The 288,358-nt window shown below is 46.9% G+C and overlaps 1 protein-coding gene and 1 pseudogene across 1 annotated transcript; both read left to right on the forward strand.

Moving 5' to 3' along the window:
- The first annotated feature begins 20,470 nt into the window (after window positions 1-20,470).
- On the forward strand, window positions 20,471-24,308 carry LOC119963620 (annotated as a pseudogene).
- Window positions 24,309-47,608: 23,300 nt separating this feature from the next.
- Window positions 47,609-189,826, forward strand: malt1 (MALT paracaspase 1). The gene is made up of 17 exons (XM_038790594.1): window positions 47,609-47,864; window positions 47,950-48,226; window positions 65,222-65,388; window positions 71,108-71,232; window positions 83,863-84,010; window positions 102,430-102,608; window positions 110,485-110,581; window positions 115,805-115,831; window positions 119,742-119,795; window positions 122,875-123,078; window positions 156,761-156,938; window positions 157,673-157,747; window positions 163,359-163,486; window positions 166,094-166,243; window positions 173,499-173,656; window positions 177,816-177,941; window positions 186,331-189,826. The coding sequence occupies exons 2-17, from the start codon at window positions 48,012-48,014 to the stop codon at window positions 186,829-186,831; spliced, it is 2,532 nt and encodes an 843-aa protein (XP_038646522.1). The 5' UTR covers window positions 47,609-47,864; window positions 47,950-48,011; the 3' UTR covers window positions 186,832-189,826.
- Window positions 189,827-288,358: the final 98,532 nt, after the last annotated feature.

Genomic DNA, 288,358 nt, shown 5'->3' on the forward strand with positions numbered 1-288,358 from the left:
GCGCCGGGGCCGGATGGGTTCCCGGTCGAATTCTATAAAATGTATGCAGACCTGCTGGGCCCCCTGTTGGTTAGGACCTTTAACGAGGCAAGGGGGGGGGGGGCTTTGCCCCCGACTATGTCCCGGGCGCTGATTTCCTTGATCCTTAAACGGGACAAAGATCCCCTGCAGTGTGGGTCATACAGGCCGATCTCGCTGTTAAAGTAGACGCCAAGCTGTTGGCGAAGATCTTAGCCACAAGGATAGAGGACTGTGCTCCGTGGGTCATCCACGAGGACCAGACGGGGTTCGTGAAGGGAAGGAAGCTGAACACCAACATACGGAGGCTCTTGAATGTCATTATGATGCCGGCGGTAGCGGGGGAAGCAGAGATAGTGGTGGCGCTAGACGCGGAGAAGGCCTTTGATAGGGTTGAGTGGGGGTACTTGTGGGAGGTGCTGGAAAGGTTTGGGTTTGGGGAGGGGTTTGTCAGTTGGGTGAGGTTGTTATATGAAACTCCGATGGCGAGTGTGGCCATGAATAGGAGGAGGTCGGAGTACTTTTAGTTATACCGAGAGATGAGACAGAGGTGTCCCTTGTCCCCCTTGCTCTTTGCGTTGGCAATCGAACCCCTGGCCATGGCGTTGAGGGAGTCGAGGAACTGGAGGGGACTCTGCGGGGTGGGGAGGAGCACCGAGTGTCGCTTTATGCGGATGACTTATTGCTATATGTGGTGGACCCAGTGGGGGGAATGCCGGAGGTGATGAAGATTCTCAGGGAATTTGGGGACTTCTCGGGGTACAAGCTCAACCTGGGTAAGAGTGAGCTGTTCGTCGTGCACCCGGGGGATCAGGAGGAGGGGATTGGTAGGCTCCCACTAAATAGGGCGGAGAGGATCTTTAGGTACCTGGGAGTCCAGGTGGCCAGGAGCTGGGGGGCCCTACACAAACTTAAACTTACAAGGCTGGTGGAGCAAATGGAGGAGGAGTTTAAAAGATGGGACATGTTGCCGCTGTCGCTGGTGGACAGGGTGCAGTCTGTCAAAATGACGGTGCTCCCGATGTTTTTGTTCCTGTTCCAGTGTCTCCCCATCCTTATCCCAAAGGCCTTTTTTAGGAGGGTCAACAGGAGTATTATGGGATTTGTATGGGCGCATGGGACTTCGAGGGTGAGAAGGGTGTTTTTGGAGCGGGGCAGGGATGGGGGGGGGGGGGGGGCTGGCGCTGCCCAACCTCTGTGGGTACTATTGGGCTGCCAACGCAGTGATGGTGTGTAAGTGGGTAATGGACGGGGAAGGGGCAGCATGGAAGAGGATGGAAATGGCGGCCTGTGTGGACACGAGCCTGGAGGTGCTGGTAACAGCGCCGTTGCCGCTCCCTCCAATGAGGTATACCACGAGCCCGGTGGGGCGGCTACCCTCAAAGTTTTGGGGCAATGGAGACGGCACGGGGGAGAGGTGGGGGTCTCGATGGGGTCCCCGATACGGGGGAACCACCGGTTTGTTCCAGGGAGAATCAATGGCAGGTTCCTGAGTTGACACAGGGCAGGTGTTAGGAGGTTGAGGGACCAGTTTGTAGACGGGAAGTTTGCGAGCCTCGGTGAGTTAGAGGGGAAATTCGGGCTCCCCCCGGGGAACGCCTTTAGGTACATGCAGGTAAGGGCGTTTGCCAGGCGGCAGGTGGTGGGGTTCCCTCTGTTGCCCCCACGTGGGGTCCAGGACAGGGTGCTCTCAGGGGTGTGGGTTGGAGGGGGGAGGATTTCGGACATATATCAAGTGATGCAGGAGGTAGACGAGGCCTCGGTGGAGGAGCTGAAGGGTAAATGGGAAGAGGAGCTGGGTGAGGAGATTGAGGAGGGGACGTGGGCGGGTGCTCTGGAAAGAGTTAACTCCTCCTCTTCTTGTGCGAGGCTTAGCCTCATACAATTCAAGGTGCTACATAGGGCTCATATGACCGGGACGAGGATGGGTAGGTTCTTTGGGGGTGAAGACAGGTGTACTAGGTGCTCGGGAAGCCCAGCGAACCATGCCCATATGTTCTGGGCATGCCCAGCGCTGGGGGAGTTTTGGGAGGGGGTAGCAAGAAAGGTGTCGAGGGTGGTAGGATCCAGGGTCGAGCCAGGCTGGGGACTCGCAATTTTTGGGGTTGCAGTGGAGCCGGGAGTGCAGGAGGCGAAAGACGTCAGTGTTCTGGCCTTTGCGTCCCTAGTAGCCCGGCGGAGGATTCTTCTTCAGTGGAAGGATGCGAGGCCCCCAAGCGTGGAGGCCTGGATCAATGATATGGCGGGGTTCATCAAATTGGAGAGGGTGAAATTTGCCCTGAGGGGATCAGTACAAAAAAGGCCAGCAACAGCAGAAGCCCGGGGGCGGGGGGGGGGGGGGGGGGTCGTTTTGTTGGGTCGGTTTGAAGGGACGTGTACATGTGTTCCTTGTTTATGACGGGTGCTAATCTATTTCTTCTTTTTTGTATTTACCGGGGGGGGTTTGCTCATTCTTGTTTTTCTTAGTTGTTAATATTTTTTTGTTAATATTTTCTGTTATTGATATCTTGTGAAAATCTGAATAAAAATTATTTACAAAAAAAAGAATAGTGGTCAAATAGTGGCACGGTGGTGCAGTGCACTGCTGCCTCACAATGCTGAGGATCCAGGCTTAATCTCAGGCCCTGGGTCACTGCCTGTATGGAGTCTGCACATTCTCCCTGTGTCTGCGTGGATCTCATCCCCACAACCCAAAAAATATGCAGGGTATGTGGAATTGCCACGATAAATTGCCTAATTGGAAAAAGTTTCATAAATAAATAGTGGTCATGGGAATAAATTTACAAACTATGGGCGCGATTCTCCCGAGTCACGAAGACTCGGCAAGCTGGCGTCAAAAACGGGCGGGTTTGACGCCAGCCTCCGCCCCCCCGACCGGGAACCGATTCTGGTCCCCGGTCGGGGCTAGTACCGCGCGGCCGTGAACTCCGGCATCGCGGGCTTAACGAATTTCGTTAAGCCCGCTAGCCAGAGTTAGCGACGGCTGACGCATCAGATGACGTCAGCCGCGCATGCGCAGATTGGACGACTCCAACCCGCGTATGCGCGGATGACGTCATCACGCATATGCGTGAAACCCGCGCATGCGCGGGCCGGTATGCCCCTCAGCCGCCCCGCGAATGGATACAGCGGGGCGGCGGAGGGAGAAAGAGTGCGCGGGGTAAGTACCCGCTGCCTGCGATCAGTGCCCACCGATCGCGGGCCCATGGCACCCTTGGCATGGCCGTGGTACTGCCGTGCCAATCGGTGCCATGGTTCCCCAGATCGGGACTTTACGGCCGTTTTTACGAACGGTCAGACCAGGTGTGTTTTACGTTCATAAAAACGGCCGTAAAGGCCTTGGAAATCGGCCCATCGGCCTGGGGTGAATAGCTGCTCGCTGTAAAAAAAGGCGGGCAGCGATTCATGTCGGGAGGCGGGCGTGGGGGGGGGAGAATAGCGGGAGGGCGTCGGACCAGCGTGTCCGTAAAAATTTACGCCGCCCGCTATTCTCCGCCCCGTCGTGAGTGCGGAGAATCACGCCCTATATTTTCCATTATTTTCACTGACAATAACGTTTAGGCTACAGAATTGATTAAAATTAAAAGTAGTGACATAGGTTAACAAAGCCATTAGAAAGCAAACCAAGCACCAGGATAGAAATAAGAAACAGAAAAATCATGTCAAATGTGTTTTGAACCTTTGTCAAACTACACTGGGAGTACAATTCTGGCCTGTATCTTATTAACAAAAAGGATACAAGTGTAATCAAGAACACACAGAAAAGCTTTATTAATATGATACCAGAACTGAGACATTATTCTAAGCCAGCCAAGACATGACTATCTATTTAGTGCTTGGAAGTTGCATTATTGAAATTTTAGGCCAAGTTATCTATCAAGATCTGTTATACTCTTATGTAGCTACCATGCAGGGCAGACATTCACCTGTATAGTCTGAGTGTGTGCACCTTGTCATCCTTTAATATTTCACATTTAGGAAGTCCATGAACCTTCGTAAGCTGCTTGTCTCCTTTGTACCAAGTTACTTCTGGTTCTGGATGACCTGGATAGCAAATAAATAATGACAATATAATGCTGACAAAGTACACACATATGTCAACCTATAAAACACCTAAAGACACAGCCACTAAAAAAGCTGATAACTTGAAAGGCAACCAACAATTCAAAGATGATGAACCCTGTTGCTATGTGGTGATCTCAACTCCATCATCCTACGCAATCCCCATATCCTTTGATTCCCTCGAGTTGCTGCTATGTGGTGATCTCAACTCCATCGTCCTACGCAATCCCCATATCCTTTGATTCCCTCGATGTGCAAAAAAAAACTATCAATCACAGCCTTGCATGTATTTGATGACAGAGCACCCATGGCTTTCTGGGGTAGAGAATTCCAAAGATTCCCATCTCTCACTGGAAAAACCTGTCCTCAACACAGTCCGAAAGGCCGATCCCTTACCCTGATTAATTATAATGCAGGAAAAGTTAGAGTGTGCAAAGCTCTTTTACAGCAGATTTAGAAATAGTTGAAATGGGACCTAAGCACTGAAGGCACATTTTGAAGCAATATGTTTCACATTTTATGGATTTTTACCAGTGTTTTAGAACCTACCCAAATTCTGCCTTCAATGCCAATAATATTTGTTCTACAATAGTTGCAGATATTTTAATTAATACAAGTGGTACTTACAATTTGCAATTTACTCTTAAACATTTAGTGTTGTTAGCGAACCGTGTTTAATGGCTGATTAATTTAATGATATATTAATAAGATATGGTGGAAACGGCACATAGGATAGAGGAGTTTCTTTGTTGCATGCCTAGGAGTCTAAACTATAACTGAAAGAAGGGATATCAGCATTTCCCATGGTCATCACCCAACTGAACTGGAGAGATTGAGTGATAAAATGTATCAAAGAGTGATATTCAATGGTGACTGATATAAAACACAGAGAAGAGAGAAATGATTGAATGTGTCTTATGCAGCACCAACTTGTACCGGTTAGAACTCAGCTGTCACTGACGAAATATCAATGTCCTCTTCACCCCTTCTTCCTGTGGCTTAGATGGAGTAAATTCATATTGAACTTGGTATCCACCAAAGCCCTAAGAAAGAAACCACCAACAGAGACCTGAACAGCCTCCTTTCACATTGTGGGACAAAAGGAGGATAAACAAATGTGCTTGGTGGAGAGCTCAGATGTTGTAGAGATTGCAGAGAGAAAATAACGTGCAAAATTCAGCCACATACTCCTATAGTTTATAGTTACTACACGTGGTTCATGGAGATTGAAAGTCTTTTATAATTTGTTCAAAGAAATTTAATTAGGCTCCCCTCAAATTTCAACAATGTGATCTCTTATAAAGCCATAACTTCCTCTAAAATGTACCATATTCCTTTGTGATTAATTCAAAGCATCTAAAATGTGCAAGGAACCATTGATGTCAACGAAGCTAAGCTGTAGTTTTCAGGTTCTCTGGAATTCTCTTCCTTATTGATGTAATAAAATCAAACAGAGTCAATATGACTTTGTGTAAGGGAAATCATGATTGACAAATACATTAGAGCTCTTTGAGGATGTAATGTGCAGAGTGGAGATAGGAGAACCAATACATGTATATTTAGATACCAAATGGCTTTCGGTAAGGTGATACATAAAAGGTTACTGCACAAGGTAACAGATCACAATGCTGTGGATCATATATTTTCAGGGTTATGCTTCTTTGGCGCCTCTCCTTCTGTTCTCTGGTCTCAACAAAAGCAGTTTCTTAAGGCATGAAGCAGGCTTGGTTGGCGAATCACATGATCCTCCCTTACAAACTGATGCCCAAGTATGGTCAGAACAAATTAATTGCAGCTCCATAGTTTAGAAATGATTAGATTATAGCTGGGAAATTTTCCTTCTCAGTCAGGGCCCATTGTTTAAAGTGATTGTATCTGGTTCACGAGATGGGCCATTCATATTCATTGGATCGGTTCTTTTGGCTCTGTTATAATGGCTTTGTAATCTGCAGGGTGCATCTGTGTTAATATTCGGCCATCTTAGAAACCTCTGGGTAGCATTTTCATAGAATTATAAAATCCCGACAGTTCAGAAGGAGGCCATTCAGCTCATTGAATCTGCACCAACCCTTCGAAAGAGCACCATACCCATGTCCACTCCCCGTCCTCCTGCCCTATCCCTGTAACCCCATAACCTAACCAGCACATCGCTGGGCACAAAGGGGTAGTTTAGCATGGCCAATCCACCGAACATGTGCATCTTTGGACTGTGGGAGGAAACAGATACACACAGAGAGTCACCCAAGGCCAGAATCGAACCCGGATCCCTGATGCTGAGGCAGCAGTGCTAACCATTGTGCCACCTGTCAGCAGGATCGTCCGGTCCTGCCAAAGGCGATCCCCATCAGTGGGTTACTCGGTGGCACGGCCAGTGAGCAACGCAAAATGCCATTGGCTTCGCCAGAAACCGAATATCCCACTGGGAGCCAATAGCAAGCTGCCTCCTCTACCGGAAACCCGATGGATTAGGTGGGAGGGCATTTATTTTTGAAATAATTGAAGTGCTGTTGTTCAGTCTTTTAAAACTCAATAAGTGGTTTCAATCCCATAAATATTTAAGTCAGTTTTGATATAGATTATTTCATTACAATGTTGTACAGCAAAGAAAAGAAAACTGGGCATGTATTCACACTCACTCACACATCAGTCTTACAACTCCTCCAGCTGTCATTGGCTGCAACAGTCATTCTCTATTCAAGTTCAAATTTCTCATCATACGGGCAGCATGGTGGCGCAGTGGTTAGCCCTGTTGCATCATGGCGCCGAGGTCCCAGGTTCGATCCCGGCTCTGGGTCACTGTTCGTGTGGAGTTTGCACATTCTCCCCGTGTTTGCGTGGGTTTCACCCCCACAACCCAAAGATGTGCAAGGTAGGTGGATTGAACACACTAAATTGCCCCTTAATTGGAAAAAAAATAATTGGGTAATCTAAAATTTAAAAAAAAACAATTTCTCATCATACTCTTTTGTCGAGAAACAATTATAATTAAATCTATTTTGCTCTTGGGATCTGGTCCCGGGGAGGCTTTATTTTGGTACCCCTATGCCTTCTTTCCTGGTTCATTTTTAAAATCTCAGTTATGTATCATCTAGTTGGTTTGGATTGTCACTCACATCTGTCCATGGTGTTTTGGGAGTTATGGGGCGTGATTCTCCCAAAGGGAGACAAAGTGCCGACGCCGGTGTGAAAACCGGAGAGTTTCACTCCAGCGTCGGAGGCCACTCCTCGCCCCTATTCTCCCACCCCCAGGGGGCTAGGAGCGGCGGCGCGTCAATCATGCGCGCCAGGCCTTGGCGCCTGCGCCAAAGCGGCGCCGCCTGAATGACCCGGCCGGCGGCACCTAAATGAGGTCACCCGCACATTCGCGGTTGCCGTCTTCCCCTCCGCCACCCCGCAGGTCATGGAGGATTGATCTTGCGGGGCGGCAGAGAGAAAAGAGTGCGTCTTTCAGAGACGCCGGCCCGACGATCGGTGGGCACGGATCGCGGGCCAGACCCCTCCTGAGCACCCCCCGGTGCTCGATCCTCCCTCCGTCTTGGCGCCCGCGTCAAAGCGGCGCCGCCTGAATGACGCGGCCGGCGGCGCCTAAATGGCGTCACCCGCACATGCGCAGTTTGGCCGGCGCCAACCCGCGCAAGAGCGGTTGCCGTCTTCCCCTCCGCCACCTTGCAAGACATGGAGGATTGATCTTGCGGGGCGGCGGAGAGAAAAGAGTTCATCTTTCAGAGACGCCGGCCCGACGATCGGTGAGCACGGATCGCGGGCCAGACCCCTCCTGAGCACCCCCCGGTGCACAATCCTCCCTCCGCCCCCCCACAGGCCCCACACGCAGCCGTCGCGCGCTGTTCACGCCGGCAGCGACCAGGTGTGGTTGGCGCCGGCGTGAACCGGTCGGATTAGGCAGATTAGGCAGGCCGCTCGGCCCATCCGGGCCGGAGAATCCGCTCCGGTCGAGCGGCGATTCTCCGAGCGGCCTGTTGCAAAACGCAACACGCCATTTTGGGGGGGTGGGTGAATCACATGCGGGTGCCAGGGTGGAGTGGCGTGAATCGCCCGGCACTCCCGCGATTCTCCCACCTGGCGTGGGGGTCGGAGAATCGCGCCCACGATACCAGTACACAAGTCTTTTGTGTGCTTTGGGCGAAGTGGAAGCTAAGTTTGACTCTTGGGGCCCTTGAGGGGATTGCATTTCACTGGCTGCTGAAAATATATATTTTCTGTCCCAAAGCTTGAAATATGCAAATTTCTGTGGCTGCATTATTGCCTGCAAGGTCCTTAACCTCTTGGTCACTATTTCACAACCCATGGCTTTAATAGTTCAAGTTCTGGTTGATTGAAAATTCTTCGGCCAGAATCTCCGTTCCTGAGAACGTTCTTAAGTGTTGACGCGGGGCAGGATTCATGAAGTTCTATGACAGCAAAACTAGCGCCGCACCTGGACCAATTCAATGACCGTTAAGGGGCTAGCACCGGTGCCACAATCGATTCCAACTAGAAACGGTACAGGATTTGCCTGATTTGCGATTGACACTTAGGAGGCAGACAAGCTGCAGCAGCATTTACACACTTCACTCACCACACATACCAACAAGATGGCAGCGAGGAGAGCGGCACTCCATTTCACGGATGTCACGCTCGAGGCCCTGCTAGATACCATGAAGGAGAGGTGAGTGACTCTGTACCCCAGGCTGGGAAGGAGGCTGCCACTCGCCGGGCCTAGGCGCAGGTGGCAGAGGTGGTCAGCACAGTGGGCAACGCATCCGGACTGACCAGTGATACAGGAACAAACTGCATAAGCTCCTCAGGGTGGCCAGGGTGAGTAAGCAGCACTAAGCACTAAGCCCCTGGCACACACCCTCACAAAGCAGCGGGCACTGAATGTGGTCAGCAGGCCCGAAAAAAATGTAGTTGCAGGGGTGAGGTTGGCATCAAGTGAGGAAGTGAGATCCGGCTGAGTTGCGGTTCCCCATGGCACGTGTGTCACCCTGCCCCACCACCACCCTCACACCCACCCCACCTTGAAATCCACACCACCTCCAGACTACCTTTGCTCCACCACCACCACCACCGCCCCCAACACCCCACTACCAAACACACCTCCCTCTCCCCTCCTGAACATACCCCCACCACCCCCTGACCCGCGGTCTAATTATACATATTGTCTTGTGTCTTGCAGGAGCTGCTGGTGATGGGGCTGCTAGAGGAGTTCTACTCTCAAGAGGGAATGTATTCAGGTAGTTTCAGGTGCACAATATTTACACAAGGAACTGTCTTCATTTCCTCTGGTGCCATCACCGTCGCTTATGGATGGGGTCCTGTCCTTGGCCGCGTGAGGGGAGGGTAAAATTTTGGATACCTATGGGCAACTGTTGGTGATGGAGCAGACATCATTGGAGGAAGTAAAGAGGAAGTGGAAGATAGAGATAGATAGATAGAGAAATACAGCACAGAACAGGCCCTTTGGCCCACGATGTTGCGCCAAACTTTTGTCCTAGGTTGATCATAGAATTTTGGACAATTTTTCATGGCCAATCCACCCAACCTGCACATCTTTGGACTGTGGGAGGAAACCGGAGCACCCGGAGGAAACCCACGCAGTCACGGGGAGGATGTGCAGACTCCACACAGACAGTGACCCAAGTCGAAATCGAACTTGGGACCCTGGAGCTGTGGAAGGGTGTGGTGTGCTTGGTCTTTGAAAGGGGGAGTGTGGAGTGTGGAGTGAGGCTCTTCACAGTGTCAGCTTCACATCCTAATGAGGTTAAGCCTGATCCAGTTCAAGGTGGTGCACAAGGCACACCTGACTAGGTTTTTCTTAGGGGTGAAGGATAGGTGTGAGTGGTGTTCTGGGGGGCTGGCGAAGCACATGCCCATGTGTTGGCCTTGCCCCAACTTGTTAGTGTCTGGGTCTCTTTCTTTAATACTATGTCAGGGATTTTAGGTGGCCATTTTTGGAGGTTGAACTCGCTGGTGCTGCAGACAGGGATGAAGACAAAAGAGAAGAAGCTGGAAATTCCAGCAGATCTGGCAGCACCTGTAGGGAGAGAAAAGAGCTAACGTTTTGAGTCCAGATGACCCTTTGTCAAAGGGATGAAGGCAGATGTCTTAACCTTCACTAAATTGTACGCGCTCTGTCTTGGATTCTACCAGATATGTCTTATCCCCTTGAAATTCTTCTGGCTTTCCTTTAGCCTCCTTAATCCTTAGTGGTCCTATCACCCTGCTGTGGGGTGTGGTACTTCCCCAACTCCCTGCAGCTGTACAGAACTTCCTTGTTTCCCTCAGTATTCGCAGTCTCCATGGACTGCTCTGGACCCCCTGGACATAATGTCTAACATCACCTGAGTCATTTGGCAACAGTAGGTCAATCACTGCATTAGTAAACTCACAATGACCCTTATTCTGCTGGTAAACTTTTACAAAGGGAACCGTCGAACATTGGCCAGGAAACTGTTTTACAAATATTGTGATTGGGTCTGCTTTCAGATGATATCTCTGCAACCTTTGCTAGAAATAGTGTTTATCCCTGAGTGTTGTATCCTTTTCTTGGATTTCCACCTTGCTGTGGTTTGAACATTCATTGGTCCAGAGAGCAATGCCATCGGATGTCTGAAGTGGTAAGGTCAGAGGGGAGGAACCAGCAAAGCACAATACAAAGCAAATCCTCAATGGTGGATCAAGGGGAAGATACTTGTGTTGGATTAATGGCTGCGATGGTGGATGAAGGCTGCAGTAGTAGATAGATCAGCAGTCATCAAGGTTCCCTTGCCACTGGAACTGGACCTACCCTCTGTCAAGCTGATGTGCAACAGCATACCGCATTAAAAGATGTCCTGCACCAGGCATCTACTTAGAGGAAACCAGCACACTTCCCCCTCACAGACAAGCCCTCCGGAGAGCGGTGATGGGGGCAGGACCATGAGATCTGGGAATCCCTAACTACCGACCGGCACATAGGTGGTAGAGTTTGATTCAGTTGTCTTGCTCTTGGAGTAGGAACAGGACAGCGTTTTGGCAGCTTTCTTCCTAACTGAGGAACGCTCTTCTGGATCCACTCTACTCACTCTTCACTCTGCTTGCCCCTGAATGCTCATCTACCTGCAGTCAGAAAATCAAAGTTAAACTGAATTTCCGAACCTGGACTATATAATCCCTCATGGATCACGAGGAAAACAAACGACCAGAACCGAGAACTGCCCCTTTTGCCCTTGAACTCAGGCACTTCAACATTGACGTTGCTGCCCTGCAAGAGACCCGAAGATCAGGCAAAGGGAAGTTGAGGGAAGATGGCGGTGGTTACACCTTCGTTTGGAGAGGAAACCTGAGGATCAGCCCAGGACACATGGAATTTGTTTTGCAATCAAGAGCGATCTAGTCAATTGACTCTCAGAGCTTGATCGCTGTAGAAGAAGATTTCTGAGGATGGTTATCTCTTTTTTGGACCCTAGGATGCAGAAGGAGACATTGTTCCTTTGTTTAAAAGGTTACATTAGATATTCTAGCCCTCTGCTACGTTGTCTTCTGACCATCACTTTCATGGCTACAGACGTTATCTTGCAGCAACACGGTAGCATGGTGGTTAGCACAATTGCTTCACAGCTCCAGGGTCCCAGGTTCGATTCCCGGCTTGGGTCACTGTCTGTGCGGAGTCTGCACGTTCTCCCTGTGTGTGCGTGGGCTTCCTCCGGGTGCTCCGGTTTCCTCCCACAGTCCAAAGATGTGCAGGTTAGGTGGATTGGCCATGATAAATTGCCCTTAGTGTTCAAAATTGCCCTTAGTGTTGGGTGGGGTTACTGGGTTATGGGGATAGGGTGGAGGTGTTGATCTTGGGTAGGGGGTAGGGTGCTCTTTCGAAGAGCCGGTGCAGACTCGATGGGCCGAATGGCCTCCTTCTGCGCTGTAAATTCTATGTAATTGGTGCCCCCAGACCCTCCACCCATCCCTCCTCCACCCTTGGAAATCTCAGCCGGTCTAAAAAGCGCCCCATCCCCCCCTCCTCCGCCGGAGGTTCGGACCGATATAGTCTCTCATAAAAGTCCCTGAAGACCCCATTAATGTCTTCCCCCTCCCCTCCGCACCACATTTCCTTCCTGATCCTTAACACCACCAATCTCCCTAGCCGCATCCCGCTTATGGAGCTGGTGTGCCAGCATCCTACTCGCCTTCTCCCCATACGCGTACACCGCACCCTGAGCCTTTCTCCATTGAGCCTCCGCCTTTCGGGTGGTCAACAAGTCGAACTCAGCCCAGAGCCCTCAGCAATCCCTCCTCCGGGGCCTCCGCGTATCTCCTGTCCATCCTCACCATCTCCCCAACCAATCTCTCCCTTTCTCTCTGCTCCCCTCTCTCCCTGTGGGCCCGAATGGAGATCAACTTTCCCCGAACCACCGCCTTCAGCGCCTCCCAGACCGTCCCCACTCGGACCTCCCCATTGTCATTGGTCTCCAGGTACCTCTCAATGCACCCTCAAACCCGTCCTCCCACCTCCTCATCCGCCAGCAGCCCCACCTCCAAGTGCCACAACGGGCGCTGGTCCCTCTCCTCCCCCAGCTCGAGGTCCACCCAATGCGGGGCATGGTCTGAAATGGCTATTTCGCCGAGTACTCAGCGTCTACTACCCTCGCAATCAGCGTCCTACTTAAAACGAAAAAAATCGATCCGGGAATAGGCCTTATGCACATGGGAGAAGTATGAAAATTCCCTGGCCCTCGGCATTGCAAACCCCAATGGATCCACCCCTCCCATCTGGTCCATAAACCCCCTCAGCACCTGAGCCGCCGCAGGCCTCCTAGCCGTCCTGGAACTGGATTAATCCAGTGGCGGATCCAGCACCATGTTGAAATCCCCCCCCATTACCAGGCCCCCCACCTCCAAATCTGGAATCCGGCCCAACATGCGCTGCATGAAACCTGCATCATCCCAATTCGGGGCGTATACATTAACCAGCACCACCCGCTCCCCTTGTAGCTTGCTGCTCACCATCACGTACCCCCCAGCCGCTGCCTGCCACCACACTCGACGCCTCAAACGACGCCCTCTTCCCCACCAGGATTGCCACCCCCCGGTTATTTGCATCCAGCCTCGAATGAAACACTTGGCCCACCCACCCCTTCCTCAACCTGACCTGATCCGCCACCTTCAGGTGCGTCTCCTGAAGCATAGCCACGTCCGCCTTCAGCCCCCTCAGGTGCGCAAACACGCGGGACCGTTTAACCGGCCCATTTAGTCCCCTCACATTCCAGGTGATCAGCCGGATCGGAGGGCCACCTGCCCCCCCTCTCCCGTCGACTAGCCATCACCCTTCCGTAATCCGCCACGTGCCCGAGCCCCCCGCTCAGCCCGTTCCCCACAGCGACAGACCCCCATCCCGACCCCCTCTACACGCTCCAGCTCCTTCTTGGCCATTCCAGCAGCAACCCGGTATCCCCCCCCAAACCTCCCCACCCTTCCCCCAAGCTAGGGCCCCCCCTAGCTGCGTAATACCAGTCATTGTACTTCCGTAAGTCAGCCAATTCCTGCTGACCCCGGCTGCTCCCGCCACCCCAATTACCCTCCCCAGTGACACACACCCATTCCCCCAATGCCGACCCCGCCCCCTGCGTCTCCACAGCGGGAGAAAAGCCCGCGCCCCCATTCCAAGCCCCGACCCAAAGCGCGGGAAGACAGGCACATGCCCCAATATGGCCGTGAACCCCACCCAAAGACGCAACCAGTAAAATAATCAAAATCCCAACATGATATGATAAAACACCCAAGTAAACAGATAACAGTCCCAAAAAGCAGACAAGAAAAAACAGATCAGCAAAAAAACATCGTCCAATAGGACCAAAAATAAAAAAGCGAAAGGATATCAAGGAGGACAATGTACAATGTGTACAATGTTCCCCAGCCCCCAGTCTTCAGTTCAAGTCCAGCTTCTCTGCCTGGGCAATGTCCAGGCCTCCTCCGGGGAGTCAAAATAAAGTTGGCGGTCTTTATAGGTGACCCACAGGCATGCCGGCTGCAACAGGCCAAACTTGACCCCTTTCTTGTGGAGCACTGCCTTCGCCTGGTGAAACCCAGCCCTTCTCTTCGCCACCTCTGCATTCCAGTCCTGGTAGATCCTGATCTCCGTGTCCTCCCACTTGCTACTCCTCTCCCTCTTCGCCCAATGAAGCACACACTCATGGTCGACCAAGCGTTGAAAGCGGACCAGCAACGCCCTGGGCGGCTCGTTCGGCCTGGACTTCCGCAGCATCACCCGATGGGCACCCTCCAGCTCCAGGGGTCCCCGGAACGACCCCGCGCCCATCAGCGAGTTCAGCATCAGGACCACGTAGGCCCCCAAATCCGAACCTTCCAGCCCCTCCGGGAGGCCCAAAATCCGCAGATTCTTCCGGCGGGAGCGATTCTCCATCTCCTCCATCCTTGCCAACCATTTCTTGTGAAGCGCCTCGTGCGACTCCACCTTCACCGCCAGGCCCAGGAGTTCATCCTCGTTCTCCGAAGCCTTCTGCTGCAGCTCCCGAATCTCCGCAGCCTGAGCTGTCTGAGTCGCCCCGAGCCTGTCCAGCGATGCCCTCAATGGCTCCAGGATCTCAGCCTTTAGTTCCTGGAAGGAGCGCAGCAGCAGCTCCTGCTGCTCCCTCGCCCACTGCTGCCACGCTGCCGGTTCCCCGCCCACCGCCATCTTGTCCTTTCTGCCTCGCACGTTCTTCTGCTGCAAAGTTGATTTTCTGGTCCCTCCACTTCTGGTCCAGCCCATCCACCGGCCGCCAAGCACAGAGGCTGCGTTCCCACCCGGGAAAAAGTCAAAACAGCGCCGTTGCGGGCCCTTAAAAGAGCCCGAAAGTCCAAAAAAAGCGGGAGCCACCGAACGTGCGGCTTAGCACTGTATCGCCGCAACCGGAAGTCCACTCGGAGCCCTTTCACTGGGTATGGCTGACCCTTCCTTACTCAGTTCAAACTGTCTTAATTCCCTTCCTTATTTTTTCCCACTCTGTGGTAGTCACCACTGATGTATATGTAAGGTGATTTGTGGTAAGGCCCTGTACTACAGGTACTACAGGTAGTTCCCTGCCTGCTGGTTCCGCCCAGTAGGCGGAGTATAAATATGTGTGCTCCCCGTACAGCAGCCATTTCTCCAGCTGCTGTAGGAGGCCACACATCTTAGTGTATTAAAGCCTTGATTGCATTCAACTCTCGTCTTTGTGTAATTGATCGTGCATTAATTTAATACAGTAAAGATTTCAGAAGATGGACCTCCGCATCAAGCCGGATTGCCTGCAGCTGGATCCGCAATCAGGCAACGCCAAAAAGGACTTTGAACATTGGGTAGCCTGTTTCGAAGCCTACATCAGGTCTACACCAGACCCTATTCCGGAAGCTCAGAATATTCAGATCCTTTACACGCGGCTGAGGTCCAATGTCTTTCCGCTTATCCAGGACGCACCAACCTACGACGACGCCATGGCGCTACGGAAAGAAAACTACACTCAGCGGACTAACACGCTTTATGCCAGACACATCCTCTCCACTTGTAGTCAACTCCCTGGTGAGTTAGTAGAAGATTTCTGGCGTGCTCTAATTCCCCTAGTCAGAGACTGTGACTATCAGGCCGTCACGGCCACGGAACACTCAAACGTGCTTATGAGGGACACTTTTGTTACGGGGATAGGGTCAGATTACATCCGCCAGCGCCTTTTAGAAGGGGCCACGCTCAACCTCGAGGCAACCAAAAAGCTTGCGCTCTCATCTACGATTGCCTCGTGCAACATCCAGGCCTACACCCCCGGCCACGCAGCCCCCTCCTACGCTTCGTGGACTCTGCAGACAGCTGTCCCATTGGGGACCCCACTCAGCCAACCCCATGCCTGTGCCGCATTCCCACCAACCAACCCGGGGGCCCCAGATATTACTTCTGTGCGCAGCCAAAACATCGATGACAACACTGCCCGGCCCGGAGCGCCCTTTGTAAGGCCTGCGGCAAGAAGAGGCACTTCGCTGCGGTGTGCCAGGCTCGTTCAGTCGCTGCTATTGTTTCGACCCCCTCCTCATCGTACAGCCAGTGGGCGCCGCCATCTTCCCCTCCTCGGACCATGCACTGCCAGTGGGCGCCGCCACCTTCCCCTCCTCAGACCACGTGCGACCTGTAGGCGCCGCCATCTTGTTCAAACCCCACCATGTGTGGCACGTGGGTGCCGCCATCTTGTCCTCCCCAGGAGCATCAAGCGCCGCCATCTTGTCTTCCCCACGACACGTACGGCCCGTGGCCGCCGCCATCGTACCCGGACCCATGCCCCCCGGGCACCCCATCGTCGGCCACCATCGACGACCAGCCGAGTCTCGCCTCAGTCACGATTGACCAGTCTCACCCACACAACCTAGCAACCGGCTCTACAAACGTAAAAATCGATGGGCACGGGATCTCCTGTCTGCCGGACTCCGGGAGCACCAAGAGCTTCATTCATCCCGATATGGTAAGGTGCTGGTCCCTCGCGGTACACCCCGCTAACCAGAGAATTTCTCTGGCCTCTGGGTCCCACTCCATGGCGATCTGGGGGTACTGCATAGCCACTGTCACTGTCCAAGGTATGGAGTTTTCCGGCTTCCGCCTCTACGGCCTCCCCAACCTTTGCGTGGCCTTATTACTCGGCCTGAACTTCCAGCCCAACCTCCAGAGCCTAACATTGAAATTCGGCGGGCCCCTACCACCCCTTACTGTGTGCGGCCTCGCGACTCTAAAGGTCGACCCACCTTCCCGATTTGCAAACTTAACCCCAGATTTCAAACCCATTGCCACCAGGAGCAGACGGTAGAGCGCCCAGGACAGGACTTTCATCAGGTCCGAAGTCCAGCGACTGCTTCGGGAGGGTATCATCAAGGCCAGCAACAGCCCCTGGAGAGCCCAAGTGGTAGTGGTGAAAACTGGGGAGAAACACAGAATGGTCGTGGACTACAGCCAGAGCATCACTAGGTACACGCAGCTCGATGCGTACCCCCTCCCACGCATATCTGATATGGTCAATCAGATTGCACAGTACCGGGTCTTCTCAACTGTGGACCTGAAATCCGCCTACCACCAGCTCCCCATCCGTAAGGCGGACCGCCCATACATTGCCTTCGAGGCAGATGGCCGCCTCTACCACTTTCTCAGGGTTCCCTCTCGGTTTTCCAACGGGAAATGGATCGAATGGTCGACTGGTACGGGCTGTGGGCCACCTTCCCGTACCTTGACAATGTCACCATCTGCGGCCACGATCAGCAGGACAATGATGCCAACCTTGCCAAATTTCTCCACACCGCCACTCTCCTCAACCTAACATACAACAAGGAGAAGTGTGTGTTCAGCACGTACCAATTAGCCATCCTCAGCTATGTGGTCCAGAACAGTTCTAGGGCCCGACCCCAATCACATGCGCCCCTCATGGAACTTCCCCTTCCCCATTGCCCCAAGGCCCTCAAATGTTGCCTGAGGTTCTTTTCCTACTACGCCCAGTGGGTCCCACATTATGCGGACAAGTCCCGCCCACTCATCCAACCCACTCTTTTTCCCCTAACGGCCGAGGCTCACCAGGTCTTCAACCGTCTTAAGGCCGACATCGCCAAGGCCGCGATGCACGCAGTCGACAAGACGTTACCATTTCAAGTCGAGAGCGACGCACCGGATGTCGCTCGAGCCGCCCACCCTCAACCAGGCAGGCAGACCAGTGGCATTCTTTTCACGAACCCTTCATGCCTCCAAAATTCAGCACTCCTCCGTCAAAAAAGAGGCCCAACCCATCGTTGAAGCTGTGCGGCACTGGAGCCATAACCTGGCCGGCAGGAGAGTCACTCTCCTCACTGACCAACGGTCGGTAGCTTTCATGTTTAACAACACACAGCGGAGCAAGATCAAAAATGATAAAGTCTTGAGGTGGAGGATCGAGCTCTCCACCTAGAACTATGAGATTTTGTATCGCCCCAGTAAGCTCAACGAGCCCCCCGATGCCCTATCCCGAGGTACATGTGCCAGCGCACAGGTGGACCGACTCCGGACTCTGCACGACAATCTTTGTCAGCCGGGAGTCACATGTTTGTACCACTTCATCAAGGCCCGCAATCTGCCCTACTCCGTTGAGGAAGTCAGGGCAATCACCAGAGACTGCCAGGTCTGTGCGGAGTGCAAACCGCACTTCTACCAGCCAGACCGTGCGTACCTGGTGAAGGCCTCCCGCCCCTTTGAACGCCTCAGCGTGGGCTTCAAAGGGCCCCTCCCCTCCACCGACCGTAACACCTACTTCCTCAGTGTGGTCGATGAGTACTCCAGATTCCCCTTCGCCATCCCATGCCCTGATATGACATCTGCCACCATCATCAAAGCCCTCAACACCATCTTTGCTCTGTTCGGCTTCCCCGCCTACGTCCACAGTGACAGGGGATCCTCATTCATGAGCAATGAGCTGCGTCAATTCCTGCTCAACAAGGGTATCGCCTCGAGCAGGACAACCAGCTATAACCCCCGGGGCAACGGGCAGGTGGAGAGGGAGAATGGAACTGTCTGGAGGGCCGTCCAGCTGGCCCTACGATCCAGAAATCTCCCGGCCTCCCGCTGGCAGGGCGTCCTCCCCGAGGCACTGCACTCCATTCGGTCACTCCTATGCACTGCCACTAATGACACACCCCATGAACGTCTCTTTGCCTTCCCCAGGAAGTCTACCTCCAGGGTGTCGTTCCTGACTTGGCTTGCAGCTCCAGGGCCCGTACTCCTCCGAGAGCACAGACGACTCCACAAGGTGGACCCGTTGGTTGGACAGCTACTCCATGCCAACCCACAGTACGCCTATGTAGCGTGCCCCGACAGCCGCCAATATACTATCTCCCTCAGGGACCAGCTGGTTCCACACACACACACCCCTCCGGCCCGGCACCACCCTCCCCTTCCCTGGTGCACTCAGCCGCAACTCCCGCCCCAGGACAATCCGTCCTCCCCCTGCCCACGCCTGAGGATGATGGGGATTTCGGCACGCTCCCGGAGTCACCGAGGACCAGACTGACACCGGAATCGCCGCCACCACTGCAGCGCTCCCAGCGGCTGATCAAGGCTCCGGACCACCTGAACCTGTAACTTGATCGGGACTCTTGAAACATCATCCTTCTGTATAATTCTCCTCCACCCCGCTGGACTCAATTTTTTTTCTCTCTGTATTTTAAAACATGTACTTGTATATAATTCTCCACCACCCCCGCTGGACTCAATTTTAACAGGGGATGAATGTGGTGGTCACCACTGATGTATATATTAGGTGATTTGTGGTAAGGCCCTGTACTACAGGTACGGGGGTAATTCCCTGCCTGTGGCTCTACCCAGTAGGTGGAGTATAAATATGTGTGCTCCCCGTACAGCAGCCATTTCGCCACCTGCTGTAGGAGGCCACACATCTTAGTGTATTAAAGCCTCGATTGTATCCAACTCTCGTCTTTGTGTAATTGATCGTGTATCACACTGGAAGGCTCTTTCTCTCATCCTTTTGTATAATTATCTCTCCTCCTTTCTTTCTTGCCTTTCCCTTTCTTTTTCTTGGAATTATTGTTGCTGCTCCAGAGAACTTTGCTAATGCCAGCCTATCCATTTCAGATATGCCATTAGACTCATTTAAATATGCTTCTGCTGGATTCACCCAGTGCCCGAGATTCATAGCTCCACCTGGGAGATCTTGGCAGGGCTAGTCCACACAAACATGGGCCAGTTGTAACGGCACCTGGGAGGGTTTCCTCATGACACACTCCATGGAGACCCTCGGGTGGTCAGGCATTGGGCAGGGTGGCACCCTGGCACTCTTGCTGGTGCCTTGACCCCTTGGTACTGCCAGCCTTGCACCTTGGCACTGACACTTTGTCCAGGTGGCACTGCCACGCGGGCAGGGGCACTGCCAGGGTGCCAGGCTGGAAGTACCGAGGTGCCAGCCTGCCCATGCTAGGGCCGGGCCTGGGGTGGCCTTGCCCATAAGAGATGGGTGAGGGGGGCTTGAGGACCCTGGACATGGTAAGCTGGATTGTGGGGGGCTCGGAAGCTGCGGTAGGGTCGCTGAGCGGTTGAAAGATCGGGGTGGCCTTTAAAAATGGTGCCCCAATCTGCGAGTAGTTTTTCTGCACTGACGAGCTCAGTGACTAATGTGCGACCTCGACAGGATGTTCCTGTCAAAAAAACCTGGCAAATTACTGTTGAAAAGTGGGGTCTTTCTCAACGCTATAGGCGCGAAGAAAAACCCCGCTAAATGCGGCAGAAACCGGACATAGAATATTTTTGATTGAATCATGCCCCTGGTTATTTTTGATTCAGTTTGGAAGTGGCAGGAAGAGGAGGAGGACAGGTGAAGCGGAGATAAATCAGATGAGACAGTCACAGAAGCACTTCAGTTTAGAATTCTAAATGAACGAGAACCTGCCGCCTTATCCTGGGCCAGGCCCAACGAGTCCATATCCAGCTTATCCACAAGAGTATGGTCCAGGTACAAATGCTGCTTATCCTGGTTATCCACCTGCTCAAGGAAGACAGTCTATATATCAAGGTTATCCACAACAGTATGACTGGCAGAATGGACCTCCTTAAGCAGGAATAATTTACGCAGATTTACGCAGATGCTCCAAAAGACACACAGTTTATATTGTAGAGGATTGCAGAAGAGATGACACTGGCGATACATGCTAGACAGTATGCTGGACTGCCCTCTGCTGCTGTTGCAGGATATGTTGACCTAAAGCCCCACAACTAAATGGAAATTCCCCAAGTACCAGACTTCCTTGCTGCTTGACCTTTAAATCGAAGCTCGAATACCAACTTGCTATTTTTTTCCCCCAAAGGATGTCTGTTAAAGATTTCTGTTTGTTGGTCACATAATGCCTCCAGTTTAGAAATGAAATAACTGGATGGCAAGCTCTGTCAGTGTGGTGAAATGCCTTCTGATGGCCTACCCAAATAATGAGCAAATGTTAAGTTATGCAAATAATCTATTTTAAACAAGCTAAAAGCTCCAAAGGATTCCCTTTGATCCGTATGAAAATAGGTGTGACTTAGCGTCTGTTTCTGACTACTTTGTAAAATGAGTCCTAATATTTCTTGCGGAACTTGAATTGCTAGAAATGGAGAAAGTAATGTAAAAATTGCTGTTTTAGTTTTATATTTTTGGAACTGTATATTTGTGGTAGTCACCACTGTTGTATTATATTGTATATATTGGTATTATGGTAAGGCCCCTATACTACAGGTACAGGGGTAGATCCCTGCCTGCTGGCTCCGCCCACTAGGCGGAGTATAAATATGTGTGCTCTCCGAACAGCAGCCATTTTGGCAGCTGCTGTAGGGGGCCACACATCTCTGTGTAATAAAGCCTCGATTACATTCTGCTCTCGTCTCGTCGTAATTGATAGTGCATCAATTTTCCACATTAAAGACAAAACTTTTCAATGAAAAAAAATTTTTTTTTTGATTCAGTCCAGTGCTTTATAAGACACCAAAGATTCCCACTAGTGTTTTCTTCAGTTTTGAAGCAGCTTTCACTTTTAAGAAAAGCCCCCACCTGCTCCCGAACTACTTTGATAGCAGATTCGCTTCTTTACAGAAAAAAAGAGAATGGAGATAAATGGGTCATTTTCAGGCTGGAAAACCAACTGGTGGGGTGACTCGGGGATCAACAGGGCTTCAACTATTTTCAATCTACATTAATGACTTGAAGGAAAAATGTGCATTCTAGCTAAATTTGCTGATGATACAAAGTTAGGTGAGAAAACAGATTGTGAGGAGGACACAGGGGTCCAGATTCTCACCCAGCTGGGACTCAGTCATTTAAAAATGGGGGCTGGAGGAGGATTATAGAATTCTCAGCCCCATTCCCATTCCTATTTCCAACAATTTTTGCCTGCATGGGATAAGAGTGCTCACATGCAGTACTCATGCCCTATTTTTAAAAGCTGTTCTATCAGTTTCAATAATCAGATGCTGTGTTATCACCGAATTTACAGTGCAGAAGGAGGCCATTCAGCCCATCGAGTCTACACCGGACCTTTGAAAGAGCACCGCATTTAAGCCCACATTTCCAACCTATTCCCGTAACCCAGTAACCCTACCTAACCTTTTTGGACACTAAGGGCAATTTAGCATGCTCAATCCATCTAACCTGCATATCTTTGAACTATGGAAGGAAACCGGAGCACCCGGAGGAAACCCATGCACACACGGGGAGAACGTGCAGACAGTGACCCAAGCTGGGATTCGAACCTGGGACCCTGGAGCTGTGAAGCAACTGTGATAACCACTGTGCTACCGTGCTTCATAATTTAGATGTGTTTTTACTGCAGTGAATGATTATCCAGCTGTTTCTCAAAGGTAAATTGACCATTACATTGAGCAGCTCAGTTCAGTTGAGATTAGCTTCTTGGGCTCTATCACATTTCCGTATTTACATATTCTTAAATTGTTTATTAATTTGTGTGGAAATATGTTCTATTTATACAAACAAGATTTTGATTTAAAAGATTAGATCGGGGTAATTTCCCCAGCCCCATACGCCGCAGGAATTATCGGGGAGGGATGGAAAATGTGACGGACCATTCAAAGGTCCATTTACCTTGGTTGGGAATTCTGGTCTCGGAACAGGCATGAGCAGAAAATCCCACCCGAGGTCTAAGACATGAACATCCGTGAAGTGAATCATTCAAATTGGCAACTTTTAAAAAAATTGTCAACGTCTAAGAAGCAAACCATTATACTGGTATAGTTTACCCATACAGAATAGCTACTAGATTAAATGACCCTACCTCAACAACAGTTGCTGTATCTCAGAAGAGGAGAACTTTCAGAAATCAAATCCATATTATATAGCATGTGTCTGTCAAGTCAACTGAATTTGCAGTTTGTTTATTTTACAATTATTCAGTTCACTTAGAATTATTGGAAAAGCACACATTCATTTCCCTCAGGCTCTTAAAGATTGTAGGAGAGAATGTCGTTAGCTGTTTGGACATAATTTGAATCTTGTCAGTTGAGTTAGAAGGATGATATTCTAGCTCAGGGGTGGGCAAACTACGGCCCGCGGGCCGCATGCGGCCCGACAAAGGTTTTTATGCGGCCCGCCAATGAGGTGCCCGGAATCATAACCGGCATTTTTGAAAAGCCGCTGGGGAAAAGCCGCTGAAGTAAATGCGCTTATTCAATAAGCGCATTTACTTCAGCGGCTTTTCCCCGGCAGCTTTTCAAAAATGCCGGTTATGATTCCGGGCACCTCATTGGCGGGCCGCATAAAAACGCGCGTAGTGGGGTGGATGAGTGGGGTTGTCTCATTGGTCGGTTTAGTTGGGTGTGCGACCAATAGGAGTCCAGGTTACAAACAATAAGCCTTATTATTGTTTGTAACCTGGACTCCTATTGGTCACACACCCAACTAAACCGACCAATAAGGCAGCCCCACTTATCCACCCCACTACGCGCGTTTTTATCTTTGACTCGGCCAGGCTGTGCTTCTGTCAGTGTTAAGGATCAGCACAAGCAACTTGACACCTGATTTCAACAAACTGATAAATGACTGCAGTCAGAAGAATCATTCTCATTGACATTGTTCTGTTACTTACTGAGTTACTTTGTTTTTCAAATAAATGTGCTTTTTTTTTCTTTAAAGACCTTTTATTTTGGCTATTTAAAATATTAATTATTTTACTTAATATACTATGCGGCCATTTAAAATTGTGAATTTCTGAATGTGGCCCTTGCACGGAAAAGTTTGCCCACCCCTGTTCTAGCTGGTTACAATAGTTCGCCAAGCACAGTAGCACAAGTGGCTAGGTTTGATTCCCCGCTGAGTCACTATCTGTGCGGAGTCGGCACGTTCTCTCCATGTTTGCGTGGGTTTCCTCCCCCAGTCCAAAGACGTGCAGGTTAGGTGGATTGGCCATGCTAAATTTCCCTTAGTGTCCAAAAAGGTTAGGAGGGGTTATTGGGTTACGGAGATAGGGTGGAAGCGAGGGCTTAAGTGGACTGGTGCAGACCCGATGGGCCGAATGACCTCCTTCTGCACTGTATGTTCTATGCTCTAAGCATGGTCCTTTTTATTGATTCTGTAAACATAGTAGGCCATGTGGATCCTTCGGCCCAATAATGTTCAGCAAAGCTTTGTAAAGCTACTGTTTAGATTCCAAATTATAGGAAACATTTTCCTTCAGGTTTATGGAACTTAATAAAGTATAACAAAGTTACAACTTCAGTAGACAATCTATGATCCCCTTTAGCGATCAACACACAGTACAGATTGATTGCATTGTTTAATGGCATCAAAAGAGATAGTATTATTCACCAGACACTGTGCAGGAGAGTTCGGCATCAACATTCTCGACCACCTTCTGAGACTTCAAAGTTGCGAGAAAGCGAGGAGATGATTCTGCAACTGACTCAGCTGACATTCTGGGAAACAGATCTAGAGTTAGAAAATTAGCAGTAGAATAAATAAAAAACAGTGAATTCCTGTTGAGATAGAATGCAATGTCAGTCCATGTGTGAACCTCATATGTCTCAACCTTTCAAGTATCTTAGCTGTACATTTACTCTATGAATCTACAAATCTGCTGTCATTTTATTACTGCAAAACTGTTCAAAATTCAAATACCGTACTTTATCTCAGAATGTTTGACCCTCATTACTTCCAGACTTGATTATTCCAATGCTCTCCTTTCCAGCTACCAGTCCCCGTAAAGTTAATCTCTTCCAAAGCTCTGCTCCTTCTGTCTTCCTTTGTAACAAGTCCCATTCACCCGTTATCCTTGTGCTCAGTGTCCTCAATTGGCTCCGGGTGCAGGAATGCCTCAAATTTTAAGATTTGTGTTCAAATCTTTCATTGGCCTTGCTCTTCCCTCTTTCCATAACCTCCTCAATCCTACAACCCATTGAGTACACTGCATTCCTCCAACTCTGTCCTTTCACATCCTCGGTTTCCATCGCTCCTCTAACAATGACTATTGTTTATTTTGAGGGGAATTGATTACAAAAGTAGGAAGGTTATGCTTCAGTTTTACAGGGCATTGGTAAGACCACATCTGGAGTACTGTGTACAGTATTGGTCTCCTTATTTAAGGAAAGTGTAAAGAAAAAAAGCAGTTCAGAGAAGGTTTACTAGATTAATACCTGGAATGGGTGGGTTGTCTTATAAGTCGGAGGGCTGAATTTTAAGGCCCTGTCATGGAGGGGGTGGGGCTGGCAAATACAGCGAATCATTCAAAGTCCTTGACTTCAACAGGAGTAGAAAATCCTATCTGTGGAAAATTCCACCCATGGAGTCGTAGAGCTTTACACCACAGAAAGATGCCCTTTGGCCCATTGTGTCGGCACTGGCCATCAAGCATCTATCTATTCTAATCCCATTTTCCATCACTTGTTCCATAGCTTTGTACACTATGTTGTTTCAAGTGCTCATCTAAAGGCTTCTTAAATGTGAGGGTTTCTGCCTCGACCATCCTTTTAGGTAGTGAGTTCCAGATTCCCACCACCTTCCAAGTGAAAAGGTTTTTCCTCATACCCCTCAAAATCTCCTCTCCTTACCTTGGATCTATGTCCTCTTGTTATTGAACCCTGTACTAAGGCAAAAGATTTCTTCCTCTCTGCCCCATCTATGTCCTGCAACTTTGTACACCTCAATCAGGTCCCCCCCTCAGCCTTCTCTGCTCTAAGGAAAACAACTCCAGTCTAACCAGCCTCTTTTCATAGCTGAAACGCTTCACTCTGGCAACATCCTGGTGAATCTCCTCTGCACCCTCTCTAGTGCAGTCACATCCTTCCTATAGAGAGGCGACCAGAACTGGCGAGGATATTTTCTCTTGTGAGAGAACATAGAACTAGGGGGTCACTGTTTAAAAAATAAAGGGTTGCCCACTTAAGACAGAGATGAGGAGAAATTCTTGAATTCTTAAAATGATATGCCTTAAAAGGTGGGGAAGCAGAATCTTTGAATATTTTTAAGGCAGATTTAGATAGATTTTTTATTATCAAATTTACAGGCAGGAATGTGTGGTTGAGATTACAATCAGATCAGCCATGATTTTATTGAATGGCGGAGCAGGCTTCAAGGGTCGAGTGGCCTACTCTTGCTCCTAATCGGTATGTAACTGATGCAGAAACCAAAATTTTAATCACCTTCCCTAATATCTCCTTATATGGCTTGTTTTGTTTTTAGATTCATGGACATTCATAGGATAGACGGAGGACATTTGGCCCATCATATCCATACCATTCAGCAAAGATCTGACAACACCAATCCCATTTTCCTGCCCTAGAGGTTATGGCAGCCCAAGTGAATACTTACATACTTCTGAAATGTTACGAGAGTTTCTGACTCAACCATCCTTTCGGGCAATGAGTTCCCTCTGGGTGAAAATGGTTCACGTCAACTCCCCTTTTCGCCTTCTACCTTTTGCTTTACATCGATGACTCCTCATTATTGACTCCTCTGCTAATGGAAAGAATGCCTTCCTATCCACCCTACTTATACCCCTCATAACCTTATACACCTTTATCAGGTCCCCTCTCAACCTTCGCTGATCCAAAGAAAACAGCCCCTGCCTATCAAATCTCCGCTCATAGCTCAAACTCTCTGGTCCAGGCAGCATCCTGGTAGATCTCTTCTGCACCCTCTCCAGTGCAATCACATCCCTCCTATAATGTGGTGACAAGAACGGTACGCAGTACTCCAGTTGCAACCTAACCAGCGTTTTATACAGTTCCAGCATGACCTCTCTCCTATTGTATTCTAAGCATCAGCTAATACAGGCAACTATCCCATAGACCTTATTAAGCACCTTATCCACCTGCCCTGCCACCTTCAGGGATCTATGGATATGCACTCCAAAGTCCCTCTGGTATCCAGTACTGTCCAGGGTCTTACCATTCATTGTCTTTGTGTGATTATGCTCCTGTAAAAAACATTGGGGCATTTTACATTGTGAAAGGAGGTATATGATACAAATTGTTGTTGTTGATCCCTTTCTAAAATAACAATATAAGATGATAGAAAATATTTCAGTTATCAATCTCTGTAACCAGCGTGTCTAATATTGCTTTCACTATATTGGCCACTGTGAATCTTCATGCAATTACTGCATTGTGTTTTTTTTTTCATGAAGCACGTTTAATATTTTGAAAAAAGGGTGAAGAAATTATATTTAGTGCAGACAGAAAAATGGTGGTTTGCACAAGCACATCATCAATTTTTCACTTTTAAAGTGAAGGCATAAAACATCTTAGCAGCCTGAATATGTTTTTATATTTGCTCTTAGAATGGGATGATATCGCAACATTCACTTTTACAAGGTTACTCAGTTTGCAAAACCGTCAAAGGGGCTGTTTAGCTCACTGGGCTTTGAAGGCAGACCAAGGCAAGGTGGCAGCACGGTTCGATTCCCGTACCAGCCTCCCCGAACAGGCGCCGGAATGTGGCGACTAGGGACTTTTCACAGTAACTTCATTTGAAGCCTACTCGTGACAATAAGCGATTTTCATTTCATTTCATCTCATATCTGTGCTTTTTAAATATCATACATCGGGTATGGGCATTGATTGCACGTTCAACATTTCTTGCCCATCCCTAAATGCCTTTAGGACAACTGAATGGCATGTTAAGTAATTTAAGAGGCCAATTAAGAATCAATCACATTGTCTGGAGTCAAGTGGAGGCCAGACTGAGTGTGGGTTGGCAGATTTCCTTTCTGAAAGAATATTGTGAATCAGATGGATCGTTACAACAAACCGAAACTCTCTTGATGACGTATGCCTTATGCTAGCTTTTGACTCCAGTTTTGCCTCATTGAAATTAAACTCTCCAAATACTGAGGTGGGATTTGAACTCATGTCTCTGGACCATTATCCTAGCCCTCTGGAGAGCAGCATGGTGGCGCAGTGGTTAGCACTGCTGCATCATGGCACTGGGTCCCTGGTTCGATCCCGTATCTGTCCATGTTTTCTGTCCCATGTGGAGTTTGCATATTCTCCCCGTGTCTGCGTGGGTCTCACCCCCACAACTGAAAGATGTGCAGGTTAGATGGATTGGCCACAATAAATTGTCCCTGAATTGGAAAACAAATGTGGCTATTCTAAATTTATTTTTAAAACGTCTGGAGTACAACTAGTCCAGTAACGTAAGACATAATGCTGCCATACCCGGTAATTCTTCAACAATAGAACTGGTTATGATCCGAATTGTGATATCATGGGAGGGCAAGTGGTCACAATATTTGCCAACAGAAGCAATTGATTTCATACAGAAAAACAAGCTGTGTGTAGTACAAACAGGGTTGTCAATTCACAATGGACCTGTTTCCGGCACCTGGCAAAGCCCAATATCTCTCTTGCTTAGCAGTAGGTGGACTGAAAATAACTTCACCGGGCAAAACAACATTTTATTTTACAAATAGGGGACATTTTTCCGCCGGCGTGATTCTCCGTTTTGCCGGTGCCCGAGGGTTTACCGATGGATTGGGGCTGCCCCACAATGGGAAACCCCATTGACCGGCCGCGTAACGGAGAATCCCACCAGCGGGTCGATGACCCCTTGTTATTGACTCCTCTTTAATGGAAAGAATGCCTTCCTATCCACCTTACTTATACCCCTCATAACCTTATACACCTTTATCAGGTCCCCTCTCAACCTTCGCTGCTCCAAGGAAAACAGCCCCTGCCTATCAGATCTCTCCTCATTGCTCAAACTCTCCGGTCCAGGCAGCATCCTGGTAAATCTCTTCTGCACCCTCTACAGTGCAATCACATCCCTCCTATAATGTGGTGGCCAGAACAGCACACAGTACTCCAGTTGTGACCTAACCAGCGTTTTATACAGTTCCAACATGACCTCTCTGCTCTTGTAGCCTAAGCATCAGCTAATACAGGCAACTATCCCATCGACCTTATTAACCACCTTATCCACCTGCCCTGCCACCTTCAGGGATCTATGGATATGCACTCCAAGGTCCCTCTGGTATCCAGTACTATACAGGGTCCGACCATTCATTGTCTTTGTGTGATTATGTTGTTTCCACTGGCGGGTGAAAGCAGAACTAGGGGCATAGCCTCAACATAAGGGGAAGTAGATGTAGGGCTGTTTAGGAGGAGCTTCTTCACCCAAAGGGTTGTGAATCTATGGAATTCCTTGCCCAGTGAAGCAGTTGAGCCTCCGTCATTAAATGTTTTTAAGATAAAGATAGATAGTTTTTTGAAGAATAAAGGGATTAAGGGTTATGGTGTTCAGGCCGGAAAATGGAGCTGAGTCCACAAAGGATCAGCCATGATCTCATTGAATGGCAGAGCAGGCTCGAAGGGCCATATGGCCTACACCTGCTCCTCGTTCTTATGTCCCTTATGTCTTATTATGCTCCTGTAAAAGGTCTGTCTTTCCTAAAGTGGCCCCTGGTTGCCAAGCCACATCTAATTTTTTCTCCAAGCTCATGTTTATTTTTCACGCTGTAAACTTTCTCAGCACTAGACAGTTTGAACTGAAACTAAAACCCCCATATATGCAAACACCTGTGTTTAATGTGAATTGAACGAGAGTGTTTAGCTTTCTTACACAAAACACTAAATTAAACTCACTTAAATCTATATGTTATTTCTAACATCCAACAATACAAACATTAATCACTTAAAACTCCCTCTGCTTTCCTGACGCAAGGGTGGCACCAGAACCGAGGAGGTACAACGATAAGGACAGCTTGAGCAGACTTGAGCTCTAATACATCCAATAGCAATACATGAATAGTGCTTTGCATAGTTAGCTCGCTTCTCAGTTTAATTTTGAACATAGATTTTCCACTCTTTGTTACTTCTAACCTCCAGGAAGTGGGTAAACAGTCACTCTAATTTCTGTTCCATTCAGTGAGGCTGTTAATATATTTGGTCATTGCCCTTACAGATGAATGGGTTTGCAGTAAAGCTTTTGAGCTAAGTGAGTAGTCTATCACAGCAATAATAGTTATGGATACTCGTTGGAAGTCTAAGAAATAATAAAGTGATAACTATTGTTTTCAGTTGTTGCAGAAAGCGACCTTCAATGCCTGGCTCAATACAATGTATACTCTTCTTTAACTCAAGAGCCTAGTACGTGATTCGGTGAGTTTCTGAAGTACATCTTGTAAATGGCACACGCTGCTGTCACTGTGCACTGATGGTGGAGGGAGTAAATGCTTAAGGTGGTGGATGGGGTACTGACCAGGTGTACAGCTTTGTCCTGCATGGTGTTGTGCTCCTTGGGTGTTGTTGGAGCCACACTCAAGAAAATAGAGAATATTCCATCTTGTAGATGGTGAACAGCTTTGGGGAGTCAGGATGATTGATTGAGTTACTCTCAACAGATTTCCCAGTCTTTGCCGTTTCCCTGCCGTTGTAGCCACAGTTTTATATCGCTGGTCCAGTGAATGTTCTGGCCAATGGTCACCCCTAGGATATTGCTGTTGGGGGAATTCAGCGATAGTATTGCAATTGACTGTCAAGAGAAGTTAGTTAGATTTTCACATCTGGAAGTTGTCCATTGCCTGCTACTTGAGTGGCACCAATGTTGCTTGTTACTTAGCAGCTGAAGCCTCTATGTTGTCTGGGTCTTGCTGCATGTAGATATGAGCCTTTTCAGTATTTGAGGAGTTGCAAATATTGTTGAATCACCAGCAAACAATCCCACTGTGGTATTGTGTGAAGCAAATAATGGCATGATGGGAAAACTAGTCAAGTCTTCTTGGTACAATTGAATTTAACCTAAGGCACAGATTCAAAATACACAGATATACACAGCCGAGGTCGACTTGACCTAAGAACCGAGTGACTCTAAAATTCTAAGATAAGGTGTTTTCATCATGAGCCTAAATGTAGTCTCAATACATAACAAGCTGAACAACTATTTCTTCCTGTTCCTAAACAACTTCTTCCCTTTCTTAAAACAAAGACAAGATAATGATATGAGACTCCAGTCCCCTAAAGGTCAGCAAGGTGACGCCATTGTAACGATTATTACTTATGTTTTACTTTCGATCAAATTCCTGACCAAGCTGTATTCATGTTATCTTGATCCTATAATGTATAAAAATCGCCTTCTTTTTGTAATATCGCAGACTTGGGACGGACTCAGCAGTTTGTAATTGACTGCTTTCCGACTTCAAATCTCAGCCATACTGCTAGCAGTCAGTTCTGATTTGGAAATAAAGTTCAGTTTTGCTTACCTAATGAATCATGTTTGTATTTCTCTATCACAGTCAAGACGCAGGGAAAATATAAAATACAACACCACATCTGATAGCATGGAGGGAAGATCATTAATGAAGCAGATGAAGATCATTCGGCTACCACTACTCTGAGGAACTTCTGTCACAATGTCATAGATTGAGATGATTGGCCTCCAACAACCACAACCATCTTTCTTTGTGCTAGGTGTGACTTCTACCAATGGAGAGTGTCGCCCTCTGATTCCCACAGGCTTCAATTTTGCTCGTGCTCCTGAGGCCCCACATTTTATCAAATGCTGCCTTTATATCAAGAGCAGTCACTTTTACTTCTCTGAAATCCAGCCCTTTCATCCACCTCTGGACTGAGGCTTTAATGAGGTCTGGAATCGAGTGTCTGTGGCCGAACCTAAACTGATCACCGATGAGCAGGTAGTTACTGAGTAAATGCTACTTAATAACACCAGCATTGACACCTTCCATCACTTTGCTAATATTTACCTCGTGGAATTTGGATATGAGATAACTCAGTGTGTACTGGTAGATTCAAAGAACACAAATGAGCAGGAGTGAGTAATGGGGGCAATGGAGGAGCAGGAAACACCAATACTGGACAAAACAGCTATAAAACTGGTCTTCAATAGACACGGTCCTGACTGCAGCCAGTTGTCTTGCACAGGTAACTTTGGTTTCATATCCGCACAAATCTGTGGTACGTGTTAGGTATGAATTTACCAAAACTGAAAGCCCTTTGTAAACGAGATAAACTCATATCAGTAAGTTCTGCCCTTCTTCAATTATACAACATTAGTATCCTATGTTCAAAAGTCTATAATACAGTGCTTGGCAACATCAAGGCCATCTTAGGAGGTGACCCTAAGTCTGGAGTGTCTCTTGGGCAGCATGGTAACACAGTGGGTAGCACTGTTGCTTCACAGCTCCAGGGTCCCAGATTCAATTCCTGGCTTGGGTCACTGTCTGTGTTGGGTCTGCACGTTCTCCCTGTGTCTGGGTGGGTTTCCTCCAGGTGCTCCAGTTTCCCTCCACAGGTCCAGAAAGACGTGCTGTTAGGTGAATTGGGAATTCTGAATTCTTCCTCAGTGTACCTGAACAAGCACCGTAAAGTGGCGACTAGTCGCTTTTCACAGTAACTTTATTGCAGTTTTAATGTAAGCCTACTTGTGACAATAAAGATTATTAACTTAAAAAGACTACTCAGATTCTAGTTGAAGAGGGCTTGAGCTTGACTATATGACAGACTAAAATATCCACTGGAGGATCATTTGGAGCAAGATGCTCTGTTTATTGCTGCCTATTCAAATTTCATTCAAAATAATAGAAATGCTGAGGCAATGAGGAGAAAATGGATGCCTGAAGTAGGCATGCCCCCCCCCCCCCCCTCCACGCCACTGACCCTTAAACTCCAATTAAAGAATTAAAGATGCACTGTAAGAAGATTAGACCAAGCAGCTACTGCAGTCAGCATAGTTTGCAAGGCTTCCTGACAAGCACAAATCAATCCTAAGATTCCTTAACAACAACCAGCCATCTCATTTACTCCTTGAAATGGGAATGGCATAGTGGCACAGTGGTTAGCACTGCTTCTTCACAGTGCCAGGGACCCGGGTTCAATTCTGACCTTGGGTGACTGGGTGGAGTCTGCGCGTTCTCCCTGTGTCTGCGTGGATTTCCTCCGGGTTCGCCGGTTTCCTCCTACTGTCCAAAGATATGCAGGTTAGGTGGAATGGCCATGATAAATTGCCCCTTATTGTGCAAGGAATGTAGATTATGTGAAGTGGTTATTGGAATAGGTCAGGGGATTAGGCTTGGGTGGAGTACTCTTTCAAAGGGTCAGTGCACATATGATGGGCCGAATGGCCTCCTGCACTGTCTGGATTCTATAAAACACCAAGATTAGTAACTAAAAATATGTAAGATCCACCAGACAAAAGGAAGAATCTTCCTGTTCTGTTAAATTCTTGGAAAGACTTCAATTACAGTCAGTTTCTCTGATTGTTTTTAACAACAGTTGAGCTGATTTTGTCATAATAATAATAATCTTTATTAGTGTCACAAGTAGGCTTACATTACACTGCAATGAAGTTACTGTGAAAATACCCTGGTCGCCATAACAGAAACATTTCTTCTGACCCACAAAATAAAATCCATATTCTCCTATGAAGCCGGCATACCTATCAACCCCGCCCTGCTGAATCCTAACTGGTCCCCTATTCCTCAGAATATGAAATTCTTACCTACAACGAATTGCTACAGATGCTATCAATCTGAAATATACTGAATGATGATGGAAATACTCTTCGGAGAGAGGTTGGTATTTCAGGTCTCTTTCCTTCTGTTAGAAGTGGAAAATATCATAGAAGAACAGGTTTAAGCAGGTGCAGAGGCGAGGGCGGAGGGGAAAGAATAACTCAGGTTAATGGGCCTGAAACATTTACTCTGTTTTTCTCTCCACTGATGTCGCCAGCTGAGTATTTTCAGTATTTTCTCTTTATATTTCATTATATTAGTGACTGTGACCATGGACTAAACAACTGGATGTTTAGTTTCACTAATGTTTAACAGATCTCAACTATAAAACCAGTCAGAGACCCCTCACACCCAGGCTTTGCCCTCTTCCAGACCCTTCCATCAGGCAGAAGATACAGAAGTCTGAAGGCCCACACATCCAGACATAGGAACAGCTTCTTCCCCACAACTGCCAGACTCCTCAATGACTCTCCCTTGGACTGATCTGTTCCCTGTAAGAACACTATTCACGACGCCCTATGCTGCTCTTGTTTGGCCCTTGTTTAGCACTGTAACAAATCACTATTTGTTGATATACCATTTGTCAATGTTCTCTGTCGATTATTCTTTTGTCTCCTATGTACATACTGTGGACATTACCTTGGCCACAGAAAAGTACTTTTCACTGTACTTCGGTACATGTGACAATAAATATCAAAACCAATCAATCCAATACACACTGTGACTGCTGCCAGATATTTTTGGTCTCATATAAGCAAAAGATTGGGTGTAAATTTATCAAAGCTGACTCCACTTCACTTGGATCTGTGCAGACTCAATGGGCAAAACAGCCTCCTTCTGCACTGTAGGGATTCTATGGTCCTATGGTTCATCTTTTAGATTGAGACCACCTAGCGGAAGTAGACATATCAGTTTTGCTTTGCACAGTATAACTGCAATGTGATATTTGAAAGGCCCCCAAGCAGTACAGCAGGTAATAATAATAATCTTTATTGTCATACGTAGGCTTATATTAACACTGCAATTAAGTTACTGTGAAAAGCCCCTAGTTATCACATTCCAGCGCCTGTTTGGTACATTGAGGGAGAATTCAGAATGTCCAATTCACCGAACAAGCACACATTTCAGGACTTGTGGGACGAAACTGGAGAAGCCGGAAGAAACCCACGCGGACACGGGGAGAACTTGCAGACTTCACACAGGCAGTGACCCAAGCCGGGAATTCAACCCGGGTCCCTAACGCTGTGAAGCAACAGTGCTAATCACTGTGCTACCGTGCCACCCACGGTTCAGGTGGTACTTAGTTTTAATAGAGAGATCATTGTCAGCTCTTTGTATATGTATAGTTGAAGGTTGCACCAGCATTTTGATATTAGTGAATGAAACTCTATCCTTGTATGCATATATCTATTGACAGAGCTCCATCTTTGTCTAGCTAGAAAACAGTACAGGCAGCAGAATAACACTTGCCCATCCACTTATTTGAAGCAAGCAGTCTCAAATTGTCTTTGTAATGCCATGGCACAACTCATTCTGCATGGATATCAGTGGAATAAGTACTGCTTTGGACAAAGTCTCGAAGTACAAAGTTTCCAAACAGCTTTAGAGAGGGTGCAGAAGAGATTTACCAGGATGTTGCCTGGTATGGAGGGCATTAGCTATGAGGAGCAATTGAATAAACTCGGTTTGTTCTCACTGGAACGACGGAGGTTGAGGGGCGACCTGATAGAGGTCTACAAAATTATGAGGGGCATAGACAGAGTGGATAGTCAGAGGCTTTTTCCCAGGGTAGAGGGGTCATTACTAGGGGGCATAGGTTTAAGGTGCGAGGGGCAAGGTTTAGAGGAGATGTACGAGGCAAGTTTTTTTACACAGAGGGTAGTGGGTGCCTGGAACTCGCTGCCAGAGAAGGTGGTGGAAGCAAGGACGATAGTGATGTTTAAGGGGCATCTTGACAAATACATGAATAGGATGGGAATAGAGGGATACGGTCCCAGAAAGTGTAGAAGATTTTAGTTTAGACGGGCAGCATGGGCGGCGCAGGCTTGGAGGGCCGAAGGGCCTGTTCCTGTGCTGTACTTTTCTTTGTTCTTTGTTCTTTGTTCAGCTTCTTTGTGTTTTTTTATTTACTCTTTCATAGGATGCCGGCATCACCTGCAAGGCCAGCATTTGTTGCCCATCCTTAATTGCCCTTAAATGCATGGTCATTTCAGAGGGTAGTTAAGAGTCAACCACATTGCTGTAGATCTGGAGTCCCATGTAGGTCGACAAGTTAAGCCTGTCAGATTGCCTTCCCTAAAGGGCATTAAGTGAAATAGATGCTTTTTCATGACAATCAATAACAGTTTTGTGGCATTACTGGCACTAGCTTTATTGTCCAGATCTGTTCATTCAATTTAAGTTCCACCAGCTGCTGTGGTAGGATTTGAGCCAATGCCCCCAGATGATTAGCCTGGGTATCTAGTCCAGTGATGTTACCAGTATGCCATTCATTCATCTTTCAAACAATGGGATAATTCATCATCATTAATAAGTTTTCAATTTCATTAGACTGATCCATCTACTCTAAAAGCAAGGTCTGGTGGCTGGTGATAGAGGTTACATTTTCGGAGTCAAGGACAAGCATTTTATATTTTATAAATACATCGACAGTGACTAATAATGGAACCATTTTTAGATCTAGAAACGTTTATGTCTTTATCAGGAACCATGTTGCCTGATGGAAAATAGTAAACCTTATCCTATCAATCAATGTAGTTTTGTGATGCAATATGTCTTTCAGAGAAACTTGGAAGCTTCTTGCTAATCTATGGTTCAAAGTCCAAACAGTGAGACAAGGATTATCCTCTATGGAGTGAAGTATGTTGGGTAGTGGAACAAACGGGATCAACCCTTTGACGGCCTGAGTACCATCACTATTTGCATGTAGTGAGCAGAGGAGTGTATTCCTGGTGAGGTATTGGAGGAAATTCATGGATGGGTGAGGAGGGGGCTGGTTTTATCACTTGCACTTTTTTGCTATTCTCTGTCACTAACCTGAATGTTAGTAGACTTTGAACCATGGACAGTAACAGAGCTATACCTAATCCTGCTCTCACCTTATATTCATACTGCATACCAATTAGGAGGGGAACCTTAATTAACAGAAAATTCCGGAAAAACTTAGCAGATGTGGCAGAATCTGTGGAGAAACAGAGTTAATGGAAGCAAAGTTATATGGACTTAAACATTAACTCTGTTTCCCTCAGAGTTTTTCCAGCATTTTCTGCTTTTATTTCAGATTTCCAGCACCCACAGTATTTTGTTTTTATTTTAGGAGAAATTTTAATTTACTTGTTTTCTTTGGGGCTGCTGAAACGAGCATTAATATCCTGGCCAATATGAACATCAAGAAAATTGGATGTGGGAGTAGCTGACTGGGCAAATATTTATTACCCATTCCTTATTGCCTTCGAACTTGCAAGAGTCAGCCACATTATTGTAGGCCTCGAGTCAAATATAGACCATACCAGGTAAGGACAGCAGATTTCCTTCCCTTAAGAACATTAGTGAACCAAACGTTTTTTTAATGACAATCGACAATGGTTCCATGGTCACGGTTATCGTTTGACTTTTAATTCCGTATTTTTACTGAATTCATCAACTATGGTGGAAGTTGGACCCAGATCCCCAGAGCATTATCTGGGTCTCTGGATTACTAGCCCAGTGACAATACTATGCCACCACCTCCCCAGTAAAAAAGATTACTTGGCCATTAACAAGAGGAGGCAGTGGTGCAATGGCACTGTCATTGAATTAGTGGTGCATGAAAGAATTTTAAAAACTAATTTCTTGTTTTGGGTTGTCCTGCAGTCATGAAAGGCTTTATTTATGTGTAAGTCTATTTTGATGTGCTACTCTGGCAGAGATGAGCAACCTCAGCAGCATAGATTAGTGAATCAAACTAAGGACCTTTGGTTGTACATCCTAATGGATTTGGAAGGTGCTGTCGAAGGAGCCTTGCTAAGTTGCTACAGTGTATCTTCCGGACAGTATGCATTACTACCACTATGCAGCTGTGGTGGAGTGAATGAATGTTTAACTTGGTAAATGGGATGTCAATCACATGGATTTCTTTGTCCTGGATGGTGTTGAGCTTCTTGAGTTTTGTTGGAACTGGTGACACCCAGACAAGTGGAGGGCAATCCATAGCACTTCTGACTTGTACCTTCTGGATGAAAAAGTTAAGTTACTTGCCTCAGAATTCCTAGCCTCTGACTTGCTCTTGTAGCCACAGTATTTATGTGGCTAGTCCAGTTCCGTTTCCAGACAATGGTAGCCTCCAGGATGTTGACAGTGGGGGATTCAGCACTAGAGTTGCCATTGGATGTCAAGGAGAGATGGTTAAATTATCTCTGGTCAGAGATGGTCATTGCCCAGATGTTATGTGGCAGAAATTTTGCAACATGCAGGAATGAGAGCAGTATAGATGCACCAGTATGTTACCAAGACTCCAAGGGTTAGATTATAAGGGCCTGTTATATAAATTAGGTTTGCATTCCCTGAAATATAGATGGTTAAGATGTTCTTTGATTAAGGGTTTTAGGACTTTGAAAGGAATTGATAAGATGGAAAGAAACATTTTGCGTTGGTCAGTGAGTACAGGACAAAGGAGCGTAACCTTAAAATCAGAGCCAGGCCATTCAGGAGACAAGACAGACAAAGCTTATTTGTACAAATAGTAGGCAGAGGAGTGTACTCGCCCCCAAAAGGCTTGTTCAATAAATCATTAAAATCTGAGATAGATAATTGCTAGACAAAGGCATAAATGGACAAGGAGTCATGGAAGGTGTCAGGAAACAAGTCAGCAATGATTTCACTGAATGGCATAATAAAATCAAGGGGTGAATGGCCTACTCTTGTTCTTCCCTCTCTTGTGATGGCGTCGCTCTTCCTTCCCATCATGTCTTCCCTCCATCCTACTCACTTCACTCCTCCCTTCTGAACACATCCTAATCCTTCCAGATCATTTCCCTCTCCTTCCCAATCATCAATGATATTGCGAGATAGGAGTATATGGAGCTTTGCTCTTTATCTATTCCCACATGTGAACTGCGAAGTGCTAACGGTTACTGAAATTGTTGCATTCCCGATCACTAGAAGCCTTGACCTTGATGAGCACAACATGCTTGGGTTGAAAAGGCAAGTAAATAAAGATGAACATAGAACAGTACAGCACAGAACAGGCCCTTCGGCCCTCGATGTTGTGCCGAGCAATGATCACCCTACTCAAACCCACATATCCACCCTATACCCACAACCCAACACCCCCCCCCCCCCCAACCTTACTTTTTAGGACACTACGGGCAATTTAGCATGGCCAATCCACCTAACCCGCACATCTTTGGACTGTGGGAGGAAACCGGAGCATCCGGAGGAAACCCACGCACACACGGGGAGGAAGTGCAGACTCCGCACAGACAGTGACCCAGCCGGGAATCGAACATGGGACCCTGGAGCTGTGAAGCATTTATGCTAACCATAGCTAACCACCATGCTACCGTGCTGCCCGTAATGAAGATGAGTCCAGACTGCTTGCTGGGCCATGTTTCGCTTTCAGTGTTAGCAAAAAGCTGCAGAACACTGCTCTTTTCCTCATTGGAAATGCCACCATTGGTTCAGGCTGAAATACCAAGCTTATCTACACTAACGTTTAAGGGGTCAGGACTGTTCCTTCCCTCTGGTGAATACAATGCCATTGAAATAAGCTAACTGGGTGCTGACAGCCCACACATTCCAGAGACATTGCTTATTTATTAACTAAGACTAACTGAACTTCAATTACAGCACAAGTGTGGAAACCACTACTTCTGTGTCTGTTGGTCTTGTTAAATTAAAAGAAACTTTATAACCGTAAAATGATCAGAAGGTAAATTCTAGTGAATTAATGTCGGGTCTTTCTTTAAGTTTTCTTTTAACAAGTAGCTGCTGATCTTTCCATACAAGTTATTTCCTCAGCCTACGATATTATCCAGGTTAATAAGAGTCCAATATTCGATGTACTCAATAATATCAGCCAAGAGACAAGATCGGAAAATTGAAAAACAAATACAGCGCGATTTGTATACCTACACTTGAAGTATTCTTATCCCAGTTTAAACAGACGGGACACATTCGTTAGATGATATAAAGCAGAGTTGGCACTAATACCCCCAGCCAATGAAAGATTGACTAGAGGTTGTGTACATACCTTTATTTTACTTTCGGAGCGATGAAAAGGGAAGATTACGGGTCGTGTCTAATCACACACTGATATGGTGAAGTCCATTGATCTATTTTTGTGCCCTCCGCACTTGTAATGGACACTCTGCACACGCGCTCTGGGAGAGATCACATGGATCCAAAGTCAGACACAAGAGTTGAACAAGATAAGGCTCATGGGGGGCAAAGAACACGTTTCAGGTTCCATCAATGTCAATCCAGCACCAACTGTTTGTTCCGAGGATGTCTTTAATATTTAATATCCTGCTGTGATGATTGGTCTCGAGGCCCTCTCCCAATCTATGGAGCAGTGACCTGGGTAGCACCTTGGGACTAAGGGGATAGCTGGAAACCTCACAAACGCCCATCCTCCGCTTAAGGGAGGTAATTATTTTCGCCTCCCTCCAGATAAATGGAAGTGGATGCCAGATGAATGATGAATGGAATGTATTTCCACCTTTGGCATCAAAAAGGAAGAATTTATTCTCGAGTGAAGCCCACAATACCAACAGTTAGCCTATTTAGAGTTCCACATTGTGGGCTCGCTGTGAAGACCCCCGAGATGGATAAATGGGCGTTTACTTGATGGGAGTGGCCCATTTACCAGTAATGTTTTGGAACATGGTTGCAAGAGTGTGCCATTCAGCTCTTCGAGCCTGATCTACTATTCAGTTGGACCATGACTGCTCCTCTATCTCAATGCCATTTTCCCACTCTATCACCGTATCCCTTGGCAGTCATCATGTAGAGATGTCGGCAAGCACAGTGAGAAGTCTAATAACACCAGGTTAAAGTCCAACAGGTTTATTACAAACGGTAGCTTTCGGAGCACTGCTCCTTCCTCAGGTGAATGAAGAGGTATGTTCCAGAAACATATACATAGACAAATTCAAAGCTGCAAGACAATGCTTAGAATGCGAGCATTTGCAGGTAATCAAGTCTTTACACATCCAGAGATAGGGGTAACCCCAGGTTAGACAGGTGAGAATTGTCTCAAGCCAGGACAGTTGGTAGGATTTTGCAAGTCCAGTATGATGGTGGGGGATGAATGTAATGCGACATGAATCCCAGGTCCCGGTTGAGGCTGCACTCATGTGTGCGGAACTTGGCTATACGTTTCTGCTCGGCGATTCTGCGTTGTCCTGCGTCCTGAAGGCCGCCTTGGAGAAAGCTTACCCGGAGATCAGAGGCTGAATGCCTTTGAGTGCTGAAGTGTTCCCTGACTGGAAGGGAACATTCCTGCCTGGTGATTGTCACACGATGTCCATTCATTCGTTGTCGCAGCGCCTGCATGGTCTCGCCAATGTACCACGCTTCGGGACATCCTTTCCTGCAGCGTATGAGGGAGACAACATTGGCTGAGTTGCACGTGTATGTACCGCGTACCTGGTGGGTGGTGTTCTCACGTGTAATGGTGGTATCCATGTTGATGATCTGGCACGTCTTGCAGAGATTGCCATGGCAGGGTTGTGTGGTGTTGTGGTCGCTGTTCTGAAGGCTGGGTAGTTTGCTGCAAACTATGGTTTATTTGAGGTTTTGTGGTTGTTTGAAGGCAAGTAGTGGGGGTATGGTTATGACCTTGGCTAGATGTTCATCTTCATCGATGATGTGTTGAAGGCTGCGAAGAAGATGTCGTTGTTTCTCCGCTCTGGGAACTTACTGGATGATGAAGGGTACTCTGTCGGTTGTGTCCCGTGTTTGTCTTCTGAGGAGGTCGGTGCGGTTTTTTGCTGTGGCGCGTTGGAACTGTCGATCGATGAGTCGAATGCCATATCCCGTTCATACGAGGGCATCTTTCAGCGTCTGTAGATGTCTGTTATGCTCCTCCTCATCTGAGCAGATCCTGTGCATACGGAGGGCTTGTCAATAGGGTATGGCTTCTTTAATGTGATTAGGGTGGAAGTTGGAGAAGTGGAGCATCGTGAGGTTATCCATGGGCTTGCGGTAAAGCGAAGTGCTGAGGTGACCGTCCTTGATGGAGATGAGTGTGTCAAGAATGCAACTGATTTTGGAGAGTAGTCCATGGTAATGGTGGGATGGAACTTATTGATGTCATCGTGTAGTCATTTCAGTGCACTGAAACAACTACACGATGACATCAATAAGTTCCATCCCACCATCAGACTCACCATGGACTACTCTCCAAAATCAGTTGCATTCTTGGACACACCAATCTCCATCAAAGACGGTCACCTCAGCACTTTGTTTTACCGCAAGCTCACGACAACCTCACGATGCTCCACTTCTCCAACTTCCACCCTAAACACATTAAAGAAGCCATTCCTATGGACAAGACCTCCGTATACACAGGATCTGCTCAGACGAGGTGTCATGTGAGAGTGTCTTTAAGAATTGGATGTTTAAGAAATGTACCTTTAACAAATGAAGCTGATCATATTACTGAAGTGATGTCACAGGGGGGAGCTGAGCTCACTTCTGCTTTTGGGAGTTTTAGTTTCAGTTTGAAGAAAGTTTGGGTGTGGCTGTGAGCTGCATTGCTGGTGATCTCTGCCATGAAGGACTATATCTTAATCCTTTGGTGAAATCAGAATTGTAAAAATGTCTCAGTAGTGAATATAAATCTAATGTGCTTCTGTTTGAAGGATTTGTTAAGTCTTTTGGATGTGTAAAAGAACAGTTTGCAGGATTGGGTAGTGTTGTATTATTTTCAGGGTTATCTTTGAAGTAAGGGGTGTTAAGAAATCCAATGTTTATTTAAAAGGTTAATTTGAGTTCATGGAATAAACATTGTTTTGTTTTAAAAACCACGTGTCAATAATTGTAATACTACACCTGGGGAACAAGCCGTGTGCTTCAAAAGCAAAAATCCATTAAAGGTGGAGGTTGGTTGAACTCCATGATACATTTTGGGTTTTGAAAACACCTCTCCATAACAGAGGAGGAGCGTAACAGACGTCAACAGACGCTGAAAGATCCCTCGTACGAGCGGGATATGGCGCTCGACTCATCGATCGACAGTTCCAGCGTGCCACAGCAAAAAACCGCACCGCCCTCCTCAGAAGACATACACGAGACACAACCGACAGAGTACCCTTCGTCGTCCAATACCTTCCCTGAGCGGAGAAACTACGACATCTTCTTCGCAGCCTTCAACACATCATCGATGAAGATGAACATCGAGCCAAGTATATACCCACACCCCCACTACTTGCCTTCAAACAACCGCGCAACCTCAAACAAACCATTGTTTGCAGCAAACTACCCAGCCTTCAGAACAGCGACCACGACACCACACAACCCTGCCATGGCAATCTCTGCAAGACGTGCCAGATCATCGACATGGGTACCACCATTACACGTGAGAACACCACCCACCAGGTCCGCGGCACATACTCCTGCGACTCGGCCAACGTTGTCGACCTCATACGCTGCAGGAAAGGATGTCCCGAAGCGTGGTACATTGGCGAGACCATGCAGGCGCTGCGACAACGAATGAACGGACATCGTGCGACAATCAGGCAGGAATTTTCCCTTCCAGTCGGGGAACGCTTCAGCAGTCAAGGGTATTCAGCCTCTGATCTCCGGGTAAGCGTTCTCCAAGGTGGTCTTCAGGACGCGCGACAACGCAGAATCGCTGAGCAGAAACTTATAGCCAAGTTCCGCACACATGAGTGCGGCCTCAACCGGGACCTGGGATTCATGTCGTATTACATTCATTCCCCACCATCTGGCCTGGGCTTGCGAAATCCTACCAACTGTCCTAGCTTGAGACAATTCACACCTCTTTAACCTGGGGTTACCCCTATCTCTGGATCTGTAAAGACTTGATTACCTGCAAATGCTCGCATTCTAAGCATTGTCTGGCATCTTTGAATTTGTCTATATACATGTTTGTTTCAAATATTAGCTTTCGGAGCACTGCTCCTTCCTCAGGTGAATGAAGAGGTATGTTCCAGAAACATATACATAGACAAATTCAAAGCTGCAAGACAATGCTTAGAATGTGAGCATTTGCAGGTAATTAAACCTTTACAGATCCAAAGATAGGGGTAACCCCAGGTTAAAGAGGTGTGAATTGTCTCTAGCCAGGACAGTTGGTAGGATTTCGCAAGTCCAGGCCAGATGGTGGGGGATGAATGTAATGCGACATGAATCCCAGGTCCCGGTTGAGGCCGCACCCATGTGTGCGGAACTTGGCTATAAGTTTCTGCTTGGCGATTCTGCGTTGTCGTGCGTCATGAAGACCGCCTTGGTGAACGCTCACCCGGAGATCAGAGGCTGAATGCCCTTGACTACTGAAGTGTTCCCCTACTGGAAGGGAACATTCTTGCCTGGTGATTGTCGCGTGATGTCCGTTCATTCGTTGTTGCAACGTCTGCATGGTCTCGCCAATGTACCACGCTTCGGGACATCCTTTCCTGCAGCGTATGAGGTAGACAACGTTGGCCGAGTCGCACGAGTATGTACCGCATACCTGGTGGGTGGTGTTCTCATGTGTAATGGTGGTATCCATGTCGATGGTCTGGCACATCTTGCAGAGATTTCCATTGCAGGGTTGTGTGGTGTCGTGGTCACTGTTCTGAAGGCTGGGTAGTTTGCTGCAAACAATGGTTTGTTTGAGGTTGCGCGGTTGTTTGAAGGCAAGTAGTGGGGGTGTGGGGATGACCTTGGCAAGATGTTCATTTTCATCGATGACGTGATGAAGGCTACGAAGAAGATGCTGTAATTTCTCAGCTCCGGGAAAGTACTGGAGGACGAAGGGTACTCTGTCGGTTGTGTCTCGTGTATGTCTTCTGAGGAGGTTGGTGCGGTTTATTGCTGTGGCGCGTTGGAACTGTCGATCGATGAGTGAAGCGCCATATCCCGTTCGTACGAGTTCATCCTTCAGCGCCTGTAGATGTCTGTTATGCTCCTCCTCATTTTAGAGCAGATCCTATGTATCGGGAGGGCTTGTCCATATGGGATGGCTTCTTTAATGTGTTTAGGGTGGAAGCTGGAGAAGTGGAGCATCGTGAGGTTATCCATGGGATTGCGGTAAACCAAAGTGCTGAGCTGACCGTCCTTTTTGTTTTCCTTTTTTAAAATAAATTGAGATTACCCAATTATTTTTTCCAATTAAGGGGCAATTTAATGTGGCCAATCCACCTACTCTGCACATTTTGGGTTGTGGGGGCGAAACCCACGCAGACACGGGGAGAATGTGCAAACTCCACACGGACAGTGAACCAGAGCCGGGATCGAACCTGGGACCTCAGCGCCGTGTGGCAGCTGTGCTAACCACTAGGCTACCGTGCTGCCCTGAGGTGACCGTCCTTCATGGAGTGTGTTCGAGAATGCAACTGATTTTGGAGAGTAGTCCATGGTGAGTCTGATGGTGGGATGGAACTTATTGATGTCATTGAGTAGTTGTTTCAGTGATTCTTCGCCGTGGGTCCAAAGGAAAAAAATGTCATTGATGTATCTGGTGTATAATGTTGGTTGAAGGTCCTGTGCGGTGAGGAAGTCTTGTTCAAACTTGTGTATGAAGATGTTGGCGTAATGAGGTGCAAATTTGGACCCCATGGCTGTTCCGTGCGTCTGGATGAAGAACTTGTTGTCGAAGATGAAGACGTTGTGGTCCAGAATGAAGCGGATGAGTTGCAGCATTACATCTGGAGATTGGCAGCTGTCGGTGTTGAGTGCTGAGGATGTTGCAGCAATGCCATTGTCATGGTGTAGAATGCCGAGACGATCATTGTGACGAGGAATGTTCATGGTTCAACTGGTCCATGGGTGCTGTGTTTCTGTAGGAAGACCGTTGTGTCATGACAGAAGCTGTGTGTACCTTGCACGATAGGTTTCAAGATTCCCTCAATGTAGCCAGAGAGGTTCTCACACAGGGTCCAATTGCCTGAAACGATAGGACTGCCTGATATGTTGGCCTTGTGTATTTTCGGGAGGCAGTAGAGATCTCCAATGCGGGGAGTACTTGGGATGAGAGCACGTAGGGTGCTCTGAAGTTCTGGATCCAAGGTCTTGATCAGTCTGTTGAGTTGGCGGATGTGTTCCTTGGTCAGATCTGTGGGTAACTGTCTGTAGTGTTCCTGGTTGTTGACTTATCGGTATACTTCTTTGCAGTCGTCAAAGAAGTATACGAGTTGTCGGTATACTGCAAAGAAGTATATAAGAAGACGAGGAGGAGCGTAACAGACATCTACAGACGCTGAAGGATGCCCTCGTACGAACGGAATATGGCGCTCGACTCATCGATCAACAGTTCCAACGCGCCACAGCACAAAACCGCACCGACCTCCTCAGAAGACATACACGGGACACAACCGACAGAGTACCCTTCATCGTCCAGTACTTTCCCGGAGCGGAGAAACTACGACATCTTCTTTACAACCTTCAACACATCTTCGATGAAGATGAACATCTTGCCAAGGTCATACCCACATCCCCACTACTTGCCTTCAAACAACTGCGCAACCTCAAACAGACCATTGTTTGCAGCAAACTACCCAGCCTTCAGAACAGCGACCACAACACCACACAACCCTGCCATGGAATTCTCTGCAAGACGTGCCAGGTCATTGACATGGACACCAACATTACACGTGAGAACACCACCCACCAGGTACGTGGTATACTCATGTGACTCGGCCAACGTTGTCTACCTCATACGCTGCAGGAAAGGATGTCCCGAAGCGTGGTACATTGGCGAGACCATGCAGATGCTGCGACAACGAATGAACGGACATCGCGCGACAATCACCAGGCAGGAATGTTGCCTTCCAGTTGGGGAACATTTCAGCAGTCAAGGGCATTCCGCCTCTGATCTCCGGGTAAGCGTTCTCCAAGGCGGTCTTCAGGACGCGCGACAACGCAGAATCGCCGAGCAGAAACTTATAGCCAAGTTCCGCACATGTGAGTGCGGCCTCAACCAGGACCTGGGATTCATGTCGCATTACATTCATCCCCCACCATCTGGCCTGGGCTTGCAAAATCCTACCAACTGTCCTGGCTTGAGACAATTCACATCTCTTTAAACTGGGGTTACCCCTATCTCTGGATCTGTAAAGATTTAATTACCTGCAAATAACAGGAACATAACTCTTCATTCACCTGAGGAAGGAGCAGTGCTCCGAAAGCTAGTGTTTGAAACAAACATGTTGGACTTTAACCTGGTGTTGTAAGACTTCTTACTGTGCTCATCCCGAAATGGGCCACATAATTTCAGAGGGCAGTTACGAGTGAACTACATGGTTGTGGATCTGGAGTCACATGGAAGGCCAGGCCAGGTAAAAATGAGGCAGGGTTGGTGAACCAGATGGGCTTTTACAACAATGGACAATGGCTTCATGGGACTTCCAGACTTTTACTGAATGCAAATGTCACCGTGTGCTGTAGTGGGGTAGGACTGTCTCACGCCCAGCAAAGTAGCATGGGTGTCCCGATTACTAGTACAGTGACAACGCCACTTTGTCAACGCCACCCCTTTAATCGTTCCTGACCTCTTACCCTGCCACAGACTTTCGTTTTCTCGCCCCTTCCGTTCTGTATTTGGTCAAACGTTCATCAGACGCCCGTGCGGATTTGGAAATCGACCCAGTTTCCTTCACTCTGACTGGGTGCAAAACCATGTAACTCCCTCTCTGACAGTGCTGTGGAGTGCACTCATCGAGCAGTAGCTACCCAGCACTGCCTCCTCAAGGGCAATTGCTAATCCCCGGGAACACCCGGGAAACCACAGAAATCGCTCAATAAATCTCAGTCCTTTGCTGGTTTCTTTCGGAAGTCAATTGAATTTTTCTTGAACCAACTTCACGCGAAGAACTACAATTCCCAGAGATCTTTGCATGGGGAGGGCTGGCGCCTTTACTTCCTGGATGAGCAACATACCAGGAAGTGTCTACCTGTGTGTAGATCATCAGAAATAGGTGTTTCACTGAGTTTCACAGGACCTTTAGGAAACGCCACGGACTCATCCCGGGAACTAAACTGAAAGAGGGCAGTGATTCAACACAGATGGGATCGCTCCCTGTGCCGTTTCCGGGAGATTAATGTTTAGGTGCAGCAGACAAGTGAGACACTTGTAACATTTCGCAAAACTTGGTGCAAGAATCAGTGGCTGGAAATGCCCAGTAAGTGCTGCACTTTCTTTTGTTTGGAAAGGCGTTCGATTGAGGTATCATTGTTAAGTTGACTGGGCGTGTTTTATTTGACTAGGTGCTGCCTGAGCAGGCGGTGGTTTGCGGGCAGCGAGGAGGGCAGGCTCAGCTGCCGCTTCAATGGCAGCACCGCGGTCGCGGCTGGAAGCAGAGTCCTGTGCACACACTCGCTCGCTCACTGCTATGGCAGGATCCATGCAGGTCACGCCGTTCAGCATCAACAGCCTGAATGAACCCACGCTGAAGAAAATCAGCGACCTGCTGGACAAGGCAAACAACCGCGGATGGAGGAAACTGGCAGAAATTGTGGGAGCCGACAAGCGCTTCAGACTCAGGTATATATGTATATGGTCAAGAACAGTGCTTTGTTTTATATACCACTAACTTCCCACAAGAAACACAGTTGGCCACTTCTATCTGCGCTTCTGAACCTACCTCACATTGGGACACGGCACACTCTCATGGGCACTCCTCTGATGTATTATTGCACGAACATGAGTACTCATAGGCTCATCAACTGTGGCGGGCATCACACCCACACCATATCCCGACTTCACAAGTACAATCTCCAGCAAATGTTAATGGGTGTCACCAGGAAGAAGAAGTCTGATTTCAATCCCCTTTGTAGGTTTATATTGCCTCTGCTGCCACTCCAGTTAGAGATAAGAAAGGTCAGTAGTCCAGTGCTGTCTTGGAAGGGGAGCTGGCAGGTTGGGCATTCATACTTTTGGTTGCAAAGCATGCATATTTTTCACGGTGAGCATTGCTCCTCACCAAGGTAATTGTGAGGAATTCCTGGTACCTGCTGTCAATCTAACAACCATTTTTCTTGGTTGGTAAATTTAAGGGGAATCTCTGGATTAATCTGGTTATAAAATGGCTTGATTTCTTTGGAACCAAATGAATTTGTTGTGGCAGATTTAATTATTCTGATATTTGAAGCAGGCAAGTGTGCAGTGGCCTATCTCAGTCTCCAATGGAATTGCAGGCCTGTCACCAATACTAGCCCCACAGTTTAAAATAAATTAGCAACATATTCCTGTAATGGTGATCATAATTGGAATTTACCAGTGCGTGCTTTTGGGAAGTTGAATGGCTTTAATTGATCTGCAGCAGTACATTCCTGAAAATGCCTAAGCTTTGGGTCTCAAACATTTGGATTTGATAAAGTGAGGGGCTGGTTTAGCACAGTGGGCTAAACAGCTGTCTTGTAATGCAGAACAAGACCAGCAGCGTGGGTTCAATTCCCGTACCGGCCTCCCCGAACGGTAGCCAGAATGTGGCGCCTAGGGGCTTTTCACAGTGACTTCATTGAAGCCTACTTGTGACAATAAGTGATTATTATTATTATTAATGGTGACAAATTGTGCCCACTGTATTGGGAAAATGGAAATTGTTCAGGCATACATTTTTCAGCTTGATGCATTGATTCAAGAAGATGCATGCTTGCCTCTCAGCCAACTAGCTGCCAGGAAGGAAAACTCACCAAATACTGAAAATGGACTCGGAGACTTTCATGGTACATGTGGTTCAATCCCACTCAATTACATTTTTCAGACTATGGAAATGCTTGTTGTTCTGCATAAATTTTCTTTGCCAGCCACCTGGGTTATTATTAGTTTGGGCTGATAGCTGCCTGATCCATTGGTGGGGGAATCTTCCTCCTGGTATTTTGTTGAGATTTCCCCTTGTGAGGAATTTCTGTCAATTGGAACCTACCTGATTGTCTTCTTTAAAGTTTGTGGGATACAGTTTTTGGTGCTCTTGTCCTGGCAACATGGCAGGATGTCAAAATTTGCGTGAGGTGCAGGTTGATCAGGAGATGACTGGAATGGCTGCAAAACCTGGATAATGAGAAATCTAATGGTGTACTGTAATGAAACAGAAAGGCAGACAAGTACGATGAAGGGAGAGAGAAAGTAAGGCAAAGGGTCACCCAGTAGAGAAAGCAAGGGAAAACTAGGTTAGCAAGGTAGAACAGTTTAAGGATCAAAGACTGAAAGAAAGCTAAGAAATCAGACTGAAGAATTCTTTCAGGTAGAATATGTAGAAGCAAAACCAGGAAGGTGCCTGACCCCAAGACGACAGAAGATGAACTTGTGAAAAATGCAATGGGAGAAAAAAATAATTTGTAGCTGTTACAACCTCCATGGAGATCACAGGGTGTGGGCCATCCAGTTCCCCGTGATCGCCATGGAATATGTACTTCCGCGGTAACGGAGAACCCTCATAGTATAAAAACACCTACCTGGGTGCAGGTGGGAAGGGAGATCCTTTGGGGAGTGGAGAGAGAATATAAGAGCATTATTTCATCCAGCTGGCTCTTCCACTCTGCATGGATACTACACTGGCGACAAGGGTTAAATGGAGCTGCTGTCAGCACTGAGTACTGGGTGCCTGGACCACTTTGTTTTGGCCTGAGGAGGCCTCCAACCTACCGGCAGAGATGCCTGACTTTGGAAAGCTAGAGCCATTTGACGCATGTACTGGTGATTGGGGACCAGTATATTTAGAGCATGCAGCATTTCCTTCAGACAAATGTGATAATTGGGGACGAACGACAAATGGTCGTCTTGCTCACGGCTTGTGGTGGACTGACCTACAGCATCATAAAGAGTTTGACCCATCCTCATTCGCCAGATAATCGGTCTTTTGCCTCCTTAGTGGCCCTTGTGGGGAACCACTTTCACCCCAAATCTCCAGTAATCATTCACTGGTTCCAGTTTCATACTACTTCCCAGACCCAGGACGAATAGATGAGTGACTTCTTGGCTGGGTTACGCAAGAGCCATATTAAACAAAACCCTCGGTGGACTCCACGACACAACAACACAATGCAAATTCTGTCAGAAACCCACCTGGATCTGCAGCGGGTGGTCGAGATAGCCATCTCACGCAAGAGAGTCGAGCAGGACCACCAGGAACTCCAAGGCATGGCGGTCCAACCATATGGACCCGTTGGTGCAGCTGCACTATTTCCGCACCTGGCTGGTGCCTTACATGCAGAGGCCTTGGGTGGAAGCCTGATTGGAGCATTTGGGCATTATACACGCTGTTCAATTCTCCAATTGGGCTGCCCCAGTCGTCCCTGTAATGAAGCTGGATGGCTCCATACGCCTGTGTAGCGATTATCAGATAACGGTGAATTGTGTCTCTCGCCTGGACCGTTACCCTGTCCCTCACATTGAAGTTTGTCCCCGAGCCTCAGTGGTGGTCACACCTTCTCAAAGCTGGACATGAGGCACGCATACCTCCAGCGGGATTTGGACCCCGGCTCACAACATTTTGTGACAAATACGCATGGGGGGGTAGAACAAGAACAAAGAACAATACAGCACAGGAATAGGCCCTTCGGCCCTCCAAGCCTGTACTGGTAAGAATAACCTTAGTCAGGTCAGGGTTTTGAACCCACAGTGTTGGCCTCGTTCTGCATCACAAACTAGCTGTCCAGCCAACTTAGCTGTTGCATTTCGGGGTCTCCTCAGCATGTGCAATTTTCCAGACAGTAATGGAGAATATCCTATGGGGGTTGCCCCGAGTGGCGGTGAATCTAGATGATGTCCTCATTCTGGGCTTACCAGGAGCATCTACAGAACCTGGCTGAGGTCCTGCAGCATTTTGAGGGGTCCAGTGTCTGCCTCCAATGGTAGAAATGCATCTTCAATGTGGGCAACGTCACAGATCTTGGCTACCGCATGGACTGCTATGGCCTACACCCCACAGAGGACAAGGTGTGGGCCATCCGACAGACCCCTTGCCCGGGGACCCGATGAAATTCCGTTCGTTCCTCCACATCATGAACTATTATGGGAAGTTTATCCCGAACCTGGCTACCCTATTAGCCCCACTCCACCAACTGCTGAAAAAGGGCCTGCCTTGAAAATGGGTCTTCTCTGAAGTAAAGCAGCAACTTTCGTCCTCCAAGTTGTTGACCCATTTTGACCCATGCAAACCGCTCATTCGGATGTGCGACGCATTTCCTTACAGGGCCGGGCCGTCCTCGGCCACTGCATGGACAATGGTTCGGAGCGCCTCATCGTGTTCACATCCAGGACTGTCGCAGACGTGAAGAGGAATTACGTGCAGTTTGTAAAAGAAGGTTTGGCCGCTGTTTTGGAGTAAACAAATTTCACCAGTATGTCTATGGACATACATTTACAGTATTCACAACCATAAGCCCTTATTGGCCTGTTCAAGGAGGATTAGCGATTTCCCCCAATAGTGTCTGCTTGGACCCTGTTGCTGGCCGCATAAGAGTATATGCTGGAACATCATTCAGGGGCGAAGCTCCCATGCGGATGCGTTGAGCCACCTATGCCGCATCGGTCAACAAAGTCGTCGCCACCCTCCATTTCATTGACTCCTTGCCGGTCACAGCGTCTCGCATCCGAGCTTGGACCCAGATGGACCAACAATTATCCCATATTTTTACATAGAATGTTTTCCATCATTCAGTATGGGTCCTAGCACAGGGCTTTGCCCTACGAATTGAAGGCCTATTTTTCCAAAATCCAAAATCCAGGAACTAAGTGTCAAGGACAGTTTTATTCTGTGGCCAACACATGTGGTGGTTCCTGAATGCAGGCACTACCTTCCTCTGCAGGACATCCACAATGGACGCCCGGTGTGTCAAAATGAAAGTGCTGGCCCCCAGCTACATCTGGTGGCCTGGGATCGATGCCAACATTTGCCGTTGGCCAAGCATTGTGTGTCGTGCCAAGAGCATTAGACGTTGCCCTCAGCGCCACAGCTCCATCCCTGGGGACGGCACTGCTCCAGCCTGCACATTGACTTTGCACATCTTTTCCAGGGGGGCACTGTTTCTCATTGCCGTGGACACCCACTCCAAGTGGATGGAGGTCCATCAAAAGCAGGCGACTACTGCTAGGACCACGGTTGAGCGACTCTGCCAGATTTTCAGCATGCAAAGCATCTCCGAGATGTTGGTCTTAGACAATGAGACATCTTTTACAAGCGCAGAATTTGGCTCTTTAATGACCGCCAATGGGATTTGGCATGTATGCACAGCCCGATACCACCCGGTCTCACATGTTCCGCTGCCACCATCACCCCAAGCTCCTGCTGACGTCGAGATCTGAGATGCGCGATGCGGACTCATCTGACTCCGAATCCGACTCTGACATGGACATTCAGCCGCAGGCGGCGGCCTCCGTGCCGATCCCCAATGCTGCGTCAGCTGAGCTGATCCCGCCTCGATGCTCCTCGTGTAAATGCCAATCTCCTGCATGGTATAAGCCTCTAGGCCCCACGCAGATGGCATCCGAGTGCCGTCTCTGGGCGAAGAGAACAAAGGGTCCCTCACGTTAGTCTGCAGAAGCAAACGTCACTCCGGACTTGGCGGGGACGGAGTGTTACAACCCTTGCTGAGGTCAAGGGGTGTGGCCTACCTGGTTCTCTGTGACCTACACCGAATATGAACTTCTCTGGTTATGGGGGGGGGGGGGGCGCGCAGTCCCCTTTAACAAGGGGAGCCCTCACAGTGGAGGTCAGGGAGGGAGAACCTTCGAGGATGGTGGAGAGTTATTATGTACAGAGAATAAAAGAGCATTATTGCATCTAGCTGGCCGTTCCATGTGTGTTCACTCTGCACATATACTACAGCAGCAGTGAAGAAAGTAGTAACTGAGCATTAAAAAGGTAACTCAACAGCTGGATAAGTAAACTATAAATGGAAATCAAAGAAAACTTGAGATTCTAAATCTTACAAATATAAAGAACGGTAGGAAACACTTGAGCACAAAATTCTCCCTCATTTGTGTAATTTGGCACAAGAACTGGCAGTTTTATGCAGGCAGACCATCATGACAGCTAGAGTGGACAGCTGTCGGGCAGTGGATGTGGTGTATATGGATTTCAGTAAGGCATTTGATAAGGTTCCCCATGGTAAGCTCATTCAGAACGTTAGGGGGCATGCGATACAGGGAAATTTGGCTGTCTGGATACAGAATTGGCTGGCCGAAAGAAGACAGCGAGTGGTAGTGAATAGAAAGTATTCTGTCTGGAGGTCGGTAACCAGTGGTGTCCTGCAAGGATCTGTTCTGGGACCTCTGCTCTGTGGTTTTTATAATTGACTTGGATGAGGAAGTGGAAGGGTGGATTATTAAGTTTGCCGATGACATGAAGGTTGGTGGAGTTGTAGATAGTGCTGTGAGATGTTGCAGGTTACAGCAGGACATTGACAGGATGCAGAGCTGGGCTGAGAAGTGGCAGATGGAGTTCAACCTAGGTAAATGTGAAGTGATTCATTTGGAAGGTCGAATTTGAAAGCTGAATACAGGGTTAAAGGCAGGATTCTGGGAAGTGTGGAGGAACAGAGGGATCGTCGGGTCCACGTACATGGATCCCTCAAAGCTGCCACCCAGGTTGATAGAGTTGTTAAGAAGGCGTATGGTCTGTTGGCTTTCATTAACAGGGGGATTGAGTTTAAGAGCTGCAGCTTTATAAAACCCTAGTTAGACCACACTTGGAATATTGTGTTCAGTTCTGGTCGCCTCATTATAGGAAGGATGTGGATGCTTCGGAGAGGGTACAGAGGAGATTTACCAGGATGCTGCCTGGAATGGAGGGCATGTCTTATGAAGAAAGATTGAGGGAGCTAGGGCTTTTCTCACTGGAGTGAAGAAGGAAGAGAGGTGACTTGATCGAGGTGTACAAGGTGATGAGAGACATGGATAGAGTGGATAGCCAGAGACTTTTCCCCAGGGTGGAAATGGCTGTCATGAGGGGACATAGTTTTAAGGTGATTGGAGGAAGGTATAGGGGAGACGTCAGACGTCGGTTCTTTACACAGAGTGGTGGATACGTCATTTGGGACATTTAAGTGACTCTTGGGCAGGCACATGGACAGCAGTAAATTGAATCGGTTAAGTTATGTTGATCTTAGATTAGGATAAATGATCGGCACAACATCATGGGCCAAAGGGCCTGTACTGTGCTGAACTGTTCTATGTTCTAAAATGGAAAATTTGTGTGGTGAGTGCAACAAAGTGCTTTTTTGAGACTGAGACCAAGTTGCAGAGAGAAGGAAAAAAAACCTTCATATATGTAACAACTTCCATAACGACAAGACATCTCAAAGTGCATTACTATCAATTAAGTATTTTCAAAGGCGCACAGTCACTGTTGTAATGTGAATATAAAATTCTAGTCCGACACATCAGTGGGGAGTGTTACACTGTCAGAAGTGCTGCTTTCTGAATGAGACATTCAAGCAAAGCCCTGTCTGCCCTTTCAGAAGGACTATAAAATATTCTATACTATTTTGCAGAGCAGGTGAGCTATCCCTCATGTCCCGGCCAATATCTATCCTTCAATCAATGTCCCAAAAACAGATTACCTGGCATTTATCACATTGCTGTTTGTGGGAGCTTGCTGTGTGCGAAGTGGTTTCGCAAACGGAGGCCCTTGTAAGGATATAAAAAAAGCTTTTCAGGTTTAGCTGAATTTGGTGCATTCGGAGAATCGCTGGGGGGGGGGGGGGGGGGGGGGGGCACCGCCAACGGCCCCTTGACCAGTGCAGCGCGATCCCCGCCCCGGCCCAAAAACCGGCGCTGGAGAATTCGGCAGCCGGCGGCGGTGCGGGATTTATGCCGCCCCCCCCCCCGGCGATTCCCTGACTACAAGGGCAATGGAAGTAGATTCAATTTTAAAAACCTTCAAAAAGGGAATGGGATAATTATTTGGAGGCAAAAACCTCTTGTGCTGTATGAGGGCAGGTTATGCTTGATTAAGGTCATGAATGTTTTGAGAAAATCACAAAACACAAAAGTGGATTTAATGTTTGCCATATGAATGAACGTTCAAAAGATATCTGATAATATAGTTCAAAATTGACTGGTTAGAAAAATTAGGATACACAATTTTAAAAGAGTTATAGCCAGAGGGATAACTTGGGAACAGATATTAGGGGTGGGCAATAATTGTGTGTGTGAGTCAGCGATGCCTAAATCCCTTGAAAGATTTTTTTTAAAAATGAAGGCAACGAATACTGGATGCTTTTTGGTTTGGGTGGTTATGCATCCCATGGATTTATGCTGGAACCAAATTTGCTTTATGTTTAAGATAAATGATTGGACATAGGCAGAAGAGGACAAATACCAAAGCTTCTGATGATTAGCAAATTGTTTATTTTTTAAAAAAGTAAACTGTAAGGGAGATTGCAAAGAACGTAAACAGGTTAGTGGAATTGGCAGATGGGTAGATAGTATTTAGTGTAGAGAAATGTAAAATAGTCTTTCTTAAAGAAAAGAACAGTAAGCAGGACCATGGGATACAAAAGTAAAAAGGTAACGCTATAACCTATACAAAGCAAGACTTGGCCCCAGTTAAAATATTCTGTACAATATAAAGCAACCTACTTTTGGAAAGGTTGTCAAGGCCATGACAAAGAGAGCAGAAGAGATTATCACAGGTTATACTCGGGATGAGAGATTTTAGTTATGAGAGATTAGAGAAAACAAGTCATTTTTATTGAACCAAAGAAAGTTATGAGAAGATATGAGAAAGGGTTCAAGGATAGAAAATATTTTGTTTATTGAATTGGTATTTAGAGGATATGAATTTAAGGTCTTCACCAAAATAACTGCAATACAGCTTTTGTTTAAAGAGTGAAGTGTTAGGCTATGGGTAGTCACACCAGAAATTGTAGTGGAAGCAGCATTCATCACACCGTTTACAAAATAAATTAGGAAATATTTTGAAACAAAAAATTAAGAGAGCAGGACATAGGAGTATTTGAATAAATCTTTAAAAACCAGAACAGTCATGATGGTCTGAATAGTTTCATTTTATGTCGTAGAATTTGGTAATGGTTAATTCCATTTAAAGGTCTCTAGGTTATACTGAAATAGGTATTGAATATATCAACATGGAAGTAATGTTTCTAAGTTTGTATGAAACATTGGTTAGATGGGCCACATTGGTTAGGTGGAGAGGGTACAGTGGAAGATTATTTGGATGATAAAAGAGATGAGAGAATTGAGTTATGTGGAGAAGTTGGGAAGTTTAACGTGAAAGGCCTAGGGGAAGGTGCTCAAAATTATGAGGTGTTTTGATAGAGCAGGAAACCAGAGGTCATAGATTTAAAATAACTGACAAAAGAATCAGACAGTGGTTTATTCAGGTCTGGAATACTATACCCGAGGGCGTGGTAACATCAGATTCCATAGGAACTTTAGGAAGGCAATTGGATAAGTATTTGAAGAGGACTGATTTGCAGAGCTAGGGGGAAAAGCTGGAGTGAGGGACTAAATTGAATGACTCTTTCAAAGAACCAGTAACATGATGGGTTGCATGGCTCTGTTTTGTGTTTGTTCATTGGCATCATCTTCTCCCCAGAAGGTTGACTGCTTTGGATCTCCGCCTTTCTCTGTCCTTCCCTTACCATCCCACTCAGGTGAACTGCCTCCAGTCCATTATATCCATCATCAATTTTATCCTCTGTTTTCCTCTCCCATGTCTTCCATTGATCTTTTTTCTCCCTCCAATAAATGTCTCTGTCTATGGTCTGCTCTAATGATGTGACTAAAGCACCGTATCTTTTTCCTTGATGTTGTGCACAATTTCCTCTTCAGTCACTTCCAGCATTTCCTCACCAGTCTTGTCTGTGTAGGATATGCGGGAGATCCTCCTATATGTTCACATTCCATAAACTATAATTTGATATTCTGTGATTCTAAATGCACAAGGTTAAAAGCTTCAGCCTCTTTTGAAGCTAAAAAGAGCTACAAAGGCTGCTTCCTTATTGGTGAAAAAGGCTACTCCCTCCATTGTCTTACTACAGTAATCAGGCAGTTGCTTTTTTTAAATCCTGAAAGCCTGGGAAGTTTAAAGGGAGATGAAATTGATCCGATATATATTTAGTTGTATATTGTATTGGGAAGTAGTACAATATGTTTCTTCTCATCAGCTGAGCTGTAGAACATGTTTTATATTTGATTTGCAGATGAACCAGATAAATAGTGTGATAATTTTTACTTTTGCAGTTGTTCTGACGGTTCTGGTTTTTAAAAGGACCATGTACTGTGAATCTGAGCTGTTATTACCAATTAGGTTGCTGGTTTGATCCTTTATCCTGCATATTGAAAGTGCTGTCCTTCAGACAGGAAGCCAAAGTCCTCTCTACTTTGTCTATTATTGCAGACATGTTGTTAAAACTGGCAAACCACATTCCCTGATATTCCAATCACCATTTCTCCCTTGGCCAATACAACTGAAAACCTGTTAAGTGGTCAGTATTCTGACTGTCTGATTATGGGATAATCTTATGTACACATTGGTTGATGTGTCAGCCTATGAAACAACAGCGAGGTACTATTTTACGAAGGGTAACCAGTTTTACTTTTCATTCTGTGGCTACATTTGGTAAATGAAGATAAATTGCTTTCAGTTTTGTGGAGATACTTTTGTCCTTTACTACAATAATGCAAGAATTTGGCAATGAAATGTTAATTAAATGCGAAAGAGAAGCAAGGTAGTCTGCAAGCTTAAGACTGCATACACTGAGGTGTATGAGCACAGACTTCTTTGTGAGTTATAGTTTGTGGCGTGAGTTCTATGTCTCACTTGTATATAATTTCTACAAAAACCACAAATACGTCAGCCAAATATTTATATTCAAATAAAGGCTCAGGTGATGTGATGTGTTCGTTGCAAAGCTAACTTGATAAAACAGATTAGATTCATTTTCTACGGTGACAGAATGATGTAAGTATAATTCATGATATTTCAGATAATTGTCTGATGCTCAATTTGCATGTGACTCAATTCTGGAAAGTCCCCCTTGGAAAGTCCTTACTGCAATATTTATACATGTGACCAAATGTGGGAAAGCCCCACCAAAAAACAAGGGGTACCACATACTGCTTAATTGTAGTGTAGTCACCTTAAGTGGCCCTATCCACGCTAATAATAGTTGGTATATATATGTGTTCACACTGTCAAACCGTTAATTAGCCAGTGAATCCTTCCACTATTTCATACTATTCTCCCACAGTGAGGAGTGTGAAACAATGAAGCCAAGGACATCCTAAAGGGCCGATCAGGGAAAATTGTTGTCAGTGAGGTGGCTGAAAAATTGCAGGATACGATTGCGCAAGTTATGCATTACGGTCATGCTGCTGAAGCAGACATGCCACGACAAGACACTGTGATCATCATTACTTCTTGAAAAGTTCAAGGCAACTCTGCCATATCAGATTAACATAAATTTTAAAGTATTTTTTATTTCAATCCCTGCAATAAGATGCTGAGCCTCCTAATTAAGGCAGTCATAGTTTGGCCCATCTGATGATAGGATATTGAAAGTTTGGTGCTCAACCTTGGCCATTACCACATTGCCCCTTCCAACTCCAGACTGGAATTTTCTGGTCATGCCAGTGACTGACATTGTTGTGGGTGGGATAGCAAAATTTAAAGAGCCATTTCCCCTTCCCGCTCACGACGTGCCAACTGCTGGCGGGACTGGGAAATCCCACCCCCGGTGATTATAATGGAATGCCAGGGATAGTGTTAGGACTGAGACTCAAGAAATGAAATATCATGTTCAATGCCACAGCCTTGGAAATAATAGGAAGGTCTCATCAGAAACGAAGATTAATGTTTTGGTGACTACATTGGGATAAAATCTTATCCTGTGATAGTCTTTAGAGACCTGATGGTAAACCCATAGTGTTGTATAGTTAAGGTGGAGAAGGTAGTTTTTTGTGTGTTCATTAAGGAGAAAAGAATCACTGAGCGGGATTCCCCATTAGCCAATGCCGAAATTAGGAAAGGTGATGGGGCGGAGAATCGGTTCCGATGCCAAAATCGCAGCAGTGCCAATTTGCCACCAAATCACAATGCTCCAGCACCTCGACAGCGGCATCAATGCGTTCCGGAACACACATCCAGTAGACACCGTTTGCATTTAATTTGTGGGCCTAACCTGGTATTCTCCGGGGCCTCCGTGATTCTCCACCTCCCGATGGCATGGTTCACTTCTGCTTTTAAAAATCGTGAAACTAGCGTGGCGACTGCTGAGGGAGAGAGAGGGAGTACGGAAAGTGCCCAACATCACCATAGTTTGCTGACAGTTGTGCCGCTGGCCAGGGGGCTTCTGCCAGGGCAGGGGAGTAGTGGGGATGGCCAGGAGGTGGGCTGTGGGGTCGGGATGGCCGGGTACAGAACACCATTGCTGCAACTGTCAAGGTAGCCATGCAGCTGCGCACACCACTAACAGCCCACTTTGAGCTTAGTGCCACGGTTATATAGCTGTCCCCCTTTGGTCCCAGCCGACCCATCAGCTGTATGGGCATGCTGCAGCACAACCAGTGCCACTTTGTTGGTTGGGATGAGTGTGTGTGGAGAATGTAATATGTATGTGCGGCTGCAGCTTGTCAGCCTCCCGAGTGTCAATCACGGACCCGGTGAACACCATTCCGTTTTTCATTGGAATCGATCCCTTAATAGTAGCGGAATCGGTCCAGGTGTGATGGCAGTTTTTCTGTCATTAAAGTCCACAAATTTCGCGTTGGCGTCAACACTTAGTTTCAGAAACAGAGAATCCACCCACTAGATTTGCTGTGATGTCACACATTTATTTCATCATTACTGCAACAGCACTCAAGAAGCTTCATAGAATCCTGCACAGAGCAATTGCTTAATCGGTCCCCATTCACCATGTTAAACATTCACTCCCTCCACCATTGGCACAAAGTGTGTACCTTCTACCGGACATGCTGCAGCAAATTGCCAAGGCTCCATTGAGAGTACCTTCGAAAAGCCGTGAGCTGTACCATCTAGAAGAACAAGGACAGCAGGCACAAGGAAACACCGCAACCTGCAAGTTCCCCTCCAAGTCTCTCAGCATCCGGACTTGCAATTAAATAACTGTTACTTCACTGTCACTGGATCAAAATCCTGGAACTCCCTTCCTAACAGCACAGTGGGTGTACCTACACCACAGTGACTGAAGCAGTTCAAGAAGGCAGCATGACACCATCCCTGCCATTCAAGGGCAATTGGGGATGGGCACTAAAAGCTGGGCTAGCCAGCGATGCCCACATCCCATGAATGAATTAAAAACAAACAACCGGACCCTTGGGTTACCATACACCACAACGACTGCGTGGTTCAAGAAGTCGGCTCACTCTCAACTTCTCAAGGTCAGGTATGAATGGGTAATAAATGCTGGTCCTGCCAATGATACGCACATCCCATAAACAAATAAAAAGTGCAAACCTCATTGGAGTATACTGTTTTAGTGTAAAATTATAAAGAAAAGCTCTTCACAATATGCCACTTTGAAACAATGAGAGCTAAGTAAAATGATTTTGATTTTAATTGCAGTGATCCTATGGTGCAACCTTGAGCTTCTCACAAAGGGAGTGCTGGTCAGAGGTTGGGCGATGACAGCAGAGTCCTAAATCTCTTAATTCATGCTCATTTTGAACATGCTTCAATGGTAGGAACGCTAAATTTAGGTTGGAATGTTCGTAACAATTAGTCAGAATTAAAAGATTAAAGGGTTAAATACTGCCAAGCAATGCAGTAACTTTCAGAAATTCCTTATAGTGTTTTATTCACGTAAACAAGGAATCGACTGGACAAAAGTAATTAGAGGGAGAGAGAAAACTTTAACTACAGTTGAGAAAAGTAAAGAGGTCAATGCATGAATGTAAATGCAGCAGAAGTAGACTTGGTTTAAACTCAGGAAAACCATTTGTCTTCCTGTCTTCACGGGATCAAGTTGCATAGTCCTTTGGTGTGACAATTGCTGAACCATCATCTAACTCACAAGCTCAATGTAATCTCATCAGCCATTTTAGTTGTCTTTGCCATGTCCTTCAAAGTTCAAGAGTAGAACAGGTTACACAAATAGACATTTGGTATTACAGAACTTAAGCATTGCTGAAAAAGTTAGATTTTTTGTCAAAGCTTTTTGTCTTACACGCAGCAGGACGGTTTGCAAGAGCGCTGATATCAGGAGAAACAACAAATATACGAGAAGAGGGTGCCGATTGATTGTCAGGTGGACTCCAATTGGTAGAGGCATTGTCAAGGAAAATACACCAATTGATGTTGACTGACAGCTAACTGCTGAGAATTGTTTGAAATCTAATTCAGGCAGTTTGACTCTGATTGGTCAAGGCATTGCCCTGAGGGGCCCACCGATCGGCGGGCGGGCCAGTGCCGTGGGCGCACTCTTTTTCTTCCGCCGTCGCCACGGCCTCCACCATGGCGGAGGCGGAAGAGACCCACCCTACCACGCATGTGCCGGTGGTGACGTCAGCGGCCGCTGATGCACCGGCGCATGCATGGACCGGCGAAGGCCTTTCGGCCAGCCCTGACACCAGCCGGTGTAGCGCCAAAAGCCGTTGGCGCCAGTTTTGGCGCCGGCCGGCGGAGCGGAAACCACTCCAGCGCGGGCCTAGCCCCATTCTCTGCACCTTTGGGGAGGCCCGACGCCGGAGTGGTTGGCGCCACTCCACTACACCAGGACCCCCCGCCCCGCCGGGTAGGGGAGAATCCCGGCCATGTATTTTCTATTCTTGCAAACAGTCCTGATAAGTGCAAGGTGAAAAGTTTTGACCAATAATGTACTTTTGTCCGGAAATACTTGAACAGGATATGTCTATTTTTGACAACATCCTGGAAGCTCATGACTGGGGAAAAACTACAACAGTCAGTTTGCAATACAGGTATTGCAGCAACATATTAAAATGCATGAGAGTTGTCTTAATGTTAAATATATTCCTGGAATGCCAATGGGAAAGTTCTACAGTGCTTTAGATTGTGGAAGTTGCCACAAGTAGGGAAATCTCGGTGTTTTGAAGTATTCGTTGTTGAAGTCCAACTTTTCTTGCAAAATACTGCAAATGCTGGAAATCTGAAATAAAGACTGAAAACACTGGCAAAGCTCAGCAGATGCTACCAGATCTGCTGAGTCTTGCCAACATTTTCTGTTTACAATTGTCTTTTCTTATCATGGTTTAAAAGGATGGAGACATCATTTATCTCCTGTGTTAATTGAACTAGTAATTATGGCCATGGGGATTGTTCTAAATGCAGAAAAATGCTACATTTTAAGACGTTAGTAGGTATTTTGAGATTTGGAAAATGTGATAAATTGCTCATCAGAGCAAAGAAGGTTAATAGAAGTGTGTAAAATTATGAAGAGATAGGAGAGAATATGCAGAAGCAGACTGATCCAATGATCTAGGGATATGGATAAATATAAGATTTACGGGAATTAGGACCGAACAGGAAAACCATTTTAATACAGAAGGAAGTGAGACTATGGAATACACTCCCAGAATCAATTGTTGTAGCAGTGACCAGGCTTTTTCCCAGGGTAGAGTGGTCAATTACTAGGGGGCATAGGTTTAAGGTGCGAGGGGCAAGGTTTAGAGGAGATGTACGAGGCAAGTTTTTTTACACAGAGGGTAGTGGGTGCCTGGAACTCGCTGCTGGAGGAGGTGGTGGAAGCAGGGACGATAGTGGCATTTAAGGGGCATCTTGACAAATACATGAATAGGATGGGAATAGAGGGATACGGATCCAAGAAGTGTAGAAGATTTTAGTTTAGACGGGCAGCATGGTCAGCACAGGCTTGGAGGGCCACAGGGCCTGTTCCTGTGCTGTACTTTTCTTTGTTCTTTATGTCCATGTTGAAGAGTACGTGATATTGGTGTTGACGGAAAGGAGAGTGAAGGGAAATGGCAACAGGCAGCAAATGGGATTAAGACTATTGTTAGTGTGGAGAACAAACACCAATGTGGATGTGTATACTGAACAGCCTGTTTCTGTTGTAATATTTATGTACTTTTCTGTAATTAGCAGTCTGCAGTGTACTCTTCCTATTGCATCTTTGATCATGAGAGGTTGATATCTGTAGTATTTACTTCTGGTGGAGGTTGGTTAGCTTAGTTGGCTGGACAGCTGGCTCATGGTGTGGAGCGATGCGAACAGCACAAGTTCAATTCCCGTATCAACTGAGGTTATCCATGAAGGCCCGGCCTTCTCAACCTTGCCCCTCGCCTGAGGTGTGTTGACCCTCGGATTAAATCCCCACCAGTCAGCTCTCTCTCAAAAAAGGGAGAGCAGCCTAAGGTCCACTGCGACTTTCATTTAATTGACATCTGGTAAAAGGTTCAAACGCAATGGGTGAACTGGGAATGTAACAACAACATTGCATCTATGGTATGTTTTTGTCCAAATATACTGTTCCTCGTCATTTTTGAGAATTCTGTTCTGAAGGATGAACTCTTCCCTATGAAACAATCTAGTTCTCTTTTTAAGCTTTTTGTGCTGTTTCAGTATCCAGCTGCACCTTTTGACTTCTATATGTTATATAACAAGTAACTACAGTTTTGATCTTCAAACTTGTTATTTTCCACATATCAGAAGAACCAGGTGATTGCCAATGAGTGATCATCTTAGGGGAGAAGTGAATTCTATAATATGAGACATTAACACATGCAAGGTGATGTGTTGGGTATGCTGGGTCTGTGATGACTGCGTTTACCATAGCAGTGAGAGAGACAGGCTACCAACATTTGTATTAGTACAACTCTATTTTATTTAACTAAGAGCTGTTAAACATAGTTGCACTGTGGGTCGACACTATGTTAGGTTGACTGAAGACCTATGGCTAACCTGACCAGCCTATACTGCAGATGTTCGTGCTACTGACTGCGAGCTCTGTCTGTCTCAGAGGCTGCATCCCGAATGTGCGGGAAAACTAGTGCCCTCTGGCTTTAAAGTGACCGTACCCTGTCTGGTGATTGGCTGCTGTGTTCTGTGTGTTGATTGGTCTTTCAGTGCACCAGTCAGTGTGTGTCTATGCACCATTATATACCTGTGTGTATCTTATGACACAAGGTATCTAGATTTTGGTTTGGATAAACCTTCATCTGCTAATTGAAAACTGTCTTGCAAGCATGGGTACGAGTTTTGGGAGAGAAGCCTGAATTTTAACTGAACTCTTTCTATTTCAGTGCTTATGGCAACAGCCCTTGAACTTAAAATAATAATCCACATGAAAAGGCCATTTGGCCCAACAGTTCAGCACCTCTGATTGGTATGAACCCTATGTATCTGCTTTTTCCCCACACCCCTTAATCCATCATGCTTTTGAAGACATATCTTTGTTGCCTCTTGAACACATTATACTTAATTACTTCAAAGTCACTCAGAAAAGTTTGCCTAGCTTCCCTTCTTGCTTCCAAGTAAGCACTTTTTGTCATCGTAACACTTTGCAATGATCAACAACTTATTGGATCCGCTTTTTCAGTGATCCAGTTATCTCAAATATGTAATTTTCTTTACAGCCCGGAGGACCTAGAGAAATGTTCGCTGAAGGTGCTGGACCCAGAAGGAAGCCCCAGTCGAAGTTTGCTCCACGTGATGGGTAGCCGGGGTGTGACTGTGAAAGACCTGTTGGAGTTCCTTCAAGCTATGGGACAGGTCGAAGCTTTTCAGCTTCTGAGATCCTCGGGTTAGTTTGGAAAATCTTTTTTTGCGGTCTTTGACTGACTGGAAGAGGGCAACAGTGAGTCAAAATGGCACTGCACCATTCACTTCCCATCAAAGATATGCCTTCTGCAATTTCTGACCCATGAGTAAAATGGGGAACAGGACCATTCACCTCATTCGGGCAGTATACTATATTTAATAAGCAAAGCAAAGAGCGGCATGGTAGCACAGTGGTTATCACTGTTGCTTCACAGTACAAGGGTCCCGGGTTCGATTCCCGGCTTGGGTTACGTCTGTGCGGAGTCTGCACATTCTCCCGCCGTCTGCATGGGTTTCCTCTGGATGCTCCGATTTCCTCCCATAAAGTCCTGAAAGAGGGGCTTGTTAGGTGAATTGGACATTCTGAATTCTCCCTCAGTGTACCCAAACAGGTACCTGAGTGTGGCGACTAGGGGCTTTTCACAGTAACTTCATTGCAGTGTTAATATAAGACTACTTGTGACACTAATAAAGATTATTATTATTAGTATTATAGATCCTATTATAGCTGACAAACTTGCTATTTTGTGGTAACAATTGGTGGATGCAGGTTCAGGCCATTGATGCGAAGCATTGATTGGTGTTACCTGCCATCCTTGGAGGGAGAGCTTCAGATCACTTAAAAAATAGCAGAGGTTTTTTTAAAATAGAAATATTCTAGTCTGCTGCTGGCCCCTTAACAGACAGGCCTTGATTTTTGCTTGGAGGCATGTGCCATGCAATAATTTTGTTTTGAGGGTGGGGAATGCAGAAGTACGGGTTTCATGAATATTTTGGTTCACTGACAGTGTTATTTTTTCTTTATATGACAGTATAGAAAACAGAAAATATTGGGAGGACTCAAATTGATGACCTGAAATATTAACTCTATTTCTGGCAGCACGGTAGCACAATGGTTATCACTGTTGCTTCACAGCTCCAGGTTCCCAGGTTCGATTCCTGGCTTGGACCACTGTCTGTGCGGAGTTTGCACGTTCTCCCCGTGTCTGCATGGGTTTCCTCCGGATGCTCCGGTTTCCTCCCACAGTCCAAAGACGTGCAGGTTAGGTGGATTGGCCATGATAAATTGCACTTAGTGTCCAAAAGGGGGGTGGGGTTCTTCTTGGCGCCGGAAGCGAGGGCCACAAGGCTAGCTGGGTGAGCTTGTCTATGGAAGCACAGTGTGGGGTGTGTATATGTTCAATATATGGCAGGGGTTAGGTTACAAAGCGGTGTTGCTGGGGGGGAGGGGGGGGTGCAGTTACTCTGCTGACGAGGGAGGGACAGAGAGGAGGTCGCGGGTGGGAGCTGCCAGGTGGCTGGCCGATGGAGGCGCAGCGCATGGGCTGGGGGCGGGCCCAGGAAAGGGGATGGCTGATCGGCGGGGGGTGGGGGGGCATGATGCCCCCCAACTAGGCTGATCATCTGGAATGTTAGAGGTTTGAATGGGCTGGTCAAGAGGGCACGTGTGTTCCCGTATCTGAGGTCTCTGAAGGCGGACGTGGTAATGTTACAGGAGACGCACTTGAAAGTGGCGGATCAAGTCAGGCTAAGGAAGGGTTCGGTCAGTCAGGTTTTTCATTCGGGGCTGGACACCAAGACTAGAGGCGATTTTGATCAACAAGCGGGTGCAATCCCAGGTGGGCAGTATAGTCTCGGACGGGAGGGGCCGTTGTGTCATGGATAGCGGTAAGCTGGAGTGAAGGAAGGTAGTTTTGGTTAACGTGTACGCGCCAAACTGGGATGATGTGGAATTGATAAAGAAGTTGCTGGGGAAGATACCCGACCCGGACTCGCACAAGTTGGTGATGGGAGGGGATTTTAATACAGTCATCGACCCCGGCTTGGACCGGTCGTGTTCGAAAACTGGGAGGGTGCATTGGGGGGGGGGGGGGGGGGGGGGGGGGGGGTGGCGACCTATGGAGGTTTAGGCGGCTGTGGGGAGGAAGTTTTCTTTTTATTAGCATGTTCACAAGGTTTATTCCCGGATTGACTTTTTCATTTTGAGCAGGGATTTACTGGCGGGGGTGTGGACTGGGGGTACTCAGCCATCACTATTTTGGATCATGCCCCACACTGGGTGGAATTGCAGGTCAGTGAGGAGAGCTTCCAGCACCCGCAATGGATGTTGGACATGGGCTAGTTGATGGACGAAGTGGTGTGCGAGAGGCTGAGGAAGTGCATGCAGAACTACCTGCAGGTTAATGACACTGGGGACGTCTCAGCAGTGGTGGTCTGGGAGGCGCTGAAGACAGGGGTGAGAGGGGAGCCGATTTCGATCCGGGCTCATAGGGACAGGCCGGATACGGCAGAAACGGATCAACTGGTTAAGGAGATCTTACGGATATACAGGAGGTATGCAGTGACCACAGGTGTGGAACTCTTAAGGGAACGTCGGAGGCTGCAGGTGGAGTTCGGGGTGCTGTCCACAGGTAAGGCTGTGGAGCAGCTTAGGAAGTCGAGGGGTGCATTTTGCGAACATGGGTAGAAGGCCAGCAGAATGCTGGAACAGCAGCTTAGGAAGAGGGAGGCAGCCAGGGAAATAGAGAAGGTGGTTGATGGAGATAGGAATTTGGCTGGGGACTCAGCAGGGCGTTTAGGGACTTTTACAGTAGGCTCTATTGTTTGGAACCCTCACGGGGCCTGAGGGGATGAGACGCTTTTTGGACGGACTGACCTTCCCAAGGATGAGTAGGGAACTGGTAAATGGGCTGGGGGCCCCGATTAGGAACGAAGAAATAGTTGAGGGCTTGAAGGCAATTCAGTTGGGTAAAGCCCCGGGGCCGGACAGGTATCCGGTGGAATTCTATAAGAAGTTCTCAGGGATTTTAGGGCCGTTACTGGTCAAGGTTTTCAATGAGGCAAGGGATGGAGGGGTGCTGCTCCCGACGATGTCACAGGCCACTATTTTGTTGATATTGAAGCGGGACAAGAACCCGGAGCTATGTGGGTCATATAGGCCAATCTCACTGCTTAATGTAGATGCCAAGTTGCTGACCAAAATTCTGGCCTCCAGGATTGAAGATTGCGTGCCAGATGTGATTATGGAGGATCAAACCGGGTTTGTCAAGGGCAGGCAGTTGGTGGCCAATATGAGAAGGCTGCTCAATGTGATTATGATGCCCCCGGAGAGTAAGGAGGTTGAGGTAGTTGTGGCAATGGATGTGGAAAAGGCGTTTGACCGGGTGGAGTGGGACTATCTATGGGACGTGCTGGGACGATTTGGGTTTAGTAGGGGCTTTATCGACTGGGTCAGGCTGTTATACCACGCCCCGGAGGCTAGTGTAAGGGCGAATAGGACGACCTCAAACTATTTTAGACTCTATCGGGGGACAAGACAGGGGCGCCCCCTCTCCCCACTCCCCACTGCTGTTTGCGTTAACTATAGAGCCGCTGGAAATTGCTCTGAGAGCTTCAAGGGGCTGGTTTGGGAGGGGGGGGGGGGGGAACATAGGCTCTCACTGTATGCGGACGACCTGCTCTTATACGTATCAGATCCAGGGGCAGGGATGGGTGAAATTCTGGTGATTTTGGGGGAACTTGGCCAGTTTTCGGGGTATAAACTGAATATGACAAAGAGTGAGATGTTTGTAGTCCAGGCGAGGGGGCAGGAGGGTCGGCTGAGGGAGCTGCCGTTTAGGTTGGTAGGGGACAGTTTCAGGTACTTTGGGATACAAGTGGCATGCGACTGGGGCCGGTTACCACAAGTTGAACTTGTCCCTGTTGGTTGAGCAGATGAAGAGCAATTTTCGGAGATGGGATGCGCTCCCGCTGTTGTTGGCTGGGAGAGTGCAGACGGTCAAAATGACGGTCCTACCAAGATTTCTGTTCGTATTTCAGTGTCTCCCAATTTTCATCCTGCGGTACTTTTTTTAAGAGGGTTAACAAAATCATCCTGGGCTTTGTGGGCGGGTAAATCCCCGTGAGTGATGAAGGTGGGGGTGGGGGGGGGGGGGGGGGGGGGGGGTCTTGTCCTACTGAATTTCAGTAATTATTACTGAGCGGCTAACATAGCCACGATAAGGATGTGGGTGGTGGGGGCGGGGTCGGTTTGGGAGCGGATGGAGACAGCTTCATATAGGGGCACCAGTCTGGGGGCGTTGATAACCCTCTGCCGTTCTCGACGGTGAGGTATTCCACCCAGGCCTCAAGTGGTGGCCTTGAGGATCTGGGGTCAGTGGAGGAGGTACGTCGGAGCAGTGAGAGCTTCGGCCTGGTCCCCAATATGTGACAACCACCGGTTTGCCCCGGGGAGCTTGGATGGGGGATTCGAGTATGGCGAAGGGTGGGAATTGAGAGGATGGGGAACCTGTTTGTAGAGAGGAGCTTCCCTACCTTGAGGGCACTGGAGGAGAAGTTTGGGTTGGCAAGGGGGAACATTTTCAGATATTTACAGGTGCGGGACATTCTGCGCAGGCAGGTATCATCCTTCCCACTCCTGCCACTAAGGGGGATCCAGGATAGGGTAGTGTCTAGAGGATGGGTGGGAGAGGGGAGCGTCTCAGACATCTACAAAGAACGCATGGGGGCGGAGGAGACGCAGACCGAGGAGCTGAAGCATAAATGGGAGGAGGAGCTTGGTGGTGAGATGGAGGATGGCTTGTGGGCAGACACGTTGAGCAGAGTCAACGCAACTGCAACATGCGCCAGGCTCAGTTTGATCCAATTCAAGGTGGTCAACCAGGCCCACATGACAGGGGCCCGGATGAGTAGATTCTTTGGGGTAGATGACAGGTGTGTAAAATGTGTGGGAGGACCAGCGAACCATGTTCACATGTTCTGGGCATGTCCAAAACTTAGGGGCTATTGGCAGGGGTTTGCGGACATCATGTCCAGAGTTTTGAAAACAAGGGTGGCCAGCGGTGGCGATTTTTGGGGTGTCGGAAGACCCGGGAATCCAGGAGGAGAAAGAGGCAGACATTCTGGCCTTTGCTTCTCCCGTAGCCCGGAGATGGATACTGCTAGCTTGGAGGGACTCAAAGCCCCCGAAGTCGGAGACCTGGCTGACTGACATAGCGAGCTTTCTCGGCCTAGAGAAGATTAAGTTCGCCTTGAGAGGGTCACTGTTAGGGTTCGCCTGGAGGTGGCAACCATTCATCGACTTCTCCGCGGATAATTAATCGTCAGCAGGGGGAGGGGGGGGGGGGCGGGGGGAGGGGGGGGTGGTTAGTGTAGAATAGGGGATCAATTAGGCTGGTCTTGGCGGGACGGGAGTCGGTGATTGCACTATGTTTATTGCTCTTTGTACATTGTTTTTATACTGTTGCTGTTTGTAAAAGTGGGGTGGGTTTACTGGGTTACGGGAATAGGGTGGAGATGTGGGCTTGGGTAGGGTGCTCTTTCCAGGGGCCAGTTCAGACTTGATGGGCCAAATGGCCTCCTTCTGCACTGTAAATTCTATGATTCGTTTTCCACAAATACTGCAAGATCCAAGGAATATTTTCAGCATTTTGTATTTTCATTGCTGGTTCCGTATCCATGGTGTTTTGGTGTTAGATTACCTTGGACATCCACGTTCCACAACTCAACTAACAGAAGGAAACTACCAGGAATGATGGGCAAGTGCTCCAACAGGATAAATAATACTGCATCTGAAGTTGTTTAAAGTCTTTTTGTGTGAGCATGGATTTGTCTCACAGTAAAGTAAAAATGTTGGTTTATGAAAGTATGTTAATGTTTTTCAAACATTATTTTTCTTTCATTTTGATGCCTTTACATTTCAGCTTCATTGAAGATTCTCGTTCAGCCAGTTTCCCAGGCAGTACTAGCCGGTCAGGCAGTGAGACTCTATTGCCAAGCAACAGGATATCCAAATGTTGAATATCAGTGGTTTAAAAGAAAAATAGAGGTAATGGATACAGAATAGCATCATTTAACTGAATTGAAATTGATATCTTTTTCAAAAGTGCGAAATTCAAGAGGTGACATGAAAGTGGCTGCCTTTGACATCAAGGCAGCATTTGACCAAGTGAGGCATCAAGGACGCCTGCCTATAATGAAGTCAATGGGAATCAGGGGTAAATCACTGCTTTCGTTAGAGTCAGAATTAGCACAAAGGAAGATGGTTGTGATTGTTGGAGATCAATCATCTCAGGCCCAGGACATCCCTGCAGGGTAGTGTCCATTTCCAGCTGCTTCATCAATAACTTACCCTCCATCATAAGGCAACAAGTGGGGGTGTTCACTGTTGATCACACAATGCTCAATAGCATTGGCAATTCCTCAAACATTGAAGCAGCCCGTGTTCATATGCAACAAGACCTGGGCTGATAATTGGCAAGTAACATTTGTGCAACACAAGTACCAGGCAACGACCATCTCCAACAAGAGAGAATCTAACCATTGCCCCTTGACTCACCTGATGAAGGAGCTGCGCTCTGAAAGCTAATTCAAAACAAATCTGTTGGACTTTAACCTGGTGTAAGACTTCTTACTGTGCGCACCCGAGTCCAATTCCAGCATCGCCACATCATGGCATTCAATGATATTACTATCGCTAACTCCCCTACTATCAACAACCTGGCAGGTTACCATTGACCAGAACTTCACCAAGGCTCCTTTGACAACGCCTTCCAAACCCGCAACATCTACCACCTAGAAGGACACAGATAGCAGATGCATGGAAACACCACCATTGGCAAGTTACCCTCCAAACCACTCACCGTCCTGATTTGGAAATATACTGCTGCCCTTCACTGTTGCTGGGTCAAAATCCTGGATCTCCCTCCCTCACAGCACAACACCACATGGACTGCAGGTGTTCAAGAAGTTGGCTCAACGCCATCACCAGCTCAAAGGCAATTAGGGATGGGCAAATAATACTGGCCAAGCCAGTGATATCCACATCCTGAAATAGAACAAAAATAATTTCTTCAAATCTCCCCTCTTCTGATACTAATTTTCCATTCGGGCCCTATACTACTCTTCATTCTTTTATATGTGACCCTTGATAGCCAGCAGACTGTTCATCTACGGGGTGTTGGAGATAAGCCAGATACTGTCCTCACTCATGTTTGCACTTTCCTGAAAAGGTCACTGGATGGCGATCAGGAGTAAAACTGAACTGATTGTTTAAAAAATTCTCTGTTTAGTGGGCTCTGAGGCTAACATCTGTCTTGCACGCAACTGAGAGCTGCAAACTGAAGTATGGACATTTGAGTCTGCACGTTCATTAGAAAGCAGCCAAAAATGCAACTTTTGTTTTCATTGATTTTAGTAAATCCAAAATGATTTCTTGGATTTCCACTGAAGTTTGTCATTGGTTTTATTTCACTGATCTTTGGGTTCATTTGAAAATGAAGTCTTTTGGGAATGCGCATTTTTCTCTTCATCCTTACTTGAACTCAAATTTACAGCTGAACAATTCAAAGAATCATAGAATCCAGACAGTACCATTCTGCCCATCGGGTTTGCACTGACCCTCTGAAAGAACATCCCATACAGGCCCAAGCTCCCTCCCTATCCCTATAACCCGAACTAACCTTTTGGTTTTTAAAAAATCATATTTTATGAATGTATTTGAAAATTTTTATAACAGTAACAAAAAGAATGACATCAACATGGTAAAATAAACATTTCAGCCTCCAGCCCAATCTTCACACGCCTCAACCATACAAAAACAATCTCTCCCTTGGAATACTGCACCTGCTGACAACTTTAATTTTTCACGAGAAAGTCGACGAACGGCTGCCACCTCCGGGAGAACCCTAACATTGACCCTCTAACGGCAAACTTTATTTTCTCAAGACTGAGAAACCCAGGTCTCTACACTCAGGGGCTTCAAATTCCTCAACATTAATAAGATCCGTCTCCGGGCTACCAGTGAGGCAAAGGCCAGGACGTCGGCCTCTTTCGCCCCCTGAACTCCCGGATCTTGCGACACTCCAAAGATCGCTACCTCCGGACTTGGCACCACCCATGTTTTTAGCACCGTGGACATTGCCTCAGCAAAACCCTGCCAAAACTCTGAACTTCGGGCATGCCCAAAACATGTGGACATGAATTGCTGGGCTTCCCGTGCACCTCACACATGTATCCTCTACCCTAAAAAATATGCTCATCCTAGCCACTGTCATGTGTGCCCGGTGGACTATCTTAAATTGTATCAGGCTAAGCCTGGTGCACAATGAGGAGGTATTAACCCTGCTTAGGGCATCCGCCCATAGACCCGCCTCTATCTCTCCTAGCTCCTCCTCCCACTTGCCCTTAAGCTCCTCTACCGGAGGTTCCTCTGCCTCCGAAAGCTCCTGGTAAATATCCAATACCATCCCCTCTCCCACCCAGGTACTGGAAACTACTCTATCCTGTATCCCCCGTGGCGGCAGCAGCAGAAAGGCCAGCACCTGTTTTCTCAGGAAGTTGCGTACCTGCAAATACCTAAACCCATTCCCTGCTGGCAATTTAGATTTATCCTCCAAAGCTTTCAAGCTGGGAAAGTTCATAGATCCCCCATCCTTCTAATTCCTGCCCTCTGCCAACTCCGGAACCCACCATCTAGCCTACCCGGTACAAACCTGTGGTTATTATAAATTGGGGTCCCAATCGATGATCTCTCCCCTCTCTTATATCTCTTCCACTGCCCCGAGATCCTCAGGGCCGCCACTACCACCGGGCTTGTGGATAATCGGGCCGGCGAGAATGGCAAAGGTGCCGTTACCAATGCTCTCAGACTGGTGTCTTTACACGACGCCCGCCTCCATCCACACCCATGCTGACCCCTTCCCCACTACCCACTTCCTGATCATGGCTATATTAGCCGCCCAGTAGTAATTGCAGAAGTTCGGCAGCGCCAACCCACCCTCCCCCCCGACTGCGCTCCAGCAACATTTTCTTCACTCGCCCACGGGGTTTTACTCGCCCACACAAAGCCCAAAATAATCTTATTCACCCCCTTGAAAAAGGCCCTCGGGATGAAGATGGGGAGGCACTGAAAGACAAACAGAAATCTGGGGAGGACCGTCATTTTCACGATCTGTACCCACCCTGCCAGTGATAGCGGGAGCATGTCCCATCTCTTAAAGTCCCCTTCCATTTGTTCTACCGACCGGGATAGGTTTAACTTGTGTAGTACCTCCCATTCCCGAACCATCTGGATTCCCAGATTTCGAAAGCTCTTCCCTACCATTCTAAGCGGCAGCTCTCCCAGTCTCTTCTGCCCTCTTGCCTGGATCGCAAACATCTCGCTTTTCCCCATGTTCAATTTATACCCCGAAAAATTACCAAATTCTCCCAAGATTCGGATTACTTCCCCCATTCCCTCCAACGGCTCTGAAATATACAAGAGCAAGTCATCTGCGTAGAGCGAGACCCGGTTCTCCACCCCTCTCCGAACCAGCCCTTTCCAGTTCCTAGAGGCTCTCAACATCATGGCCAATGATTCTATGGCCAGAGCAAACAGTAACGGGGAGAGGGGCACCCTTACCTCGTCCCTCGATGTAGTTCAAAATACCCCAAATTCAGCCGGTTCGTACGCACACTCGCTACTGGTGCCTGATAGAGCAACCGCTCCCAGTCAATAAAGCCCTCACCAAACCCAAACCTTCCGAGCGCCTCCCACAAGTAATTCCACTCCACCTGATCAAAAGCCTTCTCCGTCGCTACCACCACCTCCGCCTCCTCTCCTTCTGAGGGCATCATAATAACATTTAGAAGCCTTCGAACTTTGGCCTTGAGTCTGGTCTTCCCCTATCACCCCGGGACACAGTCCTCTATCCTTGTGGCCAGAATCTTAGCCAGCAGTTTGGCATCCACATTCAGTAGAGAAATTGGCCTGTATGGCCCGCATTGCTCCGGACCCTTCTCCCATTTCAAGATCAATGAAATTGAGGTCTGCGACATTGTTGGGGGGAGGACTCCCTTCTCTCTTGCTTCATTAAATGTCCTCACCAGCTGTGGGCTCAATATCTCTGAAAACGTCTTATAGAATTCCACCGGATAGCCGTCAGGCCCCGGGGCCTTGCCCGACTGCATGCCAGCTTCTTGATTATTTCCTCAATCTCAATTGGGGCACCCAGCCCCTCCACCAGGTCCTCCTCCACCCTCAGGAACCTCAACTGATCCAGAAATTGCCTCATCCCCTCCACCCCAGCTGGGGTTCCAACTCATATAATTTACTGTAAAAGTCCTTAAACACCTCGTTCACCCCCGCTGGATCCAGCACAGTATTCCTTTACTTTACTTTACTTTACCTATCTCCCTGGGCTCCACTCTTTTCCTGAGCTAGTGCGCCAACATTCTGCTTGCCTTTTCTCCCGTACTCATAGATCGCCCCCTTGCCTTCCTCAACTGTTCCACTGCTTTCCCTGTGGTCAACAGCCCAAACTCCACCTGTAACCTCCACCGTTCCCTCAGTAGCCCCATGTCCAGGGCCTCCGAGTATCTCCTGTCCACCTAGAGTATCTCCTCCACTAATCTATCCCTCTCAGCCTTTTCCACCTTTTCTCTGTGGCCCCGTATCGAGATTAATTCCCCTCTGACTACTGCCTTCAAAGCTTCCCAGACCGTCGCTGCAGAGACCTCCCCCGTATCATTTGTTTCCAGGTAGTTCTAGATGGACTTGTTAACCTGCCCACAGACCCCTCGTCCGCTGGCAACCCCACATCCAGTCTCCACAGCGGGCGTTGCCCTCTCTCCACACTAACGCGTAGATCCACCCATTGCGGGGCATGATCTGACACTGCAATTGCCGAGTACTCTGTATCCACCACCTTCAGTATTAGCGCCCTGCTCAGAACAAAAAGGTCGATGCGAGAGTATACCTTGTGGACATGTGAAAAAAAGGAAAACTCCTTCGTCCTTGACCGTGAAAACCTCCATGGGTCTACTCCCCCAATCTCTTTCATAAAACCCTTCAATTCCTTTGCCGCATCTGTCCTCCTCCTGGACTTTGACCGGTCCAATTCCGGATCAATGACTGTTGAAGTCCCCTCCCATGATCAGGTTATGTGACTCTAAGTCCGGGATCTTACCTAACACCCGCCTCGTAAATTCCACCCGTAATGACACCCGTCCCAATTTGGAGCACATATGTTCACAAGTACCACTCGCGCCCCCTCCAGCTTCCCACTCACCATTATGTACCTACTCCCCCTTGTCTGACACGATTCTCCCTGCCTCAAATGCCACTTGTTTGCTGATCAAGATCGCTACCCCCTCTGGTCTTTGAATCCAGTCCTGAGTGGAACACTTGGCTAACCCACCCCTTCCTCAATCTCGTCTGGTCTGTAACCTTTAGGTATGTCTCTTGTAGCATTGCCACGACCGCCTTCAGTTCAAATGCGTGAACATGTGAGCCCTCGTGACCGGCCCATTCAGTCCTCTTACGTTCCATATGATCAGCCTGGATGGGGGGGGGGCTTCCAGCCCCTCCCTCTGCCAACGAGCCATCACCCTTTTTAGGCCAGTCTCAAACTCGCGCCCTCCACTTCCTCGAGGCCCCACTCGGGCTGTCCGAACTAACCTTTTGGACACTAAGGGGCACGTTAGCATGGCTCGTCCACCTAACCTGCACATCTTTGGATTGTGGAAGGAAACCGGAGCACCCGGAGGAAACCCAAGCAGACACAGGGAGAAAGTGCAAACTCCATACAGACAGTCACCCAAGGTTGGAAGTGAACGCGGGTCCCTGGTGCTGTGAGGCAGCAGTGCTAACCACTGTGCCACCATGCCCCCCCCAACAAATTCAAAATGTATTGATAGACGTTCAGCTGGGTTCCTCAGCTGCGCCCGCCACAGACTGGACGGGGACCAAGTAAAGGTCCGTTGACCTCAGGCAGGAATTTCCGGTCACCAGGCGGGTGTGTCCAAAAAACCCCGTCTGTTCATTGAACCCCTCTGGATAGGATCATTCCCTGATCACTTAATTAAAAAAAGACAATTCCATTGCTTCGTAGCATTCCTTGGGACAACATACCTTGCAGCTCCACTCATTCCTCTCTCTCCAACCACATTCTCACATCCCCATCTGGACGGCCAACACTCACATTCACTCTCATCCTATTGAACTCTTGCACCCGGACCTCACAGGTTCCCTCCACAAATGTTGTCCTTCTCTTCTCTCCTCACAAACCATTTTAAACACTTGCAACTTTCTGGATTCTGCCTCTACAGGAGTGGAGAATGCGCAATCCCGGGTAAAGACAGAAACGTGAGAGGGCAGCGATTGGGATGTGGGAAGTTGGTGGTATGGGTGGCCCTCCAGCGACGGCCACATTGTTGGCCATTGCCAATGTGTACCCACCTGGGAAGGAGGTCTTGTTCCAGGAGGTTGTAGTTGCCAGCAATAACCTGCTGTGAAAGCCTGAGCCTCCTGAGGCGCTGGTGTTACACTTGTCAATAGAGCCTTTGCCTGTAGACCCTTTATTGGAGATCTTGCCTCCTTCCAGCTGGATCTGTGTGGAGGGCCTATGCTGAGGCAGTTGGAGAAGCAGCTCCTCCTGGTGCTGTTGGCAGTTGTATTAATTGTGGTCTTGCCCCTATCATAGGTGCAAGGTAGAGCTGCATAAAGTACTCCTGTGCCATGGCGAAGGCTGGGAGCAGGATAGTGCAACTGAAAGTGAGTGACGTGCTAGACGGATGAATTGCCTTCCAACAAGTTGGCTAGCATGAAAGCCCTATGAGAGAAGAGGTGCTTTGAACTGTGGCCTGTCACCTGGCCCTAACCGATCAAAGTTTTCCCAGCATCTCAGTTTTATTGAAGAATCTCTTCCTGCTGTATGTTCACTTCAGTGACGGTGCAAATTGCTAACTGTTCAGAAAGCAGCTGCCCTATTAAATTTAGAATTGAGGATTAAAACCGTTCCTTATTAGTTTTCCCTTAATTACTTGGCTGTCTTCAGTCACGCCCAGGTGAAACCTGGAAAAGGGCTGAATGATGATAGGATCCTGACTCAATATCAACTCCAGGAGATCCAACTCCCTTCCTGCACACAAAAACAGGCTCCACATAAAATTCAACCCACTGGGGACGATTTTCAACCTGTGATTGATGTCAAAGAAAACGACAACGTGGGCACAAAATCTGGACAGAATTGGGAAACGCAATCAGGAGAGATTGTCTCTCCCAATTTTCTTTTTCCCACGCCCCTCACCAGTGACATTATGAGGTTTCCACCCACAAAGAATGAGAAAGTCATTGTAATACACATGATTCCCCCCCTCCCTGAATATTCATACCAGTGAGGTTTACAACAGGTTTGAATAAAGGAGATTCAGTCAAAGAGATCCCTCTGGGGGCGTGAAGGTAAGTATCACCCCCAGGGGGAGAGGGAAATGCCCAGAAAGTGCCCTGCATCCAGGTTGGCACTGTGTAAACCTGTGCTTAGGGGCAGTGCCAGGGGTGGGCCCTCATAGGAGCCCCATGGAGAAGGTTTCTAGTTATGTGTGGCGGGGGGGGGGGGAGGGGGGGGGGATCTTGCAGGGAGGGAGTGGCCATTGAGGGGTGAAAAGCCAATGATATTTCTGTGGGGTGGGATGGGGGAGCCCAGATGATTTCCGGTTTGAGGGAGCGGGGGAGCTCCAGATGATTGTCTGGTTGGGGGGAGATCGCCTGATTCATTGTCGGGGGGGGGGGGGGGCGGGGGTAGGGAGCTCCCAATACCTCCATTGTGGGGGCTGGGGATGTGGGGTGCTGCCCAGTTTCAGTTCTGATTGGACGCCCTTTGTAGATGCCACCCCAAGATGTGGAGTGGGGTGTCGGCTCTATCAGTACCCACCTCGCCAGAGTGACAGAGTAAATCGCGCACGCTCATTTTTTTTCCTTTTGAAGTGGCTCAGTATCTGGAGTGAAAACTGGTGTGTGCAGCTGGAGAGCTACACCCCAATTTCAATGGGAACCTTGCCAAAATATGGTAAAATTCCAGCCAACATCTTTCTTTCTCCACTGTACAATCAAATACAGTTAGCTGTTATTCATTCTGGAGCAGGCGACCTGAGATACAGTATAACTGCAATTGGCGATCAGAGGTACGTAATGTAGCATAACAGCAGCCAAAATCTTAGACAAACTGAATAGCATAATTGCAGAGGTGGTTAAATCTTACTAATTACATTCATGAACAGATGGTTATCTTCGGAAGCTTTTGTTTTTGTTCATGGAATAGTTTTTCTGAGTTCAGATTATAAATTGAGTTTACATTTTCATTGTGTTTAACTCTTAAAAGCGTAGTTCTTTTTTATATTCACAGTCATCTCATTTATATCATGCTTGAGTGTTTTATGCAAATGTAGAGTGGATTAAAATTGTAATGATGTGAAAATCGAGTTTTTAGTTTTTTACCAGGTACTGACAGACTCATTCCCTTTGCTTGAACATTGTGAACGTTAATAAGCAAAGACCCATAGGGAACAAACCTCCCGATCAGTCAGTCTGCACCCCCAGGCCATTTGGCTTCATCTTTTAACACAGAAAGCACACAACAGAAAAAATGCTTAATATGTCTGCAATAACTCTAACAAACTGCGGAATTTACTTTATTATTGTCATATAAAATATGCTTGATTTGGTTAAAAGTAAAATTGTTCTCAAAAAAATACTTCTTTATTCCTGTTGTTGCCAGCCTGCCATCCATTTCTGCAACCAGGAACCTCTTCAGTTGAATTTAGTCTCCATATCCATGCCAGTCTTCATTAGAACAAATCAAAACAAAATCCACTGCTTTGATCTTTTCCCATAAACCCCTATTTCTATTTTCTCAAAGAGCTTATGCATGCCTCCCTTAAATAATGCACTGGTCTCTTTTATGTTGACACCTTGTGACAAAGCTTTCCATGCTTTGTGTCGAGGCATTTTGACCAACCTAACTTCTTAATGACAATTGATTAGCCCTCCTCCATCGCATGGGGTAATAGTCTGCAATTTCTGTAGTTTGCAAGATCACTATAAACAGAGACAGACATTCACCCTACCTTAATTCTTCCATCTAAAATAGCTCTACATTCCTCCCATTGCTAATGGCTTTTTAAATGACTCAAGGATTTTCATCTCTGTCAGGAAGTCCATTTGTGTGTTGAACATTCTCTGTGTCGAAAAAATTTCTGATATCAGCTGTAAAATTACCTTATATCCGTTTGACCCCATGGTTAGAATTTTATGGTCCCCTTTCAGTGGGTCTGCCAGCGAGGGTACCTGTCAAATTCCTCCCTTGGTCATCTTCCTGCCGCCTCCGTCCCACCCCCACCCATCCCTCTCTCTCAGGCCAAGGGTGGAACTGCAGTGGGTGGAGGGACTGCAGATGGGGATGGCCTCCATTACTGGCTCCAATTCCACTACCAACAGCTCTCCTACCCTCCCCCCCCCCCCCTCCCCCCCAACCCCCTGGAATGCCACCATGACACCGTGGGTGGCACAGTAGCACAGTGATTAGCACTGTTGCTTCACAGTGCAAGGGTCCTAGGTTCGATTCCCGGCTTAGGTCACTGTCTGTGCGGAATCTGCACGTTCTCCCTGTGTTTGTGTGGGTTTCCTCCGGGTGCTCCGGTTTCCTCCCACAAATCCCGAAAGACGTGCTGTTAGTAATTTGGGCATTCTGAATTCTCCCTCTCTACACCCAAATGAGGCACCGGAATGTGGCGACGAGGGGATTTTCACAGTAACTTCATTGCAGTGTTAATGTAAGCCTACTTGTGATGAAAAGATGACTTTAGTTAAAAATTACTCTACACCCCACAACTCCATATTCCTCTGGGTTAGAACATAGAACATAGAACAGTACAGCACAGAACAGGCCCTTCGGCCCTCAATGTTGTGCCGAGCCATGATCACCCTACTCAAACCCACGTATCCACCCTATACCCGTAACCCAACAACCCCCCCTTAATCTTACTTTTTTTATTAGGACACTACGGGCAATTTAGCATGGCCAATCCACCTAACCCGCACATCTTTGGACTGTGGGAGGAAACCGGAGCACCCGGAGGAAACCCACGCACACAGGGGGAGGACGTGCAGACTCCACACAGACAGTGGCCCAGCCGGGAATCGAACCTGGGACCCTGGAGCTGTGAAGCATTTATGCTAACCACCATGCTACCCTGCTGCCCCCAAAGTAAGGTTAAGGGGGGGGGGGGGGGGGTTGTTGGGTTACGGGTAGATATGTGGGTTTGAGTAGGGTGATCATTGCTCGGCACAACATCGAGGGCCGAAGGCCCTGTTCTGTGCTATGTTCTATATGGGATTTTATGACAATCAACAATGGTTTCATCTGCAGTGGAGGGATTTGAACCTGAGTCCACAGAGGATTACCCTGGGTCTTTAGATTACTAGTCCAGTGACAATACCACTACACCACCACCTCCTCCTGGCACTGTCAGGTTCTGGCTCTTCAACTGCTGGCACAGCGTTTAGTTTCAGCAGTGAACAATGCTCCCAGTGATACTGCTGGGACTCCAGGGCTGCCAATTAATCAGATTGTCCGGCAACTCTGATGTAGATCATAATTCACCCATGTTTAGTCATCTTTATTGGAGTTTGGGGAGATTTTGACTGAAATATCCCGCACTTGGGGTGCGACCTAATCCAAAAACATCAGCGTTCTGTTCTGGGCGGGATTAGCGAAGGTTGTTCTTGGCACTTGTAGCGCCGGGATTAACCCCGCTATCTAATGGCACTCTGTTGCTTTTTCGGCCCCCAATGGGGTCAAGGCCAGACTTTAGCACCATTTCCTGCATTGAGGAGCTCCAATCGGGATGTCATTTTTAAATGGGGCCCTGATCTTTCGACCCTCTGATGGAACCCTCTCAACTCCTCAGCTCACCTGCAAGAACATTCTCTGAGGGCCTCCACCCCACCCACAAGGGCATGACATACAGGGTGCGATCACCGGCTTGGGCATAATGCAAACCTGGCACCTTGGCACTGCCAGCCTGGCACCCTGGCAGTGCCCCAGCCAACCTGGCAGTGCCACCTATGCACTGTGGCAGTGCCAGGCTGACACCTGGGTGTCACTACCAGGGTGACATTGCCAGGGTGCAAGGCTGGCACTGCCAAGGTGCCCAGGTGGCATCTGTAGTGCCAGGGTGACACCCTGCCCAGAGTCTGATCACCAGGGGCCTCCGATCGTCTGGGAGACCACCCCCAAGCGCTGTTCTGCCTGATCCCCATTTGTGGTGACCAGTGCTGAACAGTGCCAGGCAGGGGTCTCCTCGGTGGGTGAGGCCGATAGATGCCGGGTGGCCATTCCACCCGGTGTCAGCACGGCCACGTGGGTTTCTAAACTCATTTAACCAGGCGAATGGGCAGGATCCACATCTCGTGAGGCGTAATGGCCACAGGGAATCTCAGGGCAGGCCTCTCCCTGGATCTACGCCCCGATTCCGGTGGGACATGGTGGTAAATCTTGCCCATAGAATTTCTTCTGGTGGGGAACTCAAGACGCTGGCATGACTGGCTCCTCTGAGATCTGGACACCTTTTTTAAAGGGTGCCCAAATCTCAAAATTAAGTTTTGGGTCCCCCACACCTCCCACCCACAGACATCGTAACTCGTCGCAGATTATGGGCAACACCCAACTCTCGACCCCAGAGGGGCAACCACCACCCATCACTAAATGTCCATGTAACCTCCTACCCCCGACCCCACCAACACACCACCACCATCACCCAGGCACAAGTGTGATCCAGCCCCCCCCCGATCCATCCTTGTTGGCATCGGGGCAGCACCCACCACACCCCCAAGTGAGCATACCCTGCTGTGTGGCCACTGAGGACCCTCCCACCTTTAAGGCCACCACTCTTTTCTGCCCTCACTTCACCCCGCCCCTGTTCAGGCCCATATCCATGCACCCACTTCAGGCCCCACACTTCATACCTCCCCACCCTTCCTACCTCCCCACCCTTCATACTTTCCAACCCTTCATACCCACCACTCTTAATATCCTCCACCGTTCATACTTCCCCTTTCCTGTTCCCACCTGCTTCAGAAGAACTACCTGCATAGTGATGCCAAAGAAGAAGAACCAGGCAACGTGTCTCAATGACCCTAACCCTAACTCCAGCCACTAATACTAAATGGCTGCTTGGCAGCCGACATTCACAGAGGTACTTTCCCTGCTGAATCATTGGGTGGCGGAGTGGGAATCCAGAGTTTAATTTAATGTAGTATCCTGGATTAATATTTTCCAAAATATAATTCCATTATATAACCTCCAAAGAATCATCTCTGAGGGATAAAATCTGTCTCCTGTGTTGAATGTCACATTGCAGTGTAAAAATTCCTCAAAGTACAATGACCTGGTAAATTCTCACCGGAACTACTATTTACCCAAACAGAAAATGTCACGTTAAATAAATAAAACAATGCAGAAACTTGCAAACAACTTAACTAGTGGAGAATGAGAAATTAATTAGTGGACATGCACAGAAGCAATAGCGTTTTCTCCTGTTGGCAGCACCATGGGCGATCAATTCATAGTTTATAAAAATGGATCGATAGTTTTGGAACTGGACAAGCACGTAACTGTTTTTTCTGTTTGTTGACACGTAGGTACCAAATGGCAACGGCCCAGAGCTAGTGATTAATCCAGTCACTATAAATGATACCGGGTGGTACATCTGCAGAGTGAACAGTGGCTGCTCTTCTGAATTTAGTATCTGGGTGCAATTGGAAGTTTATAATTTCAGTGCTGCCTACGGTAAGTCACAACCTCCATTGAAAATATGTCCTGTGACATATTCTGTACCCTATAGTTCTAAAATATTAGTTCGGAGTGTGATTTGTACATGGATAACAAGAAGGAAGTTTGTGTGGAGTTAACTAATGTTAGCTGGGGTAAGAACAAAATACTCAGCCAGGCTTTCCAGTCTTTATTGCTACCCAAGGCACTTGTTGAAAACTATGTGTGGAGCCAGAGGAAATGGGCGAGGTACTAAATTAATACTTTGCATGAGTATTCACCAAAGAGAAGGAATTGGTTGATGTTGAGTCTGGAGAGGGTGTGAAGATAGCCTGGGTCACATTGAGATCCAAAAAGACGAGGTGTTGGGCGTCTTGAAAAATATTACGGTGGATAATTCCCCAGGGCCTGATGGGATTTACCCAAGAATACAAAAGGAGGCAAGAGAAGAAATTGCTGAGGCATTGACAGAAATCTTTGGATCCTCACTGTCTTCAGGTGATGTCCCGGAGGACTGGAGAATAGCCAATGTTGTTCCTTTTTTTGAGAAGGGTAGCAAGGATAATCCAGGGAACTACAGGCCGGGGAGCCTTACGTCAGTGGTAGGGAAATTACTGAAGAGAATTCTTCGAGACAGGATCTACTCCCATTTGGAAGCAAGGAGTCGTATTAGCGAGAGGCAGCATTGTTTTGTGAAAGGGAGGTCGTGTCTCACTAACTTGACAGAGTTTTTCGAGGAGGTCACAAAGATGATTAATGCATTGGATGTTGTCTATAAGGCCTTTGACAAGGTCCCTCATGGCAGACTGCTACAAAAGGTGAAGTCACACGGGATCAGAGGTGAACTGGCTAGGTCATAGAAGGCAGAGAATAGCAATGGAAGGGTGCTTTTCTGATTGGAGGGCTGCGACTAGTGGTGTTCTGCAGGGATCAGTGCTGGGACCTTTGCTGTTCGTAGTATATATCAATGATTTGGAGGAAAATGAAACTGGTCTGATTGGTAAATTTGCGAATGACACAAAGTTTGGTGGAATTGCGGATAGCGATGAGGACTGTCAGAGGATACAGCAGGATGTAGATCGTTTTGAGACTTGGGCGGAGAGATGGCAGATAGAGTTTAATCCGGATAAATGTGAGGAAATGCATTTTGGAAGGTCTAATACAGGTAGGGAATATAGTGAATGGTAGAACCCTCAAGAGTATTGACAGTCAGAGAGATCTTGGTGTACAGGTCCACAGGTCACTGAAAGGAGCAACACAGGTGGAGAAAGTAGTCAAGAAGGCATACGGCATGCTTGCCTTCATTGGCCGGGGGATTGAGCATAAAAATTGGCAAGTCATGTTGCAGCTGTATAGAACCTTAGTTAGGCCACACTTGAAGTATAGTGTTCAGTTCTGGTTGCCACACTACCAGAGAGGGTGCAGAAGAGATTTACCAGGATGTTGCCTGGTATGGAGGGCATTAGCTATGAGGAGAGGTTGAATAAACTTGGTTTGTTCTCACTGGAACGCTGGAGGTTGAGGGGCTACCTGATAGGGGTCTCAAAATTATGAGCGGCATAGACAGGGTGGATAGTCAGAGACTTTTATTCCCAGGGTAGAGGGGTCAATTACTAGGGGGCATAGGTTTAAGGTGCGAGGGGCAAGGTTTAGAGGAAATGTACAAGGCAAGTTTTTTACACAGAGGTTAGGGGGTGCCTGCAACTCGCTGCTGGAGGAGGTGGTGGAAGCACGGACAATAGTGATGTTTAAGGGGCATCTTGACAAATACATGAAGAGGATGGGAATAGAGGGATGCGGACGCCGGAAGTATAGAAGATTTTAGTTTAGACGGACAGCATGGTCGGCGCAGGCTTGGAGGGCTGAAGGGCCTGTTCATGTGCTCTATTTTTCTTTGTTCTTTGAGTGAATAAAGGAACAGATTTGGCTGTGCTATCCCGGAGAGATGAACATTCACAGTCTCATGTTGACAGTGAGGAATGATCACAATAGAGAGGTACCAGCAGGTTGCCAGGCTGTACCTCAGCTATACCCCAGCAAGAGTCAAACTTTTGCCATACTATGTATTTTAAACAACACGCAATTAAGTCTCCTTATTTCCTTTCCCTGAATGCCTGAGCCTATGTTAAAAAACATTAAAATTTCTCATCACTGGCACATGCTTTCATAGAAAACTAAAATGCACAAATGCAAGCACTCGCTCATGCACATCACATTAATATCATTTCATTACATGCATCACTGCTGAATTAATATCAGGGTCTTATAATGGCCCATTTCAAACCATGTGATTCAATTATGAGTCAGTGGCTGGTACCTTTGAAAATAGTTGGCTTGGGGGGAAGATACAACTGTGTTGTTACTTGGATCTCAGTAAAGTTAATGGTCTGCACGTCCTCATAAATTGTGAAAATTACTGAGCAGAGCAATTATTGCTTTTGTGCTTCCAAATATAGATTAGAGAGAACAAATTGACCTGTACTTGCCGAGGGATATGTCCAGCTGATTGAAAGCCTGTCACTGGTGCTGCTGGTGTTGAGAAAAATCTGAGGTGGTAGACTCAATGAATTGCACAAGAACTGTATTAGGATAGACAGCAAAGCTTTGTTCTTATGGTATAGACTGTCCGCTGTGACAATACTATGAAATTATCTTCTCTCTCCCAAGATCTGTAGCTGTATAGATTTATGTTAGCATTAACTGGATATGTTTCAGGGATGTAAAGTAAACCTTGGGGTTCAGCAAAGTTTAATAAACCTCTTCCCTTACACACATGGGTTGTGATGCCATCATAAACTAACGGAATGTGCAAATTAATTGTCATACATTCCAAGCATTGCATATCCTTGTAACTCATAAGTGGCACTGGCACATTCTTTCGTAGAAAACTAAAATGCACAAATGCAAGCACTCGCTCATGAAATGAAAATGAAATGAATGAAATGAAAATTTGGGTTGGGTCAGATTTATTGCACATCCCTGATGGCATTTAAGAGTCAACTACCTTGCTGTGGATCTGGTACCACATATAGGCCAGACCAGGTAAGGACAACAGATTTCCTCCCTGAAAGGACATAAGTGAATCAGATGGAATTTTACAACAATGAAATGAAATGAAATGAAAATGAAATGAAATGAAAATTGCTTATTGTCACGAGTAGGCTTCAATGAAGTTACTGTGAAAAGCCCCTGGTCGCCACATTCCGGCGCCTGTCCGGGGAGGCTGGTACGGGAATTGAACCGTGCTGCTGGCCTGTTTGGTCTGCTTTAAAAGCCAGCGATTTAGATCAGTGAGCTAAACCAGCCCCTGTGTCATGCACATCACATTAATATCATTGCATTTCACGCATCACCGCTGAATTCAATTAGATCTGTAAGCAGTTCTTATTTTATAAGTCAACAAGATACTGCAAATGCTGGAGATCTGAAGTAAAGACAGAAAATGCTGGAAAAACTCAACAGGCCGGACAGCATCTGTCGAGAAAAAAACAGCATTAATGTTTCATGTCCAATACCACTCTTCTTTGGAACTCTTTTTCTGTCAGAACTGCTGAGGTTTTCCACTTGTGAGATCGGTACTAGTGTAGTTGTGTTTAAAGTGAGGGGGATGGGGAGGCTTGCAGGTGGGGGGAGGGGTTTGGGGGAGGGAAGAATCAGTGAAGCGTCCTGCTCAAGCCTCTGTTGCAACCTCTGAGCCTGGAGCGAGCCGCCAATCCCAGCTCCAGCTGCCACTCAATCACCAGCTGCTTCTGTGGTCTGCTGACTCTGGCATGCTGCTGGAAGGCACAAAGGATTTCCCCTTGAGCGGCGGCCTCCTGCTCTCATTTTCCATCGGCTGGGCCTGCCTCATGATGCCTCTGTCTATTTGCCTGCAGCCAGCAGCAGCTATTGGTCACTAACTACCTCCCAAGTTGGAAACTGCTACAGCTAGTATACTCATTTTGGGAAAGATTTTCAAAGGTTTGTTGTAATTGAGAAGGCAATCTCCATGCTTAAATTTATTCTGTTGCTTGGCAACATGAGGTGAATAGGCATGGGGGTGGTGATTCTCCCAAATGGAGCCCAAGTGTTCGCCCCCTCGTAAACGCCGTCATGTTTCACGACGGTGCGAACTGGGCCCAGGTACAAACTATTCTGTCCCCCACAGGGGCCAGCACGGCGCTGGAGCGGTTCACGCTGCTCCAGCCTCCTTTCCCGATGCCAAATGGGTGCCGCGCCAACCCGTGCATGCACTGTTGGGCCGCGCCAACCTGCGCATTCGCAGGGGACTTCTTTAGCGCACTGGCCCCGACTCAACATGACATCAGTGTTCAGGGGCCGGCTGCGCAAGGAAGTAGGCCTGGGGGTGGGGGGGGGGGGGGGGGGCGGGGGAAGAGGCCGGCCCACCAATCGGTGGGCCCCGATCGTGGGCCAGACCCCATCGGTGGCCCCCCCGCTGGTGAAGGCAGCGACCAGGGGTGAACGGCGCCGGTGCGACTCTGTCATATCCGCGCACCCGCTCGGCCCATCCAGGCTCGAGAATCGGCGCCCCCAAATGTGCTGCCGCAAATGGCGCCGATTCTCCGCACCATGGAGAATCGCGCGCTGGCGTCATGGCGCGGTTGCGGCAAATTATCTGGCCCGGCACAGGGCTCAGAGTACCTCAGGCTAACACAATCCAGGTGTTAAAATCGAAAACAACTTTATATTGTGCCAATCTGGCCCGATTTTCAACACCAACTGGTGATCCGGAACATTGTGCCCCACTTCAGAGAGAGTCTACACACTTAATCCAGGCTGACCCTTCGGAGCTGCACCTGAGGTCGAGCACCTCTTTATCAAATGGCACATTAAATCAAGGCACAACTTCTTACTCAGTTATACAAAGTGATGCAGATATTTAGTGAGAGTTGGGGAGGGTGTGGGGAACATGTGTTTCCAGAAATGTCTTGAACCCAGCTCTCCTGGTGAATTTAATGGCATGAGGATCTCTTAACTATGTTTTTAAAAATGCATCAGTTTTCCTCGTAGCAGCCAACCAGATTAAAAAGCTAACCAGTTTAAAATTAAGGAAATACTGTTTATTGAGTAATGATTATAAATAACTATGAGTTTATTCACTCTTCTACAACTATAACTGAAGGTTAGACAAATAAGATTAAGTATATATAATGTTTACCTACACCTGCTCACTAAGCTATATCTAACACTCTGCTCTTTAGTCACTCCTGATACGAAGAGGTGGGAACCCCCTCCAAGTGTAGCTTATATACATGTATCTGATGCTGCCATCTAGTGGTTGTCTAGCACTTACAGATGTTAACCTCTTACATGCCTGCAGATATACAGATCACTGCATCCCCATTTTCTAACACATTTTTATGCTATAGAAAAAATTGTATAACAAATAAGTATGAATTATGAGATGAATATCTGAACAAACATAAGTTGAATAATGACATAGCAGCATAATATTTATAAGTTCAGTAATTATAAGTTCAGTCTGTTAGGTTTTTGTCACCTTCGTGTTGACCCTCTCAACTGATGACGTGGTGAGTCTGAAACTATGACAGTTTTGTGCAAGCCATCTGGTTTCTTGGTATGCAGCAGATTTTCTTGAAACAGTGAGTCATTGAAGTTTAAGGTTGGAAATATTGGTTGATGAAGCCTAATTTTCTGCAAAGCTCGTCTGTTGCATCGAAAGTTGCTCCTTCGGCAGATTTGACAATATAGGATCGTGGAGCTGCTTCCCTAATGATAGTAGCTGGAGCAGACCATCCTCCTTCTGGATTCTTGATTCTGACAAGCTTGCCCTTTGTCAGTGGATCTAATTGAGCTGTCTGTTAGTTTGAACTTTGTTCTTCAATTTTCTTTAGAACAGGTAGACGATCCAGATTCTGGAATCTGATTGCTGGTAAGGTAGTCCTGAGATCCCTTTTGAATATCATTTGTGCTGGCGAGTCCTGAAGATAGAGGACTAGCTCTGTATGACAATAAAGCAAGATTAATGTTTGACATTAAGTCATTTGCTTTACTTAACAACTGTTTGATTATGTGAACACCCTTCTTTACCTTGTCATTGGATTGAGGATAGTGAAGACTGGATGTCACATGCCTGGTTATATTTCCTCGAGAATTCAATCACTCCAAACTTGCAAAAAATGCACCATTGTCCAACATTACTCTTTCCAGAATTCCATGTCTTGGGAATGTTTCTTTATATGCTGATTACTGAATTCAATGTCATAGAATCATAGAATTTTCAGTGCAGAAGGAGGTCATTCGGCCCATCGAGTCTGCACTGGCTCTTGGAAAGAGCACCCTATCCAAGCCCACACCCCCACCCTATCCCCATAACCCAGTAATTCCACCCAACACTAAGGGCAATTTCAGACACTAAGGGCAATTTAGCATGGCCAATCCACCTAACCTGCACATCTTTGGACTTTGGGAGGAAACCGGAGCACCCGGAGGAAACCCACGCACGGGGAGAACGTGCAGACTCCACACAGACAATGACTCAAGCCGGGCATCCCACCTGGGACACTGGAGCTGTGAAGCAATTGTGCTAATCACAATGCTATCATGCTGCCCAAAAATGTCAGGTCTGGAAGTTTCATTACTTCTGGATAGTTAGAATAATAACCCATTAGACAGGTCCGAGCGTGAACAGTGCCGTGGTTTGCACTATGTTTAATTTGTGACTTGACTTCTTTTTTTTTGTACTGTACAATGTCACTTTTTCTATATGCCTAAAATACCTCAATAAAATCATTTGTTTAAAAAAATATATGAATCCATTATTAGACTGTAGTCTCGACCAGTTGCGTGGAAGAGGTTGATCCCGACTTTTGTCTAAGGAGATGTGATCAGTTCGTGATGTTGAAGGGTCTCCTTGCATTGTGCAGGTTGGTGACTTTGACAGGTTTCGCAGGTTATCATCATGTTAGTGATATCCCTGTTTATACCCGACCAGTAGACTCCCTGTCTTGCTCTTCTTTTACACAATCCTAGGCATTCCTTCTCAATTTGTGTATATCTGCATTCAGTTGCTGTCGTCGCTCTTGAAGCATATGCTACAGAAATCCAATCAGAGCGTTCATCTTGTTGTAAGAGAACTGTGCCTATTCCATCCTGACTTGCACAGTGGATATTTTAGTTGCTCATTTTGGATCGAAGAAAGTGAGTATCGGTGCAGTCATAAGTTGTGTTTTTAGATCTGTCCACTCCTGATAACTCCGCGTCCATTCAAAAGTAGTTGATTTTCTGATTACATTTCTCAATGCAGTTGTTCTTGATGACAGGTTTGATATAAACTTGCCAAGAAAATTGACAAAACCCAGAAACCTCAGAACAACTTTCTTGTCTTCTGGAGTTTTCATGTTTTGAATCGCTGCTATCTTTGTATCATCAAGTCTGACACCTTGATGAGAAATGGTATCTCCCAGAATTTCAATGAAGATTGTGTAAATGTGCACTTTGCTTGATTGAGTTTGAGTCCGAACTCGTTGATGCGTTCAAATACTTTTCTTAAGCATTTGATGTGTTCTTCCCTGGTTGTGGACCAAATTATGATGTCGTCAACGTATACGTCATATCTTCAATTCCTTCTGTCATTTGTTCCATGATCCTGTGGAATATCTTAGATGCTGATATTGTTCCAAACGACATACGGTTGAAGCAAATTCATCCAAAGGGAGTGTTGAAAGTACATAATAGTCTGCTCGAGTTGTTGAGTTGCATTTGCCAAAATCCCTGTGAAGCCTCGAGTTTTGTGAAGTTGCGAGCATTCGCTATCTCGCTTGTGATTTCTTCGCGCTTTGGTATGGGATAGCATTCCCTTCGTATATCCTTATTGAGATCTTTGGAATCAATGCAGGTGCGACGATCTCCAGACATTTTTTTAGGCAAACCAATGAGATGGCTCAGTCGGTTGGTTGTGTGACTGGAGATATAATATCTTGTGATTGAAGTCGGTCAAGTTCTAGTTTTAACCTGTCTCGTAAAGGAGCAGGAATTCTCCTAGGCGGATGAATAACTGGCTTGGCAACCTTCCTGAGTAAGATTTTATACTGGAACGATAATGTACCCATGCCTCTGAATAGATCAGGGTACAGTTGTAAGATTTGCTGGATTTATTCATCCGCACTTGGTGTGGCTTCAGTTGCTGTGTATATTCTTTGTACAAGCAACACGTCTTTGCAAGCTTGTGCGCCTAATAATGAGGATGTTTCATTCGTAATGATCTCAAACATAGTTTTGTCTTACTTTGTTTGTTGGTGACTTTCAGATGGCAAGATCCTATTGAAGCGATCTGATTGCTACTGTAGTCCTTCAGTCTACATGCAGCTGCAAGTATCTCAGGTTCTCCTGGAATCTTACTGAGATCCAATCTTGACAGTAGATTTGCTGAAGCTCCTGTGTCAAGTCTAAACATTATGAGATAATTGTTGACTTGAACTACAGAATTCCATTTATTGCTAATTTTGATTGTGTTGATCTGATGAGGATTGCTTGTCGATGCTTTAGGTTTTTCACATCTTTCTATGATTCCCACGAAAAATGTATTTTCAAGTGAAAAATTGTCTTAATCTGACGAAAAATTCTCTTCGGTTTTTTTCTCCGCTGAATCCACACTCCAAACATTGACGTTCCTGTATTTTTGTTCAGGAGTTTGAAATTGGAATGAAGATCTAAATTGTGATGCAGAATGATTCAGTTTTCCACAGTTTGAACATTATTTACCATGAGCTGGATATTTCCTTTTAACATTGATAACATGTCATGACGTAGTCTTTCTATCGCATGTGACTCAGTTTCGTCTCCGTCTCACATTTCCTGACGAAGTACGCAAATGCAGGGTTCTGGGTTTTCATCATTAATGCCATATACAATTTGATCATGGATTAGCGAGTCATGTAATGCTGCAGAGTTACAAGATTGTGCTACTAATTTTAAATCGGTGACAAAGCTTGTAAATGATTCCCCAGTTTCTGCAATCTTTTGTTGAATCTGAATCTTTAAAATTTCATTTATTTGAACTTTGCAGTGGTCATCAAATTTACTTAGTATCACATCAAATTTGCTTTTGTCCTGACCTTCAGAGTAAGTAATGAATCATATATTTGAATTGCATGCTGTCCTGCCATTGATAAAAGCAATGCAATTTTCGTAGCATCATTCGCGGTGGTTAAATCAGTAGCTTCTAGGTAGATTTGAAATTGTTGCTTGAACAATTTCCAATTAGAATTAAGATTACCGGTTGTCTTGAGTTGACGTGGATTGTGCGTGGTCCATCAAAGTGATTTTCTGCGAAGGATCCGATTGCTGCGAAGCTTCCCCAGTTGTATGGCTGCTAATAATTTCTTCTTTTCTTGATTTTCCTAATCTATTTAGTTAGCTTTTTCGAAGCCAAGACCTGGTACCACGTTATATTATGTGTAGTAATATCTTGTTACTCATTTGCTTACTTCCAGAATGGTCGGATGGTTCATGTTCAGTAGCTTCAACTTCAGCAAATACTGTTTATTGAGTAACGATTATAAATAACAATGAGTTTATTTGCTCTTCTGCAACTATAACTGAAGATGATAAATAAGATGCAGTATATATAATGTTTACCTACACTAGCTCACTAAGCTATATCTCTAACACTGTTCACTAGTCACTCCTAGTCACTTCTGATACGAAGAGGCAGGAACACCCTCTGAGTGTAGCTTATATACATATATCTGGTGCTGCCATCTAATGGTTGTCTAGCACTTACTTACAGATGTCAACCCCTAACATACCTGCAGATATACAGATTACTACCAGGGCAGGTTATTTGGATCCCCAGTACCCACCACAGTTAAACTGGAAACAGGCGCCTTCACGTCGGATTGGGTCAGGTACCAATCCCCAGGGTGCAGTGTGAGAAGGATTATTTGGGGGTTTGCCAACAGTAAATGGAACGTGAGGGGCGAGTTAAGTCATGTGAGGGGTGAGTCAGTGGCACTGAAAGTCCAGACTTTGTGTAATCTTGAGAGAACTGACAGGGAACTGAGACGTCAGTGAAAGTCTCAGCCTGTCCGGCCAAAAAGGTTCTGAAGCCATGAATATGGTGGGCAATCAGTGAATGTTCAAGAGGAGCCAGAGGTGTGTCCACCTGCATATTGGCAAAGATCAAAAGAATTTGGCATGAAGGCTTTGGTCCTTAGCATATGCACATAAATGGCTAATACCGGTCTGTGTCACCCCTCCCCCACAAAGCTGATTTCCTCAGAGGCAGTCGGTGCTGGTATTGTTGGGTTCAGGATTAATATGCCTATTTGCTGCCGAACCACTGTCCTTAGAATGCAACCTGTTGGACTGCAACTAACCAGGTGAAGCTTTTTCAAAATATACTTACTCGAGTATGAACCTGGAAGAAGCAGGACTACACCCTTAGATCCGCCCCTCCGCAAAATAGCGTTGGGCTTGCTAAATTTTCTAAGCAGAGCATTAGTAGGCTGTTCATTTATGAAAGGCACGACATTTGATCCTGACTTAACCAGTTGTGTATGAATAATATATACAAGAACACTGGCTCGCCCCGCCTCTGCCTAACCTAGGATTGCGCCCTAGTTACTACTCCAGTTCTTCTGTAGCTCATACATTCAGATTTGAAACTTTCTTCTGAGGAAACTGTCTAGGTGATGGGCTTAATCTGTCAATTACATCACTGAAACGATCAGTCTTACCTTTATCGTGTTGCAGACACGTCATTACCTGGGGATAGGTAAGTTTGCGACCATCTCCTCAGCTAGCCTGAAACATAATCAAAAGATAAATGCATTATTCATGATCACCTCATATCAGCAATGACTCCATTTGCTTGGAATGGTCTGGTGAAGAAGGAGATTTTCTGTAACCTGACTGTGTGTACGGTCAACAGATCACATGTTTGTGCAAAGACGATTCAGCAGCCTCGTCGCGCCCAATTTGGTGTCGGGACAAGGCCGCTGAATCTCGCGAGAGGCCTCTGGGAGACTTCGCCAGGATACAGTTTAGTACTGGTCCACACAAACATGGACCAGGTGTAACAGTATTTGGTGGGGGGTTGTCTCCCAGGCCATTGGACACCACTGGGTGTTCAGGGACGGGCAGGATGGTGCACCCTGGCAGGGGCAGTGCCAGGATGGCAGTGCCAAGGTGCCCGGATTCTAGGTTGGCACTGCCAGTGATCGAACCTTACCCCGCCCCCCCCCCCCTCACCTAGTGAGGGGATGATGAGGAGCAATTCCCAGGGCCTTACCAAGGTTAGGAGGGTGAGGCGGGGGTCAGAAATGGGGAGGGGCGGCCTGAAAGCCACTATTTGAAAATATACTCGCATTGATTAAAAAACATTCAATACAATTCCTTCAAATAATCTCTTATAAAAACAAACATATCTATTCTGTAAACACTTCAAATTTTAGTCAAACTGCTCCCCTAACAGATGCCCCATTACATTGTTACATTGTAAAATCATTCATGCAGCAAAATCTTATATTGACAGCCCTCAGTCAATTTATTCTTTTTAATCTCCACACCTGTTTAAAGTTTAGACGCCAGCAGAGTTAAATCCCTTACAGCTTTAACAGTTCCAATGGGTTTTGACAGTTCCTTTGCAGTTTGACACTTGTGCAGCTTGACAGTTCTTTGACAGGTTTGACAGTTCCAATGAGATTATGCACTTTTTGTGTACATTTGTGTCTACTTATAACAAACCCAAGAGGCGCCTGACCTTTCCCAATGGTTTCCAAGCTGACATGAAAGGGGATACCTTTCAAAAATGATACCCTGGCTATCCAAACGAATCCACAAGGTTCAGACCTGCTCTAATCTGTACACTGGTCTAATCTGCACACTTCAGGTATCAGGTACCTACCTCACCAAAACCACACGAGTGTAGCCAGCGGCTGATTTATGTTGGCAGGTGGCTCCATGAACTATGGATGTGCAATTCAGAACCTTCCCACATTCCCGAACATCCTGCGAAAATAGCAGAGCCCAGTTAATAATTGCAACTTTCAAATTTTGACTCAGCTTCTCCATTTGCATGAAAATTCAGGCCAGAGTAAGCTGTTCCCATATAGCTGATGGTACAAGGCTTCGAGGGACAGAAATTTAAAGTTTTAAGCAAAAAATGCAGCGGGGATGTGGGACAATCTTTCGTAATAACCTGGAATTTGGTGCCCATGAGGCTATTAAAAAGGGGGATAATCAGCGATTTCAAAAGGATATTGAATGGATGCTTGTGCGAAATGGACTTGCAGGCTACAGGGATAGAGCGGGGGAATGGAACTTTCTGGACTGCTCTACATAGAGCCAGCATGGAGTTGATGGGCCAATTGGTCTGCATCTTTGCTGTGATGACTCTGTCCTCTGATGAAGATTCCTGCTGGGGATTGGCAACCCCTCCCACTGGTTTATCACCTTCTGGGATCTGTGCTGTCTTCTCCTTATTCTACATCCAAAGGTGCAGTTAACTACCCGTTCTGCTACTGCATAATGTGTTGTGTTTAAATGGATAATGTGCCAATGCCCTCACATTCTCTTCCTGTTTATGTTCTGTATTCCTAATGTAGTCATCATATATTTGCATTACCATTTCTCATTTACTTGGATTTGTTCACATTTATTTTTTTCACGCACAGCGTACAAATTGGTTTGCTTCTTGCCCAACATTTGAACCCCTCCCTTTCCTGTTTGCTGATATCTGCAAAGTTGGACAGTTTATTTTCTGTTTCTTCAATTAGAAGTTAAATTTGTTTCACTACACTTCCCCATGTTGACACTCCCTTACCATACACTGAGCATTAGAACTTTCCTTTGCTCCCCTTTAATAATGCTCCATAATACTTTCCTCACTGTGACCCTGGATGTTTAATTACCACCATCGCACCCCACCATCAACATCCTGGGAGTTATCATTTACCAGAAGCTCAACGGCACCAGCCACATGAATGCTTTGGCAACTGGAGAAAATTGGAGATTGCGACCCAAATTTTTGCAATGATGGGAGGTGTCTGCGCCTTCGCCAAAATAGCGCTGGAGCCAATTCCAGAAGTCCTATCCCTGTACCTGGCAGCCACCATTTTTGCCGGGGTGGTAGGGAACAATGGGGACTCATGGAGGCAGCATCTAAAAGTGCAGTTGTTTCCTGTTGGATGTCATTTTTGTCACCCAGATTTCTGAAACATAACTCATAATGGAATGTCCAAGCTTATTGTGGCAAAGAGGCTGCAAAATGGGGGAGGCATCTTTAGCGCATTAATGCCCTAGAGACACGAGTGTGACCAACGTGAGGTCAGAAGAGGTGACCAGAGTAGGGACTCGCTAGGGAAGAGGGAGAGGAGGAGAAGGACAACCAGGTTTTACCCTGACGTAAAACCGCAGAGGTCATATCTCAATGTGACCGAGAGCCAGTACAGAAGGCGGCTCAAGTTAACCTGGAAATTGGTCACCGACATATGGGCCATGGTCCAGCAAGACCTTGAACCACAGTCTGCCGATCCGTGTGTCCTGCCAGTGGTTCTCAAGGTCACCATAGCTCTGAATATTTATGTTACTGGATTTTTCCAGGCCTCAACCCCAGATGTTAACAACAACTTACAGCCAGCTGCACACGGCAGCCTCGAGACAGTCACTGATGTCTTCTTTGCTCAGGTGGGAGAGCACATTACTTCACAATGGGAATGGGGGCACAGACGCAGAGTGCCAGAGGATTTGCAGAATTAGCAGGCTTCCCTCAAGCACATCGGGCATTCGGCCTCACCTGTGTCACCGTAAGGGCACCATCTCATCAACCTGACACCTCTGTGAACAGGATTTCCTTCCACTCTGCAAATGTGCAGGCGGTGTGTTACTGCACCACGGTTTTCCTACATGTCTGTGCACAGCACCCTGAAAGCTGCTGCAATTTATTCACCCTGAGGAATCATAACTGCCTCGACTTTTTCAAACACTGACACAAGTCCTCCTTTGGCTACTGGGGGAAAAGGGGTACATGTTAAATAGGTGGATGAAAACCTCCTTCAGGCGGCTATGAACGGACCACGAATTGTGCCATAACAACAGCATGTGGTGACCCAAGAACAGCCTAACGGCATTCTCAAAATGCACTTCAGGTGACTTGACTGCTCAGGAGGAAATCAGCAATATCTCCGAATAGTAGTAGTGAGCTGCGTAATAATAATCTTTATTAGTGTCACAGGTAAACTTACATTAACACTGCAATGAATTAACTGTGAAAAGCCCCTCTTCGGCATACTACGCTGCCTGTTTGGGTGCACAGAGGGAGAATTCAGAATGCCCAATTCACCTAACAGCACGTCTTTCAGGACTTCTGGGGGGAAACCGGAGCACCTGGAGGAAACCCGCGCAGACACGGGGAGAACGTGCACACTCAGCACAGACTGTGATCCAAGCCGGGGATCGAACTTGGGTCCCTGGAGCTGTGAAGCAACAGTGCGACTGTGCTGCCACATACAATGGAGCAGCAGAAAGCGGGCCGAAGCCAGGCCCAAGCTATATCTTTCCTGAGGGGGAAGATGATGGGGAGAAGAGACCCCTCTCCAGGCGCGGGGATCTGACTTGGAGGAGGAGGAGGGAGGGGTTGGTAATGGCAGACCAGCTAAGAGTCCTTGGCTGATTGAGCCTTGGATGATTCCTTGTAAAAGGAGGCCATCCGAAGCCTGCTAATCCAGATTAAATTTTTATCAGCCAGTCCCTGGTGAGCAAATTTCACATGATAAACCTTTAACATGGAGATCACACATCCTCAAAGAAAATATCCATCCCCCAACAAGAGAGAAAACCAACAGTGCATAACTAAAATCAATGTCATAAATATGGCTGACACGATGTGCAAAAGCAAGATGAGACATTTTCAGTGTACAAGGTGATAGTGTCACTACAATTAATCCATTAGTGATCAAGGCACGATGTGCCCTGCACTTGTGAATGCTCCCATAAAATGACCCCCATGCTGCCTCGGAGGTGAAGGAGACAAGCTGCTCACCTCTCATTCTATATATCCCGTACCAACCTCCCCGGACAGGTGCTGGAATGTGGTGACTAGGGGCTTTTCACAGTAACTTCATTGAAGCCTACTCGTGACGATAAGCGATTTTCATTTTTCATATCATTGAGGAGCGTTGGGGCTTGCCTTGTCAAGCAGTGACACATTGGGGCCCTACTTCAGATTGTGGTTCTGCATTTCTGCAAGTGCATCTATTGCTAATGGCACATGTAAGGCAGACTAGGGCTGGGGAATTAACAGCAGGTGAAGGTTCTGAGATGCTCTCAGTCCCTTCACCCTTATCATTAACCTCCCTCGGTTGGCCTTCAGCTGGGTTTGGTGGGGCTGGTTGCTGCTGTGCATCAGTTGTCCTTTCTAGCAATCGCTATTCCACCAATGCAGTCACCTTGTTAAGAAACGCAGCTCGTCATGTATTCCGTAGATGTCAGCACTCATATTCTGCATGAACTGCTCCAGATTACTGAATGAGCCTTACACCCTTTACCGGCAGTGATGTTCTTGTATTCTGATGCTGTATGTGATTTTCCCTGAGACTGGTCATTCTGTCATGGTTGGTCAAGTTCCTGAGAGAAGGTGGTGCTTATCACCGCAGTGAACTCCCCATTCACTGTGCATCAACCAGCCTCAGGGACCTCTGCCAAATGTCTACGCATTTGCTTCTGATGGTCTAAATAGTTTGTCCCAAAAGGTGACTCCTGAGGCAACAAATCCTTGTCCACTGAAGCATCATCCTGAATTTCCTCCCTCCTCTGAAGGGAACAATGCAGAGATATCTCTGACTCAGGCACCTCCTCCTGAACTCGGGTGTAGCACCCTTCACCCTGTGTCACTGACTCTACACACTTGCTACATCCCCCCAATGTGCTGGTATCCATGTTGCCATACTGTGGGCAAATATGATGGGATCCGGCCTCCTCTGACATCTCTTCCTCCTATAGAATCTTAGAATTTACAGTGCAGAAGGAGGCCATTCGGCCCATCGAGTCTGCACCGGCATCTGATGGGTGAGGTGGCCCAGGGGAGTGAGCAAGCAATGGTGGCACCTGTGTGATACACAAAAAGAATGAATGAGACGCAGCCCTTTACATTATGAGAGAAAGCTCTGATACACTTAATTACCTTTAACCATAATCACGGTGCCCGTATCATGCAACTCTACCTTTACACTCCCTGCCAATGTCCCCATCTGCTCAGTGAACAAACAACATAATTACACTCTGTACCAAAATGTTTTTACCACTGCCTTTAGCCCCTGTAACAAGTGATGCTCAATCCTCGACACCCAGCAGGGCAGTCATCCTGACTGCTTGCAGGATGGGGGTGGGGATGGAGGGGTGGAGGTCGGGGGTGGAGGATATACCAGCTCTCCCACCACAGATGTGAACCACACTTGGGACCTCTTGGTGCTTGCACTGTACAAGCCGTGGAACCTCTTTCAACATTGGATCCATGTCTTTCAATAGTCATCTGCTGTGTTCATGGTGGTGGCAATCTCTTGCCATTCTGTCTTGGTTGCTGAAGATGGGTTCTTACAGCCAATGGATATAATATTTCTGCCATGTCAGGATCTGGATGTCCTAACTGCTGAAGCAGGGTGTATATCCTCCCACTCCTCACCCACTTTCTTGCCGGTGAGACAATCTGGCCTGAGAAATGTAAAAAAAAGGTACGTAAGGCATCCAAAGAACAAAGAACAATACAGCACAGGAACAGGCCCTTCGACCCTCCAAGCCTGCGCCGAGCATGGTGAGTCATAGCCACAGAAACCCAGGGAAACGGGTGCTAATAGCCACAGAAACCAAGGGAAAAGAGAGTTAATGGCAGTCCCCAGAGAGACCAAAAGGTGTGAGAGGCCAAACAGCAGAGAAACTAACATCAGAGGCTAAACTGTGACAGATGGAGATGTGGGGGGAGGGGAAGGGAGAAGCAAAGGGGAGAAAGGGTAAGGTAAGGTGGATACGATTGGGGGAAGGGTTAAATATATATTAAGAAAGACAAGAAATAAATAAATGGTAAGAGACAGTTGAAATGAAATGGGATGAAAACAAATGGGTCAAGGTGGGGTAGAGCTAATCATCTGAAGTTGTTGAATTCGATGTTGAGACTAGAAGGCTGTAGCGTGCCTAACCGGATGATGAGATGTTGTTCCTCCAGTTTCTGTTGAGCTTCACTGGAGCATGGCAGCAGGCCAAGGACAGACATGTGGGCATGGGAACAGGGTCTTTTGTTAAAATGGCAAGCAACAGGACGGTCCGGGTCCTGAATGCGCACAGACTGAAGGTGCTCAGCAAAGCGATCACCCAGTCTGCATTTGGTCTCTCCGATATAGTGGAGACCACATTGGGAGCAGCGAATGCTATAGACCAAATTGGAAGAGGTGCAAGTGAAACGCTGCTTAATCTGGAATGTGTGTTTTCGGCCTGGGATGTTAAGCACGGAAGAGGTAAAGGGGCAGGTATTACACCTTCTGCGATTGAATGGGAAGGTGCCATGGGTGATGGGAGAGGTACTGGGTATGGTGGAGGAGTGGACTAGATTGTCTCGGAGAGAACGGTCTCTGCGGAATGCTGACAGAGGGAGTGAAAATGGCGGAGGATTATGCTTTGGTGCGGAGGCTGGTGGGATGAAATGTGAGGACGAGGGGGACTCTATCCTTGTTCTGGGAGGGAGGTGAGGGGGCAAGGGTAGTGGCGCGGGAGATAGACTGCACACTGTTGAGGGCCCTTTCAACAACTGTAGGTGGGAAATCATGGTTGAGGAAAAAAAACACATTTTCGAAGCACCATTTTGGAAAGTGGCATAGTCGGAACAAATGCGACGGAGGCGAAAGAGTTGAGAGAAAGGGATGGAGTCCTTACAGGGTGTAGGATGCGAAGAACTGTAGTCCAGGTGGCTGTGGGAGTCAGTGGGCTTGTAGTGGATATTAGTAGATAGTCTATTGCCGGAAATGGAGACAGAAAGATCAAGGAAGGGCAGGGAAGTGTCTGAGATGGACCAGGTGAAAGTGATGGAGGGGTGGAAACTGCAAGCAAAATTGATGAATTTTTCCAGGTCCGGACGAGAGCATGAAGCAGCACCAAAATAGTCATCAATGTATCGGTAAAGGAGTTGTGGGAGGGGACCCGGGTAGGCCTGGAACAAGGAATGTTCCACATACCCCATAAAAAGGCAAGCGTAGCTCGGACCCATAGTCCTCCCTTATCTGTTCAACTGGTTACATCCTCAAAAAACATCCAGTAAATTTGTTAAGCATGACTTGCCTTTCATAAACCCATGCTGGCTTTGTCCAATTCCGTTAATGCGTTCCAAATGTTCTGTTATCACGTCTTTTTATAACTTTCATGACTTTATAGTTTAAAGTCTAATATTATTTAATGATCAGCTGTTGAAAATAGAATTATTTTCCTTCTAGGAAGAAGATTCTATACACCTGAGACCAGTCTTCAGATTATAAACCAGCCGCAAAGCCAAAATCTGAAGATAGGAGACACACTTCTATTGGAATGTACTGCAATTGGAATACCAATGCCACGTTATCAATGGATAAGAAATAGACTACCAGTCAGCAATGGTTGTGAAAGGCACTACAAGGTAATTTTCAGTGCAATATGGCTGTTTAAGTGTACCCCGTGAAAAATATACCCAGTTTAAATGTACAACTTTCTTTCCCCTACCGTGTTTAGGTTAGATATCTTTTTCTTTGTTCGTTCATGGAGTGTGGGCATCACTGGCTGAGTCAGCATTTATTGCCCATCCCATTAGGGCATTTAAAAGTCAACCACATTGCTGTGTGTCTGGAGTCATATGTAGACCAGACCAGGTAAGGACAGCAGATTCCCGTCCCTAAAGGACATTAGTGAACCAGATGGGTTTTTACAACAATTGATAATGGTTTCTGGTCGTTATTAGACTTTTAATTCCAGATTTTAATTGAATTCAAATTCCACCATCTGCCCTGGTGGGATTTGAACCCATGTCCCCAGAGCATTACCGTGGGACTTTGGATTACTCATCCAGTGACAATACCACTACGCACTGCTTCCCCTAGATTAGATAGGAACACACTAAGAAAGAACACAGGATTAGATTTAGAGTGCATGATTGTAAACAAACAAAATATAGTGAATAAGGTTGGTGAGCTACAAGTGCAAATAGCCATATGGGAACAATATGCAATGGCAGTAATGGAACCAAGGACCATTGTGAGGACCGGACACTTAATATTCAGGGATACAAAATGTTCAGAAAAGATAGGGAAGGAAAAAAGGGATATGGCTGATAGTACTAATTAGGGAAGTGAGTGTAATACGATGAATGGAGAGGGAAAGTGAAAAGGAACATAACACTGGCAAAGGGAGAAATGAGAAGTGAATGGCAGCCAACATTAAATAGTAGGTAGGTAGTAAGGATCATGTACTTGGATTATTCTATAGGCCTCCAGATAGAGGAATAGGGGAAATCATCTGCAATAAATCATGAGACATGTGCAAGTGCTGTAGACGAGTAATTTTAGGATCTTGAAATACCAAAAAATCAAATGGGAATATTAATGGAGTAAAGGGTAATAATGGGCGAGGAATTTCTGAAATGTGTTCAGTAGAACATCCTCGACCAGCGTGGTTGCAGTCTCACTCGGCAGGAGACATTGCTCGACCAGATTCTAAGAGATGAGATGGGCCAAGTTGGCCAAGTGTCTGTGGGGGAACACTTGGACAAGAGTGATCATTGTATCATAAGGCTTAGATCTGTAATGGGAAAAAAAATCAGTGAATCAACGGGGGAAGAAGTGTCAAAGGATTGGAGAGTGGTAATGATAAAGAAAGGGGGTAAAGGTTTGACTAATCTGATTGGATTGTTTTGATGAAGTAACAGTGAAGGTTGATGAAGGGAAGTTGTCTTTATGAATTTTGAGAACGTATTTGACAAAGTATCACGTAAAAGGGTCATTGTCAGCTTGGATTAAAAACATGGCTTCGGACAGAACCAGTCAGTCATAGTAAATGGTTATTTTCAGAGAGAAGGATGGTAGACAGTGGGGTTCCCTAATATTCTGTGGTCAGGACGGTACGGTGGCGCCGTGGTTAGCACTGCTGCTTCCTGACACCAGGAACCTGGGTTCAATCCCAGCCCCAGATCACTGTCGGTGTGGATTTTGCACATTCTCCCCGTGCCTGCGTGGGTCTCACCCCCACAGCCCAAAGATGTACAGTGTAGGAGAATTGGGAAGGCTAAATTGCCCCTTAATTTAGGGAAAGAAAACTTAATCGAAAAATGTTCTGTGGTTAGGCCACTGTCTATTTGTATTTAGAAATTAATTACCTCACGGTAGCATGGTGGTTAGCATCAATGCTTCACAGCTCCAGGGTCCCAGGTTCGATTCCCGGCTGGGTCACTGTCTGTGTGGAGTCTGCACGTCCTCCCCGTGTGTGCGTGGGTTTCCTCCGGGTGCTCCGGTTTCCTCCCACAGTCCAAAGATGTGCGGGTTAGGTGGATTGGCCATGCTAAATTGCCCGTAGTGTAAGGTTAATGGGGGGATTGTTGGGTTACGGGTATACGGGTTACGTGGGTTTAAGTAGGGTGATCATTGCTCGGCACAACATCGAGGGCCGAAGGGCCTGTTCTGTGCTGTACTGTTCTATGTTCTATTAGAATACAGAGTAAAATTTCAAAATTGGCTGATGATGCCAAACTTTATACTGTGGCAAACAGCGAGGACAATACTAACCAACTGCAACAGGACATGGATGTGCTAACAGGACAGAAAAGTGACAGATGAAATTAAAACAGAGAAGTGAGATGATGAATTTTGGCAAAAGGGATAGGGAGAGGCAACTTGAACAGAATGAGACCATGGTAATGAGTGCACAGGGACACTTGGGGTTCATGTGCACAGACCCTTGAAAGAGATAGTAGTTTGCAAAGCACATGAGATCTTAGCCTTCCTAAATCATCGTTTTGAGTACACGAACAAGGGAGTAATAGTGAAACTTTTCAAAGCACTGCCAGTCCACCACTAGGGTATCATGTCCAGTTCTGGTCACCATACACTAGGTAGGATGTGGGGGACCTTGAGAAAGTGCAGAGGAGATTTAGCAGAATAGTTTCAGCGATGAGGCATTTTAGCTGCAAAGTTAGGTTGTGGGTTTTCTCTTTGGAGAAAAGGCGGTTTTGGGGAGATTTGATAGAAGTGCTCAAGATCGTGACAAAGACAAAGAACAAAGAAAATTACAGCACGGGAACAGGCCCTTCAGCCCTCCCAGCCTGCGCTGATCCAGATCCTTTATCTAAACCTGTCTCCTATTCCTGCCCGTTCATATACCTGTCTAGATGCCTCTTAAATGATGCTATCGTGCCCACCTCTAACACCTCCGCTGGTAAAGCGTTCCAGGCACCCACCACCCTCTGCGTAAAAGATTTTGCACGCACATCTCCCTTAACTTTCCCCCTCTCACCTTGAAATCGTGACCCCTTGTAACTGACACCGCCACTCTTGGGAAAAGCTTGTTGCTATGCACCCTGTCCATACCTCTCATAATTTTGTAGACCTCAATCAGGTTCCCCCTCAACCTCCGTCTTTCCAACGAAAACAATCCTAATCTACTCAACCTTTCTTCATAGCTAGCACCCTCCATACCAGGCAACATCCTGGTGAACCTCCTCTGCACCCTCTCCAAAGCATCCACATCCTTCTGGTAATGTGGCGACCAGAACTGCACACAGTATTCCAAATGTGGCCGAACCAAAGTCCTATACAACTGTAACATGACCTGCCGACTCTTGTACTCAATACCCCGTCCGATGAAGGCAAGCATGCTGTATGGCCTTCTTGACCACTCTATTAACCTGCGTTGCCACCTTCAGGGTACAATGGACCTGAACTCCCGGATCTCTCTGTACATCAATTTTCCCCAAGACCCTTCCATTGACCATATAGTCCGCTCTTGAATTTGATCTTCCAAAATGCATCACCTCGCATTTGCCTGGATTGAACTCCATCTGCCATTTCTCTGCCCAGCTCTCCAATCTATCTATATTTTGTTGTATTCTCTGACAGTCCTCCTCGCTATCTGCAACTCCACCAATCTTAGTATCATCTGCAAACTTGCTAATCAGGCCACCTATACCTTCCTCCAGGTCATTTATGTAGATCACAAACAGCAGTGGTCCGAGCACGGATCCCTGTGGAACACCACTAGTCACCCTTCTCCGTTTTGAGACACTCCCTTCCACCACTACTCTCTGTCTCCTGTTGCCCAGCCAGTTCTTTATCCATCTAGCTAGTACACCCTGAACCCCATACGACTTCACTTTTTCCATCAACCTGCCATGGGAAACCTTATCAAACGCCTTACTAAAGTCCATGGGCGCGATTCTCCGCAAATGCGGAGAGTCGTAAAGGCTGCCGTGAAACCGGCCGTGTTTCTCGGCATCCTCCGCGCCCCCTCCCGGGACATGATTCACCCCCCCCCGGTCGGGGCTAGCATCGCGGCCCCGGGAAGAACGGCAGCGCGGGCTTAGCGAACGTTCGCTAAGCCCGGCCACCAAGACTCACGGCGGCTGACGTGCACGATGACGTCAGCCACGCATGCGCGGGTTGGACGGCTCCAACCCGCGCATGCGCGGATGACGTCATCGCGCATATGCGTCAAACCCGCGCATGCGCGGTCCGTCATGCCCCTCAGTCGCCCCGCGGACTGATCCTGCGGGGCGGCGGAGGGACAAAGAGTGCGCGGGAATCGGACCCGCTACCTGCGATCGGTGCCCACCGATTTCGGCACTTTGCGGCCGTTTTCACGAACTGTGATAGCAGGTGTGTTTAAATTTGTGAAAACGGCCGTAAAGGCCTGGGAAATCGGCCCATCGGATAGGGAAGAATCGCTGCTCGCCGTAAAAAAACGGCGAGCAGCGATTCGTGTCGTGGGGCGGCCGTGGGGGGGGGGGGGGGGGGAGAATAGCGGGAGGTCGGGAAAAAAGTCGGGAAGGCCCTCCCGCTATTCTCCGACCCGTTGTGGGGGGGGCGGAGAATCGCGCCCCATGTATATGACATCTACAGCCCTTCCCTCATCAATTAACTTTGTCACTTCCTCAAAGAATTCTATTAGGTTTGTAAGACATGACCTTCCCTGCACAAAACCATGCTGCCTATCACTGATAAGTCTATTTTCTTCCAGATGTGAATAGATCCTATCCCTCAGTATCTTCTCCAACAGTTTGCCTACCACTGACGTCAAGCTCACAGGTCTATAATTCCCTGGATTATCCCTGCTACCCTTCTTAAACAAAGGGACAACATTAGCAATTCTCCAGTCCTCCGGGACCTCACCCATGCTCAAGGATGCAGCAAAGATATCTGTTAAGGCCCCAGCTATTTCAACCCTCGCTTCCCTCAGTAACCTGGGATAGATCCGGTCCTGGGGACTTGTCCACCTTAATGTCTTTTAGAATACCCAAAACTTCCCCCTTCCGTATGACAACTTGACCTAGAGTATTTAAACATCCATCCCTAGCCTCAACATCCGTCTTGTCCCTCTCCTTTGTGAATACCGATGCAAAGTACTCATTAAGAATCTCACCCATTTCCTCTGAGTCCACGCATAAATTCCCTCTTTTGTCTTTGAGTGGACCAGTCCTTTCTCTAGTTATCCTCTTGCTCCTTACATACGAATGAAAGGCTTTGGGATTTTCCTTCACAAGTTTAGATACGGTAGACAAAGAAAAGCTGTTCGCATTAGCTGATGGTGCAAGGATTAGAAGATTCAGGTTTTAATGTTTTGAGCAAGGGTGCAGAGGTGATTCCACTCTGGGAATTGAGTTGGAGCATGGAACTGCCAGAATGGCTTCATGGAAAATCAGCATGGACTCGATGAGCAAAATGGCCTCCTTCTGTGCCATTCTGACTATTCATTTTTCTGGAAACTTGTTTTAACTGATGAATAATAGCATTCTCTGAATCAATAGGTTGCAGGTTTGAAACTCAAATCAGGACGTAATCTACCCTGATATTAAAGAGGGATATGGAGAATTCCATTGCACTATTTGAAGGAAACCAGGGAGTTATCCTGGAATATCTCCCTCTGGATCAATAGCTATTGATTTTTTATTTTGAAACTTCTGACTTGCCCAATACCTAATTCTAACCTGCTTTGCCTGACTTTGCTTGCAACCGCTTCAATCTGATCTTGAGGCCTCAATCCAGCATGCCTCTTTGTGGTCCTGCAGTTCACCTGCCAAGATTAAAGAAGGCCAGAGTCTCAAGATTGTGGAGGCCTCTTCATTGCTGACCAGGTTGTTCCACAAATCATTCTCCCAAAAGTCAAAATCCACCCAATTATTTTTTGTGACCAGTGTCCACCTTAGCTCAATGGGTAGCACTCACTCCTCTGATGCAGAAGAACATGAGTTCAAGTGTTATTGCAGAGCAATATGTACATGATTCAGGAAGACACATTAATGCAGCACTGAGGGAGTTCTGCACAGTCGGAGGTGCTGTATTTTGGATCTGGCATTCAACTGAGGCTCCTCCTGCCCTCGGGTGGTATTCTAAGAAGAGCAGGGGAGTTTTCTACAATGTCCTGACCAATATTTATCTCTCAAACAATATTGCTAAAACATATTATAATTTCATTCATCTCATTTTTATTTGTGGGATCTTACTGTAGGAAAATTGGCTGAAGCATTTTCGAGATTACAATAGTCACTACACTTGTTTGTCCTGAGGTTGTGCAAGGCACTAAATCTATAAATAAATGCTGAGGTCTGTTCCCTAAATTCAAAATGCTTCTTTCTGAGGGTTGATTACAATATTATTTCTTTACTTTGTATGGGGGGAAAAAAAGGTTACAGAACGAATGTCTCATATTCACGCTGCTTGCGGGAAATTTACATGCGTGAATGCATATTGGGAAATCGTAAACCAGGGGCACTCAAACTGGGGCATGCTGACCCCTGGGGTGTGCAGAGACTTTCCAGAGGGTTCACAACACAGCGCCTGTGCTTTGCTCCCACTATTACTCTTTCGATTGCTCCTTCTCTACTCCCACTATGAATCTTTACCTCTGTCTGCTATTATGGGCCGGGGTTTAGAAAAACCCAAAATGTATCATGGAGATCACCTGACCCACAACTTTTACTAGATTGTGGTTATGGGGAGCACACGGCCCACTCTACAGGTGTGGTACAGCAGAAATCGAAAAGTACTTTTTAAAGCAAAACAATGTTTATTCTATGAACTCAGGTTAACCTTTTTAAAACATACAGTGAACATCTTAGCAACCATCAATTCAAATACAACCCCCAAAGAATACAACACTAAGTAATCCTTAATAACTTCCCAAACAACATCCAGAAGACAAAAGAAACACCTTTTAACAGAAGCATATTAGGTTTACATTCTCTATCGAGAACATTTATAATTCTGAATTCTCCAAATGATCAAGAGATAGTCTTTTCATGGCAGAGAAAACAACAGTACACCTGCTTTGTGTGGCTTCAGCTCCAACACTGAAAACAAAACTAAAACACACCCTGCAGCAAACCGCCTAAAACAAAAGTAAAAAGCTGACAGACAGCCCAGCTCCACCCACACTCTGACATCACTGATAAACACCCATTTCTTAAAGGTACATTTCTTAAACACCCATTTTTTAAAGGTACTCTCACATGACACTGCTCCCTCCGAAACCCAAAGCCCCTGTGTACTCTTGAGTTCCAGCCCCCTCGGGCTCCTTCTTCCTTTGGGCTCTTGTTCTCTCTGGGCTCCATTGGTAGAGAAGCTTGGTAAGCACGGTAGCATGGTGGTTAGCATAAATGCTTCACAGCTCCAGGGTCCCAGGTTCGAATCCCGGCTGGGTCACTGTCTGTGCGGAGTCTGCACGTCCTCCCCGTGTGTGCGTGGGTTTCCTCCGGGTGCTCCAGTTTCCTCCCACAGTCCAAAGATGTGTGGGTTAGGTGGATTGGCCATGCTAAATTGCCCGTAGTGTCCTAATAAGTAAGGTTAAGGGGGGGGGGGGGGGGGTTATTGGGTTACGGGTATAGGGTGGATACGTGGGTTTGAGCAGGGTGATAGTTGCTCAGCACAACATCGAGGGCCGAAGGGCCTGTTCTGTGCTGTACTGTTCTATGTTCCTATGTAATGAGAAGGAACACCTATTTCATTGATAACTGTAAGTAAATACCTGTTTTCTTTAAATTATTTAAAAAGCACTTTGTATACAACACTTTCATATTGGAAATATCATATATTATATATTATAATTCAGAGGGACGGTGTTCGCGATTACGAATTTATTTGAAAAGGGGTTCTCCAACCAAAAATGTTTGAGAATCATTCATAAAAGATACATCTCACGCAATTACCTGGTCTGCATGTCTTTTCAATAAGTATCCTGTTTAACAATGTGAATGTGAAGAATTTATCCTGATACATGATATCAGTAACTTATCCAAATATGCCTTTAATTTAAACTAGATAAGTAAAGTAAATCGGGACAACCAGGGACAGTACCGTTGCCATGTGTACAATGACAAAGCAGAACAATGGAGTCTGGAAGCAGATGTTCTCATAGGTAAGAAGTTAATCCTTTTGATGTTATCAATATTATTCAAAAATGTAATTGAGATTTGACATTGTGTAACAAAGTACATATAATCAAAATGAGCCCATTATTCGTAACAATGAGATGCTACATTTACTGTGCAAGATGGGGAGGTGAGAGAGAAAATCTTAACTCATCACAGGCATATTCATTGGCCAAAAATGGCACATGTTTTTTCTGAAGCCAGGGGTGAGCAGTGTGATGGTTCAGATGATTTCATCCAGTTGATGTCTTGACTGGAAGCTCAACTTATGAAGTTATTATGAATTCTGAAACTCACTCACGAACAGTACTGCGGATGTACCTACACCACATGGCCTGCAGGGGTTCAAGAAGGTGGCGCATGAAGATAATTTGAGGGCCTTCAGCCAATTCTGCCCAGCTATTCATCAGTCAGATCAATAAACCATTCAACGTTGATGTGGTTGATGAGCATAGGCTGCCTCTAGATAAGCACTAAATTACCAGTGTCACTTTGATAGTAAAAGACAAGGCTGAAGCACTCACAACCATCATTAGCCAGAAATGTTGAGTGAATAATCCCTCTCGTCCTTCACCTGAGGCCCCCACCATCATATGTGCGAGTCTTCAGCCAATTCAATTCATTCCATCTGATATCAAGAAACAGTTGAAACAGTTGAAGGCACTGGATACTGCAAAGCATGTGGGCCCTGACAACATCACATTGCAGCACTAAAGACTTTTGCTTCAGAATTAGCCATACCTTTAGCCAAGCTGTTCCAGTGCAACTCCAACTACGGCATCTACTCTGCAATGTGGAAAATTGCTCATGTATAACTTGTCCACAAATAGCAGGAGAAATCCAATCATGTCACTTAATGCCCCATCAGTCTGCTCTCAATCATAGCAGAGCAATGGAAAGCGTCGTCAACATGCTATCAAGGCACTTACTCGGGAACAATCATCTCTCTGATGTTCAATTTGGGTTCTGCTAGCGCCACTTGGCACCACACATCATTATAGCCAAGGAGCTGAATTCCAGAGGTGACTGCCATTGTTATCGAGGTCACATTTGACCAAGTGTGGCATCAGGAGCTCTAAGAAAATGGGAATCAGGGGAAAAATTCTCCACTGGTTGGAGCCATACCTAGAACAAAGGAAGATGGTTGTGGTTATTGGAGGCCACCCACCAGAGCATGGTTACAGGAGTTATTCAGGGTTGTATCCGAGGCTCAAGCATTTCAGCTGATTTATTAGTATCCTTCCTTTCAACTAAAGGTCAACTTCTGATTGCAGTGTTCAGCACCTGTTGTGGGCCGAAGGGCCTGTTTTGTGCTGTATTTTCTATGTTCTATGCTCACAATTCCTCATATACTGAAGCACTCTGTGCCTGCATGCAGCAAGACCTGCATAATATCTAAGTAAAATTAATGTCACACAAGTGCCAGGAAACAACCATCTCCAACAAGATAGAATCTAATCATCTTCTCTTGTCATTCAATGGCATTACCATCACTGAATCCCCCACCAGCAATAATGGAGGTTACCATTAACCAGTAGATTAACTGGACTGCCTTATAAATATTGCCTTATGAATACAGTGGCTGCAACAGCTGGCCAGAGGTTGGGAATTCTGAGGCGAGTAACTTGCCTCTTGACTCCCCAAAGCCTATCCACCATTTACAAAGCACAAGTCAAGACTATAAATACTCTCCACTGCCTGGATGAGTGCAGCTCCAACAACACTCAAGAATCTCGATGCCATCCACCACAAAATAGCCTACATGAATAACCTTGGTATGAAATATACTGCTAATGGCAGAACTCTTAGGAACATTAACATACAGAAGGATCTGGACGTGCAGATCCACAGTTCCCTAAAAGTGGCAACACAGGTGGCCACGGTGATTAAGAAGGCATATGGCATGCTGGCCTTCAACAGCCGACGCATTGAGTGCAGGAGTTAGGAAATCATGTTGCAGTGATATAAAGCCTTGCTCGGCCGCATTTGGAGTATTGAGTGTAGTTCTGGTCACTACATTATCAGAAGGATGTGGAAGCTTTGGAGACAGTGCAAAGAAGGTTCACCAGGATGTTGCCTGGTCTCGTGGGTGTTGGCTATGAGGAGAGGTTGAATAAACTAGAATTATTTTCACTGGAAAGACGGAGGCTGAGGGAAGACCTGTTAGAGAGCTACAATATTATGAGAGGCATAGACAAGATGGATAGTCAGGCTTTTTCCAAGGGTGAAAGTGTCAATTACAAGGTGGCACTGGTGCAAGGGAAAGTTTAAGGGAGATGTGCAGGGTACATTTTTCATGCAGAGTGGTGGGTGCCTGGAATGTGCTGCCAGAGGATGTGGTGGAAGCAGGCACATTAGCAACATTTAAAAGGCATCTCGATGGGTACATGAATAGGGAGGAAATAGAGGGATACGAACAGAGTAAGGGCAGAAGGTCTTGCTTGGTTAGGGCATCATGATTGGCACAGGCTTGGAGGGGCGAACGACCTCTCCCTGTGCTGTACTTTTCTTTGCTCTTATGACCAGCACCCCATCCACTCCCTTTAAACATTCATTCTTTCTACCACTGGTGCACAGTGCAGCAGTATGTGCATTTACAAGATGCACTGAAACAACTCAACAAAGCTCCTTCTAAAAGCAGCTTCCAAACTGACAACCTCTATCAGATTGAATATGAAGGACAGCAGGTGCATAGGAACACGACTAACAGCAACATTTAATCTGAATCACACATGCATACTGGCTTGGAACTATATAGCAGTTCCTTCATTGGCTACTGAGTCAAAATGCTGGATCTTCTCCCTCAACATCACTGCACTATATGACAAGGACAATTATGTATGGGTAACAAATGCTGGCCTGGCACGCAGTGCTCTTATATCAAGAATTAATTTTAAAAGTATCACAATGTTGCTGTGCTCAGTGATAAAAAAATTTCGATGTTCTACTGAGATTGGGTTAAGGTTGGCAGCACCGTATGTTTCTAGGTCAAGTGCTGCATAATTAGGTGCAGACATTGAATGCTTGAAATTGAAAGTATTATATTCTCCCATGTTAATACCCTCACCCCAGTAAGTACCAAATTCAAATAGGACAGAAATGGATAAGAGGGTATATTTTGAATCTTGGCTCATGTCAGAAGCATGTGTAATATGTTACTGATACTATTCTTCACACTGATTTTCTCTCATTTAGAGGCACTCTAATTGTAAACTGTAAAGGCCGGCACGGTAGCACAGTGGTCAGCACTGCTGCATCACAGCGCCAAGGTCCCAGGTTCAATTCCCGGCTTGGGTTACTGTCTTTGGGAGTCTGCACGTTCTCCCCGTGTCTGCGTGGGTTTCCTCCGGGTGCTCCAGTTTTCTCCCACAAGTCCCGAAAGACGTGCTGTTAGGTGAATTGGACATTCTGAATTCTGCCTCTGTGTACCTGAACAGGTGCCGGAGTGTGGCGAGTAGGGGATTTTCACAGTAACCTCATTGCGGTGTTAATGTGAGCCTGCTTGTAACACTTAGAAAGATTATTATTGTGATAACTGTAAGGACCTTGGTGCAGTGCACCAGTTGCTGTGCAATGTGCCAACGGCTATGTGTTATAAAGCAGTTCATTAGAACGCATGCTGCTTACTTTCAAGCTCAAATGATTTCTCCAGCGGAAGATGGAAATGGGCTATCCTTCTATCCAAAAGAAAAATGAAGCGAACCTTAGCATATAGAAGTCACCATTGTGGGATTTATGACAGATGTTCATTGGAACAGGAGTGGGTCATTCGGCCTGTTCCACCATTCAAGACGATCATGGCTGATCAGACACTTCAGTGCCTTTTACCCACACGATCTCCATAACCCTTTACATTATTGTTAATCAGAAATCTATCAATTTCTATCTTAAACATATTCCATGGGAGGGATTCTCTTCCACTCCCCCTGCCCCCCACACACACAAACACACACAATGGCGTATTTTGCTGTGGTGGAGGCAGCCCACAATTGGCCAGCAGCGAGATCTTCCAGTCACTGCCATCAATTAATTTTTTGTTGTTCGCACCCTCCACCACCAGGGAACCTGTCATAACCCGGTTCAGAACTGGACTCCAGTTTATTTCTATAACTTTCTGGCTTTATTTCAGACTTCCAGCATGGGACACTTTCTTTTTCTTAAAGTCATCAAAAGGGATATTTTAGAGGCATGACAGCTTGCTGGAGTCCTGTTCTTTTATTAGATAATGACCGATTGCCTTCAATCTGATTCATGGGGAAAGGGTCAATGCCGGGCAGGTCTGCTTTATTTTAACGGTTGTTTCTTTTCCTTTTTTGGACTCGTTACTTTAGCCTCCAGGTTAGATGGGATTTCTGTTAGATCTAAAAGGATTGAAACACAGGAAGCGCGATGTAATGCACAACAAAAAAACTCCTGATTTCGGTGATAATAGTGGGGTCTTTCTCAGCGCCTGCGATGCCCGAATGACTCCACTATCTAACGGGATCTGCCGTTTTTTTTGGTCTCAAGTCGGGAATGCCCCGCCAAGGCTAAAATTCCCTCACTTTCTGCACTGACTCATCTCGTCGGTGTAGGAAGAGATCAGGGCACAATTTAAAATGCTGCCTCGATCTTTTGACCCCTCTTGGAAACCCACCGTGGCCTCTGTATCCCGCCCACTGCCCAATTTACCTTTTTGGGGGTCCCCCGGTCCCCTTCACCCCACTTCTTAAGGACACGACACCCCCGGGCCCAATCCTTAGCATGGACAACCTGGCACCTGGGCATCTTGGCATTGGCATCGTGGCAATTCCACTGCCAGCCTGGCAATGACATCCAGGAACCCTGGTAATATCAAATGGGCACTGCCAGGGTGCCCGGTGTCAGTGCCAAGCTGCTGGGATGGCAGTGCCAAGGTGCCAGTGGGAGCGCCAGGGGTACCACCCCACCCAGAGCCTGACCACCAGGGGCCCCGAATGACCTGGGAGACCCCGCCAGCTGCTGTTACGCCTGGTCCATTTTTGTGGGACCAGTGGTGGATGTCGCCATGGCGAGGTCTCCCAAGTGCAGGTATTTGTTCCCGGGCCTCGGGAGAATCGGGCACAGACATCTCATTAGACCTCGTGAGGCGGTCTGAGCGTCGCAAGTCGTGTGCGTCAAGGCATTTAAATCGCGCCCTGGGTTTATATTTTTCACTGTTACTAACATTTTCTTTTCTAAATCTCTTTCAGATGAGGTGAAGTATCCTGAAGAAATGGGTAAGTGCATTTTTATAAAACAATGTGTTCTACAGAAATAAACTTTACTTTCCATATTGGAAGATGCAATATGTATCATATCCGCATATTACTCCCATGAATGATGCTAATATTCTCACTGAAAAAGTGTGATTGCAAATTAACTTTACCCTCATTGAAGTCTGAATTATTGCACATGTGATCATTACAGCCACTTAGACCATTACAGTGTTGGCATTGGAATGCTCTGAGTCAACACGGTGTTTAATCCCTCTGTAGGTTGGTTAATGGTAGCCTTTGTTCTGGGATTACATTGAAATCATAAACTCGTATTAAACAATACAATATGTGCTCAGACAACCAGACATGTTGCATTCCCCTCACTGGTTATATTTTCTTATCAATATTTATTGAGCTCATACTCGAAGCATGGCATGCAACTACTGTAGTAATGAAATATGGCTAAGAATTACACAGTGTTCAGGGTTCTTCTTCAATTTATACATCTGTACTATTCCAGTATAAACTCATTAATCACACTAAACCCGACCTGAACATTTTGTCCGTGCATGCCGTGACCCATTGCCATCTTACCAGATCAGAGCCATTTCTCAAAAATATAATCCCTGTTGAATAATTTCTTGTTCCATGCTGAGGCAGGCCCCCACACCTGTGTAACAGATACTAGTTGAGGTGCTCCCAACCCTGGCCTTCTGCTTGCTGCAGAATATTCTAATTATTTGTTTCAGCAAATTGAAGTGTGAATTTGTCGCTGGAAAATTGGGAGGCGCAATAATCAAAATTAACGCCATTCTTTCCAATATTGACGTTGCAGCAAATTCTGGGCAGAGCTTGGTCAATAGACTGAAGCATTGCAGCCACATCCTGTCATATCCTCAGCTGAATGTCTCAAACAAGCATTTTCTGGATAGGTACAGGGGACCTGTTCATTCTCTCTCCTCCTCGTTGTAGTGTAAAGGTGTTTGGCACATCAATGGCTAATGTACGACTGGAGAACAGTACAGTGTGATGTAAAGGTTCACATGTCAAGGGATCTGGGTCAGCCTAAGAGTATGCAGAGACCGAGTGAAAATAAACATAGAATGAAATCATAGTCTGGCCTATACTTTGCACATATATATACATAGTGATGTGTAACCAATAAACACCACAATTCAACCATACAAGCATCAGAACCTCTTCATGATACCAACTGAGAAAACTCTTACAACACTCTTCACATGTTAAAGCTTCTCATGTACAATGCAGTGCAAAGATGAGAAACCTTCTGAGTGAATGTGCTGAAGCCCGATCTGAAACATATCACGGGGAGTAACCTGCTTGAGTTCCCCTCCTCCTACTCTCTTGAGATGGAAAAGCCAGTAATATTTTGTTTCTGGATACTTTTTTCCAATTCAGCACCTTAAGACTATTCCCCACAAGCAAGTCTTCATTCATGTCATCTTGAGTATGTCTTGTCTGTTAAATGCTTAGTAGAAGATCTGTGGATTTAAGAGAAAATCCTTTCTCATGGGGTGGAAAGACTGCAGTGTAGCGTCATGAAATGGTAGGATACTAATAAAAGGAATGTATTGTTTTTGCACAAGTAAGCTCAAACTGCCATGTATTTTGTAAACCATGTCTGGGCAGCAACTAAGAGAAAGGAGGAACAGGAAGAACAGGCAACAGGGTGTTCTTTGCAATTGATACATTTAGCAGTCAAAGTGCTATGAGCCAGGAAGCATGCGAGTCACAGATAAGGTATTGAAGAAGCAACAGTAAGTGAGAGAGGAGGGCACCCCACCTCAGGATACAGCTCAGCTAGAGATGAAGGCAAAAGCTCGTTTATGCAAAATATCATTTTTGTTTCTGAACCAACGGTCCCCGGTTTGATTCCCGGCTTGGGTCACTGTCTGTCTGGAGTCAGCACATTCTCCCCGTGTCTGCGTGGGTTCCTCCGGGCGCTCTGTTTTCTTCCCACAAGTCCCGAAAGACAATGCTGTTAGGTAATTTGGACATTCTGAATTCTCCCTCTGTGAACCCGAAGAGGAGCCAGAATGTGGCAACAGGGGGCTTTTCACAGTAACTTCATTGCAGTGTTAATGTAAGCCTACTTGTGATAATAAAGATTATTATTATTCCCAAGTCCTGGTCACTTAGGCCATGCGGTGTGGTAGTGACTGGCTAGATTTGACCAATAGATTTATGATTGTTGTTTGGGAAATGGAGGGGTCTCAGTAGAATTTAGGATTATGGGGGTAATAGATGTTTTTGGATTTCCAGTCGATGTGCTTACTGTTAATATGCCGAAGTAAAAGATTATTCTTTGTAGTGTTCATTATCTTTCTTATACTTCAATAAATACTTTTATTGTTGTTTAATGAAATAAAGGTTTGAGTTCTCACGGGTTCAGCAGACGGTTCTCTCCAATATCCCAAAATAATACACCACGCAAAACCAGTGTTTCAGTTTGGAACACTCGCACATACAGTATGAGGATTAAAATTATTAAGAAGGCTGCAAAAAGTCTAGTGGCAGAAATTGAACCATGCTGCTGTTGGTTTTACTGGCATGAATGGGAGTAATAAAGGACAATCTCCGGAGATTCCTGAGATGGTTTGGACCGTGGATCAGAATTTTCATGATTGAGAAGCCTCTCATCTGTGTTAAATAGGAGCCATTGATGCCTTGAAAATGGTCCGTTCCTTTTTGGGCATCTGTGGTTGCCATTTAACATGGGCAAGAGGCTTTTAACATGTGTAAATTCTTCCCAAGTGTACACTCAGCACATGTTATGTCTCAAAGTAAGATGAGGTTAGTAATCATAAAAATGACTGGCCTTGACATCTATCATTATGAAGTACTCCGAGATCTCCTTTGTCCTATGCTCATCCTGGAGCATCTTGACAACAAAGATGCCTGCGTCAGACTCCTATTCATTGACTACAGCTCTGCCTTCAACACCATAATCCTAGTCAAACTCGTATCAAAACTCCAAAACCTAGGACTTGGCTCCTCCCTCTGCAACTAGATCCTCTACTTCCTGACCCATAGACCACAATCAGGAAGGATAAACAACACCTTCCCCACGAAGTCCTCAATCCCAGGGTCCCACAAGGCTGCATACAGAGCCTCCTACTATACTCCCTATGCTCACACGTCTGTGTGGCAGAATTTGGTTCTAAATCCATCTACAAATTTGCTGATGACGCAACCGCAATGGGTTGAATCTCGAACAATGAGTCAGAGTACAAGAGTGAGATAAAGAACCTAGTGGCATGGTGTAACGACAACAATCTCTGCCTCAACGTCAGCAAAACTGAGGAGCTAGTCATTGACTTCAGGTAGCGAAGTATCAGATACACCCCTGTCTGCATCAATGATGCTGAGCTAGCATAATCAAAGACCCCTCCCACCCGGGTTATTCTCTCTCCCATCGGGCAGGAGATAAAAAATTCTGAGAATACCAACTAATAGATTGAAAAACAGTTTCTACTCCACTGTTACCAGACTCCTGAATGACCCTCTTATGGGCTGAACTGATCTCTCCATGCATCTTCTCTACTGAGTAGTGCTACACTCCACATGCTTCACCGATGTCTGTGTCTATGTGTTTACATTGTGTATGTATCATATGCCCTATGTGTTTCACGATGGAACGATCTGTCTGGACTGCACGCAGAACAATACTTTTCACTGTACCTCGGTACACATGACAATAAACCCAAATCCAAATGAATCTTGCTCTCTCCAACCTACAGTTGTTCTCAGTGGAAACGAATAAAATGGAAGTTGAAGGAGAAATGAAATAATCAGTGGACTGACTAAGACTCTGGAAAGTGATGCTGAGTCACTATCGAAACAGAGGTTTGACCCAGATAGTACTGTGATTGATTACTCAGAAATATTAACTTTCTTTTTCTACCATCAGGTAATCCAGTTGAAGATGGACCACTGGACTTAGAATTTAACCAAAGACATTATGGTGAGTCAAGTTTCCTTCTTATTTTGTTCTCTCTGTGTGGGTATGCTGCAAATACAATACACCGAGTTAGAGTGAAGTCTTACTATTTCTCCCTTTTGCAATGTCATTGAGCCAAAATCATCCAATCTCATTAAACAAGTGCATCTTGAATTTGCATTCACTCATTCATGTGTCCTCTGTCTAAAGGCAGATCCTTAGCTCATTGTCTGCTGATGCTTGATCTGGAGCAGTTGTTTTGGAGGTTTTTGTCAGTAGTGGTTTGCCAGTGCCACACACTGTCAGGGGTTGGGCAAGGAGGCAGTTCCCAAATCTACCTCATCTGGAAGAGGAATTGAATCGCACAGTTAGTGTTATTCTGAACCGCATGTTCACTATCTAGCCAACTGAGCTAACCGCGACCTTCCCACAACCCCACCACCACCACCAATGAATTGGTTTTAACAGTGGTTAAAGCGAGCCAGAGCAGTTTGGAATGGGATTCTGATCCTCCAACTTTTTTTTTCAATAAACATTTTATTGAGGTGTTTTGGTATTATAACAACAAAATAAACAATGTACATGAAACTATAAACAGGTCCCGCTTTTATTAACCCTGTACTCTAAGCTAAACTAATGCTCCCCCCCCCTTCTGCTGACGATTAATTTCCGCAAAGTCGACCAAACATATGCACACCCCCCACTGCGCTTCCATGCGCTAGCCCGCCCAGCTAGCTTGGTGGCCCCCATCCCTGGCACTGGATAGTCTCCCACCTATTGTCCCCCCCCCGCTCATACAAACATACTCCAACATCAAACAATCCCCACACAATTGCCCGACAGAAAAATACCAAGATCTAAGCAAGCACACCTTCATCCCCCTACAGTGCAAATGAAAACCTTAACTCACTCAGTTCTACCACTGGTCCCAAATCAATGTAAAAGGCATTACAAACAGCTTCCACAGAACGAAAAACAAGAAACCTTTTTTAAAAGAACAGAAAAGCAAAACAAAAATAAACATGACCGTTGCTGTTCCTCGTGCGTGACCCAGAGATGGGCCGGATACAATAGTCCGAACTTCATTTAAAAAAAAAGTTTCAACCTAATCTGGCTGAAGCCTGCTCTTCTCCAGGCCACCTCACTCAGGTCTTGGTAAACCCGCAGGTTCCTATTGTCCCACTTACAGCTCCATGTGTGCTTGGCCCACTGTAGAATGCACTCCTTATCCAAGTACCTGTGGAATCTCACCACCATTGCCCTTGGGGGGGGGGGGGGGTCGCTCCCATTCGTGGCTTGGGGGGGGGGTCTCCCATTCGCGGCTTCCTCGGGAGTGCTCTGTGAGCCCTGTCCACCTCCAAGGGCCGGGAGAATGCCCCATCCCCCAGCAGCTTCTCAAACATGTCCACGATGTATCCCCCAGCATCCACTCCAACGATTCTAGAGTTCTGCCGGCGGGACCTGTTCTCTAGGTCCTCCACCTTCTCCAGGAGCCTCTTCTCCAGGTCTCTCAGCATCCCCACCTCCAACACCGCAGTTTGAGTTTCCTCCTGCTCAGCCAGCGCCTTCTCTACCTTCTGGATCGCCCGATCTTGGGCGTCCAATCTAAGCTCCAGACACTCAATTGACTCTTTTATCGGGTCCAAGCAGTCCCATTTCTGCTTCGCAAAGCCTTCCCGAATAACTTGGATCAGCTGCTCCGTTGACCGCTGGGTCGACAAAGCAGAGGTCCGGTGCTCCCCCATGCTGTCTCCTGCTGCAGCTTCAGCCCAAGCCTTCTCTGTCTTTCTGTTTCTGCCTTTACGAGCACTTCTAGTCCTTCTCTCCATGCACTGATGTGGGAATTCAGTACACAATTGCCTCTGTCATTAGTTTTCCAATTCAAGTCCGGTAGAAAGTGGTAGACTGCCATTCCCAGGCTGTCTGATTTTTGGAAATTCTGTCAAAGATTGCAGGCTGGTTCCTCAGAAGTGCTTCTGACCAGGTTGGCTCCATTGATGAGATGGGTAATTCCTACTGCTCCACAATTTTCATGAAGCGGTGCCAGGTTTTTAAAGAGTTGTGGTTCACAACCCCTCAGAACAGTCTGCATTAGAATACCTTTTAAAGGGTAAATTCAAAAGGTCCTCCTCATGCTCCCTAGGCCAGGCTTTTCCCTTCAAACCACCCCTATGGCCCACGTGTTCCCTATACCTATCTATTGTACATCAATGCCCATTATCCCACTATAAACTATCCAGAACTAATAAAACCTAATATGAAAAATAAAAGCTAAGAGCCTGAGCTGTCAATCAAACAATGTTTTATCTGGTTGCAGGTGTTTAAGTATTCTAATGGTTGTCTGAGTTCTCTGTCTTTCCTGCCACCCTTGCTCTTTGTGCTCTCTTTGCATCCACCACACTCTTGTGTTACTTTTGTTATGATCCTTGACCAGCCCCCAGGTTTTTTGTAAGATTCGATTAGTAACAATACTGTTTTGTTTACGCACCTCACGGGGTTTCAATCTTGTCTCCCGAGATTCTGTTCCCCTGCATTCCCCTGTCTGCACTCAGGCATCAACTCATAGGCACAACGTCAGCTTTTCAACCATGCCAAGCAGAACACTATTGCTACAAAGCGGTATCTTCAGTCCAAGTGGAGGCACCAACCTTCTGCTGTCGTCTTAATTTAAGTCTGTTCCCTACTGCCCGTTTCCTGTTTTGAGCCTGCTTTTCTGCTCCTCCCTTTTTAACTGAACTGGGACTGTTTCTTGTCACTGTCCCTGTCCCCTCTCTGGTCCTCTTTTTAGGACTTCTCCCTGTCTCCTCCCCATTTGGGATCTCTTCCTGTACCCTGCCTGGGACTCTTCTCAATGGCGCTCTGCTCAGAGTTGCTTGTCTTGGGTTTGGAATGCACTGTCTGAAAGGCTGGCGGTGGCAGATTTAATAGGGATTTTCAAAAGGGTAATTGGAGATATACTTGGAAGGGAAAAAATAGGGAGATACCCTTTAAAAAAAAGCAGAGGTAAGATGGTCCAAGTGGACGCCTTCTGTGCTGTGTCATTCGATGAGTTTATTTTATGAGTTTTGTTTGTGATGCTATTCTAAAATTGTTATCTTTCTAGCAACAGACAAGGTGGCTCTACTGATTGGCAACATGTCCTATCTCAGCCATCCGAAGTTAAAGGCACCAATGGTGGATGTATACGAATTGACCAATTTATTACGACAGCTCGATTTTAAAGTGGTATCTCTGTTGGACCTCACTGAGTCGGAGATGCGTAATGCAGTGTATGAATTCTTACTCTTGCTGGACAAGGGAGTGTATGGTATGTTTGTTTTCAATACATTGCAGTGTGCCTCTGGCAATTAAATTATGTCACTTCAAAATGGCAGTTTCTGGAGGGAGGTAGCCTGTTTATATGGCATCCAACGTCAAATTACTTCATATGCTCTAAGCTTTTAAGTCACCAGATTCGTACTGTCACTCATGTAAAACAAAAACTATATATGGTCCTGCTTTAAAAAAGGAATACAGGGAATCAAATGAATATCCTTGCGTATGCAGTGACTGAGATAATAAATGCAGAGGTGTGTCATTGTGCTGTACAGACCAGAAAGACACCAAGTTAAATTTTTGACCTGTACTGCATTAGTTGATCTCAATTCATGTAATTTGGATTTGATTATTGTCACGTGTACCGAGGTACAGTGAAAAGTATGTTTCTGCATGCAGCTCAAACAGTTAATACATGAAAAGAAAAGAAAATACATAATAGGGCAACACAAGTTACACAATGTAAATACCTAGACACCGGCATCAGTGGAAGCATACAGGAGTGTAATATTAATCGGGTCAGTCCATTAGAGGTTTGTTTAGGAGTCTTGCAACAGCGGGGGAAAAGCTGTTATTGAATCTGGTCGTGCATGTTCTCAGACTTTGGTATGTCCTGCCCGATCGAAGAAGTTGGAAGGGTGAGTAAGCCGGGTGGGAGGAGTCTTTGATTACGCTGTCTGCTTTCCCAAGGCAGCTGGAGGTGTAGATAGAGTAAATGGATGGGAGGCTGGTTCGTGTAATGGACTGGGCGGTGTTCACGACTCTCTGAAGTTTCTTGTAGCCTTGGGGCGAGCAGTTGCCATACCAGGCTGTGATGCAGCCAGATAGGATGCTTTCTATGGTGCACCTGTAAAGTTTGGTAAGAGTCAGTGTAGAAATGCCGAATTTCTTTAAGTTTCCTGAGGAAGAATAGGCGCTGTATTGTTTTCTTGGTAGTATCGTGACCAGGACAGATTTTTGGTGATGTGCACACCTAGGATTTTGAAGCTGTCAAACATCTCCACCTCGGCCCCGTTGATGCTGACAGGGGTGTGTACAGTACTTTGCTTCCTGAAGTCAATGACCAGCTCTTTACATTTGCTGGCATTGAGGGAAAGATTGTTGTTGTTACATCATTCCACTAGGTTATCTATCTCCCTCCTGTATTCTGACTCGTCATTGTTCGAGATCCGGCCCACTCTGGTAATGTCGTTAACAAACTTGTAGATGGAGTTGGAACCAAATTTTGCCATGCAGCCGTGTGTGCATAAGGAGTATAGTAGGGGGCTAAGTACGCAGCCTAACGGGGCCCTGTTATTGAGGACTATTGTGAAGGAGGTGTTGTTGTTTATTTTTACTGATTGTGGTCTATGGGTCAGAAAGTTGAGGATCCAGTTGCAGAGTGAGCAGCCAAATCCTAGCATTTGGAGCTTTGATATGAGCTTGGCTGGGATTATGGTGTTGAAGGTGGAGCTGTAGTCAATAAATAGGTGTTTGATATAGGAGTCCTTGTTGTTGAGATGTTCCAAGGTTGAGTGTAGGGCCAGGGAGATGGTGTCTGCTGTGGACTAGTTGCGGCGGTATGTGAATTGCAGTGGATCAGGCCATCCTGGGAGTATGGAGTTGATGTGCTTCATGACCAACCTCTCGAAGTACTTCATTACGATTGATGTCAGGGCTAGTCATTGAGGCAGGTTGCCTGGTTCTTCATTGGATGGTGATCTTCTTGAAGCAGGTGGGGACCTTGGAGTGGAGTAGGGACAGGTTGAAGATGTTCGTGAACACATCTGTCAGCTGGTCCGCGCAGGGTCTGAGTGCACGACCAGGGACCCTGCTCGAACCCGTACCTTCCGAGGGTTCACTTTCAGGAAGGCCGATCTGACTTCAGAAGCTGTGAATGTAGGTATGGGTGTGTCCGGCGCTGCTGGGGCAGTCAACAGCGGATTGATGGTTTTCTGCTCGAACCGAGCATAGAATGCATTGAGTTCATCGGGGAGGGGTGCACTGCTGCCAGAGATACTGCTCAGCTTTGCTTTGTAGCCTGTTATGTTGTTTAGGCCTTGCCACAACTGACGAAAGTCTGTAACGCTAGTCTGTGACTCTAGCTTAGTCTGATATTGTCTCTTGGCAATATCACCCTATTTTGGAGGTCGTCCCTGGATGGCTTTGTGGAGGTCGTACCTGGATTTCTAGTATAGATCAGGATCACCTAACTTGAACACATCAAACCTGTCCTTCAGTAGGGAGTCAGTCTCCCAAATAAGTTGTGGTTTCCAGTTGGGGAACGCACATACTGCTTTTCTTGGCACGCAGTCGTCCACACATTTGCTGATGAAGTCTGACAGTGGTGGCATACTCATTTAGGTCGGTTGCTGAGTCCTTAAATTTGGACCAGTCCGCTGTCTCCAAGCAGTCATGTAGGAGCTCTTCTGTTTCCACGCACCAGCATTGCACGACCTTAACTGGATTCTCCCGCTTAAATTTCTGCTTGTATACCGGGAGAAGGAGCACCATCTTAAGGTCTGATTTCCCCCAGGCTATTTGGGTTTTGATTTATGAGTGACGAGACAGAGGGGCAGGATTTTTTGAATGGCGGGGTTTCCCACCCAACTACTTGAAGAATCGATGCAGAATTTCATCACCGTTGATACTGCTGCCCCAAAGTCGTTTAACATTCAGTCGGGCGTTAATTGGCTAAAGGTGAGAGTTATGCCCCCCCTCTGGGCAATGCATCAGGTCAGCGGCACTTGTAGCCCGAGCAGCACCAGGTGCAAATGCAACCCACTGCATGAGTACAGGCAGTTCCTGAAGAACTGGAGGTAATGGAGGTTAGAATTCAGGTAAGGGCCCAGTGTGGAGAGTGAGAGGGGGTGAGGGGTGCCAGGTTTGAGCACCTGATGGGGATGGTGTTTAAGCATGTGGCATGACCTCCTGGGGAGGGTGCCTCCAATGGGCCCAGGGCACCCCAGAAGAGGTTCTCACCAACCCTCCTTGCCCAATACTAGCTTGTTCAGTAAAAGCTGCTTGGCTACCCACCTGGTATGGTCCTATCCTTCCGGAGGTAAAATGGTGGTGGAGTGAGCCGAGGCACTTAAGTAGCCATTGAAGCACCTCAATTGATCCAAAGGTAAGAGAACTACCCGACATCTCCATCAATCATCATAAAAAGGGAGGCAGGTCAAGGCGGGAAGGCCCTCCTACAATTTACCAACACCCCCTGCCTTGAATCCCACCGGCAGGGGCTGTAAGATTCTGCCCAGGATGTCATTTTGACTTTGACCAATAATGTAACTTGGGCAATATCAGGTCAGTTGCCTGCCAGTACTATTTTATGCTACTGGCCAAAGTCAGAATTACTTCCACAGGGAGAAATCATCTGTTAGTGGTGAGGGTCTCGCCTGCTGGCTGTAGAGCCAGCGAAGGACTGCATTGGTCCGCCAGACCTTGAGCTAATCAGGCAGATCCAGGGACGCCAGCAGGTCTATCTGTAGAATCAAGTCCTGCCTGCCAAACGCTGCAGACCAATCAGAAGCCTGCAGCTCCTGTGATTGGAACAGCAACCCCCAAAATCCCAGGATTCAGGAGAAAAGTAAGCAATGGAGATGGGGGTCAAAATGAAAATGAAAGTGAAATGAAATGTAGGGGTGAGGGGAGTGGTTTTCAGTAAGTAGCCCCTTCCCAATGCCTATGCCTTAGATCATGGTTATTAATTGGTCACGTAATTGACAGTTGGACGGGAATGTCAACCTTATGCCTTCACGTTCAAAACTTAATCCCAGCCGAGGCGGAAAGGCCTGTGTTTAGTTGCGCCACCTCCCCACCTAATTAACTGCCCTTCCCAACCCCAAGCTTGCCTCCTCTGGCAGTAGAGGATTCTGCCCACGGGGTGGATTCTTACAATTTCCTCTTGTGTGTCTTGCATTATAAACAATATGGAGCTTGTTGGAGTGTAAAGGGTTAATGGTTACATTAACTAGGCAATGATGTTAATGATGATGCAAGCATTACTTCAGGGTTGGATGACCAAGAGAACAAGGCACACAACAGTCTGTGTCCAGAGAACAATTCACTTTCCATGAGGTCTTGGATGTAAACCGTTCTAAATAAATAGTTTTAATAACTTTATGTCCCAGAGAAACAACATCCAAGGAGAGGACGAGTAAGGGGCAACAAGCCAATCAGCTTGTTTTTCAGGAATGGGGGTGACTGGATGATTACAGCCTCTCAGATAGAGCTAACTCTTCCGTGTGTGCATTGAGTCAAAGGTTTAATTTATGCTGGAGAAGGAGACATTTGCTTTTATTTGTTATCACAGAGGGGAGCTATTGAGGGTTTTGTGCATTCTGCAGCGTTGATGTCTGCTGTATGTGCGAGAGATAGAGATGCCCAGTGTTACCAATGTTGCAATATCTGTGCTGCATTAGCTGATCTTAGCTGGGTTGACAGTCAGGGAATATACATAAGAACTAGGGGCAGGAGTAGGCCATCTGGCCCCTCGGGCCTGCTCCGCCATTCAATGAGACCATGGCTGATCTTTTGTGGACTCGGCTCCACCGGCCCGAATACCATAACCCTTAATCACTTTATTCTTCAAAAAACTATCTATCTTTACCTTAAAAACATTTAATGAAGGAGCCTCAACTGCTTCACTGGGCAAGGAATTCCATAGATTCACAACCCTTTGGGTGAAGAAGCTCCTCCTCAACTCAGTCCTAAATCTACTTCCCCTTATTTTGAGGCTATGACCCCTAGTTCTGCTTTCACCCGCCAGTGGAAACAACCTGCTCGCATCTATCCTATCTATTCCCTTCATAATTTTATATGTTTCGATAAGATCCCCCCCCCCCCGGCATGCATCTAAATTCCAATGAGTACAGTCCCAGTCTACTCAACCTCTCCTCGTAATCCAACCCCTTCAGCTCTGGGATTAACCTAGTGAATCTCCTCTGCACACCCTCCAGCGCCAGTACGTCCTTTCTCAGGTAAGGAGACAAAAACTGAACACAATACTCCAGGTGCGGCCTCACTAACACCTTATACAATTGCAGCATAACCTCCCTAGTCTTAAACTCCATCCCCCTAGCAACGAAGGACAAAATTCCATTCGCTTTCTTCATCACCTGTTGCACCTGTAAACCAACTTTTTGCGACTCATGCACTAGCACACCCAGGTCTCTCTGCACAGCAGCATGTTTTAATATTTTATCATTCAAATAATAATCCCTTTTGCTGTTATTCCTACCAAATTGGATCACCTCACATTTGTCAACATTGTATTCCATTTGCCAGACCCTAGCCCATTCACTTAACCTATCCAAATCCCTCTGTAGACTGCCGGTATCCTCTGCACTTTTTGCTTTATCACTCATCTTAGTGTCGTCTGCAAACTTGGACACATTGCACTTGGTCCCCAACTCCAAATCATCTATGTAAATTGTGAACAATTGTGGGCCCAACACTGAACCCTGAGGGAGACCACTAGCTACTGATTGCCAACCAGAGAAACACCCATTAATCCCCACTCTTTGCTTTCTATTAATTAACCAATCCTCTATCCATGCTACTACTTTACCCTTAATGCCATGCATCTTTATCTTATACAGCAACCTTTTGTGTGGCACCTTGTCAAAGGCTTTCTAGAAATCCAGATATACCACATCCATTGGCTCCCCATTATCTGACGCACTGGTAAGTCCTCAAAAAATTCCACTAAATTAGTTAGGCACGACCTGCCCTTTATGTACCCATGCTGCGTCTGCCCAATGGGACAATTTCCATCCAGATGCCTCGCTATTTCTTCCTTGATGATAGATTCCAGCATCTTCCCTACTACCGAAGTTAAGCTCAGTGGCCTATAATTACCCGCTTTCTGCCTACCTCCTTTTTAAACAGTGGTGTCACGTTTGCCAATTTCCAATCTGCCGGGACCACCCCAGAGTCTAGTGAATTTTGGTAAATTATCACTAGTTCATTTGCAATTTCCCTAGCCATCTCTTTTAGCACTCTGGGATGCATTCCATCAGGGCCAGAAGACCTATCTACCTTTAGCCCCATTAGCTTGCCCATCACTACCTCCTTAGTGATAGCAATCATCTCAAGGTCCTCACCTGTCATAGCCTCATTTCTATCAGTCACTGGCATGTTATTTGTGTCTTCCACTGTGAAGACCGACCAAAAAAACCTGTTCAGTTCCTCAACCATTTCCTCATCTCCCATTATTAAATCTCCCTTCTCATCCTCTAAAGGACCAATATTTACCTTAGCGACTCTTTTTTGTTTTATATATTTGGAGAAACTTTTACTATCTGTTTTTATATTCTGAGCAAGTTTACTCTCATAATCTATCTTACTCTTCTTTATAGCATTTTTAGTAGCTTTCTGTTGCCCCCTAAAGATTTCCCAGTCCTCTAGTCTCCCACTCATTTTTGCCACTTTGTATGCTTTTTACTTCAATTTGATACTCTCCCATATTTCCTTAGATATCCACAGTCGATTTTCCCTCTTTCTACCATCCTTCCTTTTTATTGGTATAAACCTTTGCTGAGCACTGTGAAAAATCGCTTGGAAGGTTCTCCACTGTTCCTCAACTGTTTCACCATAAAGTCTTTGCTCCCAGTCTACCTTAGCTAGCTCTTCTCTCATCCCATTGTAATCTCCTTTGTTTAAGCACAAAATACTAGTGTTTGATTTTACCTTCTCACCCTCCACCTGTATTTTAAATTCCACCATATTGTGATCGCTCCTTCCGAGAGGATCCCTAACTATGAGATCATTAATCAATCCTGTCTCATTACACAGGACCAGATCGAGGACCGCTTGTTCCCTCGTAGGTTCCATTACATACTGTTCTTGGAAACTATCACGGATACATTCTGTAAACTCTTCCTCAAGGCTGCCTTGACCGACCTGGTTAAACCAATCGACATGTAGATTAAAATCCCCCATGATAACTGCTGTACCATTTCTACATGCATCAGTTATTTCTTTGTTTATTGCCTGCCCCACCATATTTTACTATTTGGTGCCCTACTGACTACTCCTATCAGTGACTTTTTTGCCTTACTATTCCTGATTTCCACCCAAGTGGATTCAGCCTTATCCTCCATAGCACCGATGTCATCCCTTAGTATTGCCCGGATGTCATCCTTGAATAACAGAGCTACACCACCTCCCTTACCATCCACTCTGTCTTTCCGAATAATTTGATACCCTCAGATATTTAACTCCCAGTCTTGACCATCCTTCAACCATGTTTCAGTAATGACCACTAAATCATAGTCATTCACAATGATTTGCGCCATCAACTCATTTACCTTATTCCGAATACTACGAGCATTCAGGTAAAGTACACTTATGTTGGCTTTTATACCTCTGTTTCGAATCTTAACACCTCGATCAGTAACCACTCCTAAGTTATATTTCCTCTTAAATTTTCTCCTAATTTTCCTTGTCGTTGAACCCATATCTTCATGTAACAACCTGCCACATCACTCACCATTTACGTTTTTACTTCCAGTTTTATTCATTTTAGTATTACTGGGCCTATTCACTGAGCTCCCCTCAGTCACTGTACCTTGTACTGTCGCTCTTTTTGATTTTCGACTATGGTTTCTCTGCCTTACACTTTCGGCCTTACTGCCTTTTGTTTCTGTCCCTGTTTTACTACCTTCTGACTTCCTGCATTGGTTTCCATCCCCCTGCCACATTAGTTTAAACCCTCCACAACAGCTCTAGCAAACACCCCCCTCCGTGGGCATCGGTTCCAGTCCTGCCCAGATGCAGACCGTCCGGTTTGTACTGTTCCCACCTCCCCCAGAACCGGTTCCAATGCCCCAGGAATTTGAATCCCTCCCTCTTGCACCATCTCTTGAGCCACTCATTCATCCTATCTATCCTAACATCCATACTCTGACTAGTTTGTGCCACTGGTAGCAATCCTGAGATTACTACCTTTGAGGTCCTATTTTTTAGTTTTACTCCTAACTCCCCGAATTGAGCTTGCAGGACCTCGTCCCATTTTTTACCTATATCATTGGTGCCTATGTGCACCACAACAGCTGGCTGTTCATCTCCCCCCAGAATGTCCTGCAGCCACTCCGAGACATCCTTGACCCTTGCACCAAGGAGGCAACACACCATCCTGGTGCCTCGATTGCGTCCACAGAACCGTCTGTCTATTCCCCTTATGATTGGGTCCCCTATTACTATTGCCCTACCATTCTTCTTCCTGCCTTGCTGCGCAGCAGAGCCAGCCACACTGCCATGAACCTGGCTGCTGCTGCCTTCCCCTGGTGAGCCATTTCCCTCAACAGTATCCAAAGTGGTATATCTGTTTTCCAGGGAGGTGACCACAGGGGACAGCTGCTCTGCCTTCCTACTCTTGCTCTCTGTTTTGGTCACCCATTTTCTATCTCCCTCAGTAACATTCACCTGCGGTGTGACCAACTCGCTAAACGTGCTATCCACTACGTCCTCAGCATCGCGGATGCTCCAAAGTGAGTCCATCTGCAGCTGCAGAGCCATCAAGCGGTCTAACAGGAGCTGCAACTGGACACACTTCTTGCACGTGAAGGAGCCAGGGACAGTGGACGTGTCCCTGAGCTCCCACATCGCACACGAGGAGCATGACACGGGTCTGGGTTCTCCTGCCATGTCTTAAACCTTTGGTTAACTTATAGAACTACAATTCCAAAAAATATATATACCAATGAAAAGAAAAAGAAAAACGAAAAACTACTTACCAGTCACTTACCAGGGGTAAAAAGCACCTCCGCCCCACCCAGCTACAAATTCCCACCTCGCTTCAAATTCTCTGGCTTACTCTTAGCTCTGGCTCACTGGGAGTGAGTTACAAGTTGCTCTTTTTAAATTGGCCTAAGTTGACTCCCCCACCTGCATTTCGATCAAAGTAGATTAAGGTGACTGACACTTAACTGCCAACCAGTTATGTGAGTGGGTGGGGCAGCCCCTTGTTAACCTTCACTGCACAATTCCTATATAATTTAAATTCCTGAAATTTAAAAGTAACAGTCTTACCGATTGAATTTAATTCAATTCCCACCTAGCTTCAAATTCCCAAACTCACTCTGAGCTGTGTCTCACTCTGGCTGTGTCTTCTCTGGCTCACAGGGAGAACTCACTCAATATAATCTGCCCTAACAATTAGCCGATGTCCTCTGCTGGAAAATGTATGCATGCCAGGTGCAGGCAGAATCACATCCAGTGATAATTTCAACTGCCAACACCAGTCCTCCCAACATAAGCAAGAGTGGGTTCTTTGGGGGATTTAAAGTGTGGAACACATGGAATGTCATCCCAATCCACTGTCAATCGCGATGTCGCTGGAGCGTGGCGACTCTCTGCGAGTTCTCCCTAACAGATCCTCTTTTCACTCCCTATTATGTATTTTCATTTCATTTACTTAATGATCCGTTGAGCTGCTCGCAGAAAAATACTTGTCACTGTACCTTGGTACACTTGACAATAAACAAAAGTCCAATCCAATCCAACCTATTGAATAGGGATCATAAAGAGCAATTGGGTAACTCCAGGCCTGATCCCCAGTACCGTCACCAATCCCATCAGCCTGATCTCTAGTCTCTCCCCCCTAACATCTCCAGCCTCCACCTCGCCCTATTGAAGGCAGATCTTCCCCTTGGCCGATTCCACTATTTTGAGTCATAAAATCATTATGACAGAAGGAGACTTTTTGACGCCTTGAGTCTGTGTCGGTTCTCTGTAGAGAAACCTAGTCAGTCCCATTTCTCTGCTCTACCTCTGTTAATGAGTTTCTACCATTAACAGGTTGCTTGTTGTTTTCACCTCCACGATTCTCTGCACCGCCACCTTCGCCCCCTCGCCCACCCCACCCCTGGCCGGCCACAAATATTGGGGCCTCGCTGAGTAATAACAGGAGTGCAACACGAGTGCTTGATTAACTATCATCGATCTACTGTTCAGTGATACCCTTCTGATTGGCAAGAGGGAAAAGGAATGAAAATGGAAATAAAATAAACCAATTGGTTGAAACAGCATTGCGCTCACTGCAATTTTGCATTTTGCAGAATCTTTTTTTTAATCGAGTTAGTTGCATAAATGCCACGAATCATTTCACTTAAAATCAATATCAAAATTTTTACACAGTAGAATCATTTTTCAGAATTCTGTACAAGCATGGCTGTCAAAAATTACCTTTGGAATTCCTGTAAAAAAAAATACAATTGGGAAGTGGAAAGTATCATGAAAGAAAATGCAATGTTTTCCTGTTCATTTTCATTTGATCCTGTTTGTATAGCCTGAGAGTATTTTTCCTTCAGATGACACCAGATAAATTAATTCAGTTTTGGTTTCAGTTAGTTTTTTAAAAGCGATGAATTTAGGACAAGCTGAATGTAACTATATTGGTGTAGATCTTGCAACAGACATTCTTGCGGGCAGCACAGTGGCATAGTGCTTATCCCTGCTGCCTCACGGTGGCACAGTGCTTATCTCTGCTGCCTCACGGTGGCACAGTGCTTGTTTCCGCTGCCTCACGGTGGCACAGTGCTTATCCCTGCTACCTCAAGGTGGCACAGTGCTTATCCCTGCTGCCTCACGGTGGCACAGTGCTTATCTCTGCTGCCTCACGGTGGCACAGTGCTTGTTTCCGCTGCCTCACGGTGGCACAGTGCTTATCCCTGCTACCTCAAGGTGGCACAGTGCTTATCCCTGCTGCCTCACAATGGCACGGTGCTTATCCCTGCTGCCTCACGGTGGCACAGTGCTTATCTCTGCTGCCTCACGGTGGCACAGTGCTTATCCCTGCTTCCTCACGGTGGCACAGTGCTTATCCCCGCTGCCTCACAATGGCACAGTGCTTATCCCTGCTCCCTCACGGTGGCACAGTGCTTATCCCTGCTGCCTCACGGTGGCACAGTGCTTATCTCTGCTGCCTCACGGTGGCACAGTGCTTATCTCTGCTGCCTCACGGTGGCACAGTGCTTATCTCTGCTGCCTCACGGTGGCACAGTGCTTATCTCTGCTGCCTCACGGTGGCACAGTGCTTATCTCTGCTGCCTCACGGTGGCACAGTGCTTATCTCTGCTGCCTCACGGTGGCACAGTGCTTATCTCTGCTGCCTCACGGTGGCACAGTGCTTATCCCTGCTGCCGCATGGTGGCACAGTGCTTATTCCTACTGCCTCACACCGCCAAGGACCCAGGTTTGATCCCCGGCCCCTGGTCACTGTCCGTGTGCAGTTTGCACATTCTCCCCGTGTTTGCGTGTCTCTCACCCCCACAACCCAAAAAGATGTACAGGGTAGGTGGATTGGCCACACTAAATTATCCATTAATTGGAAAAAAAAAATTGGGTACTCTAAACTTATATTTAAAAAAGTTCTTGTGTGTCAGTGTGATATCTTTTAAGTGGATTGTTGCACAAACATTGTACTAATTGTGATTGCAAGCAAGATAGCTGATGCACAAGCCTGAGAGTTTGAGGCTGCCAATGCCCGCCAACGCATCCTGTGGCTTTTGCTAAAAAGTATTTTCTGTTGCAGATAAAGATCTGTCTACTTTTTACAATATTGTCTCTTTCTAACATGTTTCTAACCTTGCAAAGAGCAGCACACAAAGCTCTATTAGTATAGTTTATGTGACAAAACTGTTTACTGTTTAACCCTTCAGTAACCCAATCTGCTCTATCACTTTCTGTGCTAGATTTCCGTTCCAAAATCTCCTAGCCCTGACTTTACGTGTTGGATATCACAATCTAAATCGGAGGTAGAGGCTATCAATGTTCTTGTGTTTATTATTCAGTGATCAAACAGGTTTTCATTTCAGTGGCCTCATTCTCTTTACAATAGAGTACAGTGGAGATAGCATTGTGTATGTTTGAGATAGAAGAATGCATTTGAGATGAATGGTCCACTTCCTAATAGCTTTTGTTCATCGTTGTGTACATGATGGATGAAATATTTTCATATCATTAGTGAAGCAGTGCTCACCTTGAAAGTACCCACATCTAACTCCCTAATGCATCTCATTAGGCTACCTTCCATATTACCTTCATCCAGGCAAGTAAGCGACTATTAACATGTATTTTGTGTTTTAATACTTTGAGAAGTATCTCAATGATGGTATATTTTTCAATGCAGACACTAATCTATAAGATTTATATCTGAGTTCATAAAGTCTGAATTTGATTTGGTATTTTTAAAACACTGCTACCCTGACCAGGACCTCCTGGTGAATGACATTTCAATCTTTCTAAGTTCAGCTTTTGTGCTATTTTTAAATTTTGTGTCGAGGTGCCTAAGCAATGCATCTAAATGAATGGATAAAACCTGGTTCATTATAGATAGGGAAACAGTTAACTTCCTCCATTTGGCAAACTTATGTTCTACCATCAGAACTGAATTTCACCTGATTTACACTCCCGCTGGGATTGCAAATCAGGAAGAAATTCCCAATCCGTAGCCATGCTTCACAGTGCAAGGGTCCCGGGTTCGATTCCAGGCTTGAGTCACTGTCGGTGCTGCGTCTGCATTTTCTTCCTGTGTCTGCATGGGTTTCCTCTGGGTGCTCCTGTTCCCTCCCACAGGTCCCGAAAGACATGCTTGTTAGGTGAATTGGACATTCTGAATTCTCCCTCTGTGTACCTGAACAGGCGCCGGAGTGTGACAACTTGGGATTTTCACAGTGACTTCATTGCAGTGTTAATGTAAGCCTACTTGTGACACTAATAAAGATTATTATTACTGGGCTGCCATTTTGATTGGGCGACCTGATAGCGAGGATTCGCGGCTGGGCTTTGCTCCGTCCCGCAATGCAATCGTCCCCCTCTCCCCGCAGCGCAATTCAGCGCCCATCCCCGGGATTTTCTGGCTCCTACCACACTACGGGGGTGACTGAACCACCAGCCTGCCACCAAACTCCCTCAAATAAAGAGATCCCCCCCTAAGTAAAGAGACCTCACCACAGACCCCCAGAAGAGAGACCCCTGTCAGGGAACCCCGTAGAAGCGAGAGATCATTCCAGGCAGAGGCAGTGAGAAAAATCACTGCTTTAGCACAATACACCTGCTGACTCAGGCAGAGGAAGCAGCACCTGTCAATTTCTGGAGAGAGGAAACCAGTCAGCTGGGTTTAAACTCACTCAGATTTTTTATCTGCAAGCCATTCATTCATTTTCCTGTGATATTGATTTTACAGGGCTGTGATTGACAGTTTCCACATAAACCCAGCTGTCAGCATTGTTGCATTAATCTCCCTTCAAGGTTGAGCAACTTTGAAGTAGTCAGCTGTGAAATGAACCACAATGTTTATAAACAACAAGCTTTGATTGACAGCTCCTGGACCACTTCAAACAGAGTTAAGTGCTATTAATTTCACAGCTGACCACTTCAAAGTTACTCTTTATTTAGGGGGTCTCTGTGGGGGTTACCTCTTTATTTAGAGGGTGTCTATATTTAGCGAGTTGGTGGAGGGTCTCTCTATTTTGCGGTGCTGTGGGGGGGTCTCTTTATTTTGAGGGTCTCTGGTGGAGGGTGCGGTGGTAAGTCTTGCATTGTGGGGTGAGGGTGGCCCTCTGAATGACTTTGGGGGTAACTCACTCAAAGAGTTACATCTTGGCCCACCGCATCAAATCACGTTCTTCAGGACCAGCACTAATTCTCACCCACGTGATTCCTAACCCAGAGGACCGAAGAATCACGAGGGCCTGGAGAATACGGGCCGGGATTCTCTAAAATCCTGGCTAAGTGTTGATGCCAGCGTAAACACCGGAGTGTTTCACGGTGGCGTTAACGGGCCTCTTGGCCCAGCGATTCAGTGGCCCACAGGAGCTGCGGATCCGTGCATGCGCACGGTGCCGTTTCTGCGCCGGGACATGCGCATGGTGGTCATTTCCACGTCGGCGCCGCGCAACGTGGCAGAGCGACACAGCGGGCCTACGCGGAAGAAGGTAGGCACCCCGCAGATCGCGCGCACCTGCCTGACCGGCGCCGCTTCAACTGTGCGTGCGTGACTGGCGCCGATTCTTCGGTCGCCGGAGAATCGCATCCTGGCGTCAGAGCGGCGTGGGGGGAATTTCCGGCGTCACCGCTGATTCTCTGACCCGCCGTGGGCTCGGAGAATTCTGGCCATGGTGCCTGGCTCAGTAATTGGTGCAAATTTGCATCCTCCTGCTGGCTTGGGACATGAACCTTGGCCGGGATTCTCCCATACCTGGCGGGGCGGGGGCCCCGGCGGGACGGAGTGGCGTGAACCACACCGGTGTCGGGCCTCCCCAAAGGTGCGGAATGCTCCGCACCTTTAGGGGCTAGGCCCGCGCTGGAGTGGTTCCTGCTCCGCCGGCTGGTGCAAACGACCTTTGGCGCCCCACCAGCCGGGGCCGCAAAGGCCCCGGCCGGCGGAAGTCCGCGCATGCGCCGGATACCAGCGCATGCGCAGGGGAGGGGATCTCTTCCGCCCCATGGTAAAAGCCATGGCAGGAGCGGCAGAAAAAGAGTGCCCCCATGGCATAGGCCCGCCCGCTGATCGGTAGGCCCCGATTGCGGGCCAGGCCACCTTGGGGGACCCCCCCAGGGCCAGATCGCCCCGCGGCCCTCCCAGGACCCCGGAGCCCGCCCACGCTGCCAATCCCGCCGGTACCAGAGGTGGTTTAAACCACGCCAGCGGGAAAGGCCTGTCAGCGGCAGGACTTAGGCCCATCGCAGGTCAGAGAATCGCCGCGGGGGGCCCACCGACCCGCGCGGCCCAATTCCCGCCCCCGCCGAATCTCGGGGGGCGGAGAATTCGGGACACGGGGGGTCGGAGAATTCCGCCCCTTGATCCTAAAACCAGTGGAGGCCGAAGCATCAGAAACAGGTCGGCGCGCATTTTTTCCCCAACGCTGGATTCTCCACTACCGGTGGCACGAGGCGGAGAATCCAGCCCCTTATTTCCGTTTCCAAGAAGTTAATGAACACAGATCAGAAAATCTAATTTATTTTTAAAAAATAAATTTAGAGTACCCAATTCATTTTTTCAATGAAGGGGCAATTTAGAGTAGCCAATCCACCTACCCTGCACGTCTTTGGGTTGTGGGGGCGAAACCCACGCAAACACGGGGAGAATGTGCAAACTCCACACGGACAGTGACCCAGAGCCGGGATTGAACCTGGCACCTCGGAACCGTGAGGCAGCAGTGCTAACCACTGCGCCACCGTGCTGCCCAGAAAATCTAGTTTTTTAACCTTTATAGTGATTCATTTAATTCAAATGGTTTATCGGCAACTTACTTAAAATGGAAAACGGCAATGGAACATCTAAGCTGGTATCTCATTAATCAATCACAAGAAAGTTGGAGCACAACCCATTGCCTCCAACCTCTATCCACTGAAAGCAACTTGTGACTCACTGAAGAATTGCTGAATGTCCTTATTGTAAAGGCATGTGTGGAAACCTCTTGTATTGACTCACAGGCATCCTAGTGTGTAAGAGCAATGTGTATCAATTATGAAAGGGCAAAATGTAAAGCAGATAATAAATCACATAAGCCAGCTTTGGGATAGGGGGGAGCACGGTGGCGCGGTGGTTAGCACAGCTGCCTCATGGCGCCGAGGTCCCAGGTTCAATCCCGCCTTTGGGTTACTGTCCGTGTGGAGTTTGCACATTCTCCCCGTAATTGCTTGGGTCTCACCCTGACACCCCAAAGATGTGTAGGCTAGGTGGAATGGCCACACTAAATTGCCCTTAATTGGAAAAAATGAATTGGGCACTCTAAATTTTTTTTTTTAAAACAGCTTTGGGATAAGTTTTTGCCTTTTAAAATAAGATAATTATAGGCACACTTCTAAGACTGTGGAGCCTCTAGCCCTGACTTTGGTATTTCTGCTGAAGGAGCTTTAATCTTTTCACGTTGCCAAATTCCAGCCTGAACAGATGCAGAGATGAAGCACTGGAGTATAAATAGCAATGAATTATTCTGCGTGCAGACTATAAAAGCATTTTGTTTCTGCATATTGAGAGTGTGTCAAGACGGTGAAAATTAGGCCTACACACAGGGCTCATTGACATCGGCAACAACGTCGAGCCACTTGTCAGCAGTGAGCATGATTCACTTGCACATCAGGTGACAGACTTACATGTACGTAATTCCAAGTATCAATTGACGTGTGAAGTAACTGGAACCTCTCAGACTTTCATTCGCTAGTGCAGTTGCCCAACAGCTAACGTTACAATACTTTTGAACACTCTCTGCCTTGCATTCTTTCTTTAAGACTTTATAAAACATAGAACATAGAACATAGAACGATACACGCAGTACAGGCCCTTCGGCCCACGATGTTGCACCGACATGGGAAGTCAAAAACTAAAGGCCATCTAACCTACACTATGCCATTATCATCCATATGCTTATCCAATAAACTTTTAAATGCCCTCAATGTTGGCGAGTTCATTACTGTTGCAGGTAGGGCATTCCACGGCCTCACCACTCTTTGCGTAAAAAAACCTACCTCTGACCTCTGTCCTATATCTATTACCCCTCAATTTAAGTCTATGTCCCCTCGTGCTAGCCACCTCCATCCGCGGGAGAAGGCTCTCACTGTCCATTCTATCTAACCCTCTGATCATTTTGTATGCCTCTATTAAGTCACCTCTTAACCTTCTTCTCTCTAACGAAAACAACCTCAAATCCATCAGCCTTTCCTCATAAGATTTTCCCTCCATACCAGGCAACATCCTGGTAAATCTCCTCTGCACCCGTTCCAAAGCTTCCACGTCCTTCCTATAATGAGGCGACCAGAACTGTACGCAATACTCCAAATGCGGCCGTACCAGAGTTTTGTACAGCTCATGGCTCCAGAACTCAATCCCTCTACCAATAAAGGCCAACACACCATAGGCCTTCTTCACAACCCTATCAACCTGGGTGGCAACTTTCAGGGATCTATGTACATGGACACCGAGATCCCTCTGCTCATCCACACTGCTAAGAATTTTACCATTAGCCAAATATTCCGCATTCCTGTTATTCTTTCCAAAGTGAATCACCTCACACTTCTCTACATTAAACTCCATTTGCCACCACTCAGCCCAGCTCTGCAGCTTATCTATGTCCCTCTGTAACCTGCAACATCCTTCCACACTGTCTACAACTCCACCGACTTTAGTGTCGTCTGCAAATTTACTCACCCAACCTTCTGTGCCCTCCTCTAGGTCATTTATAAAAATAACAAACAGCAACGGCCCCAGAACAGATCCTTGTGGTACGCCACTCGTAACTGAACTCGATTCTGAACATTTGCCATCAACCACCACCCTCTGTCTTCTTTCAACTAGCCAATTTCTGATCCACATCTCTAAATCACCCTCAATCCCCAGCCTCCGTATTTTCTGCAATAGACGACCGTGGGGAACCTTATCAAACGCTTTACTGAAATCCATATACACCACATCAACTGCTCTACCCTCGTCAACCTGTTCAGTCACCTTCTCAAAGAACTCGATAAGGTTTGTGAGGCATGACCTACCCTTCACAAAACCATGCTGACTATCCCTAATCATATTATTCCTATCTAGATGATTATAAATCGTATCTCTTATAATCCTCTCCAAAACTTTACCCACAACAGACGTGAGGCTCACCGGCCTATAGTTACCGGGGTTATCTCTACTCCCCTTCTTGAACAAAGGGACCACATTTGCTATCCTCCAGTCCTCTGGCACTATTCCTGTAGCCAATGATGACATAAAAATCAAAGCCAAAGGCTCAGCAATCTCTTCCCTGGCTTCCCAGAGAATCCTAGGATAAATCCCATCAGGCCCCGGGGACTTATCTATTTTCATCTTGTCCAGAATTGCCAACACTTCTTCCCTATGCACCTCAATGCCATCTATTCTAATAGCCTGGGTCTCAGCATTCTCCTCCATAACATTATCTTTTTCCTGAGTGAATACTGACGAAAAGTATTCATTTAGTATCTCGCTTATCTCCTCAGTCTCCACACACAACTTCCCACCACTGTCCTTGACTGGCTCTACTCTTACCCTAGTCATTCTTTTATTCCTGACATACCTATAGAAAGCTTTTGGGTTTTCCTTGATCCTACCTGCCAAAGACTTCTCATGTCCCCTCCTTGCTCGTCTTAGCTCTCTCTTTAGATCCTGCCTCGCTTCCTTGTAACTATCAAGCGCCCCAACTAAAACTTCATGCCTCATCTTCACATAGGCCTCCTTCTTCCTCTTAACAAGAGATTCCACTTCTTTGGTAAACCACGGATCCCTCGCTCGACCCCTTCCTCCCTGCCTGACTGGTACGTACTTATCAAGAACATGCAATAGATGTTCCTTGAACAAGCTCCACATATCCAGTGTACCCAACCCTTGCAGCCTACTTCTCCAACCTACACATCCTAAGTCATGTCTAATGGCATCATAATTGCCCTTCCCCCAGCTATAACTCTTACCCTGCGGGGTATACTTATTCCTTTCCATCACTAACGTAAAGGTCACCGAATTGTGGTCACTGTTTCCAAAGTGCTCACCTACCTCCAGATCTAACAGCTGGCCTGGTTCATTACCCAAAACCAAATCCAATGTGGCCTCACCTCTTGTTGGCCTGTCAACATATTGTGTCAGGAAACCCTCCTGCACACATTGTACAAAGAACGACCCATCTAATGTACTCGAACTATATCTTTTCCAGTCAATATTTGGAAAGTAAACCTACGTCTCCTACCAAGATTTTAGCCATCTGACCTTAATCAGCCAGCACTTCCATGGATTGGCAGTCACAGTTGGATTGCCACTCCGCTTTTTAAAAAACTTGGTATGGGGCTGCACACTTTTTGCCCACACTTCCAACTCGGGCCTGGTAACAATATGAATTGTAGCTAGTTCTCGAGTCCAGGGATTGGGGGGGGAAGAGGGAGGTGTGGTTAGTTGGGGAGGGGTCATAGAAACATAGAAAATAGGCCATTCCGGAGGAGGCCATTCGGCCCTTTGAGTCTTCTCTGCCATTCATTGGATCATGGCTGATCATCCAACTCAATGGCCTGTTCCCGCCTTCACCCCATATCCTTTGATGACTTTTGACCCAAGAGCTATATCTAATTTCTTCTTGAAAACATACAATGTTTTGGCCTCAAATACAATCGGTGGTAATGAATTCCACAGGCTTACCACTCTCTGGCTGAAGAAATTTCTCCTCATCTCAATAATAAATGGTCGACCCCGTATCCTCAGACTGCGACTCCTGTGATACACCCACCATTGGAAACATCCTTCCTGCATCTACCCTGTCTACTCCTTTTAGACTTTTATACGTTTCAATGAGATTCCCCCGCATTCTTCTGAATTCCAGCAATATTAATCCTAACCAACTCAATCGGACTCCATGGGCAGGATTCTCCCCTACCCGGCGGGGCAGGGGGTCCCGGCGGGATGGAGTGGCGTGAACCACTCCGGCATCGGGCCGCCCCAAAGGTGCGAAAGTCTCCGCACCTAAGGTGCCAAGCCCTAACATTGAGGGACTGGCCCGCGCCAGAGTGGTTGGTGCCCCGCCGGCCGGTGGGACTGGCCTTTGGCGCCATGCCAGCCGGGGCCGAAGGGACTTCGCCGGCCGGCGGACGTCTGCGCATGCGCCGGAGCATCAGCGGCTGCTGACATCATCCCCGCGCATGCGCAGGGGAGGGGGTCACTTTCGCCTCCGCCATCGTGAAGACTATGGCGAAGGTGGAAGGTGGAAGGAAAAGAGTGCCCTCATGGCACAGGCCCGCCCGCCGATCGGGACTTCGGCTCATCGCGGGCCGGAGAATCGCCGGGGGGGGGGCCGATAGTCGCGGTGCGATTTCCGCCCACGCCGAATCTCTGGTGTCGGAGACTTCGGGAGATGGCGGGGGCGGGATTCACGCCGGCCCCCGGTGATTCTCCGACCCGGCGGGGGGTCGGAGAATCCCGCCCCTTATGACTGCCTGCCATCTAAGGAATCCATCTGGTAAACCTTCACAGCACTGCCTCTATAGTAAGAACATTCTACCTCAGATGAGGAGACCAAAACTGCACACAATATTCCAGGTGTGCTCTTACCAAGGCCTTGTATAATTACAGCAACACATCCCTGCTCCTGTACTCAAATTCACTCGGTATGAAGGCCAACATACCATTTGCCTTCTTTACTGCCTGCTATACTTTCACATCCAAGAGTACTTAAGGAAGTGGCCCCAGAAATAGTGGATGTATTGGTGGTCAACTTCCAAAATTCTATGATAAAGTTCCGACATGCTTACTTTCAGCGACTGATGCACAAGGATACCAAGGTCTCACTGAATATCCACCTCTCTTAATTTACACCATTCAAAAAATAATCTGCCTTCCTATTTTTGTTACCAAAGTGGAGAACATCACATTGATTCACATTATACTGCATCTGCCATGCATATGTCCACTCACTCAACTTGTCCAAATCACACTGAAGCATCTCTGCATCTTCCTGACAGCTCACCCTCCCACCCAGCTGTGTGTCATCTGCAAAGCTGGAGATGTTACATTTAGTTCCTTCATCTCACTCATTACTATATATTATGAATTGCTGGGGTTTCAGCAACGATCCCTGCGGAACCCCAATAGTTATTGCCTGCCATTCAGAAAAAGACCCGTTTATTTCTACATCTTTGTTTCCTGTGTGCCAACCAGTTTCTATCCATCTCAATAAACTGTCCCTTATCCCATATGCTTTCATTTTACACATTAATCTCTTACATGGGACTTTGTTGACAATTTTTTGAAAGTCCAAATAAACCACATCTACTCGCTTCCACCATCAATTCTCCCCTTTCTCTTTTGTAAATCTTTGCTGATTCTGTCCAATGCCACTGTTTCTCTGCTCTGGTGCTCTGCTATTAAATCTTTTCTAATGGACTCCAGAATTTGCTGATGGGTCTCTAATTCCTTGTTTTCTCTCTACCTCCATTTTTAAATAGAGCGGTTACATTAGCTACCCTCAAATCTGTCGGAACTTTATCATAGAATTTTGGAAGTTGACCACCAATACATCCACTATTTCTGGGGCCACTTCCTTAAGTACTCTTGGATGTAGATTATCAGGCCCTGGGTATTTATCAACACTCAATCCCATTAATTTCCCCAATACCATTTCCCTATTAATACTGATTTCCTTTCGTTCCTCCCTCTCACTAAACCTTGTGTTCTCCAAAATTTGTAGAATGTTAGTTGTGTCCTCCTTTGTGAAGACAGAACCAAAGTATGTGTTTAGTTGTTCAGCCATTTCTTTGATCCCCAGTTCCTGACTGTAAGGAACGTGCATTTACTTTTTTTCTCTTTGCATACCGATAGAAACCTTTACAGTCAGTTTTTATGTTCCCCACAAGCTTACTCTCGTACTCTATTTTCCCCTTCTTAATCAGTCCCTTGGTCCTCCGTTGCTAAATTCAAAACATCTCCCAATCCTCGGATCTTTTTTTTGGTCAATCTGTATGCTTCTTCCTTGGATCTAATACAATCTCTAATTTCCCTTGCAAGCCATGGTTCGGCCAACTTTCTCATTTTACTTTTGCACCAGACAGGAATGAACAATTGTTGCAGTTCACACAAACGCTCTTTGAATGTTTGCCATTGCCTATCCATCATCATCCCTTTAAGTAATGTTTGCCAGTCCATCATAGCCAACTCCCGCTTCATACATCGTTGTTTGCTTCGTTAAGATTGAGGACCACAAGGCCTTCAGCGAAAGGATAGCGCGGGCCATAGCGGAGTACACGGAGAACAACCAAAACGGGGAGGTATCATCCTCCATGTTCTGAGAAGCGCTTAAGGCCGTAATAAGAGGGGAAATCATTGCCTTCAAAGCGCAAAGAGATAGGGAGGAAAGGGTGGCTGGGCAGAAGCTGGTCGACTCCATACTGGAGGTAGACCGTAAATACTCCGAGGCCCCGACCGTAGAGCTCCTGGCGGAGAGAAAAGAACTACAAAGGAACTTTGACCTGCTCTCCACCAGGAAAGCAGTGCACCAACTCCGCCAGGCGCGCGGGACCCTGTACGAACACGGAGACAAAGCCAGCCGCCTGTTGGCACACCAGCTGAGAAAGCAGGCAGCCACCAGAGAAATTGGGCAAATCAGGAGTACCAGAGGCATGTTGGAAACAGAACCAGAGAGGATTAACAAAACCTTCAAGGCCTTCTACCAAGAGCTGTACACCTCAGAGCCCCCAACGGGGAAGGCTGGGACGAACCGGTTCCTTGATGGACTGGTCATACCAGTCGTGGGAGAGGGAAGGAAACGGGACCTGGAAGCACCACTAGCACTGGGAGAGATCATGGACAGTATCAGCTCCATGCAGACGGGGAAGGCGCCGGGACCGGACGGATTCCCGGCGGACTTCTACAAAAAATTTGCGACAGCGCTGGCCCCGCACCTGCGGGAGATGTTCACAGACTCGCTAGCTAGGGGCACACTGCCACCCACGTTAGCACAGGCCTCAATCTCGCTGATACCTAAGAAAGACAAAGACCCAACGGAATGTGGGTCATACAGACCCATATCTCTGCTAAACGCAGACGCCAAAATACTGGCCAAAATCCTAGCCAAAAGGCTAGAAGACTGTGTACCTGAGGTGGTCACAGAGGACCAGACGGGCTTCGTCAAAGGTAGACAGCTCACCTCGAACATCAGGCGCCTGCTGAACGTGATAATGACCCCCTCCGGGGAGAGAACACAAGAGGTGATCGTCTCCCTGGACGCAGAAAAGGCCTTCGACAGAGTCGAATGGAAATACCTCATAGAGGTACTGGAGCGGTTCGGGCTTGGAACAGGGTTCACCGCGTGGGTAAAACTCCTATACAACGCCCCCATGGCGAGTGTACGGACCAACAATACCAACTCCCAATACTTCCAGCTGCACAGGGGCACCAGACAAGGATGCCCACTGTCCCCACTGCTGTTCGCACTAGCAATCGAACCGCTAGCAATTGCGCTCAGGGCAGCAAAAAATTGGAGGGGGATCCGAAGGGGAGGCAGAGAGCACAGTCTCACTCTATGCAGACGATCTGCTCCTCTACATCTCGGACCCACAAAGCAGCATGGACGGAATCATCGCGCTCCTGAAAGAGTTTGGAGCCTTCTCGGGCTACAAACTCAACATGAGCAAAAGCGAGATCTTCCCAGTACACCAGCAAGGGGGGGGGGGGCAGCACTAAAGGGGCTGCCGTTCAAACAAGCCCGACATAAATTCCGCTACCTGGGGATCCAAATAGCCCATGACTGGAAAGGGATCCACAAATGGAACCTCACCAGCCTGGCGGAGGAAGTAAAAAAGGACCTGCAAAGATGGAACACACTCCCACTCTCCCTCGCAGGAAGAGTCCAGACGATCAAAATGAACGTATTGCCCAGGTTCCTCTTCCTGTTTAGATCCATTCCGATCTACATCCCCAAGGCCTTCTTCATAGCGCTGGACAAACTTATCATGGCGTTCGTATGGGGGGGGTAAAAATGCTAGGATCCCAAAGAAGGTCCTACAGAAAACAAAATCCAGGGGGGGGCTAGCCCTCCCGAATCTACAATTCTACCACTGGGCGGCAACAGCCGAGCGAGTAAGGGGATGGATCCAGGAGCCAGAAGCCGAGTGGGTGCGTGCGGAGGAGGTCTCCTGCATGGGGACCTCCCTCCGGGCCCTCGCCACGGCAGCACTCCCATCCCCACCCAAAAAACACTCCAGCAGCCCAGTGGTGACAGCCACCCTCCAATCCTGGAACCAACTGCGGCAGCAATTTGGCCTGAACAAAATGTCGGACAAGGCTTCCATCTGCAACAACCATAGGTTCAAACCAGCACTGACTGACGCCACCTTCAAAAGGTGGAGACAGGACGGGGGGACACTGACAGTCAGGGACCTATACACGGACGACAGGATCGCAACACTGGACGAACTGACAGAGAAATTTCAGCTAGCTGGGGGGAACGAGCTACGGTACCTGCAGCTCAAAAACTTCCTACGAAAGGAGACAAGGACGTACCCACAACCGCCACGACAGACACTACTGGAAGACCTACTGGACGCAAGTATCCTAGAGAAAGGGAACTGTAGTGACATGTATGGCCGACTGGTAGATAGGGACGACACCGTACTGGACGCAACAAGAAGGAAATGGGAGGACGACCTGGGGATGGAGATAGGGTGGGGACTCTGGAGCGAAGCACTGCATAGGGTCAACTCCACCTCCACGTGCGCAAGGCTCAGCCTGACGCAACTAAAAGTGGTACATAGAGCCCACTTAACGAGAAACCGTATGAGTAGGTTCTTCCCGGAGGTGGAGGACAGATGTGAGCGGTGCCAAAGAGGCCCGGCCAACCACGCCCACATGTTCTGGTCTTGCCCCAGACTTGTGGAGTACTGGACAGCCTTCTTCGAGGCTATGTCCAAAGTGGTGGGGGTGAGGGTGGAGCCATGCCCGATAGTGGCGGTCTTCGGGGTTTCAGACCAGCCAGATCTATTCCTGGGGAGGAGGGCGGACGCCCTTGCCTTTGCCTCCCTGATCGCCCGCCGTAGAATCCTGTTTGGCTGGCGGTCAACAGCACCGCCCAGAGCTGCAGACTGGCTGTCCGACCTCTCGGATTCTCTCCAAATGGAGAAAATCAAATTCGCCATCCGAGGGTCGGACGACGGCTCCAAAATCGCGTTCGGCGCAGGGGCGGAGAATCCACTTTCACGGCAAAATTGGGCTCGGCGCCAGTCCGGTGATTCTCCGGGACCCGAGAATTGGCGTGATCACGGAGCATGTCGCGCGGCTGGGGCCATTGACAGAGGCCAGCCCAGCGATCCTCCACTCCCGACCGCCCGTGTTTCTGACAGCGTGGAACTAACCACCTATTGCCGGTCGGGATGCTGGCCTCGCGGCTGCCCTGGTGGGGGGGGGCAGGCGGATCGGACACGGGGGGGGGGGGGGGGGGGGGGGGGGGGGGGGGGGGGGGGGTGGGGGGGGGGGGGGGGGGGGGGGGGGTGGGCCCTTATAGGCGGCCGAGGGTTAGATCCGCGCAGTTAGATACTCGGGGCGCAGGCCGACCGAGGGAGTTCCTAAATTTGTGTCTACGGCCTTCCGCGGTGCCGGGTCCGCCATGGGCATGCGCGACTTTGTACTGGAAGTGCGGGGGCCCCTATCCACAGCTAAAGCTACGTGAATTACTCCGGGTCTCTGCTAGCCCCCTGCAGGGCATTGAATTAGCTGATATTTTTCCAGGAATCTCTGGAGTAAAACTCCAGCGTTTTTACGTTGCCGTGGAGACATCCAGCCCGTGGGTTTTATCTTATGGAGAGAGAATGAACAGTTTAGGCCTGTACTCTCTTGAGTTTAGAAGAATGAGAGGAGAACTAATTGAGGTACATAACTCATCTATAGTTTCCTGCTTTCTTCCTCCTTCCCTTTTGAATAAGGCCATTATTTTAGCAGTTTTCCAATCCACTGGAACCTTTCCCATGTCCAGGAATTTGGGAATATTGTAAACAATGGATCCATTATCCCCACTGCCACTTCCCTTAATACTCTAGGATGTAGGCCATCATGTCCTGGGGACTTGTCTGCCCTCAATCCCAAGATTGTTTTGGACTTTTCCCTAATAATGATGACTGTTCTAAATTCCTCCCTTTCTAATCCCTCTGCATTTAAAAAAATATTTTGCGCTAGTTACTTTCATAATTTAGGTTGCTCTTTTTATACCCGTTTGTTGATCTTTAAAAGTTTCCCAATCTTCCTGTCTGACATTGGCCTTTGCAATATTGTATGCCTTAGTTTTTGTCTTTATGTTATCATTAACTTCCTTTCTTAGCCGTGGATGTTTTTCCCTCTCTTACAATCTTTCTTCCTCGCTGGAATATATTTTAGTTGGGAGGAATCGAACATCTCCTTAAACAGCTGACAGTGCTCATCAACTGTCCTACCTTTTAGTCTTCCTGCTCAATCCACAGGGCTAAGTCTGCCATTATGCCTATGTAATTGCCTTTGTTAACTCAAGAACATTAGTGTGGGACTCCAGTTTCTCGCCCTCAAACTAAATGTGAAATTCTATCATGCTGTGACAACTCTTCCATAGAGGATCCTTAACAATGAAGTAATCAAATTTCAGCTAGCTGGGGGGAACGAGCTACGGTACCTGTAGCTCAAAAACTTCCTACGAAAGGAGACAAGGACGTACCCACAACCGCCACGACAGACACTACTGGAAGACCTACTGGACGCAAGTATCCTAGAGAAAGGGAACTGTAGTGACATGTACGACCGACTGGTAGATAGGGACGACACCGTACTGGACGCAACAAGAAGGAAATGGGAGGACGACCTGGGGATGGAGATAGGGTGGGGACTCTGGAGCGAAGCACTGCATAGGGTCAACTCCACCTCCACGTGCGCAAGGCTCAGCCTGACGCAACTAAAAGTGGTACATAGAGCCCACTTAACAAGAACCCGTATGAGTAGGTTCTTCCCGGAGGTGGAAGACAGATGTGAACGGTGCCAAAGAGGCCCGGCCAACCACGCCCACATGTTCTGGTCTTGCCCCAGACTCGTGGAGTACTGGACAGCCTTCTTCGAGGTTATGTCCAAAGTGGTGGGAGTGAGGGTGGAGCCATGCCCGATAGTGGCGGTCTTCGGGGTTTCAGAACAGCCAGATCTATTCCTGGGGAGGAGGGCGGACGCCCTTGCCTTTGCCTCCCTGATCGCCCGCCGTAGAATCCTGTTTGGCTGGCGGTCAGCAGCACCGCCCAGAGCTGCGGACTGGCTGTCCGACCTCTCGGAATCTCTCCAAATGGAGAAAATCAAATTTGCCATCCGAGGGTCGGACGACGGCTTCCACAGAACGTGGGAGCCATTCGTGCAACTGTTCCGGGACCTATTTGTGGCCAATGTACAAGAGGAAGAATAGTCGGGGGAAGGTAGCGGGAGGGGGGGGGGGGGCTACAGGTTCGGTACGGGGGTTCGATGGCTAGCTAAGGCCCAAAACCAAACTAAATAACATGTTGAGGGGGGGGGGGGGGGGGGGGGGGGGGGGGGGGGGGGGGGGGGGGGGGGGGGGGCGGGCGCAGTTACTACTACGAAGATGCCTACCTGTAAATATGTATGTTAATTTTTGCGTGTTTGTTTGTTTTTTTTTGTTCTTTTTCTCTCCTAACAATTTGTAATTTGTTCAATATAAAATATGAAAACTGAATAAAAACATTTATAAAAAAAACAATGAAGTAATCGCCGTATGTGGCTAGGTATTAAATTTTGTTTGGTGCTCCTGTGAAGCACCTTTGGATGTTTTATTACATAGGGCGGCACGGTGGCACAGTGGTTAGCCCTGCTGCCTCACAGGTACAGGGTCCCGGGCTCAATTATGCATCGGGTGACTGTGGAGTTTGCACTTTCTCCCTGTATCTGTGTGAGTTTTCTCTCGATGCTCCGGTTTCCTCCCATAGTCCAAAGATGTGAAGGTGAGATGGATTGGCCATGCAAGATTGCCTCTCAGTGTCCAAAAGCCTAGGTGGAGTTACGGGGATAGGGTGGAGTGTGGGCTTAAGTGGGATGCTCTTTCCAAGGCCTGGACAGACTCGATGGGCACTGTAAATTCTATGATTCTATAATTACACAATACCACATCCAGAATAGCTTGCTCCCTGGTTGTTTCCATTAAATATTGCTCCAAGAAACAATCTCTAATACATTCAATTAATCCTCCCTCGAGACTAACCTTGCCAATTTGATTAAACCAGTCTATATGCATATTAAAATTACCCATGATTATTGTCGTACCTTTTCTACAGGGCTCCAATAATTCCTGGTTTATACTGTGCCCCACTGCGGAACTACTGTTTGGAGATCTATAGGTTATCCCACCAGGGACTTTTTTCCTTTACTATTTCTTATTTCCACCCAGACTGATGCCACGTCTTGTTCTCCAGTGCCTATATCATTTCTCACTGCAGCACTGATCCCTTCCTTTACGAGCAAAGCTAAATAACCTCCTTTTCCTTTCTGTCAATCCTTCCAAAATATTGAGTACGCTTGGATATTCAACTCTCAGACCTGGTCTCCTTGTAACCATGGGCAGGATTCTGTGATCCTGAGGTCAAATGTTGACGCCGTCGGAAACGCCGTTGCATTTCTCGACGGTGTCAACATGGCCTCAGGATCAGCAATTCACGCCCCTTCAGGGGGCCAGCATGGCACTGGAGCGGTTCAGGGCGCTCCAGCTGCTGATGCCGGTGTCAAATGGGCAACAGGGGATCCACGCATGTGCAGTGGCATCGGCGCCAATGTGCGCATGCGCAGTGGCTTCCTTCAAACATGGCACAGGACTACAGGGGCCGAAAGGGAAGAAAGGAAGACGCCAGCCAGAGAGGCCCGCCCGCAGATTGGTGGGCCCCGATCGCTGACCAAGTCACAGCGGAGGACCCCTTCCCCCCAGGGTCGGACCACCCCCCCCCCCCCCCCCCCCCCCCCCCCCCGACAGACCCTTCCATGCCAAGTTCCCGCCGGCTGAGAATAGGCATGGACAGAGTAGCATTTTTACGATGGCCGCTCGACCCATTCCAGGCCGAGAATCGGCAGACTAGCCACATAGAGCGGCCCCCGACCGGCGCCACGCCAACTATGCTGATTCTCTACTCTGCGGAGCCGGTGTCGGGCCGGCGTGGCGCAATTCGCGCTGGCCGCGGGGATTCTCCGGCCCGACCCCTGGTTGAGAGAATCCCGCCCCATGTGTCAGAAATCTTATTAATGTTCTTATTAAGATAAAGATAGATAGATAGTTTTTTGAAGAATAAAGGGATTACGGGTTATGGTGTTTGGGCCAGAAAGTGGAGCTGAGTCCACAAAAGATCAGCCATGATCTTATTGAATGGCGGAGAAGGCTCGAGGGGCCAGATGACCTACTCCTGCTCCTAGTTCTTATGTTCTTATAAATCGCCACCAAATCATACCCTTTTGTCTCTATGTGCGCCGTTAACTTATTAATTTTGGTCCGAATGCTTCACACATTCAGACACAAAGCCTTTATGTGTGTTCTACTATCAAATCTCCCTACTCTTGTCTGATTTCTTGGTGCAATATGACATTCACACATTCTGTCCCTTTCATTTTCTGGTAACAATCCACCTCATCACTGAACTGCACTCCTACCTTCTCCTTTAACTTTAATTTTCTAAAGGTTTTCCATGCAACTGAGCCCCCCCACCACCACCACCACTATTTAGTTTAAAGCCTTGTCTACAGCCCTGGTTATGCGATTTGCCAGGACCTCAGTCCCAGACTGTCCTATTGGAACAGTTCCCTTCTTCCCCAATGTCTCATGAATTGAAATCCATTTTTCATACATCAACCTTTGAGCCACGCATTTACCTCTTTAATCTTATTGACCCTGTGCCAATTATCTTGTGGCTCAAGTAGTAATCCAGAGATTATTACCTTTCTAGTTTTGCTTTTTAATTTAGTTGCTCATATTCCCTCAGCAGAATCTCTATCCTTGTTCTACCTATGTCGTTGGTACCGACGTGGACCAAGACAATTGGATCTTTACCCTCCCACTCCAAGTTCCTCTGCAGCCCAGATAAGATATCCCAATCCCTGGCACCAGGTAAGCAACACAACCTTGGGGACTTTCGATCCTGGTCACAGAGAACAGTGTCTGTGCCCTAACTATACTATCCCCAATTACGACTACATTTCTCTCCCCCCCCCACTTGAATGGCTCCCTGTACATTGGTGCTGAGGCCAGTTTGCTCATCCTCCCTCCAGCCCCTGTTCTTGTCCACACAAGGACAAGGGTTGAGGCTCTTGCAGCCCTACCTCTTGAAACCCTCTACCTGCCTCACTCATAGTCACACCCTCCTGCACCTGACCACTGGCCAAAATTCAAGATGGTTAATCTGACGGTTGTGACTGTCTCCTGAAACACAGGGTCCAGGTAACTCTCCCCCTTCCTGATGTGTCACAGCGTCCGAAGCTCAGATTCCAGCTCCTGAACTCGGAGCCAGTGTTCCTCGAACTATAAACACTTGCTACAGATGTGTTCACGAGGAACCACAATGGGGCCCACCAGCACCCACATCACATGGGTACAACACATCATCTAGCAATGCATCTCTATTTATTTAATAATTTTTTACTTGTTTTTTTTCTAATTTCTGAGTGGTCTTTACTTTTTGTAATCTGCAAAATATTTCCATTTTAGCTTTAATCTGAAAGCAATTTAGAATAGCTCATGCAAATTAGCTGTTACTTACCAGCCAAGGAACTTACCGTTTTCATGTGATGTCACTCCTGGATTTTTTTTTCAAACTCAGATCACTGCCTGAGTGGAGGTGGTCCCTCGCAGGTCTGGTGGTCTCCTCTTCTCCCTCTTTCACCTAACTCCTTGTTTCACCAAACTCCAGCTGCAGTCTGATGCATAAAATAGCACTCCTTGCAGAAGGTGTTTGTATGTGTGGGGCTTGATTTCAATTCCAACTGTGATTCAGTTATGCTTAGAGAGGGCTGCAGCATGAAGAGTAAACAGACTAGCAGTGGTTGCTTAGCAACTGGGGCCTTGTAAGGTAGAGATGCTTTTTTGTTTTGTTTTAGCTGATTTGATTGTAGTTGGAGATAGGTAGTGAAAGAGATGACAGCTCTCACAGGTCGGCGAGAAGAAATTGGTTTCAGAAGGCTAAAGAGGGAACATCTTTCTCAACCTTGCTAGAAAAAAAAACATGCTATAGAGAAATGGTTAAGAGATCAGAGGTCAGAAATCTGAAGTCCAGTTAGTTAAGGAAACTAGAGAAATTAAGAAAAGCTTTCAAGAAGTCTGAAGTTAACGGAACAGAGGAAACTGGGAACCAGAACAATCAGAGAGTTGAAAAGAACATAAGAACTAGGAACAGCAGTAGGCCATATGGCCCCTCGAGCCTGCTCCACCATTCAATGAGATCATGGCTGATCTTTTGTGGACTCAGCTCCACTTTCTGGCCTGAAAACCATAACCCTTAATCCCTTTATTCTTCAAAAAACTATCTATCTTTATCTTAAAAACATTTAATGAAGGAGCCTCAACTGCTTCACTGGGCAAGGAATTTGGATGAAGAAGTTCCTCCTAAACTCAGTCCTAAATCTCCTTCCCCTTATTTTGAGGCTATGCCCCCTAGTTCTGTTTTCACCCACCAGTGGAAACAACCTGCCCGCATCTATCCTATCTATTCCCTTCATAATTTTATGCGTTTCTCTAAGATCCCCCCATATCCTTCTAAATTCCACCGAGTACAGTCCCAGTCTCCTCAACCTCTCCTCGTAATCCAACCCCTTCAGCTCTGGCATTAAGGCATTGGATCGTAAGAGGCCAGCAAGATATCTGCAGTAGTGCTAAGGTGTGTGAGAATTTGGGAGACATTATTTGAAACAATTATGGAAATCGGTGGCTGGGCCTCTGAGTTTGTGTAAAAGCCTTTAAGACAGAGGAAACCTGTTGGGAGAGATGTAAAACCTGAATGCGAAACCTTGATAGAAGCAGCGGAGAGAAAGTATAATTTAAAAGATTTAAAAATGTGACTTTGAAAGCGGAATTTGAAATGACCCACTCAATGGGACAAGATGGCTCACCGTATAAGAATCATCTGGAGGGATTTCGTGGAGGAATCCACAGACATTCACTTGGGTTCAGACTGGAGTGTGTCTTACCACAGGCGTCTTGTGTGCTTAAAAGGGACTATACAAAACCCTGGTTAGACCCCAGCTGGAGTACTGTGAGCAGTTCTGGGCACCACACCTTCGGAAGGATATTTTGGCCTTGGAGGGAGTGCAACATATGTTTACTAAAATGATACCTGGACTACAGGGGTTAAGTTACAAGGAGAGATTACACAAATTAAGCCTGTTTTCACCAGAATTTTGAAGATTATGGGGTGATCTGATCGATGTATTCAAGATATCAACAGGGAAAGACAGGGTAGATAAAGATAAATGAACAATCATAATGATGTGTCAGTGGGCACACCATGCGCTTCTCCACTGAACAAAGAAAATCGTCCATTTTTATACATTTACACAGCCCATCCAAGCTGGACACAATCCAATCGTAACGATTATAGATTACATATATTACTTATAGAACAAAATTAGTTACTAGGCACAATGGGCTGCGTGATCAGCTCATGAACAGCTGAAGGCTTCATCTTAATATTTTTCAGACCCCTTATCAACCATCCTTGGGTCTTCTGGATACATCACAAATTCGAGACTCCCCTATCTTAACCCAGTTACTGACTGGTAAAACAGTCAACATTCCCCAGAGGCAGCTGCCTGGGGCTGCTGGTAAGGGAAGCTCTGCTGAATGAGCCAATTCTCTGTGTCTGTGAACTGGCCCTTTACAAAAAATGTGGCCATGTCAGTTAGCTAAACCCCATCATGCCTCTCAAGCTGTTACTCTTAACTTTTAACTAGGATTATACATTGTTAGTGTGTTAGAATATAATATGTATTCAAAATAGTATGCATTCAACATACATATATATACAACATACATTGCAGGTGCCCCTGCTCTGGGCCCACTTCAACACAATGACTCCAAGTTAAATGAAAGGAAACTCTATTGTAGAGATTTTTGTGGTTTACTTTTGAGACTCCAAAGTGTGCTATGACAGGTGTGTGACAGCTAGTCAACCAAAGAAAGCAAAAAAGCTTCTCAAAGCATTGGCACAATTAACTCTCTTACAGAACACAGTGCTTGTTGTCTTGCAGCTTTTACTGATCTCTTTTACTGCTAGCAGTGATGTGAAGTGAAATATTTGGCCAATTCCATTACTTTGCTTTGCTGTTATGGAGCACAAGTTTAAGCATATGTACCTTTCTCCATTTTTATTCTCCTACCTGCATTATTACAGGTTTGTTGTACTATGCTGGCCACGGATATGAAAAATACAGGAACAGTTTTATGGTGCCGATTAATGATCCGAATCCCTATAGGTCCGCAAACTGCTTGTGTGTGCAAAGCATCCTAAATGCATTCACCATCCATCCTCTGGCACCCCACTCTTTGAGTAGCTGCAGGTTGGCTTTTTGTCCATAGTCATTACAACTGAGCCCGTTTCTGTTCTTGGCCGGGCTTTGCAGAACAATTCACTGGATATTTATCAGAAGCAGAAACCTGGGTCCCCTTGCGGATGCAGCCAATTTTCCACCTCCACTACCAGCCTGCCTGTGATTAGCATGGATCAGGAGGCAAAACTTTGGACCTTCCTGTAGAGGACCTTCCTGCAGGGGTAGAGTGCTTGTGTTTGGAGCAGAATCGTACTTGAGCATTGGTCAGCCTTGAAAATGAGACCGGTTTGGCAATAAAACATAAGAAATAAGAGGAGTATGCCATCCGAAGCATCAAGTATGCTCTGCCACTCAATGCAATCATGGGTGATCTGATTGTGGCCTTAATACGCTTTCTTCCCTATCGCTGTACCCACAATAGTCAGGAATCTCATCTAACTTTCCTGTTGGAATACTGCACCACCACCATTTCTCGGGGTTGCACATAGATGTAGCTGGTAATCCTTATGCTGGGCGCACCTTCAGATTAGAGGACTAGTAAAGGGCAGGGAACAATGCTAGGAAGGCCTCAATCTGTAAATCAAGCTTTCTTTTCCATTGCCCTGGTGGCCATTAAATGTCTGGTCAAAGTGATTGCTGTATTTGACTTAATATATGCCTGGGTTAATTATTACAGGTTTATTGTACTATGCTGGCCATGGATACGAAAACTACGGGAACAGCTTTATGGTGCCGATTAATGCTCCGAATCCCTATAGGTCCGCAAACTGCTTGTGCGTGCAAAGCATCCTAAAGCTAATGCAAGAGAAGGAGACTGGATTGAATATCTTCCTGCTGGACATGTGCAGGAAAAGGTACATTTAACGACCAGAGAAACATGCACAATATTTATTTTGAATATCCTGCTTTTATTGTAAGCTTCCGTCTGTTGATCTCCATCTAAATCGTTAGACAGTGACAGCCAAACAACAGTGTTGTTGAGTTGGTTATATAGTTGGGACTGGCTCAGGGGAGAGAGATGTACTCTAATGGTTAACAACTTTCCACAGATTTACTGAAGTGCTAATCTACTCACAAAGAAGTAGAAGAAACATTCAAATTTAACTACCAATTTTTGTTTTACTCTCACTCATTTTATTCTAAATTTCTGCCAGTCGAACTACCCAGGCCATGAGGTGATAGATTTGCATTTACAGTCAGTCATACACCGAGGCCTCGTTCTCAGCTAAGTTTCCACAAGGGGATACTGTGTGGAGCAGTGGCCACAATACCAATTAAAATCACACATGCTAGTGTCAGAGTAAAATTACAGCAGCTGAGTGACAATCACCCACCTTCCTCCTCAACTGAGGATGTTCTGTGGTACCAGGAAGAAGGCACTTAGTGAGTAAATGTTTTGCTCTGGTTTTGCATCATAAAGACCATCAGGAAAGTCTCTCAATTCTGGGTCTAGGCTGAATTAACTGATCTTAGCTGCACCAGCAATAAGGCACAGCAGTTAGCCTCAGCACCAGGAGGAGAATTTGTGAGGAGTCAACATGGATATAAAGCACTGTGAGGTATGAACTAACTGGTTCTGTTTTTGCAGGAATATGCATGATGACACCATTCCAAATATGGAGGCCTTAAGAGTTACAGCCAATATTGTGTTTGGATACGCAACGTAAGCATGTTGTTGTCTGTTCTGGTGAATGATTAAATTCCACAAACTATACAAAGTCATGCTGACTCAGTGTTAAAATTGTTAAATTTTGGCAAATCAAAGTCAAAATATCCCGGATGGGATTCTCCAATAATGGGGCTAAAATCTCATGTTCCCACACCCGTGGAAAATCGCATGCGAATCACACTAGACTTACCTGGAGAAAGTCCATGGTGATTCTTTGATTTGCAGGGGGCTAGCAGAGTACTCCTCGCAGCTCCGGCTGCTGATATGGGGCCCTGCACTTCCGGTTGGGGGTCCACGCAGGCGCACGGCGGCGGCCTTTGGAGGCCGGCCCGTGTGCGATATGGCCAACCCACACCGCGACTGGCACCAAAAATATAGCCCCCCCCCCCCCCCCCCCCCCTGATCGTGCACACCCGCGGATCGGTGGCCCCCGATCGGTAGCCTGCCCATCCTGGAGGCCTCCCTCGTGAATGATCCCCCCGCCCCCACCAGGGTGGCCACGGACTGAGTCCGCAGCCGCCACACCGAGTTTGTACTGGGTGGAACCATGAGAGAAACACGCTGTCAGGAACTCGGCCAGCTGCACTCGGTGAATTGCCGCGAGGGCCTCCCGGCGTCGACCGTGCACGCATGATTGGCGGCGATTCACCGGGGACTGGGGGCTTGATTTTCCGAGCCTCCGTGCCAAAACCGCGCTCAGCGCAGGGGAGTGAATGGACCCGAGATCGAGTCCGACTGCGCTCACGCGATTCTCTGGTCCCCCGAAAATCGCTGCCAATCGCACGTGCGCGGTCGCCACCGAGCCGGGAGGCCCTCGCAGCTATTCACCGAGTGCAAGTGGCCAAGTTCACGACGGCATGGTTCTCCCATGTTTCCACCTGTCGAGAACTCAGCGTGGCGGCTGCAGACTCAGTCCTGGTGGGGGGAGGGCGGGGGGGGGATCAATCACTAGTGGGGGGGAGGGGCCTCCAGGACGGCCAGGCTACCGATCAGGGACCACCGATCTGCGGGTGTGCGCGATCTGGGGGGGGCCTATCTTCTCCATGGCGCGCCGCCGTGCGCATGCGTGGACCCCCAACCGGAAGTACAGGGCCCCGTGTCGGCTTCCGGAGCTGTGAGGAGTATTCCCGGGCCCTGCTAGCCCCCTGCAAATCGGAGAATCACCCTGGACTTCTCCAGGTAAGTCCAGAGTGATTGCTGCGCGTGTTTCCGCGGGCGTGGGGACATAGCCCCATTACTGGAGAATCCCCGCGCTCTGTTACTCCTGGATTATTAAAAATTAGAACCAGTCACGGTCTGGAAACAGACTTCCTGTCACCATGTACTTTACAAATGTTGCGATACTAAATTTAAAATGTTATGATCCCCGTAGAGACCGATTAACGTTTTTAAAGAAATTTGGATACTCATGAAAAGATCATATAATGAGAATTTCATGGATTTCATAGAATTTACAGTGCAGAAAGAGACCATTCAGCCCATCAAGTCTACACCAGCCCCTCAAAGAGCACCCTGCCGAAGCCCACACCTCCAACCTATCCTTGTATCCCAGCAACCCCACATAACTTATTGGACACTTAGAGCAATTTAGCGTGACCAATTTACCTAACCCGCACATCTTTGGACTGTGGGAGGAACCCGGAGCACCCGGAGGGAACCCACACAGACACGGGGAGAATGTGCAGACTCCGCATAAACGGTGACCCAAGCTGGGAATTGAACACAAACCCGTGGCCCTTTGAAGCAACAGTGCTAACCACTGTGCTACCGTGCCTCCCTTAAAATCCTTTACTACAACACCAACCATACACTTTTTAATTTGCCAACTAGCTACAGAAAATATTCTCATAAAACAAATGAATGCCTCCCTCCATGGCCTACTTTACTCTGTCTTAAGTAAATACTGTATGCTCCCTGAACCAGTCCAAAGTAATTCTGAGCTTCCAAGGGTTAGGTGGATTGGCCAGGATAAATTGCCCTTAGTGTCCAAAATTGCTCTTAGTGTTGGGTGGGGTTACTGGGTTATGGGGATAGGGTGGAGTTGTTGACCTTGGGTAGGGTGCTCTTTCTAAGAGCTGGTGCAGACTTGATGGGCTGAATGGCCTCCTTCTGCACTGTAAATTCTATGAAACAAAAAATAAGGGCTTCCTCCACTTTCTTATTCCTTTTCCAGCCAGGTAACTTCTAATCCATGAACTGTTTTTTACGGTGAGAGTTACCTTGGAGATTTCCTCCTCTTGCCAAAGTAGGGCAAATCTTCCAATTTCATTAAATCCTCACAAACCGAGTTTCTTCAATCTGACATGAGCTCCTACCCATGTTCTTGCCTGGTGAACCATAAAGACTTGCTGTACTTATCTCTCTCTTTCTTTTTCTCTTCTTCAGATCCTCGCAGACTGACATTGTCTATGTATTTCAGTTTTATTTTAAGACAACACCATGTAAACTGATTTTATAAGGGCTTCCTAAGGACCCTCGTCCTGTCAAAGTCCCTTGGCAACATGAATCATATGTTGCATCGAGGTAGAAGTGCCAATTAGTTAGAATCATAACTCCATTCAATCTTGAAGTTAAATGGTATAAAGTATAACCATTTTCAAAATCTGACATTCTGAACACCTTTCTGGGACTTGAGAGGCGATCAATCTGTCCACTGTCAGATGCTTTTACCATTGTCTAGAGGTGTGAACAGCTTGCACCTTCTTCCCAGGAAAATAACCTGGGCCCCTCTTTAACCTTTAACAGCAAAGCCATACAGGTTTGTTGTCAGATAGAATTCAAAACTTGTCACGTGACCCCTTCAGTCCTCCATTTTACGCTAAATTAAAGACAGTCCCAAAACGTCTTTCAGATTTAATTTTTCTGATTCTAGAAAATCAATAATTATTATAATGCTGCATTTTGCTAATATTTATGAGGGTCCTGATGTCGAACACATTGAAGGGCCAGAAATTATGCAGCATAATGCTCATCTTTCTTGTGCTAAACATTCCATTGAGCTCCCAATACAATGGGATGTGCACAGGCATGTGCTGGAGATGCACCATAGCTCTTTTTCAGCCATTACCGTCACAATGGGTCAAATGGTCTCCATGTGTGTCATGGGTCTTTTCCAGAATGGCAGGCAATGACCTGTGGTATTGCGCAGGGATCTGTGCTAGGATACCAACTGTTCACATTATATATTAATGATTTGAATGGGGGAACTATATGTATTATTTCCAAATTTGCAGATAATACAAATTTGGGTGAGAGGGTGAGCTGTGAGGAAGATGCAGAGTTACTTTAGTGTGATTTGGGCAGGCTGCGTGAATGAGCACATGCATGGCAGATGCAGTATGATATGGATAAATGTGATGTTCTCCACTTTGGTAGCAAAAATAGGAAGGCAGATTATTTTTTGAATGGGTGTAAATTAAGAGAGGTGAATATTCAGTGAAACCTTGGTGTGCTCGTGCATCAGTCGCTGAAAGTAAGCACGCAGGTACAGCAGGCAGTAAAGAAGGTAGATGGTATGTGCCCTTCATAGTAAGAGGATTTGAGTTTAGGAATAGGGATGTTTTACTGCAGTTGTATAGGGCATTGGTGAGGTCACACCTGGAGTATTGTGTGCAGTTTTGGTGTCTTATCTGAGGAAGGATGTTCTTGCTATGGAGGGAGTGCAGCGAAGGTTTACCAGACTGATTCCTGGGATAGTGGGACTGCCATATGAGGAGAGACTAAGAATTATATTAATTGGAATTTATAAGAGTGAGAGGGGATCTCATAGAAACTTACACATTTCTGACAGGGTTAGACAGGGTAGATTCAGAAAGAATGTTCCTGGCCTTGCAAACTCGAGGAAACATGTAGCTAAACACGCTCACTAGGGGCTTTTGTTCCCTTTTGGGAGAATTGCACCCACTGTCTCCAAGGCAAATATATCCTTCCTTTAATAGAGAGGTTAAACTGCATAGATTGGATAGCATTTAATGCAGGAGATTGGGAGAGTTGGCATTAGTCCTATTTCAACCTAAATTTGGAGAAAGCCTGCAGGAATAAAGTGCCTCTCGAATATTTAAGACCAGCAGTGGACCTTCCACAAGAGTAAGAAATTTGGGGACATAGATTCTGAGCCCTGAAAGCTGCTGTCCAATCAGATGCCAGCAGCTGAGCACTACAGGCAGTGCACTGGGAGAATGGTGGCAGTTGCCAATATTGCACCCAGGGAGAGGCTTAAGATCATCGAGAGACCAGAAAACATCGGAGCAGAATTAGGCCACACGGCCCATCGAATCTGCTCCGCCATTCAAGCATGGCTGATATTTTTCTCATCCCCATTCTCCTGCCTTCTCTCCATAACCCCTGATCCTCTTATTAATCAAGAACCTATCTTAAGAACCTCTCTGTCTTAAAGACACTCAGTAATTTGGCATCCACAGCCTTCTGCGGCAAAGAGTTCCATATATTCACCACTCTCTGGCTGAAGAAATCCCTCCTTATTTCTGTTTTAAAGGATCATCTAGTTTTTCCTACAAGTGGAAACATCCTCTCCACATCCACTCTATCTGGGCCTCGCAATATCCTGTAAATTTTAATAAGATGCCCCCTCATCCTTCTAACCTCCAACGCGTGCAGACCCAGAGTCCTCTATTGTTCCTCATATGGCAAGCTCTTCATTCCAGGGATCATTCTTGTTTACCTCCTCTGGACCCTTTCCAAGGCCAGCACATCCTTCCTTAGATATAGGGCCCAAAACTGCTCACAATACTCCAAATGGGGGTCTGACAAGGGCCTATACAGCCTCAGAAGTACATCCCTGCTCTTGTATTCTAGCCCTCTCGACATGAATGCTAACATTGCATTTGCATTCCTAAATGCCGACTGAACCCGTCATGAATAAGGACTCCCAGGTCCCTTTGTGCTTCTGATTTCCTAAGCATTTCCCCACGTAAAAAATAGTCTTGCCTCCATTCCTATTTCCAAAGTGCATAACCTCACACTTTTCCACATTGTATTCCACTTCTTTGCCCACTCTGCTCGCCTGTCGAAGTCCTTCTCCTGCTTCCTCAATACTACCTGTCCCTCTACAGATTGTATCATCTGCAAACTCAGCAACAGTGCCTTCAGGTCCTTCTTCCAGATCATTAATGTGTATTGTGAAAAGTTGTGGTCGCAGCACAGACCCCTGAGGCACACCACTAGTCACCGGATGACATCCGGAAAAAGACTCCTTTACCCCCACTCTCTGCCTTCTGCCAGTCAGCCAATCCTCTGTCCATGCCAGGATCTTGCCCTCAACACCATGGGCTCTTAACTTATTTAGCAGTCTCCAAAGCAAGCCAATGGCTGGCAGTAAGAGCGAGAGAGACCCCTGGTCAGCCAAGCTTGATGTGGAGTGGTGCCCCTCAAGCTATAAACATCTGGCGACAGACCCACAACCTGTGCAAGGAAATCCTTGCAATGGGAACAGAGGAAAGTCTGTCTTTGCACCACTAGGTGTGGGAAGAGAAATAACAACCAACAGTATAACTACTGTGAAGCAGTCTAGCAACTGCCCAATGAAAGGGAATTGAAGTATTTTAAATGCTTATAAATGTAAAATGTTTCTTTTCTACATTTCAAGATGTCAAGGGGCAGAAGCATTTGAAATTCAACATTTTGGATTAGCAAATGGCATATTTATGAAATTTTTGAAGGAACGCCTGTTAGAGGATGAAAAAATCACAGTGTTACTTGACAGAGTTGCTGAAGGTAATGCCTTTATTTTCATAACTAAATGAGATATGCTTCTTTATTGCTAACTGTGTATTTGATACATTTGGGTTTGATATATGTGGAAACTAATTGCTATTATGGAGTCTACAAACCAAGCTAGTAAGAAATCCACACGGTTAACACCCCTCTTGCCTTCTGAGACAGAAGCTTGTGGTTCAAGATACAGTACCGACTTGAGCACATAAACCAGGCTGACAGTTCATGTGGAGGCAGGAGACTATAAAAATTTCAGTGAGTTATCTTGGCCAACATTCCTCCTTCAACCAACACCAAATACAGATTGTTGAATCATCTATTAACTTGATGATTGTGAAATCATGCTGCGTTTACTTAACACTTTCTTGGTTACATCCGTGGAAACATTTCCATTTGCCACATAAGCAATCCTCATGGCTTTTCTCAGTAAAGCTCTCAATTTTGTGATAAATTGTCCAGGATATTCCTTTCAGGCTTCAGGACCCTGCCATCGCACTCAAATTGTGGGGTAGAGCAGAGATCAGAAGCTCAGACCATATGGGGGACAGTCACTCACCTGTGAATTTCCCCAAGTTGGCCAATTAATGGCTGGAGGGTGGACTGGACATTTAATTAAGCATGGCAAGTAGGTGCTTGAAGCTTGAGGGCTAACAAGGCCTTCTCGTTTGGAAGCAGCAGTTAAATCAGAGCAGGAGGCACGCTCCAATATTTTAAAATGTTAATTAAATGGCCTTAACACAGCTGTGCTACCCTCTTCTACAGGTTGACCTTTGGCTGTTGCTTAATGCAGGTCACCTCCAGGCAGCTGCCATGGTCTCTCTGGCCTAACCAACTGGAAAATCCAATTTGGCCTCTTGACTATAAGCCTTGAATGGCCTATGGTGGGGGGTTAGCCCAGCCCAGCCCTGCTGCCCCCCACACCCCCATCCAACCTCTGGGGAAAATGGCCCTGGGAAAGTGGGCAAAGTTCAGAACTGGCATGCCAGCCAACAGTGTCAAATTCTGTGCCTTCCTGTCTGCCCCAATTGGGATCTTAAAAAAAATAGCCTATTGTACCCAATCATGGGCATTCATTAGAGCAATGGTTGACACTATCCAAGACCTTTATTGTTAGCAGAGAAAATACTTTCATCCCAGCTGTAAAGTTCCAGGCGAGTGATCACACGGCAGTGAAGACTGTTTAAAAAAAATCTCAATGGGCGAGATTCTCCCATATGGGGAGAAATCGTAAGGCTGGCGTCAAATCCGGGCGGGTTTGACGCCAGCCCCCCCCTTCCCGACCGGGATCCGATTCTGGTCCCCGGTCGGGGCTAGCATCCCGACGCCGTAAACTCCGGCATCGCGGGCTTAACCAATTTCGTTAAGCCCGCTTGCCAGAGTTAGCGCCGGCTGACGCGTCATATGACGTCAGCCGCGCATGCGCGGATTGGAAGACTCCAACCCGCGCATACGCGGATGACGTCATCGCGCATTTGCGCGAAACCCACGCATGCGCGGGCCGGGATGCCCCTCAGCCGCCCCGCGAATGGATACTGCGGGGCGGCGGAAGGACAAAGAGTGCGCGGGCCGTGGTACTGCCGTGCTAATCGGTGCCATGGTTTTAAAAATCGAGAGTTTACGGCCGTTTTTACGAACGGCCAGACCAGGTGTGTTTGCCGTTCGTAAAAACAGCTGTAAAGGGCTGGGAACTCAGCCCATCGATCAGCTGAGAATCGCTGCCGGCCGTAAAAAAACGGCGGCAGCGATTCGTATCGGGAGTCGGGCGTGAGGGGGGGGGGGGGGAGAATAGCGGGAGGGCGTCGGAACAGCGTGGCCGTAAAATTTTACGAGCCACGCTATTCTCCGCACCGTCGGGAGTGCGGAGAATCTCGCCCAATATTTATTTTACCGACTGGAATACAACTCCTACTCCCCAAAGACAATCCCGTGCCAAGCCCACACTGGGGCCGGGCTATTTAGGTTGCAGTGAACCCTTGTTTAAGAGTGTAGCTCCGCCCCCTCATCTGGGGCAATCATATTCAGGTGAGGCCACTGGGAATCTGATGTTACAGATCCCATGGAGTACATACTCCCAGCCCCCTCCAACCTTCATTCTGATGACGACAGAAAGTGAATAAGGAAGTTGTGATTACATGGCACCAAGTTTTAATTGCAAGAGGAATGGATGATTCCATGAGGTAATAGGTTACACATTTGTGAGGACCTGATGGTCTGACAAGTCTTCATTTCAACAGACTAAAACATTTACAATAAATAGAAAGAAGCGATTGGACATGAAGCATCAGGTGTAGAGTTTAAAATGCCAGCCACATGAAAATGATAATAGCACCAGTTTTTTAAAAAGCGAAGGTGCAAACAGGGCCTTCTAAAAATAATAGGTTTAAAGCTGTAACGTGGAGGTTTTGGGTTTATTAAAGAATGTTGATTTTATTTTTAAATGATTGAACTCGCCTTCCTGCTCTTTCTAATTCAGATGAAAGGTTGCTGCTCAAAGCCCTATCTCATCTTTTCAGACCTTGGCAGTCCTGCTGCTTATTTTATTGGGAATGTTTTCACATGGCTCTATGTTTTCTCCTTTTCATGTAGCACTGATATTTTAAATTGCAGATATGGGAAAATGTGATCTTACTAAAGGAAAGCAAGCTCTGGAAATTCGCAGCAGCTTATGCGAGAAGAGAGCTTTGACCGACCCAATCCACTCATCCGGCTGCTCCACGGAATCCCTGGCACGCAACCTGCAGTGGGCAAAGGCTCACGGTAAAACATTGCTATATCTGGCAAAGGCTCAGTGTTGGTGGAGGGTGGAATTGGACTGAGGGCTGGTTTGCGACAGCTCCAGTTATTGTCCAGTCATTTCAAGCATGCAATAAACATGAAACCTGAGCCAACAGAGAAATGCTGACAATCCGCACGGCTGCTCAGGCAGGCTGGGGGTATTTCGATTTGACAAGTCAGCTTTCCCAGCACAGAGCTTTGTGTGGCAAGAATTTGCATCAAGGATTCAATGGCACACTCTGCTTCGCACAATTTTCCTTTCTGGGGATGAAGAATTATCTGAGGGAAATTGAACTTTGAAGTTGAATTCCAAATATATAATCCTGCTTCATAAAGGTTGTACTGGGAATAGGAACATTGGTGTAAAACATACGCCAGATATCATGAACCCAAGAGATCAAATGAAGGGGTATGCATATAGAGCTCAGAAATAGGCCCTTTGTGAATTTTTATGCAGTTTTTGTAGATTTCCTCGCTAATTAATGTAAAATTGTCTGTAATAGACCTGAGGTTTTCCCCTCCCAGATGCATCACAGTGTCTGGAGCTCAGCTTGCAGCTCCATGACTCTGAGTCGATAGTCCTCAAGTTGCAGATACTTACTCCAGACGTGATTACCCTGGATCGCACCGGCATCCAGGAACTCCCACATCCTGCAGTCATTACACATCACCTACCCTGCCTTCTTTGTTATGTGTTTATTTATTTTTATTATTTTATAATTAACAAACACGCCTACTCCTAATAAACTACTGCTAGTAAAGCTTACTGCAACAAATAAAACCTCATATTACTAATAAATTAGACAAGTTTTGAAATTAAATATGTAAAGCAAGCTAAATAGGTTTACAAGATTGAAAGGTTATCTTACTGAAACATATAAGATCCTGAGGGTGGGTGCTGAAAGATGTTCCCACCTATGGGAGAGACTAGAACCAGGCAACATGGTTTACAAATAATGGGGCTCCGATTTAAACAGAAACCAGAAGTGATTATCTCTCTGAGGGGCGTGAGTCATTGGTACTCTCTCCTCCAGAGAGCAGTAGAGGCAGGATCATTTTTAAGGCAGAGGTAGATAGATTCTTGACTGACGAGAGACAAAAGGTTATCAATGGTAGTTGGAATGCGGAGTTGAGACCATAATCAGATCAGTGCCTGTTCGGGTACACTGATGGAGAATTCAAAATGTCCAATTCGCCTAACAAGCACATCTTTCAGGATTTGTGTGAGGAAACCGGAGTGCCGGTGGGTTCTCCAAACAGTGGTACCCAAACAGGCGCCGGAGTGTAGCGACTAGGGGATTTACACTGCAACTTTATTTCAGTGTAATGTAAGTCTACTTGTGACACTAATAAATATTATTATTTATAAATGGCATAGCAGGCTCAAGGGCCACATGGCTTCTCCTGTTCCAAATGTGTATGTTTGTTACTGGTTGAAGTTGTTAAGAAGGATGGTGAGAATGTTACACATTCCACCAGTCATGCTTCTCAAGCTAACTTTGAATGCATCTCACCTGGGTAAAGTTTCATTTGGAGCTAATGTGGCATAGTGGGAGTAGCCAAAAGGCCTGATACAGACCACAAATTGGGCCTTAGGTCTTAATTATTTCAAATATCCTTTCATGGAATGTGAGGTGTTGCTGACGAGGCTAGTATTTATTTCCCAACCCTATTTGCCCTTAATGTGGTAGTGAGGCGCCTTTGTCAACCACTACAATCCATGTGGTGTAGGTACACTCACAGTGCTGTTTGGGAGGCAGTTCCAGATTCTCGAGCCAGTGGCGGCGAAGGAACAGTGATTTAGTTCCAATTCAGGATGGTGACTGGCTTGGAGGGGAACCCGCAGGTGGTGGTGTTGTTATGCATCTGCTGCCCTTGTTCTTCTTGATGGAGGAGGTCACCGATTTGGAAAGTTGAGTTGCTGCAGTGCATTTTCTCGATGGTGCTGGTGCACACTGCTGTCACAATGTATCAGTGGTGGAGGATGTAAATGTTTAAGATGGAAGAGGGGTTGCTGGCCAAATGGACTGCTGTGGCCTGTATGGTGTTGATCTACTTAAGTGTTGTTGGAGTTGCACTCATCCAGATAAGTGGGCAGAATTCCATCCCATTCCTGACTTGTAACTGGTAGATGGAGGAGTGGCTTTAGGGAGTCAGTGAGTTACTCACCACAGGATTCCTGACATCTGACCTGCACTTGCGGCCACAGTATTACTATGGCTGGTCAGTTCAAATTCTGGCCAAAGGTTGACCCACAGGATGTTGATAGTGGGTTTCAATGATGGTAATTGTAATTATGCACTTTTAGAGATCTCATTAGAAATACAAAAAGTATTTGTTAAAAAGAAAAACTATGCAGCAGCAGCACAGCTGCCCTCGCTCCCTTCATATCTTATGCTTAAGAGAGGACTCCACTACCTGAGATGATCTCCCACTTTCAGTCCCAATTTGTCCCCCAAACCAGGTGACACTTACTCTGCTGTGTTGCCCTTAAAGGGACAATCACTACAAATCATCACATCCCTCGCCCTTTAATTCCTTCATACAATCTTCAATAACTAAGTTACTCAATCCTAAATTCTAATTAAACATTATGTACGTGAGTTGGAGAATTATAAATTGAGTCTTTGAGAGGTTTTTCTGTTTCTTGTAGAGCACATCATTCTGTAGTCTGGGATGCTCCCATAGGATCGACATTAACAAGAACTGCAATAATGGCACCTCTTCTGGCGCAGGCAGTTAATTACTACTTGTTACCACGGAGACATCAGTTATGTCAATAACAGGTTGATCAAGTACTTTGATGCTTACGGGTTTGATAACATTTCTTGATGGCAATGCTGACTGCCAGAGCATCTCTCTACTCCTCAAGTGATCCACGTGTTTACAAATGATCCATTCTTCCATGTCTACTGGGCATAACAGGGTCTAGTCTAAGAGATATAATTCCGGAGATCCAACTTGATCCACTACCAAAGTTTCATAATATGACACTATGTTATATTATGTACTTAATATGCTTTTTTTATGTTGCAGTGGTGATGGCTCATTGATGAGATCTTTGAGGCTTGTGTGTTTGTGCAATTCTGTTACGGCACGTAATCTCAGCTTCTTTCTCTGACTGAATTGCTGATTGTACTGTCAATTTCAATGTTTCTTCATTTAATTTTACATTGTCAAGCTTGCTTCTTCAGGCTCTTATTCTACCAATACAATTATTCACTGGACTTGTTCTAATTTTCTAGTTGCTTTTTCATGGAGTTCAGCTTATTCTCCATTGTCCCATTAATGTCTCCTTCTTAACTTTATTTTGTAAATTTTTCTACCTTTTTTTAAGTTTACTGTCAGTCACTTCATCTTGCTGTTTTCATGTCTACTCTCCAGCTTTAATTCTTTTTTATGATGATTCTACTTTATGTTCAACAGTGCCTATTTTCTTTTGAAGTCTTTAATATCTGCATTTCTTCGGAGGGGAATTCATCATATTGTTACTGGACATATACATTTAACAAATGGAACTATTTTGTTGCCCTCCTTCTGGGGTCTTTCGTTGCCCACCTTCTGGGGTCTTTAATTGTCTACTTCCTTGGGTCTTTTAGTGCCCACCTTCTGGGGTTTTTCATTACCCTCCTTCTGGGGTCTTTCATCTTCCCCCTTCTGGGATCTGTCATTCCCTCCATCTGAGGTCTTTCATTGCCCTCCTTTTGGGTTCTTTCATTTCCTTCTTTCTGGGGTTCTTCATTGCCCTCCTTCTGGGGTCCTTCATTGCCCTCCTTCTGGGTCCTTTATTGCCCTCCTTCTGGGGTCCTTCATTGCCCTCCTTCTGGGGTCTGTCCATGTCTTATATCCAAACCATAGGAATTCATTAAATTACTTCTACACATACAAAGAACAATGCAGCACAGGAACAGGCACTTCAGCCCTCCAAGCCTGTATCGGTCATGATGCCAACCTTTGTCAAAACCCTCTGCACATCCTTGTGCCGTATCCCTCTATACCCATCCTATCCATGTGTTTGTCAAGATACCTTTTGAACGCCATTAATGTAATGGCATTCACAATCTCCCCTGGCAACACGTTCCAGACACTCACCACCCTCTGCGTAAAAAAACCTGCCTCGCACATCTACTCTAAACTTTGCACCATGGACCTTAAACCTATGCACCCTGGTGACTGACCTCTCCGCCCTGGGAAAGAGTGCCTGCCCATCCACTCTATCCATGCCCCTCATAATATTGTAGAGCCCTATCAGGTCACCCCTCAACCTCCATCTTTCTAATGAAAACAGCCTGAGTCTATTCAGCCTCTCCACATAGCTAACACCCTCCAGAGCAGGCAACATCTGGTTAACCTCCTCTGCACCCTCTCCAAAGCCTCCACATCCTTCTGGTAGTGTGGCCACCAGAATTGTGCGCAATATTCCAAGTGCGGCCTTACCAAGGTTCTATACAATTGTAGCATAACTTGCCAGGTTTTATACTCGATGCCCCGTCCAATGAAGGCAAGCAATCTGTATGCTTTCTTGACTACCTAGTCCACTTATGTTGGCACCTTCAAAGATCTGTGGACATGCACGCCCAAATCTCTCTGAATTTCTATATTCATAAGGGTTTTACCATTTACAGTATATTTCCCCTCTATGTTAGACCTACCAAAATGAATTACCTCACATTTGTCCGGATTAAACTCCATTTGCCATTTCTCTGCCCAAGTCTCCAACCTATCTATGGCATGCTGTAACTTCTGACAATCCTCAACACTATCTGATGCAGCACCGTCCTTGGTGTCATCCGCGAACTTACTAATCAAACCGGCTACATTTTCCTCCAAATTGTTTATGTACACCACAAACAACAGAGGCCCAAGCGCAGATCCCTGTGGAACACCACTAGTCACAACCTTCCATTCAGAAAAACACCCTTCTTCTGCTACCCTTTGCCTTCTGTGACCGAGCCAGTAGTATATCCATCTTACCACCTCACCTCTGATCCCGTGTGACTTCACCTTTTGTACCAGTCTGCCATCAGGCACCTTTACAAAGACTTTGCTGAAGTCCATGTATATGGTTTTGCTTCCAGATCATAGTCATTCTGTCCCCAGTATTCCTTTGTGGATTCCTTTTCTGTTTTTCCATGTCTACACAAAAACTGAACAATCTAGGTTTCTAAATAATATATTGCTAAAATTGCTATAAAAGAAGTAATTTCAGCTAAAATTAATGAGCTAAAAGGTGATGATACTTCAGGGTCCAATTCCATTTATTACAGAGTGTCAGGGGAAATGTATGCGACTTGCTGGCTCATATATTTAATAACTCATTACGTTCTGGATTGATTCCTGTAGACTGCCATACAGCTTTTGTTGTCTTATTCAAGATGAGTCAGAAATTAAATCCTTCTAATTATGTGAGTTTAATACTGTTTAGAAAAAAACATCTGGAAAGGTTAGGATTTGGATCACTTGGAAAGTTCAGCAGGTATTAAGGATTCTCAGTATGATATTGCTAACTTTGGCCCTGTCTTACTAATCTAATTGAATTTCATGAAGAATGGTAAAGGAAGATAATTCTGCTTCTGTTATAAACTAGCTTCCAGACTGAGTGAATCGATACGGCCATATGTGATCAGTGATATTAAAAGTGGACACATGAGGTGTTGTACACGTGAATTTAGCAAACTCTGTGTTGTTTTCCATGCAAGTATATCCGTTAAGTTGAAGGGAAAAGAGAGATTCAAGGGTAATGGTTAGTCGTTTGTTGAAAGTGCATTATGTGTGATGGTTACAGGGCGAATGCTGCTAAAATTGCAATGAGACAGGGGTGGGGCAAGTAGGTGGTGGGCATCCCACCTGCTGGATTTTCTGTGTACCCGTTGCCTTCAAATCTATGGGCGGGGGAGCGAGAAAGCAGTCTCTGGAAAAATATTGGCTTGGCGGAAATGGGGTTTTAAAATTGTGGTTGCATTTCGGTTGGATAAATAGGTCACTAGAAAAGAATAGGATGGAACTCTGCTGTATCACTAACTCAAACCTATCAGCCCCATGCCTACTGATCCTAATTGACTCTCATTCCAACAATGTCTCAATTTTAAATTTCTCATCTTTGTTTTAGAATCTCCCAAAGTGTCACCCCCTCCAGCCCTACAACCTTTCAAATCTCTGCACTTCTCCAATTGTGACCTGTTGTGCAAACCTAGCTTTTACTGTTCCACCATTGGTGGCTGTTCCTTCAGCTGCCTCGGCCCTTAATCCTAGAATTCCTCCTCTAAATCTCATTGCTGCTCTCACTCTCTCTTCCTTTAGAATGTTCCATAAAACCTTCTTTAACCAAGCTTTGGTCACCTGTCCTGACAGCTCCTTATTATCTCCTGTGAAACATTTTGTTGTCTAGTATATCGTTAAAGCTGTGATATAAATACCAGTTGTAGCTGTAGGATGGGAGGCCTGAAATGCAAAATCCATTGAGTAGAAGATCAGCCATCAGGAGTTACTTCTGTTTTCCAAAATGTCCTAGCCCCTTGGAGCAAACTGTGGAAAATTGTAATGGGTAAGAAATTGTTGGTATCCTTTAAAAGGGAAACTTGACTGGGATTAATATTTGATTGCTTAAGTGTTGGAGAGGAAGAGAGGCCCTATGTCTTGGCCTTTGCCTCCCTGATAGCCCGGAGATGGATTTTGCTTGGGTGGAGGGACTCGGAGCCGCCAAAAGCGGGGGGTGGGGAGGGGGGAGAACCTGCCGGAATACTCGAGGTTGGAACAGATTAAATTTGTTTTGAGAGGGTCAGTTAATGGGTTTGCACGGAGGTGGAAGCCGCTCATCGACTTTTTTAAGGAGGATTGAGGTATTAGCAGAGGGGAAGGGGGTGGGGGGGTGGGAATATAGGGTTTAGGAGGAGGGGAAAGGCTATTTATTATGCTGTAAAAGTTTGCTTTTCCTCTCACATGCGTGTTTGTTGTTTATATAAATGCCTCAATAAAATATATTTATTTAATGTGTTGGAGAGGATTTCCCCCTAATGTTTCCTGAATTAGATTTTTTTTTCTCGTTTGTCCCAGGAAATAACCAAATAAGTCAACAAATGGCATCAGCGGTACTGATTCGATGTGGCAGCCTTCATGAGTTGATTTTGTTTTCATATGTTCCCATATCTATAATCTCATGTCATTTTTGTATTATTAAATTGAAAAGCAAACATATGTCTATGCTCCATTAACTGCCATCTGATATTTGCGTTTTCAGAGCTACCCGAAAGTATGTGGCTTGAGTTCGACTGCGGTGTCCAAATTCAACTTGGTTTTGCTGCCGAGTTCTCGAACGTCATGATAATTTACACACGTATTGTGAAGAAACCAAAAGGAATTATAATGTGCGAGGCATATGTCACAGATTTTCCACCGGTAAAATTTGTTTTCTTTCTCCGAACGGGATTGATCGTTGGATTTTGTTTATTTGTTCATGGGACATGGGTGTCGCTGGCTGGGCCAGCATTTATTGCCCATCGCTAATTGCCCTTGAGGGGGCAGTTAAGAGTCAACCACATTGCTGTGGGTCTGGAGTCACATGTAGGTAGGCCAGATCAGGTAAGGATTTCCTTCCCTAAAGGACATTAGTGAACCACGTGGGTTTTTGTGACAATCGACAATGGTTTCATGGTCATCGTTAGACTTTTAATTCAAGACTTTTTTATTGAATTCAAATTTCATCAGCTGCAGTTGCGGGGTTTGGACCCCGATCCCCAGAGCATTACCCTGGGTTTCTCGTTTACTAGTCCAATGACAATGCCACTAGGCCACCGCCTTCCCACTGACGGCAAATGACAATTTTGTGTCAGACGGGTAGGTGAGACAGATTCTTGGTTACATTAATGGAACTGAAATGAAGTGGGGAAGCAACTCGTTTGTGAGACCCAGCTGGTAATATGGCCTCAGTACCAGGTTCAGTTGACCTGCAGACCCTGTGCTTGTTGACATATGTTGGCCCCCAATCAAGCAATGCCTCAAATTTTCAACTCCCACAATGACTGCTCCTCCCTGTCACCTCTTCAAACCCACCAGGTTCTCTGCACGCCTCCATTTCTGACCTCCTGCACAGCTCTGATTTGAATCGGCCATCGGTAGCCTTGCCTTCAGCTGTTGAAGCAACAAATCCTGGAATTCCCTCCTACACCTCTCCACTTCCATTTCCTTCTTTATTACGCCCCTTAAACATATCTCTTTGACCAAGCATTTGATCATCTGGCCTAATATCGCCTTTTGTGGCTATGTATAAAATTTTGTTTGGTACTCCTGTGAAGCACCTTTGGATGTTTTACTACATGGGATGGTGCAGTGACACAGTGGTTAGAACGGTTGCCTCACAGAGTCAGAGACCTGGGTTCAATTCTGGCCTTGGGTGACTGTGTGGGGTTTGCACTTTCTCCCCGTGTCTATGGGGGTTTCCTCTGGGTGCTTTGGTTTCCTCCCACAGTCCAAAGATATGCAGGTTAGGCGAATTGGCCATGTTAAGTTGCTCCTTCGGGTCCAGGGACGTGTAGGTTAGTTAAGGGGTTATTGGGATAGGACAGGGAAGTGGGCTAGGCTGGAGTCCTCTTTCAGAGGATCGGTGCAGACTTGATGGGCCAAATGGCCTTCTTCTACACTGTAGGGATTCTATGATTCATTGATTAAAGGAGCTACATAAATAAAATGTTGTCACATCACTGGGTGAGTTTCTAACTCGCCCTGCCACCCTCCCACCCAGAGTTAATTTCAAACCCTTCTTCTTAGAAGGAAGGTATTAGGAAAATAAGATAGCATAGATTAGGTAATAATATGGAAGAGGAACAAATTGGAAAATGACCCAAAGAAAAGTACCCGAAGTCAGAGAAAGTTGTATAGATGGAAATGGGAATTTGCAAAGCGACAGTCACAGATAAAATGAATGGACAAAACTGGTGGACTTCAATCTGGGGAAGCATGAAGCTATCCAGTTTTAATGTGAGAAATTAAACTAAATATGCCCTTAATGGTCAGAGAGTCAGAGCTATGGAGGAGCAAACAGAAGTAGGTGGCCATGTGCATACACCACTAAAAGCTAGTGGACACGTGGAAAACATGATCAAAAAGGCTAATGGAATGTTATCCCTTAGTTCAAGAGGATTGAATTTCAAAGTGTGGAAGTGATACTTCAGTTGTACTGAGATTCCTGCTGTGCCTGTCAGGAAATCATGGCACACTTGTTAAGAGCACAGCTGATGTTAAATGCTAGGGTATTCCATAATCCAGAAGGGAACCGAGGAATGCTCGCTCTCAACTGTGTTTTGCAAATTGGTATAATGTAAACAAAGATAAGACTAATGAACAACGTCCCAGACTCTTTTGGGATGCTTTTAAACAAAATAAATGTTTATTAAGCACTAAAACACACAAAAAAGTCAACCAAACATATATTTAATTACATTAATGACTATTCACAATATCTTTAAATTTACCCAGTTCTAAACCCTCTATTTTCCGAACCTCAGGGCTAAACCTCCCAAATAACATCCCATCGGTTTCAAAATAAGAAGCAAAGTCCAGCAATAGTTACCACACCAGGCACCTATAACTTTTGGGATTGGTTCCAATGTAGAATAGAGAAACTGGCTTCTTGAAATCAGCTTTGTCCAATCATAGCTTGTTGGAGGTTGTCACAGCTTCTTGCTGCGTGGGCTGCGATCTCAAACAGCTCTCTTGCATAGGGTTAATTTGCCTCTGATGTACTATTTTCCTTTTTGATCTTCCCTTGTCTGAACTAACCATCTCAGAAGCTATTTTTAATTACCTTTATTACATGAGCTCACCTTTTATAATGTAAATGTGATACTCACCCCCTTCTTCCATTGTTATCAACTTGCCCGAGGTGCACGGTAGCGCAGTGGTTAGCAGTGGTTGCTTCACAGCGCCAGGGACCCGAGTTTGATTCCTGGCTTTGATTCCCGGCTTGGGTCACTGCCTGTGCGGAGTCTGTACATTCTCTACGTGTCCACGTGGTTTCCTCCAACAAGTCCCAAAAGATGTGCTTCTTAGGTGAATTGGACATTCTGAATTCTCCATCAGTTTATCCGAACAGATGCCATAATTGGCGATTAGGGAATTTTCACAGTAACTTCATTGCAGTGTTAATGATTTAAAAAAATATATTTAGAGTACCCAATTCATTTTTACCAACTGAGGGACAATTTAGCATGGCCAATCCACCTACCCTGCACATCTTTGGGTAGTGGGTGCAAAACCCACGCAAACACAGGGAGAATGTGCAAATTCCACACGGACAGTGACCCAGAGACGGGATCGAACCTGGAACTCGGCGCTGTGAGGCAGCAGTGCTAACCACTCTGCCATCGTGCTGTCCATTGCAGTGTTAATGTAAGCCTACTTGTGACACTAATAAAGATTATTATTATAAATATTTGTCCCCAGTGTGACTAGGATAATCAGCATATCAACGCCCTAGTTCTTCTATTAACCCAATCAACCCATCTTTCTTCCAATTTACAGTTATTGGATTCTTATTTCTCACTTTTTCTGAACACACTATTTAAAATTATAATGGAAAGTTGTAAGTTGTGTACCTGTGATCTCCCATCATGTAATGGTAGATGGGTGAGGCTCCCTGTTGTTGGCATGGATTCAGAACATTGCTCCACACCAGTATCACATGTACCCCGGTATTTCCTTTTACTAATTTTGTGGGTGGGGTAAAGCAGGCATAACTGGATAGGGACATTCAGGGTCCTCATTAGCCTGCCTTGTGCTGGATGATCTTCCAAAATTACAGGACTAACATCACAGTGTGACAGTGAAGGATTTCAATATGTAGCCAGCTGAATAGATTTTGTAAACATGATCTCACACACTTGCTTTTGCATCTTCAGTAGCTTAAAATAGCATGGATGGTATTTAAATCTGTAAAGAAGAGAAATCTTGGTCTCTTGCATGCAGCTGATGCTCTGTCAATCTCAAATAGATCCTCAGGCTGTGTGCAGAGTGGAATTGGCCTGCCTAGCTAGCAAGATTTGGCAATCAGCCCAGTTTTGATCAAATTTCCAACATCAGCTGGTCACAGAGTGGCACAGACATTGACCGTAGGATAAAAGCATCTGTCTACCTGCCTACCTTTTCAGTTGAAGCTCACGCTGGGAATGATTGGGAAAATAAAGTACAATAATTTTTACTTTATTTGAATGTATGCTAAGTATCTGGAACATAAAAACCAGTTTCAAAGAAAGGTTGACTGAAGAGATGGTGGAGGCTTTGGTTTAATATTTAGGGGCTCTGCCTCAGAATGGAGAACAGGAAATGTTGTTTCAGTATTCAGAAAATGAAATTAATCAGAGAGGTAACCAAACATCTAGAGTTGGAGCAATATACACTGGCACTATGTAACATGATGTGGAGATGCCGGCTAACGAGAGTTTTATACAGCTCCATCATAAATTCCCTGCTCTTATATTCTACATCTTATGAATAATTTATTTTGCACATGTGAAACCACAAACTGTTTCTAATTATGATTTTTTTTAAATGTTGAGAACAGGACCTGGACATAGATCCTAAAAAGACAAACAAAGGAACACCAGAAGAAACAGGCAGCTATCTACTCTCTAAGGATTTACCAGAGCAGTGTCTTTATACTAGACTGAGCGCCTTACAGAAACTGAAGGTAACATGTTCAAATTCCAAATTCAATCATTGCGACAGATTATATCTGATCTTTGTTCCATGCTGTTTGAAGCCAATCTGGTGCAATATACTGCCCTTATTGAAAGTTAGTTTGCCAGTCCACTTAATGTTATAATATTATTAATTGATACTTGGGCTCTTGTTGGCCCTTGTGCCAATTGTTATTATTCTTTTCCAACCAGCACCATTATTTTCGCTAATTAGGTTCCAACTGGAGGACAGCACGGTGACACAGTGGTTAGCACTGCTGCCTCACAGCCCCAGGGACCCAGGTTCAATTCCGGCCTTGGGTCATGTGCGGAGGAGTCTGCACGTTCTCCCCATGTCTGCGTGGGTTTCCTCCGGATGCTCCAGTTTCCTCCCACAGCCCAAAGATGTGCAGCTTAGGTTGCTAAATTGCCCCTTAGTGTCCAAAATGTTAGGTGGGGTCACTGGGTTACGGGGATAGGATGGGGACATGAGCCCAGGTAGAGTGCTCTTTCAGAGGGTTGGTGCAAACTTGATGGGCCAAATGGCATCCACGTGCACTGTAGGGATTCTTTGGGCGCGATTCTCCGCTCCCCACGCTGGGTGGGAGAATCGCGGGAGGGGCCACTGACTAATTTCACGACCCCCTGGCGCCCCCCCGCGATTCTCCCACCCCCCACTCGGAAGAATCACCGCTCGCCGTTTTTCACGGCAACCGGCGATTCTCCGACCCGGATGGGCCGAGCGGCCTGCCGTTCGCGACTATTTCACGACAGCGGCAACCACACCTGGTCGCTGCCGTCGTGAAATCGCCATGAGATGCCCGTTTTTGGGCTTGTAGGGGGCCTTGTGGGGAATGAGCATCACGACTGTGCTCGGGAGGGGACAGGCCCGCGATCGGTGCCCACCGATCGTCGGGCCGGCGTCTCAATCGGATGCACTATTTCCCCTCTGCCGCCCCGCAAGATCAAGCCGCCACGTCTTGCGGGGCGGCTGAGGGGAAGACGGCCACCGTGCATGCGTGGGTTCGAGCTGTCAGCCGTCGTGACATCAACCACGCGTGCGCGGGTTGGAGCCGGCCAACCTGCGCATGTGCGGCTGACGTCACATAGGCGCCGCCGTCGCGTCACTCTCGGCGTGCCGCCCGGCGGCCGAGAGTTACGGAGCGCCGTTCCTAGCCCCGCCGGGAGGGGAGAATAGGGGGGGAGGAGCGGCCTCCGAGGCCGTCGTGAAACTCAGCCTAGTTCACGACGGCCCTCCCGATTTTTCCCAGGAGCGGAGAATTCCGGCCTTTGATTCTATGAATACTTCAAACCAAATAGAGCCTAATTTCTTGATTGGGATTCAGACATGCCAAGGAAAGAAACAGCAACATACTTACTATGCACCTGTTAGGTTTTCTCATTCATGTCAACTGGTGTACTGATCATGCTGAAAGGATCCTGGCTCCAACAGTTTGAACTAGGCCAAAAAGAGACATATGAAACTAAAATATTGCAAAAACAAAGTTATTACAATATTATTCAGCATTTGCAAATGTCTCATTAACCAAGCGTAAACAAAAATTAAAAGCTGACCTTTCCTTTTATAGCATCAGAGATTGTATGCCATATAGCTGTGACTGTTACTGTTTTGCCAAAGCTTAATCCCCTGATCCTTTCCTTAGTTGTTATTGCATTCAAAACCTATTAACCTTTCTAGTCCAACAAAGAAGTTACGTTTACCCCATCGTACTTGTTGCTCAGATTATACATATTCTCTCAGTCATCAACTAAATGTTAACAAACAGCATTGATCAGTAACTTACTCACCCAATGCTAAGTTTGTCATTCACCAGGACTGCCCTGCTCCAAATCTCATTACCACTTCAATTATGGAAATCAGTTGAGGTGATAGCGATAGTATTCAACTGTGAGGCGGGAGTCATACCAGGAATAACAGCAACAACTTGTATCTAAATAGCCACTTTGATGTACTAAAATTTCTCACGGTGTTTCACTGGAGCATTATGAAGCAAAATTAAGTGATACAGTTTAAGGATAAGAGGCTTCCTTTTTAAGATGGAAGTCAGGAGAACTTTTTTCTCTCAAGGGTTTTTACTCTATGGAACTCTCTTCCCCAGAAAGTAATGGAGGCTCGGCCATTGAATTTACTCAAGGCGGAGTTAGATATATTTTTGATAGACAGGGATTATGGGTAAGAAAACCCCATCTGGTTCACTAATGCCCTTAAGGGAGGAAATCTGCCATCCTGGCGTACATGTGACTCCAGACCCACAACACTGTTTCAGTCGAGGGCCATTTGGGATGGTCAATAAATGCTGGCCTTCCCAATGAGACCCTCATCTCATGAAAGAATAATAATTTTAAAAGACAACATTCAGATGAGCCATGATCTTATCGAATGATACAGCAGGCTCAAAGGGCAAATGGCCTACTCCAGCTCCTCAGTCCTATGTCTCATGATCCAATGCAAGAGTTGGCTGGCTTCATCCCAGCTGTAGCAGATGGCTTTAAGAAATGCTCTGAATTTATTGTAAGTAGTGGATGAAGGCATTATGGGGCAACCACCTCAGTTTACTGAAACCCAGGGACCTACAGAACCTAGCGCTTGCTTGTGCACATGCTGCCAGTCCCTTTCATTTGTTGCCCATGTTGGTACAGCCTGGGCATCTCAGGCATATTGAAGGATTTGGATCAGGTGCCTTGAACCATTTCTGCTGGCCTGGTGAGAATTTTGGGGCCACAGATTTGCACTTAGGTTTGTGAGAGAAACTTTGAAGCCTAGCTTTTCCAGGTGCAACTTAGGCGAGAAGCAATTATGTAGGCCGAAGGTATGTTACTTATGTTACAATCTCAAAGGGCAGCACGGTAGCATTGTGGATAGCACAATGGCTTCACAGCTCCAGGGTCCCAGGTTCGATTCCGGCTTGGGTCACTGTCTGTGCGAAGTCTGCACATCCTCCTTGTGTGTGCGTGGGTTTCCTCCGGGTGCTCCGGTTTCCTCCCACAGTCCAAAGATGTGCAGGTTAGGTGGACTGGCCATGATAAATTGCCCTTAGTGTCCAAAATTGCCCTTAGTGTTGGGTGGGGTTACTGGGTTATGGGGATAGGGTGGAGGTGTTGACCTTGGGTAGGGTGCTCTTTCCAAGAGACTCGATGGGCCGAATGGCCTCCTTCTGCACTGTAAATTCTATGTAAATTCTATGATCTATGATAGTGAACTCATCTATGACCAAAGAGTCAGTAGATAGAAACGTATAGCCCATTGATTGTTTCAACTGTTCTAAGTAAACCTGGGCATGCAGCATTTCCAGTAGACAAAGGTTTCGGGAAAGGGTTTTCCACTGCTTAATAGTGCAGCACCAGTCAAGCAGCAGGAGCACCAAATGGTCATCAACCTCAGCCCAGTGGAACCACAATTCAGGGATAGATTTTTCGTCAAATTGGGGGTTTCGAGCAAAAGTGAGCCAATGGAATTGAGGTACAGATCAATCACAGTTTAATTGGAAGGGAGACAGGCTCCAGGGGCTGAATGACCAACTCTTGTTGCTATGTACATTTTTTTTCATTTGTACTGTGGTGCAGCCTTGTGTGGTGGGGCCTTGTCTCGCATAATGGAAATGCCTGTCTCAAACTGGTGGACCCTTTGCTCAAATATTAATTTGTGGATATGGTCATTTGGCTTGCTATTTCCCACCATTCTGACAAGTGGGAGTTACAACAATGATTATGCCAATGTAAGAAGGGCATCGCAGAATTTTCTAGATGGGAGCACTGGAGATGACGTAAAGTGTACAGTATTATTAAAGTGAGTGTAACTGTTCTTCTTTGCTTTTTTTTAAGTCAATGTAGACCATAGAATCATAGAATAGTTGAAATACAGAAGGAAACCCATTGTCTGCGTTGATTCTCTGAAGGAACAGTTCCCCTAGTTCTACAAACCTGGCTTCTCCCCAGAGCCCTGCATATCGTTCTTCGCAGATATTGATAGAATTTCCTTATGAAAGACTCTAATGAACCTGCCTTGGCCAATATCTGAGGCAATTCATACCAGATCCTAACCACTCGCTGCATAAAAAAGTTTTTCTTCATGTTGTCTTTGCGTCTTTTACCAACCACCTTAAATCAGTGTCCCCCGGTTTTTGATCTTTCCACCAATGGGAATAGTTTCTCGTTATCTACTCTGTCCACACCCCTCATGATTTTGAATACCTCTATCAAATCTCCTCTCAGCCTGCTCTTCTCCAAGGAGAACAGTCCCAACTTCTCCAGTCTTCTCACATGACTTAAGTTCTTCATCCCTGGGGACTTCTCTTCTTGACTCTTTTCTGCACGGTAGCATAGTGGTTAGCACAGTTGATTCACAGCTCCAGGATCCCAGGATCAATTCACGGCTTGGGTTACTGTCTGTGCAGAGTCAGCACGTACTCCCCATATGTGCGTGGGTTTCCTCTGGGTGCTCCGGTTTCCTCCCACACTCCAAAGATGTGCAGGTTTGGTGGATTGTCCTAAATGCTAAATTGTCCTTAGTGTTCAAAAAAAAGGTTGGGTGGGGTTACTGGGTTACGGGGATAGGGTGGAGGTGTGGGCTTGGGTAGGGTGCACTTTCCAAGGGCCGGTGCAGACTCAATGGGCTGAATGGCCTCCTTCTTCACTGTAAATTCTATGATTCTATGGTTTCCCTTTTAATTTGTGTTCTTTTGGCTGTTACAATTCCTGCACCTGGGCATTGCTGGGGCCTACACCTTTAATTTAAAAAGACAGTGGTAGGATGTGCTCTCACATCAACGATGACCCATTTTGACAGGCTTGGCCAGCAGCCAATTGGCTCTCCTAGAATTCGGGACAAATCCCTGCTGTCGATTGCGATTGGTGGAACCCTTCAGAAGCTTCTAGATGAGCAGGGTGCCTCTCAGGTTTCAGTTTATTTTTTTGGGACAGAGCTGAAGAAGGCTTGAGGGTGGATCTCTCTCAGAAACTCCCGTTGGAGGATGTGTTTTCTCAGCTGAGCTGGTAGGCATTCTCTGTCATACTTTCTCCAAGTTAGTTTTGATTGGAAATGCAGAATTGAGCAGAATCCTTTTGAATCTCTCTCCCAGAAGTCGTGGAATTATCTCTCAGATCTTAGCTGGAACTCCCTTCGGGTAAACAGAGCGGTTAGTGAGCATTCAGAGCCTGAAGATACAGCTAGGGAAGGGGAACTTTCCAGATTCCTCTCCCATTAAAGTTACCAAACTAATCGAAGGCCTCGCGAAAACCATTGCTCTGATATTCTGTTTAAGTGGGTCAAGCTATTGGTGAGACTGCTGAAGCTGACCACATATCAGAATCTGAGCAGATCTGCGGTGCATCTTCCGTGGGTAAGGTTCAGATTAACACAAATTGCAGCGTGTCCCTCCAGGGGTTCCCACAGCTTGAGTGGCCCAGCTTGAAAATCCAAACCAACTGATGGCTTTCAACACCTTGTATTCTGAAGAGATCACCACCTACAAAGACCACTACTTCAGCAGCAAAGAAACATCTCATGCCCTTTTAGTCCCTGTTATTTTTTAACCTTTCCTCCCCCCCCCCCCCTCCACTGTCTGTCTTGTGTATGTCTGAGTGGAGGGTGGGGTGGGGTTTGGAGAATAATTAGATTGGTTGACCATTATTCCATTCTTATCATTATATGTTAATATTTTACTCGTGTTATAAATAAACAGTTTTGTTAATAATTTACTTACAAATCTGGTGCCTATAACTCATTGGAACAGTCAACGATCTCAGAAAGATACACAAATATGTTGGTGAATTCACTTATGTTGGGGCTCCGGGGTCAGTGGGGCTGGAATTGACTGTGAGCTTGCCCAGGGTGTCGTGACAACTGCCTCTAATGCCTTCATAACCTTCCTGAAGTGCGGTGATATCGTCAGTTGAGACAGAACCGTTATTTTATAAAGGTTTAACATCACTTCCTGTTTTTTTTAAACTCAATACCCCTATCAATAAAGCCTAGGGTGTTGCATGCTTTATTAACCATTCTCTCAACCTGTCCTGCCACATTCACTGATTTATGCACAGATACATCCTCTGCTTCAGCATCCCATGTAGAGTTCGACCTTTTATTTTACATTGTCCCGCTGCGCTCTTTTACCAAAATGAATCGATTCACACAACTCGGCATTAAATTTCCTTCCAATAGTCTGTCCATTCCACCTACTGGTCTGTGTCCTTTTCACATGATCCTCCTCACAGTTCACAGTACTTTCAAGTTTAGTATCGTCCACAGATTTTTTAAATTGTGAAGAGGAAGAGTGCTGATACTGATCCCTAGGGATTTCCACTATAAATCATCCTCCAGTCCAGCTTTGGTCATTGTCTGTGCGGAGTCTGCACATTCTCCGCGTGTCTGCGTGGGTTTCCTCCGGGTGCTCCAGTTTCCTGCCACAAGTCCCTAAAGACGAGCCGTTAGGTGAATTGGACATTCTGAATTCTCCCTCTGTGTACCCGAGCAGGCGCCAGAATATGGCGACTGGGGGCTTTTCACAGTAACTTCATCGCAGTGTTAATGGAAGACTACTTGTGACAATAAAGATTTTTTTTTAAAAACAACTGTTCTCTGTTCCTCTTTTTCTCCTGTCACTCAAACAATTTTGTATCCGCATTGCTACTGTCCTTTTTATTCCACAAGCTCTAACTTTGCTCTCAAGTATTTTCAAATGCCTTTTCGAAGTCCATTTGTGCCACATCAACAGCATTGCTCTCATCAACCCTCCCTGTTACTTCATCAAAAACCTCAAGCAATTTAAACACTATTTTTCCTAAACAAATTAGGAGAGGTGTAAAACGGTCTGCCAGTTCACTACCAAGGACTGGTTTAGCTCACAAGGCTAAATCGCTGGCTTATAAAGCAGACCAAGCAGGCCAGCAGCACGGTTCGATTCCCGTACCAGCCTCCCCGGACAGGCGCCGGAATGTGGCGACTAGAGGCTTTTCACAGTAACTTCATTGAAGCCTACTCGTGACAATAAGCGATTTTCATTCATTTCATCAACTATTTTACGGTATCACACAAAGTCAAATGGCCCCTTTGATTGCAGGTTTTCATTTTGTAAAACATTTATTTCTATATATATATATATATATGTAATAAGAATTCAAACATTTGTTTTTCTGCCATGAATATCCCCAATCAAGGTGTCACAATCATAATCAATAATTACCTGTTGCAAGTTGGAGAACATGGCACAACGTTATAATGTTTAGATAATGAGTGCGATTTACTGGCCATGTCCTGCCGGCATCTGGTCGGGATGTGGCCAGTAGATCCCAGGAGGGGCCTCTCCCTGGATTCCCAATAGTCATTATGCTGCGTGAGATCTCCTGAGACGGGACCCAGTCTCGCAGAGCTAAGTGAGTTTAGAAACCCACTTAACTCTGCTGACGCCGGATCGAATGACTACCTGGCATCTACCAGCCTCGCTGAGGAGACCCCAGCCATCTGCCGGTTAGCACTGGTCCCCACATATTGGACCCGGCGAGAGGGTACTTGGGGGGCAAGGGGGAATCTCCCAGGCAATTGGAGGCTCCCGGTTGGTTGATCTCTGGGAAGGCTGGTATACTGGCATTGCTGGTGCAACCCAGGCACCTTAGCACTGCCAGCCTAGCACCCTGGCAGTGCCCTGCCAGTGTGAGGTGAGGCACAGGGAGATGCGGCAGGTCACATAGGGGTTAGAGAGATGAAGGTGCCATTTAAAAATGGCGTCCCAATCTCTTCCTGCACGGAGGAGTTCCACTGGTCAGATCTCCTCGGTACAGGAAATGACACCAAGTGTGACCTCAGAGGGAGTGTTCTCTGCTGGGGCCCTAAATAGCAACAGAGTGCAGTTAGATAATGGGGTTGATAGATGGTGGGAATCACCCCACTAATCCTGCCCATAATGGACCCTTATTTTTTTTTATTGGATTGCACCCAATACCTTTTTCAGGAGGCCTGTGTTCTTATTTCATAACATCAGCACGTTAACATGACACATTTAATGGGGAATTTCAGCTAATCTTCCCTAAAAGTTAAAGCAAGAAAGTAAAAGAATTGCCAGGTATTTATGTGTCTGCCCATCTCTGATAACACACCTTATGTCAACCTTGGACCTCTATCATTTTAATTGACTGTTCAAATAGGCAAAAGTAGGCTCTGTGAATACCTTCCCGTAAATGTCACATTGAAAGTATTTACCAGAATAAAAATTATTCTGCACTTTTTCTATAATAAATTTGAAGATAAGATCTTTTTTCTTTGGTTATTAATTTTTGAATGCTATCCAGTTTCCTGCTTCAACTTGTAATTTGTTTGCCACGTTTACTTTCTTGAAGTAAACTGAGAGGGTAAAAGTAACCTCAATTCATGTTCTTCTGCTGTAGGAAAGGCTGGTGTTCACTGCCTGCCTTCGGTATCAGTACCAAGGACTTGATGAACCTGTGGAAGAAACCAAGGAGGTAGATGTAGGCAAACCGCTCATTGCAAAGCTGGACATCCATCGCACCATCAGGAGGAACAGCTGCCTAGTGACTTGTCCTATTCCTCACAGTCCATTGCACAGCCCAGTCCACAGCCCGTCTCACAGTCCAGTGCGGAGCATGGCCTACAGTCCAGAATTTGAGCGTTACCACCATCACAACCAACATTATCAAGATAACTCTTTTCTAGGAGTCTACAACCCAAACTCGGCCATGATGGGTGCAATGGGCTGCACCATTTCTTCCGACAGCTGTAAATACACCACATACCCATGCATGACCGACTGGGGTCAAAGACATCACTTCTGTAGTAGCAACATAAGGGAAATCAATATTCCTGTTGAGAATGATATCAATGATCTGCAATCTGATTTCACTGACTGCCTGCAGTTCACCGAGCATTAATGCACAAATAGTTATTCTGATTATACTGAGGAGGATTTTCCACTGAAGCCAGCCTGGCTCCCGCTGACAGTAGCAAAATGTTGAATATATCCACCATGGTGACATGCAGATGATGAGATCATCCAATGTATTTCTCATCATTTAGACACTAATAACACTGGGCAGAATGAATGCCAAGCAGCCAGAATTTCTAAGGCCCTAGAAAGGAGTTTTTAAAAGTTACTGAGCTGCGTAAATCAATGTTACCAAAATCAGGTCAGTTCCTGACTTATGGTCAGGATCAGGTATGCAGAAATTTCTAGTCTTATAGTGGGAATTAATTATTGTGTCGTTAACTGATGTACTTCAGTTGTTTTCTATTCTGCGTTCAGCAGACATTCTATATTCTCAACATGTACTTATCATGTACTTATCACAATTTATAGGAAAGTTTAGGTGAAGGACCATGGTCTATGTGCAGAAGATCACAAAACTTAAAAGAATTGGAGCAAAAGATGGAGTAAGTCAGAAAGTGGTGGTGACGACATTCTAAAATTGGGTATAAAAACCTTTTCGGTTTCGGGAGGAAGAGAACACAGTGTGAGTGAGACATGCCATAGTTTTCAAAATCCATGGAAAGGAGGAGTTAGAGCAGGAGATGCTGTTGTTAATCTTGATTTCAACACAATGAGAGCACAGTGGTTTTTACTCATCAAACACTTGCGATAATGAATCACTTTCAGCCCCCATATATTCATTCCTAAATTTATTTTTGAACTAAAATCAAAATCATTGCCCGGGCACTCGAGAGTTATTTTGTTTACTATTTTCAAGTCACTAGGACCTAATTAACTGCACACTAGGGTTTTAGTGGAAGTGGCTGCAGAGATAATGGACACATTGGTTGAAAGTTTTCAGAACTCGCTGAATTCCAGGAGGATACCGAAAGATTGGAAAACAGCCAATGTGACTCCTTTGTTCAAAAGGGGGGAAAGGCAGAAGGCAGGGAACTATAGGTCAATTAGTTTAACATCTATTATTGGCAAGCTGAATCAAAGAGGAAATATCTCATCATTTAGGAAAGCTGAATATAATCAAACCTAGTCAACATGTTTTAATGGAAGGGAAAATCATGTTTGACAAATTTGCTCAAAATCTTTGAGGATGTAACAGGGAGAGTAGATAGAGGGGAACCTGTAGATGTCATATATTTAGATTTCTAAAAGGCATTTGATAAGGTGCCGCTTAAGAGGCTGGTGCAAAAAGTAAAAGCTCCTGGGATTGGAGGAAGTGTGTTAGCATGTATTGAAAACTGTCTTTGACACATAAAACAGAGAGCTGGGCGAAATGGAAGAGTAGAATGATGTAACTAATGGAGTATCGCAATGATCAGTTCTTGGCCCGCAATTGTTCACAATTTGCATTAATGGCCTGGAGGAAGAAACAGAGTATAAGGTTTCCAAATTTGCCGATGATACGAAAATAGGTGGGAGGGCATGTTGTGATGAGGATATTGTGATCCTGCAATGGAATATAGCTAGATTGGGTGACTGGGTGAAAACCTGGCAAATGGAGTATAATATGGGCAAGTGTGAGGTCGTGGACTTCAATGGGAAAAATCAAAAAGGCAGATTATTATCTAAATGGAGAGAGACTGCAGGTGAGTGAAGAACAGGGAGATCTAGGTGTATATCACAAAAAGCTAGCAGGCAGGTCCAAAAATAATTAAACGGGCAAATGGCATTTTGGCCTTTATTGCAAAGAGGTTAGAGTTTAAAAATACGGAGGTTTTAGAGTTGTTGGTGAGGCCTCACCTGCAGTACTGTATAGTTTTGGTCCCCTTACCTAAAAATAGATATTGTAACATTGGAGGCAGTCCAAAGCAGATTCACCAGGCTAATTCCTGGGCTGAGAGGGCTGTCCTATCAAGAGACGTCTGGGTCTGTATTCCTTGGAGTTTAGAAGAGTGAGGGGTGACCTTAGTCAAACGTATAAGATCCTGAGGGGGCTTGACAGGGTAGATGGTGAGATGTTTTCACTAGTGGAGAGTCTCAAACAATGGAACATTGCTACAAGATAAAGGGTCAGTCTTATAAAACTGAGGTGCATAGAAATTTCTTCTCTTAGAGGGTGGTGAATCTCTGGAATTTTCTGCCCCGGAGGTAGTGGAGGCTGGATCATTGGCAGTATTTAAAGTAGAGGTGGATAAATACTTGATATGGCACAGAAAAGGTCTGCCATAATCAGCCTTTCTCCCATTTTGGGGCAGTTGATTCGGGGGCAGGAAATTCCATGGGAGTTCCAAAACTTGGTTACGTGATGTGATTTCCCAATCCAATTGTGCCCACCCACTGCCAATGATGCAATGGGAATCCCGATGTTGAATGTCGGGATCCCCATTTGAATACATGAATATATAATCATATGGGGTTTACGCCTGATCGTCTCCCCTCCCGGTTAGGTTGTCCATTGGTGGTGACATGAATCAGAACAGGTCTACCACAATGTGGTTGTTGGGGCAGGGGGTAGGGAGTGGTTTCTATTTTTGTGTTTTTGTACCGGGTGCCCTTTAAAAATGCACCCTGGTTTTTTACAACTGAAGTTGCTGGCGAGGTTGCTTTGTGAGATGTAAATGTCGTACAGGAGGCTCCCATGAGAGTTCAGATCAGACTAAACTGGCAGCAGGTGGAAAGACAGTGAGAAAAAATGTTTCTGAATGTTATGCCCTCACTATCATCTTGCCCCCTGCGTGTGTGTCTACTAGTGGATACAAGCTCATGCTAATTAATGCCCACCATCTGCCCACCATATTGAACCATCTGCCCAAAGAGTTGGAATTAATTCCCTGGGGAAACAGAATAAGCAGTCTTGGAGCTAATTAGAGGGAACACTCTGCAAAACACCTTGGGCGCAATTGCAATTCTCTCTTTCCCCCACCCCCCCATGCTGGGTGGGAGAATCGCAGGGGGGCCGGGCGAGTCCTGCCACACCACCCCGGCACTCGCACGCGATTCTCCCATCCCCCCCAAAACGGCATGCCGAGATTTACGACAGGCCGCTCGGAGAATCGCCGCTTGCCGTTTATATATGGAATTCCTTGCCCAGTGAAGCAGTTGAGGCTCCTTCATTACATGTTTTTAAGGTAAAGATAGATAGTTTTTTGAAGAATAAAGGGATTAAGGGTTATGGTGTTCGGGCCGGAAAGTGGAGCTGAGTCCACAAAAGATCAGCCATGATCTAATTGAATGGCGGAGCAGGCTCGAGGGGCCAGATGGCCTACTCCTGCTCCTAGTTCTTATGTTCTTATGTTCTTATAACGGGCGAGCGGCGATTCTCCGGCCCAGATGGGCCGATCAGCCTGCCCAATACGACGTTTTCACGCCGGCGCCAACCACACCTGGTCGCTGCTGGCGTGAACAGCGTGCGACCGCTGTGTAGGCGGGCTGTGGGGGGGGGAGGGAGGATCGAGCACCAGGGGGGCGCTCAGAAGGGGTCTGGCCCGCGATCGGTGCCCACCGATCGGCAGGCCGGCCAACCTGCGCATGCGCGGGTGACGTCATTTTACGTGGCGCCGCTCCTAGCCCCCCGGGGGTGGGAGAATAGGGGGCGAGGAGCAGCCTCCGACGCCGGAGTGAAACACTCCGGTTTTCACTCCGCCGTCGGTACTTAGTCTCCTGTTGGGAGAATCCTGCCCCCTGACTTCCTAAAACAAACAAGTTTCAGACAATTATATTTTCCAGGGATGCTTTATTAGACATCCTGAACTAAAATATCTCCTGCCAGATATGTTGCTCTACCTGTAAGAATATTGTACCCTCGAGGACTAGAAAGTATTATTTCTATCCATTGGGCATTTAATCAAAGGTTTGAAATGAATTCACCATTTTATCTTGTGTGCCATTTAATAGAAGACTTAATGTGTCGGACACCATGAAATACACATTTACTGTATACCATCAGTGCGAAAAAGCTCAGAGTGAATTGCCATCCGGTTACACTTTGAGCTACCTTTCAGTTCCCATTGACCTGGAAAATGCTGCCAAGGTTTTCAATTTCAAACCAAGCAAAGGTTGACAGTGAGACGAGAAAACAAATCTCAAAAACGAATTGAGCTATACTTTCTGAACGCAAAAATTAAAAAGAGCTTTCTTTTACATTGTGCCTTTCATGACCACAGGATGTGTTAAAGTGGGTTACAGTACTTCTGAAGTGTTGTCACTGTTGTAACACGTGTGACACGGCACCCGGTTTGTGCACAGAAAGCCCCACAAGCAGCGATCATGACCAGTAGACTAATGATTGTCGGAAAGAAAATCAGCTTTCATTTCACGCTGCTGGCACAGACTCCGTTCATTTCATACGTACACCACAGCTAGCCTAATTTTAACCGGATTGGAAAGAGTAGTAGAGAAAGGTCTGCTAAAAGTGCAAGTGTTTCTGCCTTGAAATGTACAATGACTTCTGCTTCCAACAATTCCACAAATTTCCCATCTTCTGCATGAAAAGTGCTTTTGTGATTTGTAGTGATCATCTCCACTGCCAGTCAGGCTGAATAACGAATAGACACCATGATCATCGTTCATGAACATTGAACCTGAAGAGTTGTATTAAACTTGAAACCTAAAGTATTTGGGGAAATTCAGAGTTATTAAATGTTACAGTTGTTGTATTTGATGCAAAACAGATGTTTTGTGTACTGCATTATGCCGAAGAATGTAAGATTAGGTCGACACACAGTACTTCATACAAATGTTCTTTTGTGGTGTCTCTTCGCTATTTTCATGGGAACTTAAACTTTTTAAAAATTAACTAATTAATTTCTGTATTAAAATAGTAAACCAAGCAATGCTGTGCACTATATGAAGCATTTCTACACTAACATCATGCGGCCTGTTTCTCTTACCACTCATGTTAATGAGTTTTTCTAGTAACATTTTTTGCCGTTCTTCTATATCAGGTTATTCAATAAAGTACGTAAAGTGCCTACTTACTTTATATAAAGTTATCATACCCAAAAGTAGTGATCCCAAGTCAACTGCTGATTCAAGGATTGGTATTTCGTGAAATAGAAATTAACATTTGCTGCAAAATTCCCAGAGTTATATAGAGCAAAAATGATAATATCTGAGCATGTTCATCACGCATGTTTCTGCTTCTGCTGCTGCTGAAGTTGTGTCGGCTTCACAGACTAACAGCCCTATTTCACCAACATTTGTACGAGTAGTCCTGACAACATTGTTGATGCACTGCCTTGGAAACAAGTGTTCTTTAAAGTATGTGGGTGGCTACGTCATGTTCTGTTATTGCCAGAAGGTACCAGGTACTGGTTCCTGTCAACTGCCACCAATCCATTCCATATTTTATCAAACATGATCAGTCTATTTTTCCCCCTCCATTCCAAATCTTTAATCAAGGAATTAGTGCTGGTGGATTTCCAATAGTGATTTGTGCAGAATCTTGCAACGTGTCTTTGGATCGATCTATTCTTGTTTACAAAAACGTGCGAGGTAGGTGGATTGGCCACGCTAAATCGCCCCTTAATTGGACAAATTGCACACTCCAGGATTGGATGAACAAATGCCTGATAAGCTGTAACTCTTTTAAGGGCTGGTTTAGCACAGTGGGCTAAACAGCTGGCTTGTAATGCAGAACAATGCCCGCAGCGCTGGTTCAATTCCCGTACCGGCCGCCCCGAACAGGTACCGGAATGTGGCAACTAGGGGCTTTTCACAGTAACTTCATTGAAGCCTACTTGTGACAATAAGCAATTATATTATTATAGCTCTTGATATTTTTGTTGCAATACCAGAGATTCATTCTCAGAAATCCAAGACTCTGGGCGAGGTTTTCTGTGCCTAATCATGCTGTGGGGTTTTCCATGGCAGATGCAGCGAGCTGGTGTTTGTGAGGGCCACGAAGAGTCCAACACGAGTTTGTAAGTCAAACAAAACTTAGCTTTATTTACACTGCACCAGTGGTTCACTGCTGGTCTTCTCTCTAGCCGGCACCTAACTGGCCTGCTTAATTTAGACAACAGAAAAGGTTAATTATTACCCCGGCCCTTATCAAAGGAGCTCATATTCCCCAAGATCCATGGGGTAACCAATAGTACCTACCCAATGGGAACTGTGCAGGTTACAACATGGTCCCATCAAAGTCTGCAAATTTTTACACAGCTCGTCCATCCCTCCAACAGAGAGTCCGCTGCGGGGATCAACTTCGGCAGGACCAGAAGATCCAGCCGGCGGAAATGGGCAGAAAATCCCACCCTCTGTTTGCTTTGGTTGTTATCAGCTGAATGTGGAATCTCCTTTGAAGATTGTTTTTAAAACATTAACCTCCAAGTACGGTTGTGTACCTACCTACTGGAGAATTTGATTCCAAATTTTATCTGTTAGTGGATCTTTTTTTGTTGATAATGCACATTAAAGGGCGGCACGGTGGCGTAGTTGTTAGCATTGCTGCCTCATGGCGGCAAGGGCCCGGGTTCGATCCCTGCCCCAAGTCACTGTCTGTGTGGAGTTTACACATTCTCCTCGTGTTTGATTGGGTATTGTTCCAACAACTCAAAGATGTGCAGGATTGGCCACGCTAAATTGTCCCTTGGAAAAAAATGAATTGGATACTTTAAATTTAAGAAAAAAGATAATGCGCATGACTTAGCAGTTTTCGAATGCCATTTCCCATTTTATACGTTTCTTATTTTCCTTGCAATGCAGACCAGTTCCACTGAGGTATGAATTGTTAGCTTCAGGCTCTAGAATTGACATGAGGCACCTATCATGATTTTGCTGGCTTTAACTTGTTGCTGCTATGTCTGAGATAACATTTAAAGACAATCCAACTGATTAGCATAAAGATCTTTGTGCGTCAAGATATTTAACTTTCATTTCAACTATTGTCACCAACAGTTCCAAGGTATGTTTAACCAAAACTGTTGGAAACGAGGCCTCTGGGAACTTTCAAACATTTAGAACATAGAACATAGAACGATACAGCGCAGTACAGGCCCTTCGGCCCTCAATGTTGCACCGACATGGAAAAAAAAAACGAAAGGCCATCTAACCTACACTATGCCCTTATCATCCATATGCTTATCCAATAAACTTTTAAATGCCCTCAATGTTGGCGAGTTCACTACTGTTGCAGGTAGGGCATTCCACGGCCTCACCACTCTTTGCGTAAAAAACCCACCTCTGACCTCTGTCCTATATCTATTACCCCTCAGTTTAAGGCTATGTCCCCTCGTGCTAGCCACCTCCATCCGCGGGAGAAGGCTCTCGCTGTCCACCCTATCTAACCCTCTGATCATTTTGTATGCCTCTATTAGGTCACCTCTTAACCTTCTTCTCTCTAACGAAAACAACCTCAAGTCCATCAGCCTTTCCTCATAAGATTTTCCCTCCATACCAGGCAACATCCTGGTAAATCTCCTCTGTACCCGTTCCAAAGCATCCACGTCCTTCCTATAATGAGGCGACCAGAACTGTACGCAATACTCCAAATGCGGCCGTACTAGAGTTTTGTACAACTGCAACATGACCTCATGGCTCCGGAACTCAATCCCTCTACCAATAAAGGCCATGACACCATAGGCCTTCTTCACAACCCTATCAACCTGGGTGGCAACTTTCAGGGATCTATGTACATGGACACCGAGATCCCTCTGCTCATCCACACTACCAAGAATTTTACCATTAGCCAAATATTCCGCATTCCTGTTATTCTTTCCAAAGTGAATCACCTCACACTTCTCCACATTAAACTCCATTTGCCACCTCTCAGCCCAGCTTTGCAGCTTATCTATGTCCCTCTGTAACCTGCAACATCCTTCCGCACTGTCTACAACTCCACCGACTTTAGTGTCGTCTGCAAATTTACTTACCCATCCTTCTGCGCCCTCCTCTAGGTCATTTATAAAAATGACAAACAGCAACGGCCCCAGAACAGATCCTTGTGGTACGCCACTCGTAACTGAACTCCATTCTGAACATTTCCCATCAACCACCACTCTCTGTCTTCTTTCAACTAGCCAATTTCTGATCCACATCTCTAAATCACCCTCAATCCCCAGCCTCCGTATTTTCTGCAATAGCCGACCGTGGGGAACCTTATCAAACGCTTTACTGAAATCCATATACACCACATCAACTGCTTTACCCTCGTCCACCTGTTCAGTCACCTTCTCAAAGAACTCGATAAGGTTTGTGAGGCATGACCTACCCTTCACAAAACCATGCTGACTATCCCTAATCATATTATTCCTATCTAGATGATTATAAATCGTATCTTTTATAATCCTCTCCAAGACTTTACCCACCACAGACGTTAGGCTCACCGGCCTATAGTTACCGGGGTTATCTCTACTCCCCTTCTTGAACAAAGGGACCACATGCCAATGATGACCTAAAAATCAAAGCCAAAGGCTCAGCAATCTCTTCCCTGGCTTCCCAGAGAATCCTAGGATAAATCCCATCAGGCCCCGGGGACTTATCTATTTTCACCTTGTCCAGAATTGCCAACACTTCTTCCCTACGCACCTCAATGCCATCTATTCTAATAGCCTGGGTCTCAGCATTCTCCTCCACAATATTATCTTTTTCCTGAGTGAATACTGACAAAAAGTATTCATTTAGTATCTTGCTTATCTCCTCAGCCTCCACACACAACTTCCCACCACTGTCCTTGACTGGCCCTACTCTTACCCTAGTCATTCTTTTATTCCTGACATACCTATAGAAAGCTTTTGGGTTTTCCTTGATCCTACCTGCCAAAGACTTCTCGTGTCCCCTCCTTGCTCGTCTTAGCTCTCTCTTTAGATCCTTCCTCGCTTCCCTGTAACTATTAAGCGTCCCAACTGAAACTTCACGCCTCATCTTCACATAGGCCTCCTTTTTCCTCTTAACAAGAGATTCCACTTCTTTGGTAAACCACGGTTCCCTCGCTCTACCCTTTCCTCCCTGTCTGACTGGTACGTACTGATCAAGAACACGCAATAGCTGTTCCTTGAACAAGCTCCACATATCCAGTGTGCCCAACCCTTGCAGCCTACTTCTCCAACCTACACATCCTAATTCATGTCTAATGGCATCATAATTGCCCTTCCCCCAGCTATAACTCTTGCCCTGCGGGGTATACTTATCCCTTTCCATCACTAATGTAAAGGTCACCGAATTGTGGTCACTGTCTCCAAAGTGTTCACCTACCTCCAGATCTAACACCTGGCCTGGTTCATTACCCAAAACCAAATCCAAAGTGGCCTCACCTCTTGTTGGCCTGTCAACATATTGTGTCAGAAAACCCTCCTGCACACATTGTACAAAGAACGACCCATCCAATGTACTCGAACTATATATTTTCCAGTCAATATTAGGAAAGTTAAAGTCTCCCATAACAACTACCCTGTTACTTTCGCTCTTTTCCAGAATCATCTTCGCCATCCTTTCCTCTACATCTCTAGAACTATTAGGTGGCCTATAGAAAACTCCCAGCAGGGTGACCTCTCCTTTCCTGTTTCTAACCTCAGCCCATACTACCTCGGAAGAAGAGTCCCCATCTTGCATCCTTTCTGCCACCGTAATACTGTCCTTGACTAGCAGCGCCACACCTCCCCCTCTTTTGCCCCCTTCTCTGACTTTACTAAAACACCTAAACCCCGGAACCTGCAACAACCATTCCTGTCCCTGCTCTATCCATGTCTCTGAAATGGCCACAACATCGAAGTCCCAGGTACCAACCCATGCTGCCAATTCCCCTACCTTATTTCGTATACTCCTGGCATTGAAATAGACACACTTCAAACCACTGACCTGAACACTGGCACCCTCCTGCGAAGTCAAATCTGTGCTCCTGACCTCTCTACTCTCAATCTCTCGCACCCCAAAACTACAATCCAGGTTCCCATGCCCCTGCTGAATTAGTTTAAACCCCCCCAAAGAGTACTAACAAATCTCCCCCCCAGGATATTGGTGCCCCTCAGGTTCAGATGTAGACCATCCTGTCTATAGAGGTCCCACCTTCCCCAGAAAGAGCCCCAGTTATCCAGAAATCTGAATCCCTCCCGCCTGCACCATCCCTGTAGCCACGTGTTTAATTGCTCTCTCTCCCTATTCCTCATCTCACTATCACGTGGCACGGGCAACAACCCAGAGATAACAACTCTGTTTGTTCTCGCTCTGAGCTTCCATCCTAGCTCCCTAAAGGCCTGCCTGACATCCTTGTCCCCTTTCCTACCTATGTCATTAGTGCCAATGTGGACTACGACTTGGGGCTGCTCCCCCTCCCCCTTAAGGACCCGAAAAACACGATCCGAGACATCACTTACCCTTGCACCTGGGAGGCAACATACCAAACGTGAGTCTCTCTCGCTCCCACAAAATCTCCTATCTGTGCCCCTGACTATTGAGTCCCCAATTACTAATGCTCTGCTCCTCTCCCCCCTTCCCTTCTGAGCAACAGGGACAGACTCCGTGCTAGAGACCTGCACCCCATGGCTTACCCCTGGTAAGTCGTCCCCCCCACAAGTATCCAAAACGGTATACTTGTTACTCAGGGGAACGACCGCAGGGGGTCCCTGCACTGACTGCTTCTTCCCAGTCCCTCTTACAGTTACCCATCTATCTCCAGTCTTTGGTGTAACTACTTCCCTGAAGCTCCTATCTATGACCACCTCTGCCTCCCGAATGATCCGAAGTTCATCCAACTCCAGCTCCAGTACCATAACTCGGTCTTGTAGGAGCTGGAGCTGGCTGCACTTCCTGCAGGTAAAATCGGCAGGGACACTAACGGCATCCCTCACCTCAAACATCCTGCAGGAGGAACATTGCACTACCTTCCCTGCCATACCACTTAATTTCAACCAAGTTCTGGTAAACAAATATAAAACAAATAAAAAATAAAAAATAAAAAAATAATAATATAATATAGCACTTACCTGCTCACACCAATGGGTCTTATTATTAGGTTAGAGGAGGAGGGCGGGTGGGAGACACTACACGTGTAGTGTCTCGGGTATCCTCTCCACCAGAATTTATTGGCTAGGAGAAAATCCTTCCCAGAAGTCCGCGGGTCGTACTTCCGGTTCCCGCCTTATATTATCTTTGCTCCCACTGGCACCCCGCCGCTCTTATCTTTTCAATGTCCCAGCTGTCTTACCTCTCGCGCTCTTTTCAATGTCCCTGCTGTCTCTCCTCTCGCGCTCTTTTCAATGTCCCAGCTGTCTTACCTCTCTCGCTCTTTTCAATGTCCCGGCTGTCTCTCCTCTCGCACTCTTTTCAATGTCCCAGCTGTCTTACCTCTCGCGCTGTTTTCAATGTCCCTGCTGTCTCTCCTCTCGCGCTGTTTTCAATGTCCCTGCTGTCTCTCCTCTCGCGCTCTTTTCAATGTCCCAGCTGTCTTACCTCTCTCGCTCTTTTCAATGTCCCGGCTGTCTCTCCTCTCGCACTCTTTTCAATGTCCCAGCTGTCTTACCTCTCGCGCTGTTTTCAATGTCCCTGCTGTCTCTCCTCTCGCGCTGTTTTCAATGTCCCTGCTGTCTCTCCTCTCGCGCTCTTTTCAATGTCCCAGCTGTCTTACCTCTCGCGCTGTTTTCAATGTCCCTGCTGTCTCTCCTCTCGCGCTGTTTTCAATGTCCTGGCTGTCTCTCCTCTCGCGCTGTTTTCAATGTCCTGGCTGTCTCTCCTCTCGCGCTCTTTTCAATGTCCCGGCTGTCTCTCCTCTCGCGCTGTTTTCAATGTCCCTGCTGTCTCTCCTCTCGCGCTGTTTTCAATGTCCCTGCTGTCTCTCCTCTCGCGCTCTTTTCAATGTCCCAGCTGTCTTACCTCTCGCGCTCTTTTCAATGTCCCGGCTGTCTCTCCTCTCGCACTCTTTTCAATGTCCCAGCTGTCTTACCTCTCGCGCTGTTTTCAATGTCCCTGCTGTCTCTCCTCTCGCGCTGTTTTCAATGTCCTGGCTGTCTCTCCTCTCGCGCTCTTTTCAATGTCCCAGCTGTCTTACCTCTCTCGCTCTTTTCAATGTCCCGGCTGTCTCTCCTCTCGCACTCTTTTCAATGTCCCAGCTGTCTTACCTCTCGCGCTGTTTTCAATGTCCCTGCTGTCTCTCCTCTCGCGCTGTTTTCAATGTCCCTGCTGTCTCTCCTCTCGCGCTCTTTTCAATGTCCCAGCTGTCTTACCTCTCTCGCTCTTTTCAATGTCCCGGCTGTCTCTCCTCTCGCACTCTTTTCAATGTCCCAGCTGTCTTACCTCTCGCGCTGTTTTCAATGTCCCTGCTGTCTCTCCTCTCGCGCTGTTTTCAATGTCCCTGCTGTCTCTCCTCTCGCGCTCTTTTCAATGTCCCAGCTGTCTTACCTCTCGCGCTGTTTTCAATGTCCCTGCTGTCTCTCCTCTCGCGCTGTTTTCAATGTGTACTATTAACTATATGCACGAGGAGCACAGTGGTTAGCACTGCTGCATCACAATGCCAGAGACCCGGATTCGAACCCAACTTTGGGTGACTGTTTGGAGCTTTCACTTTCCCCCCGTGTCTGCGTAGGCTTTTTCCGGATGCTCCGGTTTCCTTCCAAAGCTGTGCAGGATAGATGGATTGGCCAATGCTAAATTGCTCCTTAGTGTCCAATGGCTAGGTTGGGTTCCAGGTATACAGCAGGGATGTGGGCCTAGGTAGGATGCTGTTTCAGAGGGTCAGAGCAACTTGATGGGCCGAATGACCTCCTGCACGAGGGATTCAATGATTCTATAAGCACAAAGCTCCTTCCAGTAGCATCCCTCTCTGGGTTCTGCTCGCACATGATTAAACAGTCGTGATGATGTATATTAGCTATTGCATAATAACAATTAACCATTAATATTATTTTATTTACCTTCTTTATAGTTAATATCACTTCCAGGATTAATATTTCTCTTTCCATCTCCTGTCCCATTCCTTAAAAATCATATTTAAGATCTAAAAAGGCAATTTGTAGTAGTCATCAATTTTCCTTATTCTTGCTGTTAAAAATTACTGTATTGAACAGAAAGAAATAACACTGTAATATATTTCATATTATCTGAACATGGTTGCAATCTTCTCCATCCTGGGTCACAATATATTCTGTGACATTCTTAAAAATAGATGCGGAGTTATTTTGCACTTCTTCTGAATTTTATCTGGTGTTTTAGAAACAGGCATTGTCGTACTTCAGTGTGACATTTCAAGATAACCGCTCTTGATTTTAAAAGATAAAGTTGATCAAGTACTGGAATCTAGCAATGAGTCTTATCAGGAAAACGTAATGGAACTTTCTTGAGACTGCAACTTCCTGTTCTTGCCTCTTTTGACTTTGTCAAACAACTACTTTTAAAAAAACTATTTTGTTAAAGGCATTTTGCATATGTACATGAAAATATCAGAAGACCAAACATCAACAGGAACAGAGAATACAGGCCCCCAACACCCCTGATATGACACCCCTACACACCCTGCCTGTTTAATCTTCCCCCTTATCTCCGCCCCCTCTCCCCCCACTGACACCTCAGTTAAGCTTGAAGAAACTGATAAACAGCCTCCATCTCTGGGTGAATGCCTCCTCTATGCCCTCTGTAAGGCAAACTTAACCTTCTCCAAATGCAGGTCACTCAGCCACACTCCTGCCTTCTGCGTCTCCGAGTCCCGTCCGGGCTATCAGGGAGGCAAAGGCCAAAACATTGGTCTCTTTCTCCCCACCTGGACTCCCAGATCTTCCGACATGCCAAATATACCCATCTCCGAACTCGGGGCCAGCCCACATCCAGAATGTCAGACACGACATCCGAGAACCTGTGCTGAGAACCCCCTCAGCTCGGACACATCCAGAACATGTGCACCTGATTCACAACCCCCCCCCCCCCCCCCCCAACACACATACACACTGCCCACACTTATCCTCCACCTCCTCAAAGAACTACCTCATCCTCAGAACCGTCATGTGGGCCCCACGCACAACCTTAAACTGGATCAGGCTTAACTTTGCACACGACAAGGACGGGTTCATCCTGCATGGGACTTCTTTCCAGGTCACGGCCCCCACCTCCTCCTCCCTTTTATTCTTGATCTCCCCCACTGAAGCGCCCTCCTTCTCCATCAATTCCCCATAAATGGCTGACACTCTCCCCTCCCCAATATCATCCTCCGACACAGCTTGCCCTACAGCAAGCTCCAAGAAGCACGGCACTTCTCTCCTCGCAAAACCCCTCATGTGCAGGTATCAGAAACCATTCCCTTTAGGCAGTTCATACATTTCCCCCAGGCCTGTAAATTTGTCCTATATAAACAAGTCCCTAAAGTACTCCATTCCCATCAGCCACCAAACCCGGAACCTCGTATCCAGCCCGGCCAGCACAAACCTGTGGTTGTTACATATTGGCGCCCACAACGACATGCCCTCTAAACCGAAGTATTGCCTGCACCAGCTCCAAACCTGCACGGCTGAAACCACCACCGGGCTCACAGAGTACCAGACTGAACAGAACGGAAGGGGTGCCAACAACAGAACCCTCAAACCCGTCCGCCGCCACAACGTTTCCTCTATCCACCCTCACACTGACCCCTCCTCCACTGCCCATTTCCTAACCATTGCATAATTCACCGCCCGATAATAGTTCACCAAACTCGGCAATGCCAGCCCCAACCCCCTCACCCCCTCTCCATAAACACCCTCGTCACCCATGGGGCTGTTCACCTTAAAAAAGGGCTTGCGAACAAAGATGGGGAGTTATTAGAACACAAACAGAAACGTGCGCATGCCCGGCTAGTGACAGCGGCAACACGTCCCACCTCTTGAAATACACCTTCATTCCATCCACCAGTCGTTCCAAGTTCAATTTATGTAACTGCGCCCAACTCACCACTACCTGAATTCCTAGATACCGAAAACACGGCGCTACCGCCCGGAATATCAATTCCCCTAACCTCTTCTCCTGCCCTCTGGCATTAACCAGGAACACATCGCTCTTCCCCATGTTCAATTTATACCCCAAGAGGAGTCCAATTACCTAAGAAACTCCATGATCCTTTCAAGGCTGCCCACCAGGTCTGAGATTTTTAACAAAAGATCATCCACATACAAAGATGTGGAGATGCCGGCGTTGGACTGGGGTGAGCACAGTAAGAAGTCTTACAACACCAAAGTCCCAACAGGTTTGTTTCAAATCGCTAGCTTTCGGAGAACTGCTCCAACCTCAGGTGAACTCAGTATCACCACCAGCAGCAACCAACCCTCCCCGGAACCACAGTAGAAAACAATACAGGGAAATCTATTGTCAACTTGTAGGACTACACCCTTCAACCGGACGAAATCGAAGATCTCAGCAGTGGGCTCAATTTCTGCACCACCACCAAAATGGACCCCATCGGTTTTGCCGCAGACACGGAGGAATTCATCAGGCGAATGAGGCTCCGGGAATTCTTCCACAGATTACAAGAGGCCGACAGTGAACTCAATGAGTCAACCAATGAACCGGAACAGTAGACCGAGAGATCTGCGGTGCGGCAACCGACGAGGAAAGAGTTGAATTGGAGCCCTCCAGAAGGCCGCTGCCCTAGACTCGACATGTATGCTCAAGCCGGCAGTCGCATCAATGCCAGATACATCAGTCACATTCACAAGACAGCCCCCAATGTCACCCAAGCACAATGCAACGCCATCCGCGCTCTCAGGACCAACCGCAACATTGTCATCAAACCAGCAGACAAAGGAGGGGCCACCGTCATACTGAACAGAACGGACTACTGCAAAGAAGTGTAATGACAGCGGTTGGACGCCGCTTTGTGCAGGGGCACCAGTTTGGCAGCCCTGGTTACGGTGCCCCTGCCGCTCCCGTCAGCACGGTACTCCTCCAGCCCTATAGTGGTGGCGACTTTGCGGATCTGGGGCCAATGGAGAAGGCACGTGGGGAAGGTGAGAGCATCAGTTTGGTCCCCTATTTGCGCCAATCACCGGTTTGCCCCGGGGAATATGGACGGTGGGTTCCGAGCATGGCGGAGGGCTGGGATTGAGAGGATGGGGGATCTGTTTTTAGACAGGAGTTTCCCGAGCATGAGGGCTCTGGAGGAGAGATTTGGGCTGGCGCGAGGGAATTATTTCAGGTACTTTCGTGACTTTCTACACAGACAGATTCCATCCTTCCCACGCCTGCCACTTAGGGGTATCCAGGTCAGGGTAGTGTCCAGAGGATGGGTATGGGAGGGGAGGGTCTTGGATATATATAAAGAACTTATGGGGGCTGAGGAGATGCAGACCGAAGAGCTGAAGCTTAAGTGGGAAGAGGAGTTTGGAGGTGGGATAGAAGAAGGCTTATGGGCGGAGGCGTTGAGCAGGGTAAACGCGAACGCAACATGTGCCAGGCTCAGCCTGATCCAATTCAAGGTCATCCACCGGGCCCACGTGACAGTGGCCCGGATGAGCAAATGCTTTGGGCTGGAGGACAGATGCGCCAGATATGCGGGAGGACCAGCGAACCATGCCCCCATGTCTAAAACTCAGGGGGTACTGGCAGGTATTCGCGGACGTTAGTCCCTGGTACTGAAAACAAAGGTGGCGATGAGTCCAGAGGTGGCAATTTTTGGGGTTTTGGAGGACCAGGGAGTCCAGGAGGAGAGAGAGGCCGACGTTTTGGTCTTTGCTTCCCTGGTAGGCCGGCGACGAATTCTGCTGGCGTGGAGGGACTCAAAGCCCCTGAAGTCGGAGGCCTGGCTATTGGACATGGCGAGCTTCCTCAGGATAGAGAAAAATAGGTTCGCTCTGAGAGGGTCACTGTCAGGGGTCGACCGGCGGTGGCAACCATTTATCGATTTCTTCGCAGAAAATTAATTGTCAGCATTGGGGGGGTTAGGATAACGTAGATTAGGTGGTTAGTTAGGTGGATCCTTCTGGGATGAGAACAGTTTTTTTGCACTATGCTGATTGTTCTTTGAATATTGTTTTGTATTGTTGTTTGTTATGCCAAAATGCCTCAATAAAATTGTTTATCAAAGAAAAAGAAGTGCAATGACAACTCAACAACCAGGAACACTACATACAGTTACCCACAGATCCGACGAAGGAACACACCTGCCCACTCAACAGACTGATCAAGACCTTGGATCCAGGCTTTCAGAGAACCCGACGTGCTCTCATCCCACGTACTCCCCACGTTGGAGATCTCTACTGCCTCCCGAAAATACACAAGGCCAATACACCAGGCTGTCCTTTCGTATCAGGCAATGGGACGCCCAGCTTCTATTGCGACACGATGGACTTCCTACAGAAACTCAGCACCCATGGACCAGTTGAACCAGGAACATTCCTCGTCACAATGGACGTCTCGGCACTCTACACCATCATTCCCCATGACGACGGCATTGCTGCAACAGCCTCAGTACTCAACACCGACAACTGCCAATCTCCAGACGCAATTCTACAACTCATCCGCTTCATTCTGGACTACTCTCCAAAATCAGTTGCATTCTTGGACACACTCATCTCCATCAAGGATGGTCACCTCAGCACTTCGCTTTTCCGCAAGCCCACGGATAACCTCACGATGCTTCACTTCTCCAGCTTCCCCCCTATGGACAAGCCCTCCGTATACACAGGCTCTGCTCAGACGAGGAGGAGAGTAACAGACGACTACAGACACTGAAAGATGGCCACGTACGAATGGAATATGCGCTCGACTCATCGATCGACAGTTCCAACGCGCCACAGCAAAAAACCCACTGACCTCCTCAGAAGACAAACACGGGACACAACCGACAGAGTACCCTTCATTGGCTAGTACTTCCCCGGAGTGGAGAAACAACAACATCTTCTTCACAGCCTTCAACACATCATCGATGAAGATGAACATCTAGCCAAGATCATCCCCACACCCCCACTACTTGCCTTCAAACAACCGTGCAACCTCAAACAAACCATTGTTTGCAGCAAACTAGCCAACCTTCAGACCAGCAACCGCGACACCACACAACCCTGCCATGGCAATCTCTGCAAGATGTGCCAGATCATCGACATGGGTACCACCATTAGACGTGAGGACACCACCCACCAGCTACACGGTACATACTTGTGCGACTCGGTCAATGTTGTCTACCTCATACGCTGCAGGAAAGGACGTCCCGAAGCGTGGTACATTGGCGAGACTATGCAGATGCTGCGACAACGGATGAAAGAGCATTGCACGACAATCGCCAGGCAGGGATGTTCCCTTCCAGTCGGGGAACACTTCAGCAGTCAAGGGCTTTCAGCCTCTGATCTCCAGGTAAGCGTTCTCCAAGGCGGCCTTCAGGACATGCGACAACGTAAAATCGCCGAGCAGAAACCTATAGCCAAGTTCCACACACATGAATGCGGCCTCAACCGGGGCCTTGGATTCATGTCGCATTACATTCACCCCCCCACCATCTGACCTGGGCTTGCGAAATCCTACCAACTGTCCTGGCTTGAGACAATTCACAACTCTTTAACCTGGGGTTACCCCTATCTCTGGATCTGTAAAGACTTAATTACCCACAAATGCTCGCATTCAAAGCATTGTCTGGCATCTTTGACTTTGTCTATCTATATATATATGTTTCTGGAACATACCTCTTCATTCACCTGGGGAAGGCTAGTGATTTGAAACAAACTTGTTGGACTTTAACCTGGTGTTGTAAGACTTCTTACTGCACATACAATGAGACTGTGCTCGGCCCACCCCACTCAATCCCTTTCCAATCCCTTGCACTCTAAGTGCCATTGTAAGCGGCCCTATCACCAACGTGAAGAGCAATGGGTACAGCAGACAGCCCTGCCTCATCCCCAGTGCAACCCAAAGTACCCCAAGCTCCTATTCATCCGGACACTAGCCATCAGCGCCCCATACAGCAGCCAAACCAAATCCACAAACCCCTGACCTAAGCCGAATCGGGGAACACTTCAGCAGTCAAGGGCATTCAGCCTCTGATCTCCAGGTCAGCGTTCTCCAAGGCGGCCTTCAGGACGCGCGACAACGCAAAATCGCTGAGCAGAAACTTATAGCCAAGTTCCACACACATGAGTGCGGCCTCAACCGGGGCCTTGGATTCATGTCGCTTTACATTCATCCCCCTCCATCTGACCTGGGCTTGCGAAATCCTACCAACTGTCCTGGCTTGAGACAATTCACACCTCTTTAACCTGGGGTTACCCCTATCTCTGGATCTGTAAAGACTTAATTACCCACAAATGCTCGCATTCAAAGCATTGTCTGGCACCTTTGACTTTGTCTATCTATATATATATGTTTCTGGAACATACCTCTTCATTCACCTGGGGAAGGCTAGTGATTTGAAACAAACTTGTTGGACTTTAACCTGGTGTTGTAAGACTTCTTACTGCACATACAATGAGACGATGAAGATTTAAACTATGGCTTTAATCAGCTAGTTGTTAGTCCGGTGGTCGACTGCAGAGGAAGGCCGTCCGCCGGGAAACCTGGGTACTTATACCCCGCCTCGGAGGCGGGTTCTACTTGCCTCTCGACCAATTGGTGAGCAGTCACATGACTAGTCCCAGCCAATCAGACGAGAGACACATGACCAGCCAGAGCCAATGGGAAACCAATGCTCTGCACCAATGGCAGTGCTCCCACTCATATCACCACACTATCATCATCACTTGCCGTTTGAGGAGCTGCTGGACCTTGGACGTCCTGACACATGGCTCTGACTTCTTGACCGAGGCCTTTCACTGTGGCTGCCATCCTTTCAGCGTTGGCCTGGGAGCCACACATTGCCGGCAACATCTCCTGCATCTGAAGGCGATTGGCCTCCTCCAGCTGTACTTGCAGGTTGTTGCTGACACCCCCTTGCTGCAGCTTCTGCACCAGTGATGGGATCATCTTTTCCAGAAGGTGAGGCTTCCAGCACTCAGTTTCTGCCATCTCCTTGCAGGCTTTGGCCATTATTGATGGCTGCTGTCAGGCAGAACGGTGGCGCAGTGGTCAGCACTGCTGCCTCACGGCGCCGAGGGCCCAGGTTCGATCCCGGCTCTTGGTCACTGTCCGTGTGGAGTTTGAACATTCTCCCCGTGTTTGCGTGGGTTTTGCCTCCAAAACCCAAAGATCTGCAGGGTAGATGGATTGACCACGCGAAATTGCCCCTTAAACGGGAAAAATTAATTGAGTACTGTAAAATTTATTTTTTTGAAAATAATTGATGGCTGCCAGCCCTGCCCCACCTTGGGGAAGAGGGTGTCCTTGCTCATCTCAACCACATCTAGAATTATGTTTGTCATAATATACACACAAGTATATGATGGTGTCTAAGTATGTTTAACAGTTGGTAGTTCAATAAAATAGAGTTGCATTTATTCAAGTGTCTCTCTCACTGCTATGGTAAATGGAGTCCTCGCAGACACAGCATACCCAACACATCATGGTACCAGAGCGTGATGTTAGAGTTTGAAGGACCTACCTTGAGATAGTCTGCCTTTGACCAGCGATCAGCCATCCGGTAATATGGACAGCGTCTGCCCTCCCCCCGCCGCTCCGCGTCGCCATAAACCTCGGTGCCAACTGGAACATTTTTAAGCAGAAGTTTCAACTGTATCTCGAAGCCACCGACCTCGAAGCCGCATCGGATGCCAGAAAGATTGCTCTCTTCCTCTCTACAGCCGGGGACCATGCTATCCAAATTTTTAACTCCCTCACCTTTGCTGAAGGCGAGGACAAGTCCACGTTCAAAACAGTCCTGCTGAAGTTCGACAGCCACTGTGACATCGAAGTCAACGAGAGCTTTGAACGCTCCGTATTCCAACAGAGGCTTCAGGGTAAGGATGAACCTTTTCAATCATTCTTAACCCATCTCCGTATCCTCGCGCAATCCTGTAACTACGGCTCCACCTCCGACTCCATGATCCCCGACCAGATCGTTTTCGGGGTCCACTCCGAACCCCTTCGCCAGCAGCTCCTTAAAGTGAAGCAGCTCACCCTCGCCATCGAGACCTGCTTCCTACATGAGCACGCTAATAACCGGTACTCCCATATTAAGGCGGCAGAGATGGCGCGACAAGGCCCCCACGAAGCGGAGCGGATGCAGGCCGTAAAACAGCTCCAGGGCCTGAGGCTGGATGAGGGCAGCCATTTCACGCGCTTTTCCCGGGCTCCAGCTCATGCGCGCAACGACCGAGGGGACGGCGAGGCCGAGGACCGAACTGCGCAGGTACGCACATCGTTCGACCGCACCGCGCATGTACGGTGGCGCACGGAATGTCCCGACGTCGGCGCCATGACGTGCAACAACTGTGGCTCCTCCCACTTAAAGCGGCAATATCCCGCGAAATCTCGACGCTGTCTCCAGTGTGGCAAGTTTGGACACTACGCAGCCTGTGCAGAGCTACTCAACTGCCCACCTCACATTGGCCCCAGCAGCAGCGCAAGAACGTCTGGTCCGTGCAGCAACCTGTTGCAGATTCCGACTCCGACATGGTTCCAGATCCCGACACCGAACATCTCACATCCCCATTCCGGGTGGGCATCATCACCTAGCATACAATGCTTTCCTCAAGAAAGGCCAAGCCCCCCCCAGTGCTGAGCATTGATCCGGACGACGAGTGGTGTGCCACCCTTACGGTCAACAAATCTCGCATCCGATTCAGGCTGGACACCGGCGCTTCAGCCAACTTCATTTTGCAGTCTGACCTGGATAACATCCATGTCAAGCAGAACATGCTTCCATCGGCCTGCCAGCTTCTCGACTACAATGGCGATGCCATTTCAGCCAGTGGCTCATGCCACCTTGTGTTGCTTAAGAGCCACCCTGCATTTCAAAATTGTTGGGTCCAACAAAGCTTCCTTGCTCGGTGCTCAGGCATGCAAGATCCTGAATCTCGTACAGCGAGTTCACTCCATGACGCTTGCTGAGGCATCAGCCTCGCCGGATGCCGACTTCCAAACACAATTGAATGACATCATTGCACAATACCACAGCATCTTCGAGGGTATGGGCACACTCCCCTACACGTACAAAATTCTTTTGAAACCGAATGCCACGCCTGTGGTTCATGCACCCCGTCGGGTGCTGGCACCCCTTAAGGACCGCCTCAAGCAGCAGCTGCAGGACCTCCAGGACCAGGGCGTCATTTCTAAGGTTACGGAACCCACGGACTGGGTTAGCTCCATGGTTTGTGTCAAAAAACCGTCAGGGGAACTGCGCATTTGCATCGACCCCTAAGATTTGAACCGTAACACCATGAGGGAACACTACCCTATCCCAAAGCGCAAAGAGATCACCTGCGAAATGGCTCTCGCCAAATTTTTCAGGAAGTTGGATGCCTCCAAGAGGTTTTGGCAGATACAACTTGACGCATCTAGTCGAAAGCTCTGCACTTTTAACACCCCGTTTGGCCAGTATTGTTACAACCGGATGCCCTTTGGCATCATCTCCGCCTCGGAGGTGTTCCGCTGAATAATGGAGCAAATGATGGAGGGCATTGAGGGGGTGCGGGTGTATGTCGATGACATCAATGTCTGGTCCATGACTCCGCAGGAACACATCGATCGACTCAAGCGAGTGTTCCAGAGGATCCACGAGCATGGCCTCCGACTCAACAGAGCCAAATGCTCGTTCGGTCAAGCAGAAATAAAGTTCCTCGGTGATCATATTTCGCAGTACGGTGTGCAGCCAGATGCAGATAAGGTGTCGGCGATCAACGCTATGAAGACCCCGAAGGACAAGAAGGCGGTCCTCCACTTCCTGGGGATGGTCAACTTCCTTGGGAGGTTTATCCCCAACCTTGCATCTCACACCACAGCTCGCCGTAATCTTGTAAAGAAAACCACCGACTTCCAGTGGCTCCCCGCTCATGGGCGAGAGTGGCGTGAACTCAGGGCGAAACTCACCAAGGCCCCGGTATTGGCATTCTTCGACCCTGCCAAGGAGACGAAGATCTTCACTGATACGAGCCAGTCTGGCATTGGAGCAGTGCTCCTCCAACGCGACGACTCCTCCTCATGGGCTCCAGTCGCATATGCATCTAGAGCCATTACACCTACTGAGCAACGCTATGCTCAAATCGAGAAAGAGTGCCTGGGCCTCCTCACGGGGATTGACAAATTCCACTGGTTCACATCATACAGAAGGACCTCAACGATATGATGCCATGCCGAAAACGCATCCTCCTCAAACTCAGACGCTATGATTTCGACCTGGTCTACACCCCGGGCAAGGAGCTCATTGTGGCCGATAGCTCCATCACTACGCCGTGCGAGCAGTCGGACTTCGTCTGCCAGATCGATGCCCATGTTGAGTTCTGTGCATCCAACTTTCCCGCTACTGACGAAAGGGTCGTGTAGATTCGTCGTGAAACGGCCAAGGATCCTCTACTCCAACGGGTCATGCGCCATTTCACAGACGGGTGGCAAAAGGGCCAGTGCCCACAATTCTACAACATAAAAGACGATCTGGCAGTGGTCGATGGCATTCTGATGAAATTGGACAGGATCGTAATACCACTAAGTATGCGAGAGCTCGTCCTTGGCCAGCTCCACGAGGGTCACCTGGGGGTGGAAAAGTGTCACCGGCGAGCCCGAGAGGCAGTATACTGGCCTGGCATCAATCAGGACATTGCCAACACTGTTCTAAATTGCCCAACGTGCCAACGGTTCCAGCCGGCTCAGCCGTAAGAGACTTTGCAGCCGCATGAACTGGTGTCGTCCCCATGGAAAAGGCCGGGACTACGTGCTGGGGACAGGCCAGCGGACAAGGGAGTCGCCCTGTAGGCTAGCAGTGCGAGGTTAAAATCAGAACCCGAATCAGCCGCTTTACACAGGAGTCGTTTGACAATGTGTACCCACTTTTCAGCTTTGCCATTTGGGGGTAGTGGGGGATTATTGTGGATTGTGGATTATTTCTCTAACTACCCTGAGGTGGTCAGACTGCATGACCTCACATCAGCAACAGTAATCCGGGCGTGCAAAGAGACCTTTGCCCACCATGGCATTCCACTAACGGTCATGACTGATAATGGCCCGTGCTTCTTCAGTCAGGAGTGGACGGATTTTTCCCGACGGTACAATTTCACGCATGTCACCTCGAGCCCCCACTACCCCCAAATGGCAAAGCTGAAAAGTGGGTACACATTGTCAAAAGACTCCTGTGTAAAGCGGCTGATTCGGGTTCTGATTTTAACCTCGCACTGCTAGCCTACAGGGCGACTCCTTTGTCCGCTGGCCTGTCCCCAGCACAGCTGTTAATGAACCGCACGCTACGGGCGACGGTGCCTGCAATCCACATCCCGGACCTTGACAATTTTCCGATCCTGCAAAGAATGCAACTGTCTCGGGCCCAATGCAAGTCAGCGTATGACGCCCACGCCGCGGATCTCCCTGCCCTCGTCCCTGCTGACCAAGTTCGTGTTCAGCTACCTGATGGTGGCTGGTCTGCCCCAGCTGTGGTGGTCAAGCAAGTGGCCCCCAGATCATTTCTCGTTCGCATGCATGATGGCTCTTTTCTTCGGCAAAATAGGCGGGCACTGCGGCTGCTTCCATGCTCGCCACCTTAACGTGATACCCTGCCTTGCCTGATGATCCTCAGGACACACCCTTCCAAGAGGTCACCCGTCTACCTCTTCTTTTGCCACCCTCTACAGTCGATGCAGCTCCGCCCATTCCAGAGCAGTCGGCCCCTGACCCACCCTTGAAGCAGTCAACCAGAATTCGTCGCCCGCCACAGAGACTGAATTTATAGACTGAATGTTTTGTTGCCTTGTTCTTCATTTACTTGTCTGTACATATTGTTCTTTATAATTTGTTATGTGTACTCTATCTGCACTAGACACCTTCCCATGTAAATACGTTCATATTTTTTGTATATAGACAGGTTCCTAGTCACGTAAATACGCTTACGTACTTTGTACATATTCAGGCACATTCACATACTCACTATTTATTGACATATACACATTTTCTAAAAGGAGGTAGATGTCATAATATAAACATAAGTCTATGATGGTGCACAGACAGACATTGATTGACACACAGGATGACCAATGAACACACAGAACACAGCAGCCAATCACCAGTCAGGACACGGCCACTATAAAGCCAGAGGGCACTAGTTTTCCCGCTCTCTTGGGATGCAGCCTCTGAGACAGCCAGAGCCCGTGAGCAACCACACGAACATCCACCATGTGGTAGTAAGATAGTCTGGTCAGGTTAGCCTCAGGTCTCCAGTCAACTCAGCACAGTGTCAACCCACAGTCTAAGTATGTTTAACAGTTGGTAGTTCAATAAAATAGAGTTGCATTTCTCCAAGTGTTGGAAGACTGTCTCTCTCACTGCTATGGTAAACGCAGACCCAGCATACCCAACACATCAATGTTGATGTCAGCATCCTGGGAGCGTGTCTTTTCACAGCCATACTGTTGGCTCCTGTGGCTGTGTCGGCTATGTGGAACACATAAAAGCCTGTCAACGCTAATCCCAACCCCGGCGAATCAGATGCCTGGGGATCAGGGACTTGAGCGGGTTGCATGTAGCCAATGTGCTGGCTCATTTACATAACCTGAATTGCTCCTCGCCAGTGCTCCCAGTGGCAGCGCGAACCTGCCGCGATTTACCAGTAGCAGGAGTAGGTAAACTGGCCTCTTTGATGCCATCTGTATCACCAGTCTGAGTCTGATTGGCACCCTCTGCCAGGTCTTGCCAAATATGAGACTTGGCTCTTGTAGATTCGATGAGTACCCGCTGCAGAAACTCCTGCATCCTTCCTAGGGCCCGACTGATTAGCAGTATCTGTGACATTCTAGGCTGTAAAGGTATGAGGCACAGCACTTCTTAAATTGTTCTCTATGTTGAATAAAATATTACGTTTGTCTTATTGGCTAACGCGCACAGTGATTCTGATTTGCAAGAATTTTTTTTGTCTTCTTCATGATGTTCAAGCTGCGAGTTATGCAAGATGACTTTTAACAGTTGAGCTTGAGTGCTACAAAAAAAGCAAAATACCGCAGTTGCTGGAACTCTGAAACTAAAAAACCCCCAGAAAATGCAGCCAACACTCAGCAGGTTAGGTGGCGTCTGTTGAGATTACAGACAAGATGGGATTGTCTGTGTGGAGTTCGCACATTCTCCCTGTGTCTGTGTGGGTTTGACCCTCACAACCCAAAGGTGTGCAGGCTAGGTGGATTGGCCACGCTAAATTTCCCCTTAATTGGAAAAAAATAATTGGGTACTCTAAATTTATTTTTTTAAATCTTGAAAATGGGTGTAGGTTGGGCAGAATACACGATGGTGGGGATTCCAACCCCCCCTCCAAATTCCCTATCATTTCCCCATTTCTCCACCCCACACCATTTTAACTCCTGGGTCTTATTAGCACTCGACAGGGCCGTCTCCTGCTCAAAACTGTTAGGTGCGGACAGGAACTTGGGTGCAAGGTTGAGGTTGCCAGAGTCCCAAGGGAACAGGCTCTAGAATAAAGTTAATGATGTGTGTGGTGAGCTGGCGTTAAAGGGAAATGTTGATGCTCAAAGTGAGAGATCCCAGAGTGACAAATGGGACATAGGTGGGCATGGCTTCTCCTTCTGGCTCAGGTGCATCAATCAGACTAGTTAAATATGAATATTAATAATTATTTAGTAGTTCAGAACTTGGGTATTGCTGAGAAAGAAACGTAGGCTGGAATTATCCGTCTGTTTCGTCGGCATTCTCCAGTCCCACTGCAGTGAATGAAGTTTTGGCTGAGTGCCAAATTCTCCCTTCTCGTTGGCAGTGGTGGAGGGGGTAACTCGGATCACAGAATCCTGGCCACACTATCAAAGTTTCTCTTCTTGCATATTTTTTTTTGTTTTCTGGTTGGCATTGATTGGTATCACTGACTGGGGACCCTTTTAGCTGAGTTGGCTGGACGGCTGGTTTGTGATGCGGAGCGACGTCAACAGCGTGGGTTCAATTCCCGTACCAGCTGAGGTTATTCATGAAGGCCCTGCCTTCTCAACCTTGCCCCTCGCCTGAGGTATGGTGACCCTGAGGTTAAATCACCACCAGTCAGCTCTCCCCCTCAAATGGGAAAACAACCTATGGTTGTGGTAAACCACTGTTACACCTCTATTAGGTGATGTAAGGTAGGACCTGTACTACAGGTTCGCCGGTAGCCCCTGCCTGCTGGCTCCGCCCAGTAGGAGGAGTATAAATATGCGTGTCTACATCGTGGACTACATCAATCGGTACACGCAGCTCGACGCGTACCCCCTCCCACGCATATCTGATATGGTCAATTAGATTGCGCAGTACCGGGTCTTCTCAACGATAGACCTCAAATCCGCCTACCACCAGCTCCCCATTCGTAAATCGGACCGTCCATACAGTGCTTTCAAGGCGGACGGTCGTCTCTATCATTTCCTCAGGGATCCCTTCGGCGTCACTAACGGGGTCTTGGTCTTCCAAAGAGAGATGGACTGAATGGTCGACCGGTACGGTTTGCGACCACCTTCCCGTACCTAGACAACGTCACCATCTCCGGCCACGATCAGCAGGACCACGCCGCCAACCTTGCCAAATTCCTCCACACCGCCACTCTCCTCAACCTCACCTACAACAAGGAGAAGTGCGTGTTCAGCACAACCCGCTTAGCCATCCTCAGCTATGTGGTCTAGAACAGAGTTCTGGGGCCCGATCCCAACCGCATGCGCCCTCTCATGGAGCTTCCCCTTCCCCACTGTCCCAAGGCCCTCAAACGCTGCCTGGGGTTCTTCTACTACGCCCAGTGGGTCCCAAACTATGCGGACAAGGCCCGCCCACTCATTCAGTCCACCCAATTTCCTCTTACGGCCGAGGCACAACAGGCTTTCTCCCGTATCAGAGCTGATATAGCCAAGGCCGGGATGCATGCAGTAGACGAGACACTGCCCTTCCAAGTAGACAGCAACGCATCAGACGTCGCACTTGTCGCCACCGTCAATCAGGCAGGCAGATCCGTGGCATTCTTTTCCCGCACCCTTCATGCCTCAGAAATTCGGCACTCGTCCGTCGAAAAAGAGGCCCAAGCTATTGTTGAAGCTGTGCGGCATTGGAGGCATTACCTGGCCAGTAGCAGATTCACTCTCCTCACTGACCAACGGTTGGTAGCCTTCATGTTTAACAAAATGCAGCGGGGCAAGATCAAAAACGATAAAATCTTGCGGTGGAGAATCGAGCTCTCCACCTATAATTACGAGATTTTGTATCGCCCCGGCAAACTCAACAAGCCCCCAGACGGCCTCTCCCGAGGTACATGTGGCAGCGCACAAGTAGACCGACTCCGGGCCCTACACAACAGCCTTTGTCACCCGAGCGTGACATGATTGTACCACCTTGTCGAGGAAGTACGGACAGTCACCAGGGACAGCCAGGTCTGTGCGGAGTGCAAGCCGCACTTCTACCGGCCGGACCGTGCATGACTGGAGAAGGCCTCTCGCCCCTTTGAACGCCTCAGCGTGGATTTCAAAGGGCCCCTCACCACCACCGGCCGAAACACGTATATTCTCAGTGTGGTCGATGAGTACTCCAGATTCCCCTTCGCCATCCCATGCCTCGATATGACGTCTGCCATTGTCATCAAACCCCTTAACACGATCTTCGCTCTTGTTTGGTTTCCCCGCCTGTATCCACAGTGACAGGGGATCCTCATTCATGAGTGATGAGCTGCATCAGTTCCTGCTCAGCAGGGGTATCGCCTCCAGCAGGACAACCAGCTATAATCCCCAGGGAAACGGGCAGGTAGAGAGGGGGAACGGGATGGTATGGAGGGCCGTCCAACTGGCCCTACGGTGCAGGAACCTCCCAGCCTCTCGCTGGCAGGAGGTCCTCCCTGATGCACTACACTCCATTCAGTCATGACTGTGCACCGCTATGAATAACACACCCCATCAGCGTCTTTTTGCCTTCCCCAGGAAGTCCACATCCGGGTTGTCGCTCCCCACTTGGCTCGCAGCTCCAGGACCGGTCCTACTCCGTAGGGATGTCCTACTACACAAGGTGGACCCGTTGGTGGATAGGGTGCACTTGCTCCATGCCAACCCCCAGTATGCCTATGTGGCGTACCCCGACAGCCGCCAAGATACTGTCTCCCTCAGGGACCTGGCACCAGCAGGTTCCACCCATACACACTTCTCTGGCCCAGCGCCACCCTCCCCTCCCCCGGCGATCCCACCATTAACCCCACCTGGACCATCCCTCCTTCCCCTGCCCACGCCGGAGGATGAAGAAGATTTCGGCACACTCCCGGAGTCATCCAACATCAGGTCAGCATCGATATCGCCAGCATTGACATCGCCGCCACCACTATGTCGCTCCCAGCAGAACGTCAAGGCACCAGACCGGTTGAATCTCTAACTGGCATCGGACTTTCAAAGGACATTTTTTTTCTTTTCCGTGATAAAGCACTGTACATAAATATACTACTGTATATAGTTCTCCACCACCCCCGCCGGACTCATTTTTAACAGGGGGTGAATGTGGTAAACCACTGTTACACCTGTATTAGGTGATGTAAGATAGGACCTGTACTACAGGTCCACCGGTAGCTCCTGCCTGCTGGCTCCGCCCAGTAGGAGGAGTATAAATATGTGTGTCCTCTATTCGGCAGCCATTTCGCCAGCTGCTGTGGGAGGCCACACACCTTACTGCAATAAAACCTCAGTTGTATCCAACCTTAGTCTTTGTACAATTGATCGTGCATCAATGGTCATCTGGGACTAACTGGAATTATTGTTGCACTGAATATAACAGCTTTGAATGAAACTGAAGTTTAGTCCAAATGCTGATTTAAACTGAGCTCACAGAATGAGTGGCCTCGCAATGAGGGAACACTTTGCTGCAGATTGCCGAATTGTGGTGCACCCTATGCCCCACCCTTTGTATGTGATTGTTCACTGTCGGTTCGCTACTACATTGCGGGGCGTTTATGAGCAATCATGTCAGCTGAAACAAAAATGGGTGTGCGTGGAATTTTCCTTCTCATTGAGGTGCGCCGTGTTACTGAAAAGGTTAGGAACCACTGCGCTAACCTTTGCTTGTAGTGTGCGGGTGATTTGTTTAAATGCACGGGCCCTGAAGTTATTTTCTTTGCATGACTGCACAGTTTACTAAGTGCAAGTTCCAAGTGCCATTCAATACCCAAAAAAGATTAACCTGCACGGTTTCAGTGATGTGTGCCAGAAACCTTTGACTCACCATGTAGGCTGTGGAGTTGCAAACTTTAGAAAAGGTCTACGATAGTTGCGAGACTTGAAAGAACTCTGGGAGAGAATTTATGAAATTAAATTTTTTTTTTTTCTTTATTTTTATAAATTTAGATTACCCAATTATTTTTTCCAATTAAGGGGCAATTTAGCGTGGCCAATCCACCTACTCTGCACATTTTTGGGTTGTGGGGGCGAAACCCACGCAGACACGGGGAGAATGTGCAAACTCCAGCCCCTAGTCGCCACATTCTGGCGCCTGTCCGGGGAGGCTGGAACGGGAATCGAACCGTGCTGCTGGCCTGCTTGGTCTGCTTTAAAAGCCAGCGATTTAGCCCAGTGAGCTAAACCAGCCCCTACTTTGTATCCTACTTTGTTCTCCTCATAAATAAAGACGCCCCGGGCAGCACGGTGGCACAGTGGGTTAGCACTGCGGCCTCACGGCGCTGAGGTCCCAGGTTCGATCCCGGCTCTGGGTCACTGTCTGTGCGGAGTTTGCACATTCTCCCCGTGTCTGCGTGGGTTTCGCCCCCACAACCCAAAAATGTGCAGAGTAGGTGGATTGGCCATGCTAAATTGCCCCTTAATTGGAAAAATGATTGGGTACGCTAAATTTTTTTAAATAAATAAAGACACCTGGGTAAACTTTAATTAAAGAGCTGGTTGAAGTATCTGAATTGGACAGATACAACAAAACAGATATATTAACGGCATTCAAAAGGCATCTTGACAAACACATAAATAGATGGATATAGAGGGATGCGGCACAAGGAAGTGCTGAGGGTTTTGGCAAAAGTTGATATCATGACCGGTACAGGCTTGGAGGGCCAAAGGGCCTGTTCCTGTGCTATTTTGTTCTTTGTTCAATTGAAACCAACACCAGTGTCGAATTCACTGTGGTCAGGATTGGCCCTGGAGAGCCTGACAAGATGGAGCTGCATATAAGCACTGCAATCCCCACTACAGCCAAGACGTTGCCACCCCGAAGAGCAGCCCAGAGGTTAATGGATGCAGAGCTAGAGATACAGTAATGGAGGAGAGGTGGGACACCCTGTTCCCCGGGGAGGGAAGGAGACTGCCGGAGCGTGGTGTGATCCTTGATTTCACTGCCAGTGGGGGACTGGAGCATTGCAGTGGCACCAATCCTATTTTTTGCCCGGCGCAAAATTCTCTGCCACATTGGAATCTCTGCTACTGGCAGCAGGTGGCAGAGAATCCCAGCCTACATCTACTGGTTTCTCCCTATTTATTACATCCTCAAAGAACACTAATACATTTGTCAAATACCATTTTCCTTTCACAAAACCATGTTGACTCTGCCTGATTATATTATGATTTTCTAAATGTCTTGCTACTACTTCCTTAATAATTGATTCCAGCATTTTCCTAATGACTGATGTTAGGCTAACTGGCTTATAGTTTTCTACTTTTTGTCTTCTTATTTTCTGGAATGGTTCAGTTATATGTTCAGTTTTCTAAATCTGCTTGGCCCTTTCCAGAATCTTGAGTACTTTGGAATTCTCTGCCATCACTTATTCTCAGACCCATCGATGCAGGCCATCAAGTCAGCCTGTAGTTCCATGCACCCAGTTGTGTGTTCCAGCTTGATCAGATTGGCATCTGCTGCTGATTGATGCATCCTCTTCTCGGCTATTCAGTGAACCGGGTTCAGTCATTTGGCTTCATGATAATGAAGGAGTTAGGAACATGCCGAGCCATGAGTTTACAGAATTTGGTGGAATGCATCATGGCATATGGATGCTCCATTTTAAGCTGCTCAATCTGTTTTCTACCCATTTAACATGTTGGTAATGCCACACCACACAGAGGAAGGGCATCCTCGATCTGAAGATTGAAGTTGTTCTCAACAACGACTGTGGTGTGGTTCTCCCTATTGATGCTGTGGACAAATGCAGCCACGATGCATGGATTGGTGAGAGAGAGGCTGCTTAGGTTATGTCACCCTTCCCATTGGTTGACTCACCACTTACTACCAGTTTACAGCCGTTAGGATTCACAGTTTGGTCAGTGGGAATATGACTGAGTCATCTCTTGGTAATGAACATTGGTGAGGTAGGTCCTGGTGCCATGTCTGTGGATTAACTACAGGTTAATAATAGACTAATGTTAGGAACAGTAACTTCCAACAGCTCAACAGTGACATCAACAAGAATTTAGTGGTACTGCTGTGAATTGTGATATTATATTCCTAAAAATATGGTTACAAATTTGCTTTAATTTTTAAAACTTGGGCGGCACGGTGGCGCAGGGGTTAGCACTGCTGCCTATGGCGCTGAGGACCCGGGTTCGAATACCAGCCCTGGGTCACTGTATCTGTGGAGTTTGCACATTCTCCCCGTGCCTGCGTGGGTTTCACCCCCTCAACCCAAAGATGTGCAGGGTAGGTTGATTGGCCACGCTAAATTGCCCTCTAATTGGAAAAGAAAATTGTGTACTCTAAAAAAAAATTTTAAACTGAGCTATAGGACATCACGACAGGAGTTTCTCAGGGAATTGTCCCTACCTAAGCCCAACCTAATTCATCAGAGGAGGACAAAGGGTTTAATTCAGAAGGGGAAAATAGAATACGAGAGTAAGTTTGTAGAAAACATAAAAACTGACTGCAAGAGCTTCTATAGATATGTGAAGAGAAAAAGACTGGTGATGACAATGTAGGTCCCTTCCAGTTAGAATCAGGAGAATTCATAATGGACAACAAAGAAATGGCAGTCCAGTTGAACAAATACTTTGGTTCTGTCTTCACTAAGGAGGACACAAAGAACCTTCCGGAAATACTGGGGGACTGAAGCTCGAGCATGAAGGAGGAACTGAAGGAAATCCTTATTAGCCAGGAAATTGTATTGGGGAAATTGATGGGATTAAAACCCGATAAACCTCAGGGTCTGGTGTGCTGCATCCCAGAGTACTTAGGAAGGAGCCCTAGAAATAATGGACGCATTGGTGATCATTTTCCAGCATTCTCTTGACTCTGGAAGAGTTCCAATGGATTGGAGGTAGCTAATGTAACCCCACTTCTTGAAAAAGGAGGGAGAGAGGAAACTTATTATAGACCAGTGGGGAAAATGCTGGAGTCAATTATTAAGAATGAAATAACTGAGCATTTGGAAAGTGGGGACAGGATCAGTCCAAGTCAGCATGGATTCACTAAAGGGAAATCATGCTCGACAAATCTTCTGGAATTTTTTGAGGATGTGACCAGTAGAGTGAGCAAGGGTGAACCAGTGGATGTGGTGTATCTGGACTTTCAAAAAGCTTTTGACAAGGTCCCACACAGGAGATTAATGAGCAAAATTAAAGCTTATGGTATTGGAGTAATGTATTGACGTGGATAGAGAACTGGTTGGCAGACAGGAAGCAGAGAGTGGGAATAAATGGGTAATTTTCAGACTGGCAGGCAGTGATTAATGGGGTGCTGTAGTGTTCAGTGCTGGAACCTAAGCTGTTCACAATATACGTTAATGATATGGACAAAGGAATTGCATGCAATATCTCCAAATTTGCAGACAAGACTAAGCTGGGTGGCAATGTGTGCTGTGAGGAGGATGCAAAGAGGCTGCAGAGTGACTTGGACAGGCTGACTGAGTGAGAAAATACTTGCCAAATGCAGTATAATGTGCTTAAATGTGAGGAAAACAGGATGGCAAATTATGATTTGAATGGTGGCAGTTTAGGAAAAGGGGAAGTGCAACGTGACCTGGGGGTCATAGTGGAACAGTCGCTGAAGGTTGACATGCAGGTACAGCTGGCGGTGAGGAAAGCTAATGGCATGCTGGCCTTCATAAGATCATAGAATTTACAGTGTAGAAGGAGGCCATTCGGCCCATCGAGTCTACGCTGGCCCTTGGAAAGAGCACCTTATCTAAGCCCACACCCCCACCCTATCCCTGTAACCTTGTCACCCCATCCGCTTTTGGACACTAAGGGCAAATTAGTATAGTCAATCCACCAAACCTGCACTTCTTTGGACTGTGGGAGGAAACTGGAGCACCAGGAGGAAAGCCACGCAGACACGGGGAGAAAGTGCAAACTCCACACAAACCGTGGGGCAGCACGGTAGCATGGTGGTTAGCATAAATGCTTCACAGCTCCAGGGTCCCAGGTTCGATTCCTGGCTGGGTCACTGTCTGTGCGGAGTCTGCACGTCCTCCCCGTGTGTGCGTGGGTTTCCTCCGGGTGCTCCGGTTTCCTCCCACAGTCCAAAGATGTGTGGGTTAGGTGGATTGGCCATGCTAAATTGCCCGTAGTGTCCTAAAAAGTAAGGAAGTAAGGTTAAGGGGGGGGGGGTTGTTGGGTTACGGGTATAGGGTGGATACGTGGGTTTGAGTAGGGTGATCATGGCTCGGCACAACATCGAGGGCCGAAGGGCCTGTTCTGTGCTGTACTGTTCTATGTTCTATTTTCTAAACAGTGACCCAAGCTGGGAATTGAACCTGGGACCCTGGGGCTGTGAAGCAACTCTGCTAACCACTGTAGTGCTGTTCCCCCCATTTGAGTACAGGGGTAGAGATGTCTTGCTGCAGTTATACAGGGCCTTGGTAAGATACCTTGAGTATTGTGTGCAATTTTGGTCTCTCAGTTTGAGGAAGGAAATTCAGTTTATTTAGGGTGTCCAGCGAATGTTCATCAGGCTAATTCCTGGGATGGTAGGACTGACATATGAAGAAAGACTGGGTCGACAGGGCCTGTACTAACTGGAGTTTAGAACAATGAGAGGGGATCTCATAGAAATATATAAAATCCTGTTGGGACTGGAAAGGCTAGATGCAGAAAGAAAGTTCCCGATGATGGAAGCATCTAGAACAAGCGGACACAGCTTAGGAATAAGGGGTAAGCCACTCAGGACTGACATGAGGAAGAACGTCTCTCAGAGAGTTATGAACTTGGGGCATTCTCTACCACAGAAAGCTGTTAGGGCTAGTTGTTGGATATATTCAAGGAGGAGCGGGAGGTGGCCCTTGTGGCTAAAGGGATCAAGGAGTACGGAACGAAAGAAGGAGTGGCATACTGAATTTGCATGATCAACCATGATCATATTGAATGGTGGTGCAGGCTCGAAGGGCCGAATGGCCTATTCCTACACCTATTTTCTATGTTTCCATTTTTCTATATCTTCAGCTGCTTCATCAATGACTTCCCTTCCATCATAAGGTCAGAAGTGGGAAAGTTTGCGGATGACTGCACAATCTTCAGCCACCATTCGTGACTCCTCAGATATAGAAGTAGTCAATCTCCAAATGCAGCAGGACCTGGCAAATATCCAGGCTTGGGCTGACAAGTGCAAGTAATTTTCACACCACACAAGTGCCAGGCAATGACCATCTACAACAGGAGAGGATCTAACCATCGTCCCTTGACATTTAATGGCATTACCATCGCTGAATCCCCTATAATCAACATCCTGGGAGGGGTTACCATTAACTCAAGCTGAACTGGACTAGCCTTTAAATATTATAGCTCCAAGAGCAGGTTAAAGGCTAGGAATTCTGTAGCAAGTATCTCACACCCAGACTCCCAAAGCCTGTCCATAATTTCCAAGGCATAAGTCAGAAGGATAATGGAATACTTTCCACTGGATGAGAGTATCTCCAACAACATTCAAGAAACTCAATACCATTCAGGACAAAGCAGCCCCTTCTTCTCCGCCACTGACAAACAGTGGCAGCCGTGTGTGCTATCTGCAAGATGCACTGCAGGAACTCACCAAGATTCCTTAGGCAGCAGCTTCCAAATACATTACTGCGGAGCTTTGCCTATGGGCTATATCATAGATGGATGGTGTGTGACCTCCAACCAGCAGGTGGCGGTACAGACACGCCATACAGCCTCTAGACCAAGGTCATGTGACCTGTGACTTCGATATAAGGGGAGACACATCCGGTCATCTTCAGAAGAAGATTGGAGAGGTTAATAAGACATACATGTGAAGGGTCAGTGCTAGGTGCAGTTTCCAGAGGAGTAATTAGCAGACTCCATGATAACGTGCTCTGTATGAGATTGCTACCTTATCACAGGAGACTCAATAAAAGATTCTAGTTTGGTCAAGTCAAAGTATTTGGTGGATTCCTTTGTAAAGTGCAAAGGACCAAACACAACATGGTACCAGGAATGCTCAAGATTTAAAGATAGCGACGGCATTAATTACATTAGGCATTTGGCTGGAAGACCAACCTGGGGAACTGCAGCCTGGGGTGACCCAACGCATTAGAAGATATGGGAGCTACAGGTTCAAACGGTCGGGGGTTCATGGGTAACATAAAACAAAATTGCCGCATCTTTAAGCAGCAATTCCAAATATACATCTTAGCCCTCGCCCGCAGGCATAGCCAAAGACAGGCTTCTTGCATTGCTGTTAAAGGTGGTAGATCCAAAGGCAGCAGGGCTATATAATACCTCTGCCTACAGTGCTGAAGAGCAGAACAGAAGCTATGATGAGTTTGAACGATATTGTTCCATGAAAGATGGCAAAGCATGTGACTGTAATATAGTGAGTATGTACACCCAGCAAGAAGGGCTCAAACAGACCGTCACAGTGAAATGTGGCTTGTGAACGCCATAGGGCAGCACGGTAGCATGGTGGTTAGCATAAATGCTTCACAGCTCCAGGGTCCCAGGTTCGGTTCCCGGCTGGGTCACTGTCTGTGTGGAGTCTATACGTCCTCCCCGTGTGTGCGTGGGTTTCCTCCGGGTGCTCCGGTTTCCTCCCACAGTCCAAAGATGTGCGGGTTAGGTGGATTGGCCATGCTAAATTGCCCGTAGTGTCCTAAAAAAGTAAGGTTGGGGGGGGGGGTTGTTGGGTTACGGGTATAGGGTGGATACGTGGGTTTGAGTAGGGTGATCATTGCTCGGCACAACATCGAGGGCCGAAGGGCCTGTTCTGTGCTGTACTGTTCTATGTTCTAACGAGGTGCCTGCACAGCAAAACAGCTCACCTCGCTCAATCAATCTTGGGGCCAGCTCGAAGGAAGATGCCAGCGCTATTAACGCTGTGACAAACATCATCAAGAAACGTAGTCTCAGTGCGGGCAGCCATCTTGAGTGCACTGATAAGAGATAGCAAAAGAAATGTGATCTCGATGCGAGTGGCCATTTTGGGCAACAAGCCACCTCCGCCATTTGTACCAGAAGTGTGGCACTTGACATAGCCCACAGAAATGTCCAGCCTTTGAAAACGTCTGGGTCAAAGGTGGCTGTGCTGGTCATTCGAGGAAACAGTGCTCTGTCCGTGTTCCTGAGGTCCAAAGTCGATCACTCGACCAGTCGGGATCGATAAATGCAGCTGATGAGATGACCCTTCTTCATTGATTCGATAATAATAATAATCTTTGCTATTGCCACAAGTAGGCTTACATTAACAATGCAATGAAGTTACTGTGAAAATCCCCTATCGACCACAGAGGCGGTGAGTCCAACACTGGGCGAGATGGACATTTTGGTAACTGACTGAAATGACGGTCCTGGCCCTGCTGATACCATCGAAAAAGATGGATCATTCCAGTGGAGTTGAGTGAGTTGATGGTGAAGTGTAAACCTGACCCAGGAGCAAAGGTAAACCTCCTCAGCATGTGTGATCTGCACGCTCTACGGCAGATGCCGACAATTGTAAATCGTCCACGGACACTACTTGACTACAATGGAAATTAGTTTGAAACTATGGGGGAATGTGACCTAAAAGCCTGGGTGCACAATAAAAGACATGTTGTCACATTCTCCATTGTGAACACAAATCGTGAGTCCATCCGAGGAGCAGGTGTGTGCGAGTCCCTGAATGTGGTTCAACGAATATGTAACCCACAGGAAGGATGGCCAGCTGAATATTGCATATCCCTACAGGATAATAGAGTATGCACTGTTTATAAAGATTCGGAAGAAGTCCAGCTGGAGGCCAACAAATCAGACAAGGGGACAGAAATGCCGGTGAGCATTCCACAATTCTGGTTGACAGTCCTGAAGAACGTGCATAGGCTCAATGGCAAGATACTAGATCATGATGAGCTGCGAGATGTGAGTGTTAAATGGACAGAGTACGGGAAGCCGTGGAGCTTCACTCTGGAGTTTAAGTTCGGGCCTCATGAATATTTCACAAATGAGGTGATCACAAAAGGATATCGGTTGGACTCTCGGCCGCGCTCATCATCGGTGGCTGAACCACAGATCATAGCATGCACAGGCTGCAAAATTGATTGGATGGAAGAAAAAAAATGTACCGATGAGAACAATTAAAACCAAACCAAAGCACGAAGGTCAAGGCACTTGCAGAACGATTATGAATGCTGTACCAAATGAATCATTTTTTAATTTCTTCAGTCCTCCTGAAATTTCGCAGTGTGGCATGTTAAGCCAAGGGTCTGTAGCCAAACTAAAGGTTGACTTTGAGCTTGGCTCCCTATTTCGTAAGCAAATAATTCCGTATGTGAAGTTATATTTTTCAGGTAACGTCAGTGCAGATGATGCTGAATCTGATAACTATTGCCATGAATATCTGCACGAAGATGTCGAGGATGATGCAGAAAGTGATGACATGGAAGGTGAGACGGATGACGAGCCCTTTGATCTGCTTGCCGATCTCTTCTCCAGCAGTACAGAGGAGGCTCCAGCGACAAGGCTCCGGTGGTCTGCAAACAATGAAGAGGTGGCCACGGGGATGCCTCGACTACGCTGGACTCTGTGGAGAACGGGAGTTGCCGCATGTAGAAATTGAAGCTGCTGATACAACCGAAGATAAGCCATTGATTGAGCCAGAGACACAAGAAATCATTCCAATATTGGAAAAACTTGCCTCAGAGGTACGTGGTGGCCTGTTCCAAGTCTTTGAAGCGGCTCCGGTAATTTACTCCCAAGCCAGCGACGACACCGATGACGAATAGGAGATCAGAGATGATGATGCTGATTATAGCGACATGGAGATTGCAATAGTAAGCAATTCTGACACTGACTCAGACGACGACCTATCTCATTATGCAGCTCCACAGACCACTCACACATTTGCAAGTTTGAGCAAGAACATCCAGTTCCTGGATCAGCTCAGCCGGAGAGTATAGTCATCTCCAGTGAGGAAGAGCAAGTCACCGATGCTCCAGCACGCCAAGAAGAGGTGAAACCGCCAACCCCAGTTCCATCTTTCATGCCAGCACTAGAAACCGAGGTAATCCAGCATCACGATGAGGCCACAGCAGTGGGCGTGGTTACACCACCCAGAGATGACGCGATGCCTAAACCTCAGCAAACAACTCAACACACGACAACCAGCCAGAGGCTGCTACAAAGAGAAAAACCAAGAGACACACCAAAATACATCACCATGTCCTAAAAATTAAGAGAAAAAAGAGGAGAAGACTGGGAGAACTACCTTATCCCACCAAGCAACCAGAACAAAAACAGTTGCAAGTAACATCATGCAAGAAAGTGGAAGAAAAAGCGACTGGCAACACAATTATGGATGTCTTGGACACAGGCCTTTCAAAGGCACAGGGTGAAGTGCAAGAGAAGCAAGACGCTGGCAAGTAAACCAGTCTCTGACAAGGTGTTGAAGAACTCGAAAGTAACAGCGGAGGTAGTCGACGCAGCCAGGTAGGCCTTGAAGCACCGAAGCCAATGCAAAAATACTTACTTCGCTTCTGCGGCCTGTGATCGAGTTCCAGTCGATCAGGTTTGAGGGCTGATTCCATGGTAGTTTTTTAAGTCGATTAAATTGATGCAACCAGCAATTCACTCAGAGACACGAGTTGAAGTAAACTGTGGCTTTAATCGACTTACAACTGGGCCTGCCTGCGACTAGCTGAACTGAAGGCAGGCTCGCAAGACCGCAGCACTTTATACTTCCGGTCATGGGCGGAGCCATGGGCGGAACCAAGGGCGGAGCCCTGTACATGCTCCTCATCTCCCCCTGTGGGCAGAGCCGCGCAACGGCTCACAGATGGAGCCCACAGGGACACAGTGATATACAGTGTGAATTATGGCATACATTTACCACAGTAGCCATTTATGGTAAAGCATTGCAGTCTAATAGCCCTCAGTTCAAGATTCTTTCTTCCAGTGTGGAATGCACTGCCAGCAGAGGTGGTGGAGTCGGAGTCATTGGGGACATTTAAGTGACTCTTAGACAGGTACATGGACAGCAGTAAATTGAAAGGGTGTAGGTTAGGTTGATCTTAGATTAAGATAAATGGTCGGCACAACATCGTGAGCTGAAGGGCCTGTGCTGTGCTGTACTGTTCTATGTTCTCCCATTTCTACTTTGATTTTCCAATGATATTCCTTGTTCTTTAACCCCTTGTTCTTTATCTTGAACTTCCTACAGCAAGTAAGACAGCAGTGCTAGCCACTCTGCCACCCTAATCCTACTCACCATATTGTTTCTGCTGCTCCTCCTGCCTCTGCAACAAATGATGGGTCTTATGCCCAAGTCCTCACCTCGCTGACAGCCAACTCCTTTCATTTCCACTCTAACCCAGTTAGCTAGATGGCTGGAGTGTGGTGATGGATAACACCAACAGGGTGGGTTCACACCCTGTTCTAGCTGGGGTAGTTTTGGGGGCTTTAACTTTGCCTTACCCCATAGTTAGCCCATAGAGTCCCTTCAGTGCAGGCTTTATAGGCCAAATGGCCCATGACTCTCTGAAGGAGCACCCTACTGAGGCTGGAATTGAACCTGGGTCCCTGGTGCTGCGAGGCAACGTTGCCAACCACTGTGCCATCGTTCCCCCCCCCCCCCCCCCCCCCCCCCCGGCCTATCAAGGTGTAAACAGCCTTTGGACAATGAGGAGAGAGTGAATGCATCTTTCATTGTTTTAAACATCTCTCATAAAATCCCTGAAGTCTTCCTTTTTCTAAAGTAAATAGATACTGCTTTTTAAATCTATCTGGACAACTAAGCTATTTTAAACTGGGTATCATCTGTCTGACCTTTCTGTGAACCATTCCCAAACCATGTACATCACTCAAAGTTACAGATGTGGCCAACATAATCTCCGGACATGTTTTTACATGTCAAGATGTGAAGAGGCAGCTGATGGAATAGCATGTTGGTCAGTGTCTCACTGAAGGGGAGTTCATTTGAGAAGTGGTGAGTCGCTTTCTTGAACTGCTGTAGTCTGTGGCGCAGCTAAGTCCACAGTGGTGTTGGGAGATTGGATTCCAAATGTTGATCAGAGGTAATTTGACAGTAAACACTTTTTGTAAAAGTCGTTCTCCAGTAATCCATGAAGTGTTTAGTAGCAATTGCTTAATAATCATTGAAGAGCATTCTTGGTATAAATTTTGTCCACTAGGTGGCAGCAATGTGCTAAAACAGAGTCAAACCATGTTCATCTGTAAATTTACAGATTTTTAAAAAACATTATTCACTCTTGGGGATAAAAAGGGACAGATGCTTTTTTCTGGTAGGCTTCCTACATTACCACTATCATATTCTGTATCCTGGAGTCGTCTAGATTTAATCTGAAAGGACCCTATACTGTACAGCTCTGAAACCCCAAGCACGATCTAACCGAGTGGAAAGAGTAACGTAATGAGCATGCATAGCCGGGTGTTTCCCGGCGCTCACGTGCCAAGAACGACTATGCTATTGACCAAGGTGCTGGTTCAATTTGGGGCCTCAGCAGTGAATGCCCCAAGGAGGCCGCATTTAGCCCCATTTCTTGCACTTCGGAGCTCCACCCGCCAGAACACTGGCACCCTGACACTGCCAGACCTGAACCCTGGCAGTGCGTAGTGCCAGGCTGGCATCCAGATGGCATTACCAGGGTGCCAGGCTCACAGTACAAGGGTGCCTAGGTGGCAGCAGCAGTGCCAGAGTGCCACCCTGCCCAGGGCAAGGATCTAAGGGCCTCCAATCCCCTGGGAGACCCCCAAGTGGGTCATTTTGGCCGATCCCCATTTGTGGCGACCAGCACTGAACGCTACTCGCCTGAGGTCCCCAAGGTTAAATCCTAATGCCTTGGTTAGATCAGGGGGCGAGAAAAATAGGGTGAGACTAGCTATAGAACATAGAACGATACAGCGCAGTACAGGCCCTTCGGCCCTCGATGTTGCACCGACATGGAAAAAAAACTAAAGGCCATCTAACCTACACTATGCTCTTATCATCCATATGCTTATCCAACAAATTTTTAAATGCCCTCAATGTTGGCGAGTTCACTACTGTTGCAGGTAGGGCATTCCACGGCCTCACCACTCTTTGCGTAAAAAACCCACCTCTGACCTCTGTCCTATATCTATTACCCCTCAATTTAAGGCTATGTCCCCTCGTGCTAGCCACCTCCATCCGCGGGAGAAGGCTCTCGCTGTCCACCCTATCTAACCCTCTGATCATTTTGTATGCCTCTATTAAGTCACCTCTTAACCTTCTTCTCTCTAACGAAAACAACCTCAAGTCCATCAGCCTTTCCTCATAAGATTTTCCCTCCATACCAGGCAACATCCTGGTAAATCTCCTCTGCACCCGTTCCAAAGCTTCCACGTCCTTCCTATAATGAGGCGACCAGAACTGTACGCAATACTCCAAATGCGGCCGTACTAGAGTTTTGTACAACTGCAACATGACCTCATGGCTCCGGAACTCAATCCCTCTACCAATAAAGGCCAACACACCATAGGCCTTCTTCACAACCCTATCAACCTGGGTGGCAACTTTCAGGGATCTATGTACATGGACACCGAGATCCCTCTGCTCATCCACACTACCAAGAATTTTACCATTAGCCAAATATTCCGCATTCCTGTTATTCTTTCCAAAGTGAATCACCTCACACTTCTCCACATTAAACTCCATTTGCCACCTCTCAGCCCAGCTCTGCAGCTTATCTATGTCCCTCTGTAACCTGCAACATCCTTCCGCACTGTCTACAACTCCACCGACTTTAGTGTCGTCTGCAAATTTACTCACCCATCCTTCTGCGCCCTCCTCTAGGTCATTTATAAAATGACAAACAGCAACGGCCCCAGAACAGATCCTTGTGGTACGCCACTCGTAACTGAACTCCATTCTGAACATTTCCCATCAACTACCACTCTCTGTCTTCTTTCAACTAGCCAATTTCTGATCCACATCTCTAAATCACCCTCAATCCCCAGCCTCCGTATTTTCCGCAATAGCCGACCGTGGGGAACCTTATCAAACGCTTTACTGAAATCCATATACACCACATCAACTGCTCTACCCTCGTCTACCTGTTCAGTCACCTTCTCAAAGAACTCGATAAGGTTTGTGAGGCATGACCTACCCTTCACAAAACCATGCTGACTATCCCTAATCATATTATTCCTATCTAGATGATTATAAATCGTATCTTTTATAATCCTCTCCAAGACCTTACCCACCACAGACGTTAGGCTCACCGGCCTATAGTTACTGGGGTTATCTCTACTCCCCTTCTTGAACAAAGGGACCACATTTGCTATCCTCCAGTCCTCTGGCACTATTCCTGTAGCCAATGATGACATAAAAATCAAAGCCAAAGGCTCAGCAATCTCTTCCCTGGCTTCCCAGAGAATCCTAGGATAAACCCCATCCGGCCCCGGGGACTTATCTATTTTCACCTTGTCCAGAATTGCCAACACTTCTTCCCTACGCACCTCAATGCCATCCATTCTAATAGCCTGGGTCTCAGCATTCTCCTCCACAATATTATCTTTTTCTTGAGTGAATACTGACGAAAAGTATTCATTTAGTATCTCACTTATCTCCTCAGCCTCCACACACAACTTCCCACCACTGTCCTTGACTGGCCCTACTCTTACCCTAGTCATTCTTTTATTCCTGACATACCTATAGAAAGCTTTTGGGTTTTCCTTGATCCTACCTGCCAAAGACTTCTCATGTCCCCTCCTTGCTCGTCTCAGCTCTCTCTTTAGATCCTTCCTCGCTTCCTTGTAACTATCAAGCGCCCCAACTGAAACTTCATGCCTCATCTTCACATAGGCCTCCTTCTTCCTCTTAACATTCTCATTCTAATATGCAGATTTGCAAAATAGTGATTCCACCCACAATGGGTAGAATTCAGATTGCGATGTCCCGCAAGATTGCTTCAGAACTTGCAAGGCATGGCGAGCCAGATAGCTGCCGCCAGAGGGATCTCCCAGCATCTACCGGCCACACCACCTTTCGGGCTTAACGCAGCCCCCCATTAAGAACATCAAGGTCAAGAGTGGTATTCAAAAAATGTCACATCATCAAGTACAACCAGTTCCTTCTTAAATATACTGAGGGAGGAGAGTTTGCACCATAACAGAAAGTTTAGCACAAGATATAACTAACCACCTTGTCGACTCATTGACTTTACAGAGTGACAAATTTATTTTTGTATGAAACTAAACACATTGTCACTCTGTCTACACAGGCCACTTATTTATGTTACATACAGCGTTTGCACTTCAATGGTTTCCCCCTCCTTTTTTCCAGTACTCATATAAAATACATTTTCATGGAAAATAAAGTAATGAATGGAAAAGGTATGTTTAGGTAAGTTCACATCAGAGGGAGAACAGAGCACCAATAAATAGAATTAGGTAGTGATCAACTAGCATTATATAAAAAATGGTTGCCTTTCAGTGCATAATAATGATTCATGGTAGAGGTGGGATCACGTGAAACAACAAAGTGCTTTTATCGTTAGGTTTGGCCACCAGGATTTGAAAATCAGGCATAGACCAATGATATTCTTGATTGACTTTTGATATAATTCTCCAAATATTGCTCTTCAATATTAATAATGCATATCCTGCGCTACTCGTTAAATTTTAATCTCACCAGGTTGAAAATTCTAGCAAGGCCCTATTTATTGCCTGGCCTTAGGTTTCGATGTGAGGGTGGCTGTGGACCGTCTCCTTATGATAACGTTGCTCCTACAATAATTTTTTTTTTTGAAGTTTGAGTACCCATTTCTTTTTTTTCCGAAGAAGGGGCAATTTAGTGTGGCCAATCCACGTAACCAGCACATATTTGGGTTGTGGGGATGAGGCCCACGCAGACACGGGGAGAATGTGCAAACTCCACATTGCCAAGTGACCTGAGTCTGTGATCGAACCCAGGTCCTCAGCACAGTGAGGCCGCAGTGCTAACCACTGCACCACCGTGCTCCCACAAAATCAGGTCAAAATTCTAGGATATTATTAAAGGAATAGTCAAGGCAGGATGGTGTGTGACTTAACGGGGGACTCGGAGGTGGTGATAGTTCCGTTATATCATTGCTCTTGTCCTTCTTGACAGCAGAATTGATGCTGCTATGTCCCCACGCCGTCGTAAAGACTGTGGCCTTTCACTCCAGAAAAACTGACGTGAAAAGGCCACATATTCATAGCCTTGCAGTGGGCTAGCAGGGACCCGTTGTGAATCTAGCAGCTTCAGCTGCAGATATGGGCCCCCACACATCCGGGTCAGAGGCCGCGCATGGGCATGGCAGTGGCCTCCAGCGGTCGCGCTGTGCCCCATGGCGAACCCAGACCGCGGAGCTGGTCCTCCTAAATAGTGCCCCTGATCGACCGCATGCCCGACCCAAACCGCCTGCCCAGAAATTGCCCGTTCCCATATGAGGCCTCACCTGCCCTCCGATCGGCCCGCCCCCGACCATGGCGGTCGCAGACTGAGTCCGCAGCCGCCATGCGAGATCCCGAATGGCAGGGACATGTTAGATGCACGCCGTCAGGATATCGGCCAGTCGGGGGCGGAGAATGGCGGGGGCGCGCCTCCAGCAATGGCCGCAGGTAGGGGATACGCGGCACGGCGTACACTCCAGATACACCGCTTTTCGAGTCCTGCCGAATCGGGGAACCGGCACCGGTCCCGATTCCATGCGCGGAGGTAGATTCTCCGCCCTGGCGCCAGACGCGATTTTGGCGTCGGGTTGCAGAGAATCCAGCCCAGAATGTGTGTTTGAAAGGCATGTAGTCAGAAACTTCAACTAAGTTCCGAGTATAATCACCCACGAACTTGTCGAAATGATAACAAAGGGCATTGAAACATCCTTGAATCATGATTTTCTAATTGCAGTATGAAGAATATGAATCACTGGAGGGTTTATAACTTTTGCTGAATGACATGTAAAGCTAACGATACCATGACTGCATCATGGATTAATCATCTTGCCCCAATGTGATTGTACTACTAGCACTGAACAAATTAGCATTGGTCCTTTTATTTTTATTCATTTATAGGATGTGGGCTTCACTGGCGAGGCCAGCATTTACTGCCCATCCCTAATTGCTCTTGAGAAGGGGGTGGTGAGCTGCCTTCTTGAGTGGCTGCAGTGCATATGGTGTAGGTACACCCACAGTGCTGTTAGGGAGTGAGTTCCAGAACTTTAACCAAGTGATAGTGAAGGAACGGTGATATATTTTGAATTCAGTATGGGTTAGTGGCTTGGAGGGGAACTCTGGATGACTGGATTGCTAGGTTACGGGGATAGGGTAGATACGTGGGCTTCATTAGGGTGCTCTTTGTAAGGGCCGGTGCAGACTCGATGGGCCAAATGGCCTCCTTCTGCACTGTAAATTCTACGAAGCCTATGAACTCCCTTGGTTAGCCCAACTTCATTTGATACTGACAAATTTCTCCAGAGATGAACATTGTGATGCATTTGTGTAATTGACTTAGTCTTAACCTTGGACATAACTCTTGGGAGTTTATTTTCCAAGTAATAGCAGCTATTTCCTGGCCATGATATGTGCCTTCATAATGGACAGCAGGAGCAGGCAAGCAGAAGTTTAAAGATAAATAAGGTTATCCTTGTGTTTAAGGTTACGGACTGAGTTGCACGAGAGTTGCAGCATTGTTACTGGAGTTCTACCTGCTGATAATCTACAGAGTGAATTATCTAGAGTTTTATGGTTTTCATAGAATCCTGACAGTGCAGAAGGAGGCCATTCTGCCCATCGAGTCTGCACCAGCCCTTGGAAAGAGCGCCCTACTTAAGCCCACATCTCCACCCTATCCCGGTAACCCAGTAACCCCATCTAACCTTTTTGTCAATACGGGGCAATTTATCATGGCCAATCCACCTAACCTGCACATCTTTGGACTGTGGGAGGAAGCTGGAGCACCCGTAGGAAACCCACACGGACACGGAGAGAAAATTCAAACTCCACACAGACAGTGACCCAGCGGGGAATCAAACCTGGGACCCTGGCACTGTGAGGCAGAAGTGCTAACCACTGTGCTGCCATTTGCACATTGCCATGAGAGTTTCACTCTTTGGCATATGAAATGGAAGTACTATACTGAGGTGAAATCCCAAGGCTGGGACAGAAGATAGAATGAGGGACCAATGGGCGGAAACTTACTCGCTTTACAAATAATCACTGGTCAAGTGTTTGGGTCCCGAGTTGACACTTGCTGGCGGATAGCAGCTGTATTAGCAGAGGTGGGCGCTGCCATTGTCGCATCGGGACTGCAAGTGTTGTGTTTCTGTCTGCTTTACACAAACTCAGGACTGGTAAAGTGGTTTCTTGTTGTTTTGACAAAGGGCGATCCAGAACCGAAACGTTAATTCCCTTCTCTCTCCACAGATGCTATCAGACCTGCTGAGATTGTCCAGTATTTCCTGTTTTTGTTTCAGATTTCAGCATCCGCAGTAATTTGTTTTTATCTGTAAATTATTTGTTTGTTTGATTTATTTGGAAACACACTACAGGATGTCTCAGCAGAAGAAACTGCATTAGAGATTCAGTAACCATTACTCGCAGGACAAGCAGTGCTGCAATTCCTGCCCACATGACCAGCTGCTGGTCACATGATGCTTTTCATCCTGATTACTTGCTCATTGGCATATTCCTTTAAAAAATAGCACGGCCTCCCCCTTTTCCTCCCGGGATAAAGTTGCCGGCCCAAAGAGTAAAAATACATGCACAGTAGGCTGGTTACAAAAACTATTTACCCGTAAGAATGTTGAAGGGGTTAAAAACCTATACAAAATGTAGGTGTTTGACTAATCCCCCCCCCCCCCCCCCCCCCCGATATCATGATAATATGACCTTCCTGAGATCTCGACTGATCACTTAATTCTTGCCTTCTTGATGCATTGGCGTTCTGTAATTTTGATTGTTTTTATGGTGGTCTTGCACAATTTCACTTTCTGAGTTCTCCTTTGAATGTGGCCGCCTCCACCACCACGAAACGTCACAGGGGTGTGGAAAATCCTGCTCAGTATATTTCCCTGGCTAAGAGCTTCAGGCAAAAGTACCTCTCTTCCTTTTAAAATCACACCTCTTGAAATACCTCGCTGTGTGGCCAAAAAAAATCTGACAGTGTCAGGCACTTCTCGTATTCTATCGCTACAATAACACTCCATAATGCCTTCGATAGCGGGTCATTATCTGCCTCTTCCTGAAGTTGACAACAATTGTATTGACGAAAACTCATCAGGTCGACATTGAGTACATCTTCAACTTCAATGTCTACACCATCTACAGGCCTGTCTAGCAAAACATCCAATGTTTTTCTCAGATTTAATAACCTGCACACTGTGTCGGAATTCAACATTTTCATAAAAGCACAGAACTATAGAAAAGTTACAGCGCAGTAGGAGGCTATTCTGCCCATCTTGTCCATGCCAGCCCGAGGACATCCAGGTGCCCTTTTTCAATTAAACTTTCTGCACCCAGCCCATAGCCCTGTAGCTTACAGCACTTAAGGTGCAGATCCAGGTACCTTGTAAAAGAGTTTAGGGTCTCTGCCTCCACCACCAACTTGGGCAGCGGATTCCAGACTCTCTTCATAAAAACGTTTTGTTTTATAAATTTACAGTACCCAATTCATTTTTTCCAATTAAGGGGCAATTTAGCGTGGCCAATCCACCTACCCTGCACATCTTTGGGTTGTGGGGGCGAAACCCACGTGAACACGAGGAGAATGTGCAAACTCCACAAGGACAGTGACCCAGAGCCGGGATCAAACCTGGGTTCTCGGTGCCGTGAGGCAGCAATGCTAACCACTGCGCTACCATGGTGCCGCATAAAAAAGTTTTTCCTCATGTCCCCTCTACACCTTCTGCCACTTATCTTGAATCTATGTCCCCTGGTTCTAGAATTCTCCAAAAGGGGAAACAATTTTATCCTGTCCACCCTATTCCTCCTCTCATTTTGTTACCTGGTTCGAAATAGAAGACAAAGGCGTATCCCAATAATTTTATCAGAAGTGTTAGAACTGGAGAAAACATGGGCAGCATGGTAGCACAGTGGTTAGCACAGTTGCGCCACAGCTCCAGAGTCCCAGGTTCGATTCCTGCCATGGGTCACTGTGCGGAGTCTGCACGTTCTCCCCGTGTCTGCGTGGGGTTCTTCCGCGTGCTCTGGTTTCCTCCCACAGTCCAAAGATGTGCATGTTAGGTGGCTTTGCTATGCTAAATTGTCCTTAGTGTCCAAAAAAGGTTAGTTGGGGTTACGGGGATAGGGTGGAGGTGTGGGCTTGGGTAGGGTGCTCTTTCCAAGGGCGGGTGCAGACTTGATGGGCCAAATGGCCTCCTTCTGCCCTGTAAATTCTATGATTCTATGGAGGGGGATCCAAAGAGGAGGCAGAGAGCATCGAATCTCGCTCTATGTGGATGACCTGCTGCTCTACATCTCGGACCGACAAAGCAGCATTGAAAGAATCATCACCCTCCTGAAGGAGTTTGATGCCTTCTTGGGCTACAAACTCAACATGAGCAAAAGTGAGATTTTCCCGGTGAACAGGAAAGGGGGAGGGGCAGCACTGGTGGGACTGCCATTTAAACAAGCCCGACACAAATTCCGCTACCTGGGGATCCAAATTTCTCATGACTGGACGGGGATCCACAAGTGGAACCTGACCAGTCTGACAGAGGAAGTCAAAAAGGACCTGCAGAAGTGGAACACACTCCCATTCTCCCTGGTAGGGAGAGTATGGACGATCAAAATGAACGTACTGCCCAGATACCTCTCCTTACTAAGATCCTTTCCGATCTATATTCCCAAGGCCTTTTTCAACTCACTGGACAAATTAATCATGGTGTTTGTATGAGGGGGGAATGAATACTAGGATCACAAACAAAATCCAGGAGAGGGCCAGCTCTCCTAAAATTTAAATTCTACCACTGGGCAGCAACATCAGAAAGAATGATGGGATGGACAAAGGAGCCAATTGGGTGCGCACGGAGGAGGCATCCTGCAAGGGGACCTCTCTCCGGGCCCTCGCCATGGTGGCACTCCCATCTCCGCCCAAGAAACACTCCAGCAGCCCAGCGGTGATAGCCACCTACCAGACGTGGAACAAACCACAGTAGCAATTTGGACTGACCGAAATGTCCAACAAAGCCCCATCTGCAATAAGCATAGGTTCACACCAGTACTCATCAATGCCACCTTCAAAAGGTGAAGACAGAACGGGGGGAACATTGACAGTCAGGGACCTGTAAACTGAAGGTAGGGTCACAACACTGAAAGAACTGATGCAGAGATTCCAACTAACTAAAGGCAATGAACTCAGATAACTACAGCTTTAAAAATTCCTACGGAAGTAGACAAAGACATACCCGCGACCACCACGACAGACACTATTAGAAGAGCTACTGGACGCAGACGTCCTAGGCAGATGGAACTGTGGTAACTTGCATGAACAATTGCTAGAGAGGGCCGACACTGAACTGGACACGGCAAGGAGGAAATGGGAGGGTTTGAAATAGGGTGGGGATTCTGGAGCAAAGCACTGCACAGGGTCAACTTTACCACCACATGCGCGAGGCTCAACCTAACGCAGCTAAAAGTGGTACATAGAGCCCACTTGACCAGAACCCGAATGAGAGCAGGTTCTCCCTGAAGTGGAGGATTGATGTGAATGGTGCCAAGGAGGACCGGCCAACCAAACACACATGTTCTGGTCTTGCCCCAGACTTGCTGGGTACTGGACAGTCTTCTTCGAGGCAATGTCCAAAGTGGTGTGGATGAGCTTGGAGGTATGCCAAAAAGTGGTGGTCTTCGGGGTATCAGACCAGTCAGATCTCTTCATGGGGAGGAGGGAGGACACCATTCCTTTTGCCTCTCTGATCGCCCGCTGTAGAATCCTGTTCGGTTGGCGGTCAGCAGCACCACCTAAAGCTGCAGACTGGCTGTCCGACCTATCAGAATTTCTCCAAATGGAGAAAATCAAATTCACCATCCGCGGGTCGGAAAAGGTCTTCCACAAAACATGGGAGCCATTCACCTGACTATTCCGAGACCTGTTTGTGGCCAACACAGAAATAAATAGTAGCCAGGGAGAAACAGCCAGGACAAGACAAAAAGAGGAAAGCGAGGGAGAACTGGAGCAAGGGGGGAGCAAGGTGAGGAAGCAAAACCCAGCAAGAAAGAATGCAGCAGGATGGCCTGACAGCTGTGCCCAGTTTGCTTTATTGCACTAAATCCTGTCTGTGGTACTTCCTGAGATCTTCAAATTCACACCGCTGTAATCGTGTTGCATTTCTATGTCTGTTTTATGCAAACTCACCAGGACTGGTAAATATTGAACCGAAAGGGAAAATGCTGGAAAATCTCAGCCAGTCTGGCAGCATCTGTAGGGAGAGAAAAGAGCTAACGTTTCGAGTCCGATGACTCTTTGTCAAAAGTAAATATTGAGGTTTGGTTTATTTGAAGGGAGGATTCCCAGGCAGTTCTACATTAGGGATTCAGCAATCATTGTTCCTCACAACTGCAATTCCTACGCACACTACCAGCTGCTGGTCACATGTTGCTTTACATACTGGTTACATGTTCATTTGCACATTCGCTTCGAAGTAATATCACAACAGTGCCTCCGTCTTGAGATGCCCTCTGTAAAGGTTTCTGCTCTTTTTGAAGCAAACAGGGCACAGCTGTCAGGCCATCCCTGTGGAAGGGGAACTCCTCCACTGGATGGCCACAGCTATGGCCCACTGGTGTCTGTTGCTCCAATTTGGTAGGGGGGGGTGGTGAACTGAAAGAGGACCTTGCGGATCACCTGACACCACCAGTAAGCCATCTCCAATCACCTGCTGGAGTTTGGCTTCAGCCAGGGGTCACACCCACCCTGTGTCTGGGTCTCCAATCTACCCGCAAGTGGGCACTTACATATCCAAATTAGTTGCTTGTTTCTGTTGAGTTGCCAGGCTGTGCCACTTCAACCTGAGTCTCGGAAAAGATCGGCTGGTGGTGGAAAATCAGCTGGAGCTTGCTGCTATCCCATCATACCTCCCTCCCTGTCCCACCATCTCGGTGGGACAGGTAAGATTCCATCAAATGTTATATTGGTTTAATATTGTGATGTACAACTTTTATCATGGTTTTTTTTAAAATTTAGATTACCCAATTATTTTTTCCAATTAAGGGGCAATTTAGTGTGGCCAATCCACCTACTCTGCACATTTTTGGGTTGTGGGGGCGAAACCCACGCAGACACGGGGAGAATGTGCAAACTCCACACGGACAGTGACCCAGAGCCGGGATCGAACCTGGGACCTCAGCGCCGTGAGGCTGCTGTGCTAACCACTAGGCCACCGTGCTGCCCTGTGATGTACTTTGTACTTAATAGATTGGAGCAAATTCTGCAGAAAAGATAGCTTATCTTGCTTTTTGAGTAATCTTATTACAGATGAAAAGTTGTTTCAGCTTCATAATATCAAGGAAGCCTAACTGAATGACTCGACTAGATAGTCTGAAGTTTCCTGCTTGCTTTCCACCAATAAACATGACTGCAATTTTCATTTTGTTTTTCTTATGGTGAGCGATAATACTGTCAGCTTCAAGCATTACTTCTATTTAGCTTTGAGCGTTCCACTTTATAAATTACTGGCCAAAATTGAGAGGACAAATTAAGGACATATATTTTAGAACGAGCCCATTCAAAGTGTTCACAGCCTCCGTGCCTTGTTTGGCACAGAGCTGAGCTTCTGAACCTTCTTTCAAACATCAAGATTACTTACTTCCACTTCTGTAATTTTGCCCACCTCTGCCCCGCTACAACCTTTTAAAAATTTTGTGTGGGAATTACAGGCAATGCCGGTATTTATCATCATCCTAATTGACCCTGAAAAGATGGCCGAAAGCTGTCGCCTTGAACCATTGTATTGCAAGTCACATTGGTTCATCCAGAGTGCTGTTAGTTGGAGATTGCCAGGATTTTGACCTGTCGCCAATGAATATATGATGATATATTTCAAACTCAAGATGAGGGGAGCTTGATGGCGGTGTTCCCATGCTGCTCTTCTCCTTGGAAAGATCTATTGAAGAAGCCTTGGCTACCATTTTGTGCCAATGATGGAGGGTGTGAATGTTTCTGGTGATGGATAGGATGCTGATCAAGCAAGCTGTTGTTTTCCTGGGTGATGTTGAACTTCTTGGGTTACAATCATCCAGATAATTGGAGAGTATTCCATCACACCCCTGAATTCTGCTTGTAGATGGTGGACAGGCCTTGGGAGTCAAGAGGGTAGTTACCCCAGAATCGCCAACCTCTGGTCCGCTCCTGTTACACAGGATTTGAGGAATCAGGAAGGGAGTTACGGGAAATTCCCAGCCTGGGATTTGCTCTTGTTGCCACAGTATTTATATGATGGTCCATTTCAGTTTCTGATAAATGGTAACCCCCAAGGCTGTTGATTCAGCGATGTCAATGCCTTTGGATGGTTAGAGTCCCCCTTGTTGAAGAAAGTCATTACGTGGCACTTTTGCGGCATGAATGTCACTTGCCACTTATCAGTTCAAGCCTGAATGTTGTCCTGGTCATGCTGCAGGTGGGCATGCACTGCTTCCGTATCTGAGGCGTCGCGAATGATGCTGACCATTGTGCAATCCTTAGCGAACATCCCCACTTCTGACCTGGTGATGGAGGGAAGATCAGTAATGAAGCAACTGAAGATGGTCGGATCTCGGACACTACCCTAAAAATCTCAGCCAAGCATTTGCCAGTTGCAGACTTGATTATGCTAATTCTCTCCTGGCCAATGTCCCAATTTCCATCCTTCATAAACTTGAGCTCACATAGAGACCAAATTAGGTACTTCTGCAGGTTTCCTTTGCTCAATGACATTCGTGAACCAGGTTGCTTTTACTGATATATGCTTTTTATTTTCAGATTATTAGGATTATTAATCCAAGTCTCTGAAGTAATCATCTAGTAATATAAAACCACAGTGCTCCTGCACTAAACATTAACTTACAATGTATATCAATTTTGATATTTCAATATCTCGAAAGTTCTTTCCTCTAGTTTCTCTATAATGATTGTCAAACTTCTTGTAAACTCTCCATAATTACACTGATTACATTTGGTTTTTTTTTAAGAACAATGTAACCAGATTGTAGGATTATTTCACACGGAGCGCACTGTCTTTCCTCAGCTTCTGCATTGGATTTGTGTTTAAATAAAAAGGCTAGCATCACAGTCAGAGCAGGAGTACTTTACAATTACAAAGTGCATGGTCAGATCACAGTTTCTATATGTATCAATTTTGTTGAGGACTGGCCAAAAAGGAAATAAATGTAATTTCGATTGTCACAACCTTCAATAATATATATTTTTCTGTAAATACCAACAATATTTTGCTGCCTTCAGTTTTTTAAAAAAACGAGCGTGGAGAGGTGGTTGGTTGAGGTTACTAAAGAATACTAATGTTATCAATCGTAATTATTGCTACAACAAATTTATTACATGACGTTGGGTCCCAAAAGCATGAATTTGAGATTAAGGCCACCTCTGACGCACGTTTGTTGAAATACCTACTTTAATGATGTTCTGGAAAACTGTTCTGTGCACAATTGATTATTTTGTCATGAGGAATGGAATTTCAGTCTGACCTGACTGTTGTCTGTATACTGTAGAGACGCTAAATTATTCTGAGCAGGTTACTTTGCCCAATCCTTCAGTAACTCCTACTCTTTGCATTGAAGTTATCTTGATTCTGTCATTTACATAATTACAACTGGTAGTTTGTGCCTGGATAATTCAGTGCCTCCACTTATTCAGAACTACCAGGAATCCTGAAATTGAATTGTTCTGTCTGTGATTGTGCTTTCTGCCAGGTTTCTGGTATTTCTTATTGACTGTTTGCAGGCTTTGCACCGTCAAAGTTATCCCCTGCGGGGTATAATATTAAAATGGCTGTAATGAAAATGCAGGAAATCAGGAAGATGCAATAACCTATTTGGATGGAAGGTGATAGCACTCATGAAATTTCTTTTTAACTGCTGGAGCCAGTTATAATAAGCAATATTAGGTAATTCACTTTGGCCTTGCGTTTCCGGCTGTTATTGCTTCTCGGCCTTTTGGCTGAGATCAAACGCCAGATCATGCCCAAGATGAGGTGCAATGCCTTTTTTTGTCAGCTTGGATCTTGTGTGACTCTCTTGTGGAGACCATGAATTGGCTTCAATTTGAACTTGAATTGTTTTTTTGGAGCAAGCAATGAGATGGATTGAGCGTTTGCCCTGCCCACTCTGTGCATTGATTTTGTCACTTTCAGGATAGGATCAAAAGTTTTTTTAAAACTTGAAATGTAGTTTTAAGTTTCTTCGCTGTTTTTAGCCTAAATGTGAAGCAACTTATAGGACTGGCCTGCACTTGGATGGGGTGTCCATGGAGGGGGTTAAGGAGAAGTGGGAGGAAGAGTTGGGGGTGGTGCTGGAGGAGGGACTGTGGTGTGAGATGCTGTGGAGGGTAAATGCTTTGACCTTGTGTGCGAGGCTGGGACTGATACAGCTGAAGGTAGTGTACAGGCCGCACCTTACAAAGTCGAGGATGAGCCGGCTGTTCGAAGGGGTGGAGGATGTCTATGAGCGATGTGGGAGGGGTCCCGTGAACCATGAGCATATGTTTTAGGCCTGCCCCAAGATGGAAAGGTTTTGGAGGATGGTGTTCAGCACTATTTTGGGGGTTCTACATGTGGATGTGGAGCCCAGTCTGCCAGAAGCCATATTCGGAGTATTGGACCGGCCGGAGCAACAGGCAGGTGCGGGGGCAGATGTTTCAGCCTTCGTCTCGCTGATTGCTCGCAGGTGGGTCTTGTTGGATTGGAGGTCAGCTTCTCCATAATGTGCCTCGGCACGGCGGGGGCAGGGGGGGGGGGGGGGGGGGGGGGGGCGCCTGTTGGAGTTTTTGGCCCTGGAAAGAGTGAAATTTGCTCTAAGTGGGGCGAGTGATGGGTTCTACATTGTCGAGATTTGTTTATTTTGCATTTTGGGAAGTCGGTTGCCATTGACTGTTGAGGGAGGGGGAGGAGCATGCAGGGGTTTTGTGGGTTGGGGGCTTGTTGTAAGTTGTAAAATGTTGAAAATTTGTGGAATAAAAATTCTTTTAAAAAAAAGACTGGCCTGCACTTATTGCTGGTCTGTCTCCTCTGAATTCCAACAAATTTCATAGGACTGTTTTAATGTATAAATAATTAGCAACCTCCTGTATTTACATAGTACCTTTACCATAGTACAGGGCTGGTTTGGGACATCCATAGGTTTCACAGCGGCATAATAACTTAGCACTTTGACACCACTCCACCTGGAAACAGATGAAGTGGAGCAGTGGAGATTTGGAGCTAAGTGCTGTCAGCGCAAAGTGACTGCATGAACGCAACCATAGAACCTTACAGCACAAGAGTACACCATTTGGCACATCAGACCTCAGCAAATATGTAGATGAAACAGAGGTAGGGGAGTGGGCTCAATCCTTGGCAGAACCCTAGAACTAATAGGAGAGAGGGTGGGGAAAAACACATTGCTGAAATCCTCTGGCTAAGGGTGGAACAAGGATTATCCCACTAAGCTGGGCAAAGCAGGAGAGACAATGGATGGTCATGTCAACATCAGAAGCTAGAGAGATCGAGGAAACAAGGAGGGATAATGCACCATGGTCACAATTGTTAAGAAACGCGAGGGTATCCCAAAACCCAGAAGGGTAACTTGGAACATTGGTTCGTCGTGGTATATATTTTCAATTTTGTGTGATGTGAGAAAAAATATTTCAACCAGCGAGGAATGGTCCAGTCGTTTTGTGATCAATTTTTTTAAAAACTTATTAACTTAAAAGAAAAACACTTGACAAGAAGGGCTATATAATACACTACAGCATTTAACGACACTGATAGCTATACACACACTGCATTGCACAAAGTGCAATTTTCCCCAACGACCTACATTTCCTGAGCACTGAGACGTCCCTTTGTTCCCAAATAATATTCAATATTATATAACTCTATTAGCTAAATCCAGCAGGTAATTACCACACCCATTTTATTTGTCTACATTTGGGAAAACCGTCCTCAGTCTCAGTGGAGGCGTAATCTCTGTTCGAGTCTTGGGATTTTAACCAGCCATCTTTTAACAACAACGTGTTTTCTGGGGAGACTGTTTTCTGCAGCTGGGTGTGGCTGCCATGGTAGTTCCTTCTACTGGGTCCCTTTATCTAGTTAATCTGCTGTGGATATATCGTCCTTTCCCTTTTTTCCCTTTGACGTTACCCACTCTGTGGACCCGGGTTTTAGCATATAAGTACCAATTCCCTTATCTTTCCACCTTGAAGTCACCCCTTCTATGTCCTATTGTTTTCCCATAGTCACATAGGTAAACATTTGCTTTTCTCACTGGTATTCTAATTCACATATCAAAACACCCCTTCACACAGCTGCCTTATCAATTTCTCTTTTTATTTTGTTTTTTCCTCAATCAATTTTTAATCTTAATTTTCCCCAATTCTTTTTACTGTCAAAAAGATATTTGTGACTCTGGTTAACCAATCTTGTGGTCACATGCATGGGTGGAAGCCTAATTGGAAATCTTCAGACAAGAATCTGAGGGAAATGTGGTCCTGGGTTTCAGAGGTAGTAATGCACTCAAGGGACGGAATTGTCTATTCATGTCACCAACGGGAATCATGGTGGGTGGATGTACTAAATTTGGTGTGCTGGGAAAGTCAGTTTCCCACCAATGGGAACCTTGTTTGCAACTTTTCTCTCCTGACTTTAATTGCAGATTAAAGACGGGCCTAATTTTCTGCGGAGCTTTGAATCACATTTGCATCACACAAATGCTCATTAAAAAACCAACTGGCCACAATTGCATTTCCGCTCCAAATGAAGTTTCCCACCAGTTAGATTTTAGAATGGTCTGTTTCCCGACTGGACTTAAATTTGAGGTCTGTAGATATTGCTGCCTCCTTCTCAGGGACTTTGTATAACTTCACTTGAGCACCATTAGCCAACACCGTGCTGAGACTGGACAAAAGAGGCAGGCGAAGGCTCGAGGTGGTGGCAAGGTGGGGGATGAATGGAGCAAAGGAGGAAAGGTGAGGCAGGCTTATGAGGGAAGGGTGGGGAGAATGTCTGGGAAATGGGGGACAATGTCTAGTATTGTGCCTGGTAAAGAGGGGATAATGTCCGGGGAAGGGGGGAAGGATTCCTTTTTAAATTTCAGGAATTTAAATTAATCTAGAATTGTGCAGTGAAGGTTAACAAGGGGCTGCCCCACCCACTCACATAACTGGTTGGCAGTTAAGTGTCAGTCACCTTAAGCTACATTGATCGAAAAGCAGGTTGGGGCGGGGGGGGGGGGAGGGGGGGGGGGGGGGAGTCAACTCAGGCCAATTTAAAAAGAGCAACTTTAACTCATTCCCAGTGAGTTCTCAGAGTGAGCCAGAGAAGACACAGCCAGAGTGAGGCACAACAAAGAGTGAGATTTGGAATTTGAAGCTAGGTGGGAATTCGTAGCTGGGTGGGGCGGAGGTGCTTTTCATCCTTGGTATTATTTATTTATTTTTTCTTTCGTTTTTTGGAACTGTAGTTCTATAAGTTGACCTAAGGTTTAAGACATGGCAAGAGATCCCAGACCCGTGTCATGCCCCTCGTGTGCAATGTGGGAGCTCAGGGACACGTCCACTGTCCCTAGCTCCTTCACATGCAAGACATGTGTCCAATTGCAGCTCCTGTTAGACCGCTTGATGGCTTTGGAGCATCCGCGATGCTGACGACGTCGTGGATAGCACGTTTAGCGAGTTGGTCACACCGCAGGTGAATGTTACTGAGGGAGATAGAAAATGGGTGACCAAAAGACGGAGCAAGAGCAGGAAGGCAGTGCAGGTGTCCCCTGCGGTCATCTCCCTGCAAAACAGATTTACCGCTTTGGATACTGTTGAGGGAGATGGCTCACCAGCAGAAAGCAGCAGCAGCCAGGTTCATGGCACCGTGGCTGGCTCTGCTGCACAGCAGGGCAGGAAGAAGAATGGCAGGGCTATAGTGATAGGGGACACAATCATAAGGGGAATAGACAGGCGGTTCTGTGGATGCAATCAAGACTCCAGTATGTTGCCTCCCTGATGCAAGTGTCAAGAATGTCTCGGAGCGGCTGCAGGAGTAGTAAAAAGTAGGACCTCAAAGGCAGTAATCTCAGGATTTCTACCAGTGCCATGAGTGAGTCAGAGTAGGAATGTCAGGATAGATAGGATGAATGCTTGGCTTAAGAGATGGTGCAAGAGGGAGGGATTCAAATTCCTGGGGCATTGGAACCGGTTCTGGGGGACATGGGACCAGTACAAAACGGATGGTCTGCACCTGGGCAGGACTGGAACCGATGTGCTTGGGGGGGTGGGGTGTTTGCTAGAGCTGTTTGAGAGGGTTTAAACTAATGTGGCGGGGGATGGGGTCTGATGTAGGAAGTCGGGGGGCGGGGGGGGGGGGATGTAAAACAGGGCCAGAAACAAAAAGCAGTAAGGGGAAAGTGTAAAGCAGAGAAGCCACAGTCAAAAATCAAAAAGGGCCACAGTACAGGGTACAGTGACTGAGGAGAGTGTGAAAAGGGAGGTGGCCAATGCAGGATTGAGGGTATTGTACCTAAATGCGCGCAGTATACTGAACAAGGAAAATGAGCGCGCATTGAAATTGGCCGGTATGATGTGTGGGCATCACAGAGACGTGGCTGCAAGGGGATCAGGGCTGGGATCTAAATATCCAAAGATATATGTCCTATTGAAAGAACAGGCAGATGGGCAAAGAGGCCGGGTTGCATTGTTAGTAAGGATTGAAGTTAAATTGATAGCAAGGAGCGATAAATGATCAGAAGGTACAGAATCTCTGTGGGTAGAGTTGAGGAATCGAAAAGGTAAAAAGACCCTGATGGGAATTATGTACAGCCCCCCCTAGCAGTAGTCAGGAAGTGATGCAGAAAATAAATCAGGAGATGGAAAAGGCATGTAAAAAAGGCTATATTACAGTAATCGTGGGAGACTTCAGTATGCAGGTGGACTGGGAAAATCAGGTTGGTAGTGGATCCCAAGAAATGGAATTTGTGGAATGTCTAAGAGATGGTTTTTTGGAGCAGCTTGTGACAGATCCAATTAGGGAACAGGCAATTCTGGATTTGGTGATGTGTAATGAGGCAGACTTGATTAGGGAACTTAAGGTGAAGGAACCCTTAGGGAGCAGTGACCACAACAGGGCAGCACGGTAGCATAGTGGTTAGCACAATTGCTCCACAGCTCCAGGGTCCCAGGTTCGATTCCCAGCTTGGGTCACTGTCTGTGCGGAGTCTGCACATTCTCCTCGTGTGTGCGTGGTTTTCCTCTGGGTGTTCCGGTTTCCTCCCACAGTCCAAAGATGTGAAGGTTAGGTGGATTGGCCATACTAAATTGCCCTTAGTGTCCAAAATTGCCCTTAGTGTTGGGTGGGGTTACTGGATTGTGGGGATAGGGTGGAGGTGTGGGCTTGGGTAGGGTGCTCTTTCAAAGAGCCGGTGCAGACTCGATGGGCCGAATGGCCTCCTTCTGCACTGTAAATTCTATGTTTCTAATATGATAGAATTTACCCTGCAGTTTGCAAAAGAGAAGCTACAATCAGATGTAATGGTATTACAATTAAATAAGACATGAGGGAGGAGCTGGCCAGTGTTGATTGGAGAAGGAGCCTAGCAGGGAAGACAGTGGAACAGCAATGGCAGGAGTTTTGGGGGGTTATTAGGGAAGCACAACAAAAATTCATCGCAAGGAGGAGGAAGCATGCAAAGGGGAGGACAAGGCATCCATGGCTGACGAGGGATGTCAAGGACAGCATAAAGGCTAAAGAAAAAGCATACAAAGTGGCTAGGTTTAGTGGGAAACCAGAGGATTGGGAAGCCTTTAAAAGTGAGCAGAGGACAACTAAAAAAGCAATAAGGGGGGAGAAGATGAAGTATGAGTGCAAGCTAGCTAGTAATATAAAGGAAGATAGGAAGAGGTTTTTTTCAATATATAAAAGGTAAGAGAGAGGCAAAAATAGACATTGGACCACTAGAAAATGTGGCTGGGGAAGTAATAATAGGAAACAAAGGAATGGCAGATGAATTGAATAGTTACTTTGCATCAGTCTTCACGGTGGAAGACACCAATGGGATGCCAGAGCTCCAGGAGAACCAGGGGGAAGAGGTGAGTGCAGTGACCATTACTAAGGAGAAGGTTCTGGGGAAACTGAAAGGTCTGAAGGTGGATAAGTCACCTGGACCGGATGGACTACACCCCAGGGTCCTAAAAGGGATAGCTGAGGAAATTGTGGAGGCGTTAGTGATAATCTTTCAGGAATCACCAGAGGTAGGAAGGGTCCCAGAGGACTGGAAGATGGTGAATGTAATACCACTGTTTAAGAAGGGAGGGAGGCAGAAGATGGGAAATTATAGGCCGGTTAGCCTGACTTCGGTCATTGGTAAGGTTTTAGAGTCTGTTATTAAAGATGAGATCGCGAAGCACTTGGAAGTGCTTGGTAAAATAGGACTGAGTCATGCACGGCTTCGTCAAAGGCAGGTCGTGTCTGACAAATCTGTTAGAGTTCTTTGAGGAGGGAACAAGCAAGTTAGAAAAGGAGAACCAGTGGACGTGATTTATTTAGATTTCCAGAAGGCCTTTGACAAGGTGCCGCATAGGAGAATGCTAAATAAGTTAAGAGCTCATGGTGTTCAGGGTAAGATCCTGGCATGGATAGAGGATTGGCTGACTGACAGAAGGCAAAGAGTGGGAATAATGGAGTCTTTTTCAGGATAGCAGCCGGTGACTATTGGTGTGCCTCAGGGGTCTGTGCTGGGACCACAACTTTTCACAATATACATTAATGATCTGGAAGAAGGAACTGGAGGCACTGTTGCTAAGTTTGCAGATGATACAAAGATCTGTAGAGGGACAGGTAGTATTGAGGAAGCAAGGGGGCTGCAGCAGGACTTGGGCAAGGTTGGACAAGTGGGCAATGAAGTGGCAAATGAAATACAATGTGGAAAAGTGTGAGGTTATGCACTTTGGAAGGAGGAATTTAGGCATAGACTATTTTCTAAATGGGGAAATGTTTCGTAAAGCAGACGCACAAAGGGAATGGGAGTCCTTGTTCACAATTCCCTTAAGGTTAATGTGCAGATTCAGTAGGCAGTTAAGAAGGCAAATGCAATGTCAGCATTCATGTCAAGAGGGCTAGAATACAAGAGCAGGGATGTACTTCTGAGGCTATATAAGGCTCTGGTCAAACCCCGTTTGGAGTATTGTGAGCAGTTTTGGGCCCCTTATCTAAGGAAGGATGTGCTGGCCTTGGAAAAGGTCCAGAGGAGGTTCACAAGAATGATCCCTGGAATGAAGAACTTGTCGTATGAGGAACGTTTGAGGACTCTGGATCTGTAGTCGTTGGAATTTAGAAGGATGAGGGAGGATCTTATTGAAACTTACAGGATACTGAGAGGCCTGGATAGAGTGGATGTGGCGAGTATGTTTCCACTTGTAAGAAAAACTAGAACCAGGGGACACCATCTCAGATTAAAGGGATGATCCTTTAAAACAGAGATGAGGAGGAATTTCTTCAGCCAGAGGGTGGTGAATCTGTGGAACTCTTTGCCGCAGAAGGCTGTGGAGGCCAATTCACTGAGTGTCTTTAAGACAGGGATAGATAGGTTCTTGATTAATAAGGGGATCAGGGGTTATGGGGAGAAGGCAGGAGAATGGGGATGAGAAAATATCAGCCATGATTAAGTGCTGGAGCAGACTCGATGGGCCAAGTGGTCTAATTCTGCGCCTATGTCCTATGGTCTTATGGATGGTGTCTTAGAAGGTGGGATTGGTGGTGTCGCCGCTGGGAAGCTAGTGGCCGGTTTAGCTCAGTTGGCTCATCAGCTGGTTTGTGATGCATAACAAGGCCAGCAACGTGGGTTCAATTCCCGTACTGGCTGAGGTTATTCATGAAGGCTCCGCCTTCTCAACCTTGCCTCTCACCTGAGGCGTGATTGTCCTCGTTAAATCACCACCGGTCATCACTCCCCCTCAAAGTGGAAAGCAGCCTATGGTCATCTGGGACTATGGCAACTTTACTTACTGCTGGGAGAAGAACCCAGCGTCTAAGTGATAGGAGGGAACAGCCTCAGTCAGATAGCAGACTTCCTTCCCTGAAGGACATTAGTGAACCAGATGAGTTATTACAACAATCGACAATGGTTTCATGGCCATCATTAGACTTTCAATTCCAGATTTTTAATGAATTCAAATGTCACCATCTGCCATGGGAGGATTCAAACCTGGAACCCCAGAGCATAACCTTGGGGGCCTGGATTACTACTCCGGTGGACAGGCTTTGGGGAGTCAAGAGGTGAGTTAATCTTAACCTTTGACCTGTTCTGGTACCCGCAGTATTTATGTAACTAGTTCAGTTCAGTTTCTGGTCAATAGTCACACCCAGGATGTTGATTGTGGGGGATTCAGCGATGGCAATGCCATTAAATGTCAAGGGGTGATGGTTAGATTCTCTCTTGTCTGAGGTAATCATTGCTTGGCACTTGTGGTGTGAATATTACTTTCCACTTGTCAGCTCAAGCCTAGATATTGTCCAGGTCTTGCTGCATTTAGGCATGGGCTACTTCAGAATCTAAGGAGGCATGAATAGGCTGAACATTGTGCAGTCATCAGAGAACATCCCCACTTCTGACCTTGTGATGGGAGGAAGGTCATTGATGAAGAGCTGAAAATGGTTGAGCCTGTAGCCACCGAAGTTGGCCATTCCCTAAATACAAAATGGAGGAACGCAAAGCATACAGGTTAAAATGGACAATGTTTGCAGCACCAGCAGGCTGCACCAAGCAAATGTGGATTCTGTCTGCTAAGAGAGCAGACAGCACCGAAACGAACATTCCGCATACAAATGAGGCAATTTCCAGGATAGTTAACATATTAATGGAACAATTCCAGAGACAATGAACACAAATGGGGAAGTAACTGCAACATTGTAAAGAATAGCAGACACCCCAGCACCAGCGGGGTTCGAAAACAAAGAGCCTGAAAGCCCGCCCAGTAGTCAAGGAACAGCCTCAGTATTGGGGGGATTCAAACATATCGATTGGGAAGAGACCCAATTGATTCCGAGCAGGTAAGGGAGTCCGCCCAAAGGGGCGCGGATCCCTGGGACCTATAAAAGACAGGTCCCACACATGGTTCATTCTTCTTGTCCAGCCCTCCTCTCTCCTTGACCAGCCCTCCCTTGTGGACCAGCACCTCGACCAGCTTTTGCCAAGAAGACCCTGAAGGAGAGAGAGAGAGGTTCGGACAGCAGCCGCCAGCAAGTAAGTGTCTCACAACGATCGCTACCAGAGATAGACACTCCTGACCCCTTTTAACTTATACCAACCTGAAGTCTGCAGACCAGAGCAGAGCAAGAGGCCTTGTTCCCTGACCCGGCAGTTTCTTCGAGATAAGTATTAGTTTATTTAGTGGTAGGAATAGTTTAATCCTGTTAGCGTGGATTAAATCCTTTTAGCGTGGATTAATTATATTATAATACAATTATTATAATAATAATTTTATTATAATAAACTCAGTTGTTTGAACGTACTAATTGGTGTATGGTTTTATTGCTTTGAACTTCACCTTGAACTTGTGGCGGTATCTTAACGATACCTGCCGACTCCAGAGCTAAGTAAAGAAACAGAGCCAAATTGAGTGTTAAACACACTCACCCAGAACGAGCAACAAGCACAGTATCCTGAGGAACTCCTACAGTGATGTCCTGGAGCTAAGGTAATTGTCCTCCAACCACCATAACCATCTTTCTCTGTGCCAGGTATGACTCCAGCCAATGGCGAGTTTCCCCCCTGATTCCCATTGACAACAGGTTTGCTAGGGCTCCTTGATGCCATACTTGGTCAAACACTGCCTTCATGTCAAGGGCATTCACTCTCACCTCATCTCTGGCATTCAGCTCTTTTGTCCATGTTTGAACCAAGGCTGATATGAGGTCAGGAGCTGAATGACCCTGGCAGAACCCAAACTGAGCACCCATGAAGAGGAATTAAGTATTACGGTGAGCGGGCGGGTAAGTGGGGCTCATTCCACAAAAAGATCAGCCATGATCTTATTGAATGGCGGAACAGGCCATGTTCAGTTGTGGTTTCCTCTCTATAGTGAATCCCGCATGGCAGTCGGTTTGTTTCCGTCACGGAATGACCATTGCCTTTCTATGATGCCAAGGCAATGGTCTCTCTTTAGAGCTTCGAGGACAGTGCAGCCAAGTGGAAAAGTGTCTGCCTGAGGCTTCTTACTCTTTGACAAGGGCGATGAGGGCCAAGGTTCCACATGCATTCATGTATGATTTGGAGAAACATCCATCTCTAGTCCTCCAGGATGTCCTTTACCTGGAAAGGATGAGATGGGGATGCCCTGCCTAAATGAATGCTATGTGACAGGCTCACACTGGCCTGCTGACTTTGGGATAGAAGACAACCAAAGGCCATAGCTCACAATCACTTCAATTCTTTTACCCATCCTCTGGGGTGATACACAGAATATGTTAGATTGGAGATTAGCTGGATGCGATATGAATAGGTTTGAGGAATGGTGGGGGCCTAGGTTTAATGTAACACGTCAACCGCCCTGGTTGATCCTTCCCAATTATACTGGGGTGCCAAAAGGAAGTATACGCTTTAAGAATCATAAAACATTTCTGACCCACTCAGTAGGCACGAGACAGTGTGATTAGACCTTGAATTGGCAACCCCTATGTTCCACCTTACAGCTAAAGGACTATTCACCTTTGTTTGGTCAGGAGTTGAAAATTAAACTAGTGGAGGCTCCTCGGAAGGGGATCCGATTAGACTAATGATGACTGATAGTAAAGGAAACCTGACCGCATATAATGGCACGTATTTTATCTGTGGACGTAAAGCTGACCCGTGGTTACCAGAAAATTGGGAAGGCTCCTGCTATTTGGGATACGTAGTCCCTTATGTGCATCAGCAATTGCAGGACCATCCCCATCACAGGATGCCACAAAGTATTATGACATGGGCACAAATACTGGGAATAATGATACCACCATTAGGAATAGCCACTAATGCATACAAACTACTCGAACTACGAGACATCCTTGAGCAGGCAGCTAATGACACTGCAGAAGCTGAATGTGGTGAACCACTGTACACCTGTATTAGGGGATGTAAGGTAGGACCTGTACTGCAGGTTCGCCGGTAGCCCCTGCCGGCTGGCTCCGCCCAGTAGGAGCTGTATAAATATGCGTGTCCTCTATTGATCTGCCATTTCACCAGCTGCAGCAGGAGGCCACGCATCTGACTGCAATAAAGCCACAGTTGTACCCAACCTTAGTCTTTGTGCAATTGATCATGCATCACTGTTAACCAGATAGAAACTGAGATAGTTGCTATAAGAGCAGTTGCCCTGCAGAATAGAATGGCCCTTGATTTCTTGTTAGCTGAAAAGGGAGGCAATAGTGCCCTGATTGGAAGTGACTGTTGCACATACATCCCTGATAACTCAAGAGAAAATTGATAATCTGGTCGATCACATTCGTAGAGAGGTAACAAGATTACATGAAAATGAGGGATGGGACTTTGACTTTGGATGGTAGGATCATTAGGACAGAGGATTTTGTTCTGGATTATAATTGCCATTGTAATCTTGATGGTCATATGGTTACTGTTTTAATGTTGCGCAAGATATTGTTATTATTCTAACACGGGAACAGCCCTAGCGGCCTCGCCTCCTTGCTACCAGGCTCATAACACACAGGGAACTGTCATACATCCATTTCCCTTATATTATAAACCACCCTTCTCTACGGAGGACATGATAATTTACTAAAAGGTGTTGATCAAAAGATCAACAAGGAGGGAATTGTGGAAGGGAAATTAATGAGTTGCCAACTTCGAAGCATGCTGTAAAATGCTTGACTGTAGTTCAACATTGCTTTTGAACTAAAATAAGTAGGTCAGATAACATAAATGAAATACTGCTTAATATTTTGGTCTCGGCCTTATTATGAAAACACATTGTCCTCCAAAAGATAACAAATTGTGTACTCGAGTTTTTTTTAGCCAAGGGCAAGAACATACGTACTACGTATTTCATCTTACGTACTTTCCAAGGTCTATTTAATATAAACATGGCTGTTAACTTCAAGCTGTTATTTCAGACTATAAAAATATGCTTTCTTCAATCGAATCTCAGAGTCCGGTGCCCTGGCTATGCAGCCGGAATACTCTCTCCGCAAATATATTTGTGTGAATAAATTTCCTCAAATCGAACCTCGAGGAATTTGTCTTTATTATAATTTCCACGACAAGGAGGTCAATGACACAAGCTGTAGGGAACCCTGCCTACAGGTATGGCTCTCATCCAGAGGAAGATAAGGAGGCCCTATTGCCAGTTGGCACAGGGCCACGAGGAGCAAGGGCCTGCACAGCAAGAGGAGCAAGAGCCTCTAGAAAGTTTGGAAGCTGGCAAACTTGGAACACTGCAACGGTGGGCATTGGCCCGACCATGGGTGTGTTACCGGCAATGTTCTTATCCAGAGGTGAGTGAAAGGCACCCTCTTATATCCCCGGGTGTGGCTGCTCACATCTCCAGTACTAGTTGTGGCCACAAGGACTCTGAAGGAGTAGTTTGGAGCTCCTGCTCTATAGTGAGTGAATGTATTTTTGGATGGGCTTTAGGTATGGCACCAGGACTTTTGACGCCATATGGTAACGGTGGGCCGAGAAAATTCCTGCCCACGCCGTCTTGAGATTCACCAAGCTCCACACGGATGCAAATTAATGAGCCAGAAAGTGAAAGATTGCACATGCTTACCTGCCCTGCCACTCAATGGGAATCATGCTGACATTCCTGCCCACCATTGGACTTAGTCTCCAGGACGGAACGTTCTGCCCATGAACTTTCAAGACAAAGGAAAAATTTTATAGTAGTTGGCAAAGACAGAGGACTTGAGTGTGGGTTTTGTGAAGCAGGAGTTATGTAACAAGTTTGAAAGGGAGGTGGGCAATGATCATTTACAATGTAAAGTATTATAGAACATAGAACATACATTCAGAGTTTGTTCAGAGTTTTTTTCTTTTTGTTGTTGATGACGTGGTGATATTGATATTGCAACTCCGTTGTGAATGTTGTTGGTGTTCCTTGTTATTTTAAGTAACCAATGCGTCATCCCGAGGTGTTTGCATGGTCGAACCACTGATATTGACTGACATGGACTTTTTTCTGTGCTTGTGGTATCGATGTATTATCTCATCTGCCTTGAAAGCTGGTGTGCTTGCTTGTTCTAGAGCAGATGTGAGTTTGTGCGATTCGTTGTCATCCCATGGCATGTTTGTAGTCTTGTCATTGTTTTGCAGTGTGCTGTGGCATTGTCCTTCATGTGCCGAGTAGTACCATTGTGTACAAGTCGTTGTTTCATTGCTGTTGTTTCTGTCGTTCCTGTCTTTGTTGTTTTCGTTGCCGTTCTTGTTGCTGTTTTTGTCGTTTCTGTCTTTGGTGTTGTCGCTATCTTTGTTCCTGACTTTGTTGTTTTCGTTGCTGTTCTTGTCGTTTCTGTCTTTGTTGTTGTCGCTATCTTTGTTCCTGACTTTGTTGTTTTCGTTGCCGTTCTTGGTGCTGTTTTTGTCGTCGCTATCTTTGTTATGCTTCTTGTTGGTTTTGCTGTTCTTCTTGTAGTTTATGTCGTTGTTGTTGTAGTTTTTGTTGGTGCTGTTGTTGTTCTTGTTTCTGCAGTGCTTCTTGCGATTTTTGTTGTTCTTGTCGCTCTTCATGTTGCTTTTGTTCTTGCTGTTGTTCTCGTTTCTGCTGTGCTTCTTGCTATTGTTGTTGTTCTTGTCGCGCTTCATGTTGCTTTTGTTCTTGCTGTTGTTGTTCTCGTTTCTGCCATGCTTCTTTTGGCTTTTGTTTTTCTTGTTATGCTCTATGAGTGTCCCATGTGGAGAATTTGAGTCATTGAACATTTTGTCTCGAGAATGGTGAGAATGATCTGATGTTGCATCGGTGCTGGTGACATCAATCATTTGTGGAGGATTTGATTCCTCGTCTTTGCTTTCTTGGTGCTCCTCTTCTGGAGTCAACTTCTTCTCGATTTCATTTGACGCAGTCTCTCTGGATTCTTGGCGCTCCTCTTCTGGAGTCAAAAACTTCATGATTACAATTGACGTGGTGTCTGTGGACTCTTGGCGCTCCTCTTCTGGAGTCAAAATCTGCATGATTTCAGTTGACGTGGTGTCTCTGGACTCTTGGCGCTCCTCTTCTGGAGTCCAAATCTGCATGATTTCACTTGACGTGGTCTCTCTGGACTCTTGGTGCTCCTCTTCTGGAGTTAAAATCTTCATGATTTCTGTTGATGTTGTCTCACTGGACTCTTGGTGCTCCTCTTCTGGAGTCAAAATCTGCATGGTTTCTGTTGGCGTGGTCTCTCTGGACTCCAGGTGCTCCTCTTCTGGAGTCAAAATCTGCATGGTTTCCGTTGGCGTGGTCTCTCTGGACTCCAGGTGCTCCTCTTCTGGAGTCAAAATCTGCATGGTTTCTGTTGGCGTGGTCTCTCTGGACTGTTGGGTGGCCCGACTCTGTGCTTCTGTACAGACAAGCTGAGAACTGTCAGTCTCGCTGTGATCCTGTACGTCGAGTGTGATCACCATGTCCCTGTTTTCGCATGCAGTGGGTAGATGTACATTGTCTTCTTCTTGTTCATGTGAGCTTGGCAGACGTTCATAGTCTGCTTGAGGTTGCTCAGATACCTTCAACTCAGGTTGACCTTCATGGTCTTGTTCATGCATGGTGTTCGCCAGGGAGTGTTTGCTTGCGTCCCTTTTGGAATCTTTCATCACTCGCACTGTGGAGCCTGTCATCGCTCGCTCTGTGGAGTCTTTCTGTGCTCTCTGTGTGGCGTCATCTTTGTCTTGGGTATTGCTGTCATCCAATGTATCGACGAGCTGCCATGGCATCATGGTGTTGGATTCATCAACCACGAGTAGATTCGTGTTGAGCTTTGCGACCGTGTCGCTGATGCTGTGATCAGCATATCTGAATAACTCAGCCATGTGTGAGTAGTATTCTTTGAAAATCAAATCATCTTGGTTGGATTCTTCTACCACGAGTTGATTCGTGTTGAACTTTGCGACCGTGTTGCTGATGCTGTGATTAGCATATCCGACTAACTCAGCCATGTCTGAGTAGTATTCTTCGAAAACCAAATAATCTTGGTTGGATTCATCTACCACGAGTTGATTCGTGTTGAACTTTGCGACCGTGTCGCTGATGCTGTGATTAGCATATCCGACTAACTCAGCCATGTCTGAGTAGTAATCTTCGAAAAACAAATCATCTTTTGTTGTTTCGGAATTCTTTTTGTTCTCTTCACTTTGGGTGGTGCAGACTGCTTTTTCCAGGGTGTTGTGTGAGTTATTTTTAACTGCTGGTTTAAGTTCAGGCGTTTTTCTGTGTTCTGAGGCAAGAAAAATTGGTTTTACCACTTTAAGTATCTTGTTTTCAATTTTCGGGCATTTCCCTTTTAAGTAGGCGTGGTCGGGATGCTCAGACGTCATGATGTCACGCGTAGGAATGAATTGGGCATGCGCAAATCGGCCTTCCTTCACTGTGCGGTTTTGTGTCCATTGCGCATGCGCGGCTTGCGCATGCGCATAACGATCCACAAGCACAACTTTTAGATACTGCGCGTGCGCGTCTTGCGCATCACGATTGGCACCACTAACCTTTTTACACTGCGCATGCGCGGCGGGCGCATGCGCAGAACGATGAACGGATGGTTGGAACTGCGCATGTGCGGCTTCTGGTTCCGGCACATGCGCAGACGCAATTTGTAGTTCTTTGTGTGCCCAAGACTGCAAAATGTGGTCGGACGCCATTTTATCGCGGATTTCAGCGTTTTTTCTTTCTGAAAGTTGTAAGTTACCTTTTCTTTTCGATCTGGACTGTATTTCAGCGTTTTGGCTTTGTGAAAAATTCATGTTATTTCTTCTTTTTGATCTGTACTTTTCACTCGCGATTTCTTGTTCTTTTCGTGATTTTTTAAGTTTTGCATCACTCAGTCTCTGTGCAGTTTGGCCTCTGAGCATGCCTTGCTGTTCAAATTCCTTAGGGTACTCTTCAAATTTGTTTAGTATTGTTTGTAAGCTGTTTCTGTCTTCACCTTTTGAGTATTTAAATCCATTATAAACTTTCCTAGCTTCATGTCCTTCGATGAGCATTGCTATTTTAATTTCGTCTGAGGTTGCTGCTGCATCATTAGCTATGATACCTAAATCGAACCATTGTTTAAACATTTTCCAGACATTTCTTACATTGCCAGTCGTGTCCAGCTGAAGTGGGTATTCAAGGCACATCCTCCCATCAGCGATGTCTTCCCAAGTCGAATGTCCAGTAGGAGATTTCCATGCCATTTTGTTCTTTCTGTGTCTGCAGCTGAGTTGTCCTGTAGTAAGCGTCTGAAGCCACTGCTGGTACCATGTGTTGTTCCTCGTGTCTTAATAAAGCTCGTAGTCTCAAATGTGGAGAAGATGCTTTATTGTGAATTTGTTCTCTCTTCAGAGCTTAACATACGGCTACCTCAAATGCTACCTGCTTGTGTGTCTGTGTCCTGCTATCAGTTCTGCCTTCCGTGAAGTGTGTCCTCACTTCCTGTCCCGGTGTATTTATAGCTCTCCCGTGCTCCCTCTAGTGTTTGCTCAGTTGTATTGTATCTAGTCAATCTACGATCACCACACATGTCTTTGGACTGTGGGAGGAAACTGGAGCACCCGGGGGAAACCCACGCAAACACGGGGAGGACGTGCAGATTCCGCACAGTGACCCAGCGGAGAATCGAACCTGGGACCCTGGTGCTGTGAAGCCACAGTGATAACCGCTATGCTACCATGCTTTAAGCTAGAGAAGATAGGTTTATGATTAATAAGGGGATCAGAGGTTAGTGGGAGAAGGCAGGATAATGGGGATGAGAAACATATCAGCCGAGATTTAATACTATGGGAACAAAGAAAAAAATTTGGGTGGAAACATTGAAAATAGAAGCAGGAGGAGACCATTCGGCCCTTGGAGCCTGCTCAGCCATTCATTGTGATAATAATCTTTTATTGTCACAAGTGTGTAGTTACTGTGAAAAGTCCATAGTCACCATATTCCGGTGCCTGTTCAGGTAAGCTTGTACAGGAATTGAGCCCATGCTGCTGGCCTTGTTCTGCATCACAAACCAGCTGTCTAGCCCACTGAGCTAACCCATAACATGGCTGATCATTAAGTTCAATTCCCTGATCCCGCCTCCCCCCCCCCCCCCCCCCCCCCCCATATTCCTCTATCCCTTTAGTTGAAGAGCTATATCTAGTGAGCACGTAAGTGGGAATGGGGTCAAGGGAGTAGGAGGTGAATTTTGTGGATAGGAGAAAATAGGAAAGAAATTTGAGGTCATCTGGAGGGAGAAATTTGGAGAACAGAAGGGGATACTGCTACTGCTGTAAAAAAAAGATCTCTACTCCAAGCTAAATAGTTCCCACTTTATAACAAGTTAGTTTAGAAAAATAAACTTTAGTTCGACAGTTTTCTTTCCACTCAATGATTCACTGAATCGTGCATGGCGGCATTTTTCTTTTATCAAGTACTCCATCCAATAACAGATTTAATTCGCAGACTATGATAAAGTGACAATCTAATGTATTGATTTAAATGCAAATACAGGTCCTAGTATTTATCAGTGACTGAGTCAGAGTCCATTTGCCTGTTTTGATTCGGCATTTTCTAATATTCAGTAGGAAGTCTACATACAGTAAATGACTTTAGAAAGGTCAATCCAATTTCCTCAGATTGAAGAGATAATATTGCAGTTATTTCACCATTCCTTCAGAGAGTTAGTGCTGCAAACAACATCTAGGTTGCTTTTATTATTACCCGCTTTCATTGCTTTTTTACCTTGTGTCATGGAAATATCTTTCACCTCTTCAAAATAATCAGTATTTTGATTATCATTAGAAAACAACTAATTTTAGATAAGCACTCTTCCAGTTCATACATTATCAGATTCTATGGAAATCCAGCCACACTTTGCTAAATTTGTTCTCTAAATTTTGAACAAAATTATGGGTTCTCATTTGTGATATAACTGGTTGTTATGAATTAAGCTTCTTCCAGCTCCCCACCAATCCAAAAAAAATTCAACATATTGGATTATTGCTGTTTGAAAAGGAAACATGATTTTCTTTGCCTTGTGTTGGACGTTCAAAAAGTTAATCAACTTTTTTTTATTCATTCACTGATTTGGGTTGGGTCAGCATTTATTGCACATCCCTGATGGCATTTAAGAGTCAACTACCTTGCTGTGGATCTGGTACCACATATAGGCCAGACCAGGTAAGGACAACAGATTTCCTCCCTGAAAGGACATAAGTGAATCAGATGGAATTTTACAACAATGAAATGAAATGAAATGAAAATGAAATGAAATGAAAATTGCTTATTGTCACGAGTAGGCTTCAATGAAGTTACTGTGAAAAGCCCCTAGTCGCCACATTCCGGTGCCTGTCCGGGGAGGCTGGTACGGGAATGGCCTGGTCAGTAGACTTTTCTACACTTTTATTGAATTTAAGATTTGAACCAGGGTCCCCATAACATTATCCTTGGCCTCTGGGTTGCTCATCCGGTGATAATACCAACCAAGTGGCTGGTTTAGCACACTGGGCTAAATCACTGGCTTTTAAAGCAGACCAAGGCAGGCCAGCAGCACGGTTCAATTCCCGTACCAGCCTCCCCGAACAGGCGCCGGAATGTGGCGACTAGGGGCTTTTCACAGTAACTTCATTGAAGCCTACTCGTGACAATAAGTGATAAAAAAATAAATAAAAAAATAAGACCATATGAGCAGAATTAGGCCATTCGGCCCATCGAGTCTGCTCCGCCATTAATCACGGCTGATATGTTTCTCATCCCCATTCTCCTGCATTCTCCCCATAACCCCTGATCCCCTTATTAATCTTCTCTAGTTTAAAGACACTCAGTGGTGTGGCCTCCACAGCCTTCTGTGGCAAAGAATTCCACAGATTCACCACCCTCTGGCTGAAGAAATTCCTCCTCATCTCAATTTTGAAGGATTGTCCCTTCAGTCTGAGGCTGTGGCCTCAGGTTCTAATTTTTCCTACTAGTGGAAACATCCCCACGTCCACTCTATCTAGGTTTCTCAGTATCCTGTAAGTTTCAATATTGTCCCCTCTTATCCTTCCAACTCCACCGAGTACAGACCCAGAGTCCTCAACCGCCCCTCATATGGCAAGCTCTTCATTCTAGGGATCATTGTTGTGAACCTCCTCTAGACCTTTTCCAAGCACAGTGCATATTTGCTTAGATATGGGACCCAAAACTGCTCACAATACTTCAAATGGGGTCTTAATTCCATTATGTCAATAGAGCTTTTATGAGAAAGTAATAAACATGTTTGAAATAATGTTGACTTGAATGAAATATTGTTGACCGCAAGCAAATGTCTTCTGTGTCATGTGTTGGCTCCGGGAACATAATTAATTAATTCCTGCTCCTACATTTCTTTTAAAGTCAATTTAACTGCACTATTTGTTGCTAAATGCCTTTTGTGCAATTGGCGTCCTCAAGGCAACAATGTCTCAATTACAAAAGCAAAATACTGAGGATGCTGGAAATCTGAAAGAAAAACAGAAAGCGCTGGAAATACTCAGCAGGTGCAGCACCATCTGTGGAGCGAGAAACAGGTAATAGGAGGGACTTTCTGCCCCCACTCACCATTGGGATGAGCTGGTCCTGCTGAAAGTCAATGAGCTTTGGGACAGGCCACCAAATCCCCAGCAACAGTGACTGTCTGGAAAGAATAATTCGCTCCAGGAGAGATTGCATGTCTTTAGTATTTCTAAAACAATACTTTATTATGAATACAATATTAAACTTTTGACTTTGCTCCCGAAAAGAACAGCTTACAATTACTCTGTAACAATTTCCCATTAAACAACAAGAAAAGAAACATACCGCTGTTAATGCAGTTTACAATTAGCAGGGCATAGAGTAATACTTACTTTATAAAACAGGTTTGGCTCCAGTTGGAACCCATTCAGACTCTGGCTGAATATCTTCAAATAGCTGCTTCAGCCTCTTCCTTGTCTTCAAACAAGACTGCTCTGCTTTAAAATATTACTACAATTTTTTTTACTATCCTGCTTGGAAAGAATTGTGGACTCAGATTTAGGCAGATCAGGGGCGGAATTCTCCGACCCCCTGCAGGGTCGGGGAATCACCCGGGTCCGGCATAAATCCCACCCCTGCCGTGGCCAGAATTCTCCGCCACCTGGGAATCGGTGGGAGCGGGAATCAAGCCACGCCAATCGGCGTGACTCCGCGCCGATCAGCGTGCCCCCCCGTGGCGATTCTCCGGCCCGTGATGCTGACAGGCCAATCCCGCCGACGTGGTTTAAACCACCTCTGTGCCGGCAGGATTGGCGGCGCGAGCGGGCCCTGGGGGTCCTGGGGGGGGGGGCGCGGGGCGATTGGACCCCGGGGGGGTGCCCCCACGGTGGCCTGGCCCACGCTCGGGGCCCACCGATTGGCGGGCGGGCAAGTGCCGTGGGGGCACTCCTTTTCTTCCACTGCCGCCACGGCCTCCACCATGGCGGAGGCGGAAGAGACTCCCCATACCGCGCATGCGCCGGTGCTGATGTCAGCGGACGCTGAAGCCCCGGCGCATGCGCGGACTCATGCCGACAGGCGAAGGCCTTTTGGTCAGCCCCAACGCTGGCCGGCGGGCGCCGAAGGCCGTTGGCGCCGGTTTTGGCACCAGTCGGCGTAGTGGGAGCCACTCCGGCACGGGCCTAGCCCCTAAAGATGCGGAGAATTCCGCACCTTTGGGGAGGCCTGACGCCGGAGTGGTTGGTGCCACTCCGCTACGCCGGTCCCCCCGCTCCGCCAGGTAGGGGAAAATTTCGCCCCAGAACTCAGCTCCTCTCTCTCAAAGCTTCTCCAAACTCACTGTCTCTCTGCCTTTCGGTGCTACACCCAACAATGACCTCGGGCTGGATTCTCTGATTCTGCGGCTATGTCCGCAGGATCCATCTTGTCCTCCGACCAGAAAATTGGTGCTGCCCCTGCCCCTCCATCCGGTGGGGGGCTAGCAGCTGTGCAGCGTAAAGCCCCCTGCTTTATCTGTGGATAAGGTCAGAGAATGGCCGGTCCATGGTTCTGCATGCACACGGCGGCGGCCTACATCGGCCGCGCTGCGCAACACGATACCGGCCGCACATGGACCCGGCCTGCCAAAAACTGCCCCCTTTATAACCAGCCTCGCCATTCCCAGACCACGTCCCCCACCAGTTCCTCCCAGCCCCTGCCCCCCCTCCCTTCCCCCTGCCAGCAGAACGGCTCCCCCCTGCCCCCCCCCCCCGACTGTGGTGGCGCTGGACTCAGTTGGCAGCCGCCAAGTGATGTCCCCCAATGATGTGAGCACACATGAGCGACGCCGTCGGAGACTCGGCCCATTGGGGGCGAGGCATCGGGGAGGGACTCAGGTGACATCCTGAGGCCATCCATACAGCATTTGGCATACTTCCTGAGTACGCCATTTTTGAGGGGGAGGAGGATCGCAGAAACAGCACCACACCCGATTCCAGCGTAAACACGGGTTCTCCAGCCGAACGTAATTTTGGCGTCAGCGATTGGAGAATACCCTCACCTCTCCAAGCTAAAAGCACAGTTCCCGAGTCAAACCACAGTCAGCTGACTTAGATTGAAAAATACATTCCTTCATCAATTTCACCTGCTATTTCCTAGAAGCAAAACAAAATCCTTTTGAAAACCATGATCAGTGCAGCCACATACTATATCCCCAGGCTTTTAACTCTTAACTTGTCCGAATATTTAGAAACCAATATTCCTAAAATCCTCCAATTGTCAAAATTGGATGACCCATAAAGGCAAGAATTAAGATGAGGAAGAAATTATGTGCTTATGACAGATGTCAGATGGATAATGCAACTGAAAATCCATGTGAATATAGAAGGTTTAGAAGTTAATTGAAAAAAAACTATTAAGAGAAGCAAAGAGAGAGTATGAGAAGAGACAGCAGCTACAATAAAAATGAATCCAAAAGTATCATATAGACATATGAATAGTAAAAAAGGAATAGGGCTGCTTTGGTACTAAAAAGAGGATTTACCCATGGAGGCAGTGGACATGGCTGAAGCATTAATTTAATACATTGCATATGTCTTTATCAAATAAGAAGATACGGAGAGGTCATGGCGAAAGAGGAGGAAAATCAGAGAAGGGTTTAATATAGATAAGGAGAAGGTATTGGATGTCTGCATTTAAAGCTGACCAGTGAGATGTAGCCAAGGAAGCAGTAGCATAGTGGCATTATCACTGGGCTATTAATCCAGAAAGATGACAGTAAAGGAAAAGCTGTTGCTGTAAAAAGGAGAAGAGACCAGCAAGGCTTGGCTTGGTGATAAGGTACATGCTACCACAATGGAGTTTTGGAAAGATAGAAGGTGGAAAATATAATCAGGTGGAAAGTCTCCTGTAAGAAGCAAGATATCACCCAAGCCCCAGCCAAAGCTGGGGCAAGAATACAATCATCCATGAGTTGTGGATGGCAAGGACCTCCTTTGTGAGTACTGGACTTTCTGAAGTTAAGGCCAAAGAGTGATTGTTGATCATTGGACAATGTCCAAGAGATCAGTGGCTGGTGCGTGAATGGGCCAAAAAGAAGGTTGGTTCCCATTCGATGAACTGAACTGAACTGAACAAGAGAAATGAATGTGGCTGTTGGGGCTGCTGCTCATAAGAAGGTAGCATTGGTCCTTTGGAGATTATTAAGGGGGAAGAGGTGGTAGCAGCAGGCCTATTTAAGGTGACTTCAAGCCATGGTAGTTATACGGCAGGGAGGCAGACAGTCAGTAATGGGTTGGGTTAATTACTGAGCGGGATGAAACAGAAGATAGCATGAGAAAAATGGGGGTTAGTGTGGGGTGAGCAGGGAGAAAGGACCAAAGAGGAAGAAAGGAGAAATAGAAGCAATGGGCTCAGATCTGGAGCAGTTGCCAAAATACCTACTCAATTAGACATATTGAATTGGTGTTAAATAAGCGTGACAGAAACTAAGATTGATGTGCTCTTTTCATACAAAGTGGTCAGGGAAGAAAAGACTATAGAAGAGGCCAAAGTTGATTTTGTTCGAAGTGTTAATTTGGGTGGACCTTTTTCTTGTTGCTCGTCATCTTAAGGATGAAAGAAGAAATGCTGAATGTGAATGGAAGAATAAACCAGAATATTAACCATTAGCAGTCTAGTTTATCCAGCGAGTTAATGAATTCATAATTTCCAGTTCTTTTGCAAGAATGCCAATTATGAAACGTTAGAAGAGCTTCCACTTGTCTTTTCACTTGCCATTGAAAAAATAGAACGTGGAACTTCCGGTTGCGGCTATGCGGAGGTAAGCCACACGTTCGGCAGCTCCCGCCAGGAACGGACTTTTGGGCTCTTTTTAGGGCCCCCAGTGGTACTTGTTCGACGGTTCCCGACGTGGGAAGGAGTCAGCAGCATTTCCCCAGCGGTATATGGCCTGGACCAGGAGTGGGGCAAGCAAGATAGCGGTGGCAGCGCCAAAGCAAAAGCGAGGGAAGAAGCACAAGATGGCGGCCGGCAGAGACCTAGAGGCATGGAGGCAGTGGGCGCAGGAGCAGCAGGAGACTCTCCAGCGCTGCTTTCGGGAGCTCAAAGTGGAGCTGCTAGAGCCGTTGAAGGCTTCCATTGACAATCTGCTGGAGACTCAGACAGCCCAGGGGGTGGCAATCCGGGAGATCCGACAGCAGGCCTCTGAAAGAGAGGATGAGGCCTCAGCCCTCGCGGTAAAGGTGGAGATGCATGAGGCGCTCCATAAAAAGTGGCAGGAGCAGTTCGAGGAGATGGAGAACTGGTCGAGGCAGAAACATTTGCGGATCCTGGGCCTTCCGGAGGGGCTGGAGGGGTCAGACATGGGGGCCTACGTGGTCGTCCTGCTGAATTCGCTGATGGGAGCTGGGTCCTTCCAGGGGCTCCTGGAGCTGGAGGGGGCCCACAGAATACTGGCAAGACGGCCCAAGCCAAATGAGCTGCCATGGGCGGTGCTGGTGCGGTTCCACCGGTTCGCTGACCGGTCGTGTGTGCTCAGGTGGGCCAAGAAGGAGCGGAGTAGCAGGTGGGAGAACGCGATGGTACGGATCTACCAGGACTGGAGTGCAGAGATGGCTAAGCGGAGGGCCGGGTACAACCGGACGAAGGTGGTGCTACACAGAAAAGGAGTGAAGTTCGGCATGTTGCAGCCGGCGCGTTTGTGGGTCACCTACAAGGACCGACACTTTTACTACGAGTCCCCGGAGGAGGCTTGGGCCTTTGTGCAGGCCGAGAAGTTGGATTCAAACTGAGGGTTGGGTGCGGGGGTCTGCATGTAACTGTGTTATTTTCTGAGGGGGAGTTTTCTGTTTAATGCTGGTTCTGTGTCGTTTTCAGGGCGGGTGGGGCACTTTTCTTTGCGTGGGTTCGGTGGATGGGCTCGAGGAGGGGGGTAGACTTGCAGAGTGGGGAGCTGATGGTGGGAAGGGGGGCTGGGGCCCCGCGAGGGGATTGGGCCGACAATGGGAGCTGCTTTAGAGAAGGCGGGGTCGGGCCAGTGAAAAGCGCGGGCTTTTTCCCGCGCTGAGGGTTGATGGGGGTGGGGTCGGAGCTGAGAAGCGCGGGCTTTTTCCCCGCGTGAGAGGGGGAGGGGGAGGAGGAGAGCCTGCTGGTGGGCACTGGGGAGGAGGGGTAGCCCCACGCTGGGAGGGGTCGGAGGAGTGACGGGAGTTGCCGGGGTCAGCAGGAGTCAGCTGGCTTGCGGAAGTACTATGGAGGGAGTAACGCGGCTAGGGGGGGTCCTAGCTTGGGGAGGGGGGGTGGGGGGGGGGCTACTGGGTTGCTGCTGGAATGGCCAGGAAGGAGCTGGAGTATGCAGGGGGGGGTCGAGATGGGGATTTGCCGTCGTGGGGAACGGGCAGAGCGGGGGGCGTAGGCAAGTGGCGGGCAGAGGAAGGGTTATGGGTAGTCGGCGGGGGAAGGGGCCAGGGAGCCCCCTGATCCGGCTGATAACCTGGAATGTGAGGGGACTGAATGGGCCGGTCAAACGGGCCCGGGTATTTACGCACCTGAAGGGGCTGAAGGCGGACATGGCCATGCTTCAGGAGACGCACCCGAAGGTGGCGGACCAGGTTAGACTGAGGAAGGGATGGGTAGGCCAAGTGTTTCATTCAGGGCTGGATGCAAAAAATCGGGGGGGGGGGGGGGGGGGGGGGGGGGGTGGTGATCCTGGTGGGAAAGAGGGTGGCATTTGAGGCGTCAATGTGGTGGCGGACAGCGGCGGGAGGTATGTGATGGTGAGTGGCAAGCTGCAGGGGGAGCGGGTGGTGCTGGTTAACGTATACGCCCCGAACTGGGACGATGCGGGTTTTCTGCGGCGCATGTTGGGCCGCATTCCAGATCTGATAACGGGGGGGGGGACTACAATACAGTGCTGGATCCCCCATTGGATCGATCCAGGTCCAAAACGGGTAGGAGGCCAGCGTCGGCTAAGGTGCTGAGGGGGTTTATGGACTAGATGGGAGGGGTGGATCCTTGGAGGTTTGCGAGGCCAGGGGCCAGGGAGTTTTCATTCTTCTCCCATGTGCATAAGGCCTATTCCCGGATCGATTTTTTAATTATGAGCAGGGGCCTGATTTTGAGGGTGGAGGATGCCGAATATTCGGCGATAGCCATTTCTGACCATGCCCCGCTCTGGGTGGACCTCGAGCTGGGGGAGGAGAGAGACCAGCGCCCGCTCTGGCGCTTGGAGGTGGGGCTGCTGGCAGATGAGGAGGTGGGCGGGCGGGTTCGAGGATGTATCAAGAGGTACCTGGAGGCCAATGATAATGGGGAGGTCCGAGTGGGGACGGTCTGGGAGGCATTGAAGGCGGTGATTAGAGGGGAGTTGATCTCCATCCGAGCCCATAGGGAGAGGAGAGAGCAGAGAGCGAGGGAGAGGCTGGTGGGGGAGTTGGTGAGGGTGCATAGGAGATACGCGGAGGCTCCGGAGGAGGGATTGCTGGGGGAGCGGTGTAGCCTTCAGGCCAAGTTCGACTTACTGACCACCAGAAAGGCGGAAGCTTAGTGGAGGAAGGCACAGGGAGCGGTGTATGAATATGGGGCGAAGGCGAGTAGGATGCTGGCGCATCAGCTCCGTAAGCGGGACACGGCCAGGGAGATTGGTGGAGTTAAGGATAGGGGAGGAAATGTGGTGCGAAGGGGGGTAGGCATCAATGGGGTCTTCAGGGACTTTTACGGGGAATTGTATCGGTCTGAACCCCCAGCGGAGGGGGGGGGGGGGGGGAATGGGGCGCTTCTTGGGCCGGCTGAGATTCCCGAGGGTGGAGGAGGGGCAGGTGGAGGGACTAGTGGCGCTGATTGAGCTGGAGGAGCTGGTCAAAGGGATAGGCAGCATGCAGTCAGGAAGGCGCCAGGGCCGGATGGGTTCGTTGTCGAATTCTATAAAATGTATGCAGACCTGCTGGGTCCCCTGTTGGTTAGGACCTTCAACGAGGCAAGGGAGGGGGGGGGGCTTTGTCCCCAACTATGTCCCGGGCGCTGATTTCCTTGATCCTTAAGCGGGACAAGGACCCCCTGCAGTGTGGATCATACAGGCCGATCTCGCTGTTAAAGTAGACGCCAAGCTGTTGGCAAAGATCTTGGCCACAAGGATAGAGGACTGTGTGCCATGGGTCATCCACGAGGATCAGACGGGGTTCGTGAAGGGAAGGAAGCTGAACATCAACATACGGAGACTCTTGAATGTTATAATGATGCCGGCGGTAGCGGGGGAAGCGGAGATAGTGGTGGCGCTAGATGCGGAGAAGGCCTTTGATAGGGTTGAGTGGGGGTACTTGTGGGAGGTGCTGGAAAGGTTTGGGTTTGGGGAGGGGTTTGTCAGATGGGTGAGGTTGTTATATGAGGCCCCGATGGCGAGCGTGGCCACGAATAGGAGGAGATCGGAGTACTTTTGGTTATACCGAGAGACGAGACAGGGGTGTCCCTTGTACCCCTTGCTCTTTGCGTTGGCAATCGAACCCCTGGCCATGGCGTTGAGGGAGTCGAGGAACTGGAGGGGACTGGTGTGGGGTGGGGAGGAGCACCGAGTGTCGCTTTATGCAGATGACTTATTGCTATATGTGGCAGACCCAGTGGGGGAATGCCGGAGGTGATGAAGATTCTCAGGGAATTTGGGGACTTCTCAGGGTAGAAGCTCAACCTGGGTAAGAGTGAGCTGTTCGTCGTGCACCTGGGGGACCAGGAGGAGGCGATTGGTAGGCTCCCACTAAAAAGGGCGGAGAGGAGCTTTAGGTACCTGGGAGTCCAGGTGGCCAGGAGCTGGGGGGCCTTACACAAACTTAACCTTACAAGGCTGATGGAGCAAATGGAGGAGGAGTTTAAAAGATGGGACATGTTGCCGCTGTCGCTGGCGGGCAGGGTGCAGTCAGTCAAGATGACGGTGCTCCCGAGGTTTTTGTTCCTGTTCCAGTGCCTCCCCATCCTTATCCCGAAGGCCTTTTTTTAGGAGGGTCAACAGGAGTATTACGGGGCTTGTATGGGCGCATGGGACCCCGAGGGTAAGAAGGGTGTTTTTGGAGCAGGGCAGGGATAGGGGGGGGGCTGGCGCTGCCCAATCTCTGTGGGTACTATTGGGCTGCCAATGCAGCGATGGTGCAGAAGTGGGTAATGGACGGGGAAGGGGCAGCATGGAAGAGGATGGAGATGGCGTCCTGTGTGGGCACGAGCCTGGAGGCGCTGGTAACAGCGCCGTTGCCGCTCCCTCCAATGAGGTATACCATGAGCCCGGTAGTGGCGGCTACCCTCAGAATTTGGGGGCAATGGAGACGGCATAGGGGGGAGGTGGGGGTCTTGATGGGGTCCCCGATACGGGGGAACCACCGGTTTGTTCCAGGGAGAATCGATGGCAGGTTCCTGAGTTGGCACAGGGCAGGTGTTAGGAGGTTGAGGGACCTGTTTGTCGACGGGAAGTTTGCGAGCCTGGGTGCGTTAGAGGGGAAGTTCGGGCTCCCCCCGGGGAACATTTTTAGGTACATGCAGGTAAGGGCGTTTGCCAGGCAGCAGGTGGCGGGGTTCCCTCTGTTGCTCCCACATGGGGTCCAGGACAGGGTGCTCTCGGGGGTGTGGGTTGGAGGGGGGATGATTTCGGACATGTACCAAGTGATGCAGGAGGTAGACGAGGCCTCGGTGGAGGAGCTGAAGGGTAAATGGGAAGAGGAGCTGGGTGAGGAGATTGAGGAGGGGACGTGGGCGGATGCTCTGGAAAGAGTGAACTCCTCCTCTTCTTGTGCAAGGCTTAGCCTCATACAGTTCAAGATGCTACATAGGGCTCATATGACCGGGACGAGGATGAGTAGGTTCTTTGGGGGCGAGGACATGTGTACTAGGTGCTCGGGCAGCCAGCGAACCATCTCCATATGTTCTGGGCATGCCCAGCGCTGGGGGAATTTTGGAAGGGTAGTAGCAAGCACGGTGTCGAGGGTGGTAGGATCCAGGGTCAAGGCTGGGGACTCGCAATATTTGGAGTTGCAGTGGAGCCGGGAGTGCAGGAGGCGAAAGAGGCCGGTGTTCTGGCCTTTGCGTCCCTAGTAGCCCGGCAGAGGATTCTTCTTCAGTGGAAGGATGCGAGGCCCCCAAGCGTGGAGGCCTGGATCAATGCTATGGCGGAGTTTGTCAAATTGGAGAGGGTGAAATTTGCCCTGAGGGAATCAGTACAGGGGTTTTTCAGGCGGTGGCAGCCTTTCCTAGATTTCCTGGCAGAACGGTAGGGAAAAAGCTCGTTTTTGTTTTCTTAGTTGTTAATATTTTCTGTTATTGATATTTTGTGAAAATCTGAATAAAAATTTTTTTTTTTAAAAAGAAAAAATAGAACGATAAATAATTATAGGGAAACTATCCAAGATGTGTTATTTCCTTCTCATTATTATTAACCAGTGGTAAATTCTAGAGGCATTAATAAGAAATGTGGATTTCATCAATGTTTTTTATTGCGGATATTTAGTGAGTTATTATGCCTGTTGCGATTAAATCACTGCCACTTTCTGTACAATAAGCACGTAACTATTTGTTTCCTCTGGCAAGAGGATCAATAACCAGACGATGCAAATTTAAGATAATTAACAAAAGAGCCGGGGGCGTTGGAAAGAACATTTTGGACGCAGCAAGTTATGATCCGGTGTGTCCTGTGTGAGAGAGTGGTGGGAGCAGATTCAATAGTAACTTTCAAAAGGGAATTGGATTTTTACTTAATGGGGAATGATTTGCAAGGCAATGGGGAAATAGCAAGTGGGTGGGCAAATTGGATAGTATTGAAGATCCAGCGTAGGTACGATGGGCCGAACAGCTTCCTTGCCCGCTGTATGATCTTCCATAATTCAATCCTATAATTCAATACTGTCCTGAGATGGTTAAACTTCTTCTCCTCTTTTTAATATCTGCAATTGACACTTCCACTTGCCTTTCTGACTTTCGATTCCAACTGCCTCACCTCATAATGCCAGTTGCAGACACTTACTGCCTGATTTCATTATCTTTCATTGGCTGCACAGGCTCTTGAAGAAACTAAGCATTTTACGTGCAAATGTGAAGTTGATGGACAGCTGTTAAAATCCAGCAGTGAGCACGCTGGCTGGCTGACTGACTGACTGGCAGCGATTCCATAGCATAACATAGCTGCAGAATCAGTGGAAGACTGGATCAAAGATAATAATAGGAAAGGAGACCAGCTGTAAAATGGAAAAATGGAGGACAGCATTTAAGAAATGGGTGAACTTAATTATCCAGCACATCAAAAGAACAATTGCACGAATACTAATGTCTACTTATTTATTGAGACCGTTTAAAATGAAGTGGCCGGCGAACTGCCTGCACATCCCCTCACCCCTAATTACTGTTCCCCTGAGCTTTATTCTTTTGCTCTTCCTGTGATCAACTACAACTATATACGCCTTACCCTCCTGCACTGAGGTCTAGACAAATCACACAATCGGTTGGATTTTATGGGATTAAGGTGGGTGTGGCAAGTAAAATCCAGTCTGTGGCCCACTGCCTGCCCCTGATACATCTGAAATTTTATGGGGGTTGGAGTCGGTTTGCCTGCCTGCTCTCGGCATTACTGAGACCCTTAAGGTTTTTTTTCAAGAAATATGGGTGTCGCTGGCTAAGCCAGCATTTATTGACCATCCCTAATTGCTCTTGTGGTGGTGAGCTGCCTTCTTGAACTGCTGCAGGCCATGAGTAAATCAGTGCTGTTTGGGAGGGAGTTCCAGGATTCTGACCCAGTGACAGTGAAGGAACAGAAATCTCATTTCAAGTCAGTGGATCAGAATGGAGGAGAGTTTGTGTAGAGGGTCAGGATTGAAGGCGCTTACAGCAGCGCCAGTCCCGATGGCCCCAGGGAAATACTCAGGGAGTCCAGTAATAATAGATTAACATAGAACATAGAACAGTACAGGGCAGAACAGGCCCTTCGGCCCTCGATGTTGTGCCGAGCAATGATCACCCTACTCAAACCCACGTATCCACCCTATACCCGTAACCCAAAAACCCCCCCCCCCCTTAACCTTACTTTTTAGGACACTACGGGCAATTTTAGCATGACCAATCCACCTAACCCGCACATCTTTGGACTGTGGGAGGAAACCGGAGCACCCGGAGGAAACCCACGCACACAGGGGGAGGACGTGCAGACTCCGCACAGACAGTGACCCAGCCGGGAATCGAGTCTGGGACCCTGGAGCTGTGAAGCATTTATGCTAATCACCATGCTACCGTGCTGCCCCACTCCAAATTGAGAATTTGGAGGCAGTTTCGCCAACACTTCGGGTTGGGAGCAGGGTCAAGGGAAATGTCGATTCAGGGGAACCACAGGTTTGAGCCAGGGAAGTGGAATATTCGGAAATGGGAGGAGAGGGGGAATAAGACACTAAAAGATTTGTTTTTTGGGGGTTGGTTTGCAGAATTGAAGGAGCTGGAAGCGAAGTATGGGCTGGAGCAGGGGGAAATGTTTAGATACACGCAGGTTCGAGATTTTGCCAGGAAAGAGATACAGAGCTTCCGGACAGAGCCGGCCTCCACATTGCTGGAGGAGGTGCTGACGACAGGAGGACTGGAGAAGGGGGTAGTGTCGGCAGTTTGCAGCCTATTTTGGAAAAGGAGAAGGCACCACTGGAGGGATCATAGCAAAGTGGGAGGAAGAGTTGGGAGAGGGTATGGAGGAGGAGTTCTAGTGTGAGGTGCTCCCGAGAGTGAACACCCCCACCTCGTGCATGAGGTTGAGGCTGATACAGCTGAAGGTGGTATATAGAGCACACCTCACAAGGGCGAGGATGAGCCGGCTCTTTGAGAGGGTAGAAGATGTATGTGAACGTTGCAGGGAGTGCCCCGCAAATCATGTTCATATGTTTTGGTCCTGTCCAAAGCTGGAGGATTACTGGAAGGAGGTTTTTAGGGTAATCTCTAAAGTGGTGCACATGAAACTGGACCCGGGCCCTTGGGAGGCCATATTCGGGGGAATGGGACAGTTCAGCGCCGACGTTTCAGCGCCGCCGTTTCAGCGCCGCCATTTCAGCGCCAGGACGTTTCAGCGCCAAATATTTCAGTGCCAAATATTTCAGCACCAGGACGTTTCAGCGCTCATTCATTCAGAAATCATTCTTGAGTATGGTCACAGGTATGACACAGGTATACCAGCTTTTACACTTAGTTATTTGGTCGTTTCATCGTTCTAACTGTCTTTAGATTTTGTTGGAGTTTTATTATGATTACTGTTTAGATAAAGTTAGAGTTTTGTTAACAAGTTTTTATACTTACTTAGTTATTTGGTAAATTTCTTTTAACAAGTTTTTATACTTACTTAGTTATTTGGTAAATTTCTTTTGGTAAATTTGGTAAGTTCCATATCTTTAAACCCATGGCTGAATCAGTGAAAAGCAAGCGAGGCAGAGAGAAGTTCTGTCATGAAGGTTTTATATATCGTTTTGACAAAGAAAGCAAGAAACAAAAGTAAGTTAAGTTTTGGCGATGCCATGAGGATGGTAGGTGCAAGGCCCGCATTCATACTCATCCCCCATCTGCAGTTGCTATCGAAGTGGAAAAGGTCATAACTGATGCGAGAGACCGGGCTGAAAAGACTTGTGAGCCTCCAAGTATGATTATCAACAAGTGCATTGAAAAAATGTCCGTGGCAGGTATGGCACAGTTACCAAACAGGCAGGCAATGCGAAAAATTATTCGTAGAAAACGAGACGAAGTTAATCAGGTCCCCGATAATCCAAGATCGATTCAAGAGCTTCAGTTACCTCATCAATACATGATCTATAAACCCACCCCAGAAACCGAGGAAAATTTCTGTTTAAAGGATAGTGGTACGAACAACGAACGGATTATTATATTTGGGAGAGAGAGTTGGTTAGAACACATGGCAACTTCCACGACTTGGTATGCTGACGGAACATTTGCGGTAGCACCACACCTATTTTATCAAGTTTATATCATCATGGTTAGGAAAAATAACGGAGTTCACCCTGTATTGTACGCGCTTTTACAAAACAAACAGTATGCGACCTATATGATGTTATTTGCGATGGTAAAAGAGATTATTACAAATGCAGGACCTGCCATTATCAATTGTGATTTTGAACGCGCTGCTTTTACTGCCATGAAAGACTCCTTCCCCAACATAGAAGTAAGAGGCTGCCTTTTTCATCTGTCTCAAAATATACTGAGGCAGATAACTGGTTTTGGTCTCATGCGTTTATATAAGAGCAATCCCGATTTTGCATTACATTCGAAAATGATAACTGCCCTATGTTTTGTGCCAGTTGCCGACCTTGACAGTCACGTGGATTCTTTAGCAGGTAATTTACCGGAGGAGTTAATTCCGGTTTTAAACTATTTCGAAGACAATTATATCGGCCGTCCTAATCGCCAAGGAGCAGGCAGACAAAGTCCTTTATTTCCTACCGAGATGTGGAATATGTATCAAAGAACATTAGATGGGGATGACAGAACAAATAACTATGCTGAGGCGGCCAACAGGAGATTGAAAAATGAACTGTTAATGTCACACCCAACTATCTGGAAGTTTATTGATGTCCTTAAGCATGTTCAAAAGGGAAGAGACGAGCACTTCGAGAAACTTTTAGCTGGCAATGAACCTCAATTAAAATTACTTAAATATAGAAAAGCTGATGAGAGGATATTGAAAATTGTTTCCGATTATGGTAGCAGGAATGAAATTGACTACCTTCGTTCAATAGGGCACAATTTAATAAACTAAATGCGTTTTTTCCAATGAATATCCAATGAATGTCCCATGAACTTTCCTTTTAATGATTGATTTTATGAACTTACAGATTTGTAAATTGTTTTAATGTACTGTTTTTGGATCTTTATAAGTGGATCTTTTACGATAAAAACATTTAGTTAACACTTGAGTTTTATTTTATGAACTTACAGATTTGTAAATTGCTTTGTGCCAAAAAAATTCTGTCATAACTATATGACAACATTGGAGAATTTTTTTTTTCTGGCGCTGAAATGTCCTGGCGCTGAAAAGTCCTGGCGCTGAAACGGCGGCGCTGAAACGTACCGCACCCCATATTCGGGGTGTCGGACCAGCCGGGGTTGGAACCGGGCGCGGAGGCAGATGTTGTAGCCTTTGCCTCATTGATCGCCCGAAGGCGGATCCTGATGGGTTGGAGAGCAACCTCTCCACCCTGTGCCCTGGCGTGGCGGGGGGACCTGCTGGAATTCTTGATTCTTGAGAAGGTTAAGTTTGAACTGAGGGGAAGGATGGAGGGGTTCTACAATTCATGGGTGTTATTCATTATGCACTTTCAAGAATTGGATAACATCGAACATTAGTTGGGCGGGGGGGGGGGGGGGGGGGGTGTTGGGGGGAGGGAGACTGTATGTGTTAATGGTGACTATGGGTGATTCCTGATTCCTTTTTGTTATTTGTTTATGTTAACATGTTGGCTACTGTTTGGGGGTTGGTAGGAGGATGGGATTATTGTTGTTGATATGGGGATTGACATTATATTCGTTACTGCTTATTGTTTATTGTTGGTGGGTGTAAATTTGGGAGAAAATGTGAAAAAGGAGAATAAAAATATATATTTTTAAAAATCCAGTTTCAAGTCAAGCCAGTGAGTGGCTTGGAGGGAAAGTTGCAGAAAAGGCTATTTTTGACATCTTGTACACTCTTGTAATTCAAAATGAGATTGTATGGGCAAAATGTGTAAGAGTTAGCACAGGTGGGGTCCGTGCAGTGTTAGGCCAACACGGTGGAGTTGTTATGTGGGTAAGAGCAGTGCCTCTTCTAGAAACATCCATTCACTGCAGCACCCGTAGGGAGGTATTAGCTGCAAAGAAAATGCCTGCTGACCTCATGACTGTTTTGGAGGAAGCAGTTAATTTTATCAAGGCCCAACCGCTGAATTAGTGAATATTTGCAGCTGTCTGATGAGGTGGACAGTGATCACTGTCAACTACTTTTGCACTCCGAGGTCCACTGGCTCTCCTGAGGGAAGGTCCTTACACATCTTTTTGAGTTGATGAAGTGAGAATTTTTTTTTACTTGACTCAAAGTTTGAACTCTCACAATACTCAAGTGGTTTTCAATGGCTTTCCAAATTAGCATGTCTGGCATATATTTTCGGTCATTTAAATGAGCTCAATCTGAGCTTTCAGGAAAAATCTGTGGCATTTTTCATGTGCAAGACAAAACAGATGAGGTGATCAAGAAAATAGAGCTGTGGGACAAACGACTAGAGCAATCAAATTACGGCTCATTCGCGAATCTGTCAGATCTTTTCGGCATGGCAGAAATGCAGCTTCTAAACAGTGTGAAGTATAACATCAGAGAGCACCTGCAAAGTTTGAAAGCACAACTACGCGAGTACTTCCCTGTTCCTGACACAAGTTCAACTAGTTACAAAATCCCTTTGCAAGCCTTGATGATGATATCCCTGCAGGCCTGACCTTGAGAGGGCAAGACAGCCTTATGGAGGGCGGCACGGTGGCACGGTGTTTAGTACTGCTGTCTCACAGCTCCAGGGACCCGGGTTCAATTCCGGCCTTGGGTAACTGTCTGTGTGGAGTTTGCAATTTCTCCCCGTGTCTATGTGGGTTTCCTCCAGGTTTCTCCCACAGTGCAGGTTAGGTGCATTGGTCATGATAAATTGCCTCTTAATGTCCAAAAGGTTAGGTGAGGTTGCTGGGTTATGGGGATTGGGTGGAGACGTGGGCTTGGGCAGGGTGCTCTTTCCAAGGGCCAGTGCAAATTCAATGGGCCGAACAGCTTCCTTCTGCACTGTAAATTCCATGATTCTATGAACTGTCCTGTGATAGGGCTTTAAAGCTGGATTTCTCTCAGAACTACCAGGCTGACCTTTGACTTAAATTTGCCTCGGAATACCCAGAATTGTCCCACATGCAGTAAAGTTTCTGATGCCTTTCCCTACAACCTACCTTTGTGAAACTGGATTTTCAGAGCTTGTCGCATTGAAGACCAAATATCGAAATAAACTTAACATTGAAAGAGATCTCCGACTGAGGCTCCAAGTTCATCCCTGGAATCTGACATTCAGTGTTCGGCGCCTGTGAAACAACGTCGGCCTTCTCATTAAGTCAGGGGTAAACCTTAGCTGTTTCCACTGATAGGCAAGGTAAATGTGCTGTGAGGCGTGCATTGTATTTGTGAGCGTCATCATAAACTATTAAAAATAGCTGGGTTTTTAACAACCGTTGATATATAATATAATATATAGAGAACATTACTGTAGCATAATGGTTAGCACAGTTGCTGGGCAGCACGGTAGCATAATGGTTAGCACAGTTGCTTCGCAGCTCCAGGGTCCCAGGTTCGATACCCAGCTTGGGTCACTTTCTGTGCAGAGTCTGCACATTCGCCCTGTGTCTGCGTGGGTTTCCTCCGGGTGCTCTGGTTTCCTCCCACAGTCCAAAGATGTGCGGGTTAGGTGGATTGGCCATGCTGAATTGCCCTGAGTGTCCAAAAAGGTTAAGTGGGGGTTACTGGGTTACGGTTACGGGAATAGGGTAGAGATGTGGGCTTGAGTAGGGTGCTCTTTGTAAGGGCCGGTGCAAACTCGATGGGCCGAATTAGAATTAGAACAGTACAGCACAGAACAGGCCCTTCGGCCCTCGATGTTGTGCCGAGCAATGATCACCCTACTCAAACTCACGTATCCACCCTATACCCGTAACCCAACAACTCCCCCTTAACCTTACTTTTTAGGACACTACGGGCAATTTATCATGGCCAATCCACCTAACCCGCACATCTTTGGACTGTGGGAGGAAACCGGAGCACCCGGAGGAAACCCACGCACACACGGGGAGGACGTGCAGACTCCACACAGACAGTGACCCAGCCGGGAACCGAACCTGGGACCCTGGAGCTGTGAAGCATTGATGCTAACCACCATGCTACCCTGCTGCCCCAAATGTCTTCCTTCTGCACTGTAAATTCTATGATTCTATGATAAGTGCGACTCCGGTCAGCCGCAGGCAATGTAAAAAAATATTGGTTAAAACAGCTTGGATATGTTGTGGTCCCCGAAAGTTTTTGACGAAAACAAAGAAAAAGGTTGGGAACCAATGCTGTATAGGAATTGACCTTTTGCCCACGTTTATAATAATAATTCTTAGAAATGGCAGAGCTATGAGGGCAGAGGCAGATATGCCAGTCACTGGCTTCAGTGGTTCCATCTGTCAGATGAATTCTGATTTGCCCTACAATTAATGTCTAAAAGATGTCTAAATTATAGGACGTGACTCCAAACCCAAAGTATCTACTTTGTCAGTAATAGCTGCATACTTTCTTTGCCACTTTCTTTTTGAATGAAGTGTTGTCATAGAACATTCAATTTAAAGTGAGAGATTACTCAGACTGTGACATTTCATAAAATGGTTGGAATGTGCTGAACCTCAGAGCTGCTCTCAGGCCAATGCTTTCACTCCAAAGTCGCCACAATAATGAAACCATTGTTGAAATTAGTTTAGAAATAATTGAGAATATGTTCTATGTATTACCAGAAATACCATACTTGCCTTCGAATTCTAATTTTCAAAGAAGGTGGGTGGAATTTAATATCCTCCCCCATGGTGAATTTAGCGACAGTTTTGTTGTGAATCCAGCTCACCGAGGGATAACAACGTGAACTCACAAAGTTTGCCTGAAGTATTCAGAAGATAAGACAGCATCTGCGACCAGTGAATGTTTCAGGTGTTTAAGCCAGAACATCATTAATCTCACGTTGCCCGGGACATTCAAAATGATAAGCCACCCAAGATTTTGTATTGTTTTAATTTTTGGCTCATGACAAATGTGTATTTTCATTTCATAAATTAGATATATAGTACCATAGATTGCATTATCAGGAGTAATGTTTAGCAAGTTTATTAATGCATATCTAGTAAAATGAAGTTCAGGATCTTCTTGATTGTATATGCTTGTTAAATAATGTAAAGTAACCATTTGGGAGTTACAAGTCAGATTACTCCTTGATTATCTTTTCAAAGGATATCTTTTGGGTAACCAAGTGCCTTGACTAATATCTCCCATCTGCAATCATTTTGCTGTGGCACAATTATGAGATGTGTGTCAATTGATAACAATACAAAAACAGAAAAAAGGCTTGAGACCCATATACAACAGAAGATAAAAAATGAATTTAATTGAACACTTAAAGAAATGTTATTGCCTTGGATGAATGGGCTATTGCCTTGGATGAATGGGCTAAATTTTATGGGGACTTTGAGGTCGGGCCCAAAAGCTGGTGCAGGAAGGCAACAGGGGAAGGATGTCTCAGGCCTTCTGCTGCCATGCCATTTTGCCAGTGGCGAGAAAGGCTGCAGATTGGCCTTCACAGAGCCTTCCCAAGCCACTTGAGTTGCCAATTAAGGACATTTATCTGCCTCTGTTCGTTCTGAGTCTTGTATGGTTTAACAGTGAGTATTTATTATTAGTACATATATACAGATTAAGATGGGGCTGATTCCATACTGGCCTCTACACATGTCTCTATCTGGTACAAGACGCCCCTCGAGACGAGGGTGAGGTATTTCTTTTATATCACAGTGTGGGCGGTACTGTAGCCTGTCCCATGTTAACCATTTCTATGCCGCTATTCCACAGTTTAAAAACAAATAGCATTTTAAAATCCTGGCACAATATAGTTCATCGATGTTTTGGTGCAAACCATAAAGGATATAAATTTTCTTCTGCTGCTTGATCTCATCCATTGCCACCACTGCCTGTTTGCTACTGGACTGCCAGATCCACAGCAGCAATTGACCGAAAGAGGCTGTCTAAATGCCATCCTTTCTCACTGGGCGTGATTCTCCAGCACCCCACCCACCTCCCCACCCCCAAGTGAGCATCCAGCCCCAACTCCCCATGAGACCCCTAGCTCTTCCTCCACCCCCACCTCCTTCATCCCCCCTACCCCTCCTTCACACCCCCGCTACCAAAACTGTGAGCCATGCGTGTGGCTAATAATGCCCTCTCTGTGACTGCTCAGGAAAAGCTTCCCATAGGCAGCATGGTGGCACAGTGGTTAGCACTGCTGTCTCAAGGCACTGGCTTCCCACCGGAAGAGGGTCCAGATTGGTGCAAGGGGGCAGGACATAAGAATCCTGACCTTCTTCGAGCAGTGGGCCCTGGAGGTGACTGGGGTGACCAAGGACACATCGGTCACCCACGCGGAGGCTGGCAGATGCCGCGGAGGTGAGGAACCACCAGGTTCCACCCGGATGACCTGTCAAACATGAGTTGTTATTACCTTACTGATGGCTCCAACCCTCCCACTGACCACATGTCCATTCTCCCACAGGTCCTCCAACCGATGGTGCCGGCCCATCTCGGGCTGCCCCCTCTCCTGACTCCGAGGAGAACAACTGTTATAGTTGCGACACAGCTGTCATCCCACCCTCCAACAACGCAGATACATGCACCTCGGTGGGACATGTTAGCAGACAGGCTTCTGGGACACAATCTGGTGAGCACCACACAGCTGCTGATACATATCAGGTGGAGGTAGGAAGCTCCAGGCAAGACAGCAGCCGAAAGGCTGCTGGATCCCAGGACCCAGCTGGGTCCCTGCCTGATGCTGAGCCTTTGGTACATAGGTACTTGAAGCTGATGGAGACAAAGGGAAAGGCTGGAATATCTAGAGGGAGACGTCAGCATCACTCCAGCAGATCCATAGCCACTTGTAGAAGTCCCAGAGGCTAGGGGCGCAGGTGATGACGCCGGCAATGAGTGGCACTGACGCGAATATTAAGAGGGTGGCAACCACAGTGGAGAACCTGGTGCACGATGCCCGCACTATGAGTGAAGGTGTCCAAGGCGTTGCGCGGTCGGTGACGGCCATAGCTGAGGGTCTCAGCAGAATGTTCAACTCAGGTGACGCGGTGGTGCAGTGATTAGCACTGCTTTGGACCTGGTTCCAATCCCGGCCCCGTGTAACTGTTCGTGTGGAGTTTGCACCCTCACTCCGTGTCTGTGTGGGTCTCACCCCACAACCCAGAAATGTGCAGGGTAGGTGGATTGGCCATGCTAAATTGCCCCTTAATTGGAATAAAACAGAATTGGGTACTCTAAATTTAGAATAAACAAAGAATGTCTGACTCGCTGGGGGATGTCACCCAGTACCAGGCATTGACCAGACCTGGATGAGGTTCTGCGGGACATGTCCCACTCTCAGATGGGAATGGCCGACGCACTGAGAACTTGTCCCAGCCGCAGGTAGGCATGGCTGAGATACTGCAGAGCATGTCCCAGTCACTGAGGAGCATTGCTAGGGCATCGACACATTGGTGCGGACTATGGGGAACCACCAGGGCTGGCACAGCCAAATGATACAGGAGCAGCCGGGGCTCGAACCAGCTACCCCTCCATCCCAAGTTGAAGCCTAGGGCCCTATGGGCACCGACTGGGAGGAGGGGTGCTGAGCACCAACCCGGACCAGTCCCATGGAGTGGTGAAAGTGGCTAACAGCTCCCCAGAGTTCCACCCCTCTGATGAGGCCACGTCTCGGGGTCAGCACAGGAACCCGGCAGCATGACTATGAAATTGCTGCTGATAAGTGAGGTAGGGCCTTCTGGCCCCAGAGCCCAAAGAGGATGCCCGCCAAGGGCATCGAAGGCCCATGGATGAGGTAGGAAACCTGGGGAAACACCTAGAGGTAGTGGTAGGGCTAGGAGGGAAAAGCACTGTGCAGATGACTGAGGACACCGGGGGAGGGTTTGGAGATGGCTGAAGACTATTGCTAATAGGCAATTGGCAATCATAGTTAAGTGAGCAGTTCAGATACCAAGTGGATTCCTGTGGGTGGGCAGGCCATGTAGTATGTGGGAGTCATTGCCTTGCATCCCAATCACACCTTGATGCATGGACACTGTGCTTGAACACTGCAGGAGGCAACACCATACATGCCGAAGCCAACATCCGAACACCCAGGAGATGGGACGCAGCTCCGGGGACATGCCCATGACCGGAAGATAGGCGAGTGCTACGCAGAGAGGGTGATGTCTGGAGAGATGGGCCAAGGTTCGGAGGTCAGGGCGCATTGTGGAAGAAAGTGACAGAGGCATCATACTTGTATTGATATCATGGTTGTGTTGTAATTCACTGAATGACCACCAGGAACCTCATTTGTATATAAGTGAATGTTAGAGACAGGTGACCTCTCAGACCGACTGGAGGAAGCTGGAGAGAGGTTGCTTGTGCTTGGTCTTACTGTTATTTATCTGTTGTTTTGTACATAGTTTACCCACAGTTAATGTTAAAAGTGTTCTTGACATATAAATTGGGCCATCCGACAAAAGCATTACAATACTGGTTGTGCTCAAGGCTGTTCATCGTATTTTACAATTCTCCACTCTCCTGATGGTGCTCACACCCCTCACCCCCTACCTATCCCTTCCCCTCTCCCCAAGGGGCATTCACTGAAGTAAAAAGGCAGCTCACTTCTCAACTGCCACAATTCAGCGATAGGCCCTCTTTTTGTTGGCGTATGAATACACGCTGGAACACTACCCTCGGATGCAGATTGCACGCATTAAGTAGACTTCTGCTTCTGACCAGACCACCGACACCCTCCCAGAGCCGATTAGGTCATCGCTACGATACATTTTAAGAATCCATTTCCTGTCATAGTGGCCTGGATATGTACATGGACAAAGACTGACCTCCTGTTATCCAAGGTGGGTCATATCATGTTGTATGGGGCCCAGCATTGCGCCCTTCTGGGCGGCACTGTAGCACAGTGGTTAGCACTGTTGCTGTACAGCGCCAGGGACCCAGGTTCGGTTCCCGACTTGGGTCACTGTCTGCGGAACCTGCATATTCTCCCTGTGTCTGCGTGGGTTTCATCCGGGTGCTCCGGTTTCCTCCTACAAGTCCCGAAAGACGTGAATTGGAAATTCTGAATTTTCCCTCTGTGTACCCAAACAGGTGCTGGAATGTGGCGACTAGGGACTTTTCACAGTGACTTCATTGCCTACTTGTGACAATAAAGATTATTATTATAAAGAGACCCTCATCAGCAGGAACAGAAAGCAGAATATAAAAACTCAGCCCGAGTGTGAGTTGGGCGCGTGCAGTCTGTTCTGTGACCTGGGTATGTAGTATTTTGTACCGCTATAAATAAATCTTTCATTCCAAACACTTTCCATGCGGCTGCTTCTGTGAACTCAACAAAATAGTACAACATAAAATCTTCTTCATCTTCCATGTTTGCATTTTAATCCCGATCAAATTACAGAGTATGGTGAAGCAAAAAGAACAAGAGGACGTGTTATTGACTTTCACTTTCAAAATATAACATGTGACTTTGAGGGGAAAAAAATCACTTGGTTACTACTCGAGCAGCTTTTTGCCATCCAGATTTCTACCTTTCCAAAACTTTTAAAATTAAACTTCTGTGATAGCACGAGCAACTGGTGTGTTTGGGTAAGTCTGGAGACAAGATTTATTTCAGTTATAAGAAAATAGGATTGTCAGTGTGCCTAACATAACTCAGGTTTACAGTATTGTTGCAGAGACTCTCTTGGCACTTAGTGCTGGCTACAGGTGCAGGAACCCTTGGCACTGGATTCTATTTGGGTGTTTACACAGCAACATATCCACTTGAGACAAACAAATCTTGCTGGGACTCCAGAATAAATGCCTGGCCTTATCAAAGTTTAATACAAAACAGAATCCTCCAGAGTATTGCACACATATGCACACGTGTATTCCACACACATGCACCAACACATATTCTATTGAAAAAAACTAAGGGAATAGGGAATAAAGATTAGTATATGTGTGAAGCATATTGTAAAGTATTGTATAAGTATTAGGAGCTGTATTTCTGAGTTACCAAGATCTTATTTCTATACGGTCGACAGTATGCTGGCAGTGTAGATAGAATAGAGAACAAAGAACAAGATGGGAGTTTCCTCTCCCACTCTACAACCAATGGATCTTGAAGGTGGCTCTCACAGGGCCTGGGCCTGGGCCTCTGCGGTCCTATTGCTCTGTGTAAGAACAGGAAGAGGAGTGATGCAAAGTCCTGGAAGGTTAAACAATTCCTGCCAAGATGGCAGCCATTTAACCTCCTGTGGCAGCAAACTGAGCTGTTATGGAAACTAGCATTATCATTTTATGATGGTAAATGCATTTGGCTGCACCCACGCCGAGCAGGCAGGCATGGCCTGTTCACCTGCCTAAAACACTGACTCGCTACCTTGCTGCTGGGTGCCTGACTCCAGTCAGTTAAACTGCACTGCACCCACCCACCCCCCCCATTGTGTTAGGAAACTGAAGGCCAACTGGAAAATCCCAGTGGATCTCTTTTAAGTGCTGTTAACTAGATTCATAATGAGCTAAATTTGGGTGGACAGCCTTGCCAATCCTGCCTTGCAACTTCATTACAATGATTAACATAAAACTAGAACTTACTCCACTACTCAACTTCATATTAATGTATATCACGCACAAATTTAATGTGATGTCTGTGATCATGTGAACATGCAGGGGCTTCAATATTATCCATGCTCTTTGTTCTGAGAGTGATCAGGTATCTGGGCTCATCAACGTGAAACTTCTAGGTCTATTTAATCATTTACACTTTCAGCTTTTCGTCGGGTTAGGGTGCAAGGTAAAGGCCGGCATGGCCTCTCTGGCTTTTGGCTTCTTGTCACAGACAGTCCTTGCTCTTTGGGGACAGGCCAGAATGTGGGGTTGAGGTTACAATGGGGGGAGGCTGTGGCGTAGTGGTATCGTCACTGGTCTAGTCACCCCAGAGACCCAGCGATATGATCTGGGGAACCAGGAAATAGTAGAATTTGAATTCAATAAAAATCTGGAATTAAAGCCGAATGCTGACCATGAATGGATTGTAATAAAAATCTATCTGGTTCGCTAATGTTGTTTTGGGAAGAAAATCTGCAATCCTTATATCCTTCATGTAGAATCCAGATCCACAGAAATGCAGTTGTCGCTTAAATTCCCTCTGAACTGGTTGAGCAAGCCACTCACTTCAAGGGCAATTAGGGAGGGGCATCAAATGCTGGTGTGGCCAGTGATGCTCACACACAATGGTTTTTAAAAAAAAATCAGATCTTATTGGCTGTTCTCTTAGAGGGAAGGAGGGAATATATTAGTTACAGTTTTGCGAAGTGTTTGGAGAAATGTCTGTCACGGAGGGGTGATTTGGGATACGCGTCGGTGGAGTGAAGCACGGTGCAGTGATTTGGGTGAGGTTAAGGTGGAGTGAAGCACGGTGCAGTGATTTGGGAGAGGTGAAGGTGGAGTGAAGCACGGTGCAGTGATTTGGGTGAGGTGACAGTGGAGTGAAGCACGGTGCAGTGATTTGGGTGAGGTTAAGGTGGAGTGAAGCACGGTGCAGTGATTTGGGAGAGGTGAAGGTGGAGTGAAGCACGGTGCAGTGATTTGGGTGTGGTGACAGTGGAGTGAAGCACGGTGCAGTGATTTGGGTGTGGTGAAGGTGGAGTGAAGCACGGTGCAGTGATTTGGGAGAGGGGAAGGTGGAGTGAAGCACGGTGCAGTGATTTGGGAGAGGGGAAGGTGGAGTGAAGCACAGTGCAGTGATTTGGGTGGGGTGAAGATGGAGTGAAGCACGGTTCAGTGATTTGGGTGTGGTGAAGGTGAAGTGAAGCATGGTGCAGTGATTTGGGTGTGGTGAAGGTGGAGTGAAGCACGGTGCAGTGATTTGGGTGTGGTGAAGGTGGAGTGAAGCACGGTGCAGTGATTTGGGTGTGGTGAAGGTGGAGTGAAGCACGGTGCGGTGATTTGGGTGTGGTGACGGTGGTGTGAAGCACGGTGCAGTGATTTGGGTGTGGTGAAGGTGGAGTGAAGCACGGTGCAGTGATTTGGGTGTGGTGAAGGTGGAGTGAAGCACGGTGCAGTGGTTTGGGTGTGGTGACGGTGGAGTGAAGCACGGTGCGGTGATTTGGGTGTGGTGACGGTGGTGTGAAGCACGGTGCAGTGATTTGGGTGTGGTGACAGTGGAGTGAAGCACGGTGCAGTGATTTGGGTGAGGTGAAAGTGGAGTGAAGCACGGTGCAGTGATTTGGGTGTGGTGACAGTGGAGTGAAGCACGGTGCAGTGATTTGGGTGTGGTGAGGGTGGAGTGAAGCACGGTGCAGTGATTTGGGTGTGGTGACAGTGGAGTGAAGCACGGTGCAGTGATTTGGGTGTGGTGAGGGTGGAGTGAAGCACGGTGCAGTGATTTGGGTGTGGTGAGGGTGGAGTGAAGCACGGTGCAGTGATTTAACATAGAACATAGAACAGTACAGCACAGAACAGGCCCTTCGGCCCTCGATGTTGTGCCGAGCATTGTCCGAAACCAAGATCAAGCTATCTCACTCCCTGTAATGCTGGTGTGCTCCATGTGCCTATCCAAGAACCGCTTGAAAGTTCCGAAAGTGTCCGACCCCACTATCACAGCCGGTAGTCCATTCCACACCCTAACCACTCACTGGGAAAGAACCTACCTTGGATATCCCTCCTATATCTCCCACCCTGAATCTTACAGTTATGCCCCCTTGTAACAGCTACATCCACCCGAGGAAATCTCTGAACGTCCACTCTATCTATCCCCGTCATCATCTTATAAACCTCTATCACGTCGCCTCTCATCCTCCTCCGCTCCAAAGAGAAAATCCCTAGCTCCCTCAACTTTTCCTCATACGACCTATCCTGCAAACCAGGCAGCATCCTGGTAAACCTCCTTTGCACCCTTTCCAATGCTTCCACATCCTTCCTATAATGAGGTGACCAGAACTGCACACAATACTCCAAATGTGGTCTCACTAGGATCATGTAAAGTTGCAGCATAACCCCGCGGCTCTTAAACTCAAGTACCCTGTTAATAAACGCTAACACACTATAATTTTGGGGGATATGAAAGTGCAGTGAAGCACGGTGCAGTGATTTGGGAGAGATGAAGGTGGAGTGAAGCACGGTGCAGTGATTTGGGTGTGGTGACGGTGGAGTGAAGCACGGTGCAGTGATTTGGGAGAGATGAAGGTGCAGTGAAGCACGGTGCAGTGATTTGGGTGTGGTGAAGGTGGAGTGAAGCACGGTGCAGTGATTTGGGAGAGATGAAGGTGCAGTGAAGCACGGTGCAGTGATTTGGGTGTGGTGAAGGTGGAGTGAAGCACGGTGCAGTGATTTGGGAGAGATGAAGGTGGAGTGAAGCACGGTGCAGTGATTTGGGTGTGGTGACGGTGGAGTGAAGTCAGTGCAGTGATTTGGGTGAGGTGAAGGTGCAGTGAAGCACGGTGCAGTGAATTGGGAGAGGTGAAGGTGGAGTGACGCACAATGCAGTGATTTGGGTGTGGTGAAGGTAGAGTGAGGCACGGTGCAGTGATTTGGGTGAGGTGAAGGTGCAGTGAAGCACGGTGCAGTGATTTGGGTGAGGTGAAAGTGGAGTGAAGCACGGTGCATTGATTTGGGTGTGGTAACGGTGGAGTGAAGCACGGTGCAGTGATTTGGGTGTGGTGACAGTGGAGTGAAGCAC

This window comes from Scyliorhinus canicula, chromosome 3 (genome assembly GCF_902713615.1).
Source record: "Scyliorhinus canicula chromosome 3, sScyCan1.1, whole genome shotgun sequence".
In the NCBI taxonomy this organism is placed as follows: domain Eukaryota; kingdom Metazoa; phylum Chordata; class Chondrichthyes; order Carcharhiniformes; family Scyliorhinidae; genus Scyliorhinus; species Scyliorhinus canicula.

Bases quoted from the DNA above. Each gene is read 5' to 3' on its own strand.
- malt1 (XM_038790594.1), top strand. From the start codon at position 48,012: ATGGCAGCACCGCGGTCGCGGCTGGAAGCAGAGTCCTGTGCACACACT. The intron at 110,582-115,804 runs GTAAGAAGTTAA...AATCTCTTTCAG, and splicing joins GGAAGCAGATGTTCTCATAG to ATGAGGTGAAGTATCCTGAA. The intron at 156,939-157,672 runs GTACATTTAACG...CTGTTTTTGCAG, and splicing joins CTGGACATGTGCAGGAAAAG to GAATATGCATGATGACACCA.